Below are 288,358 nucleotides of genomic sequence, written 5' to 3'. Positions count from 1 at the left end.
GGAGGGAGATCAGTAGGGAGGGATGGGGGGGACGAATGGACAAGGGAGACACGTATGGAGTGATCCCTGTGGAAAGCAGGGGGGGGGGGCGGTAGGGAAAGATGTGCTTAGTGGTGGGATCCCGTTGGAGGTGGCGGAAGTTACAGAGAATAATATGTTGGACCCGGAGGCTGGTGGGGTGGTAGGTGAGGACCAGGGGAACCCTATTCCTAGTGGGGTGGCAGGAGGATGGAGTGACAGCAGGTGTGCAATCATGACCCCACTAAGGAGCACCAGGCCATTGTCTCCCACACCATCACTGACTTTATCCGCTCAGGGGATCTCCCATCCACTGCTACCAACCTTACAGTTCCCACACCTCGCACTTCCCGTTTCTACCTCCTACCCAAGATCCACAAACCTGCCTGTCCTGGCCGACCATTGTCTCAGCTTTCTCCTGCCCCACCGAACTCGTTTCTGCATACCTCGACACGGTTTTATCCCCCCTTGTTCAATCCCTTCCGACCTATGTTCGTGACACTTCTCACGCTCTTAAACTTTTCGATGATTTAAAGTTCCCTGGCCCCCACCGCTTTATTTTCACCATGGATGTCCAGTCCTTATATACTTCCATCCCCCATCAGGAAGGTCTCAAAGCTCTACGCTTCTTTTTGGATTCCAGACCTAATCAGTTCCCCTCTACCACCACTCTGCTCCATCTAGCGGAATTAGTCCTTACTCTTAATAATTTCTCCTTTGGCTCCTCCCACTTCCTCCAAACTAAAGGTGTAGCTAAAGGCACCCGTATGGGTCCTAGCTATGCCTTCCTTTTTGTTGGCTTTGTGGAAAAATCTGTGTTCCGTGCCTATTCTGGTATCTGTCCCCCACTTTTCCTTCGCTACATCAACGACTACATTGGCGCTGCTTCCTGCACGCATGCAGAACTCGTTGACTTTATTAACTTTGCCTCCAACTTTCACCCTGCCCTCAAGTTTACCTGGTCCATTTCCGACACCTCCCTCCCCTTTCTAGATCTTTCTGTCTCTGTCTCTGGAGACAGCTTATCCACTGTTGTCTACTATAAGCCTACTGACTCTCACAGCTATCTGGACTATTCCTCTTCTCACCCTGTCTCTTGCAAAAACGCCATCCCCTTCTCGCAATTCCTCCGTCTCCGCCGCATCTGCTCTCAGGATGAGGCTTTTCATTCTAGGACGAGGGAGATGTCTTCCTTTTTTAAAGAAAGGGGCTTCCCTTCCTCCACTATCAACTCTGCTCTTAAACGCATCTCCCCCATTTCACGTACATCTGCTCTCACTCCATCCTCCCGCCACCCCACTAGGAATAGGGTTCCCCTGGTCCTCACCTACCACCCCACCAGCCTCCGGGTCCAACATATTATTCTCCGTAACTTCTGCCACCTCCAACGGGATCCCACCACTAAGCACATCTTTCCCTCCCCCCACCTCTGCATTCCGCAGGGATCGCTCCCTACGCTACTCCCTTGTCCATTCGTACCCCCCCCCATCCCTCCCCACTGATCTCCCTCCTGGCACTTATCCGTGTAAGTGGAACAAGTGCTACACATGCCCTTACACTTCCTCCCTTACCACCATTCAGGGCCCCAAACAGTCCTTCCAGGTGAGGCAACACTTCACCTGTGAGTCGGCTGGTGTGATATACTGCATCTGGTGCTCCCGATGTGGCCTTTTATATATTGACGAGACCTGACGCAGACTGGGAGACCGCTTTGCTGAACATCTACGCTCTGTCTGCCAGAGAAAGCAGGATCTCCCAGTGGCCACACATTTTAATTCCACATCCCATTCCCATTCTGACATGTCTATCCACGGCCTCCTCTACTGTAAAGATGAAGCCATGTGTTGCAAGTTTCTTTAAAATATTGCACTTACCTGCATAAAATACATTATGGATAAGATTAAAGAATTATATGTTCCTTTATCTAAAAATCTGATTGGATTTCATTCTGATGTTATGAAATATTAAGCAGTAGAGCTGGAGAAAAGCCAGAAATTGAATAGAAAGTAAGTTAGGACTAGAGGATATATCTAAATTATTGAAAAATAATTTCTAGACTCGAATGATAAATGTTTGACTAATGTACCAGGCAGGATATTAAGGAAAATACAGAGACCGTTCCAAATGTTGAATACATGCTGAGAAACAGAGATTGGAGGAACAACACCTTATATTCCGTCTAGGTAGCCTCCAACCTGATGGCATGAACATCGACTTCTCTAACTTCCGCTAATGCCCCACCTCCCCCTCATACCCCATCTGTTACTTATTTTTATACACACATTCTTTCTCTCATTCTCCTTTTTCTCCCTCTGTCCCTCTGAATATACCCCTTGCCCATCCTCTGGGTCCCCCCCCACCTCCTTGTCTTTCTTCCCGGACCTCCTGTCCCATGATCCTCTCGTATCCTTTTTGCCTATCACCTGTCCAGCTCTTGGCTCCATCCCTCCCCCTCCTGTCTTCTCCTATCATTTTGGATCTTCCCCTCCCCCTCCAACTTTCAAATCCCTTACTCACTCTTCCTTCAGTTAGTCCTGACGAAGGGTCTCCGCCTGAAACGTCGACTGCACCTCTTCCTACAGATGCTGCCTGGCCTGCTGCGTTCACCAGCAACTTTTATGTGTGTTGCTTGAATTTCCAGCATTTGCAGAATTCCTGTTGTTTGGTATCTTCTTCTCAGGGTTGAAATGTTTAACACTAGAGGGCATGCATTTAACGTGAGAAGTGGCAAGTTCAAAGGAAATATGTATGGCAAATTCTTTTTTAAAAAAATACAACGTGGTGGCTGCCTGGAATGTACTGCCAGGTGTATTAGGGGAGAAAAATTTGATAAAGGCATTTAAGAGGCTCTCGGTAAGGCACACAAATTAGCAGAAAATGGAGGAATATGGACGTTGCGCAAGAAGAGCTAGTTTATATAGACTTTTAATTATCAGTTAAATTAGGTTTGCACCACCTCAGAACTTGTTCCTGTGCTATGTTCTATTGTCTCTGTCTATTTGTTAATTTTAGCACTTTGGATTTAATCACAGACTATTTACTACTACATAAATCAGATTACCATTTTTTCATGATGCAGGTTTCTCAATACCTCTTTCACTCTGCATTTAATTTCTACTCTCGCCAAATGCCTGTTGTAAAGTCCTCACTGATTTCACTTCTGTTCAACAGCATACTTTAAGATCTTGGCCCTTGCAATTGCATCTTCTTATAATCTCAGGTAAACACAATTTTCCTTTTGTTTATTTTTGAATATTTATAAACAATCACTCTGATAAACATTACTGCTTATATAAAATAAGTAGTTGGCATACCAGGATTGTTGTGTCTATGCACAACTACATATCAATTAACTAAAAGCATGCACGCGAAAGATGGCTTTAACTGGTATATTCACATTGCAGCAAGAGAGCAATGTGCATGTGTAGACAGCAGATCACGCGTAGTACTAAGGGGAGTCATTGCTTTAAAAGAAATAGATCCATACATTACAAGGTTAATCATGGTTTCTTTGCTGCTGAAGTGAGGTTGTTTTTAACTGGGCTTAACCTCTTAACATGGCTGATCAGATGTTGCATTTTGGTGACCACTTACAAGTCTTCAGCTTCCACTTTAGGGTTAGAACGTCAGGAAAAGCAATAGGAAACATTCAGTTTTACTTTTTCATATGACAGTAATAATGGATCTCCTGTGGCATTGTTTGACAGTAAGTGAAGGTTTTCCAGTGCAGGCGAGAAAAGGGACGAGATCTCGAGGGTAAACATGCTGAAGAAAATGTAATTTAGATTTCCATTGCACTCTGTCTCACTATCACTTCTCACCTTGTCAAAAGTGAGCTACTGCATTTTCATCATCTGGTTTTAACTTCTAAACTTTTGACTTCAGCTACTTTACTGTTTAACTTCCTTTCTCCAAGGGTACTGAACAGAAAATCACAGACTAGGAACATGCATTTCCTCTGTGTTTACAGTACATTGTGTGAAGGAGGAATGCACTGTTAATGTGTTTCCTGGCTCCTGCAGACTTCCATAAACTAACACATTTTACCTCATGAAACAGTGCAAGCTAATCATTTGTGCAGTTTACAGATTTTATAGAAAAGGATGCAAGGATGATTTTAACAAGAATACATAAAAATGAATAAAAGTGACAATTTGAATGACAATTTCTTATTTTTCTAATTAATTCTCATGAAAGTGCATAGTTCTGTAATACTATATCTGAGTTAAAACCAGCAACTGGTGCCCATAGTGGTGCTTCTATTTCACTTAGAGGAGTTCATTAACAGAATCGCACACTGGTGCATTTTTGTATAAAATCATAATTTGTCTGAAATGAGTGTTTTTAGGACACGGAAGATACTTTGGATACAAGATATCACACTATGACGTATTTTATTTGGACACTTTGGTTTCAAACCTCAGTCTATAAAGTAATAATATGGTTACAAAAAATCATTAAAAAATCATTACGCATTGAAGACATGTTCTGGTGACAAATCTTTTCCATAACTCTGCGCAAAGACATATATGGTAGCAGGAGAGAGAGAGACAGAGAGGCACTTTCAGACGCAATTAGAATTACAATAGGCCAAAGTCCGTCAATTCCAGTTGACTTAATAAATAGTAATGGCAGAACCAAATATTAATCATAATTTGAATGTACAGTATATGCTTATTCAAAGCAATACCATTCAGTGCATCATGAGAAGCTGTGGTGATAGGATTTAATGTGTGATGGCATGTACATGCAATTTTGGACGGTCAAATAAGTAAAGGAAACTACATCCTTGTATCAGCTAGAAGTACTTCATACCATCATCTCCCACAAGAGGGCTGTACTCCTTCCCCATAAATATCCAAACAGATTGTATTCATCAATTTAAAGTCCTGTTTAATTAGATTGCACTGTTATGGCATGTGTCTTTGAATAAGATGTCCACATTCAAAATAACAGTGTAGTTATGGTAACAGAAACATTTTGTACAAAATCTGACAAACAATTCTTTCCACAATTAGTAAAATATGAAAAAGATTTGCTGGAGTCAAAAAATAAGACAAATTAAAATTGCTTTCTGCCTCAACAGATCATTTTCTAGGATCAGATAAATGAACAGATTAGAAAATTCATCATTATATTCAGCATTGAAATATTAACATTCAAGTAAGTTGTTTAAAAATGCATTTTAAATAAAGCCAAGTGAATTGTTATAAATTGGAAATGTTTAAAAATCAACATAGAAAAAGTATTTTGCTGGAATTGTAGTATGTTTGGATTGCCATAATTTTTTAATAACGAGATGACACATGATTCCAATGTGTAGGGGTTGTTGTTTATTCTGACTTTGTACACAAGCATTTGGGTCCTTCTTCAAGTCTGTCTTTCATTATGTGCTTTGGCTGAAATATTGTCTATGTTGTTTAACATTTTCCAGCACGTAGGAAAAAGACTACCAGTGTGGAGGTCTGAATGCACTCCATATTTTACTCAAAGTGCTAAGCTATCAAATCTGAACCAGACTGCAACAAGCAATTTTATCTTGGTTAATATTAATGGAATGTACATTGACTTAGTTTACCTGAATGTCACTTACTATCAGTGCTTAATTGCTGATTTAAATCAGTTCATTTTATCACAGATTCTCTTCATGACTGGGCAGAAAGACAGAAAGAAAACTAAATGTAAAGAAATAAGTCCTATAATTATAATCCCATTAATCTATAGCACCACAGCAACAGTAATTCCCCTATTCCAGAGAGCTGAGTGTTATGTTTGTACCAAAATTAAATTATATCAAATCTGCTCCTAAAAATTTGCAAAGTCTGTGAATTTACAACCACAGGGTTTGCAGAATAGACAAGTACACTACATTAATGTATTACCATTGGGAGTTGTTTTGAAATCAATGCCAGTATAAAGCAAATGAAGATTTATTTCTGGAATTGACCAAAGCAAATATAAATAAACATTTCTAACTTTGTTAAAAAAGAATTAAGTTATCCATAACATATGCAACTTTCCTATGACAATTAAGTGCCTATCCAAACTATTGTCAGTACATTAAATCTAAGACAGATTATTTCATAATATAAATTATTCTAAATTGGAAATGATAGTAATGATTCCACAGTAGATTATCAACACATTTGCAACACACATCTCTGACTACTTCTTTGCACAATTATTTATTTTGAATTAGTAAATGTTTGTGTTAAAATAATATCCATAGAACCACAATTAGACTATAAGACATAGAAGCTTAATCAGGCCATTTGGCCCATCGAGTCTGCTCCGCCATTCAATCATGGCTGATCCTTTTTTATTCCTCCTCAGCCCCACTCCCCAGCTTTCTCCCTGTAACCTTTGATGCTGCGTCCAATCAAGAACCTACCAAGCTCTGCCTTAAACACACCCAGTGACCTGGCCTCCACAGCTGCCTGTGGTAAGAAATTCCACAAATTCAACACCCTCTGGTTAAAGAATTTTCTCCCCTATTTGCTTTAAATGGACGCCCCTCTATCCTGAGGCTGTGCCCTCTTGTTCTGGATTCCCCCAGCATGGGCAACATCCTTTCCACGTCTTCTCTGTCTCGGCCTTTCAACATTCGAAAAGGTTCAATGAGATACTCCCTCATCCTTCTAAATTCCAGCAAGAACAGACCCAGAGTTCCAATCTTTATTAAATTCAAGATACCAGGTTTGTATATTAAAACAGAATCAATGAGATGTTCAAAGATTAAGAGTTAGTGTATGAAGATGTACATTAATAAAATCAACTTATTTCTCAAGATTGCTTCAAAATATAGAACACAAATATGTCTCAACCATACTAATAGAAGTTCCTTGTATCACATTGAAATTTAATTAAAATGAAGATCAATTCAGTTTGATAGGTAGGTAGCTCAGAAGACTGCGGGAAATAACAATGTATTGTTGAAAGACATTCCTGCTCTGTTTTATAGATATACAGCTAAGTTATTGTAGATTCCGTGGTAAATGTTGCATTTATATTCTTTTATAAATATCACTAATTAAATATGTTGCTATTTCAAAGATCTGTTTATGACAGACATAATTTAGCAAAAAAACAATTATTTACAACATATTCTTGTTTACACTTAGTTGGCTCTGTTGAGACTATGTCATTCTCATGCTCAGCACCAAATGCTGTTTCAAGCCTATCATGGGAAGAGGCTGTGCTCAAAGCCTCCTTGAGGAAATACAACATCCCCATCAACTTCTGGCAACCTCTGCACCTGATGAGCAGAGTACCTCAAAGCATACAGAAAACAGTGAAAGAAACACACCACCTCACAATTTGTCCAATCAGGGACCTGGAAAATGCCCGCAGATCCCACATTGCACTGCCCTCATTGGCTGCCTTAGAGCCTGCAAACCTGGAATGAAGGTAAGTTATCTGCAATGTCAATGCCTAAGATGATTAAGAATCTGCCTCAGTACATGAGATCATTAAACCTGCATATTCAAAATGTGTAAAGTATTGTTTTTTGATAAATATATTTAAACCTTCAGAAAGAAATCAATGCATTTGGTAAATGACTTCTTGGTGCTCAAATTTCTATCATTTGGAAAATTATCTGAACATCTTATCATCATGATTTATTTCTTAAAACTAGTTCACTTTGCTTCAACAGCTTCTGCACAATGGAACGAGTCCGACTTCTCCAAACTCATCAGCAGAAGTGTGGGAACAATCACTTTGACACCTTCTCCATAATAAACCTTAAATAGCCATGAAATTGTGACTTTTACCACACAATTACTTAATGCACATATTAAATTACAAAATCCCCAAGATACATAAGTTATTGGAATAAAGAAAGGTAACTTAAGAACTGGTAGATTCCTACAATTTCAAATGTTTAATTTAGCAGCTGAGAACTGTTTTAACTCACCAATACAGGTAGCAAATTTAAATATCATGCAACATCTAGACAGCTAAGTTTAATAGACTTCTACCATTTTGGATATCACTCTCCCTCCCTTATGGTGTCTTGGTATGCTTGACTAATTTGTAACCATTGAATGCATTGCAGGTGGCGTGACACCTTCATACTTTCTGCTTATAATAATGATTGCAGTAACCAGCCAGCACAAAACATGTTGTTCATTGGATTAACAGATCAGTCATTAATATTCAGTAATTAGGACCAGTTAAAGTAAGATTGCAAGGCTCATTTGGGGTCTTAAGATGCATCAGGACATGCAGGTGAATGAGGTCTGGAACTGGGAGTTCAATTGGTGGAGGGTGGTTACCACTGAGCCTCATCCAGTTGCAACAATCTGTCCTAAGCTAGATGGGCTAGATTTTTGCTCCATTATAATGAAGAGAATCCATTGTATGGAGCACAGACCTGATGTTATCTCTCAGGACAGGACCCAGTATCCTTGCTCTAGCACTGCATTACTGCCACTAGTTTGCAGTCTGGACTGTCACCTCTCTTGGAGGTAATTCCACAGCCAACCTCCTGGACAGAGAATGTACAGGGGATGGGATGCTATGTTGAAGTTGTATAGTATGTTGGTGAGGCCTTACTTGGAATACAGTATTGTGTGCAGTTTTGGTTACTGACCTACAAAAAATAGGTAAATAAATAAATATGTGAAAGAGTACAGAGAAAATTCACATGGATTTTGCCAGGACAGGAGGACCTGAGTTATATGGAAAGGTTGAATAGTTTAGGACTTTATTCCTTGGAACATGGAAGATTGAGTGGAGATTTGATAGAGGTATACAAAATTGAGGGGCATAAATAGGGTAAATGCATCAGGCGTTTTCCACTGGGGTTGGGTGGGACTACAACTAGAGGTCATGGGTTAAAGGTGAAAGGTGAAAAGCTTAAGGAGAAAATGAGGGGAAAAAACTTCACATGGAGGGTCATGAGAGCGTGGAATGAGCTGCCAATGCAAGTGGTGTATGTAAGTTTGGTTTCTATGTTTAAGAAAAGTTTGGATAGGTACATGGATGGCAGAAGCATGAAGTGCTATGGTCCAGGTGCAGATCAATGTGAGTAGGCAGTTTAAAAAGTTTGACGTGGACTAGATGGGCCAAAGAGGCTATTTCTGTGCTGTAATTTTCTCTGGCTCTAGGACTATCTCTGATTTCTCTCAAACCATAATTTGATGGGATTGTGTAAATGTTGCCAATTTCTCATGGTACAGTCTGGAACCATAAACATTCATTGTCACAGACAACTTGTCACTGGCAGTTCCCTGAGGATAATGTTGTGTCAGCAAATGGTGACACCTTTCATTGAGAACATTTAATGTCAAAACAGAGATCCCTCATACATAATTTCTTGCTGAAATTCAATTGGGCAAATTGCTCCTTGAAGAACCAGAATATACATTGCCCCTCGTGTAGAATCATTTCTCCCTCTCTCTGCCCTTTTTCTTCACCCACCTGGCCTGTTCTGCATGGTCTCTACTCATTCTCCCAGTTAGTCCATGGGATTACCTTTGATAGAGAGCAGCTGATATGGTCTTAAAATATCCAAGTAATGTTTTAGCATCCATCCCATTATTCTCTGCAGACACTAGCAACTTGAAACAACCAAGGAATGCACCAGATACTTGAAGAATATCAACAACTACCAATTGTGAGCATTGTGCAAATAATATTATTATAGTTTATGATGCCTCAAAATAATACTTCTGGACTACAAATCTACTCAAGTATAAAATTTTAAAAATGCCTCAAAGGCCCATTGCAAACTTGAGCAGAGTATGAGGTTGATACTGACCTAAACCAGCCAGTCCTGTCAGGCTTTCCTCAACATTATATACTGGAGTGAAAAATAAATTGGCTCTAGATGACGGATCTTGATCTGAAATGTTGACTGCCTATTTCCCTCCTGCCTGACCTCCTGAGTTCCACCAACAGTTTGTCTTTTAGCTCCAGATTCGAGCTTCTGCAGTTGCTTGTGCCAATATTGTATGCTGCACATTTAATATCATTATATATGCCTTTCTTGCATTCTTCCAATAAATGCTATCTGGGCATATACTCTCACCAGTATAAAATCATTTGGATGCACACAGATTAGTGCACACCTAACTGATACCACTTTTTGTGTTCTTGGGTCCCTTTGGAGCAATCTTTCCTAGCCAGTCTATGAACATTTGATCAGAAGTTGAATATGTAGCTTGAAAAGCAGCAGCAACATTAAATTGCAGATCCAAACAGTTGAATTTTCATTATTGGAGATTGCAATTGGGTAATTATATTTGTAGGCTTGTTCTTCATTGAGATGTGCTTATGAATACTGAGGAAAGTTATACACTGTACGACATTGTACTTTTCCCGCGTTATCATGCTAAATGGTAAATATTCATTATTCAAGCAGTATTTCTGCAGTACAAAGTAATATGTTGAGGCAGAATTTGCTGGAATAGTAACAATAGTTTTAATGTATACATCATCAGCAAAGTGTAAACCATCCAGTACTGTGTAGGGAGAGGTAGAGCATATGCATGGTCATTTGCAGGACAATTTTCCGTTAGCCTCCTGAAATGGCATTTTGCCATTACCCTCGCAATGAACATCAAGAATTTGTTCCACTGAGCACAAATTACCCATTGAACTCACTGCAAAAACCTGGGATTGCTGCTTGTTGACATGAGGTCACGTTTAATGATGGAGATTTTTTTTTTTGCAATGTCTCATTCTCTGTGATCCAGAATGGAAATAATTGAACCTGTAAATCCTCCTTCCTGCGGGTAGAGAATTGTTCTCAAAGACTTTTTTATAACTAATAATTAATTATGTTTGTATGTTTTCCTTTCTGAATTTTTTGTAAACTCTATCAAACTTTCCTACCTCTACCTGTCTTTTCATTTTGCATCAGTCTGGGATTATTTCAGCGCATTATTTCCTCTGCAATTTCTTTCTCTATTTTTGTAATCTATAAAGCTAATAGGGAAAGGATATGGATCATTAATATTGTTATGTATTAATGCTTGAGAGTTCCTGTTGACCTCATCTGTTACAGGCAATTTGCATTTCCACAATATTTTCAAGCTGTGGAAATGTAAAAAAAAATCCAATTGAGAAATCAAGGCAATGAGTTGCCTCCAACTAATGTTGAGTTCCCCAGTATTATCCTCACCAACTGCTGTCCATGGGATATGATAACAATAGTGGCAAACAGTGATTTATGTATGATAACTCACTCCGGGTTTGCAAGGTTTAATTTATGGAATTTAAGTAGGAGCTTGTTCTTACATAGATAGGGAAACAGCAGCATTAAATCTGAATGATATTGTGTCAAAAGAAATTCTGTTATGCTGATTTTCAACCTATCCGGCGACAGCTTTTACAGGGTGAAACAAATAACTTTTCCCAACACAAGTACAAATTTGTGATTATTCTCAGCTGCTCCTTGTTTTCTTTCCTTGTTTTTTGTCGTCTCTTCTTCTTGCCTCTTTTCTTGTTGCCAGGCTGATGAATGGTACACATCATGTTTCTATACAATTGCTAAAAGGTAAACAAAAAATAACAGTTATTCAAAATCTTAACATGCAGAGCAGGAACTTTATTAAGAGAAAAGACAGTGGGTAAGGAGCTTTGCAGTATCTGCACAGCCTGGGAAATACATTTGTTATAGAGGGGCATAAAATAATTTACCAACAATATAAAAGTTTTATTTTTATTTTAAAGATAAAGTGCAGAACAGGCCTTTCTGGCCCAACAAGCTGCACCACCCAGCAGTACACCTATTTAACACTAGTCTCATCACATTACAATTTACAATGACCAATTAACCTACAAACTGGTACGTCTTTGGACTGTGGGAGGAAACTAGAGCACCCAGAGGAAATCCAAGTGGTCACGGGTAGAATGTACAAACTCCTGACAGAGGCTGCTGGAATTGAACTCCAAAATCCAACATCCTGAGCTGCAAAAGCACACAGTAACTGCTGCACTACCCATGTTTCATTAAAATTGATCTTAATGATACTCTACATTCATTTTGCAACATACACACAAACGAGGAAGTGTGTGCATCCTGGTCAAACTGCACCAAGTGGATCTATCACATCGTCCAGATAGTTTGCATTCCAGCCTGCTAAATGAAGCAAGGGGCAGAAATCCTGAACGTACCGATAATAATCTTCCAAACATCATTAGATCTGAGTGTTGGGACAGATGGTAAATAGTGGTGGTGTTACCTGATTGGAGAACAGTAGATGTTGCATTCTTGTCATTTAAAAAAAAGCAAAAATAACAGGCCAATTATGACGAGAAAACTTTCAGAAATAATAAAAAGGAAGAAAACTAGCACTTGGACAAGTGTGAGTTGATGTGGGAAGAGAATGGCCCTGATAAATACAAGATGTATTCACCGAACTTAGTGAGATTACAGAGGGTGTCAGTGAAGGAACTGCAGTTATTTAGTGAATGTGAACTTTTAAAAGTTGTTTCATAAAGTGCTGTATAATAGGATTATCACTGAGACTAAAGGCGGTGAAATAACAGGAGCAGCATCAGCATGGTAGAATATAGTTTGCATGATAAGAATTAGTAGCAGTTTCTGATATGGAGTAAAATGTACAATGATGATCTCCTGGGGTTGGTATTGGAACCTGCTTTCCTTGATACATGTCAATGACTTGAACTTGGATGTACAAGACAACAACTTCAAGTTTTCAGATAGCACTAGACTTGAAAGCCTGAGGAGGATGTGAACGGACATCAGTAATGGTGATCCGGCACATTGACATCAGGTAGTCGGTGATCAGCATGTGCTGGGATCAATGTCGAGAATTAAGGCCTGGGGGTCTGGAAGTCGAAGTCCATTAGCCAGAGCTGAGGCAGCAAATTGCTGTGAGTCCACTGGGGAGGTCAATGCCCAGTGTCTCCAGGCCGACTGGAGGCCAGACCTGGGGTCAAAGGACTGCATATATGTGTGGGCACCCAACATGGGTTTAAAGGACTGTGTATATGTGTGGGCATCTGACCTGGGGTCAAAGGACTGTGGGAGGAATGGGGGTTGTTTATGCTGCTATTTTGTTGCTTATTATTTTCTGTGTAGTTCTACTGAGCATTGTTGGCACGGGAAAGTGTGGCAACACTTTGCGAGCTGCCCCCAGCGCACCTTCCGGTGTGTTGATTGCTCAAGGAAACAATGCATTTCACTCTCTGTTTCAATGTACACATAACAAAGAAGAACAAGAATTTCAGGATGTATATTGTATACATTTCTCTGATAACTAAATGGAACTATTGAAGAAATAAACGAATCTTGAGGTAAAACTAGATCAGAATGATCATAGCTAGATGCAAAGGTAAACAATTATCCAATTGAGAGGTCTGAGAACTGCCAACACTGCGATCTCAGGTCTCACCTATTAACTTGGAGATAAACAGCCAACTCATCCGGCAATACAATTCCATTTTGAGACTCCTGTCTCACCAACAAGATCCCAAGAGGGGTCTATTTAGGGAGTAGAGTCTGATCAGAACTGCCGTAGAAATACAGCAATAATCTGATGAAGGAATTCAGCAAGTCGAGCAGCATCTACAGGAGGAAAGGTATTGTCGATGTTTCTTGCACCAGTTCATTTTACAGTATCAATACATCTTTGGGATAAGGGAAGATACAAGAGTAACCAATGGAAACCCAGATAAGCACAGGGAGAAGGTATAAATACTGCACAGTGCCTGAAATCAGGATCGTACCCAGGTCCCAGGATATCAGGTATCAGGGCTAACCACCATGCCACAAGTAAAGTAAATCCAACGGACATTTGCACCTCCTTCATGATTATCATCTGCAGTTCATTATTTATATTTACTTTTGCCTTAATACCAACCTGAGATGACTACCCAGGAGTCCTAAAATAATCTAACAGATTAATAATCTAACAATAAACCTAACAGGCTGGTTGTTATTTCTGCTATTAAATAGTTTCTGAGAATTCAGTCCAATTCCTGTATGTATCAGTTACTGTTAATTATACTTTGGTACTGTAAATTAATTTGTTCAAAAAGTAAAAGTGCATTTATCATCAAAGTATGTATACAGTATACAACCATGAGGTGCATCCTCCCACAGACACTGACATTCATCTTCCTGCAGACAGCCATGAAACAGAGACACACCAGAGAACCTGTTCAAAAAAAGACATCTGACACCCGATGCGCAAACAAAAAGAACAAATCGTGCAAAAGGCAAAAAACGAGCAAATAACACACAGAATATTAAACATCAAACTGCAGAGTCCTTGAAACAGTCTATGAATGTACAGTTGAGTTCAGTTCAACGCAGTGTTGTTCGTTGACTGCATGCTGGAGAGCCAGTCCGCCACATGATCAAAGTTGTGCAAAATCACAGTGAGAAAAGGAGTAACCAGTAACCATGAACCGCAGAGTCTAGGAACTTATCCTAGGGTAAGGAGGATGGTGGTTGTACTGACAAAACTGGAATGTTATTCTGCTACATTCGTGTGTAAACTTGACACCCAAAAACAAAGAGTGGAATGACAAATTGACCTAATAGATTCAGGTAAATTTATCAATGTGTCACAGCAATGGCTAACAGCCAAAATATTGCTACACATGGGTCCAAAGCGAAGTTCTCACTCTCTATTGAGACGTATTGGAAAATCAGCCTCAATCTACGCTCTTCAAGTGAAAATGCTTTGTAAGCTATAACTATATAATAGGTTTGTATAACTATATTGTAGATTTGATAAATGGTTTGTAAATTATAATTAAATTAATTGAAGAGGGCTACAATTTTTCAACATTGAGTAGGAATTCTGTAGAAATTACTATGGAAGTTACTTGCATTTTGTCTATAGATAATATCAAGCCAGGAGGATGATTGTGATGCTTAACTGATTCCTGAAAGTGCCCTTTTTTTGAAAGCTATTGCTTAAGTTCTCTCTGGGAAATGTCGAAAGCAGGCAAATTACAGGAACTCTGCTTTTCTGTGGTTGCTTTCAATCTTCTTGGCTACAGATCAAAGAACATGTTTAAGATGGTTTTGACGTGTGACAAAATGAAACCATGTCCAACTCCTGGTGCATTCAAGCATGGGCTTCTTGTTATCTGAGAAGCTGCAAATGGAACTGAACACCTTGTAATCCTCAGTGAACTTTCTTCTAGGTACATGTCACTGGTTGAATCCAATATGCGGTATATAGTATTTCCATGAAAAACTCCTGCTGCAGTGATGCCTCAGATTGAAAGCGGCATCCACAATCAAACATCCTCACCAGCCAGGCCATGCTCTTTTCTCGCTGCTGCTATCAAATGGAAGGTACAAATCCCTCAGGACTCCGACCACCAGGTTCAAGAACAGTTACTACACCAAAACCATCAGGCTCTGGAACAAAAGGGGATAATTGCACTCATTCTATTTCTGGTGTTCCCACAACCGATGGTCTCACTTTAAAGACTCTTTATCTTGTTATTTCATGCTCATTGTTTATTGCTATTTGTTTATATCTTAATTTGCACAGTTTGTTGTCCATTGATCCTGTTTACAGATTTGCTAAGCATGCCCACAGGAAAAAGAATCTCAGGGTTGTATGTGGTGACATGTATGCACTCTGATAATAAATTTTACTTTGAACTTTTTGAACTTTGAAATGAGTGGATTACAACAAGTGATCTTCCTTTGTGTTTGCTTGTCTCTAATTGATAGCTCCATTACTTCAATGAGAATCTCCCCTGCTATATGCTGTCTGACACCATTCTAACTTTCCCTGCCCTTTTGTCCTTATTTTTGGCTAAGCATATACTGAGGACTGGAGCTAGGTAGTTGGATCCCAGATCCTTTACTGTATCCAGTGCATTGTTGTTCCATGATCTCCTGTGCAGTGTGTCTTCTTAGCTCTTGCATGGCATTTGGAATGTTGTGGACATAATGAGATGGCTGAGATGTATCATTGGTGGAGGTAGTGGAAATACCTTGGCCTGGGTCTGCACCATCATCAGAATGCAGATTTTTATATTTTTTTAAACACAACATGGAGTTGGCCCTTCCAGTGCTTTGAACCACCCAACCCAGCAACCCGGACAAACCCGATTAACACTAACATAACCATTGGACAATTTGCAATGACCCATTAATGTACCCGGTACGTATTTGGGCTGTGGGATGAAACCAGAGCACCTGGGAAAACCCATGCATCCCATGGGAAGGGCGCGCAGACTCCTTACAGAACGGTGCTGGAATTGAACCCTGAACTCTGGTACGCTGTAATAGCTTTGCACTAACCATTACACTACCATGGCACCCAACTCCCTCACCAGTTGGTCAATTCTTCACCAAATTAGGACTTTATTTCTTGGAGCATAGAAGAACGAGGAAAGATTTGATAGAGGTATACGAGGGGTATAGATAGAGTAAGCAAGATGTTTCCACTCAGATTCGGTGAGACGAGAACAAGAGGTCATGGGCTAAGGATGAAAGGTTAAATATTTAAGGAGAACATGATGGGGAACTTCACTCAGAGGGCAGGGAGAGTGTGGAACAAGTTACCAGTGGAAGTGACGGATGCAGACTCAATTTCAACATATAAGAGAAGTTTGGTAGGAGCAGTAAGGAGGGCTATGGTCCAGATCCAGATAGGACTGGGCAGTGTAATAGTTCAGCGTGGTCTCGATGGACCAAAGGTTTTGTTTCTGTGCTGTAGTACTCTATGACTCTACAGCACATGCATGTCTAGACTACAGTTTTGAGTTAATGTGTGTTCCTTGTAGAGTTACACAGTTTTATCCATTGAAAGCTGCTCAGTTGCTTTGTGTGCAACAGTGTAGCTGCATCAAGTTGGCATCTAATTTTTAGTTAAGCTTGGTGCTCCAATCTGGGCATTTTGTTGGATAGGTGCAAAATAGTAATGATGGAATAGGGAATATGCCGGAATCCGAAGATATAGATCATGAAGGTTGCTGTTCTGCTACTACTGCTTCATAGGTAGCCCATTTTGATTTGTAGATTTGTTTGGGAAAATCCCATTAGCATCATGGTACAGCCACACATAATGGAAGTGACTATGAACTATAGGATTTGGAATGTGAAGAACTCAATGTGTTTTTAATGTGTGGTAATCCAAAGGATCAACCATGCATTATGAAGGAGACTTGGAGGATGCACTACATTCCAAGAGATGTTCTGGGTTTCCAACATCTGCAGAATCTCTTGTATTTGGAGGATACACTGTTTCAGAACAACTAATATACTATACATCATCAGAACTCTCAGCTTACTGTGGTTGGACCCCAATTTGTGTTTTATTTGTATAACATAGAATTATTAACAAATTAATTTTACTTGAAAATGTAAATCTGTGGGACAAGAAACAACTGTTTATAGTGAAGTTAATTTTGTTAACACTTTTAAAGAGTATCATTGACAGGAGAAATCAAGGACACATTTTTCAAGATACGTGAATAGCACCAGAAGAACGGTGGATAGGGAGGGGCGATTTGGATGATAATTTAAAAATAAAATACTACAGATGTGAAAAGTAGGAAATAAAACAAGTTATGGTTACACTCAGCAGCTTAAGCTGCATCTGTGGAGAGAGAAAAAGTGTTAATGTTTCCGGGCAATTACAAACATACTTTGATCAAATGATCATTTTCAGCCTCATCATGTTTAAATGGTTGAATGTAATCAGCAGTCATCGAGATTAGCAAATTTGGGGATTCAGGCAAAAACAATGGATTGCAGATGATGGGTAGATAAGAATGATTAGGTTTTAGGGAATGGGTGGGAGTGAGGGAAGGAAGGAAGGGAGTGAGGAAATGGATGTTGAATCTGACAATGGTGAAACCAAACTGAAGGATGCACTGACATTTTAGTGAAGGTGTGTTTCATGGGAGGATGGGTTTTCTCCCTGTGGGAGCTGTAGAAAGGAGATGATAGTTGTTGGGAGTGATGGGAGAGCAACTGACATGTGGAGTTTCTACAAAATATCAATGATAATTGTCTTTGTTTTTCACAATGACATAGCTAGTTGATCTTGAATTTTTTGATGTATAAATTATATAACTTAGAATTGTTGTTTCATATTTATTGACTTTATATTGGTCACATGGGTGTACTAGGGCGGTGCATACATGTTAGACTGAAAGAGCCTGGTATTGTGCTGCACCTCTAAAGAAAGAAATAAAATTTAACATTTAGTCTTGGAAGTTATTGGTGATTAATTCAAGAAGAAGTGTAATTTATTATTGTAAGGATATTGAGAAAGGCAAGAACTGGCCGCAATTGCTAACAGCCGGAACACTTGGAAATGGAGCATTGAAGAAATAGGAAGTGGAAATGGGAAGAGGAAGATTGTAGGGTGTTTATAAGTAGGCATAGGAGGGGAAATGAAAAATAAAGGAGAATTAGTTTTCTCATTTCTCATTAGAGCATATTTATTTTTTTGCAATATTAAGTTTCTTCATGAGACAGAAGGGGAAATCCTTTGAAGAAGTTGTCTATCTGCAATCCCTATCTTTGGAGCCTCAGAATGCACGGCAGGATGGAAGGAGATGGGGACGGTATCAGGCATAGGGTTAAGAAGTGGGATGTAGAGAAAGGAGACAGAGGAGACGCAAAGATACAAGATGAAATCTTTAAGTAAGCCTTAAGAATTTAAGGCTGCTGTGGAATCTAGACATAATGCCACCTCCTTTGGAACGAACAACTATCAGAACCCGAGTGAGTGTACTTGGTGAGTTCCTGTGGTTTCGTTTAGAAATGTTCGACAGGTAAGATGTACATAGACATGAGGAGTAAATGGGATAGCTACAGCTATGTGCACTTGCAGGACTTTTAAAATATACATCAACTATTACCAACCTGATGCACTTTGTTACAGTGACATTTTATTACAGATTCCATTTGGTTACAGATCTTGCACAAAGATGAATGCACACTGCTCATTGCAGAGCAGTTGACTTGACCTTTCAGGAGTAAAGTCATACAATAAATTGACTGAAGTATCCTTTGTTCCTAAAACACAATGTGGAAAACATACTTAGTTAAAAAATTATCTTAGTTCAGCTTACTATTAACATTAATTTAACTTAATTCCTTAACAGAATGTAAATGCCAAGAAAAAAAAATAATTGCCAAAAAAAAATTGCCAAGAAATGAGGGGCAGGTTAAGAGTTAATCACAGTGAAGGGTCTGGAGTCACATGTAGACCAGGCAGGGTAAGGACCACAGATTTCCTTCCTTGAAGGAGCCACATAGATTTACACAACATTATGGTAGTTTAATGGTTTCCCCTTACTGAAGTTAACTTTAATTCCAGGTGATTTAATTACCTGAATATAATTCCTCATCTCCCATTATCAAATTTAAACTTGTGTCACTGGAACAATGGTCCAGAGCTCTGGCTGCTGATTGATTAACATAACCATTGTGCTACAGCAACAAATAAACTGCTCTTTCTGCTTGTACACTTCTCCCTACTATTTCAAGTTAATGGCACCAGATCCACATGATCTTTGACTGACATATCCTAACTACAAAGTAACTACAAAGACAGTTGTAATATTGGTGGGCTTGATCTGGGTAAGGTGTAAAAATGTTAAATGTTCAATCTCAGCATCAGCCAGATCTCCCTCCTACCCTAGAGCTGGAGATTAGACACATGGGATCTGAAAACCCTAGAATTTAGAACAGAACATCATAGTCTGTGCCAAACATAATACTGAATTAAACTCTCTTCTGCCTGTACATGATATATATATATATATATATACCTCCCATTCATGTGTCTAATAGCTTCTTAACTGGCATTATTACATATGCTTCCATCACTCTCCTGACAGCCCATTCCAGGCATCTACCATTCTCTACCAAAAGTACTTGCCACAAACATCTCCTTTGAGCATCCTCCTCATACCTTAAGTGCATGTTCTCTAGCATTTGATATTTATACCCTGGAGAAAAGATTCATATTGTCTAACCTATCTATGTCTTTCATAATCTTACAAATTTCTTTCAGGTCTCCCCTTAACCTCCGATTCTCCAGAGAAAGCAACCAAAGTTTGTTCAAACTCTCTCTATAGTCCATAACCTTTAATCCAGGCAAGATCCTGATAAACACATACAAAATGCTGGAGGAACTCAGCAGACCAGGCAGCATCGATGGAAAAAAAGTACAATTGACCAAAAGGTTGACTCTACTTTTCTCCATCGATGCTGCCTGGCTTGTTGAGTTCCTCCAGCATTTTGTGAGTGTTGCTTGGATTTCCAGAATCTGCAGATTTTCTCTTGTTTGTGAACATCCTGATAAACCTCTTCTACACCCTTTCCAAAGTCTCCATGTCCTTCCTGTAATGGGGTGACCAGAATTGTATACAGGATGTCAGACTGACCAAGGCAATGAGATTGAAATGGAGATCAGATACCTAACCCAAATCCAAGTTTCATCTCTAGGAACATGGATCAGACTCAAAGTTCAAAAACTTCAAAAGTTTTTGAACTTAGATCAGATTGAGATGGTTGGATGCTGATGATATTAAACTGAATGATATTGTGACTTATGAATTATGATGAGGTTTTATGATAATTAAGACAAATTGAATGAGTAGGTAAAAATACGGCAGCAGAAAAATATGGCATAGAAAATGAGAAATTATCCACTTTAGTAGGAAACACAGGAGGAATATGTGGTACCTAAGTGGTGTTAGACTGAGTGTTCTTGTATGCCAGAAAGCAATCATTTAAAAGATCAAATGGTACATTGTCCTTCAGATTACTGGAGTTAGGATGTTTGTCCATAATTAGACAGGGCCTTAGTGAAACCATAGCTGCTGCATAAATGTGCAAGCTTTATCTCTTTATCTAGGAAAAGAGATACTTGCCATTGAGGATCTGCAACAATGACCTTTATATTTGTATTCATATGTATCACTGATATGTAACAGAGTCGCTCAATTAATCTATGATTAACTGTAAAAGAAATTCAAGGAAACAATTTACGATTGGACAAAAAGAAACTTTAAAAATTCACATTGTCACACTTTTTCCAACTGTACCTTATTAGACTGACAACTAAACATTTTTGGATGTTTCGACATTTCATAATTTTCAGAAATTCCAGTGATATTTTTCTGCAAAAGATAAACTGTTAGTGTAAATCTGTTTTTTTAATTTAATGCTATATAACATTCATAATATACAGAAGCTACTTGTCAGGTACATACTAGGATTCTTAATTCATCAAAAATGACTGCTTTATAATTCTCTAGGATGACTCCAATCTTGCACTTCTTCACTTTACACTTGCATGTGACTGAAGACATTAACGTCAGCAGTAGGAGCAGAAATATACTGGTCGCAAGCCTTGGACAAGCTAGAGGAAAGTAACACAACAGGAAATAATCACTTTCACACAACCAATGTATTTCAAGATTACATTATCAGTCTGTAATGCACATGCAAAAATGACAGCACAGAAGAGTTTATCTGGCACAGCACAACTTTGTTGGCACACAGTGTTCAACAGGAACTAGTTACTCTTACTTCCATGTCAGAATCAGAACCAGGTTTAAATTCACTGTATGTCATGAAATGTATTGTTATGTGGCCGTACTGCATTGCAACACATAATAATAAAAAACTGTAATTTATAGTAAATATACATTTAAATAAATAAATATATCTATACATACACATACACACACACACACACACAGACACACACACACACATACATATACATTTAAAAAGTTAACTTAAGTAAATTAGGCCAAAATAAAAATTAAAAAGTAGTGAGGTAATGTTCATGGTTCAATGACCATTTCAGAAATCTGATGGCAGAGGGGAAGTAGCAATTCCTGAATTGTTCAGCGTGTGCCTTCAGGCTCCTGTATCTCCTCCCTGATGGTAGAAATGAGAAGAAGGCATGTCCTGGGTGATGGGGTTCCTTAATGATGGATGCAGCCTTTCTCAGGCATCACTCCTTGAAGATGTCTGGATGCTAGGGGGGCTATCACGAATGTATCTATCATTTCTCTGTAACCTTTTACATAGTCCCTTTTTAAAGAAATACAATGCCACTTTAGGTGCAGCAACAGTTTACAAACTTTAGGGAGATACTTTGTATCATGTATTCTGTCTCAAAAATACATAGAAAGAGTGCAAATTAAGAGTGACTTTAATATCCTTAATGAGATATTACACCAGTAGACTTGAATGACTAGAATGGACTTGCTCGCACTTGGAAAATTTTTGCTTCAACAAAATTTGTTTATTCCGTGAATGTATTCAAATATGAAAAGGGTGAGATGTGTGCATATTATGATAAACTCCACTTCTGGCCTTCAAGATGCCTATTCTCATGAAAGCTGCACAACAACTAAGAAATTGCTGCTGGCAATGTTCAGTTAATCACACAATCTCATCATTAAATTAACAAATGCATTAATTCAAAGCAGATAAAAGTGATGTGAGAAATCTATTTTTCTCAGATGACTTAAACAGTCAGGACATTGTTCTAAACTGAGATTGTATTGTAAAATTTACTGTTTATCAACCTAAGGATATAAGAAGAGTTCGGATACTGAAGATTCAGTGAACAATTCTTTCCTTATTTGGTACACAATGTAATACTTCGTTAAAGGAGGAGGCAGGATAAGCCTGTCTGATTTCCAGTTAAATACATGACAAAACAGCTTCCACATTTTCAGGCATTTGCAATAAAACAGTACTACTTGATGAACGCCTATACATTACCATAAGTCATTAGTTCCCAGAAATCCCTGGGGGTGCATAAAATTTATAATCTAATTGCTTCAGTTGTCTCTCACCCTGCTGAATAATAGTATAATAGGATGTGTTTGATCAGTTAATAGTTTAATCATTGCTTTAAGATTTGAGTGCCAGCATTTCTCAGAACATCGAAACAGATGTGCAGATGATTTATTAATCTAGTTCTATTTCCGAAGCTCATATTTCTCTCCAAAGTTGAAATGATGCTGCGTATCAGGGTGGTAATTGGAGTAGGAGACTTCTGTAAGAGCTTTCTGGTTCATAAGAGACCATTGAATTAATTTTACCAAGAGCTTCAGGATGTGTTTCAAATATGCTGGTCATTGCATGCAAGTTACAGTACACTGTAGTTGGCAAGACATGTAAGCCTAGAAACTTGATTGTTGGCATCTGTATTTTGAACAATCACGCAGACAATAATTTGTATGCTTTTTTTTAATGAGTTTTCATCCATTTCCAGAGGAAGCCCCACCCATTATAAAATTTGGCAGGGAATTTTCGAGCATAATTCACTGTAACACAGTTGCCTATTTCCTGGAACCACTTGCATGTGATGGAATCATCAGTACACATGACATTCATCATTGTCTTACTGATGGAAGATGAAGCAAGATAGTGATCTACCTCCAATCTACAAAATGTATGGTTAAATGCATATGTTTCACCCCCTCTGTGTTTTCTTTGGTGCCTATGATGATGTTGCACTGGCAGTCTTGAAAAATGCTATCTTCATGCACTGACTGACATCATTAGTTGCTATCAGCTTTGTAACACAACAGTCTATGTGCAACTACCCTAATCATGGACGCGAGATTCTGCTCTGTGGATGCCTACTGACCTGCTGAGTTCCTGCAGCATTTTGTGTGTGTGTTGCTTTCCTTCAAACTTTTTATCCACATATATGTAAATAAATGACGATGGTACATGAGCAATATCAATGACACATATTCAGCCACACAAAATGTCACATTTTGTTATCTATACATGAACCCTAAGCCAATCAAATATCTCTACCTATAAGTGAATAAATTTTCTACTGAAATTTATGAAGGAACAGCATTTGAAGTATTATTATCTGAAAAAGCAATCTAACTAAATCATTATTTTGACCTTCAAAGCAGTTAAGTATCAGTACTTTAAAAGCTGTTTTAATTGCACTTTCGAAAAATAATAGAGGAACTGCTTTTCCAGATACTTTGAAGGAAAATATTTTGCTCTTTATTTTGAACAGTCCAAAGTAAATTATTTTGCTTTAAACACCATCAATAAAATCATTTGTCTTACTATTATTGAGTTCAATTCCTTGCTTAGGCTTTGCCATTATCTCATTAAACTTAATCCCTAAAGCTTCAAGGTTTCTGCATTTCCTCCATTTCTGTTTGCTTTATTTCCTCACCTCTCCCCAACGCATCGCCACTTTTCCATTGACTGCCAACCTTGCAGTACAATACCCAAAAATTTAATAATGCTCAATTCCAAGATAACATAACCAAAATAGTTGCACTTAGGTGAGATGCAAAGGGAGAGGACCTGGAATAGATAACAAGAGAAGATAATGAAGGGGAGAGGAAAGAGCGAGATGAAAGAGGGAGGTGGAAAGGAAGAGGGGCAGAGGGCAAGAGAGAGACAGGGAGGGAGAGACAGAGAGAGAAAGCTGGAAACGGGAGTGAGGGAATGGAGGAAAGAAGCAAGGGAGAAATGTTAAAAAAGAAATAATGAGAAAGGAAGATAAATGTGTACTGTGTGAGAGACAAATTTATCAGCATTTCTGATCTGTTTCTTCACCCATCTCTCTCACACCCTCACAGTCTAGTCTTCTGCCACATACATGTTCTTTTCCCTCCCTGTCATGCTCCCCCCCCACGTTTTCTCTCCATTTAACTCCACTTTCTTTCCCTTCTTCCCCTCCTCCACCCTTTCCGCTCTCTTCACTGTCTCCCGAGAAAGGTGGCGGGGGGGGGGCGGGCAGGGTGGAGAGCACAGAGCAGAGTAGGAAGATACTCATCTATCTATAACTACCAAGGGAGGAGGAAGGAGTGGGGTTTGTTTGAAGGGGAAAGGGGCTGGAGTTGGTATCAGATGTTGTGATTTGAGTCTGAAGCTGACTGTATGGAATTCAACAGCTGTTGTTGAGGTATGGGTTGATTTGAAATTCAAAGCAAATTGCCAGGCAAGCCACTATTGTGATTTTTTTGATATATAATTAACACTTTTCTCATTAGTAAGTGCAAAAATAACAAATAACAAATGCATTGGTCATGTGTGGCAATGTAAGTTAATTAATATCTGCATTTAAAAAACATTCAAGCAAACACAAATAGTTTTTTAAAAACTTACCATATTCATATCTCTCTTGCTCACTTCGATAAAGTGCTTTTGCAAATGATCAGGTCTGTGAAAGTAGGATCACATCTCACCTGCACAGGACCCCGGAGCAGATTCTCCAATATAAATTCTGGGGAATATCACCAAGTTTTTGCTTCACAATGGACTCCATCTAGAGTCCAGCGGATGTGCAGCCAGTCAATGATTTCTGCATTCACATGGGAATGCCCCTTGCAATTAATGTATCAAGATGATTTATATGTAAAAATTCCCAAATATGTTTAACAGTGCTTCATTGCTTGCTAAGATATACTATACTGTATAAACTCAACATGTTCATGCAGTAGATTATGTTTCACTTGAACTAATTCCAATTCAAGAACTTTTGAATCAAGGATATGTTTTTCATCTTCTTGTTATTAGGCCCAGTTAATTACTTTTCTGAGTCATTTTGTTGCTCCAGATTTGTGGTTTCTCTGTAACCAGAAAATTGTGTGATTGTATTATTTGGATAAGCCTGATTTGCTTGGATGAATTTCAGCCATTGGGCGGTATTTATAAACATATTTGGATGTGTTTATGTAACAGAATGAAATATACTTTTTGTCAAAACAAGGTTATTTGTTTGCTACACACAGTAAATAATAATACAGTAAATGCGGAACACTCTACAAAATGTAACAAGAGGAAACATAATATGCCTGAATTGCAACACATAAATATTGTCTCCGCTATTGAGAAATATTCTTATTAAGCAACGCATGTATTACAAGCACAGAGCACTTCCATCCTTTCAAATCTGTTCTGGCAATCGGTTGATCGCCACTGTTGGCTCATATTGTTTGTTATTCATACCCAACAAAATTCTTCAGATCATTTAACCCAGCAATCTATGTATACCATGAGACTGTGTTCCATTTTCATTAGAAACTTTGAAAAAGTGCTGCATATTTAAAGCTGTACTTGCCTTATGTTGAGTTAACCCATTCATCTCCACTTGAATCAAAGACAATATCTGCTTTAGTGATTACCTTCATCATTTCTAACACTTCAGTTAAATCACTCTTTAGCAACCCAGAGTCATAAAACATTTGGCAAGAATGTGCAACATGTCTTTTGAATTTCATTATTTAAGCCCTAGTCTAATTCTGGCAAATTTGAATACCTTTGTATTGTCAAAATATCTTTTGTTAGATACCGAAAACTGAATGGAGTAGTTCAGATGGGGGTCTGATCAGAACTCGATATAACTGAAGCATAAGTTCCTCTACTTGTATAATTCAGTTTTACTTAAGTTGGAGGTCATTGTACCATTTTGGACATCTAATTATTTTTTGTACCAGGCTACTAACATTTATGCTTTGTGTATCTGAAGACCATCTATTCTTCTCCAGGTCCTATTTGCTCATCATTGAGAAACTGTTTATATGCCTTTATTGGATCCAAATTGGTTGGTTTCTTTAAACTACATCTAGTAATGTGCCTATATTATTTTTTAATTTTATGCCCATTCTATCACTTACTGTACTTCCTAAATCACCAAAGCCCTGTATAAATACAGACCAATATCCAGTACTTAATTAAATTACTATCTCTTGTATGTTAGTACTCTTTCTCTGATGATTAACTTTGCTTTATTTGCTTTCTTAACTATTTGCTTCATCTTCGTATTTCCTTTCAGTGACTGATCCTTGAGAACATCCAACCCTCTTCAACACTTCCCATGTAAACACCATATATATTATTCCCTACTCTGTTTTCCTGTCTAACTTAATATATGTTAGTGTTATTTTAGGTTTTATGTGCTATTTGGTATGATTTGGTAGGTTATTTTTTGAGTCTGGGAATGTTCAAAAAATTTTCCCATATAAATTAATGGTAATTGCTTCTTCACTTTATGCCATTTTGGCTTACGAATGGTTTCATAGGAATGCTCTACCTTAGCAAAGGAAATACAGGACACGGGCGGTCCCGTATGGGATAAAACATTTTAGCCCAATATACGGGATTTCCCGGCTAATACGGGACAGTTGGCAACCCTATGTCTAAGTGGAAACTTCAGATTCATCCACATTGTACTGCATTTGCAAAGTTTCTGCTCATTTAGATTTGAAGGCTTTTTACATCTCCCTTACAATTCACAAATTTACCCTGTTGAGCTGTACTTAATCCTGCTTGCAACTTTCATCATGAAATCAATTAGCATAACTCCCTGTTTTCTCCTCCTTCATACAGTCATCCATCCTCCTCTTAAATATATCTATAAATCTTAAACATTATCTTTCTTTGTATTATTTCCCATGTTCACAACTCTTTGAATTCCTTCTTCTGAATACCCTTTTGGAGCTCTTGGGGCACCCCATATTGACAGCCTCTCATTATCCCTGCAGGTGAAAATGTTCCTTTTGTATCCACTGTATTAAAAGCCTTTATAATTTTAAAATATCTTGATTAAATCACCCCTCACTCCGGCTTGCTGAAGAGAAACCAGAACCAGTCTGTTCACCATTTCCTCAGTCAGCCCTCATGTATTATTCTTTTGAATCTTCTCTGAAGCCCCTCCAGTACTTCTATATCATTTTATTTTTCTCTATATCTGATAATGCTCTCCTGTGACAGAACTTAGAATGGGGAATTTATTTCAGGAGATTGGTGTTGGGCATGTGATTGACAGGACCTGCTTAATACGTCTGACTGAGTGTCATTAAGCTGAGGATATGGCTGGGGAAAGGACTCTCACTAATTCCATCCAATGAAGGTGAAGGATTTTGTGAAAACACCAATGATGTTTTCCTTTCCAGTGCATTGAGGTCCCTGGACTCAGGAGTCTGTAGGAGATCAAGGATCACTGCTGCACTCTTGACGATGAGTTGAAGTGTGAATTCCTGGATGTTCAAACATCCTCTTTCTCAATTAATCAAGCACTCTGATGGTACTCAGAAGGCAGTGGTGAATTTCAACCCTCTGTCAAGTGAAACCTCCTAAAATATGAGGGTCCACATTTTTCAGGGCCTTTTCAAGATCCAGCCAGTGAGAGGAAAAGATTTAAGGATGTGCCTGGATCTATTTTGTTGTGAAACTTCCCTACCAGCTCCTAGGGACTCTTGGTCCTAACTGCTCAAGTTGGAGAAGATGTACTGGGGATGTTACTGGGAGCATGCAGAAGCCTCTATTGGTAGCAGCAGGCAAATGCCACCTATCCGCCCCATCAACCCCCGTTCTCTCTGGGAATAAGTCAGCGGCTTTCAAACTAGTCTTCTCAGCCGTCTCAGAACCCACAAATGGGCAGTGGAATCTATCCCAAGGTATAGTTGAAGAAGAGCATTATATCACTTTATAATGTGACAACCAGAAGTGTACACAGTAGTTTAAATGTACTCTAACCAAGGTTCACCATGGGTTTAGCATTCCTGTCACACTTATAAATTCTATCCCTATCCTTTAGTGGTTGGTTTTGCTTTACTAACCTGTGGCATATCAGATGTTCCAACTTTTTGTCCTCTACCTCCCATCAATATCAACACATTCTGCAACCATCTTACATTTTGAAGTTTGCTAATACAGTAATTGCATAGAATTAAGAAAATACCGACCTTATGTTTTCCAGTTCTCGACCCTTGTACTAGGAAATTAAATAGGACAGTGCTGAATTTATTTATCTGACATAGAACAGAACAGCACATGAACAGCCCCTTTGCCCCACAATGTTGCTAATCAAGCTAATCAAAGTTCAAAGTAAGTTTATTATCAAAGTACATATATGTCACCATATGCATCCTGAGATTTGTTTTCTTGTCATTCTCAGTAAATCCAAGAACCAAAATGGAATCAATGAAAACTTGCTTCTGCCTGCACGTGGTCCTTGTCCCTTCATTCTCTGCACATTCATGGTGCCTATCCAAGAGGGTCTTAAATACCTCCATTGCATATGCTTTGATGTAACTAATTCAGTTCCATTGTTGCTGACTCTGGTAGCTACTGAATTTATTTCAGCACTTTAGTGTACTGTCTGCCTCCATATCAAATTCTAACTGTCAGGATAAAACTGCATGCATCTGTGAATATGACAATTTGCAGAAAGCTCCTCTGATAACCGGTAACATTTTACATATGCCATGTTGCAGTAACACAAAATGAACGGTATAAATACACAGAAACTTTGTATTATGAATACTAGAATCACATCTTTGCAAAGAAACAAGTTGCATGCTTAGCTTTTGATGCAGCATGAAAGATCATGCAATAGGCTTGAATAAATTAAAGCTGAAATTTGTAACACAGTACAGTCTGATTTTAATTTCTGAGCAACAAGGTTTTTTTCAATTCTGATTTAAAATAGAAAAACATGCTACACAAACCAAACTGGATTTAGATTGATTTGAGTAGCAAATATCCATGAGATTATGGTCGAGACATGCAGGCCTCCCAGATCAAATGAATATTTAAGAAACACATGTTTTTCCAAAGGAAAGAAGCAGATTTGCAAAAGTAAAGTTAGACAGAAAGTGATTTTCCTGTGCTTACCATTTAGCATGGTATACTGGATAATCCACAGTACTGTGAATCGAAGCAATTACGGATCATTGTCAAACTTCTCTAATATAACAATTACACTTCCACAGATCCATGTATCTCTTCCAATAAACATCAATGCAATGACACAGAGCTTTGGCTGTTGGATTAATCCTCTTTAGTCCACTTCATTTTGAATCAGCTCTGGTTGCTGTTGTGCACTTAGTGCCATGACCAGAGAAAGAGACAGAATCTCCGCTTACCCTCGATTTCATTTAGTTCAAGCTTGATTAACTTCAACAAACTTCCGTGACTAGTTGCCAGACTTTCACTTTCGTCTAATAAAAAAAACTTGGCACCCCATTCTTTAATGTTTTCTTGGCAAAGGTTTAGTACAGTTTAATTGTGCTGTAAAGCTTTGCTTTTACTAATAGTTTTTTTTACATTATAGCAATATATTTAATATTTTTCCTATTGATCTGATAGCATAATCTTACTAAGGTTTTTAATAAGTATATAAAGTATATATTGGTACAATAATATGAGCATTAAACAATTAACCACACAAACTAAATGCACAGGATTTTTTATGTTTGAAAAATATTGTATTAAACAGATGATTAGACATTACTCGGTGGCAAGATGGTAGAGCTACTGCTTTACAGGTCTGTTGCTATAGGTTCAATACTGATTTCTGGTTCTATCTGTGAGAAGTTTTCATGTTCTTCTTTGACCATGTGTGTTTCATTCCACATCCCACTGATTGGTAGGTTTACTGCATATTGTCCTTAATGTGTAGAATCAAGGGAGAGTTGATGACAATATGGGGAAGAATTAAATGGGATTAGTATAACTGGATGTGTTTGATGGTTGACATAAACTTAGTAGGCAAAGGGCCTGCCTCCAGATTCTATAACTGCGTATGATTTATTGAAAATATTTCAATATATGATTGAAACTAAGTGCAAACGTTATATATCAGAAAACTGGAATGAATGATCATCAGAAAAACAAAAGAGCTAAAGGCACATGGAAACACCAAACCGCTGCAGAGCCCCTGCAATTTGCTGCTCTTCCCTCAAGGTCACTGGGTCTAAATCCTTGAACTTGCCCCTGGCAGCATTGTGGGAGCATTTGCACCAGATGGACTTTATCAGTTCAAGGCTCATCAACATCTTCTCAAAGCAACTGGGGGACAGCCAGCAATGACTGACTGAATTATGTTAATAAAAAGTAAAGTACAATGACCCACTTCCTCTCACCTTAGGGCTTGAATTAATACTCGAAATTCGACTTCCTTAGTTTTGAAATTGATTTGGAGCCATTTGATACCTTTGTGTGGTTATCTTAAAACTTGTGTTGTTCTGCATCTTGAGGAAAAACAGGTTCCTTAAAACAAAATGGTAATTAAAGATATAATGGCATTAACAGACCTGGAATATTAAGAAAGAGTGGGAATTTAATATTATTGGCCGAGGGGATAAGGAGAAGATATCATCTCAAAATTAGTCCATAAAAGGGTAGGGCAGTTGGAGTCAAAGGCACAACGTACATGGATGGAATTGGGGGACAATGGGGGAAAATTGAATCATAGTCAGAAGGAATGAAGGGATATATAACAAAGCAAAAAAAAAGGTAATCTTTTGGAGCTAATGAGCACGACATGACTGAGTTTTTCTATCTAAGAAAATAGTGTCTCTGTAAGGGAGGAAACTGAAGTTACTTTGACAGGTATATCTGTGCCTCTATTTTTATGCCATTGTGTCCAAAGTAGAAAAGCCAACTGGAGTGATGAATTCAGATACAGAAGGAAGTAAGGATAGAAATGACAGCAACACTTCTTTTAAAAAAAAGAGCAGGCAACCACAGATTAGTGAGACTGAAACTGGGAAGTGGAGGGTTTATTTTATGATTAGCAAAAAAAAAAATGATTGATATTTGGAAGAATATGGCCCAATGAATAAAATTTAGCATATATATTTAGAAATACAAAATTTAGAAATTTATTTAAGAATAAGGATTGTTTGAAAATGTATAAAAATGGAAAGGACAAATGGACGAAACACTTGATAATTAAATTTTAATCAGTAAAGATGAAATGATACGTTAAGTAGAGATAATGAGGGAAGGCAATATAACACAACACACAATTTTAAGGAGGCTGTTGGGAGTGTATTTATTGTAGTACTGTGTTGCAGCTTCACCATGTTAACACCTGGTGTACAGTTGCCTTTGCTCCCAGCATGCCTTTCTACACTCATTGCACCAAGATTAATTCCTTGGATTAAACATTGTAAAGAATGTTACATTTGGCCAAAATGTAATAGATTGCAGTTGTATATAGATTAGGAGGAGTCTGACATCAACTTCAATAGACAATAGGTGCAGGAGTAGGCCATTCGGCCCTTCGAGCCAGCACCGCCATTCACTGTGATCATGGCTGATCATCCACAATGAGTATCCAGTTCCTGCCTTATCCCCCTAACCTTTGATTCTGCTATCTTTAAGAGCTCTATCCATCTCTTTCTCGAAAGCATCCAGAGACTTAGCCTCCACTGCCATCTGGGGCACAGTATTCCGAATATCCACCACTCTCTGGGTGAAAAAGTTTTTCCTCAACTCCATTCTAAATGGCCTACCCCATATTCTTAAACTGTGGCCTCTGGTTCTGGACGCACCCATCAGCGGGAACAGGCTTCCTGCCTCCAGCATATCCAATCCCTTAATAATCTTATACGTTTCAATCAGATCTCCTCTCATCCTTCTAAATTCCAGTGTATACAAGCCCAGTCGCTCCAACCTTTCAACATATGACAGTCCTGTCATCCCGGGTATTAACGTTGTGAATCTACGCTGCACTCCCTCAATAGCAAGAATGTCCTTTCTCAAATCTGGAGACCAAAACTGCACACAACACTCCAGGTGCGGTCTCACCACGGCCCTGTACAGCTGCAGAAGGACCTCTTTGCTCCTATACTCAATTTCCCTTGTTATGAAGGCCAGCATGCCATTAGCCTTCTTCACTGCCTGCTTGCTTTCAGTGACTGATGTACAACACCTAGATCTCGTTGTACTTCCCCTTTTCCTAACTTGACTCTATTTAGATAATAATCTGCCTTCCTGTTTTTACCAAAGTGGATAACCTCACATTTATCACATTAAACTGCATCTGCTATGCATCCGCCCACTCACCCAGCCTGTCCAAGTCACCCTGCATTCTCATAACATCCTCACATTTCACACTGCCACCCAGTTTCGTCTTATCTGCAATTTTCTGATGTTGCTTTTAATCCCTTCATCTAAATCATTAATGTATATTGTAAACAGCTGCGGTCCCAGCACTGGACCCTGCGGTACCCCACTAGTCACTGTCTGCCATTCCGAAAGGGACCTGTTAATTGCTACTTTGTTTCCTGTCAGCCAGCCAGCCAATTTTCAATCCATGTCAGTACTCTGCCCAATAGCATGTGCCCTAATTTTGCCCACTAATCTCCTATGTGGGACTTTATCAAAGGCTTTCTTGAAAGTCCAGGTACACTACATCCACTGGCTCTCCCTTTTCCATTTTCATAGACACATCCTCAAAAAATTCCACAAAATTAGTCAAGCACGATTTCCCCTTCATAAATCCATGCTGACTCGGACCTATCCTGTTACTGCTATCCAAATGTGTCGTAATTTCATTTTTTATAATTGACTCCAGCATCTTTCCCACCACTGACTGATATGATTCTGACACACTGTTGCTGGATTTGTCTGTGGGGTAGTTCAAATGTTTGAGAACTTCATAGGATCAAATGGGTGAAATTTACTGTGTCCAAATTTGGAGATTATGCCATCGGGTGGTCTAAAATTAAAGTTAATCATACCTCAGCAGGTCTTAACTCACATATAGGTCAAGATGACATAATGGTAGATTTCCACCCTTAGCAGACATTTGTGGACCAGAGAATTTACAACCATCTGGTATTTTTATTACCAAAATGATTTTAATTGAAATCAGATTAACCACATTTAAATTTCTCAGCTGCTGTAACAGGATTTGAACTCAGATCTTGATTGTCAGTTCAAGCACCATACAATTACTGATTTCTATTTATTCTATCTAGGGCTTCAGATTTCATAAAACTTCATTTAAGCCTCCCTTCAACTTCCTCTGCTCGAAGAAATCAACTCTTTAACCAATCTTTTCTCACTGTTAAATTTTACCACCGCTGGCCACATCTACTTGGCATAATCTCTTATGCGAACAGAACTGTATGAAGTACTGAAGCCAATTATGCATACAGTAATACAAGCTCACTGCTCTTGTTTTCAGCATCTTAAGTATTATATATATATATATATAAAAAATACAGGGAATATTCAGGTCAGGCAACATTGGTGGTGAGAGAAAGGGTTAACATTTTACATTTTTCTGATGAAAATACATCACTTGAAGGCTTTTCATCACAAGTTACGAATTGAATATTTTAAAACTACAGAAAAAAAGGTTGTAAAGATCAAAAGACAAACAAGAGAAACATCTACATATGCTGGAAATCCAAGCAACACAAAATGTTGGAGGAACTCAGCAAGCCAAGCAGCATCTATGGAAAGAAAGTAGTCAACATCTCCACCTGAAATGTCCACTGTACTTCTGTCCAAAGATCAAAAGATAACACCCCCTGCATTTACCTTACAGCTCCAGGATTTTCTCACCTCCATTTCCTTCAATTTACACTTCTTAGACAGTTCAACAGCACTTACTGCTATTCCTCAAGGCACCACTGTTTGTCATTTAGTCTTTTGTCTGTTATCTAGCACTCATTTCCATTGTACTCTTTCCAATACAAAACACATTCAGTTCCTAGGTCTGGTGATAGGTCATCCATTTAAATGTTGGCTTTGCTTTCAGCTTGTGTCAAGTTTTAAAATCCACTGTCTTACTTTTCACGGTGTCCATATGGTTTTGTAATAATCATTTTGACTTGTTCAGCTGTGAAGGAACTGAAGAGGCTTTATTCGTTTTGGTATATTGATTAGAAAGTTTCTGTTTCCCCACCTCCCACAATCTTCCAAGATTATGTGTATTCCCTTGCCTTGTTTTCACTTCTACAAATACAATAGTTCACATTCCCTTTGCACCAAATTTCAATGGCCATGTTGCTGCTCTTTTGTCTACCCAAACGTTTTTCAGTCCAAGTAGTTGCCCATGACTGGATGTTGTGAACTGGTAGATTCAAGGGCCTGGTGCTAGGGGCTTAGGTTTGGTGCATTTGTTGCAAACACAGTGAGGAGGAAGTCCACAGTTTAGGGGCTACCCGCAATTGCATGTTACTCAAAAACCTCAGACTCTTCGCTCATGGAATAAGAAAAACTGATGGGCCATACATAAATAAACTCAGAAACAGAATATGGCCCACACCACGAATTATATTTACATTTGTAAATTAAGAATAGTACAAGTACAAACAAAAGGTCTATTCACATAAAAAACCTAATTCCAGCCCACGGTTGCACTCAAGCATTTTTTTATTTTTAAAACTGGTATTCTATAATCCAACAAGACAAATTAACTTTTCTTTTACAACCAGATTTTGATAGACAAAAGGTGTTCAACAATGTACTTGTCCTGGCTTGATTTCAAGATGTACCTTGAGTTCAGGTGGAACATCATTTGGTAGAGGTACTCTGGATATGAATAGCGTAGAGGAGCAGGTTCAATTGCTTGAAGATGCTGCATACTCACTCCATACACAGCTTGTGAAATTATTTGCTGATGACAGTTACCTAAACCTCCAAACACAAATAGCTCAGAAGTGGTGATTGAGATAAGTTGACTGAAATTGCCTTCATCAGCACTGCATAATTTTTTTTAAAAAAGCCAACTAAGTGTGTTGCAAGTTGCATGGTTAAATGATCTCAAATAAAGTGTGGAGAGCTTTTTTTTAAAAAGCAGTTTAAGCACCAAGTGGAATCTTTTTCACTTTAAACTTTATTATAAAGAAACCATGCTTAGACAGATAAAAGGAATTTAAACAACTTTGTCAGACAAAACATTGAAATATTTCCACACATTTTCTCTTGTATATTTTCTATATTCATAGAACCAATTTAAATGGCTTTTAACTTCATATTTGAAAAATTTTAACAATTAACAGCTACTACACCAAGCATCAAACCATTATTTTCAAAGAAATTACCCACTATCAATGACATGGGGATAATATTTTTTAAAATGTATTTTACACAATTACACAAACTTTTTACCAAGCAGAAAATGTCGCAGGAGTTGGGATAAATATCATGTAGTTAAATTACATAGGAGTAGGAAGACAGAGCAGATCTAGACTTCTGTACTGAAGTACTATTCCAATAAAAAAATAAACACAAATATTATCTTGAAACATTCATTTAAAAAGTATTTTTTATTTGAGCAGCTACAAGTACAAGAATTTCTCCAATCTTTCTTTGCCAGTTCCTTATGTCTTTGGATACTTCACACCATAGCTCTCCATGTCTCGGTTCTGCATTTTCACACCGTCTTTTTACTTCCTCATGCTGTTCCTGTAGAGGGAACAGATGAAAGTTCACCTGAGATTCAATTTTACTGAAAAACCATCCGAACTGATGTAAAAATAGATTAGAAGAGACATAGACAAAATGTATGTTTGAAGCTGAGTATTTTTATTTTCTCTACATTACTCCTGCATTCTGAATTGCACAACTGTTGCCCATAACTATTGATTTTACTAGCGTCATATACAGCACAGAAGACAGAGTTGTTGGTCCTAATTGTTCATGTAGACCAAGTTGCCTAAGTTAATTCCATTTGTCTGTATGTAGTTGGCTATATCTTTTTAAAACTTTCATTTCACATACCTGTTTAACTAACTTTTCAATATCATAATTATACCCTCTAACACTTCTGCTACAGTACTGTGCAAAAGTCTTAGGCACACATATGTATAGTTAGGGTGCCTAAGACATTTGCAGAGTACTGTAGTAATTTTATGTAATGTAGTGTACTGCTGCTGCTAAAAAAGATTTCATGACTCACATGACTGATGATAAACCTGATCCTGATATGGGTCTCCATTGTGGACTGAGAGTGGAAAGGGAACAGGGAGAAGTGAATCTCGGTTGGGGAGAGAGGAGGGAGTAAGAAGCACCAGACATTCAGTAATGATTAATAAACCAATTGCATGGAATCAAATAACCTTGCCTGGAGTCTCCTCCTGCGCCATCCCACCCGTCACTCCTTCTTTGCCACCTATCCCCCGCCACGGCGCTCCGCCCTCGCCACTTCAAACATCCTTTGCTCCCACCAGATTTACAAACTCACTCTTTGCTCCACATTGACAAATATAATACTGTGTAAAAGTTTTAGGGGAGAAAAGGCTGAGGCCATTTGTTTTCTAAAACTTAAAATCACATAATATACCATTTTCAACTGCTTCAAACAACTACACTGCCATACCACGTTTTTGTTCACTTTTCTGTGATTTGTTATTGTACATCATAAATCTCCATTTGTCCTAAACTAACCCACCACTAAAGATAAAAAAACAATTAGCTGGTTGAGTACTGGGGTTACTTCAGAATGTTTAAATGACCCAAATCCTATTTGTTTATCCTCCCCACACTAGTAATAAAACATTGCAGCACTTATTAAAAGCATATGCAAATATTTTATTCAATATTTTCAACTGAATAGCTGCTTATACATTCATATCTTTCATGTTTCCATACTTGAGCCATGCAAATTTCATATCCTATTCCTTCTCTACATTAGAATCAGAAGACTCTTTTAAATGGACTATAAATTTAATAAGGTGCTCATTAGCTTTCTTCTCTCACTCATGCAGCCTACCACAATCAGATAATGAAATCCTTCAAAAATCCAAGTTACAATGCAAAAAAGGATTTGAATTTTTCACATTTAATGAGTTCAAAGAAAAAGCTGCCTTGCCTTCAGGCTTACTTGGAAATCTTACTCTTCCCACCTGTAAATCTCCATGCTAACAATTATTAGCCAAGCAGAAAGTGCATTTTCAATCAATTTATTTCAAGAATGCCACACATGATTTTAAAAAGGCAGGTATGGATTACTGACATATTTAATTTTTTCTTGGGATATGCTGGTCAATGGCTTCTTAGTGGTAATAGATTATGAAAATATTTCTGTAACTGATGAAGCATATTATCAGTAATTTCATTTTAACTGCAGTATAGAAGCTAACTGCTGATATATCTACTCACTGAACATTTTTGGATAATACTTGACTTTACAGAACAAAAATTGAAAAATATCCTGAGCTAAACATAAAAAATTAAGTATTTTTGTATTAAATACAGAACTCTTCCAGAGATGCAGTGATAAACCCTTAGTTACCTCAGTGCCATGCTGCAACTCAAACTTGTAAAATAGAGCCCAAGCATCTCCAAGGTCAGGGTCAATTTTCACAGTTCTGTGGAACCATTCTCTAGCTTTGGTTATTTTACGTTCACTCCAAAATAATCTGGAAAAAAATAATTGGAAAGCAAATAAAGTCAGTTTTTATGATTACTTGTACTCCAATCTTCTAAAAGACTGAGCAGATATATTAGTTGCTTGAACTAATGAAGGACAGGTATATAGAGCAAATGAATAAATGAATGAATGAAAGAAATTTATTTCGGTCAGTACAAACTTAACAAAATACTTTATTTTCAACCATGATTTCATAGGACAAACTTACAACAAAAAAACAGATATTCTTTAAAACAGACCGAAAGGGTGTAGGCTGAAGCTACAGCTTATTACGTCTACCCCTCTTACTTATACAACAACATATTTGGCGTCAATCATCACACCAAAACAAAAAATTTCATAATCTTTTAACACAAAATCCAATTCCAAGTATCATTTATTTACATTACTCCCATTCATTTTAAATCATGTATTTTATATTTGTTCATTAAATTACTTTTAATTTTTTAAACTTAAGTGTGGTACATGTTTTTAAGTTCTCACTACAACTGTTCCATAGATTCACCCCTCTGACTGAGACAAAAGACAACAAAGACACTAGCACGAGTAATCAGATGAATAAATTCCACAGATAAGCTTGTAAATTAAAAACTATTTTCAAGTTATTAAATATTTTGTGGAATTTTAGTCAAATCAACCTTTTGCTGTGCAGTCATTTAAAATTCAGTCAGAACATTCATAACCTTGTTGCCATTCACAAGAGATACGTTTTGTAAACACACTGATATCTTCAACAATTTCAACTTCTATAGAAGCACCAACATTACTTTTGCCTGAACTCATCTGCTGTTGAAATTCTCAAGCACACTTTGTTCACTCTAAACCCACCATTTCAAAACTCCTGACCTTCTGTAAAATTATGTGGAGATCCTATTTTGCATGTGCCTTTTTAAAAATTCCTGCACAAATCTGGTGCTAAGGAGTTTATGTATGTCCTCTCCATGGAATGCATGGGTTTTCCTTGGGCACTTCAATTCCACAGTCTCAAGTAGTACCAGGTAAGTTAATTGGTCATTGCAATTTGTCACGTGATTAGATTGGGGCTAAATCGGGGATATTGGGGACTGTTGGACCGGCACAGCTTGAAGAGCCAAAAGGACCCACTCCAAGGGGTATCACTAAATTTAAAATAAATAAATGCTATGTGGTTGATGAGACCAACATTTAATGCCCATATCCTTAATCTCTTAAATTGAATGGCTTATTAGGACACTTGAATGGACAATTAAGAGTCAACCACACTACTGGGACTTCGGAGTTACAAACACGGTAGGCTAGACAAACACACCATTCTTCACTCCCGCAAGGACACCACAATATCTGCCAGTTGCATTACAGTGAATGGCATTTTATTTCAAGCTAATTACTATCTGAATTTAAATTACCCAGATGCCACAGTGGGACTTTAACTCATTTGAAGCCGTGTCTAGCCCATTTATTCAGGCTTCTAGGCTACTCATCTACTACAATAAAAGTAGTTCTGCAGTTAATCGCAGCATCATCTCATGCTTACTGACCTACATTACACTAGTGAAGCAACAACTGATTTTCCATCCATGCTTGATTTTCCATCCTTGCTTGATCTTCCATCATTCGTAAGGCTAGTGATGTTGTGGGAATGGAACTGGACTCTCTCACGGTGGTGTCTGAAAAGAGGATGCTGTCTAAGTTGCATGCCATCTTGGACAATGTCTCCCATCCACTACATAATGCACTGGTTGGGCACAGGAGTACATTCAGCCAGAGACTCATCCCACCGAGATGCAACACTGAGCGTCATAGGAAGTCATTCCTGCCTGTGGCCATCAAACTTTACAACTCCTCCCTTGGAGGGTCAGACACCCTGAGCCAATAGGCTGGTCCTGGACTTATTTCCTGGCATAATTTACATATTACTATTTAATTATTTATGGTTTTATATTGATATATTTATACTCTATTCTTGGTTGGGGCAACTGTAACGAAAATCAATTTCCCTCGGGATCAATAAAGTATGACTATGTTTTCAGAACTGACCATAGCCTCACCTCTCAATCGGTTACAGACAACTGCAGTCCTAAAACCCTCATTGATACATGTGCTTCTCCAATTCTGATCTCTTCATTTTTCCCAAAATTAATTGTTTCAAAACTGTCAAAATTTCTTCAACTGTCAAGGAACCAATCTTCCCTTCCTCTAAGATGCTCCTGATAGGTTATTTAGGTCAATTACCTTAAAATCTCTTGTGGTTTACCAGCACATTATCCACTGAACTGTAGTGGCAGCAAATTTTTTCCACCCAAGTATTTTATATTATTAATATAATATATACAGAAGACAGCATCAGCAAATCTTGCAGAAGAGCAGTACATCTGTGATGGAATCTCTCAAAAAAATCCTCGTTCAACTGCATATGCCCAGAAGCCAAAAGGTTCTCCAGAGTTCTTAAGAATACTGATGTAAATTTCACTTTTATTAGCATGATAAATTCTAAGCCATTGTTATTACTACTGAGAACAGAAATAAATAGTATCTACTTAAAATTCATTGTATTGAAGTAATCACACAGAATACTTACATCTATTTTGACAGTCTTTTTAAGGCAATAGAGATATATACACAAAACTACATATTTGGAGTTCATTGATTTTGATCTCAAAGAAGAAATCCAATAATTGAAATTCACTGCTAGCTAAGTTTAATATTTAATTAATAGTTAATTTTAGATATTTAAGAACAAACAGTTGCAAGAGAAAGTTTGTGAACCCTTTGCAATTACCTGATTTTCTGCATTAATTACTCAAAATGTGGTCTGATCCTCACCCAAATCATAATAATTGACAAACTATCTAAACTAATAACACACAATTGCACTTCTTGTCAATACTGCATACACCATTTAAACAGTCAGTCTGGGTTCAAAAACAGTATGTAAAACTCTGGGGTAATGCCTTCTACAAAAGCTACTTGGAGTCAGGTATTCCAATCAATGAGATGAGATTGGAGGTGTGGGTTGTAGAGGTGCCCTGTCCTATAAAATAGACACACAAAGTAAGGTTACTGATGGAGCCTGCTCTTCTCAAGAAACATGTTTATCTGCACCATGCCGTAATCAAAATAACTTTCAGAGGACTTTAGACAAAGAATTGTAGAGCTGCATGAAGCTGGAAAGACTACAAAAGCATTCCTAAAAACTTGTGAGTTCATCAGTCCACAGTACGAGAAATTGTCTACAAATGGAGGAAATTCAGTACTGTTGCTACTGTCCCTAGGAGTTAGCGTCCTGCAAAGATCACACCAAGAGCACAATGTGCAATGCTGAAGGAAGTGGAAAAGAACCCAAGGGTAACAGCAAAAGACCTCCAGAAATCTCCAGAACTTGCTAAAGTCTCTGTTCATGCATCTCTTACAGGAAAAACACTGAACAAGAATGGTGTTCACAGAAGAAACCACTGCTCTCCAAAAATAACATTGCTGCAAGTCTTAAGTTTGCAAAAGACCACCTGGATAAGCCACAACATTTCTGGGATAATGTTCTGTGGGCAGATGGGACAAAAGTTGAACTTCTTGGCAGAAGTGCAAACTGCTATGTGTGGAAGAAAAAGGGCACAGCACACCAACACCAAAACCTTATCCCAACTGTGAAGCATGGTGAAAGGTGCATCATGGTTTGGAGCTGCTTTGCTGCCTCAGGGCCTGGACAGCTTGCAATCATTGAGGGCACAATGAATTTAAAATCGTATCAAGACATTTCGCAGGAGAAGGTCAGGGTAGCAGTCCGTCACCTGAAGCTTAATGGAAGCTGGATGATGCAACAAGACAATAATCCAAAACAAGAATAAATCAACAGAATGGTTTAAAAGGAAGAAAATTAGTGTTTTAGAATGACTAAGTTAGGGACCAGACCTTAACACAATTGAAGTGCTATGGCATGACCTGAAGAGGGCTGTTCATGCAAGGTATCCCTGAAACACTGATGAATTGAAACAGCTTTGTATGGAGGAATGATTTGGAGGAGGCTACTGCTGCTTAAAGCGGTTCCACCAGTTATTAAATTCAAGAGTTGACATACCTTTCCAGCTTGGACTATGAATGATTAAAGAATGCGTTCACTTTTTTGAGAGTTATTAGCTCAGGCAGATTGTGTGTCTATTACTGAGACTTGGATGAAGATCAAACATCATTTTATTAATAATTAATACAGAAAACCAGGTAACTGCAAAGGGTTCACAAACTTTTTCTTGCAACTGTATATAGACTAGATATAATTTCCCAATTTTTAAGAATATATATACTAGTTCTGTGTAAATTTACACCACTGTTTAATAATTATTCCAACTTTACCTAGTGCAGATATAGAACCAGAATCCAACCAGATAGCAAACTAAAAAGGATTGAGTTCCTAGTTTAGGAACATTACTTTGTCAGGTCAATTCAGATTTCACATATGCACTGTATTTCCATAAATACATCACTATAGTCAGATTTTCATTTCCCACAATGCTAATTTTGATAATGTGATGATCTCATACACCATTGCTACATTATTAACACTCCATGGAAAAGGACAACAAGCAAGTCAACGTACTTTGCCACTGCCAGGAGGACGTGAGGATCATGCTCACATTTTTTGAGAGCATCGACGCTTTTGGTCTTCCTTTGTGGTCTTGCTTCCAGGAAAACTGCTTCAGCCCAGAGTATACCTACAATTATAACATTCGGGCACTTAATGCAACAATTTATTTAAATATATAGATAGTTACAATCTTACAATATTGCTCACTAGTAGTTTTAGAATATGATTTCTTACCAGAGGTGGCTTACAATGTATGAACTATCAGCTTCTTAAAGAACTGTCCACTAACTATCTCACCAAAATAACATTCAGATAACAAGTTAGGTATGGTTCCAAATCCAATTTTTTGTCTCTAGCTGCATGATTATAATTGGACTTCTTTTTCCCTCCTTTTCATTCTGTAGTTAATTATAGTTCTTTCTCAAAATATTGGTGCTGGAAAATTTCATTACTTAAGTTTTATTAAATTGCCTTAGATATAAAGTTCACAGTCAAAGACATCTCTCTATAGTTCAGTGCATAAAAATTTTATTCCAAATTTACTTTAATTACATATAATTAAAAATTATAAATGTCTTTTTATCCCCTATTTTGTACAACATTTGAGCAAAATGTCTACATTTTGACAGCTATGTTATACCAAATGTTTTGTTCTGCTCTTTCAGTTAAGATGGTGAAAGCTACAATTTTAAGCGAGAATCTCAGATCGAGAACTATCAGCAATTTTAACACTCTAACCAACCTGAATGTTAGTTTCCCGTCAAAGGACTACTCAGCTCCTATTCAGAACTTGTCAACAAAGGCTTGACATTCACAGAACTCAAAGCTGAAGTGACAGTTCCAAACTTTTAATCAAGCAGATTAAATAACAGATAATTGTTTAAGGGAATCACGCTGCAATTTTCAACATCAAAATGAACCTTATACTAGTGTAACTCAAAAGTTTAGGTTAAGCTTTTGCAAGAATCCTTAGGCAGAAAATCTCAGTGGAAATTCAACACCATTGTTTGAGCTGTTTATATAAATACAAGTGGAAAATGGCATTCATTACAATATGCAGAAATTTTAGAAATTTAACCAACTTGGTAAGTATATCATTAGTTCCAAATTGCTATAGAGAAAAATATTGAGTTGTTTAAGTATTTGAGATAATTGTTTGTAGTCAATTTAACATTTTCCCCTCAACAGCATTCTAATGTACCACCTCCCAAAGGCCACACCAATCAGCATGATCACGAAGGTGCGTGTTACTTGAGAAAATTACAAATCTTTGCCCTACTACTTCTTGTATTTTTTGCTAAAAGACATTTAAGTCTGACAATTGAAGTTGCATATAGAAACAATGCTCCTTTTATGTAGAGGGTCTATCTTGGATCCTGCCAATACTGTATTCTCACACAGGCAAAGATTTGTATACTTCATTAAGACAGTTTGGTATTAAAATGTAGGAATTACACAATTATAAAACTGCAAAGCTGTTGCAGTTTAATGAAATAGATTTCGACTAGAGGAATAGCTTACATCTCAATAAAGCTTACACCTCGGTGGGACTAGGTGAGTAAGAGTTCGGCACGGACTAGAAGGGCCAAGATGGCCTGTTTCTGTGCTGTAATTATTATATGGTTATAAATGTCAGAGCTCCAGCAAGGACCTAATGACCACTGCAGAAAGTGGGCACAAATCTTACAAAGATGTAATAATGTGACAGTCTAATTAGTTTACTACTTTTATATTCTTCATAGTTTACATTATTGGTCAATTATACTCCATTAAATATCGCTATTATTTTTTAAACAAAGTAAACAGCAATAAGCTGTAATGTAGTCAGATCACTGCTCAAGCAAAAAAAATCAATAGGACCACTGTTTTAAAAAAACGACATGATTGGTATAATGCCAATAATCATGAGGCCAGTCTTTTAAAATCCAGTAGAAACTGGTTCAGCTTGTGCAATAAGGACTTGAGCAGCAGGCTAATGTAATGTATTGGGCACAAATAACAAGGTTCAGATTCTGCTCTATCATTCCTTTGTTAATATTCTGTTCTTGTAGGTCCCTGACACTTTGTATAAGCAGTACACCTTTTAATGCTTTCTAGTTAGTTTCAGAGCAAAATTTTTGCAAGTTTTATGGTAATTTGACACCTCAAGGACCAATTCTATCCATCAGTGATAGACTGGAAATTCTTTACAGTACTGTAACTGCTGCACTCAATATCTACTTTTAAACACTGGTAAATAGAATAGCAACCTCTGTACCCAATTGTCAAAACAAATTATTGCCTATTAATACACAGACCATTCACTCTGTTGAAATTCTCTGTGCAACTATCTGGCTGACCTCAGAGCTCTGCACCTTCATGCAGCCTCTACTGTCCCATCCAAAAAAAAGATTTAATATTAGATATAAAAATTGATCGCAACATTTCTGTAACACTCAATTTTCCACAAAACCGCAGGCATCTCTACTTTTTTTAAATGAGATTCAGATCCTACATTCTCCCTGTTACAGCATAGCTAGACATTGCCATTGTGCTTTCTAATAACGTTGCCTTTGCATTTTCAACTTGTTGTAATCCTACAAGGAATCTTAAAAGGACAAAATAACCAAACTGAGAGAATGAGATTACACTATGTTAGCTGTGAACTCAAATGACAGACCAAGTGAACAGTCCAAAATGTAAATTAAATCTCAACATGAATTCATGTTACACTGCAATTAAACTTCAACACAAACATCAATTTTAAATCAAATCGATGCTCAGGTAATAGTCAAACAAAAGTAGTGTGTCAACTGATATCTGCTGCTTCCCAAGCATCAAGTTAAATACACTTTTGCCCAGCCATTAGAAACTGCAAAATGGGTCAATTACTATGGGAGTTTTTGAATGTGAGATTTTGATTAATCACTGTAAATATGTTGCTTCACTTATATTAAATTACACGCAGCAAAAGCAAACCAACTTTTAAATGGAAATTAAAGGAAACCATTCTAAAATGCAACCAAGTGTAACCAGTTATTCCACATAATCACAAGGTAAAATGGACAAAGTGACCAAGCCAGCAGGAAAGCTCACAGGAATATTTATTTTAACTAAGTTTTGAACCTTTATGCTGTTATGAATAAAAGTTTTTCAAAAAACAAAATGTTTCAATATACCTTGATGTGAAAAATCTCATATGCTTTATGTGATTTATAGAGTTTCTTTTTCTGAGGATTACACAGTGCACCCAACCCAAGAGTCTAGGACAAGAGGGCACGACTTCAGGATTGAAGGATGTTCATTTAGAACAGAGATGTGGAGAAATTACTTTAGTCAGAGGGTGGTAAATCTGTGGAATTTGTTGCCACGAACGGCTGTGGAGGCCAAGTCATTGGGTGTATTTAAGACAGAGACAGATAGGTTCTTGATTAGCCAGGGCATCAAAGGGTATGGGGAGAAGGCAGGGGAGTGGGGATGACTGGAAGAATTGAAGCAGCCCATGATTGAATAACGGAGCAAATGGTCTACTTCTGCTCCTATATCTTATGGTCTAAGTTCTGACCTTGCACCAAGCTAAAACAATTAGCTTTTTTTCTGGCATTTGTATAAACAGAAATAAAAATTTTTGCCATGGCTCATTAGATCAAATTGGAGTAGAGGTGAAAAACTGCATATAAATTGGCACATTTTCTAAATCCAAGCTTCCACAGTAATTCATAAAGTTAGTCCAACTCTTAAGGTACCTAGGGCAAAAATAATGGTCAAAAAATGGAATCATCACATATGGAAACTATGATCTTTAAGTGTGCATTTTCCTTTGAAATTGTTACATTTTGTTTAAAACCGCAATGTGTGTGTTGCATTAATTTCTAAAATTCATTTTGTCGCCCTAATGAGAAATCCCTAAATCTAATGAAAATGTTCCAAATATACTATACACAAAGCGATCATATGTAGCACCTTCAATATTTCAGAACAATAGAAATACTTTAGTAGCAAAAATAAGAAGAGGCAATATTAACTAAAAATTACAATTCTAAAACAGGTGCAATAACAGAGATCCAGAGATATAAATGCATTGTTTGCTGAAAATGACGAGGTAAGTTGAGAAAATGTTTTAGCAAAGCACGAAAACCAACTTGAAACCACCAAAGCCAATAATTCTGCTACAATGAGTTTTGTGTTTAGTTTTTGGCACCACACTGTAGCAAATTGAAGGCTTTGAAGATGAAGAAAGAAAGAAAGCTCAAAGATTCCAGAAATGACAAACTTTAGCTATGTGGATAGAATACAGAAGTAAGGAAGTTGTGGGTGACAGACAGAAAGTAGTGCAAAATTGTTCCAATTAGTAGAAGTCAATAACAAGGGGATAGGGAATGAAGGTGAAGTGATTGACAAAAGAACCATAACTAATGAGGAAACATTTGCCTGTTTACATCAGTACTGAGGTCTAGAGGGTTGAGAGCTTCAAGTTCCTAGGAGTGAACATCACCGATAGCCTGTCCTGATCCAACCACATAGATTCCATAGCCAAGAAAGTGTACCAGTGCATCTACCTCCTCAGTAGGCACAGTTGGCCTCTACCTCCAACTGTAATTAAGAGTTATGGGCTCAGCTCAACACATCACAGAAACCGCCCTCTCCTTAATGGACACTGTCTACACTACTCACTGCCTAAGTATCAATGTAATCAAAAATACCACCCACCCTCGAGATTCTCTTTTCTGCCTCTCCCATCAGGTAAAAAGACGAGGAAAAAAGCCTAAAATGGATTATTCAGCTCATAATTTACTTTATAATGACCTTGTACCTTATTGCCTTCCTTTCTCTAACTTTTATTCTGCATGGTTATTGCTTTTCTCTCGTACTGATGTGATGATTTGCAGTGATGGCATGCAAAACATCTTTTCATTGTACCTCAGCACAGGTAATAAGGACCTGCAATGCAATGCCAACCAATGTTGTGGCAGGAGATACATTGCAGCATTTATAGGAAGGTGGATAAACATCAAAGGTATGAGTTTGCAAGACAAAAGGGAGAAGGCTAACTGGATTGCTGTTACATAGAGCAAGTGGAGGCTTGGAAAGCTGATCGGCCTTCCTGTATGCTGCAACCATTTTGTGATTCTGAAGCAAATAAAATGAAAAACTATTTAAATTCCTAAAGTGAAAATAAAAAGATAATGTTAGCATCTATGGACGGAACATTATTACAGCAAATTGAGAACTAAAGTCACTATAGTTGCTGAAGGTAACTGCTGATCTGTTCCACTCCAATTCAGAAACCCAGAAGTAAAATACTTCAGATACCACAAATTTGAAATACAAGCTGAAAATGTTGGAAATACAAAGTCAGCAAATTAATGAAAAAATACATGAAGAAATTTAGGTTTTTGACTTTCTATTAGCACTTTACAGCCCTATTTGCAAGTTAAATCAAAGCAATCCTACTACAGAGGGATTGCATTCCTAAAAAAAGTTTGTATCATGATTTCCCATTATGCAAGTCCTAATAAAAAGTGACAATCTGCTGTTTTTTTTCTCCTTGTGTGCATTTTGCTAATTTTCCACACCCTCACATAAATTTCATAAAATCTACCCCCAAATTATAGATTTTTTTCTATCACCTTATAAGTACACTCAGTTTCTAAATTCTTGGTCTGTCCATGGATGTTTTTCAAAAAAAAAAATCAACAGAATTTCTTTAATGCACTTGGCTACTTAGCAAGCTCGATGGCATTACAATCACTCAACAAGAATTTCCTTGAACTGATGTTTGGAAAGGGAAGTTCACACCATAGAGATCACTGGATCACTGATAGCTGTAAATTCCAGTGATAACCCTAAATCTGGACCAAAATATTCATTTCAATAGATTATGAACATTGGATTTCTTTTCCTCAGAAAAACAGGAAAGCCCCTAACAAAGAATATTGTTTTGCCAGGACTGAAGTGAGTGTTGCTGCAAAAGTAGTTCTACTGTCAGGGCAATAGCAGAGGTTCAATTACTGGAACCTCTCACTTCAATTACCAGTTTCAAATTTCAACTGTTCAAGAGGGAAACAACAGAGGAAAATAGGATTTGCAACTGATAGAATTTGCAAAAATAGAACAGGATTTTTCCAATCATGGCAAATCTTGTAATTTATATAACATTCTGGCTCCAGAGCAATACATCACAAGAACAAAATACAATTAGAGCTGTGCAATGAAGCCAGCTAACTGCAGTATTTAGTTATTGATAGAAATGTGGATAGTTGTCTCAGATTTAAGTAAACTGAAATCTTCAGGGTACACAGAGCTTCGAAAAATAGAAGGCTATGCGGTAGAGAAATTCTAGGCAGTTTCTAGAGTAGGTTACATGGTCGCCACAACATTGTTGGCGGAAGGTCCTGTAATGAGCTATAGATTTCTATGTTCTATGTACACGCAGAGAACAAAGGGCTCCACAATAATGTCAGTAATTTACAAAAGTTGACAAATATCCTACTGAGGAAACATCTTATGTACTCTAGCTATACATACGCGCCTAAGAATTTTGCACAGTACTGTTTTTTTTTGCACTGTTTTATATATAAATTGGGATTTTTTTTTAAAAGAAAAAAATGGAAGTAAACTAACCTACCAAATGGTGACCAGCTTTAATGTACTTAAGTAAAAACATCAGTACTCTCTTTAAATACTGATGTCCTTTTAAATAACTTACCAGAGTTAGAACATTCTTGAAGGGCTTTTGCCATTAATGTATTTGAAATATTCTTCAGACCAGCCCTGTATTCTAGTCTTACAGATTCCAACCTGTCATAATTAGAAATATTTTACAGGCAGTCATTCTATATATAAAGTATCAGAAAAACAAAGGCTTAAGTAAATGAAATGGTTTAAGTAACGCAAAATGCAACTTATTTTCAAGTGAATATTTTAAACAGAAGGAAGTTAAATGCTTATTGCACCATTTTACAAAATTGCGTTAAATCACGCAGACATCTGTGACTATCATGTTGCTAATTAAAGTCTCACATTTTTTTCATACCATAACTCTGGATTCTGTGGGTTTTTAAGGCGTGCTTTCTCTAATATGGCTCTTGCTCTTGTAAGATTGCCAGCTTTTTCTTCAAGTCTCGACAAAAGCAACCAAAGAGGACTGGAATGGGGACATTTCTTTAACTGTATATAAAAAAACATTAAAATGCAGAATTATTTTATGGACTTTTAAGGTATCACTTCAGTACTGCAGAAATTCAGATTAAGGATTGACAACCTGTGCTTTCTGTAAAAACAGATTAATGCATATTTAATCACTAGCAACAAAGCATACATACCCCTTGATTATATGATTCACGAGCTTTCTCTGTATTTTCAACCTGGTCTTCAATTTGACCTTTCATCATCCATAACTTTGGAAAGTCTTCATAATGTTTTAGTGCTTCATCACACAACTCTCGTGCACGAGGAATATCTCCTAACACCCATTCTAATTTCACAGACTTCATGAATACCTACAATATAAAGAAAAATCATCAGTAATAAGTCCCTTATTTCAGCTAGAAAATCAGAACCTTAACGAGCATGCAGTCATCCAAATGGAAACCAAAAGGTGGATTACTGGCCTCTAATCCTCATGTTCTGAAGAGTTTTTTTTTAGAAGATAATTCTGTGTTGATGTATGGTTGGGCAAGATGAGAAATGATGGCAAGTTAGTTACCATTAGGTTTTAGTCTAACCATGAGGAACATTCGTGACGTCATTTTTATTTTTCATCATATTATTTATGTGCCTAACTGTTTATCTTTGTTATTTCCTGTTGGCAATATAGTGGATTATGAAACAGACAAGTGAAAAACGAAATGGAATCCTGTGGACTATGTGGCAGCAACTTGATGACCTAGAGTTTGCAGATGACATCGCCCTACTGTCTAGTTCTAACCAACAGATGCAAAAAAAACACTCTTCACCACTAACTCCACCAGCTATAGACCCATAGTGATGAGAGATACAACCGTGGAAGAAATGACTTCCTATGTCTACCTGGGAAGCACTGAATATATATGGTGGAACAGATGTCAAAGCCAGCATCAACAATGCTGGAGTAGTTTCAAAGTCTTGAAGAAAGTGTGAATATCAAGGAAAACAAATATCAGAATCTTCAACACAAATGTTAAAACAAGGCTCCTATATAGCTCTGAAACCAGGAGAACAACAAAGACGACCTACAAAAACTGCAGACTTTCATCAACCAGTGCCTGAGAAGGATCCTAAACATGAGATGGACTGACAAAGTAACCAACCAGACACTGTGGGAAAGCACCAATTAGGAATCCATAGAGATACAAATACGCAAACAGAAATGGAGGTGGATTGGCCACACCTTGAGAAAGCCATCAACATCACCAGGCAGGCATTAAAATGGAAAGAGGAAAAGAGGATGCTGAAATAACACATCGAGAAGAGTTGTCGAGGCCAAAATTAGATGTGGTGGACACTTCTGGTCCAACCTCTAGAAATTGCAGAGGATGATGGAGATGGAAGTTTATCGGTGGCCTATGATTCACTGGGAGCTACGGGCCCAAGAAGGTGGTCAACATGCTAACAATACCAGGCTGTTGTTAAAAGGCAATAGGTCTGGGACTTCCACACATGCATTGACAATTGCACAAGTTCCTTAATTAATCAGCAAGCAACATAAAGTACTGTGCAATGGTCTTAGGCACAAGTAAAAAAAAATCTGTAAAGCAAAGATGCTTTCAAAAATAATGAAAGGAAAAGTTTCTAAATATAAAAAAAACTATGAAGAGCAGTAAACACAAAATCAAAGTAATATTTGGTGTGACTACGCTTTGCCTTTAAAACTGCATCAATTCTCTTCAGTACACTGTTGTGCAGTTTTATATAATCATCTGGTAGATTGTTCCAAGCATCTTGGAGAACTTGCCACAGCTCTTCTGCTGTCTTACTTGCTTTTGTCTCTCCAAGTAATCCCACACAACCTCAATGATGGAGGCCATACCATCAGAAATCATATAAAAATCTAGAGTGCCTAAGACTTTTGCATAGTACTGTACATTTCAGTTTACTTCACTGTTGACTTCCCCCTCACCTCCTTCCCCAGATATCCTGGGGTTGAACTGACTTGTAAGGCTCTCTCAATTTCAATCTGTGGGGAGGCGAGCTGGTGAGGAGTGAAGAGCAAATTGCACTCTCAGACTGGTGCCAGTTTTTCACTGATAGATTAAGTGTTTGAGGGTCTGATGTCTTTGTTTCCATTTTCTGAGTGGGCGATATGTTAGTTTACGTGTGAGGGAGGGGTTGGGGATCTGGGGTCTGATGTTCTTGTTGCCGTTTTTCCCATGTGGGTGATCTATTAATTTTTGTGTGTCAGAGAGGGGATGGGGGTTTGATGTTATTATTGCTTTTCTTTTGCGATGGAGGGTGTTGGGGGTTGATGTTCTAGCTGCTGTTTTCCAGGAGGGTGATCTGTTAATTTTTGTGCAAGGGAGGGGTTGATGCTTTTTCTTTCTTTTCCATGACTTCCATGTTTTTTCTGTATAACAAAATGAACCTCTGATTGGCAAACGTCAATAAGTTTCAGTCCTGCTGTTACTTAGAACACAGATGGAAAATTGTTCTCCACTCCTAGCCAACAAATTTAGTAGTTGCACACTGGCGTGATGATCTTGAAATTTCAGGCACATGTTCTGAATCAATGATAAACAACTGGAAAAATCAAGGCCATTAAACAGGAAACAAACATGAAATGACAAACCTTGAGAGAGAAAAATCAATAGATTTTAGTATTTGCTGTAAAAATTGCTTTTGCTAAGCAAGTAAGTTTGTAGGTTAAGTTGCCAAATGAAAGATTGTAAAATTTGAAAATAAAGACATTTCAAGAGGACTAGAATATAAAAGCAAGGATGCAATGTAGGATGTGCTAACATTGGACAGGGTTCAAAAGAGGTTCATGAAAATGATTCTGGGATTGAAAGGCTTGTCATATGAAGAGTGTTTAATGCTTCTGGGCCTGTACTCACTGGAATTCAGAAGAATGAGGGGTGACCTCATTGAAACCTATCCAACATTGAAAAATCTCGACATAGTAGATGTGGAGAGGATGTTTCCCAGTGGTAGGGAAGTTCAAGACCAGAGGACTTAACCTTAGAACAGATGGGTGTCCTTTTGGAACAAACATGAGGAGGGATTTCTTCAGCCAGAGACTGGTGAATCTGTGGAATTCGTTGCCACAGGAGGTTATGGAAGCCAAGTCATTGGGTATATTTAAGGCAGAGGTTGATAAGATTCTTGATTAGACAGGACATGAAGGAGTACGGGCAGGAAGCAGGAGATTGGGGCTGAGAGGGAACATGGATCAGCCTTGATGAAATGGCAGAGTAGACTCGATGGACTAAATGGCCTAATTCTGCTCCTATATCTTATGGTCTTATGAGCTTGGATTTTAGATCCAATTTATGCAGTAGCTCCAATGTTTTGTCATTACATTAAATCACAAAGCTGCAAAGCTATTGCAGGGAGATTAGGAATGGAGAGGGAGACTAAATTATAAATGTTCACAATATTTTAAAATTTCAGAAAGGCCAATATTTCAACTCATTTCTGGTTACCTTGAAAAGGCAGCATTATCCAGTTGCTTTAGACCTTGCAATCTTTTGTATCACAGGAATGAAAGATTCCCACGATCTTATTTCATTACAAGTTTTTTACCCAGCAACAGATATGGAACAAAGAAAAATCCCCAGGTCAGGAAAGTGTGCATTTTCAAGGAGAATTTGAGGTAGCGAGGGTTCCATACATTTCATGGCCTATACAGTATATTTGAGATGGTTGAGGCTGTGGGTTTAGGCGCTTCATGAATTGCTGCTATATATACTATTCCTCAAATAGGGGGAAGGAGTAAATGGATATATTGCCTATTAAGCAAAATGACTTTCAAATGCTGTTGTACCGATTCAAAAACTGGGGAGTATTCAATTACCTCCTGATAAGCAAGTCATCACAACCAATATGTGGTTGCTGTTGGTATCAAGTTAGAAAACATTGAGAAATTAGTACAAGGACTTAATTTTTGATTTCTACCACACAGATTTAAAATAGAAAATTAAAACTAAGGTTGTTTTCTTAAGCATGAAAAGATTGAAAATAGGTCACTACAGATGATAAGTAGTTGCAGTGACTTTTGTGATTACAAATCAAATGTTAAAAAAGGAGCAATAGATATTTTCTTTAATATTTAACACCTTTTTTCCTAAGTATACACATATGTTGCAGAGTTACTACAGGTGTTTTCACTCCAAAGGAAATAAAGTTTATTTGAAAATGTTTGATATTTACTTACTCTTGCTGTTGGAGCACTACTCCTAGCTTTAGCCAGAAGTCTTCGTGCTCTTTCATATTCATTGTTCTCAGACTCCAGCTTAACAGCCGCCAACCAAATTTCTTCACTGTTAGGGTTAGCCTATTACATAAAAAATGCAAAATAAAACAGAAATGGGTTTACTAAATTTTGCAGTTGAACCAGTTTCTTTTAAAATCACTTCAAGTTGTTAAAAGCCTAAACTTTTTTCAGAAATATCTCAGAGGCACTTCAAACTTACAAAGTTTATAAAACAGTTGGCAAAGTGCAGCAAAACTCACACTTTGCTACAATTCTGCAAACTTATCCCCAGATTCATAATATGAATTTCTCATGTTATGAATGTTTATGAAGGTAGAAGGCACAAGGAGGGAGATAGAAAATCTCGCTATCTAATCCACCTTACTACATGAATGTTAAAAAGTGAATAGTTAAGGTGCTGATGCAAGAAAGAGACAATTATAAAAATTAATCCAGTTTAAACACCAAGTCTGTTGATGCTAAACCTTTAAGTAAAGATCTAACGAACTATCATCCTGAAACATTAGCTATTTTTCTCCCCAGAGAAATTATCTAACTTCAAGATTATTATGTCATTTATTTCTGTTGTTGAATAATTTTGAATAACATGTCTTCAACATATTTAAATCAGGTCTTATGATTTCAGCAATGACAATAATCTTCAATCAAACAAACCTGAAAAGCAAGTGCAAGAATACTTCTGGCTGCAGGCACATCTCCAGCTAACCACTTGGACTTGGCACCCATTAACCAAAGAACTTCTGCTTTTGGACAGTGAGCCACAGCCCTCTGTAAAAGTCCTTCCAAGGATTCCCTGGGGAAAGAAGTATTATTTAACTACGAATACTCTTACGGATAATTCAGGCAAACTCATTATATATTCAGAAACACCACCACTCCAATAAATAATCATTATTCATGCATGCAGTGTCCTGCACTATATTGAAAATTATTTACATTCATTTATTAATTAGACAATTTGATAGACATTAATGCAATCCTTTGTAACTTGCTCTATCTACAAATGTTTAGAATGTATCATATTTCCATTGTCCTAATTGTCTAAAACATATTTTAGCTAAAAATATACAGGTCAATATTTATATTAAAAAAAACAAATCATGTTGAGCCATTTATCATATTATGTTGTTACAAATGTGGTTATATACTGACAAATTCCTAGAAAGCCAAATACAGTAAACAAAGTGATCTGTACACTCAATTACTAACACAGATTCCAACACGTACAAAATCTTCATGGGCTAGACATTATTTATGATATAATTTCAACAATAATGGGTCAAAAAACATAGACATATTAGGAATAGCCAGAAATGGCTGTGTGTGTGGGTGGTCATGTTTTACAAACATGCCTGAGTTTTTTTTTTTGAGGTGGTGACAAAGATGATTTATGAGGGTAGAGCCATGGATATTATATACATGGACTTTATAGAAAAGCTTTCAACAAGATATCTTGTAGAAGATTAAGGCACATGGGATCTATGGAGGCTTGGTAGTTTGGACTCAAAATTAACTTGCCATAGAAGACAGACCTACAATAGGGCTACAACCTTGTTATGGTTTGGAGACTTGCATGCATCAATGACCTGGAGAGTTGTACTGGCTGGAGTCAGGGCTTTATGATTTGGCTGTTGTTAGGGTCACCCATGCCAAACAGGTCAAAGGGTAGAGGCCAGACTAACAGTGGTCCACTAGTCCTGCAGGTTCAGGGGTTTAGCTCAGGGCTAACAATCCTAACTGGTAAAACAAAACTGTTATGGAAACAGCAACGAAGAACCCTGCTACATCTGTATGCAACGATATTCCTGAGTCTCCATCTGGAACTTGCATGAGTGACAGTAGTGAAAACAGACAGGAAGCGACTGACATGATGAAGCAAGCCCTGAATACTGCCAGAGATGAAGAATCTTCAATGCTGCTCTCAATACCAGTGCCACAATGGGCAATAAGTACAGATGACAGTCAGCAGTGGTGAAAAAGTGTTATTCTGACTTGAGTTCTAACCAGTGAAGTTCCACAAAGAAAAGTGACGTGATTTTGTTGAAAATCAAAATGACGAAAAAAAAAGCAAGGTGAGAAAGATAAAAGATTCATCAGGAAATAGACCAGTTAGAAATGTGGGTGAAGAAATAAAAGATGCAGTTTAATCTGAACAAGTGTGAGGTGATGAAATTTGGGAGATCAAATGCAAGAGGAAAGTACGCAGTAAATGGTAGTACCTGTAGGAGCACTGAAGGATCTTTGTATGAAGGTCTATAGCTCCCTGAAAGTGACATCAGAACTAAACAGGATGACTCAGAAGGCATACAACATACTTGTCTTAATCAGTCAGGGCAATAAGTATAAAGGGGAGGCAAGTCATGTTGCACGTGGGTGAACTCTTTGATTAGACCACATTTGGAATATTGTGTGCAGTTCTTGTTGCCGCATTACAGGAAGGATGGATAGGCTTTGGAGAGAATGCCAGGATTAGAGAGTATCGGCTTGCAAGGAGAGGTTGGACAAACTTGGTTCATCATCTTTGAAAAGAAAATAATGCTACAAAGACACCTCACTGAAATGCGTTGTTCTTCCCTTCTGGAGTAAACCACCATGGATTGATGCACAGTGAATCAGAAATTGCACCAAACCAGCTGAACACAAGGATAATACAAGGATAATACAAAAAAATCTAGAACACCATCTCAAGAATGATATTGCAGGTTTCTTTGCAACACTTAAGAGAAGTTTGGTTAAGTTCTCGGATCGGAGGGGGATGAAGGTCTCTTGTCCAGGTGTGGGTCGATGAGACAAGGCAGAATAGCAGTTTGGCACGAATTAGATGAGCAGAGAGGCCAGTTCCTGTGTTGTAGTGTTCTATGGCTCTGAGTGCTTAAAATCACGTTAGATCATTCAAGATATTGGACGGTAGCAGCTTTGATCCTACTGGATTTTCATGCAACAACAGCAACAGGATTCAGTCTGTAAATAATAATTAGGTAGCCCAAAAAAACCATTTCTTATATTAAATACAGTAAGGTAAATTTCTGACCATATTTGCCAAACAATGATGCTGGTAAAATATTTCAACTTCATACTACCTGGTGCCATAGTTCTTTTCAAAATAGGCTGCTCTTAACCACACACTTTTTTTGCTTGGGAAGACTTGAAGTGCATGTGCATAGATAGCTCGCGCACATTCAAGAGCTCCATGAGAAATGCACTATGAAAAAATAAAAGCAATTTCAGATTAATTTCTGATATCAATCATCTTACATAGTTGATAACTTCTTGAAGTAAACATAGAATATATTTATGAATATAAGCAGTTGAAGTGTTAATCTGAAGATCCAAACATTTTCTACTGCTGTTCAAGTTGCATTAAAATAAGAGTTAACCTTACCACAAATTGAATCATAGCCAATATCCCAAAATTAATATTTATGACATATATACCAACAAATAACCCTTTGGACACAGTTTCCTAGCTTAATTATGACAATGTACAGCTATTATCCTTGGAAGAGAATCTGCATGTGTTAAAGCATCCCACTGCATTATGTATACGTTTCTGGCACACAAAAGATCCATATACCCAGTCGAATCGAAACAGCTCTGAGAGCTTGAAATTAAACCAACTTTCTTTCCATTCTTTATACTTGTTTCCACTGGTACTGATCCAAATGTTTCTCTAACAATCTCAAGCATTCCCTGTGACAGAACATATCAGGTTGTAATTGAAGAGTTTCTCATCTCGCCTCATTCTCATGACTGTCATTCCACAACCTGAAAGCTAACTAAGGCTGAAAAAAAAACATTTAGGGAATAGTGACAAAAATACTCATTTGCTATTAAGTTTACAAAGAGAAAACACAATTATCGTTATGAATATAGCATGCAAATTATGAAGTGATCTGAAAGTAGTAAATAAAGTTGTTCTACTAATGAGTAAACACTAATGCATAATGGAACAGAATCCTTATGTGATTTGTAAATAAAGGATGAACATGCTGTATCAAACCAAAACAGAGCTGTACAATTAATCTGCATCAAGTTGAAAGAGACCTATATACGGGAAAGAAAAACGAAGAATCAAAAAATAATTCAGGACTACAAATGGGAACAGATACTAAGAAAAGAAGGGGGAAAGAAATTTAAAAATATACAATACAAATCATTTTCCTTTTGGTTTTGATAAGTATAAATTAGCAAGGCAATTATGAGCTTAAAGATGAAAAGATGAGACCGTAATGGAAATAAAACAAGTTGACTGGTTAAAACAAATGTTATTTTCACAGTTAAAAAAGACGCACTGGCATTTTGGTGGATTTCTTACAATTTTTATAAATCAAAATCAAAGAAACTTTTTAAAACTTTCACTGCACAAGGGCATTAAAAGTGGCGATATGACTATTGCTTGGGCAATTTTTTCAAAGACCTTTAGATTTAGCAATTGCCATTATTGAACAGGAAACTTACAAACATTACTCCATTGTTTAAGAAAGGGAGAGGGAAGCCAAGTTTCTAACAATCTTAACAAATTCTGACATTGGAAACCATTAAAATCTCTTGGGTCCCAATGAGAGTACTTGTTTAGTAGTGAAGTTCAACAGATTCATTACATTAACACGCAGGGGAATATGGACACTCTTGGTTTGCATTTCCTAGCAGCTCACCATGTTCAGCATTTGAAACACTGAACTGTAGGAGAACATAGTGTTCTCCCTTCTGATACAATGTGCAAAAATGTCACGTTTCAAACAATACAACAATAAATTAAAAATGAAATCTGTTTATAAACTAATTGGAATGAAAAAAAACTTTGCTCTTAGGTCACCAGGGGAAAATATATTCCATGAATCTTAGCACTCTATCTTAACTGTAATTTTCTACTAAAATCTAACAAAATCGCCATTCTTACACTTTCTGCATCCTCCATCCAAGCATGTTTCCGATCTTCCTCTTCAATGCCAATTCCAATAACAGCCCGAATAATAGCTTGACAGGTGGCAACACTACCTGCCCTATCACATTCTTCAGCATCCTTCAAAAGGGCAAAGATTAAATAAGTCAAGATTTTCAACAGTAAACACTTTATATGACTGCACATCTACAGTGTAATGGAACAAAGACCATCATCCTCGACCTCGAGGGACAGCCACGATGACGACAGTGTATCATACTGTACTCAGTTTAATTTATAGTAAATATCTCAAATTATCAAATATGCAAATTGTTATGTACTGATCATAATTAGACCAAAATTTTACAAATCAAAAGGATGAATGCAAACAAAATGCTTTCTCAAAGAAGGGAACTGCAGAGCCATACATTCAGAACAATACGATTCCTAGATATTAAATTGAAAACTAACTTAGTGCTTTCCCACTTTTCAGATGTCGTAATACAAATTGGTAAATGAAAATTTTCATTATTGCAGCCAAACCACTCTGCTTTATAACTGAAATAAGTAATGAAAGAATTAGCATTTAATAGTGCTTAGTCAGTTTGGTTCCTAAGGTTGTCATAGCCAGGGGTGGTAGTGGGGATAAGTTCCCACTATCCATAAAGTGCTCCAAATGGCGTGTGTCTTCAACAATCTCTGACAACCAAGTTTAACTCTTGGCCTTCGGAACCGTTTCTACGGACAACAGAAGGGGCAAAGGCGGCCCACTGTTGCCTCAAAACCAGCTGTTTTGGGCAGGTGGGGCCCGTCAGCTTTGGATGGCAACCCGCCTAAGAGAAAGAAAACTGATTTTAAACCTCCACTGCCTTGTGGCCATAACCACCCATGGGAAAGGTTTTAGAAGTAAACCCAGAGGAATAAATCTGGAGCTGGGGTCTCTAAGGCAGTCTGATGTTGTTTACAACTTCATTCTGCCAACTTCTACGACGACACTGATGCTAAACTGTACTGGTGCTTGCCCTTCCCTTGGACTACATCAGTGATGTGGAGAGGGGGAAACCCGCTGCATGGGCAACAGCGGTTCTTCAAATTTTTCCGCCCAGGCTTGTACCCTGAAGAGGACACTCCAGCATTGCTACTCAGCAATGACACAACACTGCAAGGGTAAAAGGACATTGATGGCAGTTATATAAAGGCATCCCAACAGTGGCTGGGTGGTGGACCACATATTATAGAAAGGTGAGTCAAAAGGGCAATGTTACAACAGTCATGGGAGATTTTAACATACAGGTCGATTGGAAAAATCAGGTTGGTAATGGATCTCAAGATAGAGAGTTTGCTGAATGTCTATGAGATGGCTTTTTAAGGGCAATTTGTCATTGAGCCTACTAGGGGATCAGCTATACTGGATTTGGTGTTATGTAATGAACCAGAAGCAATTAGGGAGCTTAAGGTAAAAGAACCCTTAGGAACCAGTGATCACAATATGACTGAGTTCAACTTGAAATTTGATAGGGAGAAAGTAAAGTCTGATGTAGCAGTATTTCAGTGGAGTAAGGGAAATTACAGTGGTATGAGAGGGGAGCTGGCCAAACTAAATTGGAAGGAGCTGCTGGCAGGGATGTCAGCAGAGCAGCAATGACATGCCTTTCTGGGAAAAATGAGGAAGGTGTCGGACATAGGTATTCTAAAATTGAAGAAGTATTCAAATGGTAACATAGTACAACCATGGCTGACAAGAGAAGTCAAAGCTATTATAAAAGCAAAAGAAAGGGCATACAACAATGCGAAAATTAGTGGGAAGATAGAGGATTGGGAAGTTTTCAAAAACCTACAGAGAGCAACTAAAAAAATCACTACGAGGGAAAAGATGAAATACAAAAGCAAGCTAGCAAATAATATCAAAGTGGATAGCAAACATTTTTTCAAGTATGTTAAAAATAAAAGAGAAATGAGAGTGGACATAGGACCGTTAGAAAATGAGGCAGGAGAAATAATAGTGGGAGACAAGGAGATGGCAGATGAACTAAATGAGTACTTTGCATCAGTCTTCCCTTTGGAAGACACTAACAGTATATCTGATGTTGTAGCATGTGAAGGAAAAAAAAGTGGGTGCAGTTACTATTACAACAAAGAAGATGCTCAAAAAGCTAGAAGACCTAAAGGTCACCTGGAGCAGATGAACTGCACCTTAGGGTTCTGAAAAAGGTGGTGTTAAGAGATAGTGGTGGCATTAGAGATTATCCTTCAAAAATCATTGGACTCTGGCATGGTGCCAGAGGACTGGAAAATTGCAAATGTCACTCCACTCTTTAAGAAAGAGGGAAGGCGGCAGAAAGGAAATTATAGACCAGTTAGCCTGATCTCAGTGGTTGGGAGTCGATTGTTAAGGATAAGGTGATAGAGTGCTTGGTGATACAGAACAAGATAGTACAAAGTCAGCATGGTTTCCCTAAGGGAAAATCCTGCCTGATGAACCTATTGGAATTCTTTGAGGAGATTACAAGTAGGATAGATAAAGGGGATGCAGTGGATGTTGTATATTTGGACTTTCAGAAGGCCTTTGACAAGGTGCCAAATATGGTGCTGGTTACCAAGTTAAGAGCCCGTGGTATTATAGAAAAACATGGTTAGAGCATTGGCTGATTGGTGGGAGACAGCGAGTGGGAATAAAAGGATCCTATTCTGGTTGGCTGCCATTGACTACTGGTGTTCCATAGGGACCACTTCTTTTTTACGCTGTATATAAATGATTTAGATAATGGAATATATGGCTTTGTTGCCAAGTTTGCAGATGATAAGAAGATTGGCAGAGGGACAGGTAGTGTTGAGGAAATAGGCAGGATTCAGAAGGACTTAGACAGATTAGGAGAATAGGCAAGGAAGTGGCAAATGAAATACAATGTTGGAAAATGCATGGTCATGCACTTTGGTAGTAGAAATAAATGTGCAAACTATTTTCTAAACAGGGAGAAAATCCAAAAATTTGAAATGCAAAGCCACTTGAGAATCCTTGTGCAGAACACTCATAAAGTTAACTTGCAGGTCAAGTCAGTGGTGAGGAAGGCAAATGCCATGTTAGCATTCATTTCAAGAGGTCTGGAATACAACAGCAAGGATGTGATGCTGAGGCTTTATAAGGCACTGGTGAGGCCTCACATTGAGTATTGTAAATAGTTTTGGGCTACTCATCTTAGAAAAGATATGTTGACATTGGAGAGGGTCCAGAGGAGGTTCACAAGGATGATTCCAGGAATGAAAGGGTTTCCATACGAGGAAGGTTTGATGGCTCTGGGTCTGTACTCACTGGAACTTAGAAGGATGAGGGGGGGAATCTCACTGAAACTTTCCAATGTTGAAAGGCCTAGACAGAGTAGATGAGGAAACAATGTTTCCCCATGGTGGAAGAGTCTAGGACAAGAGGGCACAGCCTCAGGATAGAGGGGCGCCCTTTCAAAACAGAGATGCGGAGAAATTTCTTTAGCCAGAGGGTGGTGAAATTTGTGGAATTTGTTGCCACTTGCAGCTGTCGAGGCCAGGTCTTTGGGTGTATTTAAAGCAGAGATTGATATGTTCTTGATCAGACATGGCATCAAAGGTTACAGGGAGAAGGCGGGGAACTAGGGTTGGGGGTGGGGGTGGTGGTGGAGGTGGAGGAGGGAAAAAAAAAGGAATCAGAATCAGGTTTATTATCACTGGTGTGTGACATAAAAATTTGTTAAGTTAGCAGTTCAATGCAATACATAATATAGAAGAAGAAAAAAAGGAAATAATAATAAGTAAATCTTATTCTGTATACTTTATACAGTATTCAGATATTGACTAGATTAACAATCGTGCAAAAAACAGATACGATATATTAAAGAAAAGTGAGGTAGTGAACAAGGGTTCAATGTCCATTTAGGAATCCGATGGCAGAGGGGAAGAAGCTGCTCCTGAAACACTGAGTGTGTGCCTTCAGGCTTCTGTACCTCCTACCTGCGCATATAGAGAGTAGAGCAGAAGGGTAAGTACACACCTCTGAGGTGCACCAGTGTTGATCATCAGCAAGGAGGATATGTTATCACCAAACCACACAGATCATGGTCTTCCGGTTAGGAAGTCAAGGATCCAATTGCAGAGGGAGGTAAAGATGCCCAGGTTCTGCAACTTCTCGATCAGGATTGTGGGAATGATGCTATTAAATCGATGATTGAATGGCAGAGCAGACTCAATGGGCCAGATGGCCTAACTCTGCTCCTATGTCTTATGATCTAACACAAGAAGCAGCAGTTACCGGTGCCTGCAGATGCTGCTTAACCCAGTCCACCAGAGGCTCAAACCCATGATCCCCTGGGATCAACAGCTGCCTGTAGGAATAGTCAGTTGAAAGAGCTTACAAATCATCACAGGCTTATTAAAACAAATATTTTAAATGAATTGTGTTAATAATACTGTAATTGATACCACCAGTTCTGGAGGGAATGGTTTATTACAGAAATTGAAACTTGTTTATAAATGGCAAACAATTGAGGAAGCCACTCTCATTCTGAAGCCATGCATCATCAGTCCTGCAGCTGTAACTGCCTTCATCCCAGAAGTGGAGTAGGCAGAAAAAGTATCAACTGTCATTTCAAATAGAGAAACAAGTACATCTTGACTTGACAAACTTTGCAGCCTTCTGCAAAATGCCAAAATTTTATATTACATGTTTGCTGAAGAAACTATACCAGAACTTAAGCTGCTCTCCAATATTATTGACATTAAACTCAATGGATGGAAAATTCACTAGTTTAAAATATTTGCTTCCTTTCAGGAATATTTATGGTTGTTTAAATAAAATAATCCTACTCAAGAATTCCTGGGTTATATGGACAGCAGTAAAAACATGTCATTGTTGAACAAACACTTCATTCATCATTGCCCATGTCCAATTCTGTCAATAAGGACACCTTGAAAAAATATTGTCTCAACTATATTCACATTTTACTGTCTCATTTTTAAAATTTAAAATATACTGAAGTTAGATTTTTTGCTAATCTACAAAACATTGTGCATCATGTCAAATCAAAAAAAATTCCAAACCTGTCAATAATTTGCTAAAGATTAAAGTCAAAATTGTGATGCTGAAAAAGTTTTCACTCCCTTTGTAAGTACTACACTAACTTTCCTCAGGTGGAATATACAGTATTACTTTACCACTCACCCAATTTGTTCATGTAGAAAACTGGAAGATCACCTGCTTTCAATGAATGCATAAGAATACCTCCTCTTTCTGTAAGGCCCAACAGTATAGTAAATTTCAACAGACCAAACCAAAATGAAAACAACAGAGCATTCAAGACAAGCCAGGGAAATGATAACAGGGAAGCACAAATCTGGGGAAGGATACATGACCATCTCAAGAGCAGTGAACATACTTCCTTGCCCAGTGCAGTCATCGTGAAAAAGTCAAAAAAAAAAATGAAACCATAGTCACACTACCCAAGTCAAATTGCTCCTCTAAACTTTGTTACCAAAGAATGGCACTTACAAGACAGGCTAGCTATCGTGACACCTAAAGTTACTGAGTGAGCTACAGAGGTCAGTGGTTTAACTCACGATGCAGTTCAATGCTCAACAATCTCAAAGCTTTGCACAAGATGGGTACTTATGGAAGAGTGGCAAAGAAGTCTGGGTTAAAAAAAAGCATATCCTTGCCTATCAGACTTTACAAAGCCTCACTTAGAAGATACTGTAAAGATGTGAAAGAAGTTCTTGAGGTCAGGTGAAACTATAGTTGAGTTTTTAGGCCTCAAAACCGAGCAGTACATTTACGTAATCTATTGCTGCTAGGTAACATCATCCCTTCTATAAAGTATGGTGGAGGTAGCATCATGCTATGGAGATGCTTTTCAGCAGCAGGGACTGGAAATATGGTCAGATTGATGGGAAGATGATTGCAGCCAAATAGAGAGATCTTGAATAAAAAACTGCTAGCCTCCACCAGAATGCTTAAACTGGGGATAAAATTCGTCTTTCAGCGGAATAACAACCCAAAGCACACTGCCAGAGCTACCATGGAGTGGCTTCAAATGAAGAAAGTCGATATCCTTGATTGGCTCAGTTTGAATCCTGACCTTTACCCGATCAAACACATCCGGCAAGACCTCAAGGTTGTTGTCCACTGCCATTCCCCAACTAACTTGGCACAGTTTGGCCAATTTTGCAAGGAGGAATGGACAAATCTTGCTCCATCACACTGTGTAAAGCTAACAGAGATTTAGCCAAAAAGACTACTGGCTGTAACAGCCGCAAGAGGTGGTTTAACTAACTACTGAGCAACAGGGATATAAATACTTCTGAACTGCTGACATTTCAGTTTTTGCAGTTTAAGTTTTTCCATGTTTTACAATTTTCCCTACTTTGGGCTCTGCTGTGAAAAAAGGAGCACGTGATTCACAAATAAAAATTCTCAGTTAAATTGATCAAAATCCCTTGTTGTAACACTCATTTATGTGAACAAAGGGTTGGAGGCTGAATCGTTTTATGTAGCACTGTATATAACTTCTACTTGATTTTTATGAATTTCTATTAAGAGTACAATTACTACATGTTATTTACTCAGAAGAGTAAGCCACACTCTGGTTGGAGGAACAACACATTATATTCCGTCTGGGTAGCCTCCAGCCTGGTGGCATAAACATTGACCTCTGTAACTTCCGTTAATGCCCCACCTCCCCTTCGAACCCTTCACTCACTTACTCACTCATCTATTTTCTTTTCCCTTTTTTCTCCCTCTGTCCCTCTCACTATAACTCCTTGCCCATCTTCTGGGCTTCCCCCGTCCCATGATCCTCTCTCTTCTCCCTTCTCCAGCCTCATATACCTTTTGCCAATCAACTTTCCAGCTCTTAGCTCCATCCCTCCCCCTCCTGTCTTCTCCTATCATTTCAGATCTCCCCCTCCCCCTCTCAAATCTGTTACTATCTCTTCTTTCAGTTAGTCCTGACAAAGGGTCTCGGCCCAAAACGTCAACTGTACCTCCTCCTATAGATGCTGCCTGGCCTGCTGTGTTCACCAGCATTTTTTGTGTGTTGTAAAAATTGATATACAGCTTAAACAGAACATCATTTAAATCCATTTTTTGTACACTGGAATTTCACTTAAAAAAATCATTCAAGATTAATAATGTCTCAGAAATAATTAGACAATCCAACACGGATCTTTTGCTACAAACAGCAGAGTTGGAAAATTTGGGCTACGATACTGCAGGAATTTCAAGATGTCAGCAACACAACCCTATTTAAGAAGTGATATAGATCATTTCTTATAAAAACTTCAAAAACAAAAACAGGTTTAGCATTCTTCCTACTTGCATGCTGCATTTAATTATAAGTATTTGCAGTTCAAGATTTATGTCAAATATTACATTTGAAATGTTGTTCTGTACTTTATTAATGTTCCTTCCTAAGGAACACAGATAAGAGGAACAATGGGAGGATATTTACAAGTGGATTAATTTAGTGAATGCTGCAAGAAAAATGTCTTTTCATAAGTTTTCAGTAGCATTACTAAGCTCGGATCAGATCAAGTTTTCAAAAAGTTCACTGAACAACTATAGTCTATTTTCTGTAGAAATTCATTTTATTTTATTACAAACAAAAAAAACAAAAAAATACAGCACATCCACAAAAACCACAACCATAACAAAATCAAATTAAATATTGAGCAGCAAAAGGGAGAAAAATATAAAGGCAAAAGTAAACATACACAGCAGAGGTTAGTCTTTATTAATTTGTCTACAGGATCAAAGCAAAAGTTAGACAACCTCTCCTCCTTCATTCTCACCCTGAACACGTACCTCAAGGCTGTGTGCTGAACCCTCTTCTGTACTCCCTTTTCACCTATGACTGCGTTCCTGTACATGGTTCTAACTCCATAATCAAGTTCGCAGACGACACCACGGTGATTGGCCTGATCAGAGCGGGTGACGAGACGGCCTACAGGGACAAGGTCCAGCACCTGGCTGTGTGTGTGCCGATAACCTGGCCCTTAACACCCAGAAGACCAAGGAGATTATTGTGGACTTCCTGCATGCTAGGAGCCACACTTGTGTTCCCATCTACATAACGGAGCTGTAGTGGAGTATGTATCAAGCTTCAAATTCCTTGGTATCCACATTTCCGATGATCTCACCTGATCCCTGAAGTCCTCCATCCTGATCAAAAAGGTGCAACAGCACCTTTATTTCCTGTGCAGCATCAAGAAAGCTCACCTCTGTCCCAGGATACTGACGGACTTTTACCGCTGTACCATTGAGAGCATACTCACCAACTGCATCTCAGTGTGGTATGGCAATTGTCCCGTATCGGACCACAAAGCACTCCAGCGGGTGGTGAAAACTGCCCAGCAGATTATCGGCACCCAATTGCCCACCATTGAGAACATTGAGAGGGAGGAGAAGATGGCAGCGCGATGCAGCGTGCGCAGCCGTTCCGAATGAATATCGTATGTGTAAGCTAGGGAGGCCGTGCACAATCCAGATTTGATGGAGATAGCCGTGAGAAGCATGGAGGAACACCTGGAGTAACTTCTGAAAATGCCCGCTTCGCTGCCGCTGCTACTGTGTGATCGGGAATCTCTGGAGGGAAGGCCCCAAATCCTCGGCTTTGCCTATTGCCGGGGCTAGGGTCGAAGCGCTCGGTGCTAGAGAGCTGGTCGGAGGCTCGGAGTTTTCGGACGGACTCGGAGTTGGACTGTGGTCGGATGCTGCATCGGCAAGTTTGCGGCGCTGGAGGTTCACCGTCTGCGTGAGATGATGGGACTTTCGAGAGACTTCGAGACTTTTACCGTGTAAGGGTCTGTGCTGTTGTAACTATATCATAGTCATACTTTATTGATCCCGAGGGAAATCGGTTTTCATTACAGTTGCATATACAGTTACTATAACGAACTGGTATTCTTTATAGTAATAAAACCATAAATAATTAAATCATAATATGCAAATTATGCCAGGAAATAAGTCCAGGACCAGCCTATTGGCTCAGGGTGTCCTGGACTTATTTCCTGGCATAATTTACATATTATTATTTAATTATTTATGGTTTTATTACTATTTATATGTTATAATTATGAGGTTTTTAGTTTTTAAGTCGGTCATGTGTTTCTGTGGTATCATTCTGGAAAAACATTGTATCATTTCTTAATGCATGCATTACTAAATGACAATAAAAGAGGACTGCGTGTCCTCATAATCTAATCTATACCATAAACGCTGCCTGGGCAGGGCGAAAAGCATTATCAAGGATGCATCTCACCCTAACCATGGACTTTTTACTCTCCTCCCATCCAGTAGGCACTACAGAAGTCTTCGCTCCCGCACCAGCAGGCTCAGGAAGAGCATCTTCCTTGAGGCTGTGACCCTGCTGAACCTCACATCATAGCACTAAGTGGTATTGCATCCATATTGGACTTTCTCAGTACCTTTACATTTGTATGTTGTAGCACTTACTTTTTATTCGCAGTTATTTTGTAAATAATACTATTCTTTTGCACTTCTGGTCAGATGCTAATTGCATTTCATTGGCTTTGTATCTGTACTCGGCACAATGACAATAAAGTTGAATCTAAATCTAAATCTTAAAAATGCAATATTATTGGCAAATAATCACAATATGACAACTCAACCATCATTCTGAAACTGAATGAAGCTAACCATTTGAGTTAGCACCTGACAAAATTATCATGGGTGCACAAAATTATTACATCTTGCCTCAAGGAAGATATGTAGTATACCTAGTCACTTACCAAGAGTAACATTAGTCCCATACACAGTTAATTGCTAATACTTTCACGGAAAAAGTTAAGCTTTATATCCCATCTTACTCATGCCAATTAAACATGAAGAAGAAACTACATTTTGTGGATTTAGATAACACTGAATATACACTTGGACATTATGACATTACTTGAGTACTTATCCAAGATATTTCAGCTTCAATCAGTTCTGCAGTGATAGTAACCCTCCTTATTTCAAAATTCACCCAGTGAGCAGACACATCCACGTCTATTATTTCTTGGCTTCTGTGTCTCATCTGTGAGATGTCTGCATCTAACATTACTAAGCTGCATAGTCTGCTGATATTTTGAGTCTTCCCATATACTATGGTTATCAATTGATAAACCATTGGAATAAGGTAGTTTGAAAAAGAAAAAAAGGCATTATTTCAAAATAATCTTAAAATTTATAACACTATTGATTTATAAAGACATGAATGAACTAGTTTTAAAACAACTAAAGGCAGTTGAATCATCATGTTGATAAAAAAACATTCAGAGTGCCAAAACATCTGGAAGAAGTTCATTTTCGCACACAAACATGTCTTTGATCAACTAAGCAGGGAGTCAAATCCAAAAGCATACTGGTCAGTTCTGCACGCAATTGACAGAGGGCAGCAAGATTTTAAATCCATTTTTCAAAATAAGTTACCAACTTCAAATTACAATGTAGCTCCATTCTGCTCAACATTGTAAAGCTATTCACCAAGTTTTTAAATATTCAAATTGTTGGATAAGACTTCTCAAAATGTACACATGGGGACCATCCAGTTATCTTCTTTAGAACTTGCCACAATAAAAAACACAACTGCCTGAAAAGTCAAAATTAGTTTATCATTGTTACAATTTGCATTTCAGCTGGGAAAACATTTTAGATAATGAACTCCCAAAGAGCTAACCAGTTTTGCTGAGTATTTGACCAAAACAGCAAAATACATTGGACTCAAGATGCAAATTGTTTCCTATCTTGTCTTTTCCTCCTAAAAAGTACTTATTCCATAACTACTCCTGTAGTTCCTCGATTTCTACAAACTCCACCTTCAAGGCCTTCACCCTGCCTTGTGTAGCTGGATCATGGACTTCCTGTCAGATTGCCAGCAGGTGGTAAGAGTGGGCTCACTCACCTCTGCCTCTCTGACCCTCAACACAGGTGCCCCTCAAGGCTGTGTCCTAAGCCCCCTCTTTTACTTTCAGTATACCCATGACTATGTTACCACCCACAGCTCCGATCATTGGCGGTATGAGTCAGTCGCACCTTTCCTCATTCCCTGTCACACCCAGTGTGGAGCTTCAACGCATGCGAGGTCATTACCCGCGCGTCATCCATGTCAGCGCAGGAAGGAGATCAACTCCTCAAGCCTGCAAATGACAACGGGCTGAAAAGTATGTTTGACATAACATCTCTGCCGGCATTCCGGATCAAGATGGCCACGAAAGCACTGAAAACGTTGCTTCCATTTCCAACATATCTCTGCAATGAATGCAACGAAAACTAAGTTGCAGAATAGACTGAACATAAGGAACCCCGTTCGAGTATCGCTCTCTCCTATCACCCCTCGATAGGACCGTCTTGTTGCAGGGAAACAAGCCCAGGACTCCCATTGATTCAGCGATATTGGTGTGTTGCAATGATTTTATATGTTCATACGGGGAAAATATGTGCTGTGTGTTTAATATCCAAACGTTACTTAAAATGTTATGATGCTATTGACTTATTTATATAACCATATAACGATTACAGCATGGAAACAGGCCATCTCGGCCCTTCTAGTCCCCGCTGAACGCTATTCTCACCTAGTCCCACCGACCTGCACTCAGCCCATAACCCTCCATTCCTTCCTGTCCATGTACCTATGCAATTTTTCTCTAAATGATAATATCGAACCTGCCTCAAACACTTCTACTGGAAGTTCGTTCAACACTTACTTCAAGGTCCCCGCCCTCCCCGATAATTGACTTATCACTATATTCATGAGGAAAATATGCGCTGTGTGTTTAATATTAAATTCGTTAGATAAACCCTAGAAACAAAATTGAGTGTATTAGCCACTTATCACATAATCCAGTCGTGATTAACACCCCACCACTGAACAGAATGGACAAAACTGATTTGCAGAGAAAAAAATTGGCAGGTTCATGCATGCGCACTGGTGCGCACGCAAGGCTTCATGGTAATTGTAGTCTTTGTCTGGGTAAACACTACGTATTTGACTGCTACTCTTGTCCTTTGGCAACCCTACCCGCCACCCCCCCCCCCCACCCCCGGTCGGCCGGTCTGCAAGAATATTGTCAATATGAAACCAGTCCACAGTGCAATAAAGGTTGGGGGCCCCTGACATAGAGCATAGAATAGTACAGCACAGTACAGGCCCTTCGGCCCACAATGTTGTGCCGACCCTCAAACCTTGCCTCCCATATAAGCCCCCACCTTAAATTCCTCCATATACCTGTCTACTAGTCTCTTAAACTTCACTAGTGTATCTGCCTCCACCACTGACTCAGGCAGTGCATTCCACGCACCAACCACACTGAGTAAAAAAACCTTCCTCTAATATCCCCCTTGAACTTCCCACCCCTTACCTTAAAGCCATGTCCTCTTGTATTGAGCAGTGGTGCCCTGGGGAAAAGGCTCTGGCTATCCACTCTATCTATTCCTCTTATTATCTTGTACATCTCTATCATGTCTTCTCTCATCCTCCTTCTCTCCAAAGAGTAAAGCCCGAGCTCCCTTAATCCCTGATCATAATGCATACTCTCTAAACCAGGCAGCATCCTGGTAAATCTCCTCTGTACCCTTTCCAATGCTTCCACATCCTTCCTATAGTGAGGCGACCAGAACTGGACAAAGTAATCCAAGCGTGGCCTAACCAGAGATTTTTAGCGCTGCATCATTACATTGCGACTCTTAAACTCTATCCCTCGACTTATGAAAGCTAACACCCCATAAGCTTTCTGAACTACCCTATCCACCTGTGAGGCAACTTTCAGGGATCTGTGGACATGTACCCCCAAATCCCTCTGCTCCTCCACTCTACAATTTACTTAGTACTCTGCCTTGGAGTTTGTCCTTCCAAAGTGTACCACCTCACACTTCTCCGGGTTGAACTCCATCTGCCACTTCTCAGCCCACTTCTGCATCCTATCAATGTCTCTCTGCAATCTTTGACAATACTCTACACTATCTACAACACCACCTACCTTTGTGTCGTCTGCAAACTTGCCAACCCACCAGTCTACCTCCACATCCAGGTCGTTAATAAAAATCACGAAAAGTAGAGGTCCCAGAACAGATCCTTGTGGGACACCACTAGCGACAATCCTCCAATCTGAATGTACTCCCTCCACCACCACCCTCTGCCTTCTGCAGGCAAGCCAATTCTGAATCCACCTGGCCAAACTTCCCTGGATCCCATGCCTTCTGACTTTCTGAATAAGCCTACCGTGTGGAACCTTGTCAAATGCCTTACTAAAATCCATATAGATCACATCCACTGCACTACCCTCATCTATATGCCTGGTCACCTCAAAGAACTCTGTCAGGCTTGTTAGACACGATCTGCCCTTCACAAAGCCATGCTGACTGTCCCTGATCAGACCATGATTCTCTAAATGCCCAGAGATCCTATCTCTAAGAATCTTTTCCAACAGCTTTCCCACCACAGACGTAAGGCTCACTGGTCTATAATTACCCGGACTATCCCTACTACCTTTTTTGAACAAGAGGTCAACATTCGCCTCTCTCCAATCCTCTGGTACCATTCCAGTGGACAACAAGGCCATAAAGATCCTAGCCAGAGGCTCAGAAATCTCTTCCCTCACCTCATGGAGCAGCCTGGGGAATATTCCGTCAGGCTCTGGGGACTTATCCGTCCTAATGTATTTTAACAACTCCAACACCTCCTCTCCCTTAATATCAACATGCTCCAGAACATCAACCTCACTCATATCGTCCTCACCATCATCAAGTTCCCTCTCATTGGTGAATACCAAAGAGAAGGACCTCGCTCACTTCCACAGCCTCCAGGCACATCTTCCCACCTTTATCTCTAATCGGTCCTACCTTCACTCCCGTCATCCTTTTTTTCTTCACATAATTGAAGAATGCCTTGGGGTTTTCCTTTACCCTACTCGCCAAGGCCTTCTCATACCCCCTTCTTGCTCTTCTCAGCCCCTTCTTAAGCTCTTTTCTTGCTTTCCTATATTCCTCAATAGACCCATCTGATCCCTGCTTCCTAAACCTCAAGTATGCTGCTTTCTTCCACCTGACTAGATTTTCCACCTCATTTGTCACCCATCATTCCTTCACCCTACCATTCTTTATCTTCCTCACCGGGACAAATTTATCCCTAACATCCTGCAAGAGATCTCTAAACATCGAACACATGTCCATAGTACATTTCCCTGCAAAAACATCATCCCAATTCACACCCGCAAGTTCTAGCCTTATAGCCCTATAATTTGCTCTTCCCCAATCAAAAATTTTCCTGTCCTCTCTGATTCTATCCTTTTCCATGATAATGCTAAAGGCCAGGGAGCGGTGGTCACTGTCCCCCAGATGCTCACCCACTGAGAGATCTGTGACCTGAGCCGGTTCATTACCTAGTACTAGATCTAGTATGGCATTCCTCCTAGTCGGCCTGTCCACATACTGTGACAGGAATCTGTCCTGGACACACTTAACAAACTCTGCCCCATCTAAACCCTTGGATCTAATCAGGTGCCAATCAATATTCGGGAAGTTAAAGTCACGCATGATAACAACCCTGTTGTTTTTGCACCTTTCCAAAATCTGCCTCCCAATCTGCTCTTCTGTATCTCTGCTGCTACCAGGTGGCCTATAGAGAAAAATAATGCAGTATTATATGTATTTGTTGGAAAAAGTATGTGAACCTCGAGGATTATCAGTTCATTTAAAGGGGAAATTAAGGTTAGGTGTTTCAATCAATGGGATGACAATCAGGTGAGAGTGTGGGGGGCCCTGCCCTGCTTAAAGAACATAAACCTGCGTCTTCACTATCAAAGTCTGACCTTCACCACACAGATTTCTGGAAGTGTGTCATGCCTTGACTAAAGGAGATTTCTGAGGACCTCAGGAAAAAAAAGTTGTTGATGCTTACCAACCTAGAAAAGGATTCAAAACCATTTCTAAAGAGCTTGGGCTCCACCAGTCAACAGTCAGGCAGATGGTGTCGACCGACAAAAATCACTTCAAGAGCAAGCTGTATAATATTTGAGGCGATTACAAAGAAGCCCAGGGTAACATCTAAGGAGCTACAAGCCTTTCTTGCATTGTCAGTGTTCACAAGACTACCATCAGGCAAACACTGAACAACAATGGTGTGCATGGCAGGATTGCAAGGAGAAAGCCACTACTCTCCAAGAAGATGACTGTTGCTCGTCTAAGTTTGCTAAAGGCCACATGGATAAGCAAAAAGGTTACTGGAAGAACATTCTATGGACATATTAGTCCAAAATAAAACTTTCTGGCTCAAATGAGAAGTGTTATGTTTGGTGAAAAGCAAACACTACATTCCAGCAAAAGAGCCTCATCCCATCTGTGAAACTTGGTAGTGGCAGTGTCATGTTTTGGGCCTGCTTTGCTGCCATGGAACCAGGACGGCTTACCACTTGCCACCATTGATGGAACTAAGAATTCTGAATTGTACCAGCAAATTCTACAGGAAAATATCAGAGTAACTGTCTGTGAACTGAAGCTCAAGAAAAAGTGGGTCATGCAGCCAGACAACGATCCTAAACACACAAGTCAATCTACCAAAGAATGGTTAAAGCAGCAGAAATTTCACGTTTTGGAATGGCTGAGTCAAAGTACTGACTTTAACCCTATAGAAATGTTGCAGAAGGACCTGAAGCAAGCAGTTCATGCAAGGAAGTCCAACAACATCTCAGAGTTGCAGCAGTTTTGTAAGTAGGAATGGCCTAAAATTCCTCCAAGTTGATGTGCAGGACTGATCAACAGTTACCAGAAATGTTAGGTTGAATTTATTGCTGTAACAAACTTACATATGATGTCACTGTAATAGGTCATATCTCAAACATAGGGAGGGGTAGCACCTCTGGTGGGGTAACATGTCGCGTCCTTTTCAAGGCGGTTAGTCCACCTTTGGTCCCCACCTGGCACTCAGCTCTCACCTGTGGCTCCCCGTAGCTGTTTGCATGCGACAGCGGCCACACCCCGGGCAACGGCTTTGACAAGGCGGCTAAACCAGGTGAGGGTAGCCAACGGGTCTCAAACCCTCGGTGAGATAGGGAGTTGTCTATCCCAGCATATGAAGACAGACTCCGGCGGACTGAGCGGACGAGACCAATGGAAGGTCCAACGGTCAAGAAGGCGGTCTCTGCAAGCGTTGTGGAACGTGTAGAGCAGGACAAGACACAGAAGACGTCCTGGTCATCCACCGCGCTTAGTCCCATCTCCAGCCGTCTCGACTCTGTCTTGCCACTGGATCCAGATGGGAATTGGGAAGAGAGAGTGAGGCTGACGCTGCGCAACTCTCCCTCACTTAAATCCAAGTCACGCGCTAGTCTCGACACCATCAATAATGGTGTCGAGGTCCTCATCGACGTACGATGGACGAACAACAACATCTCAAACAACATAAAGTCAAAGTACAGGAAGGAAATAGAAAGCTTAGTAGCATAGCGTCATTTTTTCTTACTATTTTGGACAACTTTGAATCGGGGTAGCCTGCAGATAATGAACACTAAGCTGAACTGAATCTGCCTGGACTCTTTCAATTTGAATCATGACAAAGCCGTTCCCTCAATGTCATCAAAATGAAACAGCTCGTCACTGGCTTCAAGACAGGGGTGGGGGGTGGGGTGCAGTGCACATGCTCCTGTTAATATCATTGCTCTTGACAATGACAGCTTCAAGTTTCAAGGATTGAACATCATTAACAGCCTGTTCTGGTCCAACCACAGAAACTAAAGTCAAGAAAGCTAAATGTTCTGACTTCAAGAGGCTAAATAAATATGGCATTTCCCCTACAATCCTTACCGAATTATATCAATGCACCATAGAAAGCATCCTATCTGGATGCATAATGATATAGGAGCTAGTTTGTATGTGCCTACAAGGAACTACAGGGAGTTGTGGACACAGCTTCAGCGCATTATAGAAACCAACCTCCCCCCCATGAACTCTTTCTATACTTCGCTGCCTCAGTAAATCAGCCAGCATAATCAAAGACTCCACCCACCCTGGCTGTCTCTGCTTCCTTCTACCATCGGGTACAAGACACAGAAGCATTAAAGTACACGTCACCAGGTTCAAGGACAGCTTCTGCCACATTGTTATAAGACTATTGAATGGTTCCCTAGTACAATAAGGTGGGCTCTTGACCTCACAATCTACCTCATTATGATTTTTCACTATACCTTCTCTGTACTAATTACACTTAAACTGCATTTTGTTTCACCTTCTTCTACCTCGATGCACTGGACAATGAAAGGCAAACTTTTCACTATCTTGGTACATAGGACAATAATAAACCAATTCCAATACATCTCAGGTGTGCAGGTTGATGGATTAATTGACCACTATACTGTCCCTAGTGTGGAGCAGAATACTATTTTCTATTTAGCCTAAAGGGATGATCATTCTGTGGCACACGTATGCACTCAACTTTTCTTGTCATTGTGTGGAGTGCATTTAATTAGCTGAAAGCTCATTTATGTGATCACTGGGGTCTCGGACGGACACAGGTTAAATAATATACTTCATATTTCTGGCTTAAGATGGTTGCAAGGTCTTCAATCTCATCCTGTACTGCTTGTTGGGAAAGATACATCCATGCAGCTTATTTCTCCTGTTAGCCATAGTATTGGCCACCAGTACTCCTGAATGTACATGCACAAAAAGGAGGTTAGACCAGATTTGCTGATTGTGCACTGCACATATGGAATGAGCTCCCAAAGTAAGTGGTTCAATCAGAGAAAGACAGGTACATGGATAAGAAAAGCTTAGAAGGATACAGACCAAATGAGACTAGTTGGGATAGGCACCTTGTTCAGCACGGAATAGTTGAGCCCAGGGGGCCATCTCTGTAATGTACAAATCTGACTCTACAAGTTATCTCTGGTTCTAATTTCTTCAATTTTACCTATATCATTCAACAGGTGGACATTTTTGTGTGGTAAACTGGGGTGCTTCTCTTGGCATACCATTTTCCACTTTTCCATTGTTTTAGTAATATGCTGAGGGATAATTTAGACAGAGGCTATAGACAATTTAACCAGGCAACAATTAGCAGGTGGCAAACCCACACTTCAACACTTTAAATACATTCTCAAATATTCAAACATTAACCAGAAAAACATTTGATGATTGTTGCTTTATATAAGGAATACCCTAACTCAGCTAAATTACCACCTATAAAATCAAGGTCATCAATACAAATTAAATGGGTCGTGTGAATTCATCATTAATAAACTCTAACAACAATGGAATAATATTTCTAAATTATCAGAGTAATTGTTATGTTTCAGTGCTTTTAACTTTAATTTTACTTTGGATAGCATAATGAAAATATAAGGCTAGCAGGAAGGAGCTTAAGAATGAAATTAGGATAGCCAGAAGGGACCATGAGAAGGCCTTGGCAAGCAGGTTTAAGGAAAACCCCAAGCATTCTACAAGTATGTGAAGAGCAAGAGGATAAGACGTGAAAGAATAGCCAATCAAGGGTGACAGTGGAAAAGTGTGTATGGAACCGGAGGGGAAAGCAGAAGGACTTAATGAATACTTTGCTCCAGTATTCACTATAGAAAAGGATCTTAGTGATTGTGGGGATGACTTACAGTGGATTGAAAAGCTTTTAGCATATAGACATTAAGAAAGAGGATGTGCTGGAGGTTTTTGGAAAGCATCAAGTTGGATAAGTCTTCGGGACTGGACGAGATGTACCCCAGGTTACTGTGGGAGGCGAAGGAGGAGATTGCTGAGCCTCTGGCAATGATCTTTGCATCAATGGGGACGGGACAGGTTTCAGAGGATTGGAGGGTTGCAGTTGGTGTTCCCTTATTCAAGAAAGAGAGTACAGATAGCCCAGGAAATTATAGACCAGTGAGTTGTACTTCAGTGGTTGCTAAGTTGATGGAAAAGATCCTGAGGCAGGATTTATGAACGTTTGGAGAGGCACAATATGATAAGGAATAATCAGCATGGTTTCGTCAGAGGGAGGTCATGCCTTAAGAGTCTGATTGAATTTTTTGAGGATGTGACTAAACACATTGATGAAGGTAGAGTCGTAGATGTAGTATATGGATTTCCACAAGGCATTTGATAAAGTACCCCATGCAAGGCTTATTGAGAAAGTAAGGAAGTATGGGATCCAAGGGGACCTTGCTTTGTGGATCCAGAATTGGCTTGCCCGCAGAAGGCAAACAGTGGTTGTAGACACGCCACATTCTGCATGGAGGTTGGTGAGCAGAGATGTGCCTCAGGGATCTGTTCTGAGACTCCTTCTTTTCGTGATTTCTATAAATGACCTGGATGAGGAAGTGGAGCGATGGGTTAGTAAATTTGCTGATGACACAAAGGTTGGGGGTGTTGTAGATAGTGTGGAGGGCTGTCAGAGGTTACAGTGGGACTTCGATAGGATGTAAAACTGGGCTGAGAAGTGGACATCTCATCCAGTCCCAGAGACTTATCCAACTTGATGCTTTCCAAAAGCTCCAGCACATCCTCTTTCTTAATATCTACATGCTCAAGATTTTCAGTCCGCTGCAAGTCATCCCTACAGTCGCCAAGATCCTTTTCTGTAGTGAATACTGAAGCAAAGTATTCATTAAGTACCTCTGCTATTTCCTCCAGTTCCATACACACTTTTCCACTGTCACACTTGATTGGTCCTATTCTCTCGTGTCTTATGTGAAAAGCAAGAGGTATTTCTAGAATGTCTTGGGATTATCCTTAATTGTGTCCGCCAAGGCATTCTCATGGCCCCTTCTGGCTCTCCTAATTTCATTCTTAAGCTCCTTCCAGCTAGCCTTATGATCTACTAGATCTCTATCACTACCTAGTTTTTTGAACTTTTCCTAAGTTCTTCCTTTCGTGACTAGATTTTCAATAGCCTTTGTACACCATGGTTCCTGTACCCTACCATCCTTTCCATGTCTCATTGGAATGTACCTATGCAGAACCCCATGCAAATATCCCCTGAACACTTGCCACATTTCTTCCGTATGTTTCCCTAAGAACATCTGTTTCCAATTTATGCTTCCAAGTTCCTGCCTGATAGCCTCATATTTCCCCTTACACCAATTAAACGTTTCCTTAACTTGTCTGTTCCTATCCCTCTCCAATGCTATGGTAAAGGAGATAAAATTGTGATCACTACCTCCAAAATGCCTTCTGAGCCATAGGGTCAGACTCTGTGCCAGAGGCATGGCCACTGTTGCTTCCCCCAGGTAGGCCGTCTCCTCCAAAAGTACTCAAACAGGAATACTTAACATTAAGGGGGACAGCCACTGGGGTGCTCTCTGGCACCTGCCTCTTGCCTGTCCCTCTCCTGACAGTTACCCACTTATTTGTCTCCCCAGGCCCCGGAGTGACTACCAGCCAATAGCTCCTCTCTATCATCTCCTCACTCTCCGTGACCAGACGAAGGTCATAGAGCTGTATCTCCAGTTCCCTAACACGGTCTCTAAGGAGCTATAGCTCGACGCACCTGGTGCAGATGTGCCCGTCCGGGAAGCTGGGAGTCTCCTGGACCTCCCACATCTGATACCGAGCACAGAAAACCTGCCTCACACACATTCTTCCTGTCTGTATTCTACACAGATAACCTACTCCACCTGGATTTGTTATCACCGAAGCCCTGTTCAGTCAAAGCCTTCCTACTCTGTCTCCCTGTACTCCAATGCCCGCTGTATAAATCCGTCTTCCTTTTAAACTCTTTTCGCTGTTCTCACTGGCTGACATCTGCACGCTTGCACAGTCGTGCCCCGTTCAAACCACTAAAGAGAAAAGTGAACTCGGCCTTTTCTCCTTGGAGAGGTGACCTGATAGAGGTGTATAAGAAGATGAGAGACATTGATTGTGTGGATAGTCAGAGGCTTTTTCCAAGGTCTGAAACGGCTAACATGAGAGGGCACAGTTTTAAGTGCTTGGAAGTACATTCAGAGGAGATGTCAGGGTTTTTTTTTAAAATAAACTCAAAGAGTGGTGAGTGCGTGGAATGTACTGCCAGCGACGGTGGTGTAAGGCAGATATGATAGGGTCTTTTAAGAGACTCCTGGATAAGTACATGGAGCTTAGAAAAATGGAGGGTTATGGGTAACCCTAGGTAATTTCTAAAGTAAGTACATGTTCACCATAGCGTTGTGGGATGAAGGGCCTGTATTGTGCTGTAGGTTTTCTGTTTCTAAGGCTACAAAATCTGTTCCCAAGAGTCATTATATGACAGATTTCTGGATATGAGTGGAGAGGATAAAATACCAGTCACATTTCCAAACATGGAATACTCTAGCAGAAAGATAAAATAGGTAACATAGCGTTAAATAACACTCTGAATATATTGCTCTGAATGTACAATATACTCCCAATAACATTCTCAATATCAGTTATTTAAAATAAGTATTTTAGCATTTTAAACATAACTAATTTGAAAGAATATTCGGGTTCTGGACAAATAAATGTCATTATTGGCAAATAAAAGAAATTTCGATATCACAACTGTTCTGAGTCATGATTCCTTTAGACATTTTGGTATCACTTGCACTACAAATTAAATGGTTGCATTGAAAATTAAATTATTTTAAGAGTCAACTGTAGTCAGTAGAATCATCTGAATTTACATAGCATACAATATGCTCTGAGGGAATTCGGCTTGCTTTATAGAGCATTATGTAGAAACCAAACTTTGAAAATTTAGTTAGAAGTTAAGGCAGGTGGCTAATCATCAAATTTTAAGGTGGGCGTACATACGGAGACAAAGAAAAGGATATTGACAACTGAAGTTTTAATTGGTAGTTTAATTTGGTATCCAATTGTAAGGCAGACAAGAACTCAACCAATTTTTGATCAAATCTTTTTCCAGCCAAGTTTTATAAACGTTTCATTATTTTAACACATTGGAGCCTCTGATGACAAGGTAACTCAAAGTGCATTGCTTTGCCCATTTTCCTTAAGTAAATAAACACAGGATAAAATTAAAACAAAAAACTGAAGTAAGCCAATTTGCCTATCCATTCAATAGAATTACAGAAAGTAGCCTTGGCATCAACCATTGAGGCCTTTCACTGACCTTCAACTTTTCTCCTTAAACAAATTCTTCCATCCAAAGAACTAATAACAAGGGTGACAAGGGGTAGTAGATGTAGGTTGGTGCATCCAAGGTAGAGTTCGCATTGTGAAAGTGTAGTGTCCATGGTATTAATGGAATGAAGGAACAGTTCACTATGGGACTAATCCTGGTTCTTTTATCAAACCCTAGCCCAGAAGGAAGCAAGAATTTGAAAGAAGAGCCAAATCCCTGCTACAGATTCCTTTTCGGGACTAGGATTTGAAAGAGGAATCCATAGCAGTGATTCGGTTGTTCTTTCAGATTCTAGCTTCTTTTTAGGCTATTCCAGCAAGGTCATCCACCAGTATTAAACCGAGCTGTATTTTCTTATGTCTCTAACTCTTTACTTCTGATTGTTCAGACACAGCCGTAACCTGAACGGTCAACTTGCACGTTACATGATAAAGCATACTACAAGACGAAAGCATACTGACACTCCACCATAAACAAGAGATTCTGCAGAGGCTGACAATCCGGAGCAAAGCACACAAAATACTGGAGGAACTCAGCAGGTCAGGCAGCATTTAACTACACAAATGCCTGAAGAAGGGTCTTGGCCTGAAATGTTGACTGTTTATTAATTTCCATAGATGCTGCCTGACCTGCTGAGTTCCTCCAGAATTTTGTAATTCTTCTCCACCAGGTAGGTCAGACACAAATGCAAGGTAATTTAGGTAATCCTTGAATAACGTGGCAGTTGGAGATACCATTACCACAGTAAGTAAACTCTTAAACAAATTTCCCTGCTTCCTCAACATGGCCTGTCCCTTCACCTATCTTCGTATTGTCCGCAAACCTGCCCACAAAGCCATCAATTCCATCATCCAAATCACTGTCACAATGTGAAAAGAAGTGGTCCCAACACTTAGCCCTGGCGGAACGCCACGAGTCACTGGCAGCCAACCAGAAAAGGCCCCTTTTATTCCAACTTTTTGCTTCCTGCCAGTCAGCAACCTTTCATCCATGATAGTATCTTTCCTGTAATATTATCAGCTCTTGTTAAGCATCCTCATGGGTGGCATCTTGTCAGAGGCCGTTTGAAAATCCAAGTAAACAACATCAACTAACTCGCCTTTGTCTTTCTGGCATGTCAGTTTTTCAAGGAGTTCCAACAGATTTGTCAGACCATTTTCCTTTAAGGAAACCATGTTAACATCGACCTATTTTATCATATGCCTCCAAGTACCCTAAAACCTCATCCTTATTAGACTCCAACATCTTGCCAACCACTGGAGTCAGGCTAACTGGCCTATTTGAGAATCTAGCGACTCTTGAAAGAGCATATCTTATGCCTTCACAATCTCTTCAGTTACCTCTTTCAGAACCCTGGGGTGTAGTGCATCTGGTCTACATGTCTCATCTTCCTTCAGACCTTTCAGCTTTCTAAGCAGCCTCTCCATAGTAATCACCACAACACACTTCTGCCTCGACACACTCGTACTTCTAGTATACTACTAGTATCTTCCATAGTAAAGACTGATGTATAATAGTTAAGACCATAAGACATAGAAGCAGAATTAGGCCTTTCAGCCCATCGAGTCTGCTCCACCATTCCAACATGCGTGATCTGGGATTCTGCTCAACCCCATATACCTGCCTTCTCGCCATATCCTTTGATGCCCTGAACGATCAGGAAACTATCAACTTCTGCTTTAAAAATACCTATGGACTTGGCCTCCACTTCAGTCTGTGGCAGAGCATTCCACAAATTCACTGCCCTCTGGCCAAAATAAATTCCTCCTTATCTCTGCTCTAAAAGGTCACCCCTCAATTTTGAGGCTGCCCCTCTAGTTCTGGATACCCCCACCATAGGAAACATCCTCTCCACATCTATCCTATTTAGTCCTTCCTTCCAACATTCGGTAGATTTCAATGAGATTCCCCTGCCCCCCCCCCCCCCCGCAGCAGTCTTCGAAATTCCAGTGAGTACAGGCCCAAAGCTGTCAAACGCTCCTCATATGTTAACCCCTCATTCCCAGAATCATCCTCAAGAACCTCCTCTGGACTCTCTCCAATGACAACACATCCTTTCTGAGATATGGGGCCCAAAACTGTTGACAATACTTCAAGTGTGACTTGACTCGTGTCTTATAAAGGCTCAGCATTCTCTCCTTTTATATTCTATTCCCCTTGAAATAATGCCAACATTGCATTTGCCTTCTTTACCACAGACTCAACTTGTAAGTTAACCTTCTGGGAGTCTTGCACAAGGACTCCTCAGTCCCTCTGCACTTATGATGTTTGAATTTTCTCCCCATTTAGATAATAGTCCATACTATTGTTCCCTTTACCAAAATACGTTATCATACATTTCCCAGCACTGTATTCCATCTGCCACTTTTTTCCCCCCATGCTTCCAATTCGTCCAAGTCCTGCTGCAATCACATTGCTTCCTCTGCTCTTATTTTCTTATCAACTGCACTTTACCATGGAGCCATTAACCAAATCATTGACAAACTATGTGAAAATTAGCAGTCCCAATACTGCCTCGAGGAACACCACTATTCACCAGCAGCGAACCAGAAAAGGCCCGTTATTCCCAGTTGCTACCTCCTGCCTGCAGCCAATTCTGCTATCCATGCCAGTATCTTTCTTGTAATGCCATAGGATTTTGTCTTGTTAAGCAGCCTCATGTGTGGCACTTTATCAAACGCCTTCTGAAAATCTAAGTAAATGACATCCACTGCTTCTCCTTTGTCCACCCTGCTTGTTACTTCCTTGAAGAACTCTAACAGATTTGTCAGGCAAGATTACCCTTTACAGAAACTATGCTGACTTTGGCTTATTTTATCATTAGTCTCCAAGTACACTGAAACTTCATCCCCAATAATAGACTCCAACACTTTCCCAACCACTGAGGTTAGGCTAACTGGCGTATTTCCTTCCTTTTGCCTTCCTCCCTTCTTAAAGAGTGGAGTGACATTTGAAATTTTCCAGTTCTCCAGGACTATGCCAGAATCAAGTGATTCTTGAAAGATCATGACCAAGGCACCCGTTTTCTCTTCAGCAAACTCTCTCAGGACACTGGGATGTGGTCCATTTGGTCCACGTAACTTATCCACTTTAAGACCTTTGAGTTTGCCTAGTACTTTTTCGCAATAGCACTCACCCCTGCTCCCTGATACTCATGGACCTTTGGCACACTCCTGGTGTCTTCCACTACTAACTACTTAAGTTAGTCCACTCTTTCTTTGTTGCCCATTACTACTGCTCCAAAGTCATTTTCCAGCGGTCCGATACTCTCGCCTCTCTTTTACTCTTATATATCTGAAAAAACTTTTGGTATCTTATAATTACTGACAAGTTTATCTTCGTATTTCATCTTTTCTCTCCTTATAGCTTTTTTAGTTGTCTTCTGTTGATTTTTTAAAAGCTTCCAGTCCCAGACTAATATTTGCTATATTATATGCCCCCTCTTTTGTTTTTATGCTATCTTTGACTTCCCTTATCAGCAACGGCTACCTCATCCTCCCTTTAGAATACCTACTACTTCTTTGGGTTGTACCTAAGCTGTGCCTTCTGAATTGCTCCCAAAGGCTCCAGCCATTGTTGATCTGCTGTTATCCCTGTTAAGTGTTTCCTTCCAATCAACTTTGGCTAGCTCGTCACCCCATGCCCCTGTAATTCCTTTTACTCTAATGTAATACTGATACCTCTGTCTTTATCTTCTCCCTCTCAAACTGCAGCATAAATTCTATCATATTATCATCACTGCCTCCCAAGGGTTCCTTTATCATAAACTCCAATCTAACTCCTTGCACATCACCCAATCCAGAATTGCTCTCCCTTGTGAGCTCAACCATAAGCTATTCTAAAAAAAACACATCTCGTAGGCATTCTACAAATTTGCTCTGTTGGGATGCAGCACCAACCTGCGTTTCCCAACCTATCTGCATATCACAATCACTCCAATCATAACACTGCCTTTTTTTAAACATGTCTTTTCTGTTACAGTTTGTACCCCATATATGACCTGGCTACTGTTTGGAAGCCTGCATACAACTCCCATACACCCCTCTCTCCCTAAGGTGCCAGATCAATTAAATGAATATGTTTCTAGTTGACCTGAGAAAAGACCATACAAATTATCCTCTGGCTCCACAGTACAACAATGTACTTTTTGAACTTCTAGGGGTTCTTTGAGCAGGCCAGGCAGAAAAACAAAAATCAGTACCTTAAGATATTTGGCAGAAATTATTTTTTTCCTTCAGTAATCAATTTTCTGGATTGATCCATAATTTTGGATACATTTCCTATGGCAGGTCCCTGATGCAGTGTTAAATCTTCACTCAGCATCATGACAAGCTAATGCCCGAACCAATCTAATGTTTATTTCAGTTCCCCCAGCCTACCAGCTGCTCAAGTGCTGATCTTCAAGGATCCATTTGTGATCCCATGCTGTATTACCAGGTGGGCAAAATGGCATGTGGAGTAGATGTGGGGCTATAATTACAACATAATGTTAATAACAGAAAGTGACTTTTTTCTGGCAGTTTTAGTTATTAAAACTTGGTAACGTTCAAAATATTTTCATTCATATGTTTTTCTGTCAGGTACTTATTCAAAGATTCAAAGTACATACTATCAAAGAATGTATAAACTATACAACCTTGAGATATGTTTGTTTCCAGGTAACCATTTATTAAAATTGGCTTCAAATTTTAGACACATTATCTTAAGATTTGGGAGAATACTTAAAAGTTTGAAATGTCTCCTTAACAATTTAGGCTTAAGAGAGTTGACAAGTTTCTTTACAGCACTAGAGAACTTAGAGCTAATTTTTTAACTGATTTCAAAGGAAGGTCAAATGTTTCCATTGATACTGCAGGACAGGGAAAGCAAGAACACGGTTGTAAAAGGACAAGATTATTGCAGTGAAGAGATAGCTTCAGTGGCTTATTAAATAATAAAATTAATGAAACCAAAATGAAAGTTGAGAAGTTCTTTGAAAGAAATTGTTTCACATCATCATATGAAGCTTAAGAAGCAGCTATCAGGAATTTGAGGACACTTCTACAGATGTACCCTGGAGAGCATTCTAACTGGCTGCATCGCTGTCTGGTATGTGGTGGGGGGGGGGGGGGAGGACAGGAGATGGGAGCAGCAGGGTCTACTGCACAGGATCGAGTTGCAAGCTTAGTCAGCTTCATTATGGACACTAGCCTCTATAGTATCCAGGACATCTTCAAGGAGCGATCAAAAATGCAGCATCCATCATTAATGAACCCCATCACCCAGGTCATGACTTGCTCTTATTGCTACCATCAGAAAGGGAGTACAGAAGCTTGAAGGCGTACACTCAACAGTTCAGGAGCAGCTTCTTCCCCTCTGCCATTACAGTTGCTGTAATTGTGTATTTTTCCATTATAATATATTGCATTGTACTACTGCTGCAAAGACAATTTCATGACATGCCAGTGATATTAAATCTGATTCTGATAAAAATCTCAAATAACCTCAACAAAAAAAAAATCATGAAATGTCATGGGACTGTTATTATTCCTTTTTGTGAATTATTCGCCCTTCACTACTGTTATCATCATTAGCTCTTCAACGTTATTAATAACATCACCCAGTGAGCTATCCAATAACAGTAACTACTTACTGCATGGTATAAAACATATGGGTAGCAGACCATGAATTTTTAGTCTGGGTCTACTACACCACAAATATATCAGTTTCACCTGAGAGAATTAAACAGATGATTTAGTACAAGAGAAATGATCGTTGGCACTTATTTTCAGATGAATAATTACCTGAATCCACTGCTCTCTATTAATTTCCACTCCGTTTGCTCTAAGTGAAGTAATAGCTCTGTCAATGATCTTGTCTACCATTTGAGTATTTCCATTAGCTTCTTCCAGTTTTGCTGCAGTAATCCAAATATGCCTGTCAGTTGGAATGTTCTCTCTTGCTTTGTTAAGAACTTTCCGAGCATTTTCATAGGTCTCCAATCTTGCTAAGGCAAGCCAAAGCTATAAAACAGAAGAACTTCAGACATGCAATTCCATAAATTGTCTATGTGAAGTACAAGTTAACGTTTAATTCTGACACATGCAATTACCTCAACACTCGTGGGGCAGCATTCAACAGCCCTACTGAGCATAATCCGTGCATCCTCAGGTTCCTCCAGTTCAACTGCTGCTTTCCATAACCGCACTGAGTTTGGTACATGCTCTAGGGCTGAAGAATGTTTTTAAATATAAGTAATTGGACAACTACACATTGACTAAACTACCCACTTCCACAACCCCAACCAAAAAGCAAACATAACTGGCCTGTTATAAAATAGTACAACTTCCATTGCATTTATATGTTTTCACGTAGTATAAAGGTAGAGGCATGAAAATCTGCTTTTGAAACTAATTAATTTTCTACTATAAATGTAACAAATCTGTTTTCATTATTTATATAAAATTCTCGTTCTAAGAGATTGAAATTTCAAAACTATTAATTGCCCAAATACACACCAAATGATTGTGTGCATTGCAATAGTTAAAACTGCATAATAAATTATTTCACAGGTTGCAAAATCATTATAATATTGCTCATTTTAATTCTGTGTTACAAAACAAGTCTAATATAAGCAGCTTTAAACCAAATGGGGTCTAAAGCAGTAGTGCAGGTATATGAAAGAAATACAACAAACAAAAAAATCAAAAGCATTTCTGAATCTATTTTTCATGTGTTCTCAGACATACAAAATTTACCCGTATAACAGGAAAAAAATCCATTAACTACGATCAGTATGAGATCACTAGTTTACATTCCTTTTCTCATCAAATTTATTAAAAATCTAAGAAAACACATCCACTTAACACTTTAGCCAAAACCACCAAATTCAAAATTAATGAGATGATTCCAGATGTGTCTTTGTATGCTCTGCATCTCTCAGTTTTCTTTTAAAATATCATCAAAATATGTTGCTAACTGCGTTCTAAAAAGGAGTTTTTTTCAGTGGGAAAATTATTTTCTATGTAGAACAGCTGGGCTTCTTCAGGAGTAATTCTAACACAAATTCTTTACAGTGCAAAACGATAATTCAAGGACAAACATGAAGATTCAATTTTGAGGCCAACAAAAACAGCGAGCAGTACAATTCACAGCTGATGAAAAACTTATAAAAGCTTGCTTTATACTGTTCATATGTTTAGTTTCATGTATTTATTTAATATGGCATTGTCTCTAAAAGTATAGATTTATACAAATCTGCTAAACAGATATTTCTGTCAGTAACATATTGCTTGAGAAATTAGATTAATTTTGATAGGACTAAAGCAATCAAAATCAATTGGAATCAAATAAAAACATCTACAAGGAACAGGAATCCAAATACAGCATGCTCAGGATTTTGGTGATACCTGAATGGAAATTTTTCTCAGACGACTGGCCATTACTGCTATTATTACCCAAACACACTTTAAATTAATGTTTATTAGATATTACATACCAGTATATTAAAACCTGGAAAGCTTAAAGGAAGCCTCAAAGAATTTAGTATGTTGCCAAACAGGCCAAGAACACTCATGAAAACTCAAGTTAGAATTAGCTAACTAACTGTTTTGGATAGGCTCTTTACAACTAATATTCTACCTGCCTTCCAGATTACTTAAAATAAATCCCCACGGCAAATGAAAAATTTTGCACTTTCTCCAAATGTCTTTTTTCTCTCTTTGTAAATGAAGATGATTAGACCAAAAAATGCAAAATGTTTAAATGCAAACTTGGTATTTACCTTTTCGCAAAACTCGCTTCTTTGCTCTGATGTCTGTTTCCAATTCTGCAGCACGTATGTATATACGAACAGATTGTGGCAGATGACGGACAGCGTTTGCTACCACTGCTTTAGCTGTATCACCAGGTTGCAATCGAGCTGCTTCCAGCCAAACATCTTCACTCTAGAAATACAAACTGAACATAAATCTATGCTAACTGTAGTTCAATTTTATAAATAAGTTTAACTTAAACTAAACAAATACTTACGCAGAAAATTTGATAAAGTAAAATGCACCAGAACACTTTGCAGGAGTATTACGAAACAAAATCTGATAAGAATCTTGGTTAAGAAGTAGATATAAAGAACCATCTTAAAAATGTAGAGATAGAATTCCAGACTCAAAAAGGCTTGAAAATTCGGACCACAGCCACCACTGGTGGGGTGATAAATATTGGAGCTGCTCATGTCCAGCACTGGAGGAGCACAATTATCTGCAAGCTGCAAGTAGAGAGAGGCTTCTGTCCTAATCCCCCTTAGGCAATCTTTTTTTTTCTTCCCTCTCAGTTCAGACACAGAATCTCAACCCAAATAGTCAACATGCACTCTCTGCCTCCACAGATACTGCTGAACCTGAGTTCTTTAAAGACTGTCCTTAATTCCATATTCCAGCATTCAAACTCTACTTTGTGTTAATCCAAAGAACCTTCATTTTCATCCGAGCCTGTATTAGCATTGGTTCAAACTGACAATTTGTAAATAACTGCAAGAATGGATCAGTGGGCAACTTGAATCTATCTCATTGTGTGGGCAGCAAATAACAGCAACTCTGATCACCAGAGATCAGTACTAGAAAATGGATCAGTATTTTTCAAAGATTATTTCTGATTTGTGCACAGCAAATTTCAACCATTCTAGACCTACAAAATGACCGGAAACAATTCTCATTCTCATTGCACTTTCCTTTCTGATTCACTAAACTATTAGATGATCTCTCAATCCTTGCTATTGACCTGCATTTCATCCCCTTTGCAATACACCTTGTATAGATCATTCTTGTCAAAGATGCTGCACAAAGCAAATTGTTGTCCTGTAATAAGAAATGGCAATGATAATTCTGATTTTGAAATAATCCTACACAAGAGAAGTAAACTGTACAAGCTTCAGAGAAGCCTAGAAAATGCACCAGAAATTCACTTCATTTCATTTCCACCTAATATCGAATGACAAAGGGTAAAAGGGGAATGCCAGAATTAACACCAGGCCTCGAGAAGCAATGCACAAGTAAAATAACTGGGAAAAATCAATTTTAGCAATTATACTTATACAACAATTGGTAAATAGCAAAATTATTTGATTTTACAAATTACAGATTTTCTTACATCTATAAAGTAAGCACAAAACTATAAAGAAGTATTCATTATATATGATGAAATACAGATAATTAGATAAAACAAATATTAAACAGAGTCCTTGTCAAATGCCCAAGTGAAAAGCATAGTCAGCGCTCAACACAAGTAATCTGAAAATAGTGATTACCTTTGGACACATCTCCGTTCCTTTCATTATTAAATTCCTAGCCACCTGCAGTTTGCCCGTTACTTCCTCAAGTCTTGCGGATGCAATCCACGCTGGAGGATGATGAGGGTTGGTTTCACGTACTGATTTTAGCAGTAATCTGGCTTTTTTGATGTCACTGTTATAAAACAATATTGCAACATAAATAGATATTTTTGTAAACCATTAAAACATTAGCCAAAGTTGACTAAAAGGAAATAAAACATCTCCATTTATATATGCAGTGTAAAATGAAGCACTTCTGTGCTAATAATTTTTTAAGAAATTCTCAAGTTACCAACTTAATAAATCCCCTATTTAACCACAGGTTAAAATCAATTGTTACATCTAAAAAGCAGCTACTACTCTGCTAGCTCTGAACTCACTTATCCAGCATTTTGCCTACAAGTAATACAAATTATGAATATTTCCATTTCCTCTGAGAAGCTCAAAACTGGAATATTTTCTGAAGCGTTGTTTGATTTGGCCTTAACTTGGAAGTTCTCTTGTTTACTTAGATGGAGTAAGAGAAGAATGTTACATGTTCATAGTAAACCATGGCTTATGCATGTTTGTTTAAATTTCCAAATAGAGTAAGGTAACAAATAAAAGGATTAAGTTCCTAAGGTCACAAATCATAGCAGCTTAAATTAGATTTGATTAGATGGTGATTATCAAAGCTACATCTTATTGGCAATAAAAATACACTTACTTAATGTCTCCACCATGTGTTGGAATCATAGAATTCAAATCTGTCAAATAGCCTTTGGGGTCCACAACAGTTTGCCCACTAACAGAGTCAGACACCTTCAGGGGAAAAAAACATTAATTTTTCCTGATGCAAAACCGAGACAGATGTTAGACATCTTGTTGCAATAGTTTGATGAAATTGTAATTACTATGCTTTTCCCCCATAAAGGAAGAGAACAAGAAATAGAAATAGGCCACCCCCTCTGCCATTCAATAAGGTCATCGCTAACCGTTTTCTTGATCTATCCACAACTCATTTCCTCCAATTTCCAGAAATCTATCAATGACTTATTTACACATTGCTTCAGGATGGACAATTCACAAGTAAAAGATAAAATCCTTGCCAGTTTATTGATAAATGGCCTACTGCTTCCAATGAGACTGCAATTTCCTAATTCTAGACTCTTAAGCATGGGAAACATTCCCTGATACCACTCAGTCGAGCCCTCTGAGAATTTTATACTTTTCAGTGAGGCATTTTCTCATTCTTCTAAACTTTATATAATAGAGGTACTTTCACTTTGTATAAATTTGGCCTTCATTTAACCTTATTGATCTTCACTTACTTGACTCAGTCTCATGTCCATCAGGGTGTTTCGGGCTTGACCAATTTTTCTCATGTCCAACTCTCCTGATCCAGGTGTCATGATTCCAGGTGTCATTCCACCTGGGTAAGGTGTATTCAAGCCACCAGGATAAGGCGATGTCAATCCAGAAAATTGCTGCAATGAAAACATTAAACATTTCCAACTTTGCTATGGATTAAGTGAATCATAATAAGAAAATCCTCAACACTCAAAATTAATTATTTGCTTATTCTATAAACTCAGTTACATAGATTAATTTAAATTGACACGGTGGTTAATTTTAAACTTTTGTAGTCAAAATGTGTCAGTAGATGCACGAATCAACAACTCTAAAATAAACAAGGGAAATGAAGTGCAAACATGAAAAAATCTGCAGATGCTGGAAATTCAAGCAACACATAAAAAGTGCTGGTGAACGCAGCAGGCCAGGCAGTACCTATAGGAAAAGGTACAGTCGACATTTCAGGGCGAGACCCTTCCGAAGGGTCTCGCCCCGAAACATCGACTGTACCTCTTCCTATAGATGTTACCTGGCCTGCTGCGTTCATCAGCATTTTTTGTGTTGCTTGAAGGGAAATAAAGTACTTGGTTCATTTTCTGATGGTGGGAGGTCATTCTATTTAGGGAAAAAAAACATTGAAATCACAGCATCTCATAAAATGCAATCAGCATTTATGATTACAGTGAAGTATCTATCTATCCAGCACAACCTTCAAACTATGGATGTCTTAGTGGAAGGAGTGCTGCTTTTTCAGCAAAAATTAGTGGTTATTTAAACAGCCCCAAAATAATTAATATAATATTTCACGTTACTAGCTTTAACTGTTAATTTATCACCAGGACTGTGTGGCTAAGTACAGCTCCAACACCATATACAAGTTGGCTGATCACACCACTGTTGTGGCCTGTATCAAAGGGGGTGATGTATCAGTAAACAGGAGGGAGAGTGAAAATTTGGCTGAGTGCTGTAATAACAACAAACTCTCAATGTCATTAAGACCAAGAAAATAATTGTAGACTTCAGGAGGGGAAAACCAGAGGTCCATGAGCCAGAGAGAACAAGAGGATCAGAGCTGGAGAGCGTCAGTAACTTTAAATTCCTGGGTGTCACTATCTCAGAGGACTTGCCCCAGACCCATCATATAAATATTATTGCGAAGAAAGCACAACAGCGCCTCTACTTCCTCAGGAGTCTGCAGAGGTTTGGTATATCATTGAAAACACTGGCAAACTTCTATAGATGTGTGGTGGAAAATGTGCTGACTGGCTACATTATGGCCTGGTACAGGAACACCAGTCTTTGAGTAGAAAATGCTACAAAAGGAGTGGATTTGGCTCAGTACATAAACAAGAGAAAAATCTACAGATGGTGTAAGTCCAAGCAACACAAACAACATGCTAGAGGAACTCAGCAGGCCAGGCAGTATCTATGGAAAAAGAGTACAGTCGATGTTTCGGGCCCAGACCATTCAACAGGACTGAAGAGAAAAAGGTGAGTAGAGTTAAAAGTTTGAGGGGAGGGTGGGAGAAATACAAGGTGATAGGTGAAACCAGGAGGGGGAGGGGTGAAGTAAAGAGCTGGGAAGTTGATTGGTGAAAGAGATACAGGGCTAAAGGGGGAAATTTAATAGGAGAGGACAGAAGGCCTTTGAAGAATGAAAAGGGGAGAGGCACCAGAGATGGACCAGGCAAGGAGATAGGGTCAGAGAGGAAAAAGGGGATGGGGAATGGTGAAGGCGGGGGGGGGGGCATTACCAGGAGTTCAAGGAATTATATTCATACTATCAAGTTGGAGGCTACCCGGATGGAATACAAGGTGCTGTTTCTCCAACCTGACTGTGGCCTCATCGCGGCAGTAGGGGCAGCTAGGGATAGACATATTGGTATGGGACTGGGAAGTGGAATTAAAATGGGTGGCCACGGGGAGATCCTGCTTTTTCTGATGGACAGAGCATAGGTGCTCGGCGAAGCAGACTCCCTATCTACATCAGGTCTCACCAATATACAGGAGGCCACATCAGGAACACCACATACAGTATATGACCCCAACAGACTCACAGGTGAAGTGCTGCCTCACTTGTACATCATGGAGAAAACCCTCCTAACATTGTGCACATCTACATGAAACGTTGTCACAGAAAAGGAGCATCAAAGATCCTCACCACCCAGGCCATGCTCTTTTCTCACTGCTGCCAGTAGGTAGAAGGCACAGGTGCCTCAGGACTCACACCAGCAGGTTCAAGAACAGTTACTACCCCTCAACCATCAGGTCCTTGAACAAAAGGGGATAACTGCACTTATTTAGAGCCTCTGTTAGATTGTTATTTATTGCTATATACTTATACCTGCATTTGCACAGATTGTTACAGTTTAAATTCCTGATGTTTACCGTTACTGTTCTATACATTTGCTAAGTATGCCTGCAGAAAGAATCACAGGGTTATATGTGGTGATATGTATCTACTCCGATGATAAATGTTCCTATGAACTTTGAACAGTGCTAAAAAAATAAAACTGATAAAATTTCCACAAGAGTTTGTACCTCAGTTAACAAACAAGATACTAATACAAACAGATACCAATTTCACCCTCTCTTTCACTTCTCTCACCTTCCTGATCTGCCCACTATCCAGTCACTCATCCTAACAGTTCCCCTCCTCACCTTTTTCCATATTTGATTCTGATCAGATTTGTTCTTCAGTCCTGTCACATCTGCCTATCACCTCTCGGCTTCTTGTATCATTCCCACTCTCCTCCCTCCCTCACCTGGATCCACCCATCACTCACCAGCTCTCGCTCCACTTTTTCTTTCCAGTCCTGGTGAAAAGTTTGACCCAAAACATAAACTGTTCATTTCCCTCCATAGATGCTGCCTGACCCAATGTGTGTTGCTTCAATACAAACACTAAACATTTACAAAACATTGATATACTTGATTAAATGCAGGATTAGTACAAATGAATACAATTGTGAAGCAGATGGTTGCTTTTTAACCACATTATACATTAACAAATAGTTTAAAATTGGAAAAGCTGCACTGCCACCTGGTGGTTGAGGGAAGAATGACAGCTTTTGAATTGCAATCCTATTCCCTACCATCTATCCAAATACTTATAAATCCAGTCCCTTAAAATTCAAGGTGCATACAAATTTCACATATTGACTGGAACTCCAATACTGTAAAAGGACTGGATGAAGTCTGAAGGCCTCCAACTTACCACACACACCTTTGCCAAAAAGTAACCTGTCCCAATCCACACTAACCAGATCCTTTCCAATACTATCAAGGTTTGCCTTTCTCCAATTCAGAATCTCATCCCAAGGAGCAGCCCTATCCTTTTCCGTAATTCTTTCAAAACTAATGGTGTCATGATCACTAGATCCAAAGTGTAACCTGACACAGACTTCTGTCATCTGCCCTGTCTCATTCCCTAACAGGAGATCCAGTATAACACTCTTCCTTATGTATTTCCCATCCAGCCCTTTAACAATATGGGCATCCTAGACAATGTGAAAGGTTAAAGTCACCCATTACCACAGACTGCTGCAAAAAACTTAAGGCTATGATGGTAGGTACTACCTCATCCTTATGTTTCTTGCAGCAGTCTGTGATCTCCTACAACTGTGCTCCTCTAAGTCCTGCTAACCATTGGGTGGTCTATAATGTAATCTGTAGTCGCATTGATACACAAGTGAAAGCAACACACTGAGTCAAGCAGGGTCTGGTTGAACTGTTTACTGTTTACATCAGTGCGCACTTAAGTGCCCGCTCCCAGCATCCCCTGCTCCTTGCGGGGCGGAAGTGACGTCAGCTTCCAGACTGAGGTCTGCCCCGAACTCAGAGCCCTCTCGGTTGCCACTGGCTGCGGACTTGCCCGCGACTGCTGGAGCCGGTTCCTTGCCGCGTGGGTGAGCCGCCACAAATCACATTAACATGGTCATCCCTTTCTTACTCCTCTGTTCCACCCATACAGCTTCAGTAGACAAGCTCTCCAGCCTGTTTTGTCCAAGCACTGCAGTGACATTTTCTCCGACTGGTAATGCCACCCCTCACACTCAGTGATGTCTAAAACAACAGAACCCTGGAACATTGAACTGCCAGTCCCGCCTCTTCTACAACCAAGTCTCACTCAGGGCTACAATGTCATAATTCCATGTGCTGATCCATGTCCTGAACTCATCAGCCTTTCCTACAGTACTCCTTACATTGAAATAGAGATGCAACTCAGAATATTATTCCCACCTGCTCAATCTTGTGATCTGTCTTTGTATGGAGGCTTTAACGACATGTTTTCCACACAATCTTTGGCACTCTCATTCCCATCCCCCTAGAGCTAGTTTAACCACCCCCCCCCATGCAGCACTAAGAAACCTTCCCACAAGGATACTAGCCTTCTCCAAAAAAGTACCAGTCTCTCCAACTCACTCTTGGAATTGTAGCTCCGCCAACTGGCAACAATTCCATAAATCTTTCAACTCCCTCCTATATCTCTACATGCATTCTAAATGGGGCAGCTAAAACAGAACACAATACTTCAGTTGATGCCTGAGCAGTGTTTTATAATGGTTCAAGCTTGACTTCCCTACTTTTATACTCTGTACATGTTGATAAAGCCCATAATTTACATGTTGAGTTATTGCTCAACCTATTCCATCACATTCAATGACAAGGTGCCTTCGCTTCTGCTTCCATCTCATAAAAAATATCTATTCTTCTAAGTTGTCTCTCATCCACTCTACCAAAATGCCTCCTCATATTTCCCCATGTTAAACATCATCTACCATATCTGCCCATTCCACCATCCTGTTTTGTACCTTACTGCAATCCATCTTCTTTCACAGTTTTCAACACTGCCAAGTATGTTACAGTCAAAAATTGAGAAGTTGTAGCTTGTACCCAAGTCTAGGTCAATTATTGGACAATGACCCTGATAATCTTCTAAAAATATGACATAAAACAAACATGTTGGGAAGTCAAAAATAATGCGCCCTGTAAACTTAATCTCCTTGAAGTTTAAATGTTGATTTTCCAGCAAATATTCCAATATGTAACACTTTTTCACCAGCTGTCTTGAGTAGTCATACTAACAAATGTATAACATCTAAATATGCAACACATACATATACAGTGCCTACAAAGAGTTTAAACGCAAACAACAGGAATTCTGCAGATGCTGGAAATTCAAGCAACACACATAAAAGTTGCTGGTGAATGCAGCAGGCCAGGCAGCATCTGTAGGAAGAGGTACAGTCGACGTTTCAGGCCGAGACCCTTCGTCAGGACTAACTGAAGGAAGAGTGAGTAAGGGATTTGAAAGTTGGAGAGGGAGGGGGAGATCCAAAATGATAGGAGAAGACAGGAAGGGGAGGGATAGAGCCAAGAGCTGGACAGGTGATAGGCAAAAGGGGATACGAGAGGATCATAGGACAGGAGGTCCGGGAAGAAAGACAAGGGGTGGGGGGGGACCCAGAGGATGGGCAAGAGGTATATTCAGAGGGACAGAGGGAGAAAAAGGAGAGTGAGAGAAAGAATGTGTGCATAAAAATAAGTAACAGATGGGGTACGAGGGGGAGGTGGGGCCTTAGCGGAAGTTAGAGAAGTCGATGTTCATGCCATCAGGTTGGAGGCTACCCAGACGGAATATAAGGTGTTGCTCCTCCAACCTGAGTGTGGCTTCATCTTTACAGTAGAGGAGGCCATGGATAGACATGTCAGAATGGGAATGGGACGTGGAATTAAAATGTGTGGCCACTGGGAGATCCTGCTTTCTCTGGCAGACAGAGCGTAGATGTTCAGCAAAGCGGTCTCCCAGTCTGCGTCAGGTCTGGCCAATATATAAAAGGCCACATCGGGAGCACCAGACACAGTATATCACCCCAGTCGACTCACAGGTGAAGTGTTGCCTCACCTGGAAGGACTGTTTGGGGCCCTGAATGGTGGTAAGGGAGGAAGTGTAAGGGCATGTGTAGCACTTGTTCCACTTACACGGATAAGTGCCAGGAGGGAGATCAGTGGGGAGGGATGGGGGGGACGAATGGACAAGGGAGTTGCGTAGGGAGCGATCCCTGCGGAATGCAGAGAGGGGGAGAGGGAAAGATGTGCTTAGTGGTGGGATCCCGTTGGAGGTGGCGGAAGTTACGGAGAATAATATGTTGGACCCGGAGGCTGGTGGGGTGGTAGGTGAGGACCAGGGGAACCCTATTCCTAGTGGGGTGGCGGAAGGATGGAGTGAGAGCAGATGTACGTGAAATGGGGGAGATGCGTTTAAGAGCAGAGTTGATAGTGGAAGAAGGGAAGCCCCTTTCTTTAAAAAAGGAAGACATCTCCCTCGTCATAGAATGAAAAGCCTCATCCTGAGAGCAGATGCGGCGGAGACAGAGGAATTGCGAGAAGGGGATGGTCTACAAAGAGTATTCATTGCCCCCTCCCCACCCACCCCCGGAGGTTTTCATGTTTTATTGTTTTTCAACATCAAATCATAATGGATTTTTTTGACACTGATCAACAGAAAAGACTCCTGTGTCAAAGTGAAAACAAATTTCTACAAATTGGTCAAATTTATTACAATTATTAAACACAAAATAATTAACACAAAATTATGCAGTCAAAATAATTGACTGCATAAGTACTCGCTTCCTTGAAGTCAGTATTCAGTAGATGCACCTTCGGCAGCAAATATAGTCTTGAGTATAGCCTTTAGGGGGCTTATATGGGAGGCAAAGCTTGAGGGTCGGCACAACATTGTGGGCCGAAGGGCCTGTACTGTGCTGTACTATTCTGTGTTCTATGAGTCCGTGTGGAGATGTCTGTATCAGCTTGGCACATCTGGATACTGCAAGTTTTTCCCAATTCTTCTTTACAAAACTGCTCAAGCTGTCAGATTGCATGGGAATAATAAGTGAACAGCCCTTTTCAAGTCCAGTCACAAATTCTCAATTGGATTGAAGTCTGGACTTTGACTTAGCCACTCTAGGACATTAACTTTGTTGTTCTAAGCCATTCCTATGTAGCTTTGGCTCTATGCTTGGGGTCACTGTCTTGCTGGAAAACAAATCTCCCAAGTCACAGTTCTCTTGCAGACTGCATCAAATTTTCTTCCAGGATTTCCCTGTATTTTGCTGAATTCAATTTACCATTAACCTTCACAAGCCTTCCAGGGCCTGCTACAGTGAAGCATCCTCACAGCATGATGCAGACACCACTACGCTTCACAGTAGGGATGATGTGTTTTTGATGTGCAGTGTTTGGCTTACACCAAACATAGCGATTAGTCTGTTGGTCAAAAAGCTCAATTTTGCTTTCATCAGACCATAGAACTTTCTTCCATCTAGCTTCAGTCTCCCACATACCTTCCAGCAAACTCTAGCGAAGACTTCAGTGGAGCTTTTTCCCCCAACAGTGGCTTTCTCTTTGCCAATCTCCTTTATAAAGCTGCGACCGGTGAAGAACCAAGGCAACAGTTGTTGTATGTACAGTCTCTCCCATCTCAGCCACTGAAGCTCGTCTCTCCCATCTCAGCCACTGAAGCTCGTCTCTCCCATCAGTCACTGAAGCCTGTACCTCCTCCAGAAATGCCATAAATCGCTTGGTGGCCTCCCTCACTACTCCCTTTCTTGCACATTCAGTTTCTGAGGACGGTCCGGAGTAGGCAGATTTACTGCTGTGCCATATTCTTTCTATTTCTTGATCGTGTGGATAGTTCCCAGGCTGAAATGGCTGCCACAAGAGGACACAGGTTTAAGGTGCTGGGGAGTAGGTACAGAGGAGATGCCAGGGGTAATTTATTTTATGTTTGTTTGTTTGTTAGTTAGCTAGCTAGTCATTTATTTATTTACGCATGCAAAGAGTGGTGAGTGTGTGGAATGGGCTGCCGGCAACAGTGGTGGAGGCAGATATGATAGGGTCTTTTAAGAGACTTTTGGATAGGTACATGGAGCTTAGAAAAATAAGAGGGCTATGGGCAAGCCTAGTAATTTCTAAGGTAGGGACATGTTTGGCACAACTTTGTGGGCCGAAGGGCCTGTATCGTGCTGTAGATTTTCTCTGTTTCTATGATTGTCTTAACCATACTCCAACGGATAATCAGTGATTCGGAAATTTTCTTGCATCTATCACCTGATTTGTGCGTTTTAATAAACTTCTCATGGAGTTGCTTGGAGTGTTCTCTTGTCTTCATGGTGTAGTTTTTGCCAGGTTGCTGACTCACCAGCAGTTAGATCTTCCAAATACAGGTGTGTTTTTACTACAATCAATTGAAACACCTTGACCGCACAAAGGTCTCCATAAACAGACTTCCATTTAACTCACTAAGTGACTTCTAAAACTAACTGGCTGCACTAGTGATGATTTGGTGTGTCATATTAAAGGGGGTGAATACTTATGCAATTATTTTGTGTTTTATATTTGTAAGTAATTTTGATCACTTTGTAGAGACTTGTTTACACTTTAACACAGAGGAGTCTTTTTCTGTTGATCAGTGTCAAAAAAAGCCAAATTAAATCCACTGTGATTCAATGTTGTAAAATATGAAATTTCCACGGGTCGCGAATACTTTTTATAGGCACTGTATAATTGGACTTATTTTTCTGTAGACATGTTTTCTAGTAACGGAAGTGTTTTTATTTATTCTGGACATATTCTTTCCCAGTTAACAATATTCAGGTCATCAGGGCTAAAAAGAAGTATTCCCAGCAGAAAAATCATCAAATAAGTCTATACGTTTTCAGAGGTAATTTTACTTTGTTCATAAAAACCAAAACATTATGGAACACAGAGGCACAGGTAGGAAAATAAAAGCAGCATAGTCCCTGATTCTGCTTTATTACTTACTAGGATCATGGAGAAAATAAACACCATCCCTGGTACTATACGAAAATATAAGACTTTGACTCATTTGTTATCCAAAACCTTGATCAGCATTAATCATGCATGCACCCAACAAATTACCACAATCGCAAACAAGAAAAAAATCTGCAGATGCTGGAAATCCAAGCAACGCACACAAAATGCTGGAGGAACACATCAGGCCAGGTAGCATTTATGGAAAAGAGTAAACAGTCACGTTTCGGGCTGAGACTCTTCGACGGGACCTTCACTACTCCACATCTTCTTTTCCCTCTCTCACCTTATCTCCTTGCCCACCCATCGCCTCCCTCTGGTACTTCTCCCTCCTTTTCTTCCTTCCATGGCCTTCTGTCCTCTTCTATCAGACCCCCTCTTCTCCAATCCTGTATCTCCTTCACCGATCAACTTCCCAGCTCTTTACTTCATCCCTTCTCCACCCGGTTTCACATATCTTCTTGCGTTTCACTCTCCCCTTCCATCCTGCCGCACCTTTTAAATCTACTCCTCAGCTTTTCTCTTCTGATCCTGCCAAAGGGTCTCAGCCTGAAACATCAACTGTACTCTTTTCCATGGATGCTGCCTGGCCAGCTGAGCTCCCCCAGCATTTTGTGTGTGTTGAAATGACAATCCCCTTGATTAGAGGAGTTCAAAAATTTACAATTCACCTAGTAATCATTCCTCTTTAGTCCAAAGAGAATCATCATTTAAAGAACTATGGCCTTGAATGCTAAATGCTTTCAACATCTACTTTTCAATCATTCGCTGAATCTTATGGCTCTGGAGAATATCAGATAACATTACTCAATTTAATGCAACAAAGCACCTTCCAAGGATCAATCAAATGCACATCCTTTAGTTGGTATTTGGTCCATTACTGTCACGTATACCAAGACAGAGTGAAAGTTTTTGTTTGCATGCCATCCAGACAGATCATTTCAGACACAAGTACATTAGGAAAAAGCAGAATACAAGATATAGTGTTAAAGTTGCAGTGCAGGCAGACAAATTCCAAGGGCCTCAAATTAATGACTGAGAGATCAAGAGTTCATCACTGTCATATAAGAGTATCACAACAACCGGTATGAAGGTATGGAAACTTAAATTGCGCCAAGAACGTTATTTGTGCTCCAACCAAGTATATCAAGATCTTATTACATGCAAAATGATAAATATAATTCAACACAATAAAACAATGAGATCATCCTTTTTCTAATGCAACCGAAGATTTGCGTGCGAGGTATAAAGTAACACTGACCGTTTGTCTGGGATCCACAGATGTGTGCTGTTCTCCAGTTTGCAGATGTTTGGCAAAGAAACTATCTGGTACAGGTGTCAATTTCTCATAGCGAGGGTTCCTCTGACGTTTGTTACGAGCATCACCAACTTCAGGAATACTCAGCCATTCTTCTTCTGTAACTTCTGAAAGTTTCCTCTGAAGAGATTTTAAACATCAGAATGTTCCCACATACCAATTTGTTAATTTGAACCAAACGAAAATTCTCTGCACAGTCATCAACATACTTGTACCAACAGAGTTAAGATGTGGATGTCCATCCTGCTGACTTGTAACAATGGGCATAGCAAAAACTCAGAGGAAGCCTTTCCCAAATTACCTCTGATAGCTGGCAAAGCCTCATTGCTACCTTTACCAGCTGGAATACCAGAGGAATTTTTAATAGCTTAAATATCTGACATTCAGAAGCATTTTAAAAGCAACTTAATGCTAAAATATTAAAACACACAATTATTTAAAAACCGATCACCGACTTTGTTCCCTAATTGATACCCATATGATCCTTATTGAAACTAAATGGGTCTTGGATCCTGCTAGATCTACCCTGGGAGAGGATTAGAGGCGATAACCTAGCATAACACCGGACATTCTCAATGAAATTGGGCTCCATTGCCAGACTCTGCAGGGATTCAAAATCTATCAGTAAACCCAAGCCTCTTCATTTGACAGCACATTCAAAGTCATGGGATTACTGCCAATTAAATACTGAATGCCAGTGGTCCCGATTCAGTTCAAGCTGATTCACATTTAAATTAAAATGTAATAGAAGGCAGAATTTTACACACATTGTGATAACAAGGTAGAAAAAAAGACCACACTACTATTAATCTACATGGATCACAGCTGAAGGCACAATTCCTCATTGTGGAAACCAAGAATAAACTATTTGCCCAAATAACCAAGGGAAAAGCCCATCTAATGCAGGAATTACCCAATCTCTTCGAATTTGAGGGAAGAGGTAAAATGGAGAAAGTAACATTAGAGATATAGCTTTACACTAAAAGACAAAATTACCTTCAGGTCAGAGAACTGTTGCTGGATTTTTGGACGTTCCATACGATACTTCTCAATTTCTTCCTTCTCACGCTGCTCCCTTGGAGGGGAGAATAATATTAATTTTAAACATAAAAAAACAAAATATACATACCCCCCATCATAACATTAGATTTTAAAACAAATTTATAGTAACTACTTCCCTAACACTGGACAACACATTTCTTTTTAAAATTTATTTATGATAGCCCACCTGAAGTTGAACACAAATATAATTTCAGACTATTTGTATCATCTACGAATTTAGAGAAACAAGAAATTAACTTTTATTGAATATAATCCATTTAATTACATAATGGTACTGGCACTTTGCCAGGACATTCAACTAAGTTAAAAATATGCTTTGTTGATGATTTTCATTTGCACTCAGTGTCTGAGGCTTCTCACTTAAGTGTCCCAACAATAATCAGCCACATTGATGGATTCCAGTTGCCATGATACTGTTTCTCCATGACCGCAATGTCCTGGTGAAACCTTTCGCTGTGCTCGTCACTTACAGTGCCAAGATTTTCAAGAAAGAAGTCTAAATGAGGATACAGAAAATGAATCTTTAGTGACAGGTTGCACTTCATGTTTTTTTATGCTTGAATCATGTTGTCAACCAGCTGCATGTAGTTTGGTACTCGGTAGTTGCTAAGAAAATTTTCAACAACATCCTTGAATGCCTTCCATGTGATTTTCTCCAATCCCACAGAAGCTCTTCAAATTGCTTGTCATTGATGACCTGCTTGATTTGTGGATCAATAAAAACGCCTTTCTTAATCTTGGCTTCAATATTCTGACTTGATTTGTGAATTGAAATAACAAAATATGGGCCATTTCATAAAAATGGTGCGTGATAGGGAAATTTCATGATGATTTTCATCATTAGGCAGTCCAAAATCCCTAATATAGACACAAAAATACTCAGGAAGCAAAATCTTTGTGTCCAGTGTAATTAGGGAATTAGTTCAAAACTTAGTATCCAATTAAAAAAAAACTTACCTGAAATTCACACTGCACCCATTGTACAAGAAACCTCTCATAATTGCCAAGACACATCCAGTGTTAACAATAAGGACTGCAATATTATAACTATGATGTAGAAATATAGACATTCATTGCCATTGCATTGCAACCTTAGTTGCCATTTTGGAACACATGAGCAAAACTAAATCTGATCATTCACTGACCAATTCCTATGCCGGTCCATATTAACATGGTCGATGTTAACGTTTTGGATGAAAATGTCTATTCTATTAGCAAAGACAGCAATGCCATAAATTCAAACAAATTAACTTCACAAGCATGGAACAAAGAGTGATTTGACTGATATCTAGGATATCCACTATCCTATTAAGAACAAATTTTACTAAGTCACTTGTTTCAGACAGTTAGAAGAATGAAAGATGATCTCTTTGAAACTGAAAATCTGAGGGGGCTTGACAAGGTGGATGACAAGAGGGTCCTTCCTCCCACAGAGCAAGTCGAGAGCCAGGAGGCATTATCCAAGGATAAGGAGTCAGCAACTTCAGTGAACAACTTCTGCCCCACAGCTGCAAGGGGGTTTTGGAATTCTGTACTGTAGGTTTAGCCGAATACTCATTGAAAATATTCATGAATGAGGACACAGCCAAACTTTTACTTAACAGAAAGCAAAGCTTGATAAATATACAGCAAATCTCTATTAGAGCTGATTCATGCCTGCCTGTAGTTGGTGATTCCAGAGCAAACCTCTGCTGCTTAGCAACTCATTCTGACATCAGTTCTGGACTTGCATTGACTGACAAGAAGTTCAGAATTTGCTGAATTACAGGTGGCACTACAAATGCAAGCACAATCTCCTGTTGGACTCCATGTGGAAATCAGGCACACAGCCAGGTTTTACTGATATTTGCCAATATTATGCCTGGGAAATCATACTTCGATCCATTTCCAATCCAGATCTATTACTGTAGTACAAAAACTCACTTGAATAGGAATTTTTGGCCCATGGAACAGGGATGATTTTTACTTGTACTTACATCACTTTATTTATATCAGTTTCAAGTTTTTAAATATCTGAATGCACACTAATAATGTCCCCACCTCCGGATTTCCCTTCTGTTCTGGAGGCTGGATGCTTCAGTAGTGTGACCAAGTACTTTTCATTACTAAACAAACCACAAGTATTCAACACCTCTGGGATCAATCACTCCAGCAAAATTCCACCTGTGTGGCTGGAAAGCAGATTATTCTAGGCACAAAGAAAATGAAGACTAAAGGAGTCTGTACAGGACCAGCATAACTGATCTTTGTGTTGATACCTGCCCAGATCAATGAAAAAGTGAAATACATACAACTTTATTTCCACAACTTCAAAAAACAAGTTCAAAAACTCAGTTAATATCTAACTACTCAAATTAAGATGATATGTTTTGAAAGGTTATTATCCCAGCTTCAAAGTGAATAGTAAGAGTCCCTCTTTCCAGTTTAAGATGGTGCAACTGAAGGCGTGCGACAGTTTACTGATAATTGGAAAGGCTAGAAATCTGACTAAAAACATTACCAATAACATCTTTCCTGAAGAAAATTGTGGTAAACTTACACCGCAAACAATGAAGTAGTAAGCGGAGGCAAAGCTGATTTGAAGCTTTGTCTGTGCAGATGCACTGCAAAGCCAAAGCGCAATGTGTTCAAGACAAGGTCGCAGAAGGAGATGGATTTGGAGAGTAATTGATGCGGGAGAGCTTAGATGCCTGTCCACCTAAGCCGGGTGAGAGGCTGGATCGCTCCAAGCACCAAGCCGATTTGTTGAGATTGAGAATGGCTTCGGGCTGGGAAGCTCAAGCGTATCGCTACACCGCCGTCCAGGTCCTAGAGCGAGGTAATCCCAATGCTTGGACAATTTAAACACTAGTCCAGATAGACTGGAAAGCCCAAGGGTCAAGACCAGAGGTGAGGGTTGGGCTGATAACGCTCATTCTCCTGCAACATTCATTTATCACTCAGTGGTGAACTGCTCCGGCTGCTGTGCTATTGAAACTGAGGCTTGGGCTTACACCGGCTGTTCCAAGGTGCAGATCGGAGGAGCGGAATACTGTTGCTTGCTTCTACTCTTTGTATGATTGTTTTTCTTTCCTCTCTCTGCACAGTGGTTTTGGCCTTTCTTTTTAAAATTGGGTTTTCTGGTTTTTGCTTTGTGGTTGTCTGTAAGCAGACAAATCTCAAGGTGTTTAATTTATACATTCTTCGATAATAAATATATTTTGAATCCTCTGGAACATTATAAATGAGTTATAAATCCAAAATAATATTCAAAGAAGCTGTGTGTATTCAAATGTCTTAAATTACTCTACAGCTTTTAGTTAAATTAGATTTAGAAGCATTGTACAGATACAAAATGATTTAACTCATGCATTAAAATAAATACCAAGTACTAGGATTATCTGTACTGCTGCTCTGAAGCACTGTTTCAACGTTTTACTAAACTGAGTTGTTCTATTATGAACATTATTCAGACATTCCCATGAGGAACTTGCATTAATAGGGACATCCTGTTAATTACCCCTACACTATAATTAGTATTGTAATCTTTGCTTGCTTGGGAGCCTTTTGCTTCTTTTCAAAGGAAGCACTGATGTTACCTGAAGTCTGATAAATGAACAAAAATTAAGAACCTCTTCTCATTTTTTTGAAGAATACAAACATGCAGATTATATGAGATATACTTAATATATCTTATAGCAATCCCACAGTTAATAACCTTAAAGCCCAACTCTACAGAATTGCATTCCTTGATGCAATGCTCAGCCTTGCTCTGAACAGTTGAAAATGAGTTACTTCTCGAAGACTGAATTTCATATCAAATTTAAATTCCTTTCTTAAAAATTGTAGTTGTATTACTGTTGTGTGACAAACATATGCATAGTGTACTTTTTCTGCTCAAAAATAAAGTTGCATACAAATCTGTTGTTTACTGCAAATATTATGTTTCAACAGTAAATTAAAAATATATTACAGTAAGATCCACTGATAAAATGGCATGTTAAAGATGCAGGCAATTACTATAGTATATAAACAGATTAGTTACTTGTTGCAAGAAACCCCACAAATTACAAATTGTGACAATTTACTGGAGGATTTGCACCTTTTTGACACTGCTTCACGAGAATGACACTTCATCTCAACCTCAATTTTAGAAACTCACTGCACTTGACATTAATTGCATTTTTAACTCCATTCATTATGAAAAGGCAACGAGTGCTGGCTCTTTATGCTAACTCTTTCAACCAATAAAAGAATTTGTCGCAGTAAATGTTCTACTAGTTAGAAGGGTAGTATTGTGGCATACCAGTTGCTGTCTCACATACATTTGACCCTCATCTCTGGTACTGTGTAGAGTATGCATGCTCTCCATGACCAGGCTATGAGCTGTACAGAAATAGACTTCACCAAGGGTCACTGCTGGGATTGTTATTCAGAAAACTTTAAAAAAAAGATTTCCAATTTACAGACCTCCTTTTCTCAAGGAGTGTTGGCAAATACCAAGGAGAACTGCAAGAGTTTACTAAACATGATTATTAAACTCACAGAACAGACACATTTTGCCAATTAATTTAAAGGTTTATGAATTACATGTTATAAAATTATCAATACTATTGGGGAAAATAAGAATAAATAAAAGTGGAAACAAAGGAACAAGAAAAGCATCCAAGCATTGGGCTGTATTTCTAGAAGTGCACACTTCAAACTCAGATATTCCTAACAGTTGAAACTCTTGATTGTAACACAACTAGAGCACAGTTCGAATCTTCACATTATAAAAGCACCGGAAAGAATGTAAAGACCACACAAAGATGACAATAGAACAGAGGTCCTACCTATCTAGAGGAGATAATTAGGCTCTTGAAGAGGATGAGGAGTGCAAATAAAGATCTTTAAAATGATGAAAAATTCAGTAGCAAAGACACAGGGAACATACCTAATTACGAAGGCACTAGAAGCTATCAGCAAATTTAAGAAATTGCTATTTTAACATGGAGATGAGTTGGAATTGCCATACCGAGTGTTAAGAATCTTAGAAATTTTCCACCCAAGAGGTTTGAAGGCAGATGTATTAAAATTGTTCAAGGCAGAGATCAACAGGCATTTGGACCACAAGGGAGTCAAGGAATATGGGGAGATAGTGGCATTGAATTAATCGTAATCTTACTGAATGATGAAGCAATGTAAATAAGACCATCTAGCCTACTATGCTCATCATTATTAAATAATTAGAAGAAATATTTACAATGGCTGGTGAGAAAGCTAAGTTAGTTGCAAACGGAAGTAATCAAGTCAGAGTAACAAACACATACAAAATGCTGGAGAAAAGCAGATCAGGTAGCATCCACGGAAAAGAGTAAATTGTCAACGTTTCAAGCCGAAACCCTTCATCAGGACTGAGGAGGAAGGGGGCAGATGCTTGAATAAAAAGGTGGTGGGAGGGGAAGAAGCTAGCTGGAAGGTGATAGGTGAAGACAGGTGGGAGGGAAAGGTCAAGGGCTGGAGAAGATGGAATCTGATAGGAGAGGAGAGTGGGCAAGTGGGGAAAGGGAAGGAGTATGGGACCTAGGAGGAAGTAATAGGCAGGTGAGAAATGGCAAAAGGTCAGAGTGGCTATGGCAGAGTGTACAGTGCCTTCTGGTTAACTGGTCTGCCAGTTAATCAGGGCAGCCACTTATTTGGGATAACTCTTAAAGAACAACAACTAATCAAGAACATAGTCAGGATTCCCTTTGTTTATTTGGGACACTATGCCCTTAACTGGGACAGGACACTGTTGCCGAACAGCTTCTAATTAGTGTCACTCAAGTGAACTTGTGTAACTGTTGAGACATGACACAATACTTAAAGTGAATAGTTTTAAAATAGCGTCAGTTGCACGTGTTTGTGTTCAAAAACCAGTGACTGTTGACACCGATAGTTGCCAAGAAATAAACGGCACGACAATTCAGAACTGTTTTACTCACTGTGGTTTTGAGTGTTCAGGCTTAGAGATGCCAGAAACATGATGGTTCTCTGTGGTATCTGACAATGACAGTGACACCTGTGCAGTAGTTTTTAAAGTGGAAAAGCCGTTGCACTGGGACAGTTCCACTCTCAAACTCCAAGGTCCGGGTCCACTTGTATGAGTAGTCATCACAAGCTAGGTTCTTCCTTTGTTGCAGTAGATAACCATGAATCTTCTGTGCCTTTATCAAGCCCTTTGCTTTCCATGAAAAGTTGCAGAACCGCCTTCGTAACCATTGGATTTCACTGCTGATCTTATTTGCCCAGTCTGCTGGAGCTGACTTCACACACTAGGAGAGGCATGTCCCTATCTCACCAGCGTATGAGGCCCACTGGCTACCCTCACCTGGTTTGGCTCGCCTGTCAAAGTGGTGTGCCAGGGTATGGTCAATATTGCATGCAAACTATTTGGAGCCACAGGTGAGAGCTGATTGTCTGGTGGTGACCAAAGGTGAGTGAACTTCCCCAGAATGGACATTACAAGCCCCTTCACAGAGCAGCTACCCGCCTCTGGACACCCCATATACAGCAGCGCACATTGGATGAATTCCTCTGTCGAACCGATACACAATTATTTAGCACTGTAGTAGCATTGGTAGTGTTCTGATTTGTTCTGTATTTCATTTAAATGCATAATTTGTTACTCAGTTAAATGCAAGTTTGTCTTTTTAAAAATATAACTTTTTAACTATTTCAATGAAACTTCAGCTAATTAGGGCTGCTATTTAATTGGGCCAAAATGTAATGGTCCCAATGTTTCCCAATTAACCAGAATCCACGGTGTTTTAAAAATATACAATAGATTACAGTTAATTGGACCATCGTTTAATCAGAGCTGCCACTTATTTGGTACAATTCTTAAGAAAACAAAAACTAATCTAGTTTACTTGGTACACTATGCACCTTAATTGGGACTGGAAACTGCTAACGAATAGTTTCTAACTAATGTCAGTCACGTGCACTTGTGTGGCATTAGACACTATGCCATGCTTAGAGCCAAGTTTTTAAAAGCACCAGTTGAGCGTGCTCGTGTTCAAAAAGCAGTCACTTTTGTCACTGAGAGCTGGTGAAAAATAAGTAGCAAGACAATTCAGAACTGTTTTGCTCCCTGCAGTTTCAAGTATTCAGGCTTGGAGATGCCAGAAATGAAAATGAAACAACTTCAAGTTTGGAACTACAAAGAATTTGAAGGCATTGACAATCATCTTGAATGTTACAATGCAATGAAAATAAAGAATTAGAGAATGCAATCGTCAAAAGCATTGTATGAAGTCAGTCCATTATCTACACTACGTGTCTGCACTAACTTTGTTCATTTACAGTCAATCAAAAGAACACCACAGCATACACTGGATAAATTCCCCCATTGTTATCTATGAGCTAAAATAAATGTCAGTTTTATACTACTGTAGGAGTATCGGTATTGTTCTAATTTGTTATGTATTTAATTTAAAAACAATTCGTTACTCAGCTAAATGGCAGTTTGTCTTTTTTTATACCCGTTCTAATTATTTCAATGAAAGTTCGGCTTATTGGGACAGCTACTTAATTGGGCCAAAATGTACTAATCCAGATGCGTAACAACAGGAACTCTGCAGATGCTGGAAATTCAAGCAACACACATCCAAGTTGCTGGTAAACGCAGCAGGCCAGGCAGCATCTATTGGAAGAGTTTCAGTCGATGTTTCAGGCAGAGACCCTTCATCAGGACTAACTGAAAGAAGAGTTAGTAAGAGATTTGGAAGTGAAAGGGGGAGGGGGAGATTCAAAATGATAGAAGAAGACAGGAAGGGGAGGGATGGAGTCAAGAGTTGGACAGATGCGTCCCAATTTACTGAAATTAACTATAGTACCATGAAAGGTGGTGACTGAGCATTACGCTGCCATGAAGAAGAGTGACCATTATCCCCCAAAATACACTAGCTGGGATGAGTGGCCTACTTGTGTTCTGCATGCTTTATGCAAGTTGCATACCTTCTATCTTTTCTTCTTTCATCCATTCTCTTGTCCAGCGCAGCATAGATTGCATCTGCCTCTTCATCATCTTTTTCATATGGCCCACTTGAGAATAAGCTTCCAGCATATCCATTAAACTTCAAAAAAAATACTTCTGTCACCAAATTATCAAGCAGAGATAACCAGAAAATACACTGAAAGTCTTGATTTACTACAAAAAAAATGAAATACAACTACCCACAGCAATGTTAAATGGATTTTTTTTACTAAGAGATATTTTCAATATTGATTTGTATCAGAACCACATTTCAAAAGAAAAGGTCACATTACACCAACCATATTAAATTGCTTGAGAAATAATTGAAAAAATTTAAAAGGAATGCAGTGGAAGTAATACCAAAAGCAAAATGCTACAAATCCTGCAAGATTGAAAAATTGAAAATGCTTAAATAACTCAGTAGGTTAGGTAGCAAATGCAAAGTGACATATTTAAGTAACATTTCAGTAAATACAACATTGCAATAATTTCAAGGTGGTAAACTCAGTGCCCCCTATGTCTCCATAAAGTCCTTGATTTGATTAGTAGTTACATGGCTAATGCTGGAGATACGTGCCATTAAAAAAGTAATAAAGAGAAAGTAATTTTAAAATTTGTAGATAATACCAAACTGGTGTAGCTTATACTAAAATATTAACTACCAGAATGGCCAACATTTACTGCTCATTCCTAAATGAAATTTTAATTTAAAAAAAATAAAAAAATTATTTAGGAATGAGAAGTAAATGTTGCTATCAACCTCCAGTTCAAATATACTCAACGACTTGGCCTCAACAGCCATCTGTAGCAATGAATTCCAAAGATTCATGACCCTTCAGCTAAAGAAATTCCTGATCTGTTCTTAAGAAATATTTTTGTATTCTGGTCTGTGTTCTCTGGTCTAAACACTCCCACTATAGGAAACACCCTTTCCACATCCACTCTATCAGGGCCTTTCATTATTTGATAGATTTCATTGAGATACCTCCCCTCATTCTTCTAAACTGCAGCAAGTTCAAGCCCAAAGCCATCAAAAGCTTCACATGTTAACCCTTTCATTCCTGGGATTACTCTGGTGAACCTCCTATGGACACCCCCCCCCCCCAATGCCAGCACATCCTTTCTTAGATAAGGGAGCCAAAACTACTCACAGTACTCCAAGTGCAGTCTGGCAAATGCCCTATAAAGGCATTGCCTTGGTCAATACGAGCTAGTATGCTAAGGGAGAAATAGTAGATGAAATGGAAGAGTCTTGTATAAAGCTGCAACTCCAGCTTTTTGTGCTCAATGGTCTTTTTTTTCCATAAAAAGGGTAGGTATATTAGAGGTAATCTTAAGCAAAGAAAAACTACAGAAAAGAGATGGTCTAATTACCTCATCATAATTTGTGTCATTCAAATCTTCATCGTCATCATCTGCTTGATTCTTTTTCATTTGATCACCAACAGTTCTTTTTCCAGGGGGAGCATGTCGGTCATCAACTGGGTCATTGGCATCTCGAGCAGGTCCAATATCCGAACGTGTTGTGAAACCAGTCGCACTAAATTAAGCACAAGATTTAAAATTAGCAATTATGTAATATCTGTATTCTATTTTACAGTTATAGTTAGCATGAATTGCTCTTCCCGGGATGAAATGGAAAACTGACAAGATATTTATCTGCATACAATAAGTAGTCTTCATAAAAACCTTAGTTTATCATTAATGCCGATGACCAATATGCTCCTATTTTTACAAACAAACTTTTCGGATCAGTGGGCAGTATTTTATCTTTTGAGAGAAGTTTGATCTTTTCAATTATATTTCAGCTTTGCAAATGTACACAAAAACTGAAAAATTCATGAACAGATATTTCTATATTTTCAAGTTCTGTCATACTAGTAAATATAGTTCAGATTTACAGTCTTTCAATAAGAGTGAGCCTTCACATCATGCAATAAAATCAAACTGAAAACTGACAGCTTTTAGTACCCCAGCAACCGTTTTTCATGCTTACATGGATCTATAGATTTAAACAAAATATTCTCAGTCCAATCACTCTTCCACAAGTGATCCTTCCTGTTGTTGCAGTTTTTTTCTGCTCTCAGTTTTCTATTAACACCTCTTACATAAGTAGTAAAACTTACAAGCTCTGGCCACATGGTGGTTCAATGGACCACATTTTTCTCTTTTGAGATCCCATATTTAAAGCATTGAACCATTTCTTAGTAATTCTTTCACCTGTATTTAACTCGTCAATGATCTCTAAGTAATATTCTAATGTGGCAGCATTATTAATACAAATATCAATTAAATCTGTGTATATTTTCCAATACTTCAGCTGGTCCAAGAATGATAACTATATGACCACTCACTAAATTAACAACATTTTATATATTTTCTTTTGGAAGGGATCATTACAGCTCATGCTATTTTTACTTATGTACAATATAATAAAAAAAATTTAAAGAACAAAAATGCTTCAACTTCAATGAATTTCTAAATTTCAACTGGCTTCAGATGGTATCTAACCACAGCTGTAATAAACTGCTTGAGTTGCGCTCACCAATGCTCAGCCACATACAGACATCTCCAAGGATAGATAGGCCTTGGAGGAAGGACAGCACAGGTTTAGAATCATGAAAGATGTTAAAGAACTAATCTGAATAGGGATTACATTAAGGTGGATACAATGCCATTAATTTATAATGTTGAGGGTGATCCAAATGATGTCCTCATGTACAACAAAAATAATTCAGAAAACAAAATGTGAAGTAACTATTTCATAAAAGGATTTTATCAGTCTGTATAAACATACTACTATATTAGCACATTTAAATGCTATGGTAGTATTAATCCTACATATATGTTAGTACAGAGAATGACTATGGACCAGTCAAGTACATAGCATTGTGAATGGCGCTGTTCATTTCATGCCACGTAACTATAAGTGCTTACACCCCAAAGAAACTAGACATTATCAACTAATTAACTGCAGAGCCAGGAAACCCAGAAACAAAAGTAATATTATCATTTTCAAAGGGGGGGGGTTTAAATCAAGTATCCCAATGACTGATCAGGCAATACTAAAGTAAAAGTCTTTTTGTCTTTATCAACGTTCTACTTCCAATCAATATTATTTGAGTCTACAGGGCAAGGCAATCCTCAAAGATAGCAGCAGTGAGTACCCAAGCTAGAAAGGATTACAGGTATCAGTAATGTTTGAAAGAAGTAATTCTAAATATGGAATCAAATAATTGAGGCTTAAGTGGGATCGCATAATTCTGAAAGCGTAATATAAATACAGAATGGTGGAGAAATGAGTGATTAAAGAGCAGTGATGTCAACTGGACACTGTAAACCACATCAAACCATTATCTGAATTTCAACTAGCTCATGGCCCTTTTTAAAAAAAAACTTAATATATTTGCACACAAGATGATTTAATTTATGATCTACACTTCACTGCAGTTAATAAAGTCAGTTCAAATTAGATCACCATGCATCAACCACTCAGTCTTTTACTCCAATTATGAGAAATATACTTTAAACAAAGCACAAACACGAAGAAATCTGCAGATGCCGGAAATTCAAAAACTCCAGGCCGGGTCTCTATGTGCTGCTATTGTGACTCCCGTCTCCTCTTCCCCCACCACCACTCTGCAACCCAGTCTCCCTCAGATCCCACCGTCAGCTCCTGGGCCCCGGAGGCTCCATCTTCCTCTCACCCCAACCCTCCCTTCTCCACTGACACCCCCACCCTCCCCCCTCTGATCCCAGCTCTCATCTGTGCCGGGTCTTTACCATCCCCTCTGACCTTCAACTCTCTGAGGCACAGCGCTCCGTCCTCAGTAAGGGCCTCACCTTTGTCCCCCTTCGCCCACACCTCAGCGAGCTCTGTGTACGCCATGGCGCTGAACTCTTCTTCCGCTGGTTCCATCTCCGAGCCTACTTCTTCGGCAAGGACTCCTCCACCCCCACCGATGACCCCTTCTCCCATCTTCAACCCTCTTCCTCTTCATGGACACCCCATTCTAGTCTTCTGCCTGCTCTGGATCTCTTTATTGTTAACTGCCGACGGGAGATCAACTGTCTCGACTTCACCGCACCTTGTCCCCATTCCAACCTCACTCCTTCCAAACGCTCTGCTCTCCACTCCCTTCGCACTAATCCTAACCTACTATTAAACCCGCCGATAAGGGGGGGGGGGGCGCTGTTGTAGTCTGGCGTACTGACCTCTACCTTGCCAAGGCACAGCAACAACTCACGGATACCTCCTCTTATTTATCCCTCAATCGTGACCCCACTAAGGAGCACCAGGCCATTGTCTCCGACACCATCACTGACTTTAGCCGCTCAGGGGATCTCCCATGCACTGCTACCAACCTTATAGTTCCCACACCCCGCACTTCCTGTTTCTACCTCCTACCCAAGATCCACAAACCTGCCTGTCCTGGCAGACCTATTGTCTCAGCTTGTTCCTGCCCCACCGAACTCATTTCTGCATACCTCGACACGGTTTTATCCCCCTTGTTCAATCCCTTCCTACCTATATTCGTGCACTTCTCACGCTCTTAAACTTTTCGATGATTTTAAGTTCTCTGGCCCCCAACGCTTTATTTTCACCATGGATGTCCAGTCCCTATACATTTCCATCCCCCATCAGGAAGGTCTCAAAGCTCTACGCTTCTTTTTGGACTCCAGACCTAACCAGCTGCCCTCCACCACCACTCTGCTCCGTATAGCGGAATTAGTCCTTACTCTTATTAATTTCTCCTTTGGCTCCTCCCACATCCTCCAAACTAAAGGTGTAGCTATGGGCACCCGTATGGATCCTAGCTATGCCTGCCTTTTTGTTGGTTTTGTTGGCTCTATGTTCCAAACCTATTCTGGTATCTGTCCCCCACTTTTCCTTCGCTACATCGATGACTGCATTGGCGCTGCTTCCTGCACGCATGCTGAGCTCATTGACTTCATTAACTTTGCCTCCAACTTTCACCCTGCCCTCAAGTTTACCTGGTCCATTTCCGACACCTCCCTCCCCTTTCTAGATCTTTCTGTCTCTATCTCTGGAGACAGCTTATCCACTGATGTCTACTATAAGCCTACTGACTCTCACAGCTATCTGGACTATTCCTCTTCTCACCCTGTCTCTTGCAAAAATGCCATCCCCTTCTCGCAATTCCTCCGTCTCCGCCGCATCTGCTCTCAGGATGAGGCTTTTCATTCCAGGACGAGGGAGATGTCCTCCTTTTTTAAAGAAAGGGGCTTCCCTTCCTCCACCATCAACTCTGTTCTCAAACGCACCTTCCCCATTTCACGCACATCTGCTCTCACTCCATCCTCCCACCAGCCCACTAGGAATAGGGTTCCCCTTGTCCTCACCTACCACCCCAACAGCCTCCGGGTCCAACATATTATTCTGCATAACTTCTGCCACCTCCAACAGGATCTCACCACTAAGCACGTCTCCCCCCCCCCCCCCCGCTTTCCGCAGGGATCGCTCCCTATGCGACTCCCTTGTCCATTTGTCCCCCCCATCCCTCCCCACTGATCTCCCTCCTGGCACTTATCCTTGTAAGCGGAACAAGTGCTACACATGCCCTTACACTTCCTCCCTTACCACCATTCAGGGCCCCAGACAGTCCTTCCAGGTGAGACGACACTTCACCTATGAGTTGGCTGGGGTGATATACTGCGTCCAGTGCTCCTGATGTGGCCAAGACCCAACGCAGACTGGGAGATCGTTTCGCTGAACACCTACGCTCTGTCTGCCAGAGAAAGCAGGATCTCCCAGTGGCCACACATTTTAATTCCACATCCCATTCCCATTCTGATATGTCTATCCACGGCCTCCTCTACTGTAAAGATGAAGCCACACTCAGGTTGGAGGAGGAACACCTTATATTCCGTCTGGGTAGCCTCCAACCTGATGGCATGAACACTGACTTCTCAAACTTCTGCTAATGCCCCACCTGCCCCTCGTACCCCATCCGTTATTTATTTATATACACACATTCTTTTTCTTTTTCCTCTCTCTCCTTTTTCTCCCTCTGTCCCTCTCACTATACCCCTTGCCCATCCTCTGGGTTCTCCCCCCCCCCACCCTTTTCTTTCTCCCTGGGCCACCTGTCCCATGATCCTCTCATATCCCTTTTGCCAATCAACTGTCCAGCTCTTGGCTCCATCCCTCCCCCTCCTGTCTTCTCCTATCATTTTGGATCTCCCCCTCCACTCCCACTTTCTAATCTCTTACTAGCTCTTCCTTCAGTTAGTCCTGACAAAGGGTCTCGGCCCGAAACGTCGACTGTACCTCTTCCTAGAGATGCTGCCTGGCCTGCTGCATTCACCAGCAACTTTGACATGTATTGTTTAAACAAAGCAGTTTATTTTGACCCATTTTGATTAAATCACAACTATTATGCCATATTGACTACTTATTTCTGATATTGTGTCAATTCCAGGCTGCAAGTATCCTTGTTACACTCCTGGATTTGTCTGGAATTTGCTAACAGGACCCTGCATAGGACTGCCTCCTCAGTTCATGAAAACTGTTAGCACTGCAAAGGAAAGAAATCACCTTTTAACCATACATGATCAAGGCTCTAAAATGAGAAGAAAGGAAACTACACTTACAAGTCACACTACATATTTTAATGTTAGTTTAGTATTGTGCTGGAAATGAAGTTGAGCATCAGAAACTGCTGTTAGTGTTGGTCAACCTCCAGTTCAGTCAGACCCCAACAATGTACACAGAACAAAAGGCCAATTTAAGCTTATTGTATGAACATACCATTCCACAAATTCCTGAAAAGGTGTAAAAAAAATCAAACTAAAATTTATATTATACTTCTCATTGATATGTTTCCCCAAAAAGTCCTGAGATTCCTATTAGTACACAAGATTCAGTTTATATCACCCTAGGCCTATTAGAGTTTGTTCTCATACCACTAAATACAGGTGTATTTCAACAGGAAAGTAATGAAACAGGCTGTTTCATGTTTAAGTTGCTCTTGAATGAAAATGGAAGTATTAAAGCGTTATTCATAAAAAACAACAAACTTCAAATTGTTCATCCAACAGCAACATTTCAGTGCTCTGCTGCCAACCACCGGTAAAAAGCTTCTGTGTCACCTTTGATTATCCTGCCCCACTACACAAGGACTTGTTCATTTTAAGATTCAAGATTGTTTAATATCATTTCCTGTTCTCAAATGTAAGGAGAACAAAATAATTGTTACTCTGGATCTGATGTGGCACAAAAAAACCCACAAAAGATAAAAGATATGCGTGTGTGTATATATATATATATATATATATATATATATATACACACACACACACATATATACATACATACAAGATATCTTCTATACATAGATTGATTGTATGTCCATAAAGTGATGCTAGTAATAATAAAGCAGTGGTGCATTTTGTGGGTGGAGATTTTGATCAGCCTTACTGCTTGGGGAAAGTAACTGTTTTTGATTCTGGCCAGGATGTGTATATGCTACATAGCCTCCTCCCTGTTGGGAGTTTGACAAACAATCTGTGAGTAGGATATGTGGGATCCTTCATGATGTTATTGGCCCTCTTCCAGCACCTTCTGTACACATGTCCTTGATGGTGGGTAGGCTAGCGCCAGTGATGAGTTGGGCAGTTTTGACTACCTGTTCTAGAGCCATCTTGTCTGCCGCAGTGCAGTTTCCAAACCAAGCAGTGATACAGCTTATTAGGAAGCTCACAACTGTACATTTGTATAATGATGCGAGTATGGATGTGCAAAGTCCAGCTCTCTTCAGCCTCCTCAGAAAGCAAAGGCATTGGCGAGCTTTCTTAACTGTGTCAGATGTGTTCTGGGATCTTGACAGGTTGTGTGTGATGTGCACTCCCAGGAGTTTGAAACTGCTTGCAGCTTCCACTGTTATGCTGCCAACGTAAAGGGGGTGGGGGGGAGGGGAGTATGAGTGGTGTGAAGTGGATAACCATATCCTTTGTCTTGTTGACACTAAGGAAGAGATTATTTGCCTGGCACCAGGCCTGAAGCTCTTCCATCTCTTCTCTATAGGCTGTCTGATCGTCACTGGTGACAAGCCCCACCACTGCCGTATCATCGGCAAACCTTGATAATGCGATTGCTCGGGTGATTGGTCATGCAGTCGCATACGAGCAGAGTTTACGGCAATGAGCTCAGCACACAGCCCAAGGGTGGGGGTTAGTGTTCAGGATGATGAGGATGGAAAAGCGTTTTGCACCCTGACTATCTGAGGTCTGTTGATTAAAGTCCAACACCCAGTTGCAGAGTATATTTAGACCAAGGTTCACCAAGGTTCCTGGGACAGTAGTGCTGAACAGCAAACTGAAATCCAGAAACTCCCCCTGCATTCCAAAGAATGACCTATCCCTTTTCTCCTAGAGTAGGAGATTTTTACTTAAAGGCTCATTTTGGTGTGAATGAAGAGGGAGAGGGAGGTGTGGTAAGTGTTGTTACCATGAGCCTGAACAATTACACAAAAAACAAAACACAGGATTTCACATCCTTCTTCACAAATATCCACAAATACATTCATTACAATAAGGTCACAATGACATGGTGCAACAAAATAAGCTACTAACCATTTTCCAGAAACCAGCACTCTTCCCCATCCCCCAAAATGAGCTCTTCCACTAAGCCAGCACAGAGCACACGCCACCACAAACAGGTATCCTTTTTAAGACATCCCACCCATCAATCGGGTCCCCTCCCTGAGATTGGAAGCACCAACAAACAGGATGTGTCAAAGAATGCCACTGCCGTGGAATGTGCAAGTACAAACAGAAGTGTCCATGCTACACATTCTGACTTAAATATCCTTGTTCAATTCAAGCCAGCTGTCAGTTTAGGTGGACAACATATTGTCTCTACACCTTTAAGTAGCAACTTTCTATTTCTCACACGGGAGAGGTGCAATCTGTCTAATACATCAGTTAAGCAACTCATTTATCATGTTGTTTTGAGAGTGGAAGCTCAGAATGAATGAAAAACCACACAATATATCATGACTACATTCCAGAATTAAGGTCATTTGAATCTAAATAATCAAACTAACTTGCTATACTATTTCAGAAGTATTTAGGATGGTAAACTATTCATGTATAATGTAGAGAGTATCAAGTTTAAAGAGTTTGCCTGAAGCACTTAACATCGACAAGGTTATTTTCTTTGACCATCCTGCCCCTTCTGCAACACACATTCCTCCAACAAAAGTTGTTCACAGTGAGACGCTGGAAGATATGGACAGCTCCTGTATCTTGTAAACCACTCCTCACCAAAGACAAACATCAATGATGAAATTCACTATAGCCATCTGCTGACTGAAAAAAATGGTATATTTCAAGATCAAGACTAAAAGCCTGGCACAAAATTCTATGTTGACCAAACTGCAGTAAAAGCAGCCCAACCTCAGTGCTTCTGACACATGGAAGCTTTGGGCAATGGGGGGTGGGGGGGGGGGAGAATTATCTCTTCAAAATTCTTCTCCCAATTCACTGGAAAGACAAGCAAGCCAAACTCAGCATTATTTCCTAGCCTAACATCTCCAACACTGAGCTTAAATTAATCTCAGCTGGCTACATTGGACAGATTACACCATCTACGTGCCCAAAAGACTTGCTCTGTCCCAAGCTCCGTCAATAGTAAGAGATTACCAAGCAGACAAAGAAAAAGATTGAAGAATATGTCCAAATGTATTTAGAATATGTGCAAAATGCTTTTAACAGCAACATCCCCATCAAGGTCCTGTATGAACAGTCAAATTGGACAAAACACCTCAGTAAGCTGACAGCTGTGTATTAGCCAAAATCTTAGTGAGTGGATATTAGGGAAGACACAGCCCGAAATTAACGCTTTTGCACAAATAATGGTTGTTTTAATACGTACAAAATGTTGCGTTCGTTGCAAGTCACATTGGAAGATATGTTGACACAAGAGACTGCAAATGCTAGAATCTTAAGAAACACACTAAGCCAGTGAAACGTGAAACGCTGACCACCCATTCCCCTCCATTAATGCCGCCTAACCTGTCAAGTTCCTGCAACGCTCTTTGAGTCACTAGAGGATCCGGCGGCTATCCATCTACCTACACGATGCCCTAGGCCCGTTTGTGCTTGGCTCCCCTCGGCGCCACTTCGAACCAAAGCAAGCAAGCACTGGGGACGGAACTCACCCTCTGCCTAAACCGGGCACATAGCCCAGCGGAGCCGGCATGCCGAGGAACGGTTTCTTCTTCTTATTGAGCGTCCCGGTTAGAGTAGGACCTCCTGAACTCATTCCCGGAGGTGCCGGCGCTGCCGCCGACGATGTCGTTGTGCTCACTTGTGTTGATACGCCTGCAGCCGCCATTCTGGATCTAGACTCTGTCCCAGCAGTCAATGCGGCAGAAAGGAATGCTGGATACATTGCATTGACGTAATTAACATAATTTGTATTTAATTCGCATAATTTAATCTCTCCCTATGTAGTTCGTCTTGAAGTTTTGCTTCAAGTAGCAAAAGAGGAAGAGGATAACAAATAATATATCATTAAATATTTCAGCGAACTGTTGGCAAGGAGAAAAAGCAATGAAAAGTCGGAATTTATCTAGGTAAAATGTAACTGAAGTGGACGTCCTTCACAGGTTGAAATAAAGACACAACAGCTAATAACTGAATATAATTCTCAGCAGAGCCATGATATAAACTATAAAGAGACTTTTAAACAGCTTTGAAATAGTTTTACGTGAAGAGATTATTTATCGCCACCTACGACAAGGCCAGCATTTCATTGCCCTGAATTAATCAGCCAGTTCAAAAGTTAAGGGACATCCGCATCACTGTGGTGGATATTTGACCTGGTAAGGGTAGAGGATTTCCCATCCAAAGGAACAGCAGAGAACCGAATGAGTTTTTGGTAAGAAAACCAAGAATCCTCGAAAACACTCATCAGATCAGGCTGCATTTGTGGAAAGAAACTTAACGTTTCAACACCTGGATGTTTTGTCAGAGCTATTGTTTGCTGGTGTATTTTGATTATGAAGACACACAGTCCCCTTTTATTGTCATTTAGTAATGCATGCATTAAGAAATGATACATTATTTCCTCCGGTGTGATATCACAAAGCACAGGACAGACCGAGACTGAAAAAAAACTACGGAAACCACATAATTATAACATATAGTTACAACAGAGCAACAATACTATAACTTGATGAAGAAGTCCATTAGCACAGTAAAAGTTCAAAGTCTCTCAAATGTCTCACATCTCATGCAGACGGGAGAAGGAAGAAATACTCTCCCTGCCATACCTGACCACGGCCCGACTCTGAGTCATCCGAAAACTTTGAGCTCTGATCAGCTATCCGACACTGAGTACTGAGCGCCATCTCTATCCGAACGATTCGACCTCCATCTCGGTCGCCAACAGCAGGCAAAGCCAGGGATTTTGAGGCCTTCCCTCTGAAAGATTCCTAACCGTGCAGTAACAACAGCAGTGAACGAGCGTTTCAGAAATTTTTTCAGATGTTCCTCTGTGCTTTCACGTCCATCTCCATCAAATCAGAATTGTCCACGGCCCCTATTTAACGGATACGATATCATTTTTCACCGGAGGGCTGCACACATGCAGCGCGCTGCTTCTCTCTTCTCCCGCCTTATTTGTCACCATAAGCTAATTCTGGTCTCCAATTTTAATTATGTAGTTAACTCTAAACTCCCTGCTGATTAGTGCAAATATGTGGAAGGAACTCTTAGGACGAAGCATATTGGAATAATTGGAAAAATTATGTTTGCATCCTTCCAGAGCTAATCTCCATTTGGGAATGGGAAGCACCTTGTCCATGAATGGCAACTGAAGGCCAAATTTATGTCATTACAATGAGTATGAGTCATCCAAAGACACACTGTGACAGAAGTGCATTACAATCTAGTGGAGGCACCGTATCTGCTTCAATGCCCCTGATAAGTTGCTTGCTTGAATAGTTTGTTCCCTTCTGCTGCTGCTAAAAGCGGTCTTACTGGGGGAATGGTAGAATTTGGTGCTTGCATAGTGATAAAATCCCTTTTCATGTGAAAGGTCCCACTAATAATCCAACGTGATCTTCAGTGCAGTTCAAATATAATTATTCAAGGGAAATTTAGATAACATAAATAAGGATGCAAATTCAATAGTTTGGTTAAGAGTTGCTTTTTTGAGCTTGAAGATGTCCGTACCTATTCCAGTCTCAACATATTTCCGTGGGCTGAGAAATATTACTAATACATGGTAGGTCATTAGTGTGAAATAGCCTTCCTCGATTCCTTGATAAATTCCCAATCTATGTCATATTATTTCCCAATCTAAGTAACATTCCACAGTATAATGGCAATAAAAATGGAAACTGAGAGTAGCTAGTTTAAAGAGGTGAAGAATGGAATTTTACTCATGATATCTGCAACTGAAACATGGCAGAACTGACTCTGAAACACATAGACTTTAACTGCAGAACAATACTTCAGAAGGGAACCTGGGAACAAGAACAAGAGGATCTGATGAAATGAGCGTTAATCAGAGTATAGAGGTGAATTCCACAATTCAGAAAGGAGACAATTAATGAATTAGGTGTAAATGTTTTCACTAATTGTCCCAAGGCTTTCTGACAGTCATGTTGTTTACTTCTTACCTGAGGAGCAACTGTGATCAGCAGTGCTCCAGAGGTGCTGCAGAATTTTATTTTTTTTATTTGGCAATTCCATCCCCACTGCAGCTCTGAACCTCCCCCCCCACCCCGCCTTCAGGTGACCTCCCCCATCCTGCCCCCCCCAACTGATAGCTAAGACCATCGTCATCTTTAACAAAAGAAAATCCGCAGATGCTGGAAATCCAAGCAACACACACAAAATGCTGGAGGAACTCAGCAGGCCAGGCAGCTTCTAGAAAAAAAAGAGTCGATGTTTCAGGCCAAAGCCCTTCAGTAGGACTGGAGAAAAAAAGCTAAGGAGTATTTTTCTTTGGGAATTCCCCCTGCCTTTGCCCCTTCCCTTGTCAGTAGAAATGGTTCTGCCAGGCTTAGTAGCTAAGCTACATGTGAAGGTCAGGGGCTAGACTCAATTGTCAGTCTATTTGAGATGCACACCATTGGGGGCATTTAATAGGCAGTGGGACCATATCCCCACTATCTCCCCAGGCTATGACAATCTTAAGGACAACCTTGAGGATCAGAACTTTTATATTCACAACCAAGTAGTTAATGCACATCACAAACATCAATGGTCTCAGCACAAATCTTTGTGATGCACCACTGGTTACGGATTTCAAAAGAGAAGCAATCCTCTACCTCCACACTCCTGTCCCCCACTACCAGTAGCTAGTTTATCCCATGTCCCTAGGAGCTCTAACCTCTGGACACAAGAGACCTCAGGAAAGGCCTTATTCATGTCCGTGTTGGCAGCATATACCACACTCCACTCATCAGCATGTTTAGGTACTTAATAGAACGTAATCAAATATGTGAAACAGGTTTTCGCACCAACAATGTCATGCTGAATACACCTGAGAGTGAAGAAAAATTCTGTCCCTTGGCATTTTTGCTTCAAGGATCCTCACCATTGAAGCCATGCTCACTTCTCACTACTAGCATCAGGCAGGAAGTGCAGGAGCCTCAGGTCCAACATCACCAGGTTCAAGAACCCTGTCACCATCAGGTTCCTGAACCAGCGTGGATAACTTCATCCACCTCCAACTCTGAACTGATTCCACAACCGACAGACTCACTTTCAAGGACTCTACAGCTCAAGTTCTCAGTATTTTTTTTTGCAAAATTTGTCTTCTTTTGCACATTGGTTGCTTGTCAGTCTTTGTTTATGCATAGTTCTCATAAATTCTTTTGTATTTCTCACAATGCCTGCAAGAAAATAAATCTCAGGGTAGTATATGGTGACATATACGTACTTTGATAATGCATTTACTTTGAACAATTACCCTAGCATTGATGCAAGACTCATTGGTCTGTAGTTATATTTGTTACTCCTTGTTGAATAATGGAACACTATTTGCTATCCTCCAGTCATCCATTTCTTCTGTGGCCAAAAATGTGGAAAAAAATGTCACTTAGGACCCAACAATCTTCTCCTTTGCTACCTATTAGCATCTTGAGATCCATCTCATTAGAGTAATTATCCATTATGTTCTTTACTCTCTTCATTCTTTTAAAATAAAAATGATATATGTGGGAAACCAGTCTTCAGATGCTGGAACTCTGAAATAAAATAAAACAGAAAATGGATAAGAAAGATTAGCTTTATTTGTCACATGTACATCAAAACATACAATGAAATGCATCCTTTGCATCAAACCAGCAAGGATTGTTCTGGGCAGCGAGCAAGTGTCATCGCACTTCCAATGCCAATAATAGCATGCCCACAACTCAGTACCCCTCACCGTTCAAACTTTTTGGAATGTAAGAGAAACCAGAGCACTGGGAAGACTATACAAACTCCTTACAGACAGCAGTAGAAATTGTATCTTGATTGACTGGTAGCTGGCACTGTGAAAACATTATGTTAACTGCTGTGCTACCTACTCAGATCAGGCAGAATCTACGAAAAGAGAAGCAAAATTCATATTTTATGTCAAAGACTTTTCATCAGTAGATACCTAGATATTTATTTTTAGTTATTCATAGTTGCGATACTGCACTGTCTGAGTTCAAGAGGAAAACAATATCTACAATTCCAACAAGACCTTTATGTTTTTTGATGGACCTTGAATGCATCCACTGCTTTCTATGCTGTGGTAGGCCACAATCAAGTGGACTCACGCCAAGAAATCGGGATGAGGGAAACTGCTACCATTATGTACTTTCTGTATGTTTACAGACAGTTGTGAAGTTAGTTGTCATGGTCATCCTGGTAGCTCTATTATTACAATCCAGCACATCAGCCTTTGGAATTGGTTTATTTTGGCTCAGTTCTGATGAAAAGTCATCAGCCTGAAGAACTTATGCAGACTTTCTCTGTGCACAGGTGCTGCCCAATCTGAATATTATGAACAGTTTCTAAATTAATTTAGATTTCAAACCATCTGCAGTTCTTCGCTTGCCAAATGAGAGAAAGTTAAGGATGGGTTTTGAAAATTGGTGGCTGATTCAGTTATTTCCTTCTCTTGCCAGAAAATACAGGAGGAGAAGACTCTGGTGGTGATGTCTGTTATTTGTCAAGTAGGGTGCTGTGCGCAATCCTGATTTGATGGAGACAGATGTGAGAGCACGGAGGAACATCTGGTGAAACTTCTGAAATGCCTGCTTCGCTGCTGCTGCTACTGTGTGGTCCAGAATCTCCGGAGGAGAAGGCCCCGAGTCCTTGGCTTTGCTTATCGCTCGATGGCCAGGGCAGGGTCGAAGCGCTCAGCAGAGGATAGTGCTCAAAGAGGCTGTGTTGGAGGGGCTGGTCGGAGGCTCGAAGTTTTCGGATGGACTCAGAGTCCGCTGCGGCCGGGTGCTTCCAATGGTGCTGCATCGGCAAGTTAGCGGCTCTTGGAGGTTCATGGCGGGGAGAGTTCCTCCCTTCTGCCACCTGTGTGAGATGATGAGTCTATCGGGACTTTGAGACTTCTTTTTTACCGTGCCCATGGTCTGCTCTTTATCAAATTATGGTATTGCTTTGCACTGTTGTAACTATATGTTACAATTATGTATTTCTTTTCAGTTTTAGTCTTGGTTTATCCTGTGTTTTCTTGTGATATCATTCTGGAGGAACGTTGTATCATTTTTTAATGCATGCATTTCTAAATGACAATAAACGAGGACTGAGTGTCCTCATAATCTAAAAAGATACATATGTAATGGGCATTTCACTTTACACAGGAGTGTGGTTTCAAATATTTCTAAGAAGCGATATCTGTTTTAGATATGTTGATGGAGCAAGTATCCTGGAAAATCATTTCTTATTTTGAGAGAGAAATTATACAATTTGCGATATGCCATTGGAACAGTTAAAAAAAGTAATAGCAGAAAGCAAGGTGGCAAGAATTTAACAAGGAGTGTGGATCCACATCTTAAACCCTACTTGACTTTGACAGAATGCTTTGGAGATCCCATATCACTAAAATGGTTTGCTTTTGAATTTAATTCTACCAAAACCCTTCTTATTTTAACTTATCTCTGATGTACACATTCCAGTTAATTGGGATACATTGGGACCAGCCATTTTGTCCTAATTAAGCACTACCCCAATTAGTTGAAGTTTCATGGAAATGGTTAGAAGATATAAAAGAGACAAACTATAATAAATTACGTATTTCAATGAAATACAGAACAAATTAGAACACTACCAATATTGCTACAGTACTTTACAACTGTGTTTTAGTTCCTAACAGTTATCAACAGAGAAATTCATCCAGTGTATGCAATGAACAAAATCAGTGCAGACATCTAGCACAAATAATGGACTGCCTTCATATGATGCTATTGACGATTGCATCCTCCAAATCTTCATTTTCATTGCAATATTCAAGGTGATTGTCGATACCTTCAAAAACTGTTGTCGTTGTGAAATTATTTCATTTTCAGTTCTGGCCTTTTCTGGCATCCCCAAGCCTGAAGGCTTGGAATCACAGTGAGCAAAACAGTTTGTAATTGTCTTACACCTTATTTCTTGGCAACCATCAGTGACAAAAAAAATTGCTGCTTCTTGGACGCAAGTGCATGCAACTAATGCTATTTAAAAATTTAAATGCGGTGAAGCGTCTAACAGCCACACAAGTACACGTGACTAATTCTAGTTGGAACCTGTTGGGCAACAGTCTCCTGCCCCAATTAAGCGGCATAGTGTTCCAAACAAACAAAGAGAATCCTGGCAATGTTTTTGATTAGTTCTTGTTCTTTAAGAGTTGTCCCAAATAAGCGACTACCCTGATTAGTTGATGGCCCAATTAACTGGCATCCACTGTGTTAACTGGATTCACAAGCAATGAAAATCCAAGTTTAAACAAGAGTATGCTTTCAAATATCAGAATCAGGTTTAATACCAGTGCATATGCCGTGAAGTACTGTATGTTGTTTTGTGGTAACATTATATTGCAATATAATTTTTAAAAACTAAATTACAATTATGTATATATATATATATACAATAAGTAGTGCAAAATGAGCAAGAAAAAAGATGGCAGTAGGTACGAAGCTGGTCCTAAAACACTGAGTATGTGTTTCGGGCTTCTGTACCTCCCCTCCTTGATGGTAGCAAAGATATGAGGGTGATGGGGGCCTTAATGACAGATGCCACCTTTTTGAGGCGTCGCTTTTTGAAGATGTCTTCGATGCTGGGGAGGCTAGCGCCCATTATAAAGTGAGCTACATTTGCAACTTTCTGGAGCTTTTTCCGATCCTGTGCTAGTGGCCTATTCATACCAGATGGTTATGCAACCAGTTAGAATGCTCTCCATGGTATATCTGTAGAAATTTGCGAATATTTGCTGACATACAGTCTCCTCAAACTTCTAATGAATTTAGCCACTGTCACACCTTCTTTGGAATTGCATCAATATCTTAGGCCCAGGATAGATCTGCAGAGATGTTGACACCCGGGAACTTGAAACTGCTCACCTTTTCCACTACTGATCCCTCAATGAGGACTGGTGTGTGTTCCATCAACTTCCCCCTTCCTGAGGTCTTTGAAATTACTGATGTTGAGTGCAAGGTTGTTACAGCAACATCACTCAACCAGCTAAACTGCCTCACTCCTGTCTGCTTCCACCATCTGAAATTCTGCCAACAATGTATCTGAGAAATGTTACCTGTCTTAGATAATGCATGTTAATGCCCGTTTTTTACATAGTCATAAATCAATTGGTGCTTCTGGTAATTAGTAGGGAGGATATAAAGAATAATAATGTATTTATCAGAGCAGCAGCACTAATGAAGCAACTGGCCTCAGGGCAGATAGTGAATCCTGTAGAAACCCGGATCTGAGACCCTGTTGAAAGTAGTTTTGGGAAGAGAATTGTCCTGTGGCGACAAAACTGAATATAAAGAAGCCAGTGAAGCCAGAACTAATTAGAATCATCTGGATACTTGAAAACATGAAAAGTACATTTTGTAATGCAGTGGAGTTTCAATATATTGAAGCAAAAGTGAGAACATTAATATTTTTAAATATTGAAAACTTTGAAATATAAATAAACTAATTCATCAAGAAATGATCATGTAACTATAGTGTGAAATATTGAAACATCCTCAGCAAGATTTCTGAATGATGACATTTTTGAATTCAGATTAAAAAGGAATAAATGCATATTGCATTTCTGGAGTAGGACCTCTCTGCACAATTGCAAAAGGCAATATTCTTTATCTTAACTAGTGCAATAATGATTAAACGAGTTAAGTGTTAAAATGAGCCTGACCCTGAATTTGCAACAATGAGTAGCTTAGAATTCAAATTAAAAAATGGAGAAGCAATTGTGTTTTGACTCTAACCTTTGATCTGGTTTGTGAAATAATTTTTAAAACATCAGCATACTCACGTATACTGTAACCTATTCAAACTGATCTCAGCTGATCAAGGCAGAGTCAAAAAAGTCTTTTAGTGTTATTAAAATTGAACTTGAATTACATACACCAATGAAACTAATATAACTGAGTGCCAGGGCAAAACAGCACTTGGCAAAAGTGATTCACAAAATTGGATATACAGTATCGATATGAAGACTAGGGAATCTTTCAAGCCCACAATTTCATGACTATGTAGTAATATATGGCTTCCTTTATATGTGATGTGACTTACTTGGGATTTTTTGGCTAAATCAAGATGGAATTGATCAACTAGACTTGTCATATGTGGTTCTCACCAAACCACGATTTAAAATGCTTGCAAGAATTAAAATCTGATTAATGTAGTATAAAAGCAATAATGAAAAACATTGAAACAAAGTAAAATGAATAAAAAATGGACCTAACTTTTTCCCTCACATTAAAAATACTCAAACAAGTGATGCAGATTCTCCAGTACATTCTAGTACTGTTATAGAAGTCTGCAAGATCTACCGTAGATCCCATTTTCCTAAGGTTACCTCCAATTCCACATTTTCTTATTATAGTTAATAAGCTTTTTAGTACTAGCTTACCATTAAATTAAACTGAACTTGAGTTGCATACAACAATGAAACTTGACTATGTCTGTAAATCAATATAGACAGTATCAATTTCATACCATTAAATCCGATCACTTGGTTGTCCTCCTCCCACCTGCATATAGGCAGAGCCTAAAAAGCAAAGCTCCAGAGATTAGGGCAATGAAGAGCTGGTCATGGGACGCAGAGGAATGATTACAGGATTGCTTTGAGTCACTGGACTTGGTCGTTTTCGAGCACTCATCTAGAGAACTGAAAGTCCATTACAACCATAGTTGTAATGGACATTATTAAAACAGCTGTAGATGACTGTGTTTCCACTAAATCATTCAGAGTCTTCCCCAATCAGAAGCTCAAGACCATGAGATCCAAAATTTGCTGAGGGCCAGAACAAAGGTGTTCAAGTCTAGAGACTAAGAAAGCTACAAGAGATGCAGGTATGATCTCCTGAAAGCCATCTCACAGGTGAAGTGGAGATCCAGACCAAACTGGAATCAATGAGGGTTGCTCGACAGCTGTGTCGGCGCTTGAATGCTATCACCTCCTACAAAATTAAATCAAGCAACATGGGAGACAGCAGGGCTTCGCTTCCAGATGAGTTCAATCCCTTCTATGCTCTTTGACCACCAGAACATGGAGGAATGTTTACAAACCCGCACATCTCCAGATAATCCTTTGATCTTAGTATCTGAGGCTGATGTGCAGGCTGCCTTCAGGAGGGTGAATCCAAGGAAAGCATCTGGACTGATAAGGTTACCTGGCCGAGTACCAAAGACCTGTGCTGACCCACTGGCTGGTGTATTCACCAAGATCTTTAACCTCTCACTTTGGCATGTGTGGTACCCACCTGCTTCAAGGTGGTGATGATTCAGCACACAGGAGGGAGATTGAAAATTTTCCTGAGTGGTGTCATCACAACAAGCTCTCACTCAATGTCAGCAAGACCAAGGAACTGATTGTAGACTTCAGGCGGGAAACTAGAGGTCCACAAGCCAGTCCTCACTGGAGGGTCAGAGATAGAGAGGGTTACCAACTTTAAATTCCTGATTGTTAATCTTTCAGAGGATCTGTCCTGACCAGCATGCAAGTGCAATTGAGCACAGAAGCACCTCTAATTTCTTGGGACTCTGTGGAGATTTGGTATGACATCTAAAACTTTGACAGACTTCTGTAGATGTGCAGTGGAGAGTATATTCACTGGCTGCATTACTGCATGGTATGGAAACATCAATGCCTTTGAATGGAAAAATCCTGCAAAAGGAAGTGAATTCAACCCAGTATATCACGGTTATAGCCTTCCCAACCATTGAGCACACCTACATGAAATGCTATTGTAGGAAAGCCACATCCATCATTAGAGATTCCCATGCTCTTTTTTCACTGCTGCCATCAGGTAAAAGGTATAAGAGCCTCAGGACACACAGTGCCAGGTTCAAGAATATTTACTACCCCACAACTATTAGGATCTCAAACAAAAGGGGATAACTACACTCACTTGCCCATCCATTTTGAGATGTTCCCACAACCAATGATCTCACTTTAAAGACTCTTGATCTTGTTATCTCATGTTCTTATTACTTACTGCTATTTATTTATATTTGCATTTGCACAGTTTGTTGTCTTCTGTACTCTAGTGGATTTTTCATTGATCCTGTTATATTTACTTTTCTCGGATTTGCTGAGCATGCCTGTAGGAAAATTAATCTCGGGATTGTATATGGTGACATATATGTATAATAAAATTTGCTTTGAACTTTGAACCTCAAAAATTTCAATCACATTTTATGCAATGTTTCTCCTTCACGTTTTCACATGTCCACAATAACTTTTCCTGATGATTTTCACTCTAAAATGTAACACTTACTGCTGCAGGAACAATGGAATTCCACTCCATGAATCACTCATCCCATTTGTTTTGTTCTAGATCAGGAAGGAATTACTAGTGGTGATTTCAGCAGGGACATGGGCGAAGACTACTGGAGAGTTGATGACATAGTTGTCAGCCACCTTAAATTATCACCAAAATTCTATCTGATTGCAAGTGAGAACATGGAAGAGAATTGCAAATCTGAACCCTGTTCACTCTCACCCTCAAACAATGTTTATTTGCAACTTTTCACAATAAGTAGGCTGAGAAAAAATAAAAGTTTAGAACCTATTGCTGGCCATATTGCTTAAACAAATTTTAACAATGAAAGAAGATCCATCTGTCGGTTACTTTAATGCAATGATTAAACTATTTGTTTACTAAATTGAGGACTTTGTGGTCAAGTTTACAGATGATACAAAGATAGGTGGAGGAAGGAAGGTGTCAGCAGAAGGACTTAGAGTGGCAGAGAAGTGGCAAATGGAGTATAGTGTAGTCAAATGTAAATTCATGCACTTTGGTAGAAGAAATATGACAATGAAAAATGGCAAGACAATTCAAAAATCAGAGGTGCTAAGAGCCTTGGAAGTCTTCGTGCAGGATTCCTTAAACATTACCTTGCGGGTTGAGTCAGTGGAAATGAAAGCTAATGCAATGATAGCATTCATTTTGAGAGTATGAGAATATAAAGTAAGGATGTAATGCTGAGGCTTTATAAGGCATTGGTCAGTCCTCACTTGGAGTATTGTGAGCAGTTTTGGGCCCTTATCTAAGAAAAGATGTGCTGGTATTGGAGAGAGTCCAGAGAAGATTTATGAGAATGATCCCAGGAATGAAAAGGTTAACATATGAGGAGCATTTGATAGCTCTGGGCCGGTACTTACTGGAATTTAGAAGAATAAGGGGGGAATTTGATTGAAACCTATCAAATTTTGAAAGGTCGAGATAAAATGGATGTGGCAAGGTTGTTTCCTATAGTGGGGAGGTCTAGGACCAGGGGGCATAGCCTCCAAACAGAAGGAGATCCATTTGGAACAGAGATAAAGAAAAATTTCTTTAGTCGGAGGGTGGTGAATCTGAAGAATTCATTGCCACAGATGGCTGTGCAGGCCAATTCATATGGTATATTTAAAGTGAAGGTTGATATGTTCTTGATTAGTCAGAGTGTCAAAGGTTACGGGGAGAAGGCTGGAGAATGGGGTTGAGAGGAATAATAAATCAGCCATGATGAAATGGCCGAACAGGCTTGATGGACAGAATGGCCTCATTCTGTTCCTATGTTTTATGGTCTTATGGTCTAAATTAAATGATGTCTTAACTGAAAGACCAGATGGAAAATTCACCAATGAACATAATAATTATTCATTGGATAGAATTATCAACAGATTATCCTGGACTGATGGCAGAGACATATCTTAAACCTTTGACTATATTGTAAGAGGCTATTTGAAGGGATGGGAGGGCAATCATAACATTAAATATAGTTCTGAGCATGAGCTATCGATAAGCTTCATGTTCTCAACATCTTATGCTCTCAGCCTTAATATTTTCTAATCCTAACCCATCAAACAACACCATTTGTGCTGGACCTATTAAACACAAGGAAGTGGATTAAGCTTGGGGTTGTAGTCTGAAACAGCTTGAAATTCAATTACATCTTGAGCAACGCACTGCATCTGTGAGTTTATCACTGAGTAACACTTCACCTGCGTGTCTGTCAGGGTCATTCACTATATCCGTTGTTCCCGGTGCTGTCTCCTCTATATTGGTAAGACATGATGCAGGTTGGTGGACCACTTTGTCGATCACCTTCACTGTGTCTGCCATAAAAGGCAGGAGGATACTATTTTCATTTTGACTTCCCACTCGCATTCTGACATGTCCGTCCATGAACTTCTCTACTGTCACATTGAGGCCAACTCATGTTGGAGGAGTAATGCCTCTTATTCCATCTGGGTAGTACCGAACTTGATGGCATGAACGTCTCACCCCTTCTCTTCTTCTCGCCTGCCCATCATCTATCTCTGGTTCCCCTTTTTTTTCTTCCACGGTTCACTGTGTTCTCCTATTAGATTTCTTCTTCGGCCCTTTATCGCCTCCACCTATCACTTTCCAGTTTCTTACTTCATCTCCCCTACCCCAGCCACCCACCCTACCCCCTCACCAGGTCTCTCCTATCACCAGCCACTTTGTACTTCCCCTCTCCCCACCTTCTTATTTGGCTACTGCCCCATTCCTTTCTAGCACTGACGAAGAGTCTTGGCCCGAAACATCGACTGTTTATTCCCCTCCATGAATGCTGTCTGACCTACTGGGTTCCTACAGCATTCTGTTTTGCTTAGGAATTTCAGCAACTGCCAATTCTCTTCTGTTTTCAATTACATCTTGTTTCTCTGGAGAGGTTTCACTGTTGCAGGAGCAGTTGTACCAACAACTCTGCCAGATTTTTGGTCTGTCATAGAGACTCAAAGCATTAATTGTAGATTTACAATACCCATTAATGATTAGAAAATTTACCTCCCAACCAGCCAGCAATGTATGATCATATAATTTCAAAATTAATTTATTGGAGTATTTCCTTATAAGCTTGGGTGTTTTTTTTTATAATACTTTGCATACCAGGTACCAACAAGAGCACCATTCAAGGATTTTACTGAGATTGATTATTCTTTATCAGCTAGTGGCAAGAGAATGAAGACACAGAAGTAATCTTTGAATTATTAAAATCTTCACTGCCGAATTACACTAATAGTTAATTTGAAATATTAAAAACACAGCTCTATTAGACTGTAAATTTGCTTTCTTCACATTGTTAGTTTGATTTTTTTAAACACACAATCGCATTGTTGATATTCAGATAAAAGCTAAATGAGATGGGTGTAATCTTGGGGTTTATTAAAACAATTTGGTAAAAGAAATCTTAACATCTTAATTCTAGGTGACTAATTGGGCTGTTTGAATTGCCCAATTTTTCCACAAGTAAACTATCCCATCCGCATAGTACATTTCCTTGGCTTGGTAAATTCTGGTGTTCTGGTAATAGTTATTTGGGTCAAAAAATTACACATCATCTCCAATCTAAATTTGTTTATCTGGTATTAATCAGAATAGTACATCATAATGCTAAAATGATCCTAAATGGCCCTTGGTTAATGAAGGAAAAGATGATTAGAAGGAATTCTCATTCAGTAGAGCTGGCAAATAGACCCCTGGAACATGTATGCCATACTGATTTGGAAAACATATTGTCATTCAGTCATTGTCACTGGGTCAGATTTCTGAAACTTCCCATTTAATAACGTGGAGGTATCTTCACCAGCAGTGCAACAAGGCACCACCTTCTCAAGAGCAATTAGGGATGGACAATAATCATTGTAACAGCACTCACATTCCATCAAAGAATTTAAAAAATGTTTTGCACATTTGTTCAGTCCGCATGACATTGAGATAATCCGCTAACCCTTCCTGCGAAACACAAAGCCCAATCCAGGTGTGAAAGGCAATGACATTGCTCCCCAAAATGGTAGGGGTCACACTGTGCTCCCATGGTGCTACATAGGCCAGCTTATCCAGTGGTCTCCTAATTCTCTGAGACCTCTGCACCCCCTCATCTAATTCCTCAGGTTCCGACACTACTGGGGATGCTTCCGGTCTACCTGGCGAGGCCTCCCCCGATCTATCACTCGTGTCCACCTGCAACTTGGAGCCCTCTGTCCCGTGGCCAAACCCCACTTCCTCCCCTGCAGAGTCCCGCTGTAACCCATGCTGCCTACAGATAGCCCCCCTCCCACTTCACCTGACTCAATGGGAGAAGGGCCGGGAGTCTCTTCCCTCAATCAATGGGGAGTTAGCAAAAGGCAGCATATACCACACATCCAGGTCCCCATCCTCCGAATCAGTATCCCTGTCAGGGGTGGGGGCCGGCCCAACCTCACCTGCTGAGGGCCCGGTAGTCACCCCGCGTTTCTGCACAGTCCTCTTACTAGGTGTAGGTTCCAAGTCAGGCTCTGGGTCTACCTGCAACTCTTGACCCAGGGGCAGCAGGTGGTTCTAATGGAGAATCTTGACAGGCCCATTCCCATCCTCTGGTTTCACCCGGAAAACTGGTAGGCTTGGCACCACCACACAGGGCATAGCTGCCCAGCGGTCAGCCAACTTATGCTTTCCAGGTAGCCCCAAATTCCTTATGAGGATTCTGTCTCCCAGCAGGAGTTGGGAGAATCTCACCTTTTGATCATACTTCTTCCTATTCCCTTTATTCTGTTTGGCAGTCGCAACCCCAGCTAATTCATACCAGCACAGATTTAAACACATAACTCACCAGTCAATGCTCAGGGCAATCACACAGCATCCAACGGAATCAATCCCGAACGTAGCCCCCACAATTGTAATCCTCAGGCTTGGCCAGCACACGTTCGTCTAGGGGAAAACAACTTCTGGCCCCACCAATCTGAGAAATCTCGTTTCTGAGGATGCTGCTCATTTGTGTGGATGATGTGAAATCTTGTTTGTCTGGATGATATATTGCCTGGTTGCAAATCCGCACCACAAAATATCCGACAGTACACCATATGCTATTAAATGATTGAACTTTACGAATCTTAATCTGGATAGAGGGTTAGTTAAGAAAATAAAAAGTGAAAGGGCCCATTTTAAGGAAAAAGTCAAAAGTGCACATTGGAGCCCACTGCTACGGCTATGCATCAACCATTGACCTCCTCCGAGCGTCACCAAACTTCCATCCCTCGCTCCCGGTCCACTCTGTCTGGTGGTCTACTAGTGCTCTCCACACATGTCTTCCTTCTTCTTCTCTCACTGACAAAAGACTGTGAAAATCTCTCTTCCTGACTCACAAGAAAGAACAACATTTCTCCCATTGCATAACATACATTCCAAAGGCCCTGTTATCTCTGGTCATAACCCAAACATTGCTGCTACAGAGAAACCATTACATTAGCAGTGAAACATTGCAAAGGGGCCAGTACATTTAGAATAATCATCATTGAGTTGTTGCTGCATATCGTCACTGATTGTTGTCTATCGGTCAGTAGGTCAAGGAGGCAATCCCAGGGTCTAGAGTTTGGTTGGAATCATTGTATTGAAGGTGGTGCTATACCCTATAAACAATAATCTGACATGGGTGTCTTTACTGCCCAGATGCTCCAGAGATGAGTGGAAGGCCAAGGAGATGGAATCTGCTGTAGACCTGTTTCAGTGCCAGGTGAATTGCAGTGATTCGAGGTTCTCTGGGTGGCTGGATGTTGATTGATGCATGTCATGGCCAGGTTGATGCATGTCATGATGGTCAATGTCAGAGCCACTGGGTGGTAGTCATTAACTCATGTTTTCTTGTTTTTTTAAAGTACTGGGATGAGTGTGGTCCTCTTAAAGCAGGTAGGAACCACAGACTGAACCATAGATTAAAATTTCTGTGAATATGCCTGCCAGCTGAATCTAATAGCACAGCCAGGGACATCATCTGGGACAGATTCTTTCTGTGAGTGGTTTATTCTCTGGAAAACTGATCTTAGATCTGCAACAGTGTCAGTGGATTCAGGTGCATGTAGTCTTTTGGGATAAGTAGTAACATACATATTCTCTTCTCTTCAAAACTTGCATAGAATGGGTTAAGTTTATTATGACAGGATATGCTGGTGTCACCAATGCTGCCTGCTTTGTAGCCTGTTACATCAAGTAAACCCTACCACAAATGATGGCTGGATGGGGACATGATTTTGGATTTGAACCGCCTTTTACGATCCCTGATAATTTCACAAAGGTCATATCTTGATTTCTTGCAGAGGTCAGGGTCACCTCATTTGAATGCTGCAGACCTGGACTTCGGGGAGTGGATCTCTTGGTTCATTCGTGGTTTCCAATTTGGTAACACCCAGTTTGTCCTCCAAGATCCACATTACTAATAACAGTTTCTTTAATTTTTTTACAGGTCTGGTAACCTGCGGTTGATGGTGGATATGAAATGGCAAGCATTTAAAGATCGCATGGATGAACTACAATAATTGTTCATCCCAGTTTGGCAAAAGAATAAATCAGGGAAGGTAGTGCACCCATGGCTGACAAGGGAAATTAGGGATAGTATCAATTCCAAAGAAGAAGCATACAAATTAGCCAGAAAAAGCGGCTCACCTGAGGACTGGGAGAAATTCAGAGTCCAGCAGAGGAGGACAAAGGGCTTAATTAAGAAAGGGAAAAAGGATTATGAGAGAAAACTGGCAGGGAACATAAAAACTGACTGTAAAAGCTTTTATAGATATGTGAAAAGAAAAAGATTGGTTAAGACAAATGTAGGTCCCCTACAGACAGAAACAGGTGAATTGATTATGGGGAACAAGGACATGGCAGACCAATTGAATAACTACTTTGGTTCTGTCTTCCTAAGGAGGACATAAATAATCTTCTGGAAACAGTAGGGGACAGAGGGTCTAGTGAGATGGAGGAACTGAGGGAAATACATGTTAGTAGGGAAGTGGTGTTAGGTAAATTGAAGGGATTAAAGGCAGATAAATCCCTAGGGCCAGATGGTCTGCATCCCAGAGTGCTTAAGGAAGTAGCCCAAGAAATACTGGATGCATTAGTGATAATTTTTCAAAACTCTTTAGATTCTGGACTAGTTCCTGAGGATTGGAGGGTGGCTAATGTAACCCCGCTTTTTAAAAAAGGAGGGAGAGAGAAACCGGGGAATTATAGACCGGTTAGCCTAACATCGGTGGTGGGGAAAATGCTAGAGTCAGTTATCAAAGATGTGATAACAGCACATTTGGAAAGCATTGAAATCATCAGACAAAGTCAGCACAGATTTGTGAAAGGAAAATCATGTCTGATGAATCTCATAGAATTTTTTGAGGATGTAACTAGTAGAGTGGATAGAGGAGAACCAGTGGATGTGGTATATTTGGATTTTCAAAAGGCTTTTGACAAGGTCCCACACAAGAGATTAGTGTGCAAACTTAAAGCACAGGGTATTGGGGGTAAGGTATTGATGTGAATAGAGAATTGGTTGGCGGACAGGAAGCAAAGAGTGGGAATAAACGGGACCTTTTCAGAATGGCAGGCAGTGACTAGTGGGGTACCGCAAGGCTGACTGCTGGGACCCCGGTTGTTTACAATATATATTAATGACTTAGATGAGGGAATTAAATGCAGCATCTCCAAGTTTGCAGATGACACGAAGCTGGGCGGCAGTGTTAGTTGTGAGGAGGATGCTAAGGGGATGCAGGGTGACTTGGATAGATTAGGTGAGTGGGCAAATTCATGGCAGATGCAATTTAATGTGGATAAATGTGAGGTTTTCCACTTTGGTGGCAAAAACAAAAAAAACCAGATTATTATCTGAATGGTGGCCGATTAGGAAAAGGGGAGGTGCAACGAGACCTGGGTGTCATTATGCACCAGTCATTGAAAGTGGGCATGCAGGTACAGCAGGCGGTGAAAAAGGCGAATGGTATGCTGGCATTCATAACAAGAGGATTCGAGTACAGGAGCAGGGAGGTACTTCTGCAGTTGTACAAGGCCTTGGTGAGACCACACCTGGAGTATTGTGTGCAGTTTTGGTCCCCTAATCTGAGGAAAGACATTCTTGCCATAGAGCGAGTACAAAGAAGGTTCACCAGATTGATTCCTGGGATGGCAGGACTTTCATATGATGAAAGACTGGATCGACTAGGCTTATACTCTCTGGAATTTAGAAGATTGAGGGGGGATCTTATTGAAACATATAAAATCTTAAAGGGATTGGACAGGCTAGATGCAGGAAGATTGCTCCCGATGTTGGGGAAGTCCAGAACGAGTGGTCACAGTTTGAGGATAAAGGGGAAGCCTTTTAGGACCGAGATTAGGAAAAACTTCTTTACACAGAGAGTGGCGAATCTGTGGAATTCTCTGCCACAGGAAACAGTTGAGGCCAGTTCATTGGCTATATTTAAGAGGGAGTTAGTTATGGCCCTTGTGGCTAAAGGGATCGGGGGTATGGAGGGAAGGCAGGTACAGGGTTCTGAGTTGGATGATCAGCCATGATCATACTGAATGGCAGTGCAGGTTTAAAGGGCCAAATGGCCTACTCCTGCACCTATTTTCTATGTTTCTATGTTTCTATGCAGCTGATCTACTGGACTGACTTGTAGATCCAGATGCAAATGACTGGTGAGGCCAAGGATAGTTCACATAGAAGATAGCACAGGGTAAAAAACTGACCCCTTGGTCCCCACCACTGAGACCCAACTCCAGACATAATGAAGAGACCCAATGAGAACTAAACCAGAAGGAGGGTCCAATAACGACTTCTACCAGGATGTATGATCATCAGAGGCAGCAGAAGCCAAAACCAGAGGCTCAACCATGGAAGCAGCATGGGCTGAGAACCAAGGCCCAACCTGACATGAAGCCTGACCCACAGCAGCAACAGGCTCCACGGAAGCAGCAAGGACGAAGACCCGACATAGTCAGAGTTCTTCACTCACTTCACATATTTACAGGGCACTTCGATGACATTTGATATGAAGTCCTGAATGCTCTGGTGACTCCATCCAGTAGATCGTAGTTTATTGACAAAGAGTTTGTAGTTGAGAGATTTGGAGAACCTCAACATGAAAGGAGGACTGCAGTTGGAGAAAGCAGGAACTCAGGTCAAAAAAGGGAAAATTCCATGGAGGACCATCACAACATATTGAAGCAGGAGAGTCCAGATGATAACTAACAAAGTAAGACACTCCCTCATCCTATTATTGTCATATTATCTAAATATTTGGTATTTCATTTCAGATATGCAGTAAAAATTTTACTATCTGGAGTGGTATACTGATATTACACAGTACTGATGGTGATAGTATCAATTAGTTAATTAATTTTTCTTTGCTAAAGTATCACTGAAATCAAAATGCTACATTGACAAAATTTAAAACTAATATTTTATTAACTGTTTGAAGATGTAAATTTGGTGTATAATATGAATTTATACCCTCTTGCTGGCAGTGAATAATATTACATTGTTTATAACATATTTGGCCAGCATATTTCATATTTCCATTTATTATAATAGTGGAAATTGAGCGAGCAAATTCTCATATAAGTTCATCACTGCTACTTTTCTGCAAATTCATGCTACTATTAACATGACTAACAGAGAACAAAGAGCTGCTTTTAATAACATCACAAAAGCCTTGAATCCTCTAACCATCATTTCTTCCACACAACTGTAGTTTACACATGTTGCTATCATACAAGTCAATCCTAAGGATCTTTTATCCTTATGTGGTTATGCACAAGGCAAAGTTAAGGGAGGTGAACTAAGCAGTGCATGACTGCTCTTCAGACACTAAATTGCATGTATCAGTGTGTGCCTTTTCTAGTTAACTGCACTCTTTCTTCAGCAGTTGACAGAAGCTGTAATCTTTTACCTGTGCCTTGGGGCCAACAATAAGGAAGGTGTAGTCGAGCTCTCAAGCTATGAGTGGCCACAAAACACTCATTTTTTTTCAATTTTTTTCCCCATAGGAATACTGCATAAAATGAAAGTCACAACCTAGCTCCAGGAAGATCTATGATTTTTTTTTTAGCATTTTCCACATAGCCTGGTGACATAATGGATTTTCAAAGCACTATAGTATTCTAGAGGAAGATGCAAAAATCCTTATAAAGGCTACATTAAAGCCCTGCTACACTGATGCAAGAAATGCTATTTCTATTATGTACATATTGTAACAAATATTTCATAGAATAGGAGCAGAGAATTACTAGAAAAATACATAAATGAAGTGACTGTTATTCTTTTAAATAATTTTAATGAAGCTCTAAACCCATTTAAAATGAATATGTTAAGTGCCTGTAGGCAATGAAAATTTATAATTAAAATTTGTTTTTTTTTTATATCAAATGTTACAATATTAAATGCACCATAAGTAAGGACTTAGGCTGTCGTAACTGATCTGATATCTTACTTCCATAAGTCAATCCACGTCATCCTGTGTTGCTCTGTCGGGCTGAATCATTACATTGTTGCACAAGGTGAACAATGAATAGGAATCACGCAGTTGATCTAAAACATCAAAATTCTCCCCAGTCTCTGTTCTTATAACTATAACTACTACTACTACATCGACTCAGGCCTAGGGGGCCAGCATCGGGCATGATGACGGACTCTCCAGTTCTCCCTCTCCCTCATCAGTGTGTTCAGTTCATCTACATTAGCCGCGCCGCTGCCTTCTAGGAGTGTGTTGACCATAGTCTTGGGAGGGCACCCAGGGTTCATCCTCCCGTGCTTGGGCTCCCATATGATGACTAGGCTGGCAGGTAGCTTGGGGTGGTGTAGACAGTGCCCTGCTCGTTGCAGTCTTCTCACCTCGATTTTAGTGGTGAGCATTGGTAGGTTGTAAAAGAGCTCAACGTTCGTTATGTGCTTTTGCCAACTCACGTCAAGAGCCATCCAGAGCATTCGTGTATAGCAACCATCTAGAGACTTTCGCATCGTCTTGGTGAGTGTCCACATCTCACATCCGTACGTGAGAATGGACTCTATGACTGCTATGAAAATCCTCTTTTTAAGCCCTCTGGTCAGGTTCGACTCCCAGATTTCCTTCATGTCGTTCATAGCCCTCCACGCCAGCGCCTTCCATATCTGTATGTCCCCCTCCGAACTCATCATTCTTGACCCGAGATACTTGTAGTCAAAGACTTTCTTAGTGGTATCATTCTCTACGGTCTTGAAAGTACTTTAGTCGCAGTTAAACGCCATGTACTCTGTCTTTTTAGCGTTTAGGTGAAGTCCAACTTTATTGCACTCAATTTCCACTTTTGTCAATAGCTGCTGTGTTTCCTCCATCTGGTCAGAGAGCAGGACTATGTCATCTGCAAAATCGAGATCTGTGAGCGTAACTGGTCTGACCCTTTTGGTTCGCCATGGTTTTATGGTAAAACCAAGCTTGTCATGATCTTTGGTAGCTTGACGCAGAGCGTAATCAAGGACGATTATGACAGGCCGAGGATTTCTCATTGAAATCTTGTATCCTTATAACTTTTCCCTCATTGTGCTTAACTATCTGACTGAGATGTTGGTGTGTATGATTCTAAACAGTTCAATTATAGTGTCCTTTCTCAGTGGATAGGATGGAGGACACACGCAATTGTAATATTGTACCCCTCTGGTGGAGAGAGAATTGGCTTTGACTGCAGCAGCCATGTCAGAGGCTGTGGTCAGCAGCACGATTACAGATTGTAGACAATGTTTGTCTGCCTTTCTCATTGATCCTTACCAGTCTCTCTGATGAAATATTTCCAACCTTACATGTTGAGATTGTGTCTCTTCCTAATCTGTGGCCTGAATTTAAAAAAACAGCTCAAGTATTTCCAGCATTTTCTGTTTTTGTTTTAGATCTCCAGTATCTGCAAAATTTTTTTAAAAATCGACCTTTCTTGTCCATCACTTATCCTTCTGACTTCCTCCTTTGAGATAACCTGACTTGGCCAAGCAATATTTGAATATCAAGAGAGTGAAAATTGTGGCATACTCTCACATTTACAGCCATCAGCTCAGATCATCATCATCAGGTGCCATGCCCAGCTTGAGCTTTGACCACCATGGCCCACACACTCCTGTTTCGGGTCAAGTGGATCAATTCATTGGTATTTATTTCCAATTCTCTGGTTGCTGTCTCCATCATCATTTGTCTTTGTCTTCCTCTTGCTTTCTTCCCTTCAACCTTTCCAATAATTACTGTGCATTCTAACTCCTCTTTCCTCATCACATTGCCTTTTCATGATTTCATACATTATTTCTCTTTGTGTTTGTTTTGTTCATGACATCCTTGTTAGATATTCGTTTCATCCATGATATTCTTTGCATCCTCCTCAAAAACCACATCTCTGCTGCTACAATTCATTTCATGTTACTAGATATTGTCCAACATTCTGAGCCATATAATATAACTGGATAAACGTAACATTTCGGTACTCTGATGCAGGTTGTCATGCCTAGTTTAGTATTGGTCAGTATACTCTTCATTCTCGTAAAGGTGTCTTTTGCCATTCCTATTCTTCTTTTGACATCCAAGTCGCACCTGCCATCTGATGTCACTCAGATTCCTAAGTAGCAAAAGTTCTGTACTTGTTTTATGTCTTCACCGTTTATTCTCAGCCTGCAGATAGGATTCTCCTTCTTTTTGGATATCACCATACATTCTGTCTTTTTGTAATTGATAGATAGACCAATTTTTGCACTTTCTTCAACAATTATATCAATTAAGTTTTGTAGTTCTTCCTCCGTACTTGCAATTAACACAGTGTCATCCGCATATCTGAAATTATTGATGTTTTCACCGCCAACTTTGATTCCCAAGATGTCTCTTATTTTTTGTAATATTGTTTCACTGTACACATTAATTAAATCAGGGAAGAAGACATACACTTGTCTAATGCCTCTCTTGATTTTCGTAAACTGACTCACTTCTCCATCTATTCTTACAGCGGCAGTTTGTTCCCAATACAGATTTCTGATTAGGTGGAGGGCTTTCAAATCTAGATCTGGAGTTTTCTGTAGTATTTCAAATAACTTCTTGTGCTTCACTTTATCAAATGCTTTTGTGTAGTCGATAAAACAAACAAATCTTTTAGCACTTGAATAGCTTGTTCTGATAGTATCCTTAATATCAATATTGCGTTTCTTGTACCTTTGTCTTTCACAAAACCACAAAGATATCAGTTCAGATAAAGATTGTAAAATTAAAATAGAGTTTAGACTGCATGGAAGATCTGTATGCAATGAATGTGTAATCAATGAAGAAGGAAAGAGATGATAAGATGCCAGCTCTCAGATAATGAGAGAAAATTACCAAAGAAGCAGATGAGAAATTTAATGTAGCAGCTTCCAGAAGAAAGCTGAGTGAGTGCCTGCACAAAGAGACATAAGGGAGTCCAGCATTAACTCTGTCTAGGACGATATGTAGAGCTTGGACCACATACTTTTAGAATGGAGTGGAGCACAGCACCAATTCAACACTTGTGGACCCAATCATAAGGCAGTATCTGATTGGTGATGCTGTATCTTTCATTGCAGTGTAGGCAGAATTGGTAATAGATTGGGAAAAGGGAAGATGTGAGCTACTGGTGGTATGGTACACAGAACATAGAACAGTACAACATTCAATGTGTTATGCTGATCTTAATGTAAATTTATATAAATGTCCTTCTCCTGTGTATCATCCATATCCCTTCACATTCCCGTGTCTACTTAAACACCTCTTAAACTCCATTAAACTGTCTGTTTACACTACTACTCCTGGTAACATATTTCAGTCACGTTCCACTCTCTAGGTAAAAACACTTGCCCCTAACATTGTTTTAAAACTTACTACCCCTACCATTAAAATAATGTCCGCTGGTATTTGACATTTCTACACTTGGAAAAAGATTATGACTGTCTGCCATAACTATGTGTACCTCACATAATTTTTACAAATCGCTCTCAGGTTTTCCCTCTGTACCTGAATCCCTAGGGAAAACAACCCGAGATTATATAACACTTCCTTATAACTCATACCTTTTGATCCAGGCAGCATCCTGGTAAAACTTTTCTGCTCCCTTTCCACAGTCCTCACATCTTTCCTATAAACTGGCAACCAGAATTGCACATAATATTTCAAATGTAGTTAGAGTAAAGTTTTATCTAGCTGCAGCATGACTTTGTTATTCTTTCTTTTTCCAATATTTTTATTAAATTTATTAAATTTCATATACATAAATACAGAATTCATAAGGATACTTATTATAAATCAAAATAAGGTAGCACATAATGCACTATATATAAATCACACTGATACAATCACAGTATCCCACATTCATGATCAATCAAATAAAATAAATTGAATTATGAAATACAATAATATGGTTCACAAGATCACAAGATCACAAGACAAAGGAGCAGAAGTAGGCCATTCGGCCCATCGAGTCTGCTCCGCAGCTCCCCCATGAGCTAAACTATTCACCCACCTAATTCCAATTTCCGGCTTTTTCCCCATATCCCTTGATACCCTGACTAATTAGATACCTGTCAATCTCCTCCTTAAACACCCTCAATGATCGGGCCTCCACAGCTGTATGTGGCAACGAATTCCACAAATCCACGACCCTCTGGCTAAAAAATTTCTCCTCATCTCTGTTTTAACTGGGTACCCTCTAATTCTAAGACTATGGCCTCTTGTTCTGGACTCACCCACCAAGGGAAACGGCCTTTCCACATCAACTCTGTCCAACCCTTTCAACATTCGAAATGTTTCTATGAGATCCTCTTTCATTCTTCTATACTCTAATGAATACAGTCCAAGAGCCGACAAACGCTCCTCATATGTTAGCCCCTGCATTCCAGGATTCATCCTCGTAAATCTTCTCTGAACTCTCTCCAACATCAGTACATCCTTTCTAAGATAGGGGGCCCAAAACTGCACACAGTATTCCAAATGAGGTCTCACTCTTGCCCCATAGAGCCTCATCAGCACCTCCTTACTCTTATACACTATTCCTCTTGAAATGAATGCCAACATAGCATTCACTTTCCTTACTGCTGGTCCAACTTGGTGGTTAACCTTTAGGGTATCCTGCACGAGGACCCCCAAGTCCCTTTGCTCTTCCAATTTTTGAATTTTCTCCCCATCTAAATAATAGCCTGCCCGATTATTTCTTCTTCCGAAATGTACAACCGTACATTTGTCAATGTTGTATCTCATCTGCCATTTCTTTGCCCACTCTCCTAAACTGACTAAGTCTCTCTGCAACCTTTCCGTTTCTTCAACATTTCCTGCTCCTCCACCTATCTTGGTGTCATCCGCAAACTTAGCCACAAAACCATTTAATTCATAATCCAAATCATCGATATACCATTGTAAAAAGAAGCGGCCCCAACACCGACCCCTGTGGAACACCACTAGTAACCGGCAACCAATCAGAATAGGATCCCTTTATTCCCACCATTTGCTTTCTGCCTATCAGCCAATGCTCCACCCATTTCAATAACTTTCCTATAATTCCATGGGCTCTCATCTTATTAAGCAGCCTCATATGTGGCACCTTATCGAAGGCCTTTTGAAAATCCAAATACACAGCATCCACAGCCTCTCCCTTGTCAATCTTATTCGAGATTACCTCAAAAAATTCCAATAGGTTGGTGAGACAGGATCTTCCCTTCATGAAACCATGCTGGCTTTGGCCTATCTTGTCATGCACCTCAAGGTATTTCATAACCTCGTCCTTGAGGATTGACTCCAATATCTTTCCAACTACCGATGTCAGACTAATAGGTCTGTAATTTTCTTTTTGCTGCCTCCCTCCTTTCTTAAATAGTGGAACTACATTTGCGACCTTCCAGTCCTCCGGAACCATGCCAGAATCTACTGATTCCTGGAAGATCATTTCCAATGCTTCCACAATCTCCAAAGCCACCTCCTTCAGAACCCTTGGGTGCACCTCATCCAGACCGGGAGACTTATCTATTCTTAGTCCACTTAGCTTCTCAAGCACTTTCTCTCTAGTAATCTTGACTGTACCTAATTCTATTCCCTGATACCTCTGGCTATCAGGTATATTGTTCATGTCTTCCACTGTGAAGACTGATGCAAAATACTCATTCAGTTCCTCCGCCATCTTTTTGTTATCCATTATAATTTCTCCAGCATCATTTTCAATCGGTCCCGTATCTACCCTTGTCACTCTTTTACTCTTCATATATTTAAAAAAACTCTTAGTATCCTTTTTTATGTTAATTGCCAACTTCCTTTCATAATTCATCTTTTCTTTCCTAATGACTTTCTTAGCTTCCTTCTGTAAGTTTTTAAAAGTCTTCCAGTCCTCATTTTTCCCACTAATTATTGCTTCCTTGTACGCCGTTGCTTTTGCTTTTATTTTTGCCTTAACCTCTCTCATTAGCCACATTTGTGCCATTTTGCCATTCATGATTTTCCTTTTTCTTGGAATATATTTTTCCTGCATTTTCCTTTTTTCTTGTAGGAATTTCATCCAATTCTGCTCTGCCATCCCTCCATTTAGCTTACTTTTCCAATCGACTTGGGCCAGTTCCTCTGTCATACCACTGTAATTTCCCCTGTTCCACTGAAATATCGATACACCTGATACCAGCTTCTCCTTTTCAAATTTGAAACTGAACTCAGTCATATTATGATCACTACTTCCAAGGGGTTCCTTTACTTCCAGCTCCCTAATCACCTCAGGTTCGTTACACAGCACCCAATCCAAAACAGCCGGTCCCCTGGTGGGCTTATGGACAAGCTGTTCCAAAAAGCCATCCTGTAGGCATTCTACAAACTCCCTCTCCTGAGATCCATTACCTTCCTGACTTTCCCAATTCACCTTCATATTAAAATCCCCCATAAAGATAATAAGAGGAATAGATAGAGTGGATAGCCAGCGCCTCTTCCCCAGGGCACCACTGCTCAGTACAAGAGGACATGGCTTTAAGGTAAGGGGTGGGAAGTTCAAGGGGGATATTAGAGGAAGTTTTTTACTCAGAGAGTGGTTGGTGTGTGGAATGCACTGCCTGAGTCAGTGGTGGAGGCAGTGTGACGAGAATACACATAAATTAAGATGTTTGCTGGCCTGGGATAGCACCAGTGGCATCAGCAGTTGGTCTGCCACCTGTCCTCAGGGGAGGGAGAGATAAGGCACACAATGAAGCAGCATTTGGAGGTGTTAATGAAGGAGCCATAGTCTGGGTATTGTCAAGAGCAGCTCCCCCTTTGAACCCTGAACTGTTTGAAGTGATGGACAGGCGATACCCCAGCAGGGGGATAAAAAGGGACAGGTTCGCTAAGGCAGGACACACACGACACCCGAGGTAACGAGACCCTGGAAGCGGTGCGTCTCTCACAAGTCGGTGGGTAGCTCTTGGACGGCTGATCGGGGGATCAGCCTTAAACGCACAGGGTGGAAAGGTACGATCAGCAGGAACCCGGTGTGTGTCCACCCTCGCTTGGGTGCCGGGTTCACTGCAGAGGATCGACCGCATCTGGAGGAGGGGTCACAGTCGGTGACCTCAGGTGACATCACAAAGGACCTGCCCGAAAGCTGCTTGTGAGCAATCTCGCCGGTCTGTGAGTGGAAGCCGTTCTGAATGATCATTCGTTCTCTCTCCCTCCCCCCACGTTGTCCATCGCCATGGCAACGATTACTGCGAACTGAACTAAGTTGGACTGAACTTTGTGTCGCTTTGAAATTGGTCATTTACCTCTAGACAACGATAGAGCTTGATTGATGCTGTTATCTTAATTCTGTGCACATGTGTGTTTATCATTGCTGAACTGTTGCATTTATTATCCTTTCGATTACTGTGTTGCTTGTTTCTTTAATAAAACTTTCTTAGTTCTAGTAATCCAGACTCCAACTGAGTGATCCATTTCTGCTGGTTTGGCAACCCGGTTACGGGGTACGTAACAGCAGATACACTAGTGAAGTTTAATTGACTATTAGACAGGTATATGGAGGAACTTAAGTTGGGGGCTTATATGGGAGGCAGGGTTTGAGGGTCGGCACAACATTGTGGGACGAAGGGCCTGAACTGTGCTGTACTATTCTATGTTCTATGTTCTATGTTATCTTGACATTTTCCTTCTGACACGCTTTTTCTACTTCCAGCTGCAGCTTGTAGCCCACATCCCGGCTGCTGTTTGGAGGCCTGTATATAACTGCTATTAATGTCTTTTTACCCTTGCCATTTCTTAATTCTACCCATAAGGATTCTACCTCTTCTGATCCTATGTCCCTTCTTTCTGTTGATTTGATATCGTTACCTACCATCAGGGCCACGCCACCCCCTTTACCTACCTTCCTATCTTTCCTATACACTGTGTATCCTTGGATATTCAGCTCCCAATCACATCCATCATTTAGCCATGACTTGGTGATGGCCACAATGTCATACCTTCTAACCTGCAGCTGTGCAGCAAGGTCATCCACTTTATTTCTAATGCTGCGTGCATTTAAGTACAGTACATTTAGATCGGTACCTGTTGCCACTTGTGCTATATTTCTATTTTGCAGCAAATTATCCTGTATATTCACTGACCTGTCCTTCTTGCCATCTTTGCTGCACAGTATTTTTGGCTTATTTCTATTTTCCTCTTCCTCGACCCTAACACCTTGGTTTCCTTCCCCTTGCCCACTTAGTTTAAACCCTCCCTAACAGCTATATTAAACAATCCCGCCAGGATATTAGTACCTTTTGAGTTCAGGTGTAATCCATCTTTTTTGTATAAGTCATACCTTCTCCAAAATAGATCCCAATGATTCAAGAATTTGAAGCCCTACCCCCTGCACCAGTTACTTAGCCAAACATTCATCCGCTTAATTCTGCTATTCTTACCATCATTAGCGCGTAGCTCAGGCAGCAATCTTGATATTATTACTCTGGAGGTCCGGCTCTTCAATTTTCTTCCTAGCTCCCAGTAATCTTGCTTCAGGACCTCCTCTCTTTTTCTGTCTATGTCATTGGTACCAACATGTACCAAGATTTCCGGCTAATTATATATGTTTATATGGTTAATTATATTATTTTTAAAAATCTACACCCATTACCAAGGCAAAGCTGGTTGGTTTAAAAAAAACACACAAAAAGAGTGCTTTACCATATAGTGTTTTATAATAATAGCCTAGATCTATATTTTAATAACAATAACAATTCAAAGATTTTCAAAATAGCTCAGAAAGGGTCCCCATAATGTTTGAAAATCTTGATTAGAATCAGAATTCGAACAATGAATCTTCCCTAAATTTAAACATGACATAAAATTGCATAACCATTGAGCATGTGTGGGGGGGGGGGGCAACCTCCTTCCATTTAAGCAAGATCGCTCTCCTAGCCATAAGAGAAATAAAAGCCAATACCCGCAAATGAGAAGGCTCCAAAATTATAGCTCTTTCCTCAACAATACCAAATAATGCAGTCAAAAGATTGAGCTTAAAGTTAACTTTAAAAAGTACAGAAAAAGTTTGGAATACATCTTTCCAATATTTTTTAAGGCTCGAACATGACCAAAACTTATGAAAACATATGAAGCCTCTCCATTATTACATCTGTCACAATAAGGAGATATATCTGCAAAAAAACAAGAGAGCTTGTCTTTAGACATATGAGCCCTTTGTACCACTTTAAATTGTAGGAGGGAATGACGAGCACATAATGATGAAGAATTAACCATTTTGAAAGTAGCCCTCCAGGTCTCATCAAATAATGAAATCTGTAAATCCTTTTCCTAATCTTTTTAAATTTTGTCTAAAGGAGCCATTCTCAGTCCCAACAACAGACCATAAATATAAGATATTGAGCCATTATCAAAAGGTTTCAAATTAAAAATTTAATCTATTATGTTCTTTTCCGGGCTGGTAGGAAATATATGTAGTTTAGATCTTAAAAAATCTCTAATCTGTAAATATTGAAAAAAGTGGGTATTTGATAAATTATATTTCACCGAGAGCTGATCAAAAGAAGAAAGATCTCTCCAACAAACAGATCCTGAAATCGTTTAATGCCTAATCTATCCCATTCTCTAAAAAACAGATTGGTCATAGATGGTTTAAAAAAACTAGAAAAAATAGGACTAGAAAGAGAAAATCTCAATAAACCGAAATGTTTTCTAAACTGTAGCCAGATCCTCAAAGTGTGTTTAACCACCGAACTGTCAGTTAATTTATTTAAAGATAAAGGAAGAGAGGATCCGAGAAGAGAAATAATAGAAAATTTCATAACAGAGTTGGCTTCCAAAAAGACCCATATTGGACAATCCTCACGATTAATATAATACAACCAGAACATGAGATTTTGAATGTTAATTGCTCAATAATATAACCTAAAATTGGGTAGAGCAAGGCCTCCACTCTTTTTAATTTTTTGAAGGTGGGCTTTATTTAATCGGGGTTTTCTGTTCTTCCATATATAGGAAGAAAGAATCAAATCTAAAGAATCAGAAAAAGACTTAGGAATAAAAACAGGTACGGCTTGAAAAAGGTATATAAATTTAGGTAAAATATTCATTTTAATAGAATTAATTCGACCAAATAGATTAGATTATGAGGACACGCAGTCCTCTTTTATTGACATTTAGTAATGCATGCATTAAGAAATGATACAATGTTCCTCCAGTATGATATCACAGAAACACAATCAGTGATAAAGAGAGAGGCAATCAATTAGAAAGTGTCTTTTTCACATAATTCATTAAGGTTAGAAAACTTCCTTTGAATAGATCTTTATAATTCTTAGTGATTGTTACACCCAAATATGTAAGTTGTTTTCTTACAATTTTAAAAGGAAGGTTAATATTGGATTGTATCAAAGTGTTTAAAGGAAACAATTCACTCTTATGTAAATTCAATTTATAGCCTGAAAACTGACTAAAATTAGTTAGTAAAAGAAACATAGAGGGTAAAGAAGTTGTAACATTAAATATAAAAAGCAATAGGTCATCAGCATAAAGCAAAACTTTATGAATGGTACCTTTCCTTAAGATACCGGTCATATCTGTAGACTCTCGAAAGGCAATTGTTAGAGGTACTAATACCAAATCTAAAAGCAAAGGGCTCAACGGACATCCTTGTCTGGTTCCACAATGGAGTTTAATTGGTTTAGAATTCTGAAAGTTAGTAAGGACATGAGCGGAGGGAGATAAGTAAAGTAATTTAATCCAAAAAATAAAATTGGGCCCAAAATTAAATTTTTCTAAGGTTTTAAATAGGTAATTCCATTCAACTCAGTCAAAAGCCTTCTCCGCATCGAGAGAAATCACACATTCCGATATTTCCTTGGATGGAGAATGCATAACATTTAACAATCGTCGTATATTAAAATGGAAATATCAATTTTTAATGAATCCTGTCTGATCATCAGGTATTATAGAAGGTATAATATTCTCAAGTCTAAGGGCTAAAACTTTAGATAGGATCTTAGCATCAACATTGAGTAAAGAAATTGGTCTATATGAAGAGCATTCAGTGAGATTCTTATTCATTTTAAGAATAAGCAAAATGGAAGCTTCATAAAAAGACTGTGGCAACCTCCCACCTTGAAGGAAGCAGTAAGGGTAGAACATAAATGAGGTATAAGCAATGAAGGAAAAACCTTATAAAATTCTCCAGAGAATCTGTCAGGTCCTGGAGATTTCCGAGAATGCAATGCATGTATAGCCTCAGTGTTTTCCTCCTGAGAAACAGGTTGATCCAACTGCTTTCGATTATCAGCCAAAAGTCCAGGAATATTTAATTGGTCTAAAAAAATTTTCATTGCAGTATTATCTTTAACAAAATCAGAACTATACAATTTAGAATAAAATTCTCTGAAAGTGTCATTTATTTCAAAATGGTCAGTTGTCAAATCACCATTGGTTTTACGAATTTCTTTAATTTACCATTTAGCTATAAAGGTCTTCAACTGATTAGCCAATAATTTACCAGTTTTTTCTCCATGTATATAGAATTGGCTTCTATCTTTTAAAAGTTGACTTTCAATTGGATACATTATAAGAAGATCATATTTAGTTTTATTTTCAATACGTCTTTTGTATTGTTCAGGGTCTGGTGCTAAAGCGTATTTCTGGTCTAATTGTTTTAACTGATTAACTAAGTCAGTTCTCTCTTTATCAGCTTTTTTCTTAATATATGTGGTATAGGAGATAATTTGTCCTGGTTGTTATTCTTATACTCAACGTCGTTACCAAAGAGGACAAGTATGCCAAATGCCTATTTACCACCTATTCACTTATGCGGCTACTTCCAGGGGAGTACGGACTGGATCCCCTTGCCCCTCAGTGCTATTAGGAGGTCTACCATTAAATTTAGACTTTCTCCTTTCATTTGTCCTCCCAAAGTGCAACACCTCACACTTGCCTGGATTAAACTTCATCTGCCACTTCTCTGCCCCTTACTTTGTAACTGATCTACACAGTGGCCACTTTATTACATACCTGTATGTTCATGGTCCTCTGTTGCTGTAGCCCATCCATTTCAAGATTCAATGTGTTGTGCACTCAGAGATGCTCTTCTGCATAGCAGTGTTGTAACATGTTATTATTTGAGTTACTATCAACTTCCCTGTCAGTTTGAACTAGTCAGGCCATTCTCCTCTGATCTCTCTCATTAAGAGGCACTTCCATCCAGCGAGCTGCATGCTTGGTCTGAACAACAACTGAACCGCTCGACCATGGCTGCATGGTTTTAAGTTGCTGCCACATGATTAGCTGATTAGATATTACTTTAACGAGCAGCCGTACAAGTGTACATAATAAAGTGGCCACTGAGTGCATATCCTGTTGTATTCTTTGATAGTCCTTTACACTGTCCACAACTACACAAATCTTGGCACCTTCCACAAAGTTGCTAATTCACCCACCCACCCACCCACATTTTCATCTAGGTCATTGATATACATCACAAACAATTGAGGTCCAAGCATCAATCCATGTGGAATGCCAACGGTCACAGACCTCCAGCCAGAATAATAGCATTCTATCTATGGGCAAACCAGTTCTGAATCCAAACTTGCAATTTATCATGGATCCCATGCAACTTTATATTCTGAGTCAACTAAAGAAATTCATGTTGATAATGTCCACTTTTTTACCCTCAACAAGTTCCATTGTCAACTCCTCAAAAAATTCGATCAAGTTTGTGAGGCATGACCTGTCCCATACAAAGCTATGCTGACTATCCCTAAGCAGCCCATGTCTTTTCAAATGCACATATATCCTATCCCTCAGTATCCACTCCAATGGCTTCCCTATTTTTTGTCAATTTTCTTTCAGTTCATAGTAATTGTTCCAAGAAACACAAACTGGTGTGCTCTATTGAGATGACAGTACACATCCTCCCATAATTTACTAGTTTGATTCCTGGGAAGATGGTTTTTCCTTTGAGGAGAGATTGAATAAGATTGACTTACCTTTGCTGGAATTTACGCAAAGGGTAATTCTAAACAAAAATTCTGGAAGGGATATGCAAAGAATTTGCCTTCTGGCTGAAGAAACTAAAATTAGGCTTTGTATTCATGAGGTAAATGGTCAAATAATTAGGGTTAAGATAAGGGGAAGCTGCAACTTTTTGGACTTGTCTGTGCACTGTGCATATTCGGCTGGTGAGCAAATACAAGAATTAGATTAATAGAATTTTCTACACTAAGAGATATGTGAACAAAGCAGCAAAGGACCTGAGGTACAGGATTGGTTGGGAAGGCTGTTGGGACCACATGCTCTACACGAAATTCTGTTTATCTTTTAAAGTCATTACGAGGGTAATCACATGTCCGATTAATAGTTGTCATTGCTGAGTGCATTTATGTAGCTTGATATTGACTTGATGTTGGCATATTCTGTAATTGTGATGAAATGGACACTTGAAATGATCAACAAAGAAGAGTAATCGGGATCATAAACATTGAAGCCACAGACTGATTATCTATTATCCAACAGACTGGCAGAGAAAGATATCCTATGTTGTTTACGTCCTGCCTTTCTTTTCCTTTTACCTTTCCCCCTCATTCCCATTACTCTCCCTCTTCTTCCTTCTTTTCCTCTTTGTCTTCTTGTTCATCAGCAGCTTCTGGCAAAGACAAAACCAGAAGGTTTGATTGCACAGAATTAATTACACCGGATTTCGAAACCCACTCTTCCACATACAGCAAAACTTCTCTGGGATAGCCTAGACACGAAAAGGGTTGATTAGGACGGGGGTCCCCAACCTTTTTTGCATGGCGGACTGGTTTAATATTGACAATATTCTTGCGGACCGGCCGACTTGGGGATGGGGTGTTCAAGTAGGGTTAAACTTACCTCAACATGTCTTTTACAGTTAGGGTTGCCAACTTTCTCACTCCCAAATAAGGAACAAAAGTAGCAGCCAAATCCCGGGACACTTTACCCCAGGAAAGACTACCATGACCATGAAGCTTTACGTGGGCACCAGTGTGCGCATACGTGACATGCACATGTGATAAGCGCATGCGCGTAAGTGCGGATTCTTTTTCTCCCACAAACGGTTTTGCCTTCATCTTCCTGACTATACTGTACATACATTATTTCTACTTTATAAAGGCTGTGTATTTATCATATCATTCCTGCTTTTACTGTATGTTAGTGTTATTTATTTTCCGTTTTATGTGTTATTTGGTATGATTTGTTAGGTTATTTTTTGGGTCTGGGAACGCTCAAAAATTTTTCCCATATAAATCAATGGTAATTGCTTCTTCGCTTCACGCCATTTCAGTATGAAAGGTTTCATAGGAACGCTCTACCTTAGTGGGGGAAATACGGGACAAACCAATTTAGCCCAATATACGGGATGTCCCAGCAAATACAGGACAGTTGGCAACCCTACGTTCAAGTTCAACAGTGCGTGACAGGGAATGAGGAAAGGTGCAGCTGACACACATCGTTTCCGCGCGGCCTGGTAGCACATGCTCTGCAGCCTGGTACCGGTCCGTGGCCCCGTGGTGGGGACCACTGGATTAGGATGCTGATGGACTGCTTTGCAACATTAGGGTTGGTAGCAAGGCTTTTGATAGAGACGTGCTGTCTTTATATAGGTCGATTATGCACTGGAATCAAGGGCCAAAAGAGCCATTGGATCTTTTTGCAGTAACCAGCCTTTCCATTACAATGTTGCATCATATGTGGAAGGTACAACAGGCTGGGGCAAAATAAAAGCATGAGATTGATACATGGACACTGGGTAATGTCTACCAAGTCACACCACTGATTATGGTCACATACCAGCTGTGAGTATTGGACCAAAATCCCTTTTCATTCCTGGCAGATTTGGCTTCCTGAATGAATGCAATCAATGGCAGTCTGAATCAACGACAAGCCTTATTCATGACCCATCTGAAAAATGTTAGCACTGCAAAACCTAAGTGCTAATATTATCATCTGGCTTGTATGTGTGGCTATTTTTCAGCATTAGTCACATATAGTCACATATAACAGCAAATCAGCCTGTTTTGTTCTCCTCAAATCAGAATAGTGAGAACAAATGTGACTGTCCCAATTCTGTTTGTTCAATTGGCTTTAGAACTGTGCATGAAAATAAAAATTATAAAATCATTTCCAAAAATTTATATTGATTTTTCATAATTTTTGTTGCAACTATCAATGCAAGTCTATTATTTCCATTTAAGTATTCAAATACTTATTAAGCATTCCATTATTAGGTGCTGATAATTTAAGATTGTTGATTAAAACAACAAGACGATTTTATGAAATACGTGGATGCACACACCATTTAACATCAGAAGACAACTGTAAAAATGGCATTTCCATAGTGTTTTGTTACAACCATATGTGTAAATATATTTATAAAGATATGACATTAACTGGAATGAACCATGACTGCCAGGCTAGGGAAATTCTAGAACAATGTGGTGCACTATTGGAGCAGACACCTCATATTTACAGCACACTCTTTAGTTCACCATTTGGTTTGGAATTCAAGGGTAAAGCTACTTTGATGCCTAAAGCTACACTGAATAGATACATAATTAAACCCCCCCAAAAACTGAATTTTTAAAAAGCCAAACTTTTTTTACTGTGCATAATTTCCAAGAACAACCTGTATTACCTTAGGAAAGGTTGCAAAATCAGGTTTGACTGAAAGGGTGGAGACACTCGGGAAACAACAATAATAATTAATCTCCTAGCAAACTCCTCTGCTCATTTTTAGTTTTATTCTTCTCCACCATTGCCCTCAATGCTTCATACCTATCACAACTGGTTGTTAACTTCAGAATAGCCACACTGTTCCCTATTTTTGTTTACTTTATAAAAGCTAGCGGTAGGCTTAGACTGCTTTCTAACATGTATATTTTATCATCATACTACATCTTATATATAATAAAGGCATTTCATTAGCATTGACACATTAATAATAAGGAATCAAAATTCTTTACTATTATTTTTGTAACTATATACCCATAATGTTTATTAAAAAAAACACTGAGAATATTTCAGAATAAGTCTGAAAGCAGTTCATGGGAATACTGTGAAACCATCGAAGCCAAATTCAAAGCTGAGTTTACTGTCATCCGAACAATTATGCACAGATGTAATGATAAGCTTACTTTCAGCAGCATGTCCATGCAGATTTGTAATTTAGTAATATTTAAACAATGTATCTACAGACCTATTTTGTTTTGTATTAACATTAGATTAGGGGCGGTTGGCAGCCTGTGTTCAAACTAGAAACACAAGAAAATCTGCAGATGCTGGAAATCCGAGCATCACACACAAAATGCTGAAGGATCTCAGCAGGCCAGGCAGCACCTATGGAAAAGAGTACAGTCGACATTTTGGGCCAGCAGGACTGTGTTCGAGCTACAGTAGTTATGGTGAAGTTCCACGTCTTTAACCAGTGCACTACCAGGAGAGACTTAGACCAGGTTGACCACGTGCAGAAGAGATCAGAGACAATGACAGAATTGAACAAAAATTTTTTAATTGTAATTGATTTTCTGAGGACATAGGCTAGGACTTGAGGATCACTACATACAAGGTAAACTCAAGACTGAACAAAGACAAACAAAATAGAGGGAACTTAAATGGAGAAACCAAAGAAAGCCCGGGTGCACTGAAAAATAAAACAAGACACAGATGAAAATAATTAATAATCTGGGGAGGAGGAGTGTCAGAGCTTGGATGACTCTGGCGCCCCCTGGTGATCAGAACAAGGCATGACAAACATTGTAATTGGGCATGAAGTTGATCCCAATTTTGCCCTTTAAATGTTTTGATAACCATCACCTCATTTAAAGAGTTATTATTAGTTGAAAAATAACTTAGGTTTTCAAGACCAAATGATAAAATGCTTAAAAAAAGTTTCCTCTCATGTTCAACCCAGGTGAAACTGCTTTTAAGCAAGAACAACTTATTTGATGCAGACATTTTTTTGTATCCCAAGTTATCAGATCTGTCAATGAAAGATGAAGGTGAAGTGAAATGTGGACAGATAAAAATTATGGAATGGGTTTCACACATTGAACCTGACATAAAATTGAAGAAAATGCACACGTGAAATGCATGGCTGAGGGATTGGATTGGGGGCAGGGATTCGGATTTCTGGATCATTGGGACCTCTTCTGGGGCAGGTATGATGTGTATAAAAAGGACGGGTTGCACTTGAATCTCGGGGGGACCAATATCCTGGCAGGGAGGTTTTCTCAGGCTATAGGGGAGAGTTTAAACTAGAATTGCTGGGGGGTGGAAACCGAACTGAAGTGACATAGGAAAGGGAGATTGGCTCACAAATAGAGACAGTGTCAAAGTGAGGATAGGCAGGTGATAAAGAAGGTACGCACTCAGACCGATGGTTCAAGATGTGTCTATTTTAATGCGAGGAGTATTATGAATAAAGCGGATGAGCTTAGAGCGTGGATCAGCACTTGGAGCTATGACGTTGTGGCCATTACAGAGACTTGGATGGTGCAGGGGCAGGAATGGCTACAAGTGCCAGGCTTTAGATGTTTCAGAAAGGACTGGGAGGGAGGCAAACGAGGTGGGGGTGTGGCACTGTTGATCAGAGATACTGTCACAGCTGCAGAAAATGAGGAAGTCATGGAGGGGTTGTCTACAGAGTCCCTGTGGGTGGAAGTTAAGAATAGGAAGGGGTCAATAACTCTACTGGGTGTTTTTTATAGACTACCCAATAGTAACAGGGACATCGAGGAACAGATAAGGAGACAGATTCTGGAAAGGAGTAATAATAACAGGGTTGTTGTGGTGGGAGATTTTAATTTCCCAAATATTGATTGGCATCTCTCAAATATTGATTGGCGTGATGTAACAGGACCGCGTGGAGAGTTTAATAAGGTTGCTTCCAACGGCTTTCTTTTGGATCGGAGCAACAGAGCGGCGTGGGAGCTGAATTCTGAAGGAAGGCAGTTTTTTAAAAAACTTCTTCGAGTACAAGAAGGACGAGACTGCGTAGGTGCGTGATGTAGACAGGACAGCATGGAGAGTTTAAAAAAGAGACCACCCTATACAGCGGGCAGCGGAGTGAGTGGTAGCAGAGTGTAGGGCTTTGGCTTCAACGGGCTTCGGCGGAAAACGGGAAGAGGTGAGAGTGAGGCACCAACTCTTTTTTTTCCTCCCCTCCGCCCTTCGTGAATCGACCTGGTCAGACAGGAACAGCAGGGCTCACACAGCTAATGGTACAAGCTAACGGTTTAAAAAGTTTGTGTGTTTGGCGAGGTAATTGGGTGAGTAGACTTATTTTTCCTGTTTCATTCCTGTAGAATTAGATGGTATGCCTGCAGGGTTAGTGCTTTGTTCAGGGTGTCAGATGTGGGAATCCTGGGAGACCTCCAGCCTCCCTGATGCCCACATCTGCGCCAGGTGCACCGAGATGCAGCTCCTCAGGGACCGTGTTAGGGATCTGGAGCTGCAGCTTGATGACCTACTGCTTATCAGGGAAAGTGAAGAGGTGATAGACAGGAGCTACAGGGAGGTAGTCATCCCCAGGCTACAGGGGTCAGAAGACTGGGTCACTGTCAAGGGAGGGAGGGGAAATGCCCAGATCATGGAGAGCACACCTGTGTCTGTCCCCCTCAGCAACAAATATCTTGTTCTGGATGCTGTTGAGGGGGATGACCTGACAGGGGACACCCACGGTGACCGGGTCTCTGGCACTGAGCCTGGCGCTGTTGTGCAGAAGGGAAGGAGGGAGAAGAGAAATGCGGTAGTCATAGGGGATTTCATAGTCAGGAAAACGAACAGGAGATTCTGTGATCCCGCATGGTGTGTTGCCTCCCAGGTGCCAGGGTATGGGATGTCTTGGATCGGGTCCAGAATATTCTGAAGGGGGAGGGTGAGCAGCCAGTTGTCTTGGCACATGTTGGTACCAGTGACATAGATAGGACAAGGGAGGTGGTCCTGAAGAGAGACTTCTGGGAGTTAGGAAGGAAGCTAAGAAGCAGGACCTCCAGGGTAGTAATCTCGGGATTGCTACCTGTGCCACATGCTAGCGAGGGCAAGAATAGTAGGATCAGGCAGATGAATGCATGGCTGAAGACTGGAGCAGGGGGCAGGGCTTCAGATTCTTGGATAATTGGGATCTCTTCTGGGGGAAGTATGACCTGTTCAAAATGGACCAATATCCTGGCGGGAAAGTTTAATAGAGCTGTTAGGGAGGGTTTAAACTAATTTGGCAGGGGAATGGGAACTGGAATGATAGAGCGGAGGAAGGGGAAAACAGAAATAAACCTCAGATAGTGAGCAGTAAAGATGTCAGGAAAGACAGGCAGGTGATGGGGCAAGTTTGTAGCCATTGGGATGAGTTGCAGTGAAATCAAAGCGAAAAGTACCAAATACTGGTCTTAAGGTGCTATACTTCAATGCACGCAGCGTAAGGAATAAGGAGGATGATCTTGTCGTACAGCTACAGATTGGCAGGTATGATATTGTGGCCACCACTGAGACGTGGCTAAAGGATGCATGTCTCTGGGAGCTGAACGTCCAAGGATACACGGTGTATAGGAAGGATAGGAAGGTAGGCAGAGGGGGAGGCGTGGCTTTATTGATAAGAAATGATATTAAATCATTAGAAAAAGGTGATATAGGATCGGAAGGTGCAGAAACTTTATGGGTTGAGCTAAGAAATCGCAGGGGTAAAAGGACCCTGATGGCAGTTATTTATAGGCCTCCAAACAGCTGCAGGGATGTGGACTACAAATTACAACAGGAAATAGAAAAGACTTGTCAGAAGGGCAGTGTTATGATAATTGTGGGGGATTTTAACATGCGAGTGGATTGGGAAAATTGGGTCAGCACTGGATTTCAAGAGAGAGAAGTTTTAGAATGGCTGTGAGATGGCTTTTTAGAACAGCTGGTTGTTGAGCCCACTAGGGGATCGGGTGTACTGGATTGGGTATTGTGTAATGAACCGGAGGTGATTAGAGAGATTAAGGTGAAGGAACCTTTAGGAGGCAGCGATCATAACATGATTGGGTTCACTTTGAAATTTGAAAAAGAGAAGCTGAAAACTGATGTGTCGGTATTTCAGTGGAGTAAAGGAAATTACAGTGGCATGAGAGAGGAACTGGCCAAAGTTGACTGGAAAGGGACACTGGCGGGAAAGACGGCAGTGGCTGGAGTTTATGCGAGAAGTGAGGAAGGTGCAAGACAGGTATATTCCAAAAAAGAAAATATTTTCGAATGGAAAAAGGATGCAACCGTGGTTGACAAGAGAAGTCAAAGCCAAAGTTAAAGTAAAGGAGAGGGCATACAAGTAAGCAAAAATTAGTGGGAAGACAGAGGATTGGGAAGTTTTTAAAAGCCTGCAAAAGGAAACTAAGAAGGTCATTAAGAGGGAAAAAATTAACTATGGAAGGAAGCTAGCAAATAATATCAAAGAGGATACTAAAAGCTTTTTCAAGTATATAAAGAGTAAAAGACAGGTGAGAGTAGATATAGGACCAATAGAAAATGATGCTGGAGAAATTGTAATGGGAGATAAGGAGATGGCAGAGAAACTGAATGAGTATTTTGCATCAGTTTTCACTGAGGAAGACATCAGCAGGATACTGGACACTCAAGGGTGGCAGGGAAGAGAAGTGTGCGCAGACACAATTACGACAGAGAAAGTACTCCGGAAGCTGAATAGCCTAAAGGTAGATAAATCTCCTGGACCAGATGGAATGCACCCTCGTGTTCTGAAGGAAGTAGCTGTAGAGATTGTGGAGGCATTAGCGATGATCTTTCAAAAGTCAATAGATTCTGGCATGGTTCCGGAGGACTGGAAGATTGCAAATGTCACTCCGCTATTTAAGAAGGGGGCAAGGAAGCAAAAAGGAAATTATAGACCTGTTAGCTTGACATCGGTGGTTGGGAAGTTGTTGGAGTCGATTGTCAAGGATGTGGTTACAGAGTACCTGGAGACATATGACAAGATAGGCAGAACTCAGTATGGATTCCTTAAAGGAAAATCCTGCCTGACGAATCTATTACAATTTTTTGAGGAAACTTCAAGTAGGCTAGACAAGGGAGATGCAGTGGATGTTGTATATTTGGATTTTCAAAAGGCCTTTGACAAGGTGCCTCACATGAGGCTACTTAACAAGATAAGAGCCCATGGAATTACGGGGAAGTTACATACGTGGATAGAGCGTTGGCTGATTGGCAGGAAACAGAGAGTGGGAATAAAGGCGTCCTATTCTGGTTGGCTGCCGGTTACCAGTGGTGTTCCACAGGGGTCCGTGTTGGGGCCACTTCTTTTTACATTGTACATCAACGATTTGGATTATGGAATAGATGGCTTTGTGGCTAAGTTTTCTGATGATACGAAGATAGGTGGAGGGGCTGGTAGTGCTGAGGAAACAGAGAGTCTGCAGGGAGACTTGGATAGATTGGAAGAATGGGCAAAGAAGTGGCAGATGAAATGCAAAGTTGGAAAGTGTATGGTTATGCACTTTGGCAGAAGAAATAAATGGGCAGACTATTATTTAAATGGGGAAAAAATTCAAAGTTCTGAGATGCAACGGGACTTGGGAGTCCTCATACAGGATACCCTTAAAGTTAACCTCCAGGTTGAGTCAGTAGTGAAGAAGGCGAATGCAATGTTGGCATTCATTTCCAGAGGAATAGAGTATAGAAGCAGGGATGTGATGTTGAGGCTTCATAAGGCACTGGTGAGACCTCACTTGGAGTACTTTGGGCAGTTTTGGTCTCCTTATTTAAGAAAGGATGTGCTGACGTTGGAGAGGGTACAGAGAAGGTTCACTAGAATGATTCCAGGAATGAGAGGGTTAACATATGAGGAACATTTGTCCGCTCTTGGACTGTATTCCTTGGAGTTTAGAAGAATGAGGGGAGACCTCATAGAAACATATTGAATGTTGAAAGGCATGGAAAGACTGGATGTGGCAAAGTTGTTTCCCATGATGGGGGAGTCTAGTACGAGAGGGCATGACTTACGGATTGAAGGGCGCCCATTCAGAACAGAAATGCGAAGAAATTTTTTTAGTCAGAGGGTGGTGAATCTATGGAATTTGTTGCCACGGGCAGCAGCAGAGGCCAAGTCATTGGGTGTATTTAAGGCAGAGATTGATAGGTATCTGAGTAGCCAGGGCATCAAAGGTTATGGTGAGAAGGCGGGGGAGTGGGACTAAATGGGAGGATGGATCAGCTCATGATAAAATGGCGGAGCAGACTCGATGGGCCGAATAGCCGACTTTTGCTCCTTTGTCTTATGGTCTTATGGTCTTATCTCCCTAGAGTGAAGGGTTTAGAAAGGATGGAGTTCATTAGGTGTGTTCAGGTATGTTTCTTGACACAATAAGTAGATAAGCCTACAAGAGGAGAGGCTGTACTTGATCTGGTATTGGGATATGAACCTGGTCAGGTCTCAGATCTCTCAGTGGGAGAGCATTTTTGAGATAGTGATCACAATTCTATCTCCTTTACCATAGCATCGGAGAGGGATAGGAACAGACAAGTTAGGGAAACGTTTAATTGGAGTAAGGGGAAATATAAGGTTATCAGGCAGGAACTTGGAAGCATAAATTGGAAACATATGATCTCAGGGAAACCTATGGAAGAAATGTGGCAAGTGTTCAGGGGATATTTGCGTGGGGTTCTGCATAGGTACATTCCAATGAGACATGGAAAGGATGGCAGGGTACCGGAACCATGGTGTACAAAGGCTGTTGTAAATCTAGTGAAGATTTACAAGAAAAGAAGAGCTAATGAAAGGTTCAAAAAACTGGGTAATGTTAGAGATCTAGAAGATTATAAGGCTAGCAGGAAGGAGCTTAAGAATGAAATTAGGAGAGCCAGAAGGGGCCATGAGAGGCCTTGGCAGACAGGATTAAGGAAAACCCCAAGGCATTCTACAAGTATGTGAAGAGCAAGAGGATAAGAAATGAGAGAATGGGACCAATCAAGTGTGACAATGGAAAAGTGTGTATAGAACCAGAGGAAATAGCAGAGGTACTTAATGAATACTTTGCTCCCGTATTCACTATGGAAAAGGATCTTGGCAATTGTAGGGTTGACTTGCAATGGACTGAAAAGCTTGAGCATGTAGATATTAAGGAAGAGGATGTGCTGGAGCTTTTGGAAAGCATCAAATTGAATAAGTCACCGAGACCAGAAGGGATGTACCCCAGGCTACTGCGGGGAGCGAGGGAAGAGTTTGCTGAGCCTTTGGCAATGATCTTTGCATCGTCAATGAGGATGGGAGAGATACTGGAGGATTAGAGGGTTGCAGATGTTGTTCCTTTATTCAAAAAAGGGAGTAGGGATAGCCCAGGAAATTATAGACCAGTGAGTCTTACATCAGTGGTTGCTAAGTTGATGGAGAAGATCCTGAGAGGCAAGATTTATGAAGATATGGAGAGGCATATATGATTAGGAATAGTCAGCATGGCTTTGTCAAAGGCAGGTTGTGCCTTACGAGCCTGATTGAATTTTTTGAGGATGTGACTAAACACATTGATGACAGTAGAGCTGTAGATGTAGTGTATATGGATTTTAGCAAGGCATTTGATGAGGTACCCCATGCAAGGCTTATTGAGAAAGTAAGGAGACATGGGATCCAAGGGAACATTGCTTTGTGGATGCAGAACTGGCTTGCCACGGAATGCAAAGAGTGGTTTTAGATGGGTCATATTCTGTGTGGAGGCTGGTGACCAGTGATGTGCCTCAGGGATCTGTTCTGGGACCCCTACTCTTCGTGATTTTTATAAATGGCCTGGATGAGGAAATGGAGGGATGGATTAGTAAATTTGCTGATGATACAAAGGTTGGGGGTGTTGTGGATAGTGTGGAGGGCTGTCAGAGGTTACAGCAGGACATTGATAGGGTGCAGAACTGGGCTGAGAAGTGGCAGATGGAGTTCAACCCAGCTATGTGTGAGGTGGTTCATTTTGGTAGGTCAAGTATGATGGCAGAATATAGTATTAATTGTAAGTCTCTTGGTGGTGTGGAGGATCAGAAGGACCTTGGGGTCTGAGTCCATAGGACACTCAAAGCTGCTGCACAGGTTGACTCTGTGGTTAAGAAAGCATACGGTGCACTGGCCTTCATCAATTGTGGGATTGAGCTTAAGAGCCGAGAGGTAATGTTGCAGCTATATAGGACCCTGATCAGACCCCACTTGGAGTAATGTGCTCAATTCTGGTCGCCTCACTACAAGAAGGATGTGGAAACCATAGAAAGGATGTAGACGAGATTTACAAGGATGTTGCCTGGTTTGGGGAGCATGCCTTATGAAAGTAGGTTGAGTGAACTCGGCCTTTTCTACTTGGATCGACAGAGGATGAGAGGTGACCTGATGGAGGTGTACAAGATAATGAGAGGCATTGATTGTGTGGATAGTCAGAGGCTTTTTCCCAGGGCTGAAATGGCTAGCATGCGAGGGCATAGTTTTAAGGTGCTTGGAAGTAGGTACAGAGGAGATGTCAGGCGTAAGTTTCTTACACAGAGCGTGGTGAGTGTGTGGAATGGGCCGCTGGCGGCGGTGTTGGAGACGGAAAGGATAGGGTCTTTTAAGAGACTCCTGGATGGGTACATGGAGCTTAGAAAAAGAGAGGGCTATGGGTAAGACTAAGTAGTTCTAAGGTAAGGACATGTTCGGCACAGCTTTGTGGGCCGAAGGGCCTGTATTTCGCTGTAGGTTTTCTATGTTTTTATGAATTGGAAGATCAGATTCTAAAGAAAAGTGATAAGATAGCGGGATAAAAGCCGGGAAAGGTGATGAATTTACCTGAAGACCTAAATATTTTAAGCAAAGCATGTTGGCATGTAGGTAATTGAAAATTGGAATCATTTGAAGCAATCATTGGGGTTATGTTACTGCTGGTGGAAGAGCTAATAAAATGAACAGAAAATCAGAGAAGTTTACAAGTAGGAGAGCAGACCATGTTGTTGTTGGGAAGGCGGATGTAAATCAGGAGGCATTTGCAGATAAATGAAATTAAAATTAGGACAATGGAAGGAGTTGCCAATTGCATTTCGAAAGAGAAGTATGATAATAATGATTTTGAAAATGCACAGGAACCATTGTACAGTCTGTCTTTTTTTGCTGTTGTTTGTCAGTCTTTATTGTGTGTAATTTAAATAATAATAGGCTTCCGTTAGTCTTTTGAGACTATGGATTTGTGCCTTGGAAGGTTTCCAGGGCGCAGGGCTTGGCAAGGTGGTATGGAAGACTGGCAGTTGCCCATGCTGCAAGTCTCCCCTTCACACCACCGAAGTTGTCCAAGGGAAGGGCACTAGGGCTGATACAGCTTGGCACCGGTGTCGTCGCAGAGCAATGTGCGGTTAAGTGCCTTGCTCAAGACATCTCAGCTGCCTCAGCTGAGGCTCGAACTAGCAACCGTTCAGATCACTAGACCGACACCTTAACCACTTGGCCACACGCCAACACATTTAAATAAGTAACTTAAATAATATGCTCTAAACTCACAAGATCAGCTTTCAAATTCAAACCAGTTATCAAGCAAGCTCTGGGGTCTGATGAGAAAGAGAAACATTTGAGAGGGGAAAAAAAACCTATCTTGAATAATTCACAAAGTTAGCCAAGTCCAATTTTTGAGCTTATTATACTCGTTCTAACCTGTCTGTATAATATTTATATTCTCAGCTACTTTAAAGTTAATTATGTGTAAATCACCACAAGGCTCCTGTTGGGGTTACTTTGTGTTGAGCTCAGTCTGCATGTTTCTTTCAATAGTCAATTTGAGGATCCTACAAACTGAAACATAAAGGGAATGGCACAAAGAGTTTTTGACTCAAATGAAACCTTCTTGGTAAAAATGTAGGAAGAATCAGTTAAATAAAATGAATGTTTTGAAGATAATGAGTAATAGTTAATGCAACCTGACTGAATATAATAAGAATGTGTGTGCTTATCCTTTTAGTCGCGGTCGGTTGGAACTATGGTGTATTTTTGATGATTATGAAAAATAACTTTCCGCGTTTCCTATGGTGTTTTGAAAGTTGGTCCAATACCGCTAACAGGCATCAATAATTTGCAGAAAGCCCGGCTGTCTTTGTTCTCTGTCACCTCGCCTTCTGGTGCTGCACAGGTAGAGAAATACCAGAACCCATTCTTCCAGCGATACAAGTTGTGACCTGCATTTTAAGGACTGTCAGCATCGATCAGGTCACCTTTGTTGCTAATTTACTGTCTCTTCAGAAGATTCTTGCTCACAAAAGAATCCTTCTCAGCGCATCCAATGTGACGTTGAGAATCGGGCGTTTTTTTTCGTCTGTATGTGGATCGTCCCAAATTCAGCAGTTTGAGAGGAGGCTCCGGGCATATTTCCGGTGGCCTGGAGGCGAAGGGAGAGAGTGCATGAGCTGAAAACATCCTGTTACTGTCCGGCAGCATCCAGTGATTCTGCAGCCGACACATCGAGCGCCCGATCAGGATGGCAACCTTATAGACTGGCATCATTCAGCGCAATGGCTGTGGACGGTAAGTCGGGCACAAAGAGAGAACGCGGATCTTTATGAAGGCTGAGTCTTGTTTATATTTTCCCTTCCAGAGACATTGGAACATTAATCTGAACATGAGATGACCTACTGGGAAAATACATTATGCCCTTTACTGTCTCATTTATTTTGTCGATTCGATATTGATTTTTATTTTCGTACGCAGATCATGTACTTGCAATATCTAGAGACTAAAGTGTATGGACGCTTCCAGCTGTTGCCGATCTTGATTCATCAGGTCCCCGAACATAGTTTTTACGTTAGCAAATGTTGTTAAAAGATACTGTAGCGAAGTGATTATCCGGATAGAGTGATATACTTACACGACGCTGTTTTGCCTTTTCTCCAGAATACTGCAGCTCGAAAGCTATAATCTTAGGTCTCTTGCTTGTCACGTTTGTGCGTAGGTAAGAGTCTACCGTGATTTATTTCAGCAAAGCACACTTTAAAAAAATGCAGAAGTTTAGAACCAATAGGTAGACAATTGTTATTTCACCCTCTTCAGTTTGAAAACCGACCTCGCCTTGTTTGGTAATAGATTAAGATTGGTCATATTTATCAATTTCTATTGCTTTATTTGATAATTTAGGGATGACTCTAACAGTTTTTTTTTATTTAACGACAGTTATGATTGGGAATATGTAAGGTTATCATGGATTATTTGTCCTAGTTATAAAATATTTCTTTTCTTCCACCTCCCCCACCTTCAATGAGAGTTAGTTTTAAAGCTCTTCAATGCAAATTTAACGGATTTAACTAACTAATAGCTGAACCCAAAGAAATTTATTTGTTTGGCTCCTGGTTTTCCTCGGTCCATCAAGTGAGCTGTGGAGAGCCTAATCAATTCCATCAGAACGCTTCGCTGCAATGAGATAAAGGGTGAAGTTGCACACGCCTTTGGCCGAAGTTGCTGTTTTTTTTTCAATTCCATGAAGGCAAAACTGACGTGTCAAGGATTTTCACAAATAGACATTAAGACCCTACAAATTGTTTTGGGCAGCACTGAACAGATTGAAAACTAAAAAGGATGTTCAGTTAATGGGGTGAACTTTTATTTTTTATCACCTGAGTAATCTAGAATTCGTAAGACTCAATATGAACTCAATTATATTGGGTATTTAAAGGAATCGATTTTAAAATAACTTACATTATATCTCACTATTTTCTTCAAATTACATTTCAATTTTACTTTTAAGAGAAGTTTGTTGTTCTAGTTCTTGTGAGCATCAATACCAAGGACAAATGGAAGAGTCTGTTGAAATGTCATGTATTATTTTCTTGCGTAAGCTCATTTTAGGATAATAGAAGAATACTTGTTCATTCGTGGAAACTTCATAACTTATCTCTAGACAAATAAACTGATTAATTCACACAGCAGTATCGGTCTGCAATAGATCAATTCATTTGTTTTCACTCTACCCTAAGACTCTATAAGATTTGGATGAGAGAAAGGATCAATAATGAATCCTGTATGAACTACAAATACTGTTAGTAAGGCATGTCCACTGTGTTATTAATGAGAAAAATATAACGTAATTCAGTTTTTAGGTGATTGTTCATGGAATAAAGCAGAACTGAGATGAAATCTCCATAATCAATCAGATTTGAAGACAAAAATTTAGTGAATAATCTGCTCAGTTAACTGAAAATGTAGAATTGTTTGTTAATTTTTTGAATTAAAAATAATGGTTTAAAAATGATAAAATATACAATAATTGAATCCAAAATATGGCTTTCCGAGGTAAAGTTATTTAATTATCTGCATCTGTTGCCATATTGAGGACTTTTATTAAGTTACTTGTCTTCTCAGCATTCACAAATAAAGGCAGTAAATGAGGCTAATGTAATTGGGAGGAATTGCCAGAGAAACATAATTGAACTGGGTGAATAAATGAACTGAAGTGAAGACATGATTATAATGGAAAGATGCTTGTTGGATTCCTATTGTTAATTACTGAGTATAAGCTGTTGCCAGAAAGCAAATCTTAAACAAATGTCTATGAAATGAAATCCATTCAAAGGGAATTGAAGTCTGGCAATCACTGATGCACAGCAGGAATACAAATTTATTCATTTCAGGATCAATAGACAATTTAAATGGTGCCCTTTCCAAATGCTTGGATATCCTTTCCCCAAGCTGATGGTTTAGAGTGCAGCAGGCTGGCAGTGGAATGGGTTTTCTGGTGGGGGCATACAGGCAGAGATTTTTGCAGTTTAACACTCATAAACCATATGCAGCGATGATTTATTAAGGATCATCTCTTGCTTGCATTGATTTAAAATGTTAAATTAACTAAGGCAATAGTGCAAAAAAAATTATAAATTATGTGTAAATAGTTAAATGAAACCTTACATTTCAAATATAACTAGAACGATAAATTTTTCTGAAGTACTGTATTTCAATATTTGGAAAGATTAGCAAAATTGTAACTATCAGAATTATTACTTAAATGGTGTTTGTTACAATTAATTAAATTGTCTCTATGACAGATTTTCAAAGATTAGTTGTGCTTTTTTTAATTTTGAGGGTGTTTTCATGCCAATTATTATAGTTTTCTCTAGGCATTCAAAATTTATGTTCAGTTTTGCCTGAATAATATTATTCTGGAAATGGGAACATAATGATGGTATGTGGGGGCTGCTTAATCACTTGCTTGGAGCATTACGTTTCAAGAATATTTCTTAATGGTAATATTATCGGATTGCAGGTAGTTAAGATGAAATCACAAAGACAAACTGCTGCTTTGTAAATGTAACAGAATCAATAAAAGCAAATAGAAATCAGATTCTGACTAACTTTCTGGTAGCTGTTACGGCAGTGCGGGAAGCTAATGAATATTCACATCTTTGCCCTTGAGAATGTAATATGAATATTAAAGTTATACTTGACATAACAGTTATTACATTTAAATTATGGAGCAATCAGATGTGTTTGTAACCTAGAAACATGTACTACACAGCACACTTTCCTTGGGAAAATGTGAGGGAATTAAATAGATGTTAACTAATGAAAGTGTGTCAAGAAAAAATGAAAAATAATTCCATGGAAAATGGGTTATATAAATTGACCAGAATTAATGGCACAGGATAAGAGTAGAATTTCTTGAGCTTGATTGAACATACCAACTGTAAAATGAAAATACACTTAATATGGGCAGTTCTTCAGTAAGTTGGATCATGGGAGTGACTGGCTTTAAAAAAAACACATCAAATTGATGGGAAGTTGTTTTAAAACTAAAAGGTGTCACAAATTATCTTAAATGTTTCTAATCATGCGGTCCGTACTGTCCCTGTCAAGAGCATTTAACCAGCATCTACTAATTACTGATTGTGATTTGTAGGTAGTTTGCCATTTACTTTGTCTAACTGAATGTCCAGCAATGTATAATGCATATAAATAATTACAGAATTTGAAACAATTAAATATTAGTGTTTGAACAAGCAGAAAACACCTTCTTTCTAATTTTTTAACAATAGTCAATGGTACAAATGCCTCTAGCTGCTTCATAAAACATCTTGACGTCTGACTTGACGAAGCAATCCATGAATTATCCAGCTTCCTTTTTCCAGGTATTCTCACATTGCTTCTGGAGTCAGGATTGACTTTGAACAAATACATCATATTTGGACTTCGTGTGAAGAGTCCATCAAACACGTTTTAAATGAGTAAATATCAGAGGTAGAGTTTACTAACAGAAGTCTGAATATATGTCTGACACATATTTAGAAAGATACACTTTCTCAATGGAAAACTTTTATAATTCCAGCTTTTTTGTTTTATAATTAGTTGTGTTTAGTAAAGTGCCATACATAAACAATTCTAGTATCATTCAAGTGGGATGGCTTGAGAACATTGTAAGCACAATTACACACTTTCCAATGTAATAATGGGCTTTTTCAAGGATCAGATAGTAGTAAAGAAGAAACTAGCAATAATGAATAAAAATAAATAAGTAATTGGCTCATTTGTTTAAGAAGAGCTAACTGCAAGGATTTAGCAACTGCGATTTTGCCTGATTATGACTTTATGCAACTAAGTACTTATAAATTGATGATGAATAAATGAACATTTTCCTTATGCCTCATTGAATTTTTGTCAAGCCACTTGTATGCTTCTGTGTCCTGAATGATAAATGGTATAATTTTTCACATACCATTTTAGCTTTTTAGCTTTAATATCGTATGTAAAAATTGTTGAACAAAAAATACACAGTAAAAAAGTGAAACTATAATGTTCACAAAATATTCTAGTTGGTAATTTGTTACCATAAAATCATAAGGGGACTGTCAAGTAGGGGACCGTGCACAATTCTGATTTGATGGAGACAGACGTGAGAGTACGGAGGAACATCTGGAGAAACTTCTGAAATGCCCACTTCGCTGCCGCTGCTACCGTGTGGTAACCGGAATCTCCGGAGCAGAAGGACCTGAATCCTCGGCTTTGCTTGTTTCGGTGGCCGGGGTGAGGTCGAAGGCGCTCGGCAGAGGATGGCACTCGCGAGGCTGTATCGGAGGGGCTGGTTGGAGTCTCGAAGTTTTCGGACGGACGGACTCAGTGTCAGCTGTGGTCGGCTGCTTCCAAGGCATTGGCAGTTGTCGGTGCCTTGGAGGTTTATGACAGGGAGTTTCTCCCTTTTGCCGCCTGCTATAGGGGGCTCGGGAGTCGATCGGGACTTGAGACTTTTTTTTTAACCGTGCCCATGGTCTGTTCTTTATCCAATTATGGTAGTGTTTTGCACTGCCGTAACTATATGTTATAATTATGTGGTTCTGTCAGTGTTAGTCTTTGATTTGTCCTGTTTTCTGTGATATCACTCTGGAGGAACATTGTATCATTTCTTAATGCATGTATGTATTTCTAAATGACAATAAAAGAGGACTGAGTGTTCTCATATTCTAAAAATAAGGCACGGGAGCAGAATTGGGCTATTCAGCTCTGCTCTGCTATTCCATCATGGCTGATTCATTATATTTCTCAACCCCATTCTCCTGCCTTCTCCCCCTAACATTTGCCACCCTTGCGAATGAAGAAACTATCAGCTTCCACATTAAATATACCTAATAACTTGGCCTCCATACCTGTTTGTTCCAATGAATTCCACACATTCACCAGATGCGGGCTAACAAAATTCCTCCTCATCTCTGTTCTAAAGGGACGTCCTATTTTGAGGCTGTGCCCTCTGGTCCTAGACTCCCCCACTATTAGAATCATCCTCCCCACATCCACTCTGTCTAGTCTTACAATATTTAATAGGTTTCTTTGTGATCACCCCCCCACCCATTCTTCTAAACCTGAATGAATGCTTGCCTAAAGCCATCAAATGCACCTTATACATTAAACTGTTCACTCTTGGGATCATTCTTGTGAACCTGCTGTAGTCCCTCTCCAAAGCCAACACATCCTTTCTTAGATAAGGGGCTTAAAACTGGTCACAATACTCCAAGTATGGACTGTCAGAGTCAGAATCAGGTTTTAATATCATTGGCATATGTTGTGAAATTTGTTAACTTAGTGACAGCAGTACAATGTAATACATGATAATATAGAGAAAAAAAGTAAATCAATTACAGTATATATAATAGTTAAATTTAAAATAGTGCAAAAAACAGAAATAATGAAAAACGTGAGGTAGTGTTCGTGGAACACACATCAAAGTTACTGGTGAACGCAGCAGGCCAAGCAGCATCTGTAGGAAGAGGTGCAGTCGACGTTTCAGGCCGAGACCCTTCGTCAGGACTAACTGAAGGAAGAGTGAGTAAGGGATTTGAAAGTTGGAGGGGGAGGGGGAGATCCAAAATGATAGGAGAAGACAGGAGGGGGAGGGATAGAGCCAAGAGCTGGACAGGTGATAGGCAAAAGGGGATACGAGAGGATCATGGGACAGGAAGTCCGGGAAGAAAGACAAGGGGCAGGGGTCCCAGAGGACGGGCAAGAGTCCCTCTGAATATACCTCTTGCCCATCCTCTGGGTCCCCCCCCCGTCTTTCTTCCCAGACTTCCTGTCCCATGATCCTCTCGTATCCCCTTTTGCCTATCACCTGTCCAGCTCTTGGCTCCATCCCTCCCCCTCCTGTCTTCTCCTATCATTTTGGATCTCCCCCTCTCCCTCCAACTTTCAAATCCCTTACTCACTCTTCCTTCAGTTAGTCCTGACGAAGGGTCTCGGCCTGAAACGTCGACTGCACCTCTTCCTACAGATGCTGCTTGGCCTGCTGCGTTCACCAGCAACTTTGATGTGTGTTGCTTGAATTTCCAGCATCTGCAGAATTCCTGTTGTTTTAGTGTTCATGGGTTCAGTGTTCATTCAGCAATCGATGGTAGAGGGGAAGAAGCTGTTCTTGAATCGCTGAATTTGTGCCTTCAGGCTTCTATACCTCCTTCCCAGTGGTAACAATAAGAAGAGGGCATGCCCTAGGTGATGGGAGTCCTTAATAATGGACACCACCTTTCTGAAACACTGCTCCTTGAAGATGTTTTGGATACTACGGAGGGTCGTACCCAAGATGGAGCTAACTGATTTTCTTTTGCTTCGTTTGATCCTGCGCAGTAGTCCCTCACCCCATGCCAAGCAGTGACGCAGCTGGTCAGAATACTCTCCACAGTACCTCTGTAGATGTTTCCAAGTGTTTTAGGTGACAAACCAAATATCCTCAAACTAGAAATGAAATGTAGCTGGTGTGCTGGGACCAGGTTAGATCCTCAGAGATCTTGATTCTCAGGAAATTGAAATTGCTCACTCTCTCGATTTCCGATCCCTCTATGAGGATTGGTTGATGTTCCCTCGTCCTACCCTTTCTGAAGTCCACAATCAGCTCTTTGGTATTACTAACATTGAGTGCAAGTTTGTTACTGTGAGGCCACTCAACTAGCTGCATATCTTACTCCTGTATGCCCTCTCATTTCCATCTGAGATTCTGCCAACAATGGTTGTATCATTAGCAAATTTATGGAATGCATTTGAGGTATACCTAACCACACAGTCATGGGTATAGAGAGAGTAGAGCAGTGGGCCAAGCACACACCTCTGAGGTGCACCAGTGATGATCGTCAGCAAGGAGGAGATATTATCACCAATCCGCAAAGAATGTGAGCTTCTGGTTAGGAAGTCGAGGATTGAATTGAAGAGGGAGGTTCTGTAGCTTATCGATCAGGACTGAGGGGAACGATGTTGTTAAGTGCTGGGCTACCATTAACAAACAGCATCCTGACATAGGCGTTAGTATTGTCCAGGTGATCTAAGGGTGCGTGAAGTGCCATTGAGATTGTGTCTGCTGTAGATATTGTGGTGGTAGGCAAACTGCAATGGGTCCAGGTTCTTGCTGAGGCAGGAGTTCATTCTAGTCATTACCAACCTCTCAAAGCATTTCATCAACATGGATGTGAGTGCTTCAGCATTACATGCTTGTTTTTATGTTCTAGTCCCCTCAGAATGAATGTTAACATTGCATTTACCTTCCTTACCACCAACTCAACCTGCAAGTTAACCTTTGTGCAATCTTGCACAAGGAACCCCAAGTCCCTCGGCACCTTTGATTTTTTTTTTATTACTGATTTTTTTATTGCAACACCAACAAATTACATTCAGTACAACCAGTTGCCAATTACATTTTGACTGTTTATCCCAACCACCCCCCAACATTCATCACCATCCCCCCTCCAACACTCTCTCCCCCCATCCCTCTTCCTTCCACCAACCAACTGAGTAGTAGTGTATACACAGACAAAGCTTTCCTATTTTATACAATAGTAAGATTTTCTAATTTATCTGTGTTGCTCATCTTCCCCTGGATCTGTTGTAAGTTGGTGGTGGAGCCCTGAGTTACCCCCTTCCCACCTACCCCATCACCCCTCCCATTCAACCCTCTACTTTGTAACATCCATGGGTGTCACTTAGCAAAGTCAGACACTGAACAATAACCCCCCGCCCCCAGCACCAACAAATTAGAAAGGCAAAGCAGTTCTCATAGACAATCATATCAAAGAGACAAGAAAAAAAAACCTGGACAAACCCATTAACCTATATAATTAAAGCCATTTCAGTCTCAAATATAATACACCACATTATCAAGACCCCAACAACTCTCTTGTGAGAAACTGTTGCTTTAATAGACTGTTGCTTAGCGATGGCGCCAGTGACGTCTTATCTGGTGCCCAGGAACGTAAACAAGTCTACTAGAGACATAACCTGAAATGAACATGTACAAATAAAGTTATTCAGAATCAGAACAAACTGCTGTTTTTCAGCTTCATTCTTGATGAAGTATGACATTTGGGTATATTGAATATCACCTTAGAAAGTAAAAGATAAAATGTATAAATCTAGGCGGACTTATATCACCTTACCATGTTATCCTTGTACTAACAAGTTAACTGAGCCATTACCTTAAATACTCAGAGACAATTTGGCCCCTTAATTAACTAAATACAAAAGTACAGCAAATGACTTTCCAATAAAAGAATAACCAGAAAACTTTACACCTTGGACGTTAACTTGCCCGTGCCTGTTAGATTGTGCATACAGGCTGGTCCGAGCTCTCAATGCCGTTCCATCTCCTCCTGAGGGGCATGTGGACTTTGCCCAGGGTCTTCTTCCATATCTCCCAGCACCAATGAATTCAGAGCTTCTTTTGCTTCCTCTGCCGAGTTAAACGACATCTTCATGCCCTTGATATTCACTCTCAAAATCACCAGGTATATGAGGAACGAGTTGATCCCCTTCTCTCGAAGCTTAGCGCGGATCTCCTTGTATCCCTGCCGTTCCTGCATTGTGCCGGGGCTGTAGTCGGCGAAGAACTGCAGCTGGGTGCCATCAGGGAGAGTAGGTTTGGCTTTCCTTGCGCCCTCCAGGATAGCCTGCCAGTCGGTGTACCGTAGAAGCCAAAAAATCATGGTCGTGGTCTTGAGGTGTTGGTGGAAAAGATTCTATGTGCTCTATCAATCTCCAGTGGAGTGCTGAGGGAATTCTTGAGCACTGGAATCCAATTAGGTAGCATCTCCTGGAGGTAACCTCTTGGATCGTCCCCCTCAGCGCCTGTCGATAAGTTGACCAGCCGCACATTGTTTCTCCTGGATCTGTCCTTCAAGTTGTTCAGCTTCTTCCATATCGTAGTCACCTCCGTGAGACAGGAGTTAGTAACTTCCTTATTCTTGTGTAAGCAAACCTGAATGTTGTCTATTTTGTTGAAGACCGTGCTAAATTTTTTAGCATGAATGTCCACTTGCTCCTTTAACAACTCTCTTTTGCTCTCTTTTGTCTATCCTGCCTGTTATTTCCTCAAATAATTCCAGCAGATATCTTTGGCAAGATTTCTCCTTTAGAAAACCAAGCTGACTTTGGCTTATTTTATCATGTACCTCTAAGTACCCTGAAACCTTATCCTTAATAATGGACTGCGACATTTTCACAACCACTGAAATCAGGCAAACTGGCCTATAATTTCCTTTCTGTTGGCTCTCTCTGTTCTTGAGGAGTGGAATGTCATTCGCAATTTTCCAGTCTTCCAGAACCATTCTTGAATTTAGTGATTCTTGAAAGATTACTGCTAATGCTTCCACAATCTCTTCATCTACCCTTTCAGAACCCTGGGATGTAGACTATCTGGAGCAGGTGACATACTGTATCTACCTTCAGATCGTTCAGCTTCTCAAGCACTTTCTCCTTAGTAATAACAACTATACTCATTTATTCCCCACCACCTTCGAATTTCTGGCTTATTTCTGGTGCCTTCCACAGTGAAGACTGACACAGAATACTTAATGAGCTTGCCCACTATTTCTTTGTCTCCCATTGTTACTTCTCTCACAAAATTTTCCACTGGTCCAATATCCACTCTTACCACTCATTTACGCTTTATACTGTATATCTGTAAAAACATTTGGTATCCTCTTTTATCTGATTGGCTAACCTGCATTCATTTTCTCTCCTTATTGCTTTTAGACATCTGTTGGTTTTTAAAAGCTTCTCAATCCTGTAACTTCCTACTAATTATTGATATATGGCCTCTCTTTTGCTTTTATGCCATCTTTGACTTCCCTTGTTAGCCATGGTAGCCTCATCCTTCCTTTAGAATATTACTTCTTCTTTGGGATGTATCTATCCTGCACATTCTGAATTGCTTCCAGAAACTCCAGCTATTGCTGTTTTGCTGTCATCCCTGACAGTGTCTCCTTCTAATCAATTTTGGCCAACTCTTCTTTCATGACTCTACAATTCATCTTACTCCACTGTAATACCAATACATCAGATTTTAGCTTTTCCCTCTCAAACTACAGGATGAATTCTATCATATTATGAGAACTGTCTTCCAAAGATTCCTTTACCTTAAGCTCCCTAATCAAATTTAGTTCATTACACAACACCCAACCCAGAATTGCCTTTTCCCTATTGGGCTCAACCACAAGCTGCCCTAGAAAACTATCTATTAGGCAATCTATAAATTCCTTCTCTTTGGATCCCACACAAATTGGGTTTTCAGAATCTACCTGTATATTGAAGTTCCCAAATGACTATCATCACGTGCCTTATACATGCCTTTTCTATCTCCCATTGTAATTTGTGCTCTGCATCCTGGCTACTATTTAGAGTATATAACACCCCTCTGGGTCTTTTTGTCCTTGCAGTTTCTTAACTCTACCCAAAGGATTCTACATCTTCCGATCCTATGTCATGTCATTCTAAGGATTTACTTTAATTTTTAACCAACAGAGTCACCCCATCCCCTATGCCTACCTACTGTCCTAACAATACAATGTGTATCTTTAGTTAGAATATTAAGTGAACATGTACAACATATATATTTGCATTTTTAAATTTCTCAAATAATTGGCTATTTTAATTGACAATGAACTATAAAGTTAAATAATTTTGTGACTTTTACTATCAGTTAAAATTGTTTTATTCTGCATCTCCATGTTCAATATTTTCAGTTTCTTAGAATTACAAATTACTCAAAATGCGTATAAAAGTGGTGTGTTTTCAACTTCAGTTGCAATTTCACACTACAGATAGCAATAGCAAGGAGATATTGGTATAGGAATGTGATGCTTAAGTCTTCTGAGGCAGTAAATGAGGACTTAAGATTAGACAGGCAGAAGAGCACAGTTATTTCAAGCCAGTCTTTTGTTTTCTACCATATTAATACAGGCAAGAAAAGAAAAACATGCATGGGTTGGGCTTGAAGTAGACAAGCCTAGCATCTTTATGAGAGTTCTGTAATATTGACACAAGACTCTGCAGATATTGGAAATTCGGAGTAAAGCACACAAAATGCTAGACCAGCTCAGCAGGTCAGGCAGCATCTATGAAGAAGAATAAAGAGTCGATGTTTTGGGCTGAGACCCTTCATTAAGATTCCTCTCCATAGATGCTGCCTGACCTGCTGAGTTCTCCCAGCATTTTGTGTATTATTCTGTAATATTATCTTGTTTTGAGGTAGCTATCACTAGCTTTGGCTGTAGTTAATAAATAATAAATGTGGCTTGACAAGATAATTTTTAAATTAAATTGTTGCTTAACCAAGAGTGATTGTAACAAAATAAACATAAGGCAAAGAATGAATGAGTCTTGGTATGAGTTCAAGCATGAACTAAAGCTAAAAGCTAAAAGCTAAAAAACTAAAAGCTAAAGCTAAACTCTGTTGGTAGCTTATCATGATTTATATAATAGTTAATTGAAACCATCTTGTTACTAATTTCCAAAATTACTATTTTATCTGCTATCTCCATTGCATATTAATTTAGTATGTTGAATATTACGATCCTATTTTGAGATTGCGGATTGGAAAGTTACTCAGAGGCAATCCCCCTCAAAGAATGAGTGGCAGATTGAATGTAGAGGAGTGATACTGCTGTGTGAAAAAGGAAAACTGATCCATGTAGTTCAAAATACTTGAGAATATAATGTTGATTCAGTTTTTCCATTCAGAAATGAAATTCAACTACCTATATATTAAATGTTTGTTTGCTGTGACTTCAAACTGACTAATTTCCACTGGAAAGTGCCATTAGAATTAAAGCAGGTCTTTATTGCATATAAAATAAACTATTTATTTCAGACAGCAATCTTAACAAAAATGTTTTGAACATAAAAACCATTGTGAATTGTCATGCATATGATCCATAATGGTACAGACGTATTGATTTTATAATTTTCTATTAGCCCCTGTTCATCTGATTGATAACAATGCATTGCAACTAATGGATTCCTACTATTATGCAAAGAATCTGCACAGCCCTAAACCTAACCCAACATTTACAAGTTTAATACTTTCTCTAGCTCATTTTTAATGTTGTTATTATACACTTGGGAGCAATTTTTTCACTCATTTCTAATAATGAAGCTAATGCAAAACAGAAACAAATGACAAGGTTATAGGACCTCTATCTACAATCTAATTTCAAATGGTTTCTTTTTAAAAATAAATCCTGAAACTGTCGTGACAGTGGATATAGATTTTTTTCTCTCCGAATATGGGATTCTATCAGTTTACAATAACTAGACCTCAATCATTAATTGATGCGTAAGCCATTAGCTAAATATTTGATGCAATTTTGTCTGAGTTTTTAAATGACAGAAGCATAAAACATTAGTTAGATCACTTTGGCATATTGTCTGCAAAAGAGAAGAGTAACCAGAATGCAGAATGGAAAAATAGAGGGGGTGGGAGTAATAACTAAAAGTTAGAGAAATCAGTATTCATCTTATCAGGCTGGAGGCTACCCTTCTCTCCTTCTCACCTGCTCATCACCTCCTTCTGATTCCCCTCCTCCTTCCCTTTTTTCCATAGCCCATTGTCCTCATCTATTAAATTCCATCTTCTTTAGCCCTTTACATCACATATTCCCCCCACCCACCCATCTACCTCCTCACCTGGTCTCACCTATCACCCGCCAATATGCACTCCTTCCCCTCTTCCCTCCTTTTTATTTTGGCTTTTTCCCCCTTTGTTTTCAGTCCTGAAGAAGGGTCTCAGCCCAAAACATTGATTGTTTATCCTTCTCCATAAATGCTGCCTGACCTGCTGAGTTCCTCTAGCATTTTGTACATTGCTGCTCCAGATTTCCATATGTTTCCTTGTGTTTATGATTTGCACCGCAGTAACATCGCAGTTATTGTGGCACTATTACAGCTTGGGGCGTTCTGGAGTTCAGAGTACAATTCCGGTGTCCTCAGTAAGAGGTTTGCATGTTCTTCCCTTGAGTGTGTGGGTTTCCTCCGGGTGCTCCAGTTTCCTCCCACATTCCAAAGATGTAAAAGTTAGTAGGTAAATTGGTCACTATAAATCATCCTGTGATTAGGCTCGGGTTAATTAGGTGGGTTGCTGGGCAACGCAGCTCTATGGGCCGGAAGGGCCTGTTCCTCAGTGTAGCTCTCAAAAAGTAAATCAGTAAATAAAATCTCTAGTGTTTATGATATGTGAAAGTAGATGGACTTTATTTAATTGCTTCAGGGTCAGCACAGACAACATGGGCCAAAAGGCATCTTCCTGTGTGATACTGTTCTTCATTCTAAGTAATGTAATTTAAATAACAACGCACGTAAAATGCTGGAGGAACTTGGTAGCCAGGCAGTATCTATGGAAAAAAGTAAGCAGTCAATGTTTTGGGCCAAGACCCTTCATCAGGACTCCAGTCAACTGTTCACTCTTTTCCATAGATGCTGCCTAAACTGCCCAGTCCTGTTGAAGGGCTTCGGCCCGAAACGTCAACTGTACTTTTCTTTCCATTGATGCTGCCTGGCTTGCTGAGTTCCTCCAGCATTTTGTGTGTGTTGCTTGGATTTCCAGCATTTGCAGGTTTTCTCGTCAATGTAATTTAAATTCTGGGCATTATTACTTTCTGGAAGTATTTTGAAAGTGTAATTTTGGTGCAGAAATTCAATTTTCCATACTCCAACAACCTTACTTGACTTTTCCTTCAATTTCTGCTGTTGTGATTTGAAAAACTATATCTGCATATGTATTTATAATAACAAAATTGCATTGGAGTTTATTCTTTCCTGTATCATTTCTGTATGCCTCTTCCTCTGTAGTACATTAATCAAGTAACCTACTTTTAAAATATGAAACAAGATAATAGACAATATACAATAGGTGCAGGAGTAGGCCATTCAGCCCTTCAAGCCAGCACTGCCATTCACTGTGATCCTGGTTGATCATCCACAATCAGTATCCTGTTCCTGCCTTCTCCCCATATCCTTTGACTCCGCTATCTTTAAGAGCTCTATCTAACTCTTTCTTGAAAGCATCTGGAGAATTGGCCTCCACTGCCCTCTGAGGCAGAGCATTCTACAGATCCACAACTCTCTGTGTGAAAAAGTTTTTCCTCAACTCCGTTCTAAATGGCCTACCCCTTATTCGGACTCAACCGGTCCGAAACATTGACTGTCTGTTTCCACGGATGCTGCCCGACCTGCTGAGTTCCTCCAGTGTGTTGTGCGTGTTGCTTTGACTCCAGCATCTGCAGAATATTTTGTATTTGACAGTACTGTAAAGTCAAATTGAATTTTGTTGTCTGTTGACATTCACACATGTTAACTTAGAGGTCATTAGTTATTGTTCTTGGAATGTAGCAGAGGAACTCCAGGACAAAGTTGTGTCTCCATTGGCCTCATGGGCAAGATGCTGCAAAGGTGTTGCTTAATTTCAACAGTAGAGTTTAAACTGTTAAATTAATTAGTTGTTGGTTGTGAAGCAATTGCTCTTTCTGTGTGTGGATGAAGGTGAAGCTCTTCATCATTAATTCATCCATTCACCTTCCCTTCAATTTCCAGCAGCATCCCATTTCAGCTTTTGTCGAAATGCCCTGGATCAAAGTGTGTCAAATGATGATTTAAACTGTGGCCTGCAAGATGAAACCGATAACCCTGCCTGGAATGATGGGGGAGGTCAACAGACATCTGGAGGCAGCAACATAAAACTCTTACAGCAGCCAGGAACTGAACATTTTCAGGTACTTGGAATGATATTTATCATTTATACTGTTTCTTCTTTGACACAGATGCAATAAAGATTTCCTTACTCAATTTTGTTTGAAATCTACAAAAACAAGTAATATTGATAAAATACTGGAGACTGCTTTAAAATATTACTGCCTTTTTTCATCTCTTTCCCATACCCTTCAGTCTTTCTCCATCCTTTACTTTATCGAGTTCTTTCATAGCCTCCTTCTGTGTCTTATTCAATCTTTTATTTACACATTTGTGATGTGTGGTCATTTTAACCCTCTCTTTTTTTTAAGGATGTTCTCTATTCCTTCTTTGCTGTCCTGGTCTATATTGCTTTTTCTCTTTATTTCCTAACTTTTTAATAAATTGCTGCATTTGTCATTTCTTTTGGTTTGTCCCCCTTTTGTTTCTTATAATTCAGTTAATCTGACTACTTATCCTGCAGAGTTTTGAACTAATCTGAAATATAGCAGCCTTCAAAGGCTGTTGTAGTCACTTCTTTTTCCTTAAATTTTTGATCTTAATTCTGAACAAATGCCACATTGATTCAAATGCAGTCTACGTTCCTTTGCCAGATTCTGAAGATAAAAGGTATTTGTGCATTTTTTCAGATGTTTTTCTTTAAGCTGGGCTATACTTTGGTTTGATTGGCTTCACAGAACGAGAGACTGTCAACGACAAATCTCTGCACTTGGAACACTTTTGTGGTTGTCATAAAACAGCCAAAGTTCATTCAGATTTGAAGGACTGCAATATTGAAGTCCACTTTAAATTCTAATGGACAGTAACTAAGACTTAGAAGTATAAAACACATTTCCAACCCACAAAAACTCTACCAGCAGTATAGATGGTTTAATTCTTAAAGTCCAGTAATTCACCAGAATTGCATGATATCTTGTATTTCTTTGTCTCGATGACTAAATTGGTCATTGATAATCTCACTGTTCCATTTGTGAGTACTGTTACTTCACTTTCTAGTGTTCTGGAGGCTAATTTTAAATCAATCTTTTTCCCTATTATCCCAACGTCTTCACCAGTAAGTCATTCACTTTTGTAGATTTCTTTTTCCGCAACTGAAAGTAAATGGGCTTTTGAGATATAAGAATTAGTCTATTTCAGTGAGTCTCCATGTACTCTTCTATCTTGAACCCTTGTTCCTGTTTGCCAGATGCACAGAATTACATTATACTGAATTTACATGATTGCAGGATTTCTTTGAGAACATTGAACTTGTCAAAAGCCTGCATTCATTCTTCGATTTTAATCAACAGTATTCATGTTGCAGCAATAGTGAAAATGCCATGTCCTTTGGCTCTGAGAAAATTACAATGTGATTTTTGTTCTCAGGACAATTGGAAAGATGTAATATTAAATGGGAATTTATAAGATATCATGATTTGTGAACTGGTAAGTTTTGTGCTTTTTTGATGCATTGGCTTTGTTTAAAAATTAAAACTTATTTCTTAAAATTTAAATTGTTTAATTGACAATACAGTTTTTAGATGTTTTGTGTGTTACTGACTGGCAAGAGTATTCAGTAATGGTCAAGACTTTCATTGGTTTGTTCACTGGCTGAGCCAGGGGAGGAACTCCACATCCTCTCCACATAATGGTATTATGTCACGCAAAGGCTTGCTACCACACACAAGAATCTATTTAGGCTTTTGTGCAATACTTACCAGCAAATTAATAGCACTAAACTCACAAAAGTAATTACACTAAGTCTTTGTTATTCATGAAGGATAGGGGCATAGACTTGCCACAGGTCAAAAGAAATACTGTTAAGGCCATTGGCAACAACACTAAGGTTACACTGACCTGCTGTCCATGCATATTTTATTCTATTTATGTCATAGCCAGTCAAAATCTACCCTCATTCCTGGCCCTCAGTGTTTTCAACTCTAATCCTACCTTCAGCCAAACATCTTAAACCCATCTCTGGGCAAAAATAATTTTCTGGAGAATGCCCAAGAGCAGGAGTTTCCAAGCTGAGGTCCATGGACCCCTTGCTTAATGGCATTGGTCCATGACACTAAAAAGGTTGGGAACCCCTGCCCTAGAGGAACACGTTATATTTACTAGTATGCCCACTAATTTATGGACAACCTCACAAGTATGCAGACAGCCAGTACTTGGTGTATATGCTGCTGACAAGTTCTGGCCCAGTGGATTATCTGAAAAGCAGCTCCTCCAGCAATGTAGTATTTCTTCAATAGTGCAGTATGTTAGGTACTGACGTGTGTACAGGAATGCTACCATGACATTTAACAATAATCTCAATGTGAAACTTAACTACCTATTCCAAACTGTTCAGTAGTATCCTTGAGAAAGTACAGGAAAATATAAGGCAGCTGGAAATGATGAAAAAAATATCTGGCTAAGCTAGCACAACCATATCCTGGCAAGAAATTTGCTATTTGGTATGATAACACCACCAAAGTCTGACTGAAGAATCTGTGAAATTTTTCATGTAAATTTGTAATAAAATTGGCTTAAGGATTCTGATATAAATTAAGGTGGTTAAATCTGAATATTTAATCTAAACAAACTAAGTAACTATACTGCTGTGCCCTAAATATATTGAAACATCTGAAAAAATGCATTATTCCAACTTCCCCAATTCCTGGCTGTCACTCTATCATTAGTCACCAGAAGCTACTAATCAGCGATATCACAAAATGAATCCAGGTAGATTTTAATTATTCTTTTAGCCAAGATGTCAAAGTCCAATGCAGAAGTAATAATTGAAGCAATTTAGCATATTATGCTTCTGGTGAGTCGTTACCTTTTTTGTTAGACCTTAGAACTTTATATTTAGTGTAATAAGGTGCATAAAGGATTGCATTCAATAATTTGCAACGCAGCTTAACCTTGTAAATGAAATGGCCAATATCTTTTAAGTGCAAGAGAAATTATTATATGCATTGAGATTCCAATTTCAACATGGCATACACATTGAAATATATAATTTTGTTCAATGGTGGCAATTTTAACTAATCTGCCCACTGGAGACTGATGAGATTGAAGGAGCATTGTTTTTAACCATCCAATTCACATACTATTGAATTTTAGCTGCTTATTATGATTTCCCTGTTCTATGTGGCATCTTATACAAGCATATTAGACACAGGTTTATTCTTCTCACAGGAGCATTCTGAAAATTAGAAGCAACACACACAAAATGCTGGAGGAACTCAGCAGGCCAGGCAGCAGGTATGGATAAGAGAAAACAGTCGACATTTCAGGCCGAGACCCTTCATCCAGTCTTGATGCAGGGTCTCAGCCTGAAACGTCAACTGTTTTCTCTTTTCCATAGATGCTGCCTGGCTTGCTGAGTTCCTTCAGCATTTTGTGTGTGTTGTTTTGGAATTCCAGCACCTGCAGATGTTTTCTTGATTCTGAAAATTATCTCCTTTTATGCTTGTTCCTAACATTGATAAGGTTCTGACCTTTTACTATAAATATTACGCTTAAATTGGGAATAGTCAGCAATATACTTAGAAATACAAAATGCATGATCATGACATCTAAATTTGTGGTAGTTTTATTTATAAAGTGATTGGAACTATTCATCTATCAATGAATGCCACAATTTTGAGTTACTGAGCTGATAGAATATTTTTGTGAGAAAAATTAAGTTACCTTTTGCATCGAAATATACTCAAACTGTTTCTCTACTCTGACGTCTGTGCTGATTAGTTGACATTCTACAGAATAATTGATATTAGTAGCTGTTATAATTGGCTTGTGTGTTGCCCATGAACTTCTGATCAATCAGTTAGCTAGATTTTCTTTTCTTTACAAATATTCAACTCTGTACTTTGTAATAAGGATTAAATTCTACTGGGAATCCATCAGGTAAAAATGATTTGAATGCTAACTTATGGTTATTTCTATTAAGAACCCTACTGTTCAAAGTTAGGAAGCCAGCTTTGTAGATCAGTAGCGTTCATAATGAAATTTCAGGTTTTGCTGAATTGAATAAAATCACTTAAGAAGACTGCTTATAGCAGGGGTCCCCAACCTTTTTTGCACTGTGGACTGGTTTAATATTGACAATATTCTTGTGGACCAGCTGACCAGAGGGGGGAGGTGTTCAAGTTCGGTTAAACTCACCTCAACATGCCTTTTACAGTTAGGGTTGCCAACTTTCTCACTCCCAAATGAGGGGCAAAAGTAGCAGTCAAATACGGGACACTTGCATTTACCCCGAGAAGGAATATCATGACCATGAAGCCTTGCGCGGGCACCTATGTGCGCATGTGTGACGTGCCCATCCATGTACGTGTCAATTTTTTTTTTCCACAAATCGGTTTTGGCTTAATCTTCCTGACTACACTGTACATACATTATTTCTACTTTATATAAGCTGTGTATTCATCATATCATTCCTGCTTTTACTATATGTTAGTGTTATTTTAGGTTTTATGTGTTCTTTGGTATGATTTGGTAGGTTATTTTTTGGATCTGGGAACGCTCAGAAATTTTTCCCATATAAATTAATGGTAATTACTTTTTCGCTTTACACCATTTTGGCATGAAAGGTTTCATACAACGTCGTACCTTAGCAGGGGAAATACGGGACAAGGGCGGTCCCGTATGGGACAAACCAATTTAGCCCAATAAACGGGATGTCCCGGCAAATACAGGACAGTTGGCAAACCTATGTTCAAGTTCAACAGTGTGTGACGGAATGAGGAAAGGTGCAGCTGACTCATATCGTCTCCTCATGGCCCGGTGGTTGGGGACCGCTGGCTTATAGGAAATCTCGAAAATTATTCCAAACTTAGAGTACACTATATTTAAGTATGCAAGAAATACATTTTCAGAAATGTTAATGTATAGAGGGGTGACCTAGTTGAAACATATCGAATGTTGAAAGATCTTAATAGAGTGGATGTGGAGAGGATGGTGGGAGAGTCTAGGACCAGAGGTTACAGTCTCAGAATAGAGGGGCATCCTTTTAGAACGGAAGTGAGGAGGACCAGTGAGTGGTGAATCTGTGGAATTTGGTGACACAGGCAGCTGTGGCGGCCCAGTCTTTATGTATATTTAAGGCAGAGGTTGATATATTCTTGATAGGTCAGGGCATGAAGGGATACAGAGAGAAGGGAGGAGACTGGGGCTGAGAGGAAAAATGGATCAGCCATGATGAGATGGTGGAGCAGACTCGATGGGCCAAATGGCCTAATTCTGCTTCTATATATTATGGTCTTATGGTCTTAAAAACAATAAGGTAGTTAGAACAGATTATAAATCAGTAACTGCCAAATGAACTGTCTGTAGTCCATCAATTACTCTGGTCAATTTATAGTAGTTGCACATCCTTTGCCTTCCAAAAATCGATGAGTGTCCCATGGTATCAAGTTAGTATCTTTGAAAAGTAGTCATTATAATGTGGGAAATATAGAAACTAATTTATGCATAGAAAGGTGGCACAATTAAAAATAATGATTGAATGATCTGTTTTAGATGTTGACTGAGGAATGCACTAAACAGGATATTGGGATATACTTTGAATTATGTCATATTTTTAGAGTTTCTTGAGAATGAATCGGCACCAGGTTTAAATTTCAAAAGTCTCAGGAAGAAATAGAAAAGCTGAATTTATACATAGTATCTTTTACATTTTTGGTCTGAATGAAATAATTTGAGAAGTGCAGTCACCTTTGCAATCATTGAAAATGCAACCAACAATTTGTGCATCACATCTGCTCAGAAACAACAATGTGATAACAAACAGGACATCGCTTGTTTGTTATTCCTCAAGGACTAAATATTAGCCAAGATAGTGGAGAAAACTCTCCTGTTCTTCTATGAAACCCTGCCATTGCAGTGTTTAAATCTCATCTGAGAGAACAGACAAGACCTTGGTTAAAAATATCGAACTAGAGTTAGCAGCTCTAACAGCTTGGTGCTCCTTCACCTTGGATTTTGATACTCAAGTCTCCAGAGCTGTATTTTGAGTGTAATCTTCCCAACACAGCAATGGCATTGCTATGACTGAAAGAATGCTGAAACTAAAGAACAGCACTTTTGACATATGGTTCTTCTCTGTATCCACGATGGCTCAGGAAATAACATGCCCAACCTTGTTAGTAGGTTGCTGATACCAAGAAACTGGAATGAAGCATCAGCCCATTGTCTTCTCAAAGCCAAGAGAACTTTCTGTTGAATAAGGCAAGCAAATCAACATGCTAAATTAGATACAGCTTACTGTATGGCAATAGTATTAACAAATTCAGAGTGATGGATGAGGACTGTTATCAGAGAGAGAAAAAAACGATATACTAACTAACATTGTGGTAGTGCATCAATGTCAATCAGATGCTTGTTTAATTATTTGTTTTAAAAACGTACAAATGAAACTTTTGGTACAGATGAAACTATGTAATGTGTGCCATTTAGTCAATGTCAAATTCATACTCAAGTCATAATAATAATTGATTTATTCAGCACCAGTGACTACATTAAATTGTTTTGTTTTTGTTTTTACCTGAACACTATTTATTCTATTTCTTGGAGCTGCTGAAATGATATTCATTATATACACTGTCTCCCTTGTCCCAGTCAAATTACATTGACTAGATGTAATAGTTTTTTATTTCAACTATCAATTAGACTGGAACAACTCTGTAATTCAACAAAGTACGAGTGGAAACAAGACACTTACTCAATGCATTCTCCACATGCTTGAATCCAAGGAATGGTGCAATGATTTTGGAGGAAGACAAATCAACATCTTAAACAGGGCTTTTGGAACCCTTCACACTAAAACTTAGTCATGTTGCTGCAATACATGGCAAGCCATCTGATTATAACAAATATATATTGGAATCTGAGACAGCCACAGCTCTGAGCACAACTGAATTGGAAGAAAATTACTGGGTCTCTATGCATAAAATGTAGCTGAAGGGCTCCGGAATTCATATTATATGCCTCCTTGTTTTTTCAGATTTTTATTTCTATGGATATAAGTTTGGCAGAAAAACATGGTTGTATTAGGATATACACTCAGTGGACACTTTATTAGGTACAGGAGATTAGCTAATAAAGAAGCCACATGGGTGAAACATGGTGTGGTCTTCTGCTGCAGTGGCACATCCACTTCAAGGATTGACCTGTTGTTCAAAGTTCAAAGTTCAATTCATTATCAGAGTGCGTACATGTCACTGCATACAACCCTGAGATTCTTTCTCTGCCAGCATACTTAGCAAATCTACAGAACAGTAACTATAAACAAACTGTGCAAATACAAATATAAATAAGTAGCAATAATAATGAGTATGATATAACATGGAAAAGAGTCCTTAAACTGAGACCGTCAGCTGTGGGCACACCAGAAATAGGATGGGTGTATTTTGTTCAAGAGCCTGGTCGTTGAGGGGTAGTAACTGTTCCTGAACCTGGTGGGTCGAGTCCTGAGGCGTTTGTACCTTCTACTTGATGGCAGCAGTTGAGCATTTGGAGATGCTCTTCTGCACACCACTGTGGTAATGTATAGTCATCTGAGTTACTATTGCCTTCCTGTCAGGTTGAGCCAGCTGGCCATTCTCCTCTGATCTCTCTTTAACAAGGCAATTTCACCCACAGAACTGCCGCTCAGTGGATGTGTTTTTGTTCTTCACACCATTCTCTAGAGACCGTTATATGTGAAAATCCCATGAGATCAGCAGTCTGAGATACTCAAACCAGCATATCTCTCACCTACAATCATTCCATGATCAAAGTCACTGAGATCACACTTCTTCCCCATTCCGATCTTTGCTCTGAATATCAACGGAATCTTTTCAGCATGTCTGGCATGCGTTTATGCATTGACTTGCTGCCACGTGATTGGCTGATTAGTTATTTGCATTATCGAGCAGGTGTACAGGCGTACCTATAAAGAGGCCAGTGAGCATCTTCATGAAGAGGGTCTTGGCCCCAAAACATCATCGGTTTATTCATTTATTGCTGTCTGACCTGCTGAATTCTTCCAGCATTTTGTGTGTGTGCTGAACAGACACCCTGGTTTATTTGTAGTAGTTAATGGTGCTTTATGAATTTTGCATTGCCTTGCCTATAGAAAGGAGAGCAAGCTACCTCTTACATAATGATCCAGACTTCACTTAAACTATAGAATCCAAATCCTGCATGGCATTATTCATATACAAATCAGTTGGTGAATGTGGCAAGGACAACATGAATCAGGGAGCACCAGAATTTGCTGCTGATAATAAATTTGGTTTTATTATTTTTTTTAATGTTTCTACAATACAACAAAAAAAAACCCACGAGCAAAAAAGAGATTTATACAGTGCAAAACAAACATGTCTAATATATAATTCATAGCGGTAAAGATAAAGCACTATAAATTTTATCATGATCTTCTTGAGGTTGTCTCGTAAAGAGGCTTTAACCTTTACCACAATAGGCAAAAGAATATTTAAGTCCAGTGATGATTAACAAAAAATGTCTTTCAAGTAATGTAAGTGTTAATGATTGCTCTCTAACCCAGAAAGAGAACATGTATAGGCTTTGTTACTTTAGTTTATAAATATTTTTAGGATGTTTAAAAAAGTACCTAAAGCAACATTTTTAAAAGTTTCTGGTTGTGAGGTTGTGTGTTCTCATATCTCTCTCTCTCTCACACACACACACACACACACACATCTTTGTCCCTCCTTATTTCTCTTTTTGTTCAATAAATTTGATTCACTGATTCACTGTTTTCAGTCATTTCATTAATTAAGAGATACATTTGTTACCCTTTTGTGTATCACGTTTCCAAGTACCTCACTTCCCTTCTAGTTCGCTTTGCAACTATGTTTCCAATATCTTTGTTCATAAAACAATTAAGATCTAAACACAGACAAGCAATTGTAAATAATGGATGATGCTATTAGCGCACTGTTCCAGCAGAATCAGTGCCTTTGCTGTGGCTTAGTTATTGCCTGCACAGAGCTTCGTTGTTTATATAATAAGCCTGTAGATACAAGTGCTCCACGAAAGAATTGATTTTCTTTTCTTTGCTTGGATTAGCTGTCTCTAAAACCTGCCACAACAGAACTACTAGAACATTCATGCTACTCATGAACACTATTCATGAGATCTTTGATAAGTCTTTCATGAGAGAAATACAATTTTTTAATATCTCTTTGCATGTTGACTTGACACTGGTACAAGAAGGACTGACCTTAATCCAAATTGATACATGGTTTCTGACTTCACCAATCAATAAATTCTAATTTAAATCATCAGAAGCAATTTAAATAATGTTTTATTTCCTGATCATTTTAGAGTCCATACAAAAGCAAAATCCTTAAAGCACGTTTGAATATTTTTTATTTTTAAACTAAACCTTAAATGCATAAAATCCTGTTGAACTAAACTCATCATTTCCATGGTTTAAGAAGAAGCACAGTATTTTACACAAAAAAATGTTGCGCTATAGTAAGTTCTCTCCTTTTCTCAGAAGGGAAGAAAATTCTTATAATCATACAGCTTTGCATTACTGGAGCATGGTTAGTAATACTTTCCTTCTAGCTGTTTTATCTAATCCTGAGCTCTTTTCCTTTTCACATCGTTTCATATTTTGCTTTTATATGCATCTTTTTCCATTTATAAAGAATTTATAGATGATGCTTCAGCTTATCTTTTTGTGACTGAGAATTCTGTGATGTCACATTCCCTTCATAAATATATTTTACAATCTCCCCATTAGCTCTTTATGGCTGTAGTATTTCTTTATCTTGGTACCATTTCATGAGTCAAGGAAAACAACTGACATATTTTATCACATTGTATTCCGTGAGAATCATTAAGATTTCATTCACATCACTTTGAGCTATTATTACCCATGTCTTACTTTCAGTCTATAATTCATCTCATTTACTCTACAAACAGAAGAATATTACTGGTTATCAGATTGTTATCAAGTTCTGGTGTTTTACTGTTCAACAAGACTCTGCAGCTTGACTAAAAATTTTCCTGGACCAGGATTTATTTCTTCATACAACACACACAAAATGCTGGTGGAACGCAGCAGGCCAAGCAGCATCTACAGGAAGAAGTTTTGAGACCCGAAACGTTGACTGTACTTCTTCCTATAGATGCTGCCTGGCCTGCTGTGTTCCACTAGCATTTTGTGTGTGTTGCTTGAATTTCCAGCATCTGCAGATTTTCTCGTGTTTGCATTTATTTCTTCATAATTTTCTTCTGGTTCTAAGTCTGTTTTCCCATAACTAACTATGAAATAAATCAATAGATGTACCATTACCGTCACTTCCCCAAAGCTGACTGTTGATTAGTAATAGTATGGGTGTCAGGTGTAACTTGATTCAATCAAAAAATTAGATGTAGAGAGATTAAAATTATTCATGTTTGTGGTCAACTTCAATTCAGATTGAGTAGTAGCTGACTTTATACACAGTCATTGTTAGCTTGAGTATCAAATAGGAATGGACACGTAAGTAAAGTTTCAAAGGCGGAAAGAGGATTCTTTGACTTTGACATTATGAACCACTTAAATGTGATTTCACTTGAATTATTTTATTTACAATACTGAAATAAATTAATGGAAAGCCTGACTGCATTTTTGTACGATTGCGATATAACTGCATTTTTAGTTTGCAATTTCTGTTTATTATTTATCTATTTGGTATTAAGGGATATCGTATGAAACAGAACCTTCTGGCTGCTATGAGCTATGCTGCCAGCAATCCCCAATTTAAACCTTCCCTAATCAAGGGGCTATTTATCGTGACCAAAGTTCAATGTTCAAAGTTTAAAGTTGAAAGTATATTTATTAGCAAAGTATGTACACATTGTACAGCCTTGAGATTCGTCTCCTTACAAGCTGGGTGGCAGTGTAAAATGTGAGGAGGATGTTATGAAAATGCAGGGTGACTTGGACAGGCTGGATTAGTGGGCGGATGCATGGCAGATGCAGTTTAATGTGGATAAATGTGAGGTTATCCACTTTTGGTAAGAACAGGAAGGCAGATTATTATCTAAATAGAGTCAAGGAAGGAAAGGGGAAGTACAATGAGATCTAGGTTTTCTTGTACATCAGTCACTGAAAGCAAGCCTGCAAGTACAGCAGGCAGTGAAGAAAGCTGATGGCATGCTGGCCTTCATAACAAGGGGAGTTGAGTACAGGAGCAAAGAGGTCCTTCTGCAGCTGTACAGGGCCCTGGTGAGACCACACCTGGAGTATTGTGTGCAGTTTTGGTCTCCAAATTTGAGGAAGGACATTCTTGCTATTGAGGGAGTGCAGCGTAGGTTCACGAGGTTAATTTCCGGGATGGCAGGACGGTCATATGTTGAAAGATTGGAGCAACTGGGCTTGTATACACTGGAGAGTGGATCTGATTGAAACATATAAGATTATTAAGGGATTGGACACGCTGGAGGCAGGAAGCATGTTCCCGCTGATGGGTGAGTCCAGAACCAGAGGCCACAGTTTAAGAATAAAGGGTAGGCCATTTAGAACGGAGTTGAGGAAAAACTTTTTTCACCCTGAGAGTGGTGGATATGTGGAATGCTGTGCCCCAGAAGGCAGTGGAGGCTAAGTCTCTGGATGTTTTCAAGAAAGAGGTGGATAGAGTTCTTAAAGATAGCAGAATCAAAGGTTATGGGGATAAGGCAGGAACTGGATACTGATTGTGGATGATCAGCCATGATCACAGTGAATGGCGGTGCTGGCTCGAAGGGCCAAATGGTCTACTCCTGGACCTATTGTCTATTGTCAGCTACAAAACAAGAAACTCAAAAGCACCCATTAAAAAAAAGACATATATACTCAATGTGCAGAGAAAAAAAACAAAATGAAAGTAAGCAAATGGCATTTAGGACAAACGTGAGTCCTCAGACAGGAAGGCTGGAGCAGCCAGAGCAGGTCCACAGTTTCAGCCTCAGTTCCGCACATAGCGGAGTAAGACGTCACGGAGTCTGGAGCAGTCTCTGAGCCTCAGCCTCAGCGCAGTGAAGAGCAGAGTAAATGTTGTGGTGCAGCAAGCAGAACTGGCCCGACGCGCGCCTCCGGTCCCAACATCCTGCCTTTTCAATCCACTTGGCCTGGCGTTTAAATCATCCAAACATCGGGTCATTCCTCACACTAGGATCTGGGCCCTGTCACATCAATAAGCCCAGGGCCAGGCCACGTTTCAGCTCATGCCAACCTTTCCAAATCAGCCTGACACTTAGATCCATCAAACCTTGCTCTTGGTTTCGGTGAACAGGAACTGAAACGGCCTCTCCTACATTCTGACTTTATTTCCCACTCCACTTGCCAAGGCCCTGGCTCCGTTCGAAACATGCCTCGACCTCACTCCGACGTCTTGCACCTGCACACTTCGATCCTCAACTCAGCTTCGCCTTCACTCACCTCTTCAATGTTTGCGTCGATCATTTACCATTACTTTTCACAGAAAAATTGTTTTTAATAAAGTATTTAGTTTTATTTCTTGCTTTGAAAACCACCCGTAATTGTCGCTTGCCCTCATTAGCATTACCTTAAACTGGAAGCCAATTAACCAATTGACCTACTAACTGGAATGTCTTTGGACTGTGGGAGGAACCCGGAGTATCTGGGGGAAACCCATGCCTTCCATGGAGAGGATGTGCAAACTTCTTACAGAGGACTCCAGAACTCAACTCAAACTCTAATACCTGAAGTTGTAATAGCATTGTGCTAACCGCTACGCTTAACTGGCACCCCAATTTGGTTAGCTTGTTGAACTAAATTATTACCACTAGTGAGACAATTCAATTTGAACACAGGCTTTGTTTGAATGACATTTTTGTTGTAGATTCAGCTACTGTTAGAAGTGAAGCTGATTCAGCAGCATTGGTAGATTGAAATTGAGCCTCAGATCCTTAGCCTTGATAGAAAGAATATAAGCTAGTGGTGCTGTGGAACAATGTAGTTTGTAGCAAGTCACTATTCTTTCTTTTATGCATTGAATAGCAAATTTGAACCAGGAAAAACAACCGTAAGTTTCCATCAACAGGAGGAGAGCTTACAAAATTTATTATACAAACTTCTCTGCAATTTAAAATTTATATTGTATTTTCTATTTTTAGACTCTTTTCCTGAAATTTTGCCATTGTTTGTGTCAATGCACAATAAGTGGAAAATATTGCAACCCTTTCCCTTGGAAAGTAACTTTTGAATTCATCATATTCAAATGTAAATTAACCGGACTTTTTGCAGTGGGATTGATATCCTTCTTAGTTCCTTTTGCACATTTGGAGTATTGTGTACAGTTCTGGTCACCGAATTATAGGAAAGATGTCAATAAAATTGAGAGAGTACAGAGGAGATTTACTAGAATGTTGCCTGGGTTTCATCTCCCAAGTTAACAGAGAAAGGCTGAACAAGTTAGGTCCTTATTCTTTGGAGCATAGAAGGTTGAGGGGAGACTTGACAGAGGTATTTAAAATTATGAGGGAGATAGATAGCGTTGATGTGGATAGGCTTTTTCCACTGAGAGTGGGGGAGATTCAAACAAGAGGACATGTGTTGAGAGTTAAGGGGCAAAAGTTTAGGGGTAACATGAGGGGGAACTTCTTTACTCAGAGAGTGGTAGCTGTGTGGAACGAGCTCCAGCAGAAGTGGTTGAGGCAGGTTCGATGTTGTCATCTAAAGTTAAATTGGATAGCTATATGGACAGGAAAGGAATGGAGGGTTATGGGCTGAGTGCAGGTCGGTGGGACTAGATGAGAGTAAGAGTTCGGCATGGACTAGAAGGGCCGAGATAGCCTGCTTCCGTGCTGTAATTGTTATATGGTTATATGGCTATATTTCAGGATAACGTTTTACGTAGAAGGGACGTTAATCATTCCAGAAATGTGAGATTGCGATATTTATTCTCCACTCTCATTATGCTTATTCTCACTCTACAAGATTACAATTTGTTTTAGTATTTCCCTTTCTACCTTTCTATGCCATTCCTTCTCTGCTGATATATCAGCAAGTTTGTCCCTTTGAACGTAAATTATCTCAACTCCTTCCCTCCAAAGAAATTCCACCAGTTAATGTCACAACTTCGTTGTCTCAAGTCCTCATACACGTAAACAAGACCATGCTTCAGGATTATCTTTGACACCATGATTTGCTTGAGTTTTTCCCTGTCAATAATTTGATATCCCAAGTTGCTGCAGCTTGGGTCTCACTTGACCTCCTGCTGGCTCTCAATACAGTACAATGGACTTTTCTTAGTCCTAATGCTCCATTCTATTGATTCCAATCTGGTTAACACATTTCATGAAATAGATTTATCACCCATTGACACTGACCATTCTGGCTGGGCTGTGATGCAGGCCAAGTCTGTTCAACAATAATTGCTCAGATACAAGCTGACTGTGTCTCTATTGCTAGAAGAGATTTTACAATGAACTTAACAGTTTTGTTGAAGAAAATCTCAAAACATGTTTAGTTCAAATGATGGGGGTGTATTGCTACATTAATTTCACCACTTTTTAGTGTTGCTCATTTCACAGTACGTTACGGCAACAAAGCATATGTAGAGAAATTTTCCTCGTTTTAAATATCACTAATAGCCTCAGTTATGTAAATTGGAATCTATGGTGCACAGGCACAATTTTGCATGAAGTAATATCGGTGAGGAAGTTAGCATGTGCAGTGAATGCTCAGAAGTATGCAGAATGTGCAGACCATAATGCCAACTTGGTATCAAAACCACTGCTTTGTAATCGAATGTTCCAGCTAATTCTCTTTTAACCCCAGAATGTTAAATGTGTTCAGCTGCATGAAGCATCATCTGGTGTGTCCAAATTTCAGCATACTGTACAATTCAAAATTTTAAATGTTTAGACCATCTCATTAAATCATGTCTGTGGAATGTTTTACTGTGGTAATTACAGTTTCATTTCCAATACATATTCCTTGGTGTATGGTGGTTTATTGCTCCACTCCAGTGATGTGATTGGTTTGGCTTGTGGGACCTGTTACAGAAACAGGCAAGCTCGGGTTCTGAGAATGGACGAGTGAGCTAAACTTCAAAGTTGTCCAAGTGGAAAGTCAGAGGTCCAAGATTTGCTGAGACAGAGATCTGAGACAGAATTAGAGACTGGTTGGATAATCCCAGTAGTTCTATTTAGGCAGAACTTTAATAATCAACTAACCACAAGTTACTTGAGGGCTTATTTTTTTCCCTTGGCTGTTGCTATGATTCTAGAAGTGCTTCATGTTCTCAATAATCAGTTCATTGTATGTCTGACGCTGTGGGATATTTTACTGCCTGTTATAAAATATCCTGAGGTGAAAAGGGGGAATAGGAAGGCTGGCAGTAGAGGTCATAACATTCCATTGCATTCAGGGGCCAATTCTCCTATCATGCTTCTGGAAGGAAAAATGTTCAAGATGCCACTCCACTTGCTGTAGCCACACATGTAACTTCAGAGAAGGGCAAGGTTTGTGGTTTTTAAGATGACCATGGCAATGAACTCTTAAGCATTTGACTCTTCAGAAAACATCTTCAAGTTTCCAGAAAAATATTATGTAAAAGAATGCATATTATATTGTATTTCGTAGAGAGGGAACACGAGTTTGAAAGTTTTGCAGTGTCACCTACTGAAGGCAGAGCATCTTGTGAGAGCTCTTTTTTTAACTCTGTCTTACACTGGAAGTAAGGGGGAATTCTATTCCTTCCATCAGCAGGTGTATGTTACCATAGATAATGCAGCACCCAGACTAAAGATATCACAATGCCTTAATTCATTTTTCCTGCACTAGTCAACAGTCAGAGTTGTCTTTGGTCACATGCTGATACAGAACATATGCATGCCTACAACTAAAACTGCACAAAAGTATCAGCATGTCAAAACAATCCTTCTCCTGCTTGGATAGCTCTGAGCAGAACTGCATGGTTTGGGTAGGTGTTATTGGAGTATGCTGCACGCTACTGTACCTCCCTCTAACAGCCATGAAAAGTGTGAATAGTTGAATTTTGTGTACAATATTGCATAGTTTCACTTATGAACTGGGCTCAGAAAATTTATTTGTGGTAACACAGAACAACATATAAAAATCATTTGTACAGGTACTTGGCAACACACACAAAATGCTGGAAGAACTCAGCAGGCCTGGCAGTATCTATGGAAAAGTGTGAACAGTCGATGTTTTGGGCTGAGAAGTCAACTGTATACTCTTTTCCATAGATGCTGCCTGGCTTGCTGAGCTCCTCCAGCATTTTGTGTGTGTTACTTTGCATCTCCAGCATCAAAAGATTTTCTTGTGTTTGCATACAGGTACTTGGACAGGAAAGGAGTAGAGGAATAAGGAACTATAGCTGGCAAATGGGACTATCAGAGTTAGGCATCTGACCAGTGTGGTAAAGTTGGATGAAGTCCCTTTTTCTGTGTTGTACAGCTGTATGACTCTAAATAGTGGCATATTTTAGCAACAAAATCTGCTTGCTTTGTGTGACCACAGGTAAGCCAAAGTAATTCAGAATCTGAGCAAAAAAGGCTACTTTAGAAGATAAAATTAATACCTTTTGGGTAAAGCCTTTCTTATCAAAGGCAGTACCATCAAATAAATTGAAAATAGATGAACATCACCAGCAATTAAGATAAGTTAGAGCGTGTCCTACCAATGTTGCTTTTAGTATGGGAAGCTCAATAGCACAACTAGTAGAACTACTGGTTCACAAGTTCAATCCTGACCTCCACTGTTTTCCATCCAGAGTTACCATCTTCTCCCTACGGTGATATCCCAGAGTTCCAGATTCCTAAAGACCTGTAGGTTTATCAGGCACTGTAAATTGTCCCAATGAAAGGATCTGGGATATGTTGACAGGAATGTGGGGAGAATAAAAAAAAATACCCAAGCGTTAGTGTAAATGGGTGTTTGATAGTTGGGATGACTCAGTGTGCTGAAGGGTCTGTTACCATATCGTATCTGTGGCCGACATGAGAACATGCTTCAGGAGGGTAAACCCATAGAAAGCATTTGGCCCAGGCAGTGTACCTGGACGTTCCAATGTGAATCAACTGGCTGGAGAATACACTGATATCTTTAATCTCTCATTTCGGCTGTCTGAGGTATCCACCTGCTTCAATTATAGCCGTGCTCAAGAAGAATATGGTAACCGGCTTCAGTGACTATCGTCCAGTAGCACTTACATCCACTGAGATGAAGTGCTTTGAGAGGCTGGTGATGAAACATGTCAACTCCTTCCTGAGGAGTGACCTGGATCTGCTTCAATCTGCCTATGGTCACAACAGATCAACAGCAGATGCCACTTCATTGGCTCTTCACTCAATTCTGGAAAATCTGGACAGTGAAAATACTTACATCAGGATGCTCTTCATTAACTAAAGCTCTGCATTCAACACTATCATCTACTCAAATCAAATCAATAAGCTCCAAGACCTATGCCTCAATACCTCCTTGTGCAGCTGGATCCTCTGCTTATTCACTTGCAGACCCCAGTCTGTTCAGGTTGGCAACATCCACAATCACCATCGGCACAGGTGCACCACAAGGCTGTGTACTTAGCCCCTTGCTCTACTATATACTATATGCTCTACTATATCTACTTGCTCTTGTATATACTTGTGACTGTGTGGCTAAATACAGCTCCAAAGTCATATTTAAGTATGCTGATGACACTTGTTGTTGGTCGAATTTCAGGTGCTGATGAATTTGCATATAGCAGGGAGATTGAAAATCTGGCGGAATAGTGATACAACAACCACCTCTCACTCAACATCAGCAAAGCCACAGAGGTGATTATTGATTACAGAAGGAGGAAAGCAGAGGTCCATAAGCCAGTCCTCATCAGGAGATCAGAGGTGGAGAGGGTCAGCAACTTTAAATTCCTCAGTGTTATCATTTCAGAGGAGTTGTCCTGGCTCGGCACGTTAAGTGCCACTACAGAGAAACAGAGAAGACCTGGCAGCGCCACTACTTTCTTAGAAGTTTGAGAAGATTTAGCATATCATCTAAAACTCTGACAAGCTTCTATAGAGGCATGATGGAGAGAATATTGACTGGTTGCATCAAGGCCTGGAATGGAAATACCAATGGAAAAGCCTACAAAAAGTAGTGGATACAGTCCAGTACATCAGAGGTAAAACCCTCCCTACCACTGAGCACACGTACAGGGAGTACTGTCGCAAGAAAGCAGCATCCATCATCTAAGACTTCCACCTTCCAAGTCATGCTCTCTTCTCGCTGTTGCCATCAGAAAGGAGGTGAAGAAGCCTTTGGTCCCACATAATCAGGTTCTGGAACAGTTATTAGCCCTCAACTATCAGGCTCTTGAACCAGGGTGGATAACTTCACTCACCACAACACTGTACTAATTCTATACCTATGGACTCACTTTCAAAGACACTACACCTTGCGTTCTCAATACTTATTTATTAATATTTTTACACTTTTTTTGTATTCGCGCAATTTGTTATCTTTTGCACGAGTTGTTTGTCTGTCATTGATGTGTGCAGTTTTTCATTGATTCTAGTGTATTGGCTGTGAATGCCCACAGGAAAATGAATCTCAGGATAGTATATCATGACATATATGTACTTTGATAATAAATTTATTTTGAACTTTGACTTTTGATTCTATAACTTGAGCTTGATGGTTGTTGCAAACTCAGTTGTCAAGGGCTTGTTTCTGTGTTGATTCTACTTTTTCATTTTTAGCATTCACATTCTATTAAATGAGAAGGATTATGCTTCTGCAGAGGCTTTTTTAATGACATGATTTTACATTAGCAGTGCCAGTATAGAAAAACATATTATTATTTCAGATGCAGAGGTGGAAGATGAGTTTAGAGGGTAAAGTCAATTATTTAGGACATAAAATTATGGCACATCAAATTTCTCAGTTGTTGACAATCATCACTGTTAATACTGACCTACAAAATGTGTTTGTAAATATGCCATGTGGGTATAATTAGCTCCATCTGGCACACTTCTTCCATGATCTCACATTCTTCTGAAGATACTGTACATACAATGTACAAATTATCTGACCTATTGTAACTAAATGAAAATTGCTGCATTTCAATAATGGGAAGTATGATAATGAGGAGGTAGAATTAAAGTTGTATGTTTAATATTTCAGTAACATTTGAGTAATATTGTAAAAACATTGTTTAATTCAGCATTCTTGTTTGTTTAAATAATTTATTAGGAGTTATATGTGAAACTACATGAATGGCACACAGCATCATGCTACCGTGTCATTTGCGCATGCCTACCTTAGAGTAAAATATAAGTTAGACTCACATTCTGGACACCCATGTTTTTCTTCCAATTAGTTTTATGCTTTGGAGTTACAAGACATAACAATGGCAACTAGGAAGTTTTAAATGAACGAGAGTCGATTATCTACCTGTTGAAGTGCAGTGAGATGTTTGAGTTAAAAATATAAGCACAGCACATACTTCTCTGCAGGGGATAGATACATTAAGTTAAAGAAAAGGCAGAATATGAACTAAATTCACAGGTTAATTAGCAATGAGTACTGGGTGATAATAATCATAAACTTTAAAATAAGCCGAAGTTGCTGGCTTCATCAAAAAGATGGGTGCATTTGATTGCAAAAGAAATAACTGGAATATATACAGTATACTGAGTGAATTGAACTGTATTTTCAAGCAACTGAAATATTCAATCAGAAGCTAGTGCCGTTTTTGCTGAATGCATTGTGTTTAAAAGACATACAGTTTGCTTAGAAGTTTGACTGCTCCAATCAAATCAGCTGAAATAACCATTGCTGATGTTGTGAAAGTAATGCCAGGACATTTTGAACCAAAACCACTGTTGATTGCAGAATGCTTTACGTTTCATAAGCAGAGTCAAAAGAAAGGGGAGTCCATGTCAGCTTATGTGGCTGAATTGAAGCGACTGTCTGACCATTGTCACTTTAGTAATGGGCTTAATGATGCACTGAGAAATGGTTTAGTTTGTGGAATCTTACAAGAAAGCATTCAAAAAGGGCTCCTATCTGAAGCATGACGTGTATTTAAAGGAGCAGTTGTAATTGCTGTATCACTAGAAACAGCAGACAGAGACATAATTGGGTTGCAGTCATGAACGAAAGTGAGCATGACCAAAATTGCAACGTTTTAACAGAACTGGCCTGGCCAAACAAATTGTGTTATTGTTGTAGCAGGGGTTCACATACACCAAACCAGTACAATTTTAAGGGTGAAATTTGCAGAAAATGCTGTGAAGTAGAACACTGTACATATAAAGAGCATTTTGGGCAGACAAAAATAAATGCACTGCCCAGGGAAGAGAAAAAAGTTAAAAGGTCAAGTTGCATTTTCAAAAAGAGCACTAATCTGCATGCTGTGATTGAAAGAGTGACATGGGACAGTATAGCTTTGAGATTTACAATGTGAAAGTTAACAATAGACATACAATATGGCTTACACTAGAAGTGAACGGAATTAAAATGGAATTGGACACTGGCTCAGCTGTTTCAGTCATTCCACAAAGATACTACAGATGCCTAACTAAGAACTTATACCAGACAAAAGATTATTCCTGTGGGAATAAGATTCATAACAGTGAAATACAACAACCAGCAAGCCACATTGGGCTTGTATGTGGTGAAAAGAGCAGGGACAGCCTTGTGGGAGCATGATTGGCTGAGACTACTACAACTTGATTGGAGTTCCATTCATCAGTTGCATGCCACATCCCCTGAAACAGCGTCAACTAAAACAAATTAAGAAATGTACTGGATGATGCCACAGTAGTATTCAAGGATGGCATTGGAAAACCCGGACATATTAAAATAGTGTTAAATGAAAATGTCTCACCGAAGTTTTAAAAAGCCCGTCTGGTTCCTTAAAACATCCATAATAAAGTAGCCAGTGAGCTAGATTGCATAGAGGCTGAAGGAATTCTTTCCAAGGTTGAATGTTCCCAGTAGCCAAGAAGAATGGGTCTGTCAGGATCTGTGGTGATTTTAAGGTTACTATCAACCCAGTACTGAAAGTAGATCAATACCCTCTGCCCAGGATGGGGGATAGGTTTTCAAACCTTTTTGGAGGAAACATTTCAGCAAAGTGGACTTAGCTGAGGCCTACCTATAGATGGAAATGGAAGAAGTTTCTCTCACCATAAACACTCACCTATTATAGCTTTATTGCTATAATAGGCTTATTTTTGGAGTAGCACCTGTACTTGCACTCTGGTAGAAATCTAAGGACCAGGTCCTGCAAAACTGTCTAGATACTCAGTGTTACCTGGATGACATCATTGTTACTGGTAAGGATAACAAGGAATGTCTCCAAAATCTCAAACTGTGTTAAAAATATTAGAAGATTACGGGCTCAGAGCACGACATAACAAATGTGAATTCTTTGAAGCAAGCATCTCTTACTGTGGTGGATGACCCAAGGCAAAAGGACATGTCACAGTTGCAGTCATTTTTTAGAATTTTTCAATTACTACAACAGGTTCCTGCCAAAATTGGCTACTTTGCTCCACCCCTTGAACTCATTACTACTGATTGGGAAGAAATGGCAATGGACAAAACAATATGAGGTGGCTCTCCGAAAGGTAAAGGAAATGGTGATGTCGGACAGCACACTCACACATTATGAACCACTTCTTCCGGTGAAGCTTGCCAATGATGCCTCACCTTATGGTATAGGTGCAATTATGTCACATGTTATGAGCGATGGAAGTGAATGCTCCAACGCCTTTGCTTTGCATTACATTCCCTTACCACTGCAGAGAAAAGTTACGCACAGATTGACAGAGGGGCCTTGAGTCTGGTTTGAGGTGTAAATTGTTTCAACCATTACTTGTATGGGAGAGAGTTTACCCTCATTACTGTCATCAACCACTGGTGTCCATTTTCAATCCACAGAAGGGCGTTCCACTAACAGCAGCAGCACAAACGTAGAGTTTGGTGCCGTTTCTTGGAGGACACAATTAGAAGATCGAATTCAAGAGGTTAAACAATTCTGGAAATGCTGCTGGATTGTTCTATTTACCCTTGGAAAAGGAAATATCTGAAAAATTAATTAAAGAGGACATTCCTCTTGACGTATTCTCCCTAATGTAAATCCAAAGTCTCCTTATTATGGCAGAGATGATGCAAGGGGAAACAAGGAAAGACTGTCTCAAGTCTGCATGGTCACCTGCAATGGCTGGAGCGTGTAGCGGCAATCCCGGTTCCCCCATTTTTACCAGTGTTGGGACGAACTTGCCCTTGACGAGGGTTGCTTTATGTGGGGACTGAGAGTTGATATACAGTCCCATCCAAACTGAGAGCTAAAGTGTTGGGGAACGTACATCCCAGGACCAATCTAGGTGTGGTCAATACAGAAGTGTTGACTCGAAGCTTTGCCTGGTGCCCTGGGATAGATCAGCAGATCGAGCAGCTTGCAATACACTGTTTGGGATGCCAACACATACAGAAGATGGTAAGAGTAGTATCGCTCCATCCGAGGGAATCGCCTGCATTGCTTTAGTGAAGTATTTATGTGGATTTTGCTGGCACATTCTTGGACACAGATTTGTTGGTAGTAGTGGAAGTAGCTACAAAGTGTCCAGAAGTGTTTCCAATAGCCTCCACTACAGCCTTGCACACTGCTGATGTGTTGAGAAGTCTCTTTTCAAGGACTGGTGTTCCAGAACACTCAGTCAATGACAATGAGCCACTGTTTTATTTTTACACTCTCAATGTGCTTACTATATACATGGCATGATCTGCCTGCATGTCAAGCTAGCGAAGTTCCTCTCTGTTTCTTAGAACACAGGACTGCAGTCAATAAATTAATATGCCCTAAGTACTCTCAAAATACATTTCTATAGTATCATTGTTTCATTTGACATCAAGAGAGTAGTCAGGATTTCGTCCAAATGTGCTGATAACTGAACAACCAAATTAGAAAGGAACAGCTACTTTAAAACTCCAAAACATAAAACAAATTGGAAGAAAAACAAAATAGTCTGGAACGTGAGTTGAACTTCATTTTTACTTTAGGTGAGGCATGCGTGCATGACTCGGTGGTTTCATGATGTATGCTATTCATGTACTTTTACATATAACATGCAATGAATTATATTAACGATCAATTGGTCTGTGCTTTTTGTATCTTCTGCTCAATGTGTGAGGAAGAAATGTGAAGTGCTGCACCTTGGTCAGTCAAATGCAAAACAGAGGGATCTCAGGGTCCAAGTGCGTAGCTCTCTGAAAGTGGCTACTCAGGCTGGTACAGTGTTTAAAAAGGCATATGGCATTCTTGCTTTTATTAGTTGAGGCTCTGAGTTCAAAAGTCAGGAGGTTATGATGCAGCTTCAAAAAAACTCTAGTTAGGCCATATCTGAAGTATTGCATACAGTGAGGGGAGATCTGATAAAGGTTTATAAGATGATGTGAGATATAGATAGAGCAGAACAGGCAATCTCTTTTTCCAAGGGTTGAAATGTCTAATGCCAGAGGGCATGCATTTAAGGTGAGAGGGGGTAATTTCAAAGTAGATAGGAGGGGCAAGTTTTTTTATGTGGAGAGTGGTGGGTGCCAGGTTTGTACTGTCTTGGGTGGTAGAGAGGCAGAAACATAGGTGCTTTAAAGACATGTTTAGATAGACACAGGAACAGGAGGAAAATGGAAGGATGTGGACATCGCGCAGGCAGAACAGATTAGCGTAGTTAGCCATTTGATCACTAAATTAATTGGTTTGGCACAACATTGTGAGCCGAAGGAGCTGTTTCTGTGCCGTTTTGTTCTATGCTCTAAGAAGGGAGAATGAAAGGAGTGGGAGGAGACTTTGACAATTTTGGCTGCTTTCCCAAGACAGAGGTGTAGATAGAGTCAATGGAGCAGAGGCTGATTTGCATTGATGGTCTGGGCTGTGTTCTTAACTCTCTGCAATTTCCTGTCATGGATGTTTGAAGTCCCAGGAGCAAAGAGACCTTTGCCATGAAAATCTGAAGACCCTTGAATGTGGCAGCTTGAGTAGATTATATGGTTAAGAAAGCTAGAATTCCATATCCTGTAGTTTTAGACACCTTCATGAATGAGAAGAATTTCTTTGAATCTGTGCATGATTTTAAATAACACTGCAGATCCAATTGCAAACACCTCCTTGCTTTTACAGACTATTCACATAACAAATCCCTTTCATCTCTGTAAGTTTTCTTCTAACTCTCTCTGCACCCTCTCCAAGGCTTTTGTGACTTTCCTAACATTGGGTGAATCTATCTTGGTATAGTATTCTAGTCATAACTAAGCCAGAATTGTATAAAGATCATGATAAGTTTCTTGATCTTGAACTTTATGCTCCTGTTTATAAAGTCCAGGATCCTGTATACTTTTATAACTGCTTTCTTGAACCGTGCTACTACTTTCAACAACATTCACACATATGCCTGCAAATCTTGTTCTTGAAATTTGGAATTGTGCCTTTTAGCTCCTATAACCCCATCTCATACTTACGCCCACTCACCACTCTCTGTGTAAACAAACCTCTGACATCCACTCCCTCCCCCCATACTTTCCTCCAATCACCTTAAAATGATTCCTCCTGGGGAAAGTGTCTGGCTATCCGCTTGATCTAATGAAATGGCATACTTTGATTCTGAGTTACTTGATGCAGACTTGTTCAGAAATGACAACCTGTAGTAACTTGGGGCCAAGCTGCACCAGTGGGGGGAAAAAGAACTGTTGCTGTTTCTGATCAAAACTCTGCATGAGCACCTGCATCATAATCTCTTGTGTTTTCATCCTATTGACAACAATATTGCTCAAATTACTTTCTTTGATCTGCCGGCAGTCTATGTCCGCTTCCATCGTAATTCTACGTACAAGAGGTGATTGATAAGTTCGTGGCCTAAGGTAGAAGGAGTCAATTTTAGAAGACCTAGCACATTTATTTTTCCTACATTTACACACTTAGTCCAGCAGTTGTGAAACTTCTTTGTAGAGGTCAGCGTCTGGGACCCCAGCGGCCTCAATGACTACAGACCGGTGGCATTGATCTCCCACATCATGAAGACCCTGGAGAGACTTGTTCTGGAGTTGCTCCGGCCTATGGTCAGGCCACACTTAGATCCCCTCCAGTTCGCCTACCAGCCTGACTAGGAGTTGAGGATGCCATCATCTACCTGCTGAACCGTGTCTACGCCCACCTGGACAAGCCAGCGAGCACTGTGAGAGTCATGTTTTTTGACTTCTCCAGTGTGTTCAACACCATCCGCCCTGCTCTGCTGGGGGAGAAGCTGACAGCGATGCAGGTGGATGCTTCCCTGGTGTCATGGATTCTTGATTACCTGACTGGCAGACCATAGTACCTGTGCTTGCAACACTGTGTCCGACAGAGTGATCAGCAGCACTGGGGCTCCACAGGGGACTGTCTTGTCTCCCTTTCTCTTCACCATTTACACCTAAGACTTCAACTACTGCACAGAGTCTTGTCATCTTCAGAAGTTTTTGGATGACTCTACCATAGTTGAATGCATCAGCAAGGGAGATAAGGCTGAGTACAGGGCTACGGTAGGAAACTTTGTCACATGGTGTGAGCAGAATTATCTCCAGCTTAATGTGAAAAAGACTAAGGAACTGGTGGTAGTCCTGAGGAGAGCTAAGGTACCGGTGACCCCTGTTTCCATCCACGAGGTCAGTGTGGACATGGTGGAGGATTACAAATGCCTGGGGACACGAATTGACAATAATCTGGACTAGTCAAAGAACACTGAGGCTGTCTACAAGAAGGGTCAGAGCCGTCTCTATTTCCTGAGGAGACAGACTGAGCTGGACGATGCTGAGAATGTTCTATGAGTCTGTGGTGGCCAGTGCGATCATGTTTGCTGTTGTGTGCTGGGGAAGCAGGCTGAGGGTAGCAGACACCAACAGAATCGACAACACTCATCAAAGTTGCTGGTGAACGCAGCAGGCTAGGCAGCATCTCTAGGAAGAGGTACAGTCGACGTTTCAGGCCGAGACCCTTCGTCAGGACTAACTGAAGGAAGAGTTAGTAAGAGATTCCCACTTTCAAATCTCTTACTAACTCTTCCTTCAGTTAGTCCTGACGAAGGGTCTCGGCCTGAAACGTCGACTGTACCTCTTCCTAGAGATGCTGCCTGGCCTGCTGCATTCACCAGCAACTTTGATGTGTGTTGCTTGAATTTCCAGCATCTGCAGAATTCCTGTTGTTTGTGTTAACAGAATCAACAAACTCATTCGTAAGGCCAATGATGTTGTGGGGATGGAACTGGACTCTCTCATGGTGGTGTCTGAAAAGAGGATGCTGTCTAAGTTGCATGCCATCTTGGTCAATGTCTCCCATCCACTACATGATGTACTGGGTGGGCACAGGAGTACATTCAGCCAGAGACTCATTCCACCGAGATGCAACACAGAGCGTCATAGGAAGTCATTCCTGCCTGTGGCCATCAAACTTTACAACTCCTCCCTTGGAGGGTCAGACACCCTGAGCCAATAGGCTGGTCCTGGACTTATTTCATAATTTACTGGTATAATTTACATATTACTATTTAACTATTTATAGTGCAACTAACGAAAACCAATTTCCCCCGGGATCAATAAAGTACTTCTATGACTATGACTATGACTAAAGTGGTCCACAGCAGGGCTGACTGATAAGTTTGTGGCACAAGGTAGAAGGAGATGAGTTATTAACTTCAAACTTTCTGCATTTTCACTCAAAGTGTTGAACTGCACGTGCACGTAACAAGAGCTGTATAACTCATCTTCTTCTACCTTAGGCCACGAACTTAACAATCACCCCTGCTGTGGACCACTTCTACAAATAAGGATCCCTATGCTCCACAACCGCTGGACTAAGTGTGTACATGTAGGAGGAGACTATGTTGAAAAATAATTGTGCTAGGTTTTCTAAAATAGACTCCTTCTACCCTTAGGCCACAAACTTATCAATCACCCATCTCCCTGTATACTTATTTCCTGATTGTTCCCCCATCAATACTTGCCTATGTGGCATGGCTATTTTCATCTTACTGTGCAGAATTTTAGAAGTGTTCCGGTTTGTACCTCTGATCAAGGTCTGAAATAGAATTCAATTAACTTGCAATTTAAGCAGTTGTCACATTGAGAACAGCTGAATGTTTCAAATTGACATTGGATTTGGCAAAATCAGTATGCTGCTTTCTTGCAAACCTCTAAAGGTAATACATCACAAGCCCTCAATTGCTGCCACAGCTACTGAGAGTTCAGACCTGGCCTTCAAGGCAAAGCAGTGAAAATGATGTAATGTTAAATCTTTCAATTGGTAATTTTGCTGCTATATATTTCTGACATCAGACTATACGGGCACAAAATGAGCAGAGAAACCCAGCATGTATTTTGTTTAATCCCACACCTCATTTCAGTTTATTCACGTCTAAAGTGTGGTGAATGTTATCACTGCTGTCACTCACTGTAGCTACTTTGTATGAGATTCTCTACTCTGCTTCTGATTCTGCTATAATGTACAAACCAAAAATCCATGCAAAATAGCTTTCCTATAAACCCTTCATCCTAACTAGAACTTCACATGAGTCTCAAGTGGAAGTGGGTAACTGTTCTAAACAAATACGCTATATATTATATTGTTTAATTTTATTCTGGTTTTCTATTCACTCTTTTCTGCACTGTCACCTGATTTCATTTAAATTCATTACAAGTTTTACTTGCAAAACCAGAAATGGCCAGGGACACAAATGATGTGTCAACGTTCTGGATCAGAACAAAAGAAAAGCAATTAATGTATTCTGCAAAGATGGGTTGAAAGTTTAAACCTTCTTGCTGAAATTACTAATAGTTTAATTGGTTACTGAATTAGACAAATGCGGTTCAATTGTATGAAACACTGTTTTGCCAAAAATGCTCAGGAGACAACATGGTGCAATAAATTATCCAATGGTTAACGATGCTCAAACATGAAGTAGCACAAATTGAATGGCTAGTAACCATTGAATCTATTCAATCTCATCAGCTAAGTGACTGAAGATGTTATTGACAGTGTTGTATTCACCAATAACCCATGGTCCAGTGCTCTGTTCAGTTTTTTACCTGCAGAGTCCTGCGATTTTGGGAAGTACAGCTCCCACACCAGGCAGTGATGCAGCCAGTCAGGTTGCTCTCAATTATGACCCTGTCGAAAGTCCTTAGGATTTGGGGGCCCATAACAAATTTCAACCGTCTGAGGTGAAAGAGGTGCTATTGTGCCTTTTTCACCACACAGTCAGTATGTAGAGACCACATGAGATACTTGGTGATGTGAATACTGAGGAACTTAAAGCTGTTCACCTCTCAACCACAGATCCTTTGATGTCAATAGGGGTTAGCCTGTTTCCATTCCTCCTAAAGCTCTTGTGGTATATTCATGTATTACTGTGTAGGTATGTCGCTTGAATATATTATAAGCTGATTTTATCATATTTGCAGCATGGGTGCACGTATCAGTAAAGTTCACATCTTTATTTAGAGGATCTTGGTGTCTTCTATTTATTAAGATATTAAGGGGTTACCAGCACAACAAGACTGCAGGTATTCTGTGAACCAAATGTTGAACTATTTATATTTGTTAATAGCTGGGTCCCAGTTATGCCTCCCTGTTTGACGGCTACATAGAAAAGTCTATGTTCCAAGCCCACACTAGTGACCACCCCACACTTTTCCTACACTACATCGATGACTACATTGGTGCGGCTTCCTGCACCCATGCTGAAATCGTCCACTTCATCCACTTCGCCTCCCCAACTTTCTGCTTTCCGCAAGGATTGCTCCCTACATGACTCCCTTGTCCATTCGTCTCTCCCCACTGATCTCCCTCCTGGCACTTATCCTTGCAAGCAGAACAAGTGCTACACCTATCTCTACACCTCCTCCCTCACTGCCATTCAGGGCCCTAAACAGACCTTCCAGGTGAGGTGACACTTCACCTGTGAGTCTGTTGGGGTCATATATTGTGTTCGTTGCTCCCGGTGTGGCCTCCTGTATATCGGTGAGACATGATGTAGATCGGGAGACCGCTTCGCCAAGCACCTACGCTTTGTCCACCAGAACAAGTGGGATCTCCCAGTGGCCACCTGTTTTAATTCCACTTCCTATTCCCATTCCAATACGTCCTTTCATGGTCTCCTCCACTGTTGTGATGAGGACACACACAGGTTGGAGGAACAACACCTTGTATTCCGTTTGGGTGGCTTCCAACCTGATGGCATGAACAATGATTTCTCAAACTTCTGGTAATGCCCCCGCCAATCCTCTTTTCCTCTCTCACCTTATCTGCTTGGCCACCCATCGCCACCCTCTGGTGCTCCTCCCCCTTTTCTTTCTTCCATGGCCTTCTGTCTCTTTCACCAATCAACTTCCCAGCTCTTTACTTCATCCTTCCCCCTCAAGGTTTCACCTATCACCTTGTGTTTCTCCCCCCCACCACCTTTTAAATCTACTCCGCAGCTTTTTTTCTCCAGTTCTGCTGAAGGGTCTCGGCCCGAAACATCGACTGCACTTTTTTCCTCAGGTGCTGTCTGGCCTGCTGAGTTCCTCCAGCACTTTGTGTGTGTTGCCTGGATTTCCAGCATCTGCAGGTTTTCTCTTGTTAACGATGACAATAGTCTTAGCTATCAGTGGGGGGGGGGGGCGGGGAGGAGGAGGTCACCTAAAGGGTGGGAACTGTGGTGGGGATGGAATTGCCAAATAAAAAATCAATTTCTGCTGCACCCCTGGAGCACTGCTGATCAGAGTTGCTCAACAAGGAACCTAGTAACTCCTCAGGTAAGAAGTAAACAGCATTACTGACAAAAGCCTGGGCGTGCATATGAGTTAGTAAATTTGCACAGGCAACTGCAAAATTAACTAAAGAGATAAAAGATGCAAGTGGGGCAGGCAACATGGAGGAGATTACAAAGGAGTAGATTCTGAGGGCACAGCCTCAGAATAGAAGGATGTCTATTTAGAACAGAGATGAGGAGGAATTACATTAGCCAAAGGATAGTGAATCTGTTGAATTCATTGGCACGGATGGCTGTGGTGGCCAAGTCACTGGGTCTTTAACAAGTGGAGATTAATAGGTTTTTGATTAGTAATGGCTTCATTGGTAATGGGTAGAAGGCAGGAGAATGGGGTTGAGAGAGATAATAAATCAGCCATGATGGAATGTTGCTGGAGACTTGATGAGTCAAATGGCCTGATTCTGCTCCTATGTCTTATGGTCTTAAGTCTTATAGGAAACATTGGTGTGGTGCTGCCACCATTTAGGCAAGAAACAGAAGTAATGGCAGCTCAAATAAAAACAAGCAATATAGGTATCCCAGGGTTGTACATTGAAGCGTATGAGTTATCTATGCAAGCAGAGCTTTCATAACAAGTCCCTAATAGTTATTGTGATATAATTGAGGCTCACATGAGATACCAAACACAATACAATGGGCACGGTTGTCAGTCATTAAATTGATTAAGGCAAGGAGAAGCCAATAGGATTTTGTTTTTTGCACCTAAACAAAAGTGAACAAAAAATGGAACACTTGCTTTCATCTTCTGAGTGAAGAAGTTTAACTACTTTCTGTTTGGAAGACCTATCACCTTAGTTAAGGATTATACATCAGTTGTAGCTATTCTCAACCCAAAATTTTTGATTGAAACTGTGGCAACTTACACAATATACGTAGTTGTTTTGCTGTCCATTATGTGTATATATGATTAAGTGTTGGTTTTCTAAGCAAATGCAACTGCCCTTTTTTCCAGATTGCCTTGTGAAAATGCTGCTGTATGTTGCGAAAGCACAATTTTCTCATTGCAATTAGTGGATAATAACTTTTCAGTCACAGCTGTTGAAATTATTCAACCAAGACAGCAAAACATGCTCTGAAAATAGAACCATGAACCTACCCTTGCAGATTGAACCAATTTGGATAAATGCCCAAATGCAGATCTTAACAAAAGATTTGAATTGAACATTGATTGAGAAATGGGGATATTTACAGAATGTTCAATTTTCACCGATGTTCTGAGAAGATGACTTCTGAAAGAGTTATGTACAGAACATTCTATTATTGTCACCACAAAGGCAATGGCCTGGTGCATTGAATTTTTGCAATTATTGATGAGGATTTGTGGTGAATTAATGTCAACATGCAGAGTCTGTCAAGAGTGTAGAGTGACGTGAACAAACCATAACAAGCAGGGAGGCGGGTGATATGACTATTTCCGAGAACACTCATTGATTTTTGTTAGAAAGTGGTGATGACATCCTAGTGCATGCTGTTGCACACCGGAAATGAATTAATAATTTGATATTGGATGTGTGAAATCCTCTGTGGCAGTGGAATATGCAGCTGAAGAAGTGGCGTGGATCTTTGTGCCCCAGGCTTACATAAAGAGTTAATATCAGGCAATGGACCACAGTTCATTCCATTTGCTTGAATACTTTGAGAGCCTCAATAATAACAAGCATTCATTTCCTCACCCTCTGCGATCTGCCCTGTAACCATACAGCTTGACGAGGATGTGCAGTGAAGGCCCGGGCACAGAGGGAGAGACGCTGAAGTGGATTGAACAGTTCGCCGAATTCTATTAAGAAATGTGCAGAACAAAAGGAAAAATAATAAATGCTGGGCAAACAGGGCCATTAAATGAAACTCACCAAGATTCAAGCAACACACACAAAATGCTATAGGAACTCAGCAGGCCAGGCAGCATCTACGGAAAAGAGTAAACAGTCGATGTTTTGGGCCGAGACCCTTCATCAGGACGGGAAAAGAAAGATGAGAGGTCGGAGTAAAAACGTGGGGGGGTGGGGGCGGGGGTGTTGGGAAGGGGGTGAAGTAAAGAGCTGGGAAGTTGATTGGTGGGTGAGATACAGGGCTGGAGAAGCGGGAATCTGATAGGAGAGGACAGAAACCATGGAAGAAAGAAAAGGGGGAGGAACACCAGATGGAGCTGATATGTGGGTAAGGACATAAGGCGAGAGAGGGAAATGGGAATGTGGAATGGTGAAGGAGGAGGTTGCTTTACTGGAAGTTTGAGAAATCAATGTTCGTTACATCAGGTTGGAGGCTAGCTAGACAAACTATAAGGTGTTGCTCCTCTAACCTGAGTGTGGCCTTATCATGACAGTAGAGGAGGCCATAGACTGACATGTTGGAATGGGAATGGGAAATGGAATTAAAATGGTTGGCCACTGGGAGAACCTGCATTTTCTGGTGGACAGAGTGTAGGTGTTCAGCGAAACAGTCTCCCAATCAGCTTTGGGTCTCACCGATATACAGGAGGTCACATCGGGAGCACCGGATACAGTAGATAACCCCAATAGTTTCACAGATGAAATGTCGCCTCACCTGGAAGGACTGTCTGGGACATTGAATGGTAGGTAGAGGGGATACGTAGGGGCAGGTGTATCACTTGTTCCGCTTGCAAGGATAGTGCCGGGGGGGGGGGTGAGATCAGTGGAGAGGGATGAATAGACAAGGTAGTCACGTGGGGAGCGATCCCTGCGGAAAGCACAAAGTGTGGGGGAGGGAAGGATGTACTTGGTGGTGGAACCCGCTAGAGGTGGCAGGTTTCGGAGAATTACGTGCTGGATGTGGAGGCTGGTCCATTAGTAGGTGAGGACAAAAGAAACCTTATCCCTGGTAGCATGGCAGGAGGATGGGGTAAGAGCAGACTTGCATGAAATGAAAGAGATGCAGTTGGGGACAGTGTTGATGATGGAGGAAGGGAAGCCTCTTTCTTTGAAGAAGGAGGACATCTCCTTAGTTCTAGAATGAAAAGCACCCTGAGAGCAGATGTGGCAGAGACGGAGGAATTGAGAGAAAGGGATGGTGTTTTTACAAGTAACAGGATGGGAAGAGGTATAGTCCAGGTAGCTGTGAGAGTCCATGGGTTTATAATAGACATCAGTAGATAAGCTGTCTCCAGATGTAGAGAAAGAGATTGAGAAAGGGGAGGGAGGTGTAAATTTGAGGGTAGGGTTGAAGTTGACGGCAAGTTTATGAAGTCGACAAGCTCAGCATGGGTGCAGGAAGTACCACCAATGCATTTATCAAAGTAGTGTAGGAGAGTTGGGAAGTGATACCAGTGTAGGCTTGGAACATAGAATTTTCCACTTAGCTGACAAACAGGCAGGCATAGCTGGGACGCTACGAGTGCCCCATGCCTTTTGTTTGATGGATGTGGGGGGAACTGAAGGAGAAATTATTGAGAGTGAGGAGAAACTTTACTAGATGGAGGAGAGTGGTGGTGGAGGTGAAGTGATTGGGCCTGGTGTCCAGAAAGAAGCGGAGAGCTTTGAAGCCTTCCTGGTGGGTGATGGAGGTGACCTGACGCAGAATGAGAGACTGCTTCGCTGAGCACCTATGCTTTGTCCGCCAGAAAAAGCAGGATCTCCTTGTGGCCACCCATTTTAATTCCACTTCCCATTCCCACCCTGACATGTCGATGAGGCCACATTCAGGCTGGAGGAGCAACACCTTACATTCCATCTGGGTAGCCTCCAACCTGATGGCATGAACATCGATTCCTTGAACTCTGGTGAAGTCCTCCCCACCCCCACCCGCCATTCCTGTTTCTCTCTCTCACCTTATCTCCTTACCTGCCTATCACCTCCATCTCTTATTTCTTCCATGGCTTCTGTCTTCTCCTATCAGATTCTTCCTCTTCCAGCCCTGTATCTCTTTCACTAATCTCTTTATTTCACCCCTCCCCCTTCCAGCATTTTGTGTGTGTTGTTTGGATTTCCAGCAACTACAGATTTTCTCTTGTTTCTCAAAGATTCAAAGTACTTTTATTCTCAAAGTAGGTATGCAGTATAAAACCCTGAGATTTGTCTTCCTACAGACAGCCATGAAACAAAGAAGACCATGAAACCCTTTCAATGTATCAAACCGCCCCCTCACACAAAAAAAACAAATCGAGCAAAAGGCAAAAAAAATGAGGGAAAAACACAGAACATAAACGAGGGGTCGCAGTTTGAGGATAAAGGGGAAGCCTTTTAGGACTGAGATTAGGAAAAACTTCTTCACACAGAGAGTGGTGAATCTGTGGAATTCTCTGCCACAGGAAACAGTTGAGGCCAGTTCATTGGCTATATTTAAGAGGGAGTTAGATATGGCCCTTGTGGCTAAGGGGATCAGGGGGTATGGAGGGAAGGCTGGTGCAGGGTTCTGAGTTGGATGATCAGCCATGATCATACTGAATGGCGGTGCAGGCTCGAAGGGCTGAATGGCCTACTCCTGCACCTGTTTTCTATGTTTCTATGTTTCTATGAATCCACAAAGTCATCGAAAGAATCCAAGCACATTCAGTTCAGCTCAGTTCCCTTCAATCTAGCACCGTGTCGCTTGTTATCTGCAGGCCGCCCCAATCAAAATCTGACAAAATAGCAACAATAAAGAAGCGACCAGAAACCAGAAACACATCATAACGTGAACTGCCGAATCAAATCCACAAACCATGTCATTCAAACCGTGCCCAAGACCCAGGACTCAGGCACTATCATCTGACAGCACCAAGGGAAAGAGAGAGAGCGAGAGGGAGAGAGACCATATGAATGCAGGGTCCTTCATCTGGGAGCAGCAAGTGAGAGGGAGAGAGAGAGATTGTCACGTGCAGATATCTTCCTCGGGTAGTAGCGAGCAAGAGGCTCATCCATCTTCTTCAAAAGTTAACATCGACACTACGGATCAGAAGCAGAAAATGATTACTAAATTAATTTTGCTGCTTTACAGCATCAATCTATACTGTAATCTTTACCACAATAAGGACTAAGGTAAGCAGGGAGCCTAGCCATCACTGTACTTTGGTCAAGATTCGTCAAGACTGAAATGAAAGGAAGGGGGTTAAATACAACCACAATGAAACACTATTTGACTGCAACGTGCATACTCACGAACCTGATTACTGAATAATTTGGCTGCCTGCCTACAAGGTTACTCAGACTCCTTGCCAGAGTTTGTGGTTGTGACAGGGCCCCTCCATTTCCAAGGCGCAGCTTCTGAGGCAACAGAGACCTGTGCCCACTGGAAGTCCTGGATGTGAGACTTGCCCAGGATGTCATGAGCCGAAACTTGGGAACGTTCCTCAGGGCCATAGCCCTCCCAATCCATGAGATATTGTATCCTGCCCCTCACCCGGCAAGATGCCACAAGGGGCTATACAGAAGAGAACAGTGAGAAGTGTGGTGGAGGGTTGGTGGGGGGGTTGGTGACTGGAGGAAGGGAGGAGGAAGTCATTGGCTTGAGCTAGGAAATTTGGAACACTGGATCATCTTCATCAATTATGGTAAGTATGTGTTCATGGTCCATCGTTTCCAACGATGACATTTGTCTGTGCAACTTGTGCAGGAGGAGTTTTATAGTGAAACACCCGTTGCACTGGGGCAGTTTCACTCTCTCGTCCTCAAAAATCCAATGGCACGAAAAATCGTCGTCACATCTGGAGACTTCCTTGGCTGCAGTGATTAGTTATGATACCTTTTGTGCCTTGTCGCATCCTTCGCTCTCCACAAAGCATTGCAGCACCACCTTCTTGTAGTTGATCTCATCTGCCCAGTCAGCTAGAACTAACTTTGCATGCTGGGGTAGACGTATCCCTACCTCACCGGGGTTGGAGGTTACCACTACCTCACCTGGTTTAGCTCACCTGTCGAAAGGTGTACCGGGTTGTGGCCTCTGTTCCATGCAAACAGTTACTTGGAGCCAAAGGTGAGAGTTGGGTGGCAGGTAGGGACCAAAGATGGACAAGCTTCCCCAGGGCGGAGCATGACAAGCCCGCCATCAGAGGTTCTACCCCTCCACGGACACCCCATACACCCCTGTCTACAGTATTGGAGGCTTGATTGATAGCCTTCTTCACCACGAATGTCCCACAAATCGTGGGGCCAACTTGTGACTCTCAGTTTTCAAAGGAAGATTTGTAGATGCCAGCCAGACTTTTTCCCCTGGCTTGAGAAGCCTCACCTGTCAGTGGAGTCCATCAGCCTGCCAGACATTTTGTTCCTGAGTGCGTAGCAGAGAAGCCCTAGCCCATCTCCATGTGCGCATGTAGCATTGGACCAACTGTTCCGTGGCAGGAGCTTCCACGTCAATTTCTTGGTCAGGGAAGAGTGGTGGCTGGAATCCCTTTGACATTCAAAGTGGACGTGCCCGTGTAGGATGACAGGAGGTTATTGTGGGCAATCTGCCCAAACCAGTCAGGAGGTCCAGGTCATGGATTTGGAAGAGACAAAGCAGCATGGGGTTGTCTCCAGCTCCTGATTCACTCTCTCAGTCTGGCCATTAGATTGGAAGTGGAAGTCTGATGAGACGCTGTCTGTGCCTCCCAAAAGAGAACAGAAAGCTTTCCAAAAATGGAATGTGAACTGTGGTCCTCGATGTGAACTGAGGGAAGCCATGCAGCCTGAACACATGCAGAACCATGAAGCTGGCAGATTCATGAACTGACAGGAGCTAGGGAAGAGCAGCGAAGTGAGCAGCTTTGGAGTACTGGTCCACAACTGCCAGAGTGGTAGCGTTTCCATCTGACAGAGGAAGATCAGTGGTGAAGTCCACAGAGAGGTGAGACCAGGTGTAGTGAGGGCAGGCAGCAGGCAAAGAAAATCTTGTCTTGTTCTGGGCACAACTCAGAGACAAGGTCACAGATATCCAGATGGGAAGAGTGACCCCACTCCAACACTCTGTGGTGTGCAGCGGACTTTTGAATTTGGAGTGACCTACCATGTATGTGTTAAGACTGACTTGCATTTGATGCACAGTGCTGAGACATTGTGAGATAGTACAAGTACATTGCCAGAAACATTATCTTGTACAAATTGGAAGGAAGGTTAGAATTATCCATGTTCACCAAATAATTACATCTACTTAACATCTATTTTCAATCTATCTGTGATGTAATTTTACAAACACTCTTCAGATCAAGCCATAACTACAATGCCAGAACACAGTTAAGGAGATCTAGGCCTTTGAGAAAGCCAGTTAACAGGCTGAATGGGTACTTATTTCCAGAGAGAAAACATTGAAATATGAATGTGTGAAAATATACGTCATGGTAGTGCAGTGATTAGCACAACGCTTTACAATACCAGCAGCTCGGGATTAGTTCCCGCCACTGACTGTAAGGAGTTTGTATGTTCTCCCTGTGACCATGTGGACTTGCTACGGCTGCTCCGGTTTCCTCCCACAGTCCAAAGATGTACCGGTTGGTAGGTTAATTGGTCATTGTAAATTGTCCCATCATTAGGCTCGGATTAAATTGGGGGATTGCTGGGTGGCACGACTCGAAGGGCTGGAAAGGTCTGTTCAATGCTGTATCTCAATAAAATAAAATATAAGTAAATCATGAGTAGGTGATGTATTGACATCCTTGTACAGGTGATCTAAGCACCCTTCTCACTTGTTAGTTTGTAGGAAAGAATCTATAATTTTTCTGTAGTTTCTGGCATCTTCAACTTTACCATATAAACACAACCAGGCTGGTTAACCTCTAAATACTGTGTACTTTATGAAATGCCATGAAATTCTGATCTCCTATGATGGCATTCAGTTCCTCAGGTAATTGTATAACGTTTAAATTCCATTCAAAATACTTCTGAAAATAAGGCAGTCTGGCCAGATTTAGATAATATTTGGGCATAGTCCGACAATTTAGGCCTCAAGCCTCAGGCAAAGAACATATTGAACAGGCAAGAGTCTGCCACCTGCTTGACAAATAAATGCATTACTATTGTGTCCTGGGCGGTCACTGCCAAACAAGAACAATTACATGAGCCACACAACTACTATCATTACAAGTGTAGGTCATTATACTGGCCATGCTGTGGTGAGTGGTTTACTTTCTATTTCCTCAAAGCCTTTTCAGCATCCACAAGATGCAAGTCTGGAATATTCTTCATTTGCCTGAATATGCAGCTTCAGTGTCACTCAGGGCACTTGACACCATCTGGGACAAAGCAGCCTGTTTGATTGATACCATATTCACCATCATAACCTTTCACTCCACCCATCACCAGTGCACAATGGATGTAATCTGCAACATCTACAAAATACGTTGCATTTATTTGGCTAGATTACTCTTGACGGCACCTGCTAAACCTGTGACCTCTACCACCAAGAAAGACAAGAAGCACGATCACTTTCAGATTCCCATCCAAATCACACACTATACTGCCTTGCAAGAATCTCATCATTACTTTGTTATTGCGGCATCAGAATCCTGGATCTCTATATCAATCAATATCATTACCAGATGGACTGTAGTAACTCAAGAAGTTGGCTCACCACTAACTTCTCAAGGACAGTTAGAGTGTTTCCATAAGTGATGGACTTAGTAATGGCTAGATCTAATGAATGATAAATGTTTACAATGTCCTACTGCACTTAAAATATAAAGCTATAACACATGTTTTTTTTACCACAGGCTAGTTAACATACCAGCACATGTTTGGGTTGAGGGAGAAAAACGAATCACCCAGAGGAATCCTGTACGTCCTTTCCGTGAGCACGTGGGTTCCCTCCAGGTGCTCTTGTTTCCTTCCACAGTCCAAAGACATACCAGTTAGGTTAATTGGTCATTGTAAATTGTCCCATGATTCTGCTAGCCAGTGAAGAACCAGCTGTCGTTATCAGGCTAGCTGTGTTGCTGGGCAGTATGGCTCATTGGGCCAGAAGGGCCTGTTCTGCATGGTATCTCTAAATAAATAAATAAATATCATAGAAACATAGAAAACCTACAGCACAATACAGGCCCTTCGGCCCACAGAGCTGTGCCAAACATGCCCTTACCTTAGAAATTACCTCGGGTTACCCATAGCCCTCTATTTTCCTGACCGCCATGTATCTGTCCAGGAGTCTCTCAAAAGACCCTATCCTTTCCACCTCCACCACTGTTGCCGGCAGCCCATTCCACATACTCACCACTCTCTGCGTAAAAAACTTACCCCTGACATCTCCTCTGTACCTGCTTCCAAGCACCTTAAAACTGTGTCCTCTTGTGCTAGCCATTTCAGCCCTGGGAAAAACCCTCTGACTATCCACACGACCAATGCCTCTCATCATCTTATACACCTCTATCAGGTCACCTCTCATCCTCCGTCGCTCCAAGGAGAAAAGGCCAAGTTCACTCAGCTTATTCTCATAAGGCATGCTCCCCAATCCAGGCAACATTCTTGTAAATCTCCTCTGCACCTTTCCTGTGGTTTCCACATCCTTATATTATACTTACAAACATATATTCTGATCAGCCATGTTCTAATTATTTGGTGTCACTGGAATGTCAGACCAAGTGGTCCACACCTGCTCCTTAAGTATTTATTCATGTATTTGTATTGTCATATTTTGCAAACAGGGCTCAGCAAAAGCATTATTTATTTGTTGAAAGTTCATCTTTTTAGCACTACCTGTAATTAAGTTTCAAGATCATTTAATGACATTTCCAGTACTCATGTATAAAGGAAAATGAAATAACTGTTACTCCAGATCCAATGCAGCTAAAAAGAATGCAATAAGATAAAAAAAACTCAATAATTAGACACAATAAACATAAATACATAAGATAGCTTATATACTTTACGTAGAATAATTGTATGTCCATAACGTGACACTTGGTGCAGGAGAGTGTGTACTCTCTCGGGAAATGATAAAGTAGTGGTGGTGGAGTGGGTTAGTGGGTGGGGGTGTTGACCAGACCTATTGCTTGGGGAAAGTAACTTTTTTTTTTTTTTTTTTTTGAGTCTGGTGGTCCAGGTGTGGATGTTATATAGCTTCCTCCCTGATGAGAGTGGGACAAATAGTCCATGAGCAGGGTGGGTGGGATTCTTCATGATATTGTTCACCTTTTTCCAGCACCTTTCTATATATTTATCCTTGATGGTGGGTAGGCTGTTGCCAATGATGGGTTGGGCAGTTTTATCTACCAGTTTTAGAGCTTTCCTGTCCACTGCAGTGCAGTTTCTGTACCATGCAGTGATACAGCATGTTAGGATTCTCTCGACTGTGCATCTGTAGAATGTCATAAATATTAATATGCTTAGTCCAGTTCTCTTCAACCTCCTCAGAGAGTAGAGGCATTGTTGAATTGTTTTGATCATGTAGAATGTATTCTGGGACCATGAGAGATTGTACAAGGTGTACACTCCGAGGAGTTTGAAACTGTAACAAGGGGTATGAATGGTGCAAGTTCTTCTGAAGTTGATAACCCTCTCCTTTGTCTTGTTGACATTGAGGAAGAGGTTATTTGCCTGGCACCAGACTGTACGCTCATCTACCTCCTCTCTGTAGTCCATCTCATTGTTATTGGTAATGAGCCCCACCACTGTCGTGTCATCGGCGAACTTGACTATGTGATTATCTGGGTGTTTGTCATGCATTCATGTGAGAGCAGAGTTTACAGCCATGGGCCCAGAACATAGCCCTGGGATCACTGGTGTTGAGGAGGAGTGGTTATACGTCCTAACTAATGTCTGTTGGTTAGGAAGTCCTACACCCAGTTGCACAGTGGTGTATTTAGACCAAAGGGTAGGAGTTTGTTCACCAAGGTCTGTGGGACAATCGTATTGAGTGCTGAACCGAAATCCAGAAACAGCATTCTAATTAAGTGTCCTTGTTTACAAGGTTTGTTGGTGCCAGGTGCATGACAGATGCTATGGTATCTGTCATAGGGCAATTCTGTCAGTGGGAATCCAGTGTGGCAGGAATGAAGTTCGTGATGTGTGCTATTCAAAGCCCTTCATGATTGGCATCAGTGCCACCGAGCAGCAATTGTTTAGATCTGAAGGTGTCGAGTTCTATGTTACAGGGATGATGTAGCTGATTTGAAGCAAGTGGGGACAGCAGCCTGGATGAGTGAAATTTAGAAGATGTCACACACTTCCTGAGTACTTGGCCTTGGATCTTGTCTGGTGTGTCATGTTGACATGTGTGTATCTGCTTCTCAGTGATAGTTATAATCAGATATAAGCTTGAATCTTAAGTTTAACTATAACAAATTGCTATGCAGAATTAAGGATGTTGTCAAAGCTTTTCTCTGAATATTATCTCTGCTTTATGTTCTTCATCACATGGCAACAATGCTCAGCATACATCTTCAGAGATTTAGACAGGATCAAAAATAATGAGCAGGAAAAGAGTAGTACTGTGACAAGCTTGGAATCTTTCAGTATTACCACAGAGAAATTCAGCAATGGTAGTCAAATTTACAGATTGTTTTTGCCAAGAAAAATAACTTAATCATTTTCTCGAAGAATAACCAGGAACAGAATATTAGGGTTTGCATTTCTTTGCATGGTGAGATTTCTTCAATCTTCTTTATCGGAGATTGTGAGGAGAATATTATGGAGAGGGGGAAGGGATGAAGAGTGTAGAAGCTTGGTTGCAACAATATATCAGTTAGGCTCAATACATCAGTTTGTCTTTGTATACTCCTGTTCTTATACTTCAATGCTGTCTTACATAAGCCTGCTTGAATTTTTATTGCCTTTGTAAATGACAAAGCTTTCAATTCTCTAGCATGCAGGTTATCATACTGTAGCCATCAAAGCATAATTCATGTGCGTATCTGTTTCTCAGTGATAGTTATATCTTAAGTTTAAATCAATCCGTAATAACAGGATTACTTTAACAAAGGCATACAGCAACTGTGACGGTCATGAAAAGCACTTGAGAACAGCTAAGAAGGTCACATTCCACAAGGTAATTGTTGAATACGTCTCAGATATGATCTTGCATCACGTCAGATGCCTGAATATGTCAAGTAGTATTCAAGTTCACCAAAGTGATTGAACATGGAGAATAAAGAACCAGAATGAGAGAGTAACAAATTATCAGAGTTGTAATCTGGAAATCAATATCCAAGGCAGTGGTGAAAGCAGATTTTAGTTTTCAATATAACGATAACTTCCAAAACTGAATTGAAAATCTGGCCTTATTGCAGCAAAAGAGGAGGACATGGACCAACATGTCGGAATGGGAATAAGGATAGGAATTAAAATATTTGGACACCAGGAAGTTCTGCTTTTGGCAGATGGAGCAAAGGTGCTTGACAAAGCAGTCACTCAGTTTGCACCGGCTCTCACCATTGTCGAGAAGCCCTGTCAGGAGCCCCGGATACAATAGAGGACTCTAACAGATTCACAGTTGAAGTGTTGCTTCACCTGGAAGGACTGTTTGGGCTCCCAAATGGAGGTAAGGGAGGAGGTAGATGTAGCATCTCTGTCACTTGCAGGGACGCGTGTCAGCAGGGTCAAATGGACAGCGGAGTCACGGAGGGAGAAATCCCAGTGGGAAGCAGAGAGTGGTGTGGGGGCAGGTAAAGATGTGTTTGGTGTTAGTATCTTATTAAAGGTGACGGAAGTTGCAGAGAATGATGTGTGGGATGCAGAGTCCCATGGGATTGTAGGTGAGGACATGAGGAATTCTAACCCTGTTAAGGCAGTGGGAAGATAGGGTGAGCGTAGATGTCCCGAAAATGGAGGAGATGCAGGTGAGGGCAGTGTTAATGGTGGAGGAAGGGAAAACCCATTAGAAACCATAGAAACCATAGAAACTACAGCACAGAAACAGGCCTTTTGGCCCTCCTTGGCTGTGCCGAACCATTTTCTGCCTAGTCCCACTGACCTGCACACGGACCATATCCCTCCATACACCTCCCATCCATGTATCTGTCCAATTTATTCTTAAATGTTAAAAAAGAACCCGCATTTACCACCTTGTCTGGCAGCTCATTCCATACTCCCACCACTCTCTGTGTGAAGAAGCCCCTCCCAATGTTCCCTTTAAACTTTCCCCCCCCTTACCCAACCCATGTCCTCTGGTTTTTTTCTCCCCTTGCCTCAATGGAAAAAACCTGCTTGCATTCACTCTATCTATACCCATCATAATTTTATATACCTCTATCAAATCTCCCCTCATTCTTCTACGCTCCAGGGAATAAAGTCCCAACCTATTCAACCTTTCTCTGTAACTGAGTTTCTCAAGTCCCGGCAACATCCTTGTAAACCTTCTCTGCACTCTTTCAACCTTATTAATATCCTTCTTGCAATTTGGTGACCAAAACTGAACACAATACTCCAGATTCGGCCTCACCAATGCTTTATACAAACTCATCATAACATTCCAGCTCTTATACTCAATACTTTGATTAATAAAGGCCAAAGGCCTCTTTGAAGAAAGAGGACATCGCTGATGTCCTAGAAGGGAAAGCCTTAGCCTGGGAACAGATGTGGCAGAGACAAAGGAACTGAGAAAATTGAATAGTATTTTTACAGGAGACAGGGTGGGAAAAGGCAAACAACAGGAATTCTGCAGATGCTGGAAATTCAAGCAACATACATCAAAGTTGCTGGTGAACGCAGCAGGCCAGGCAGCATCTCTAGGAAGAGGTGGGAAAAGGTATAGTCAAGATAGCTGTGGGAATTGGTACATTTATAAAAGATGCTGATAGACGGTTTGTCTCCAGAAATGGAGACAGAGAGATTAAGAAAGTGGAGAGAGGAGTCAGAAGTGGATTAAAAGGCAATCATAGCTGAGAGCAATCAGTCAGGATACTCTTCACTGTGTATTTATAGTAGTTCATCAGTGTTTTAGATGACATGCCAAACTTACACGAACTTCTCAGAAAGTAGAGGTGCTGTCGTGCCTTCTTTGTGATAGCAAATATTTGCTCATCCCAGGAAGGATCTTTTGATATTACATCACCAAAGATTTTAAAGTTACTGACCCTGTCCACTTCTGATCCTCTATTGAGAACTGACTCATGGACCTCCGGCTTCTTCATCCTGTAGTTGATAATCAGGTCTTTGGTTTTGATGATGTTGAGTGAGAGGTTGTCATTGTACCATTTGCACCATTCAACCGGATTTTCAATCACTCTCCTATGTACATGCTGATTCATCATCACCTTTGATTCAGCCAACTGCAGAAGTATTGCCGGTTAACTTAAATATGGCATTGGAGCTGCACTGAGCCACACAATCATAGGTATAAAGTGAGTTGAGCAGAGGGTGGAGAACACAGCCTTGTGGTGCACCTGTGCTGGTGGCGATGGTGGAGGAGATGTTGTTGCCAATCAGAACTAACGAGGGTCTGCAAATGAGGAAATTGAGAATCCAGTTCCACAGGAGGCATCGAAGCCTAGGTCTTGATATTTAGTGATTAGTTTGCGGGGATGATAGTGCTGAATGTTGAGCTGTGATCAATGCAGAGCATCCTGATATACATTCACTGTCCAGATATTTCAGAGCTGAGTGAAGAGCCAAAGAAATGACACCTGCTGTTGACCTGATGTGACAGTAAGCAAACTGTAGTTGATCCAGTTAAGTGCTCCTGGACAATGGCCATTGAGGCATGTCATCATATTGTTCTTGTGCACCGGCGTGATTGAAGCCTGCCTGAAGCAGGTGTCTACCTCAGAATGCCGAAGCAAGAGGGTGAAGATGTCTGAAAACACACAGGCCAGTTGATTAGTACAGGTTTTCAGTTCTCAGCCTGGTATACCGTCTGAGCCAGATGCTTTCCCCTCCTGAACGATGCTCTCACATCACCACAGGGTCAGAATTCACAGGGTCATCGAGGGCTCTGGGGATTCATGAAGGTGCCTCCATGTGCTATCAATCAAAACAAGCATAAGAGGCATTGAGCTCAATTTACTAGCTTATTAAAGATCCAGTAATGGTTATTTTAGGTTATAAGGTGTGCATTACAGGAAAAATAAGGGAAGCATAAAAGAGAGTGGAACATGAATTCACATAATTATCAGGGATGTATAATGAGATGTACTGGCTGTGAAGAATTTATAGATGGAACTAAGTAACCAAAAACTCTAGTGGGAATTCTGAGTCATTGGCTGCTGCAATGAAATGGCAAAACGCATAAACATGAGGTCAGGATATTATTTGTGAAAAGCAGGCTGGTTTACTCTTCAAATAAATTAGGAAAATCAATAACATGCTCAAAGGCAATGAATTACCAGCATGTGGGCAGGATCCTATTCTGCAACACAATGCTTTGGAATCAACAGGGAAGCAATCCATTTATATTTAGAATGCTAATGAGCCAGGTTTAATTAGCCGAACGGAATCTATCAAACAATAACCCGACTGAGTTCAACATAGTGTTTAAAGGGAGTAATAAAAAACAGCCATTGAGATTTTAAATTAGGGTAAGGATAACTTTCATGTGACTGTATGGCAACTCTGATAAGCTGGGCAAATGAGCAAGAGCTCAATCACAAAATACAAACTTACTTGGGCACTTAGCTCCTAAGTGGAGAGAGGCCATCGCTGACCTCTTGTCCCCATTGTCCTCTGAAGCCGATGGTATGTTTTTGAGTTCATCATTCATTGCGTCTACTGTACAGGGGATTGGCCTGTACGGTTGTACCAGAGCCCTGTCGGCCGGCCTTACCCGTTTCCACCTCTCACGGTGGGGACATAGGGTTGGACTTTGAGCGGCAGGATACAAACAAAAGCATGAAATAGGGTTCAAAGACAATTCAATTTTAATTTACAAAGATTAGGAAAATCATATTGTAAGTGAAAGGACAATGGTAGATATTGTGATAATTACTTTGCATTATACACAATTATTATTTAGCATTACTTAGCAACTTGCATCTAATATTGAATCTGGCACAGGGATTTGCCAAAATTAGTATAAGCAACAAGAAAATCTTAAGAATAACAGGCCACGGCATCTGGCAACTTGAACGGATTCACTTGGTGAAGAGTTTCAAAAGGAACTAATTCCCTTGAAATGGCTCAAAGTCAGTTATCACGTTACCAGTAGGTAAAAAATGTAATGTTGCAGTGCTAATGATGGCTAAGCGTGTCCTAGCAAACTCAGTGAACTACTGGTACTTAAGATGTCCATAACCAATTTTTTAAAAATAATGACTTAAGTTTACATGTTTAAAAAATTGTTCTACGGGTGCAGTGAAATAACCCCACATGACATTAACTCCAGCAACTACCTTAAGTCCTCACCAAAGTGTTCTTTGCATTCTCTCTGCAATGGCATAATTGTACTTATTCCCTTCAGGTGAAGTTCATTGTAATTTTCCAATCCATGTTGCAAAATTGATTTTGGAGTCGATGTATTTTTTTCCCCAAAGGTAGAGTATTGAAAGTATAAAATTAAAAAAATACAATGGGTGAAAATAAAACAGAACTGCAGTTGGTGGAAATTTGAAATAAAAATGGAGAATAGAAAAAGACAGACAAAATGCTGGAGGAACTCAGGAGGTCAGAAATATGGGACAGCAGCTTCATCAGAACTGTTAACGCAAAATAATCTGCAGATGCTGGGGTCAAAGCAACTCTCACAACACGCTGGAGGAACGCAGCAGGTCGGGCAGCATCTGTGGAAAAGATCGGTCGAGGTTTCGGGCCGGAACCCTTCGTCAGGACTGTAGAGGGAAGGGGCAGAGGCCCTATAAAGAAGGTGGGGGGAGGGTGGGAAGGTGAAGGCTGGTAGGTTCCAGGTGAGGAGATAGGCAGGAAATAGACTGTCATATGTCGAAAGATTGGAGCGACTGGGCTTGTTTACTCTGGAATTTAGAAGGCTGAGAGGGGATCTTATTGAAACATATAAGATTATTAAGGGATTGGACACGCTGGAGGCAGGAAGCATGTTCCCGCTGATGGGTGAGTCCAGAACCGGAGGCCACAGTTTAAAAATTAGGGGTAGGCCATTTAGAACGGAGTTGAGGAAAAACTTTTTCACCCAGAGAGTGGTGGATATGTGAAATGCTCTGCCCCAGAAGGCAGTGGAGGCCAAGTCTCTGGATGCTTTCAAGAAAGAGATGGATAGAGCTCTTAAAGATAGCGGAATCAAAGGTTATGGGGATAAGGCAGGAAATGGATACTGATTGTGGATGATCAGCCATGATCACAGTGAATGGCGGTGCTGGCTCGAAGGGCCGAATGGCCTACTCCTGTACCTATTGTCTATTTCTATTGAAAGGTGAAGAAGGAATAGGGGAAAACACAATGGGTAGTAGAAGGAGGCGGAACCATGAGGGAGGTGATAGGCAGCTGGGGGAGGGGGCAGAGTGACATAGGGATAGAGGAAGGGAGGGGGAGGGAATTACTGGAAGTTGGAGAATTCTATGTTCATACCAAGGGGCTGGAGACTACCTAGACGGTATATGAGGTGTTGCTCCTCCAACCTGAGTTTAGCCTCATCATGGCAGTAGAGGAGGCCATGTATGGACATATCTGAATGGGAGTGGGAAGCAGAGTTGAAGTGGGTGGCTACTGGGAGATCCCATCTGTTGTGGCAGACGGAGTGGAGGTGCTCGACGAAGCAGTCCCCTAATCTGCGTCAAGTTTCACCGATGTAGAGGAGGCCACACCGGGAGCACCGGATGCAATAGGTGACCCAACAGACTCATCAGATCTGTTTACAGATAGTAAAAAGAGAGTCCTCTCTCTGTACCCCTGCTGTTGACTGTAGCCCTACCCCCACCCTACCCTTTCCCTTTGTGTAGAGCAGCAAATACTGTATACAAAGATTCTGTCAGCTAAGCAAAGTGCAGTAAGCAAAACAATCACATTGATGTACAGCTGTCAGATACTAATGGACACATAACAGTACAACCCTAATTAAATAGGGGAAAGTTACCAGCAGCTCAAAAAAATATATTGCTCAATTTTCTCAAAAGTTAATATAGTTCCTGTATTATATTCCTAAATTATATAACATCAAATTTTTAAATTGAGAACAGTGAGTAGAGTAAAATGACATGAATTCAGAAAAAACTTCCTGTTTTTCCCTGCTTTGATTTCATTTTCTGTATTAGTTGCCATATGCACAGTTATCTTACCTCACACATTGTTGCCTGAGTTCTTCGTTATGCTTAGAATTTCTTCGCCATTTCCTTGTCCTTCATTCCTGAGCATAAACTCAGTCTCTGTAAGTGCTGGCTTTTAGGTCTCTGTGGCTTTTCGTCTATCGGTGGTTTGCATGTGTTGGATCTTGGCTTGCCTTCCCAATTTTTATTTTCTTTTAATTATGTGTATTGTTGCCTACTGCTTATTCTTGGATGCTTTCTTATTGTTTATCACACAAATACACATGGCTCAGCATTCCAATAGAATAATACCCAATGAGGCAAGCAATTTTAAAACATAAATCCCCAATATTCATTCCCCTCTGAAGATGACATGACATATTCATAAACTTCATCTAGGGAGGATGCTGAAGTACAAGCTCATCATCTTTCACTAATTGAATAATGAAATGTATTCAAAGAAAGTGGAAGTTTCAAACTGTCAAGTTGGTAATCCTGAGAAAGCAGATGAAAAATGCAGTTCAGAAATCAAAGGATTTAATGGCAAGCTGCATACCCTACAAAGATTTAATACCTGAAACAATGATTATCTATATCTGAAGAGTAGAGGAAATCTTATGAGTAAAATCCATAGCCCTGTCAATATCAGAGGCCTACAAATACAGTTTGCACCTTCCAGTAAGATGATGGCATATTAGGATGCAGCAGCCTCTCAGGGACCGAGAGACATTTTTATTTATTTATAAGCCTTTTTTACAATCGCAGGAAAATGTTGGACTTAAGAACTTCAGGTACTGCAGGTCTACCCCTTCAATGACCTGCTCAGTGGTGGAGGAGCTGGATTTGGTGCGGATTGTGTTAACTGCCTGCTACTAGAAGGTATCCGAGTTTATGTGCAGTCTAACTGCGAGTGATAATCTTGGATGTTTCTCTTGTGATCACAAGATCCTGTTGGACATTGGTAACATAAAATGCAGCAAGTCCATTTTCCTTGTTTATTGGAAAGACAGACAGTGAGGGAGATGTGTGACCTCAGTTGTAGCAAGCACTAGGCCTCAAGCCATGGGCTTGCCTTTTTCAGCAGTGCAGAAGAGGACACACTGGAGGCAGTATAGTACAGCATCCATGCTCAGTTGGGATCTGGGCCCGCCTGTTGGTGCTGCCCTCCACTGTTCAGTCAGTGGAATGACAAGCTGGATTTTGTGCATGCGTGTGCTCATTTGCAGACTGCTGAGAACTGTTTGTTCTTACTGATAACACCTATGCACTATCAGTTTACAGGACATGTCACTCAGGGACTTGGGCCTTTTATATTTTTCTGTGAATGTTCGGTTTGCTTACTTGCTATCTTATATGTGCTATATGTGCCTTGTGCTGTGGCACTGTGTTTCTCACCTTGCCCCAGAGGAACACAGTTTCGTTTGGCTGTATTCATGGGTATTCCTGTAGGGTTGAATGATAATTAAACTTGAGTTTGAACTTGAGTTGCCTGAAAATTGTAGTAACGTGTGCTATATTATGTAATTTGTCACTTTTAACTTTAGTGATCTCCATACCTGACTGGACCTGACACATCCCTCCAGCCCCTGTATGAATGTGCAGGAACTGGAAGGATATTGACACTGTGTGGACAGAATTGATTAGTTTAGTTGGGTATTTGATTGTGAGTGTAATTAGTTCAAAATTTATTATGAAAGTACATACGTTATCATATAAAACCTGATCAAACAACAGGAATTCTGCAGATGCTGGAAATTCAAGCAACATACATCAAAGTTGCTGGTGAACGCAGCAGGCCAAGCAGCATCTATAGGAAGAGGTGCAGTCGACGTTTCTGACGAAGGGTCTCGGCCTGAAACGTCGACTGCACCTCTTCCTATAGATGCTGCTTGGCCTGCTGCGTTCACCAGCAACTTTGATGTATGTTGATATAAAACCTGATATTTGTTTTCTTGCAGGCATACTTAGTAAATCCAAGAACCGTAATAGAGTCAATGAAAAACCACACCCAGCTAATACAAAAAATTATAATAAATAAAAAGTAATAAATATGGAAAACATAACAAAAAGAGACCTTGAAAGTGAGTCTGTGGGTTATGGGGACATCTCAATGACGGGGTAAGTGAAGTTGAGTGAACACAACATTGTGGACAAGTGGCTTATTCCTATGCTGTACTGTTCTAAGTTCCATGTAATCAACTTCCACAGACAACCAATGTCACCCTGAACTATCAAAACTCATTCTCAGCCGACAGTGTAGTAGAATGCTGATCCCCACCATGACTAGCAACCACAAATTTACACCTGCCTCCCCTAGCTTCCCCAACCCCGCCCCACAAGCACATCCTCCTACTCTTGATTCACAACTGTAGCACATTTCAACTACACCTATGCTCAAGCAATGATTAAACCTTTTGGCATGGTCACACTCAACTTTGGCTAACATTCACAACATCCTTCTCATCACCTGATATCTCCAGAAACTAACCATCAACCCTTCTGTCTGCTGGCAACAAACTGCCTTAGCAGTCCCATTGCCTGGGCTAATGCTTACAATCAAACAGCCCTCTCCCCAAACCCCAGAACCGTGACTGGACTTACCTGATTTCCTTTAAGTGCTCTGCTAGTGTAGAGTGCATTCAGGAATTGAATTGAATTGACTAAATTTCTTACATCCTTTACATACATGAGGAGCAAAAATTTTTAACTTACATCTCCATCTAACTGTGCAATGTGCAATCATAGTAATTTAGAATAATTTATAATAGACAGGACAGTCAATGTAACGTAGAAACACACTCAAATCAGCGTGAGTTAATCAGTCTGATGGCCTGGTGGAAGAAGCTGTCCTGGAACCTGTTGGTCCTGGCTTTTATGCTGTGGTATCATTTCCCAGATGGTAGCAGCTGGAGTAGATTGTGGTTGGGGTGACTCGGGTCCCCAGTGATTCTTTGGGCCTTTTTTCACACCTGTCTTTGTAAATGTCCTGAATCATGGGAAGTTCACAACTACAGATGCGCTGGGCTGTCCGCACCACTCTCTGCAGAATCCTGTGATTAAGGGAGGTACAGTTCCCATACCAGGCAGTGATGCAGCCAGTCAGGATGCTCTCAATTGTGCCCCTGTAGAAAGTTCTTAGGATTTGGGGGCCCATACCAAATTTCCTCAGCCGACTGAGGTGAAAGAGGCGCTGTTGTGCCTTTTTCATCACACAGCTGGTGTGTACAGACCACATGAAGTCCTCGGTGATGTGGATGCAGAGGAACTTAAAGCTGTTTACCCTCTCAGCCCCAGATCCGTTGATGTCAATAGGGGTTAGCCTGTCTCCATTCTTCCTGTAATCCACAACCAGCTGCTTTATTTTTGTGACATTGAGGGAGAGGTTCTTTTCTTGACAGCACTGTGTCAGAGAGATGACTTCTTCCCTGTAGGCCACCTCGTTATTGTTTGAGATATGGCCAATCAATGTAGTGTCATTGGCAAATTTAATTAGCAGATTAGAGCTGTGGGTGGCAACACAGTCATGGGCATACAAGGAGTAAAGGAGGAGACTTAGTACACAGCCCTGAGGGGCTCCTGTGCTGAGAGTCAGAAGGGTGGAGGTGAGGGAGCCCACCCTTACCACCTGCTGGTGAGCTGACAGGAAGTCCAGGATCCAGCTGCACAAGGCAGGGTCAAGGCTGAGGTCTCTGAGCTTCCTGTCGAGCCTGGATGGAATTATGGTGTTGAATGCTGAACTGTAGTCCAAGAACAACATTCTCACATAAGCAACCTTCTTCCCCAGATGTAAGGAGATGGTAAGGAGAGGCCTTACCTAATATAATATCTGATAAGGTGACACATGATGCTTTGTGCCTTGTGTATTGAATGTCCCAGTGATAGGATTAAACATGAAATGATTATTGCTCTCTATGCAATGACTATTAAATTTGTCTTTGCAGTGACCAAAAATTCTAGGTCCTTAATAACCCTGTGGATTGGAACCAAAGCAGTTGAAATACTCTATCACTCTTTCTTTTTTTGTTCCTTCTTGACTTTGGTACTGTTGGTTTTGAGCCAACTTGACATGCTTGGCAGTTCCAGGTACATTATTATCTTTTGTATAATTGCTAATTGGGAACCTTTGACATTCAGCACCACCCGGGTGACTATTTGAACGTGTAATGATTGGATAAATGATCTGGCAGCTGCTGGGAAGGCAGAAAAGGCTCTCTGGATAAATGCAGAATTTGCTGCCATTGATCACCCTCGGCGACTTTCTGCAGCCCCCCTCTAGGAAATCTTAGCTGCCTAAATTTTGCTGCTGCTTTATACCCTTTGTCTTTCACATTTGTCCTTCTCCATCTGTTTCAGGATGTCAACCCTAATATAATCTGCTTACTAACTTTACAGTGCCTCACATAATAAATAACCACGATGGAATGGTAGAGCAGATTCAATAGGTTGAATGTGCTAATTCTGCTCCTGTGTCTCATGTCTTACGGTATTGATTCCCTCCTTTACAGAGACCAGGATTAAAACCAGTACATGTTTGTACCATTGAAGGACAACAGTGCTGCTAGAGGTGCTACCTTTTGGATTAGACCACTGTTTTCTGGTTCAAATAGTTATAGCTTATTCAGCATTATTTGAATTCTCCACATTCTGAATACTTTACCCTCAACCTACATAATTGCATAATTTAGCCACACATTCATTACATTGTTTTGGGTTCTTGCTGAGTTTAAAATAACAACTTGATTTAGTGACTGCTGCATATTAATTGTGTACTGTAATGCTTTGAGTTGAGTGTCATTTATTTTATTACAGAGGGATGCATGATTTTTAAATATTATACAGTTGCTGACAATGCATAGGTCTTTCATATGTCCTGAAATCACAAAACTGGCAGTGTGCAATGCGTAAAAATCAATCAGCCAAAGAAAAAAAAGGAAATTAGAAAGTTAAGAAGAAAAAAAAATTGACAGGCAAATTAACATACATTTGATAGTGTCATAAAAGGATCAAAGCTGAGATGAAAAGACCTGTAAAATGTTATGAGGATTCTGTTACAAACATGACATTACCATAGTGTGAGCACTACATGACGTCTAGGAAGTACTGCTTCATATAAATAGGTCATAAATTCCACTGCTGAACATCTTCCCCACTTCCGAAAGTCATAGAATCACAGAGAACTACAGCACAGATACAGGTCCTTCAGCTCTATGCCCTGTCTCACCTACCTGCGCCCAGTTCATGGCCCTTATATACCATGTGCTTATTCAAACTTCTCTAACATGTTGCAATCAAACCCACATCTATCGCTTCCACTGGCAGCTTGTTCCATATTCTCATTGCACTCTGAGTGAAGAAGTTTCCCTTCATGTTCTCCTTAAATTCTTCACCTTTCACCCATAACCCATGACCTCTCATTGTAGTCCCATCTAACCTCAGTGGAAAAATCCTGCTTGCATTTACCCTATCTATACCCCTCTTAATTTTGTATACCCATCAAGTCTCCTCTCAATCTTCTACGTTCTAAGAAACAATGCTCTGAACTATTCAATCTTTCCTTGTAACTCAGGGCCTCCAGACCCGGCAACATCCTTGTAAATTTTCGCTGTACTCTTTCAACCTTATTTACATCTTTCCGTAGGTAGGTCACCAAAACTGCACACAATACTCCAAATTAGGCCTCACCAACGTCTTATACAACTCAACTCCTGTACCTGGTGCTCAGTCTTATGAAGGCCAATGTATCAAAAGCTCTCTTTACATCCCTACAGTATCTATTCCATAATGCCACTTCCAAGGAATTATGGATCTGTATACCCAAATCCCTTTGCTCTACCATACACCTCCGTGTCCTACTATTCCCTGTCAAAGACTTGCCCTGGTTTATCTTGCCGAAGTGCAACACCTCAGACACGTCTGCATTAAATTTTTCTAGCTGGCCAGGTCATGCTGCAAGCTTTGGTAGCCTTAAACATTGTCACTATACCCCCGATCTTGGTGTTATCTGCAAATTTGCAGATCTAGTTTACCACGTTATTATCCAAATCATTAATATAGGTAATAAACAACAATGGACCCAGAACCAATCCCTGTAGACACCACGAGTCACAGGCCTCCAGTCAGAGAGACAACCATCAACTACCACTGTCATACAGAGGTGGCTGGAAACGGACCCAAGTGCAAGATACAGACACTGAAGTACTAGGGACAGGACTAGGATACAGGGCGATGGCAAGGACATGGACAGGAAAACCGGGAACCTGGAACAGGACTGGACAAAAGAGCTAGGAGCCCGGGCTTGGACTCTGAGCCAGAGACTGGACAAGGACCCAGAATCTGGGTCTTGCCTCTGGCTTGGATCCCAGAACTAGGCAAGGACGAGGCTTGGCTGGCAGGCAGGACGAGGCTGGAGACTTAGAGACTTGAGGCGAGGCTTGGCAGGAGGCAGGAGACTTGAGGCGAGGCGAGGCTGGAGGCAGGAGGCTGGAGGCTAGAGACGAGGCTTGGCAGGAGGCTGGAGGCTAGAGACGAGGCTTGGCAGGAGGCTGGAGTCTTCAGGCTTGAGGCTATCAGGAGGCTCCTCCTGGGCAGGGTGCGGATCTCCTGGGCAGGGTGTGGATCACCACTCAGCAGAGGCAAGGGACAGGAAGGGACAGAACCAACTACAGGTAACGGCAAGGCGGCCTGGCTTACCTGGGCGGAGGCAAGGGACAGGAAGGGAGCTTGGTACAGGGTGGCTCCAGGCCAAGACTGCAGGTGAGATGAGGCAAGAGTTACCAGCAAGACAAGGCAAGGTTTCAGGCAATGCAAAGCGAGATGAGAACTTCAGGTGAGGCAATAGTTACCGGCAAGACAAGGCAAGGCTTCCGGCAAAGCAAGGCGAGACGAGAACTTCAGGTGAGGTGAGAGTTACCGGCAAAACAAGGCAGGGCTTCAGCCGAGGAAACAGAAGGCAGAGGAAGGGATACAAGGAGTAAGGACAAGAACAATCCAGCAGCCACACCCTGGTCTCTGAAGGTATTTATGCAGCCAGCCCCAACGAGCATCAGCTGACTCAATTAGAGCTCAACAAGACAGAAACAGGGTAGACAGGAAAACCTGCAGCAAGGGTCGATGGACCGGACCGTGAACCGGAATACGGACTTCACCGACCGTACCATGACAACCACTCTCTATCATCTCCTTCCAAGCCAATGCTCAATCCAATATACTACTTCATTCTGAATGCTTCCCTTTGTTAGAGGCCTTACTAAAGTCCATGTAGGCAATGCTCACTGCTTTTCCTTCATCAACCTTCCACATAACCTCCTCAAAAAATATTCTGTAAGATTGGTTAGCCTACCACCCACATTCATATTGACTATCCCCAATCATGCCCTGTCTATTCAGATACATATACTGTATACAGTATCCTGCTCCTTGGAAAACCTTCCAATAATTTACCTATGACTGATGTCAGGTTCACTAGTGTGTAATTTCTCAGCTTATTCCTAGAGCCTTTCTTGAACAATGGAACAACATTAGCTATCTTCCAGTCCACTGGCCCCTCATCCATGGCTAAGGATGTTTTAGCTAACTCTGCCAAGGCCCCTGGAATTTATGCACTAGACTCCTAAAAAGTTCAAGGGGACACTACATCAGGCCTTTGGGATTTATCCACCTTAATTTGCCTCAACACAGCAATCACTTCCTCTTCTGTGATCTGGATATGGTCCATGGCCTCACTACTCTTCCCCTCAGTTCTATAGTCTCTGTGTCTGTCTCTGAGTAAATACAGATGTAAAAAAAATCATTTAAGATCTCTCCGTCTCTTTCGGCTCCATGCATAGATGACCACGCTGATCTTCAAGAGGACCAATTTTGTCTCTGGCTATCCTTTTGCTCTTCGGCCACTTTATTAGGTACACCTGTAGTCCTGCTCATTAATGCAAATACAGGTCTGTGCATAAGTCTTAGGTACATGTATATATACATCTGGGATAGACACCTAGGACTTTTGCACAGTACTGTATGTTGTTTAAATAGGAAGGTGGTTGTGAAACAGAAATAAGAGTTCTTAGCTTTGTATTAGATCAGTAGTACTGAGTGTTATTTGGTAACCGGAAAGATCGGTTAGGCACCCTAGCTATATACAGTATATGTGCCTGAGACTTTTGAACAGTACTGTATCTAACCAGCCAATCATGTGACAGCAACTCTATATGTAAAAGCATGCAGAGAGAGTCAAGAGTTTCAGTTGTGTTCAAACCAAACTTCAAAATGGGGAAGAAATGTGATCTAAGTAACTTTGGCCGTGGAATGATTGTTGGTGCCAGACAGGTTTGAGTATCTTAGAAACTATAGGTCAACTGGGATTTTCATGCACAGCAGTCGCTAGAGTTTACAGAGTATGGTGCAAATACTCTTTGTCGCAGTCAATAGGGAAGTTAAAATCACCTGTCTGGCGCCAACAACCATTACACAGTCGAAGTTATTTAGATCACATTTCTTCCCCATTCTGCTGTTTGGTTTGAACAACAACTGAGGTCTAGAATACAAGAGCAAGGATGTGATGCTGAGGCTTTATAAGGCACTGGTGAGGCCTCAGGATAGAGGAGCACCCTTTCAAAACAGAGATGCGGAGAAATTTCTTGAGCCAAAGGGAGGTGAATTTGTTGCCACATGCGGCTGTGGAGGCCAGGTCATTGGGTGTATTTAAGGCAGTGATTGATATTGGACATGGCATCAAAGGTTACGGGGAGAAGGCCAGGAACTGGGTTGAGGAGGAAGAAAAAAAGGATCCGCCGTTATTGAATGATGGAGCAAACCCGATGAACCACATTGTCTAAATCTGCTCCTATGTCTTATGGTCTTATGGTCTTATATACTATGAGAATGGTATTTTTCCTCTATCAATGTAGCTTTATAAATAATTAATGTTGTATAATTGACCACCAATTCCTTCCTATGAAATTTTAAATCACATGATCATGTTATTTGCCACAGTAAAATAATATGGAATGTGTATTTTCACTGGTAGATCACTGAGGAAAAAAGAGTAGAAATTCTCACTCTTCCGTGCAGGCAAGAATCAAGTGACTGCAGTATGTTAACATGCTAAAATTGACAGAGAGTCCAAAGTCACTCTTTCAGTCTCATGGCAGGACTATGAGGGATCAGATGATGAATTTTGTCATCTTAATTCATACGACCATGGATAGTTGGTACCAAAAATTTTACCAAGCAGTAATTCTTTGTTGACTGTGGTTTATCTAATACAGTTTTAATCTAATCCCTTCACTTTGCTGCTATGATTTACTCTTGGATATGTTAGTCCCCATTGTTTTCTCATTTATTGCCCAGCCACATTATGTAAAAAGCAGCTCTATAACCACAAGAAATAGGAACAGATCCAGATTATTCAGCCTATCAAATCCATTTCACCATTCAATAAAAACGTGACTGATCCTACTTTTTGTCAATTTTCACACCCATAACCCTTGATTCCCTGAATGAATAAACATTTATCACAGATTTGAATATATTCAAGGATTTTTTTTCTCATAACTTTCTAAAGTAGGGAATCTCAGAATCTCAGAACAATTGTTCGAAGGAAAATATTTCATTCCCATCACAGCTGTACATAAGTACCTTTCATGTGTGTCCTTTATTCCCCAACCATCCTACCTGGTGTTTACACTTCCTGAATTTAGTCTACCAACCTACCTCAGAATTTTATATGTTTCAATACAATTGCCTTTCTTTCTTCTAAACTCCAATGATTTCAAACCCAACTTGTTCAACTTTTCATTATAAGAGAATTCCTCCCATACTTGGGCTCATTCTAGAACTTTCTCAGATTTGCCTAGTATAAATTTGTTATTTTTATACTCCTATCCCCTTGAAACAAAATCTAGAATTCCCTTAGCCTTCTGGATTCTCCAGCACCACTCTGCTAGCTTTCTGTTTTTCAGATCCTTTGGTGCTACAACTATTTAGCAATCTCTCTACGTGATCCATTTTATCATTTTTCCTTCTAAAGTGAAAAACTTCACACCTTCCCACATTATTCTCCATTTGCCAAAAGTTTGATCGTTTCACCCATCAGTATCTCTCTGTTTTGTCTGTACTCTCCCAGATTATCTTTTCCCTCTACTTTTGTTTCCCACACACCTTTTGCTACAGTACATTTACTTTCTTCATCTAAACCTTTAATATCTATGGTAAACTGCAGCAGTCCCAGATATGATACATACTGTACATAGAACATAGAATGATGCAGCACAGGAACAGAACCTTCATCCCATGATGTTTTGGTGAACTAATTAAACTAGTGGTTAAAAACCAAACTAAACTAGTCCTTTTAGCCTACACAATGCACATATCCCTCCATTTTCTGCATATTCATGTGCCTATCCTAGAGCTCCTTGAACACGTCTTTCACATTTACCTGCACCACGACCCAGGCTGCACATTCCAGCCACCCACCATTCTTCATAAAAAAATCTTATCCTGCACACCTACTTAAAGGTATGTCCTCTAGTATTAAACATTTCATCCACGGAAAAAGATAATATTTATGTCTCTCATAATATTATATACCAAAATAAGATCTCTCCTCAGCCTCTGCTGCTACAGAGAAAGCAACCCAAGATTGAACAAATTCTCCTTATAGCATATTCCCTCAAATCTAGGCAGCATCCTGATAAACCTCTTCTTCACTCTCTCTATAGCCTCCACATCCTTCCTTTATTGGGCTGACTAGTATTGAATGTAATACTCCAACGCCGAAACATAACTTTATGACTCTTGAACTTAATGTTTCAAATTCACCTTCTACTTTCAATCTTTTTTTATTGATTTAAAAGAAGAAGGGTAAATACAAACCAGAGGAGGGGTTATCTCAAATACATAATTCAATAATAATACAAACAAAGAAAGGAGTATACACTGTCAAAATCATGTATAGTATTAAGCTAATATAAAGAGAAAAGAAATCCACCTCTCCTCTTGACAGTTCATGGAAAAAAAGATTTAAAATTTTCTATTATTGAGAGAAAAAAAACCCCACTAAGCTAACCTAACACAAATAAAGGGGACTGGGCAGTCCATTTTGAGGATGCAGTTAAAAAAAAAGGGAAAATCCTTCTGATCAAATTTAAAAATTTGCGGAAAAAATGAATAATTAGCTATAAAAGTAATAAGAGTTAGATCATATGAAAATATTGAATAAAAGGTCGCCAAGTTCGCTCAAATTTAAAAGATGTATCAAACGTCCAACTTCTTATTTTCTCCAAACTTAAACAAGACATAATGGAGGAGAGCCAAAAGAATACAGTAGGTGGATTGGGATCCTTCCAGTACAATAGAATAGCTCTCCTAGCCAATAAAGTTGAGAAAGCTATCATACGTTGAGCGGAAGCAGGAGCGTTTCCTGCTTCCGTTGGAATAACCCCAAAGATTGCCGTAAGTGAATTAGGCTGTAGGTCCAGACCTATGACTTTTGATAATGTTCTAAAAACATCTCTCCAAAAGTTATTTAACTTTATGCAGGACCAGAACATATGAGTTAAAGTGGCCACCTCAGTGTTGCATCTATCATAAGTAGGATTTATATTAGAAAAAATATGCGCTAATTTACCTTTTGACATATGCGCCCTGTGCACTACCTTGAACTGAATCAAGGAGTGACGGGCACAAATAGATGAATTGTTAACTAAATGACAAATTTTATTCCATCGATTATCTGAAAGTGGTTCTTGAATTTCCAATTCCCAAGCACATTTAACCTTATCATTAGACATCATTTGTAAATTCAATAGCCATTTATATATGATGGCTATCAATCCTTTCTGGAATGGTTTAAGCTGAAAGATAACATCTATCATATTTGGTAAATGAGCAAATGGGTAATTCGGTAACAAATCACGTAAAAAATTCCTAATTTGTAAATATTTAAACTATCTGGTCAGAAGACAGATTTTGAAAATGCGTCATTAAATTTCATTAATAAGATATTTATGGATTTCTATTCTAATCTTTATAAATCTGAATTTTCGGATAATACTATCTTTATGAATAGATTTTTGCAAAAATTAAAAATACCTAAAATTTCTATTCAAGATATTAACATATTAGATGCCCCTATTAAGCAAGAGGAAATAGCTAGAGCTATATCCTCTATGCAACTAGGAAAAGCTCTGGGACCAGATGGATATACAGTAGAATTTTATAAGACTTTTACTGAAACGCTTACATCACATCTATGTCAAACTTTCACTGATTCTATATCCTCTGGGAACCTCCCGAAAACTTTTTATGAGGCATCAATCTCATTGATCCCTAAAAAAGGAAAAGACCTATCCGAATGTGCCTCCTATAGACCAATTTCCTTATTGAATCTGGACTTTAAAATTCTCTCTAAAATTCTGGCTAATAGGCTTGAGAATATTTTACCTACGGTTATTTCAAATGATCAAACTGGATTTATTAAAAATTGGTATTCACGTTTTTGTATTCGAAGGTTGTTAAATATTATTTATTCTCCCTCAGTTAAAGAATCTGAATGTATTGTCTCTCTTGATGCAGAGAAAGCCTTTGGTAGGGTGGAATGTCCTTATTTATTTCAGGTTTTGGAGAGATTTAATTTTGGTCCGGGATTTATCTCCTGGATCAAACTGATCTATCAAGCTCCAATGGCTGGGGTTATAACTAACAATCAAAAATCTCCTTATTTTAGACTATATAGAGGAACCTGTCAGGGTTGTCCTCTTGGTCCCTTATTCTTTAATTTGGCTTTAGAACCACTTGCTATTGGTCTTAGGGATTCCAACTCTGTTCAGGGTATGAAGAGAGGGGATAAAGTACATAAGGTTTCATTGTACGCAGATGACTTATTAGTTTACATTTCAGACCCTAGGAAATCTATCCCTTCTGTGTTATCCATATTTACTGAATTTAGTACTTTCTCTGGATACAAGTTAACTTTACATAAAAGTGAATTATTTCCTATTAATAACTATTTGGATCAATATGATCTAATACCTTTTAATATTGCTAAAAATTATTTTACCTATCTTGGTATTAAAATTACCAAAAATTTTAAAGATTTATATAAATATAATTTTCTTCCTTGAATTGAATATACACAACAAACGCTTTCCAAATGGTCGCCAATGACGTTGTCGTTAATTGGTCGAATAAGTGCTATCAAAATGACAATTTTACCGAAATTCTTATACGTTTCAAGCTGTTCCATCCTTTGTCCCGAAAAAGTTTTTTTGATAGAATAGATTCTATGATCTTATCATATATCTGGAATAATAAAAGCTCCAGAGTGAGTGAACCTTTACTGCAAAAATTAAAAAAAAGATGGTGGCTTGGCCTTACCAAACTTTAGACTCTATTACTGGGCAATTAATATTTGTTATATTACTTTTTGGATTCAGTGTATACATATGCAGGACTGTCCTTCACGGTTGGACTTGGAGGAGAACTCGGTAAAGGGGTTCTCTTTGGCTTCTTTGCTGGGAGCTCCTCTTCCCTTTTTGCTTTCTAGGATTGGTAGACAAGATCTTAGTCCCATTGTTAGACATACATTAAAAATTTGGTTTCAGTTTCGCAGATCTTTTGATTTAAATAACTTTGTTCTTTCTAGTAATATCTATTTTAATTGTTTTTTTAAACCATCAATTTTAGACAAGGCCTTTTTAACATGGAAAACTAAGGGAATAATAACTTTTCTAGATTTGTTTTTAGAGGATTGTTTAATGTCTTTTTCTCAGCTAATGGACAAATATGATTTATCTAATGCAAATTCACCTTCTAGATAAGCCTCTGGGTGTGGGACCTTGTCAAACGCCTTACTAAATTCCATGTAGACAACATCCACAGCTCTGCCTTCATCGTTGTCCTTTGTCACCTCCTCAAAAAACTCAATTAAGTTAGTAAGAAATGTCTTGCCCCATACCCCACAACATTCCTTTAGTTACAGGTTGCCAACCTGAAAATGACCCACATATTCCTATTTCGTGTTTCCTGCTAGCATGATACCCTCTACCATGATAATGTATTGCAAAGTAACCTCTTTCATGGCACCTTATCAAATGTGTTTTATAAATCTGAATTTATTACATTGATTGGTCCTGCTGTAATCACTAGTTGATAGTTCCTCAAAACAGTCAAATGAATTTATTAGACATAATTTCCTCCTCATGAGGCCATACTGTCACTTTTTGATCAGATCATGACCTTTCATATGCTCTATTACTACCTCCTTAGTAATTGATTTAACTAAATCACCGGTTGTTTTACATCTCAAATTGATTTTGAATATGGGGATCAATTAACATCTTTACAATTCTTAAGTTAGCTAGTGTTTAGGGCAGCAGTGAAGGTCCCCCATTTCTGGCAGCGTTCAGGATTTCTTTCATTGTGTCATTAGCTTCTTGTGGTTTTCACTACTGTTAACATACATGTTCCAGGTGGAGACTCAAGATTCTTCATTGTTGTTTCTGTAATAATTTCATTTACCAGTCAGGGTTGTTAGCCTTGAGCTGAACCACTGAACCTGGACCACTCTTAGTCTGTCCTCTACCCTTTGACCTGTTTGGCTTTAACAAGAGCCAATGCATAAAGCCCTGACTCCAGAAAACATAGCTCTGTGGCTCATTGAGGTATGCAAGCTTCCAAACCATGACAAGGTTGTGGTTCTCTTGGAGGAATCCTTCAGGATCCCTCCAGAATTTTTAGGATTTTTGGAAGATTTCAACCAGTGTGTCTATTATCTGTGTTGCCACTTCTTTTCAGACCCAATCAGTGTAAAGCAGTGAAGTCCAAGGGATTAATCAGCCTTTGACCCCATTGATTTGTCTAATAATAATTTTCTAGTGTTGGGATGATTTTTAATTATTCCCATTATTTTAATATTGTTCTGATGTTTATGTGTCTTCTACCACAAGGACCAAGATGAAATGTTTTTGACTCATCTGCCATTTCTGTGTTCCACACAACCGCATCCCCAGCTTCATTCACTAAGGAGCTTATATTCATTGTGACATCTCTATTTGATGTACTTGAAGAGTCTTTTGTTGGTAATTTTATATTTCCTGTGAACTTGCCCTCAGAGCTTATATTCAGTATGGCTCAGTATTATCCTTGGTAGAAAAGATATGACAGGAAATTGTAATTGTGAGAAGCAAGCCTTCATTTGTAACAGCTCTCATTTTTAGTCACTACAAAATATAGAGAGTTGCAAGTCTAGTATACTGGGGCTGACCATCAAACTTGGAACTCCACATACCCCCTAACTGAAGAAATACAAGAAGCACACAATTTCTGCAGAATAACAAAGATAATTTATGTTCAATAATTTAGTGTATTTCACTTTATTTTGCAGCTGGGATCCAGTGATGGGTATTATAGTTTTCACACAAGTCCGACATTCTCAAGACACGCCAAGCCTGTTGTACTGTGGACCCAGCAGGATGTTTGTAAATGGTTAAAGAAACATTGCCCCCACAATTATCTGACCTACGTGGAAGCTTTCTCTCATCATGCAATAACAGGTATAGTCTCGGAACTGATTACAAGAATTGAATGATTATTATAATATTCATTTAAAGCACTTTTTCTGAGCTTTCAAATCAAATTTGGATTTGCTTAATCTATGTGTATTTTTAAGGGCAATTTCAAAAATCTTTTATGGTGTACCAATATGTTAAAAATCATATTTCTGGCAGGAAAAGAGGAAACAACAGCTGTGATTGTTAGTTGTGACATCTTTCAATGTGTTTCAAATTATTCAGACATTGCTGTTCAGTTTGATGGGAAAATCATGCTATGACCAACCTCTTCAAAATGTAAAATTTCACCAAAGTAGCAATCTTTGACCAAATTACAAAACTCTTAGAAAACTTCTATAATCAAGGCTTAAAAATAGCTACAAAGATATTACATGGAACTAGTAATAGAATTAGACTTATTTGGGATAGTCAATATCATTTTGTGTGAGGGAGATCCAGTCTCAGAATTTGTTTGAGTGTTTTGATCAATTAAAGTAGGGAAATTGATTTTGTCTATGAGGACTATCGTAATGCTATTAGCATGGTCTCTCATTCTAGGCTGGTCCAAAAGACCAAGTCACATAGGATCCTTGGTGCACTGGTAAATTGGATAAAAAATGTAGAAGATATGGGGTTGTTCTTCTGACTGTTGGATTGCAACCAATTGTGTTCTGCAAGGATCTGCACTGGGACCTATATTGCTTGTAATATGTATTTATGATCTGGATAGAATTTTAGGTGCTCTGATTGGTAAATTTTGCAGATGACACAAGAATCAGTAGAGTCATAGACCTCCAAGGCAGCAGGATATAAATCATTTGGAAATTTGGGGAGGGAAATGGCAGATGTAACGTTATCTGGACCACAAGTGAGGTCATGTGTTTTGGAAGGACAAATGCAGCAGGAAAGTATTCAATAAATGGCAGGACTGTTGCAAACTCTGATTACAAGCAATGTTTTTTTTTCTGTTTTTGAGCGATTTAATGGTGCAATCAATACGAATTGGGGTGCTTCGACAAAGATTTATCCTGTAGCCTGCCTTGGATAGTGGCGTGGCCCTGATCTGAACTAAACTGAATACCACTGGTTTGATGTTTCATGCTCTGTGTGTTGTTCACTCACTTTTTGCCATTTGCGCAATTTGTTCTTTTTTTGAGCACTGGGTGTTTGATGTTTTCTGGAACAGCTTCTATCGTATTTCTTTGTTTCATGGCTGCCTGTGGGAGGACAAATCTCAGAGGTGCATTCTGAATACATACTTTGATAACAAATGTACATTGGATCTTTGAATTTTTTCCTGATCATTGGGGGATGATGGGCAGCCCAATAGAAACACATGAAATTATGAGATGCATAGATTGGATAAAGACACACGGTTTTTTCTCCAGGGTGGAAATGGCACAATACTAGAGGGCAGAGGTTAAAGGTGAAGGGGAAAGTTTAAAGGACATTTGCAAAGAAAAGTTTTTTTAAACCCAGATAGTGGTAGGTGCCTGGAACATGCTGACAAAGGAGAGGTTAGAAGTAGATATGATAATGTTTAAGAGGCATTTAAATAGACACATGAACGAGCAGATGGGATTATCTTGGATTGATATCATGATTGTCGCAGGCATAGTGAGCTCTAGGGCCTGTTCCTCTATCAATTACTCCAAAAGACTGGAAGTAGAGTAAATACTGAAAGGCTTTTATTAACAGTAAATGGTCCAACGTCCATGCTGAGTATCTGCCCCTGACTGAGAGGAGGAGCAGTGGTACAATCACCTTTATTCAGGGGTCTGTGGGAGGAGCCACAGGAGCAGTCAGCAGAGGGGCGTGTCCAGACAGGTAACCCAGTTACAACATATATATATGGTTTACCACATTCACCCCTCCTTTTTAAAAAGAGTCCCACGGGGTGAAGTAACTGACTATATTTAAAACAAGTATATTTGCAGGTCAAGTCTATCAGGCGGTCGAGTCCATCGCTGTGATCTACGTAGCACCGGCAGTGATTGCACTGGCGATGGCGGTTGTGCTGGCTCCGGCCTGACTTGAGGTATCAGCACGTTAGGCGTCGGTAATCCCTCGTGTGTGTGCGTCGCGCCCGGTATGGGAGTATTGTGTGGTATCTGTGTAGGGCTTGGAGTGCGCAGTGTCTTGTGGGTATATATATCAGTGGGTACGGGGTATCCGCGATGCGGGGTACAGGGTACGCGTCAAGCTGCGTGAACCTATTGATGGTCTGGCTATAGTCCACGACCATCCTATTTTTCTCCCTGTTCCAAACAACGACCACCTGCGCCCTCCAAGGACTTGTGCTTGCCTCAATGACCCCCTCCCTGAGCAGCCGCTGCACCTCCTGCTTTTAGTTGCCAGTCGGGGGTCAGGTTGACGAACAGCAGTGGGGGAGGGATCACTTGTGGAGAGGCCACAAGTGGTGTCCGTAGTGCAGCTGTTGGCATGTTGTTGGGTGGGATGTGTGGGTCGGTGTGTGTGGGTGGTCAGTAGCGGGGTATGTGACGTATTCCTACAAAACTGGGGATTTACGACAGTAATTGGTGGGGGGGCCCATCATACTCCATTGTCACGCTTTTCAGGTGGCTCTGGAAATCGAACCCCAATAGCACAGGGGCACACAGTTGAGGCATGACCAGTAATGTAAAGTCTCGATATTCTGTGCCCTGCACCACAAGCGTCGCTACACAACCCCCCCGGATGTCTGTTGTATGCGATCTGGAAGCCATGGAGACCCTCTGACTTACCGGCCGTATCGTGAGTCTGCAATGCTGCATCGTGTCCGGGTGGATAAAACTCTCCGTGCTGCCTGTGTCAAACAGGCAGCTTGTCCTGCGCCCCTCCACCAGGATGTCCATCATTGACCTTGCGAGCTGGTGGGGAGCGCTTTGGTCGAGGGTCACGGAGGCCAGAGTTGAGTCGCTGTCTTGGTCCGGCGCGGTGGGGTGCCCATGAGCACCCATTGGTCGTAGGCGGTGCGAGGTGGCACCGACCAAGATGGCCGCCCCCATGTCTCGCACATGGTGGCGGTGTGCAGGCAAGATGGCGATCCCCATGCCTCGCACATGGCGCTGCTGGATCCCGCTCGCGGTTTGGACTTACAGGCCTTGGCGAATTGGCCCTTCTTTCCGCAGCTGGAGCAGGTAGCTTCTCGGGCCAGGCAGCGTTTCCGGGGGTGCTTCTCGAGTCCGCAGAAGTAGCACTTCGCGGACTCACGACTGGCAACAGCTGTGGTCGAATCGCCGGCAGGTTGCGGGGTCTGCAGCGTCCATGAGGCCGTTGGGATATCGTGTGCCTGGAGAGCGTCAGAGTTGTGCAGAGTGGCCTCCAGCGTGTCGTCCAACTCAATCGCTGAACGTAAGGTAAGATCAGCTTGTTCCAGCAGCCGCTGGTGCACAAACAATGACCTGGTCCCTGTGACGAAGGCGTCTCTTACTAGGAGCTCTGCATGCTCTTCGGCCGTCAACCCCCAGCAATCGCAGGCCCGCACGAGTGTCAGTAGGGCCCGCACGAACTCAGTGCTCGACTCTCCAGGCCGCTGCTGCCGCGTCACTAAGCGATGTCGTGCATAGACAGTGTTTACCGGCCGCAGGTATTGTCTTCTGAGGGCGCTCATCGCACCATCGTAGCTCAGCTGGTCTCTAATCATTGAGTAGACCCGTGGACTGACCCTGGAGAGGAGAACTCTGCGCTTCGCGGTGGACTCGGTCACTTAAATCTCTTCCAGGTATGATTTGAAGCAGGCCAGCCAGAGTTCGAAAGCATCTGGCTTCAGGTGTTTGCAAGTTGAGTGTAGCTTGTCGGGTCTCAGGACGTGTTCCATTCTTTAAAATTACTGTTCATAAAATTGATGCACTATCAATTACTCCAAAAGACTGGAAGTAGAGTAAATACTGAAAGGCTTTTATTAACAGTTGTTATGTAAATAGCAACAATGAATATCAATCGAGGCAGGTTATATAAAAACAACCAAACAGTTATTAAACACAGATAAACGATAAGGAAATAAAACAAACGAAAACTTTAACTGGAAGTTAACCGATATGCAGCCGTTCAACAAATCAACACTCGGCACTGGTTCTTAAAGCATTAAATGTGCAAACAGTTCTTAAAGCGATAAAATCAGATATAGTTCTTAAAGCAACAAATTCGAAAGTCCAAAAGATTTATACGTTCAATTGGGGAGAGACTTCTCTGGAGAAGGATTTCTTCATAGACGCGACTTTCCTGCTGGTTCTGTCCATAGGATTCACGATGCCGAAAATAAACAGTTTAAAACAACTGACCTTAAGTTCTTTTAGAAAGAGAACAAACCTTTGCATGAACTCTTTGCTCTTTTTGGCAAGAGTTATCTTTGATGCAGGTCGCTACTCCCAACGAAGACTCAATAAGGTCGATCCTTTATCAAACTGCCAAATGATGCTGACTTCTCTCAATCCTTCAAGTCCTGTACTTCGATAAAGTCTTCACTCTCCCTTCTACTGTTGGAATTGAGTAAATCAACAGATCTAGCAAAAATTTCCAGTCCAATAATATTATATCTTGCAACAGAACGCACACTCCGTTTTAAAAATGAAACTGCGTCACAAAAACAAACACGCAACAGAAACGGAGACACAGCACGTTCTACCCGGAAATCTACAAACTAAAAAAAACTACTGCGTCATCTGGGTCGACCCTTATATAGCCATGGTGCACATGTCATCACATGACCTCACCGGCGGGAAAATTACATCAGGTGACCTCCAAAAGACAATTGCATCATTCTCACAAAAGAAAACAGATCTCCTTGAGCATGTAACACCGTAAATGGTCCAACGTCCATGCTGAGTATCTGCCCCGGACTGAGGGAGGAGCAGTGGCACAATTGCCTTTATTCAGGGGTCTGTGGGAGGAGCCACAGGAGCAGTCAGCAGAGGGGCGTGTCCAGACAGGTAACCCAGTTACAACATATATATATGGTTTACCACAGTTGTATTGTTCTATGTTCTATGAAATACAACAAACAGTAAAATAACCTTTTATGAATTGTGATGCTTTTGCCTTTTTGCCCACTAGTCATGAGTGCTGAAAGAAGTTCAGTGAAAGAATAAGTTATCATGGTTGATTAATGCATGGACAAATTTTCAGCATTACCCACAGACACTGCTCAGTATGTACATCACATTGCCTGCAGATATGATGTACATTCTGGCTTTCATTTATTAAAATACCCCACTACAGACTTTGGATTTAAGCAATGGGGACCATTATGTCTAAATCTCCTAACCTCAATGGCCGAAGTGGTGATGGCCATTGCTGGAGCAATCATCTGGAGGGATATGGCCAAATGTGGTGCTGAAACAATTAGAAGTATTGGTTCCCCTGATACCTAATACTTCTCTTATCGAACACACGCTCTCTACTGAGTGACAAGATGCAGATGGTGTTGACATGGCCTTTTATTTTGTTCACCCTCAGCCAACACCACCCCACTCCCAGCCTCCCACCCCTCTCCCTTGTCTCTCAAATGCCCAAGAAGTGCAATCCAGACAAAGCCACAACAGCAAGAGGAGGGAAATGTTGAATACATATCCAAACCTGATACTGTCCTTGACTTTTGCTACAGAGGACTCAGAGGCCTGATGGAGAAGGCTGCAGAGAAAGGCTGAACGATTTGTAAAACGAAATTTTTAGGACAATGGGTTGAAGGTGAGAAAACCTATGTACAGCTTTAAGGAGCATGATGAGCCGAGCTCCAGCCTGGATTAGTCAGTGCATGGAACTCATCCTGTGCAGGGTGGAACTCGTGACTAATTTGATAAGCTCACCAACACTGTTAGTTGTTTCCGATGGCCGATGGTAGTTTCCACTGCAGCAAAAGCAATGGTCACACATTGTCTGAAAACAGCAGGGGAATTCAGAATGGTGTTATGCAATCTGTCATGAAAGACTGGTGCCAACACAGGTTGCAGAGTGCAAGTGATGCTGAAGTGTAGCTGTGGGGAAGTAACTGCAGCTCTGTGACATTCACCTGCATTGATCCTCCCACCATTACCATTCACACAGTGTCTTTTTGGTTGCCTGTCAATTTACTGGCCTATTTTGTGACCATTCATGATGAGAAGGTGCTGACCATAGCCAGACAGATCAGAGTTGCTAATGCTTATGGACAAAACTTGTCAGCTATCATCTTCAGTGAACTTCTGCAGCCTTCTCCTAGCCGTGCTGCAGTCGCAGGGGTGAAACTAGACAGAATCACGAGAACAGGCAAAGCCATACCAGCAGACAGATATGAAGGAAATGAGCAAAGCTGATTGGTTATCGATTATGTGTAATATGACAAATGATTATTTAATGGTGTGTTCAGGTTTACAATGTGGCCAAGTTGACAATGTGAAGGCCAGTGACAGAGAGGAGTTAAGCAGTGTGGCCATTTTGGTGCCTGGGGAACGAGAAGTAGGTACACCCCTTGTTACCAGCTATAATTGTAACAACTAAAACATGGAAGCACAAGGAGGAAGGATGAACAGTTTTTCTTTGTGCTTGGACTCTCCTCACCTTGTGCAATTGTTTAATCTTCCTTCTCATATCCCTGTGCTTCAGTTTTTGTAACTATAGCTGGTAACAGGGGTTGTTTCTTAGGATAGCAAGGAAGCAGCAGTTGAGAGCAGATTCGCACACAACCCAAGAGAACAGTAAATAAGACATAGGATTAAGCTTCATATTTCAAACCTTCTATTTAACTACTTAAGGGATTCACATGATACACAGGCTGAGTTGCGAAATGTTCTTTATTCTTGTCCCTGGTGACTACTCCTTCAATAGCAGTAAATATAACTGAGTCATTCCTTTGTATTCAGAAGAGTTTTATTCTACAACCTGGCAGCAAAGATCGGATATGTGCAAGCCGCTATCAATCTGGAATTGGTAGTTATATCTATGGTATAAGTTAAGTGAGGCAAAATGCTGAGCGACAGGTAAAAAATTAAATTTCTGTAATTGATATAAATTTTTTCATAAATTCACTTTTCCTTTCTGGTTCTGTTTAATCTCTTTTGCACTTTCATAAGCATCGCTGTATTTCTGTCTCAACTGTGTTCATCTTGACTCTTTCTCTCATTCTCAAGCACATATGATATACAATCTAAATGGATTCCAACTTTTGTTCGTGCTTTTATGGAAGGGTGGTTAAATAATGAATGTAGTGGCAGTACAAAGGTATTCCTAATTAAGTAATTTTATTTTTTAACAAAGCTTTAATTGAAGAGAAGTTAATGCTTCTTTGAATATCCATCAAATCAGATTGTGATCGGCAGGTGAGAAAGCAATGAAAAGCAAATTCTGAGACAATGTAGGGAAGCATGGCTTCACAGAGCAATTTACACCTGGGGACAGAGTTGGTAAAATTTGGCTTTTTAAAGGTAGTTGTCAAAATTTGGCTTCACATAGACATTATTTTGGTTTTAGTGCTGATCATTTGGTATTCTGATGCTCAGGAATGTGCCATGAACAGTAACTAATTATTATCATAGTTAGGGCAGTAGTTCCCCTTGGGTTGGATTTGATGTATAACAACAGTGCAAAAGTACTTTATTAGATTAGGTAGCTGTTATGAACCATGCCCCATTTTATCACTTCCCAATTTTCCACTGGCAAAATAAAGCAATTCAGTGTGTTGAGGCTTGATGCAAATTAAAAAGGTGTTTAATTTTATAGGCAACCAATAAATGTAAAAAATGATTGAACATAATGGAATCTCCTATAATTCATTAAGTTCAATTTACCCCACATACCATGGAAAATAATAGATTACCACCGCAGTTGTGGCTGAATTTGATCATTTCCCCCGCTCTGAATTTTAGTTCTAACTCAGAATTTAGCATGAGTGACGTTTTGCTTCCTAACCTTGTCTAACTCCTTTGATCTAGAATTGGCTGATTTTTACATATCTTCGGTTCTCCTCTCTGCAACCATGCTCAGAGAAAATGAGAGCGGTGTTTATCCCTTATCCCCACTCTCTGTACATGAGGTCATAGAGTAAGAATCATAGAATCATAGAGTAATGCAGCAGAGAAACAGGCCCTTTGGCCCATCTTGTCCATGCTGACCGTGGTGCCTGTGTTTGGTCCATACCTCTCCAAAAACTTCCTATTTATATACTTACCTGAATATCTTCCAAATGTTGTTATTGTACCTGTTGCAACCACTTTCTCTGGCAGCCCATTCCTTGTATGCACCACCCTCTGTGTAAAGTTACCCCTCAAGCTCCATTTCAATCTTTCACCCCTCAACTTAAACCCCTGCCTTTTCAGTTTTTAGGACACCTTCCACAGGAAAATTATGTGATATTTGAGCCTATTTAACCCCTTATGATGTTACACACCTCTATAAGGTCACCCCCCAATTTACATTCCAAGGAATAAAGTCTCAGACTGCTCAGCCTCTCTGTTTCACCCAGTCCCTCATATTCCTGGCAGCATCCTTTTAACCTCTTTGCTCTCATTTCCGTTTAACTGGGCAAGAAATGCTAATAACTTTTACCGAAATGCCCATAGTTATAAAGTCTAGAATGAGTCAACTGATTTTTGTATCTATTCAAAATAGATCACATACACCAACAATTTCACAAGCAGTTCAGCTGGTTTTAACAAACATTTTCAATCATTAGCTTACAAAAAGATAAGCTTCTTGTTGTCTCATGCTGCATTGTACTCTAAGCAGAATTATGTGCTGTGTGAACCCATTTTGATTTAAAACACAGTGGACATTGCTGCAGAAGCTCGCCATTGTCCAATTGCGTTCATTTTCCAGAACTATTGGTTACCTTCTTGAAGCAGTTGTGATCTAAAACAGCAAGCCCTGTGCAACAGCAAGTTCCCATTTACCTTATTTTCATCATACGGGTTTGGGCTTGTATGTACTGAGGAGGCAGAATACTGTTGGCAAAGCCAAATAAAACAAAACTCTGATAATTTGCAGTCCAAGTATTTGGAAATCCAAATGGTGTGGCACCTGACTCGCCAGGTAATATTTGCTGCTCTAACTTTCCGCTCACTGAGGGCTCAATACCCACACGCTTTCTTCATTCACTGTGGGGCTGGTTTCCACATTCCATTCTGACTGGGGCCCAACTTTCCTATACACACACAGCGCACCGGGTTACACACACCATTTCCACTTACCAGAAACTTATCAGTTTCTGTTCTCCCTTTACAGTCACCTGGACTCCCTTTCAGATTTTCTGCATGAGTGGTGAGCTTTACTAATGGAGATATCCATGTTTCTCCACAGATGTCTTGAAATTCTGCCCTCGTTGTAGATTGAATTGGCAACAGAATCTTCTGCCCTGCTGTTTGTCCTGCTGCTGACTACTTTATCGCTTCCCCAGTAGAGTCTAGTGAGGCAACTTGCACGTCCACAGATTCCTGGCTCTCTGGTTAAAGCTGGCAAAACTACAGCAGTGCAATTGAAATTTATGGGAGGGAGTGGCTGCTGAGACAATGTTAAATCAATAATTTATTTGATTTAAATAAATTAGTTTGAAAGTATTTAGTTTGTTTTTAGGCTAAGACATGATTTTATACCTCAAACTACTTTTAATGCTTCCTGAGCATCTTGAATACCGAAGACATTTGCTAATGTTTGATTTGCTTAATGTGGAAAGCATTGACAGCTGGTGAGTCTATGGTCATGGTCTTGAAGTTGTTCTGTGAGCACAGCCAGCTGGTTATGCTGAGAGATATCCTACACTGTACTGTGCTGGCCATATCAATGTGCTGGGAATTGGTCTCCTGCTGCGAGAATGTGCCTGGGAACATGTTGGAAAGAATGAAAACCTTAGAGGATGACAGATCTGCCTCATGTTTCTGGGTCAGAGCTCATCAATTCGGAATTTCAATCATGTATGTTGTAAAATTAAGGGTACAAATCAAGTTATATTTTCTGTAACTGAAGTTTCCTTCGGTACTCCTATCAGGTTACGCCTGGATAAAATCTTCATCAAGTTAGGTTAATTTTGCCCAACAATATTGACAAAGTAGATATTGTGTGCCTTATTTCATCACCATTCTGTTACGATAGGGACCCAAATGCGCCAACCAGAGGATGGATAGTTGGTGCAGGCCCCTTAAAGATTCTGGCTCACTCCACTAGTTTGTGGCCATGTTTTGGCGCCAAGATTTGGATATTTAAAGAGCATCTGAACTCAGGTTCAGTGCTCATTTGTCAGTTCGACTTTGGTTCAGTGTGCGAGTGCTTTAAGGATGTCTGTCTCATTTGGATTCTTGTCTAGTTTAGTCTGGTTCTCATCTAGCATCTAGTCAAGAACCTTGTTCTCGTCTCAGTCTTGAAATCATGTCTCGATTCTAGTCTCGGATACTGCAGCACTTGGGTCCGTACCTTCCTCACCTAGGCCACTCATCACAGTTTCTCAATAACTGTCCCATGGACTGGTGCTCGTCAACATCAACGTCTTCGGCTGGTCTGTGTAACATTATCTGTTTTAACAAAATGAAGTAATGACACAGACTTCATAGAATTCTGAGCTGAGAAGATTTTCACAAAATTGCAGGGCTTAATCTCTAATTCATTGCAGCTCTGCTTTGGGACTTCCATTTAAAGTTATGTTTGTGAATGGTCTGCAACTGAATGGGAGTACAAATTTGGAAGTTATATAAATGTATTAATATATCTATATGATTTTTTAAAGTAGTTGGATTATTTTTGGAACTAATATAATTTCAGAGAAACATAATATAGGTAATGCATGTGATGTTCAGTGTAATGAAAGAAAAGAAAACCTGTAAAGTACACGAGCGTGGCCTCCATCAGAAGAAAAGTGCCAGCTGGCATAATTTGATAGACAATCGCAGCTAACTTTCTTGCCAGTTTTCTCCCCCAAGACTGCAGAGCAGGCGAGAGAGGAGTGTGTTCTGTGTGGTGTGATTCTAAACATGGATGGAATGAAAATAATTTGTCACTTTGAGATCAATTTTTAATTTCCAGTCCACTTCCATTCCAATGGAACAAGATGACACAGTATCTCAACAGACATTTACCCCATTGGATACGATCGCTCGGGTCGAGTAAGATGTTCCCTTCAGGGGCTGGCAATTGGTGGGTCCTCGGGACACTGTAGAGACCGATCTGAGATCCACATATTCTGGTGCGGTGCGGGCACACATAAGTGGTGGCTGCGGTTAGTGGTTGGGTCTTTTGGTTAACCAGTCAATCCTTTTGCAGCTGCTGCTTGTTCTCTGCATCACAGCAGAGATCATTTACATATTTACATGTAGCACAGCTCCCTCTTGAAAAGATTTCCTCCAGGTGTATCTACTAAGTGAAATGTCTTTCCGGTTTTTAGATGTAGTGATGAATTTCTTCAGGCTGATTTTGAAGTTATCTTTGAAGCATTTCCTTTGCACACCCCATACTACAATAATGACAAATGAAAGTATGCTTAAGGATCATATCTGCAGACCCTCCCACTGCCAAAAGCGACTCAGCAATTAAAATTGGTGAATACTTAATAATCCCTTCAGGAATAGATGTCTGCACTGCAGTCTTGGGGGAGAGAATTAGCAAGGAAGTTAGCTGCAATCCTTTATCAAATTAAGCAACACACACAAAATGCATGAGGAACTCAGCAGGGCAGGCAGCATCTATGGAAAAGGGTACAGTCAACGTTCTGTGCTGAAACCCTTCAGCAGGACAAATTACAGTAAGCTGTTTCATGTAGAATTACTAATTTCAAGACCATAAGACCATAAGATATAGGAGCAGAACTGGGCCATTTGGCCCATCGAGTCTGCTCCGTCATTTCATCGTAGCTGACCATTTTCCCTCTAGCCCCAATCTCCTGCTTTCTCCCCGTATCTCTTCATGCCCTGACCATCAAGAATCTATCAACATCTGCATTAAATATACGTGAAGAGTTGGCCTGCACAGATGTCGGCGGCAACGAATTCTACAGATTCAGCACTCTCTGGCTGAAGAAATTCCTCCTCATCTCTGTTCTAAAAGGATACTCCTTTAATCTGATACTGTGTCCTCTGGTCCTAGACTCTCCCAGCATAGGAAATATCTTCTCCGTATCCACTCATTTTGTAGAAGACATTAAATCCTAATTAAGTGAGTAAAATCATCAAACTGATTTCCAATTTTATTCCATGAGTTTACTGACACTTATAATGCTGTATTTCCTATGGTTTATATGCACTATGCCTAGGAGGGTGTAGCTGCTGAGATGCGTTCAGGTACAGTGACCAGAGTGATGAGAGTTTCACTGGATGCTCAGGCAACTTAGTATTTAATTCACAGAGAGGAATCAGCAGTGAGGGAATTGATGCCAGACCTTAATGCCTTCATGGTAATAATTAAAATATTGACTTTTGTGAAAGCATATGCTCTCAATTCTCACACCTTTGCTGCTGTGTGTGACAAGTTGATTACCATCACCAATTTTGTCCTGCTGAAGTCCAATGACTTCCCCATAGTAAAGCAGTGGACTGAATGCATGAATTGTGGTGCAATTTTAAATCTTTCTGTTTCAACAATTCAGTGAAGCACACCCAATATTTAAAAAGTTAACGTAAAATAGTTTCTACTAATTCAGCAGAGCAAAAGAAACAACAACTTAGATTCCGTTTGGGTAGCCTCCAACCTGATGGCATGAACATCGATTTCTCAAACTTCTAGTAATGCCTCCTTCCCCCACCCCCCCTTCGCCATTTCCCATCCTCTTGTCCCTCTCTCATGTTATCTCCTAGCCTGTCCATCACCTCTTGGTGCTCCTCCCCCCTTTTTTGTTTCTTCCATGGCCTTCTGTCTCTTTCACCAATCAACTTCCTAGCTCTTTGCTTCATCCCCCCCTCCAAGTTTCACCTATCGAATGGCATTGCTCTTTCCCCACCCCACCTTTCAAATCTACTCCTCAGCTTTTTCTCTCCAGTCCTGCCAAAGGCTTTTGGCCTGAAACGTTGACTGTACTTTTTCCCATAGATGCTGCCTGACCTGCTGAGCTCCTCCAGCACATTGTGTGTATTACTCTAGATTTCCAGCATCTGCAGAGCCTCTTGTGTCTGTGAATAACTGATCTGCTTTTGTATTGCTATTTGGCTTTGGATTATCTAGTTTCCGAAAGTACAGTATTAACCTGTTACCAAGCTGCTTTAAAATATTGTCAATAAAACTTAACAAATTACAGCAAGTATTGAATTTCCTGTGTAGCTCATGATATTAGTTGAGAATTTGAAATGTTATCTGAAAGTTACTTTTTTAATTCATGACGTAATCAGATACAGAGCAACAAACCATAGTTGTGACCTGGTTTGCATTCAGGACTGATTTCAGATTTATTCCCGTGTTCATTAATAGCAAGCTTGTATTGACATGAGTGTATCGTGCTGGAATAAATCGCCACAGGGATACGTCCTGTCATTCTGAAAGAAATCGAATTGAATTGATTCCTGTCTTCCTTACTAAATTGAAAATGCCACAAGGCGAAGACAGTACATCTGAATGAATGAGTAGCTAATAAAGAACAACAGAACACTTGCTCTTGGCAGAGCTAATATCCTTGATGACTTAATGGTTTTATGCATGTTGAATAATTACTTCATTTAGATTTGAAAATATAGAATTTTCTTATTGGGCAGTTTTTGTATTGATGAGTTAACTGCTTTTATTCAGAATTCCCATTGTAACTGCAATGGGAACATAAGGAAAATATTTTTCATTGTAACTATGCCATCTTTTAACTTTGTGTTTGAATTTATTTCCTGGGGATATTATTACATTTAAATGGCTCCAAAGGGAAATCTTCCAGTACATGTATTCTGTAAAATGTTCAAATGCTGGTTTTCAAAATACAATTCTTTCCACAGGTCGGGCACTGCTTAGGCTAAACGGTGAAAAGCTGGAACGGATGGGAATAGTGCAGGAAGGTCAAAGACAAGAGGTACTTCAGCAGGTTCTACAGCTGCAGGTACGAGAGGAAGTGAGAAACCTACAACTACTTAGACAAGGTAAATTCAGCTCCATTGTGTCAGCAGCATCATCTCGAGACTTCCAGATTGGGTTCTTGCAGCAAACGTGATGCATGCTTGCAAGCCAGTGCTGTGTAAAAACACAGCTAGTTACTTGACATATTCTTGTCAAATTGTGCACTCTTTACTTTTGTCCAAAAAAATCTTAGAAGTTTACTGTTGGGAGAGCAAGCTCATACAAATGCTTGAAACAAAGTGCTGGGAATAGTCAACAGCTCATCAACCATCAGTGGAAAGAGAAACAAAGTTAATGCCGTAGATTGATGACCTTTCATTAGATGGGGGAGTCTATTTTAACTGAAAAATGTTTTCAAACTAGTGTAACAATTTCCTCTGCAATTTTGATCAAGCAGTTAACTTGATTAAATCAATGTCTAAGACTTCTACAGATATAGGAGACAGATTCTGAACGAAGCACATGTCTGCCAATTAATATTGGTAATGGCAGTTTTAAACCTGAGATTTTGCAACCTATCTAAAACTGAACTGAAAATACGTAATAAATCCTTTGTGCTTTATTCAAATTATGTCAAGATTTAGTCTTTCTGATTTACAAACGTGCAGTAGATCTGATTCAAAAAACTTCAAAGGTACCAATTAATGGAGCATTACATTTTCAGTAGGTTTCACAAAATTTATTAGTGAATACTTTATGAAACATACTTATGGACAGGAACAATATTAAGCTTAATTCAAATTAGTTTTTTGCAGTTCGTAAAGCAAACATTAAAAGTATTACGTATTTTTGAAATTACTTCTCTGTATGAACCACTCCAAGAAGTCTACAATGATACGGAATAAAGTGACTGTAGAGTCTTACATATTTCAGCTCCTTTTTGAGATATTTTCATTTAACAGATAGGTAACTTTCTAATAGCATTTCACTTCTTAACCCACACAATTTAGACAGCTCAGTCAACAAACTCTGAACAAAGCAATGTGCCTTAGGATCGAGGAGCAAATATAGGACCAACAATCACCTCTCAAACACGAGGAATTCTGCAGATGCTGGAAGTTCAAGCAACACACATCAAAGTTGCTGGTGAATGCAGCAGGCCAGGCAGCATCTCCAGGAAGAGGTACAGTTGACGTTTCGGGCTGAGACCCTTCGTCAGGACTAACTGAAAGAAGAGCTAGTAAGAGATTTGAAAATGGGAGGGGGAGGGGAGATCCAAAATGATAGGAGAAGACAGGAGGGGGAGGGATGGAGCTAAGAGCTGGACAGGTGATTGGCAAAAGGGATATGAGAGGATCATGGGACAGGAGGCCCAGGAAGAAAGAAAAGGGGGAGGGGAACCCAGAGAATGGGCAAGGGGTATAGTGAGAGGGACAGAGGGAGAAAAATAATTTATATATATAAATAAATAACGGATGAGGTACGAGGGGAAGGTGGGGCATTAACGGAACTTAGGGAAGTCAATGTTCGTGCCATCAGGTTGGAGGCTACTCAGACAGAATATAAGGTGTTGTTCCTCCAACCTGAGTGTGGCTTCATCTTTACAGTAGAGGAGGCCATGGATAGACATATCAGAATGGGAATGGGACGTGGAATTAAAATGTGTGGCCACTGGGAGAATTCCTTTTCAAATTCCTTTTATTGCCGGACCCACGCAATATCCATTCCTTTAAGGTCTAATTTGTCAATAACCCCCGCTGAGCAGGCTGCAAGTCTTTGGTGACCTACTTCCAAAACATGTAGTTCATGTGCCATTTGTATTTCACACTAATGGACACTAATATTAAAAAAAAACAGCTATGGAATACCGTACAGTGTTGGAAAATGTATGATAATGCATTTTGGTAAAAGGAACAATAGTGTAGACTATTATCTAAATGTATGATAATGCATTTTGATAAAAAGATCAATAGTGCAGACTGTTATCTAAATGGGGATCAAACGTCAGAGGTGCAGAGGGACATAGGAGTGCTTGTGCAAGACTCCCAGAAGATTAATTTCAAGGTTGAGTCTGTGGTAAAGAAGGGAAATGCGATGTTGGGATTTATTTCAAGGGGAATAGAATATAAAAACAAGGAGAAAATGCTGAGCCTTTGTAAGACACTAGTCAGGCCTTACTTGGAATGGCTTGGGGCCCCATTTCTTAGAAAGGATGTGTTATCATTGGAATGAGTCCAGAGGAGGTTCATGAGAATGATTCCGAGAATGAAGGGGTTAACACACGAGGAGTGTTTGGCAGCGTTGAGTCTGTATTCACAGGAATTTAGAAGATCTCATTGAATCTGCCGTATGTTCAAAGGACTAGGCGGGGTGGAGGAGGGGACGATGTTTCCTATGGTGGGGGTATCCAGAACTAGAGGGCACATCCGCAAAATTAAGGGACAATCCTTTAAAACAGAAGTAGGGAGGAATTTTTTTTTAAGCCAGAGAGCAGTAAATCTGTGGAATGCTCTGCCAGACTGCAGTGGAGTCCAAGTCCGTTCGTATATTTAAGGTGGTAGTTGATCATTTCCTGATCAGTCAGGGCATCAAAGGATATGGAGGGAAGGCAGGTGTATGGGGTTGAATGGGATCCAGAATCAGCTATGACGGAATGGAGGAGCAGACTGATTTAGATGGGCTGAATGGCCTAAACCTGCTCCTATGTCTTATGATCTTATGGTCTAACTAAATACTATTGCTAATTATGCATGTGATGAATTTTAAAGATATGAGTTTAATGAAAACTGGATGGATGTGCAGAGAACAAAATTGAATTAAGGTCAGCTTAGTGTAAATGATGCCAGATGTTTCACTGGTGCGTTTGTTTCCAGGCTGTATGTGTGTTGGGCTCCTAAACCAAAGGGGATAACTTCACTCAGCTTCACTTGCCCCATCATTGAAATGTTCCCACAACCTTTGAACTCACTTTCAAGGACACTTGATCTCATGTTCTCGATATTTATTACTTTTTTATTATTATTGTTTCTTTCTTATTGTTTTTGCACAGTCTGTTGTCTTTTGCATGTTGAATGATCACCCAATTTGGTGCAGGCTTTCATTGATACTATTATGGTTATTATTCAATTATGGGTTTGTTGAGTATGCCCGCAAGGAAATTAATCTCGGGGTTGCATATGGTGACATATATGTACTTTGATAATGCATTTACTTTGAACTTGAATTCTCGGAGAAAAGTAGGCATCACTTCAAAAGGAATTTTAAAAAAAAAATAATTTATTTTTACTGTAATTCATGATTCCAAGTTGTAAGCTGAACTCATTCAGTGGTGAGTAATTATTTGAATCCAGTAATATGAAAAATCAACTGGGTGGAAAATGTGTCAGATGACATTAGTAATTAATGGATTTATATGATTTTCTTCCTCATTGCCTTCATTAAAAAAGACAGAACAAATTCTTACTAATCAGTTCTGGAGTCATTGAATCATAAGAGTAATACAACATGGAAACAGGCCCTTCAGCCCAACTGGTACATGCTGACCATAGCATTCCCCTTGATAGTCCTACTTGCTCAGATTTGGCCCACGACCCTCCATGTACCTTTCAAAATGCCTTTCAAATGGTGCAATTGTACCTGCTTCAACCATTTCCTTTGACAAATCACTCCAGGTACTCACTACCCTCTGTGTGAAGAAGTTAACTCGCAGTGCTCATTTAAATCTTTCTCCTCCATGTTGTCCTCTAGTTTGGGACTATTGAACCCTGGAGAAAAGCATATGACCATCCACCTTATCTGTACACCACATGACTTTATAAACTTCTTTGAGTTCACCACTCATTCTTCTATACTCCAAGGAATAAAGATCCAGCATGACCAACCTCGCCCAGTTACTCAGGTCCTATAGTCCAGGCAGCATCTTTATGCCCTGTCCAGCTTGACAATGTGACCAAAACTGTACAGAATACTCCAAGTGTAGTTATATAAGTGAAGACTTATATAATTGCAACGTAATGTCTCTGCTCCTAAATTTAATGTCCTGACTGATGAAGGCCAGCATGCTAAATGCCTTCTTCATTACTCTTTCTACTTGCATGGCCATTTTCAGCAAGCTCTGCATTTGTACTCCCAGGTCCCTCTGTTCCACAAGGCTCATCAGTGCCTTGTCATTCACTGTATAGGTCCTATCCTAATTCCTGGGGCACCCCATTCATCACAAGCCTCCAGTCAGAGAATTCACGTACAACAACCACCCTATACTTCCTATCATTGAACCAATTCTGAATCCACTTCGGTAGCTCCCTCTGAATGGCATGCAAACTAATCTTCCAGGTCAGCCTGTCGCGCAGGATCTTGTCAAAGGCCTTACTAAAGTCCATATAGACAACATCCACTGCCCTAACTTCATCTACCACCTTTGATACCTCTTCAAAAATCTCCAAAATATTCATCAGATATGACCTTATGTGCACAAAATTATGCTGACTCTTCCTGACCAGGCCTAGACTATCAAAGGCCTGTCTCTCAGAATTCCTTCCGAGATCTTCCCTACAACTGAAATCAGGCTCACTGACTTGTAGCTTCCTGGCCTGTTTTTCCTAGACTTCTTGAACAATGGCTGCCCTCCAGTCTTCTGGAATTTCCCCAGTGACTAACAATGAAGCAACTATCTCTGCAAGGGCTTCCACAGTTTCTTCACTGGCAACCCATAAGATCCAGGAGTGCACTTGGTCAGCCCTGTAGATTTCCCACCTTAACACACTTCAATGCTGCAAATAACTCTTTTCTCATAATATGCATGTGTTCCAAGATTTCATACTTGTTACATCAATACTTTGCCATCCATGATATTCCCCTTAGTAAACTCTGAGGAGAAATAGACTTTCAAAATCATGACCATCTTCTGTGGCTCCATACATATGCAGCCTTGATTGTTTTTAAAAACACCTTGTCTCTCCCTAGTCATCTTTTTACTGTTATTATAACCAAAGAACTTCTTGGGATTATCTTTGATTTATCTCCAGTTAAACGGTGATTCAAGATTCAAATTTACTTATGACATGCACATCGAAACATTGAAATGTGCCTTTTGTGCTAACAACCAGCACACCCAAGGATGTGTTGGTTGTCCTGATGAAAGGTCTTGATCCAAAACATCGACTGTTTACTCTTTACCATAGATATTACCTGGCCTGCTGAGTTCCTCCTACATTTTGTGTGTATTACACCCAAGGATGTGCTGGGGGCAGCCCACAAGGGTCATCACACATTCCAGTGCCAACATAGCATGACCACAATATTTGACAGAAGAGTACAGAATAAAACAAAACAACAACAACAACCCTAGGACAGTCCATCTTTGGTCTCTAGCCTCCAGCGAACTTGGACTTGATCTTACAAACATTAGGTCGTTGACTTACCCAACACAGACATGGGCAACAGGTCTCAACTTCAAGACTTCCAATTTGACCCACAAGCTTTGATCCTCAGCATGGACCCCAAGACCCAAACACTAGGCCTCGAACTCAAGATTCGCCAATGACAGGGCCCCGAACACTAGGCCTCGAACTCTAGTCTCACTGATTTGCGAGCCCAGGAGTTAATCAGACCTTGTTCTCCCTACCTACATGGAACTCCAACTCTGGAACCTGTCAAAAAATCACTGGCCTTAGGGAATGCCACCAGCCCTTGTCCATGCTGGTTTGCCAGTCTGAAATCCGACGTAGATGCCTATGCCTGCTTTGCCGGCCTTTTAATGTGAAGCGGAGGCTTATTTTTCCATCCCAGAAATATATTAATATGAAATATTTATAAATAGATTTTCAAATCCATTTATTAATAATTGCAAACCTGATACTCCATAGCTTCTTAAAAGAATGGATGTCTTGCTGTTAATATGACACATATATCATTCTATTTAGCTGGCACTAATCATTGTTACTGCTAAGTTAAAAGAATACTTTGCTGAAAGAGTTTTAAAAAATTTTGTTACATAGCTAAGATGAAGGTTCTGCTGGTTTTACTAAGGTGTAGCTCAGCAGTTATACTTTATACTTCATTGTCGCCAAAACAATTGATACTAGAACAATCAATCATCACAGCGATATTTGGTTCTGCGCTTCCCACTCCCTGGATTACAAATATAAAATATTAAAAATATTAGAAATAGTAAAAATTTAAATTATAAATCATAAATAGAAAATAGAAAAATGGAAAGTAAGGTAGTGCAAAAAAACTGAGAGGCAGGTCCGGATATTTGGAGGGTACAGCCCAGATCCGGGTCAGGATCTGTTCAGCAGTCTTATCACAGTTGGAAAGAAGCTGTTCCCAAATCTGGCCGTACGAGTCTTCAAGCTCCTGAACCTTCTCCCAGAGGGAAGAGGGACAAAAAGTGTGTTGGCTGGGTGGGTCGTGTCCTTGATTATCCTGGCAGCACTGCTCCAACAGTGTGCGGTGTAAAGTGAGTCCACAGACGGAAGTTTGGTTTGTGTGATGTGCTGCGCCGTGTTCAAGATCTTCTGCAGCTTCTTTCGGTCTTAGACAGGACAACTTCCCTACCAGATTGTGATGCACCCTAGAAGAATGCTTTCTATAGTGCATCTATAAAAATTAGTGAGGGTTTTAGGGGACAGGCCAAATTTCTTTAGTTTTCTCAAGAAGTAAAGGCGCTGGTGGGCCTTCTTGGCAGTGAACTCTGCTTGGTTGGACCAAGTCAGGTCATTTGTGATATTGACCCTGAGGAACTTAAAGCTTTCGACCTGTTCCACTTGCGCACCACCGATGTAAATTGGGTCGTGTGGTCCGCTACTCCTTCTGAAGTCAACAACCAATTCCTTCGTCTTGCTGATGTTGAGGGAAAGGTTATTGTCTTCGCACCATGCCACCAGGTTCTTAATTTCCTCTCTGTACTCAAACTCATCATTACCTGAGATACGGCCTACAATTGTGTCATCAGCAAACTTATATATTGAGTTTGATGGAAACTTTGCTACACAATCATGGATGTACAGTGAGTACAGCAGGGGACTGAGTACACAGCCTTGTGGGGCACCGGTGCTCTGAGTGATTGTAGAGGAGAGCTTGTCCCCTATTTTTTACAGCCTGGGTCCTGTCTGTGAGGAAGTTGAAGATCCAGCGGCAGATCTGAGTGCTAAGGCCCAGGTTCCGGAGCTTAGGAATCAGTTTATTTGGAATGATGGTATTAAAGGCAGAGCTGTAGTCAATGAAAAGAAGCCTTACGTATGCGTCTTTATTCTCCAGGTGTTCTAAGGAGGAATGTAGGGCCAGAGAAATGGTATCTGCCGTTGACCTGTTGCTCCGGTAGGCGAATTGCAAAGCATCGAGGTTGACTGGTAGGCTGTGGTTGATGTGTGCCATAACCAATCTCTCGAAGCACTTCATAGAAATTGATGTCAGAGTCACAGGTCGATAGTCATTCAGGCATGCCACCTTGCTCTTCTTCGGCACTGGGATTATCGTTGCCTTCTTAAAACACAAGGGGATCTTAGACTGAAGCAAGGAGCAGTTGAAGATGTCAGCAAACACTCCAGCTAGCTCGCTTGCACAGGCCCGGAGGACCCCTCCTGGGATGCCATCTGGGCTCGTCGCCTTCCTTGGATTTATCTTCAGGAAGGCCTTTCTAACGTCCTCCTTGGTGATGAAGAATCTCAATGCCACCAGGTCCGGTTCATCCAGAGGGAACGGGATGCTCCTCTTCTTTTCGAATCTTGCGTAGAATACGTTATGTTCGTCAGGAAGAGAAGCGCCACAGTTATTGATATTCCCAGCCTTTTCTTTGTGCCCAGTGATCTCATTTAGACCCTGCCATAGTCCACTGGCATCCCTCAGTTCGCATTACTATTAAACTAAATAATACTCAGTTAAGATTCATGCTATCAAAATCAATCTTGCTTCTTGAATTAGAATTATGTAAATTGTGAGGTAGAGGAAGGATGTGACTGCACCTCTACAACTGTGTTGCACTAATCTGCTGGAAACTTAGATGCATAAAAAGGAAATATGCCACTATTACCATCACAAAATATATCATGAACAGAATAACCTTGGCACTTGTGTCAAAAAATCTATCATACCATTTCCCAATTTATATAACCATAATAATTTGCCTAAATCAAGCCTAACATCAAAATAGAATCCCTTGACAGATAGGCTGACCCAGTTTAAAAAAATACCATGAGGTTTTGTCAAAGTTCAAAGCAAATTTATTATCAAAATATTTATGTCACCAAAAACTTGCTTCAGATTCATTTTCTTACAGGTATTTACAGGGAAATAAAGAAATACAATAGAATTTATGAAAAACTATACACAAACGATGACAACAAACAACAAATATGCAAAAGAAGACAATTTCTGCAAATAATAAAAAGGTAAATAAATAATACTGAAAACATGAGCTACAGAGTCCTTGAAAATGAGTCTGCAGGTGTGGAATTAGTTCAACACTGAGGTGAGTGAAGTTATCCACTCCGGTTCAGGAGCACGATGGTTGTAGGGCTATGACTGCTTCTTATGTGTTGATTCCCAAAATACAACACCAAGGAGATGGAGAGATAATTAATTGAATGTTGGCAACACACACAAAATGCTGGAGGAACTCATCAGGCCAGGCAGCATCGATGGAAAAGAGTGAAATAGTTGATGTTTCGGGCCGAGACCCTTCAGTGGGACGCAGCATCTGCAGATTTTCTCATGTTTCAGATAATTGAATATGGCTGGGTAGAAATGAAATTCTGAAGACGAGAAGGGAGCAAGGAGGTAAGTAGAACAGCTGGGTAGTTGTCCAGTAAGGAAGGATTGCCAAAATTCAGCAGAGGGGATGATGGACGGGATGAGAAGCTGCAGAAGCTTGAAGGATAATGGTTAAGTGCACGTTGCAGTGAATGACAGAAGCCCTCAGTTAGAAATTATGCAGAGAAGAAAAGCTTAAAATAGGGGTGGAAGGTAAAGTAAAAGTTAAGGGAATATTATTCTAAGTTTACTTTTAACTGGTATAGTATTTGCCATGCTTCATAGAAATGCTACTGGCCTTGGCTCATTCCCTCACTATTTGCCCTCAATACCTCTCCCTTACCATAGGCTAACTCTTCAGGGTATCGTCTCAACAAATACATTAGGATCTTGGTTTGGCACCTTTAGCTTGCGGGTTTATGAAAATTAACTCAGAAGCCCAACGTAGACAACACTTCTGTGAACATGTTGGTCATGTATTTCACATTCAATCTGTAGCTGTTTCTAGTTTGGAACATGTTCCTTGGCATGTGTATGAGTTTGATTTTACACATTTTTCGCCTAGTGCCAGTGTGGGATTTATTACTGAGGTGCAAAGTTTCTTTCTTAATAAATAGCCATAGAGAACAAAACTAGTCATCATGAGAATTTCGCAAGTTGAAGGAGAAGTATCAACATTCCTCTGCCCACCAACTTAAAGCTCAGCATGTAACCGTTTTGTGAATATATTCCCGTAGTGCCCCATAAATCACTCTAATGTTGTCCATATCTGACATTTCTTCATGAAAAATTTCCTATAGAAGTGGATATGGTGTCAAAAAGCTATTTGAATCATTTCAAAGTTCAGAAGTTCAAAGTACCTTTACCAGGGGTGATTGATAAGTTTGTGGCCTAAGGTAGAAAGAGTCAATTTTAAAAAACCTAGCATATTTATTTTTCAGCATAGTCCCCTCCTACATTTACCATTTACTCACTTAGTCCAGCTGTCGCGGAGCACACAGATCTTGGACCTCCAGAAAGTGCCCACAGCAGGGGTGATTAATAAGTTCATGGCCTAAGTAGAATGAGATGAGTTATACAGCTGTCGTTACATGCACATGCAGGCCCACTCTTTGAGTGATTATGCAGAAAGTTTGAAGTTAATAACACATCTCCTTCTACCTTAGGCCATGAACCTATCAATCACCCCGATCAGTTATTAAGTGATGAGTTATTAACCTCAAACTTTCTGTATAATCCTTAAATAAGGAGCCCAAAACTGCCCTTAGTACTCCAAGTGAGGTCATACCAGTGCCTTATCATGGCAGTAGAGGTGGCCATGTATTGATATATTAGAATGGGAATAGGAAGTGGAATTAAAATGGATGGCCACCTGGAAATCCCACCTGTTGTGGCAGATGGTTAGAGGATGTTCGATGTGTCAGTCCCCCAATCTATGCCGGATCTCACTGATGTAGAGGAGGTTGCACCGGGAGTACTGGATACAGTAGATATCCCCAACAGACTTACAGGTGGTGTTGCCTCACCTGGTGACGAGAGAGGAGGTGAAGGGGCAGTTGTAGCATCTGTCCTACTTGTAAGTGCCAGGAGGGGGATCAGTGGGGAGGGATGAGTGGATAAGGGCATCATGGAAAGAGCAATCCCTGCAGAAAGCAGATTGTGGTGGGGGAGAGTTTGGGAAGGGGTGCTTAGTGGGAGGATCCCGTTGTGGATGCCAGGAGTTATGAAGAATGATGCGCTGGGTGCGGATCTCATGGGATATAAGGTCTATCCCTCTTATGGTGGCAGAAAGATGCAGTGTCTGTGAAGTGGAGGAGATGCGGAAATGCAGCATTGATGGTAGAGGAAGGGGAACTCATTTATTTATTGAGCTAGAGTGTGGAATAGGCCCTTCCAGACCTTGGAGTTGCACCACCCAGACAATTTGCAATGACCAATTACCAACCAAGTCATCTTTGGAATGTGGGAGGAAACCGGAGCGCCTGGAGGAAGCCCATGCGGTCACAGGGAGATCGTACAATCTCCTGATAGACAGTGCTAGTAAATGAACCCAGGTTGCTGGTACTGTACAATGCTGTGCTAACCACTACACTAGTGCGCCACCCCTGTGCTTTCAAGAAGGAGTCCAAGAAATGGAGGAGAATTTCTCTAACCCCTGATAATTTCTCCTCCCTTCCCCTTCCCTCTTTTTTAATTCCCCCTTTTCAATTTCCCTTTCTGACTTTCTCTTATCCCCTCTTTTCTCCTCACCTACCCATCACCTCGTTCTGGTGCCCTTCCTCCTTCCATAGCCTTTTGTATCAAATTCCTCCTCCTTCAGCTCTTTGTCTCTTCCGAATGTCACTTTCCAGCTTCTTACTTCATCCCACTTCCCCCACCTGCCCATTTTCCCTCTTACCTGGCTTCACCTATCTCCTGCCAGCTTGTAGTCCTTCCCCTCCCTCACCTTCTTATTCTGATTTCTTCCCCCTTCCTTTCCAGTTCTGATATAGGGTCTTGGTCCAAAATATCAAATGTTTATTCCCCTCCATAGAAGCTGCCTGAACTGTGGATGTCTTTTGTCAGCTGTCCATGTCGTTGCACTTCAATCATGGAGCAGGAGCCTGACCTCTAACTCCTCCACATCCCTGCCTCTGAACCCTAATCTGACCTCTAACTCCTCCACATCCCTGCCTCTGAACCCTAATCTGACCTCTAACTCCTCCACATCAACTGTCCCTAAACCCCAACCTGACCTTCAACTTCCCACTCTGTCCACAAAACCACCCCCACAAACTTAAAAAACAACCAAGTCTGAGACACAATCTCAATGGAAGGAGCTCTTGGTGCCACCTTGAAAAATATTACCAATTGATATAGCTTTCTATACACCAAAGTTCTAGTTTAATATTTTATTGTGTGCCTTTCTGAGTTATTTTAGAAAGGAAATATTGCTGTCATCTGGCAACAGAGCCGATTCTTCTCCAGAACTTTACCAATAGTCCAATAATAAAAATAAGTTTACATTCATAGCATTATACAGCATAAAAACAGGTCCTTGCTGACCAAGATGCCCATTCAAGCTCATCTAATTTGACTGCACTTGACCTATAACCCTCTAAACATATCCTATCAACGTACCTCTCCAACTTTATTCCTTGATATTAAGGAGCTGAGGGGTGAGTTCAGCCAGGAAATTAAGATTTTGAATGGAATTTATTGGATAGATTGGTAGTCTAAGGAACTATAATCGTAAAACAGGAAAGAGGAGTGGTAAATGAAGAGTCTTTTGTACAAGTGACCATGAAACTCCCACAAAGCAGAATTCAAGCTCAATTACTAATTTTAAATCTGAAATAATACATCTTGGTTGGACAGAAATATAAGGAATTATGGAGCCTATGCATTTAAATAAAATCGAGATAAGCTATCATCTTATTGTCCTCCAGAACAATCATAACAGCTTTTATGCCCTTTTCCTTTATTACAAATGAACTAAATTCTGAAGTAATTTAAATATGAAAATATTAATAGTGGCACCATAATATATACTAATTCAGTGCTGCCAGAGAACTGGTGTTATTCCGGTTATTTTAAACTAACAATTGTCAGAATATCCAATTAGTTGGTTCCAATAACTTATGAATGGTAATTCTTAGAATTTAATATGTAAGTACTCTTTTCTCATCATGAGTGCAGTGTAATCTGACAGGTGTCAAAGTAGTCAAATAAACATAAATAACCTCATCAGATTTTCAGTTATTGGGCAGGCAGTTTATGATCTCTCTGGAAGGCCCCAGAGAAAGATATACTATTGTGACTTACATAGGAGGCATTAAAGTTCCACACTGTGCTTTCTAAGGTGATTGTTAAATAATTTATTGCTAAGAGGAGTGACACGTTAATGTAGCGATTAGTGTAATGCTTTACAGCACCAGTAAGCTGGGTTCAACTCTTGTGGCTGTCTGTTAGGAGTTTGTATGTTCTCTGGTTTTCTCCCATGTTTGAATGCCTTGCCAAGGGTTGTGGCAGAGGCAGATACATTAGGGGTGTTTAAGAAGCTCCTAGATAGGTAGATAGATAATAGACAAATGGATAGCTAAGTAGGAGGGAAGGGTTAGATTGATCAGAGTAGGTTAGAAGGTTGGCATGACATTGTGGGCTGAAGGGCCTGTACTGTACTGTAATGTTCTAAATCACAAGCAAGGTCAAATATGCTCCACAGCCCAACAGTCTGCTTTCCTGTTTTATGATTTCCCAGTGATTTGAAACTTAATTCTGCTCTATGACGGGTTGGACAATTCTAAATAAGTTCCGACTTCTTTAATCTTTTTTTGAGGTTATTAGTGATAATGCAATGAAGGATCCCCAGAATGTTCTTCACAGTATGTTTGAAGTCTGGTTGTTTTATAATGAGTATAGTAGGTACTTTGTAATGCAAATTCTACTTCAAAATGTGTGTGATCTTGTCTTTCCTTTAGTCACATTATTGTAAGTGGACGCATCATGAGATCAAATAGAGACTAATTACTGTTACTGATGAAAGCTGGCCAACATACAGTCATTTATAAATTTCAAGCTCTTAGTCAAAAGCCCCCAGTCTCCTTGTAGACAGCCCTTTAGTTTTGTGGATCCTGAGGTGTCTAGTGAAGCCAATGTGGGAACCATAGACAGACACATACATTAGGCAGGAGGATCTTAATGGGGCATAATAGTTGTCCTTCCCCTCCCCACACCTTTTTTTATCCTGGTGTCTTCCTCCTTCCTTTCCAGTACTGAAGAAGGGTCTCAGCCTGAAATGTCGACTACTTATTCATTTTCGTAGTTGCTGTTACACTCACTTATTTAGGGCTTCCTAGTGCTGCAGATGCATGGCCTAAAGGTTCTGAACACCATCTCAAATATTTCTTCTCAACTTTGACCAGGAGTCAGTGGAGATTTTGAGCATACCATTGAGTTTCTCCCTCTGCCCGTTTGACAATGACTTCCTGCCAAAGCGCTTGGAAATGAGTGCCTGTTTTGGGAGCTTGGTGTTGGGTATATAAATTATGTGCCTCTCTTAATCTTGGCTGTCTGAGTGTGGTTAGTGCCTCAATATGGAGATGTTGGCTTGGAGACATCAGAAAGCCGATCCTTCCGGTGAAATAGGAGTTTGTTGGATCAATGCTGATGGCAATTTTCTATGCCTCATAGGTCGTCGACCACTCAGGGATCACTACTACATATAGGAACATGATATTATGCCAAGTATGGCACTTTTGAATGTCATTTTCCTCAATTAAACCAAGTCTTTGCTAGTGCATTGATGGTGGTAATTAATTTCATCATCAAAGATATGTTTCCCGAGAAATAATTTAGCAGATTTTCTGAACAGGGATAGGCATTTCTATCCTTTCTGGCTAGTCAATTATTCTGTTAAACCTGCACATTAACTCTATTTATGTGCCTTTGCTCCAAACCTCTTGATCCTTTTCCTAACAAAAAGCTATTAATCTGTCTTAAACATTTAAACTAACCTTGTTACCGCAGTCTTTTGGAAGAGAGGCTTTCAGTCTTGCTAACTGGATTTCACTTCTAATTTCTAAACATGTCGACACTTTTTTTATATATGGCAAGAATAAAAATTGCACTATAAATAAAAGTACCCCATATATAAAAGTGAACTATCAATAAAAACTTCACATATGTGACTGGACCTGAAAAAAAATCAGATACCTTTGGCTTTTTTATTGATTGTTTTTATCACCAGTAAGTAAGACTGAAATAAATGAAAGCATTTAGTTTTAGGGTTCTGAAGGGTGTTTAGTTAGGTAATGCCTTCAGGAACTGATGCAAGAGCATTTTTACATCATGAAGGCAGCTATGTTGAGGGCGCTGAGAGTCTTGAATTTGAAGAGCAGACCTTGTGTGAGTTATCCAGAGAACTGCAATTCTGCTCTGTTGCATGACATGGCATGTTATTTTCTGGAGTGTTTAAGCCTCATCTAAACCCCAAATTTAAAGCAAAAGTAGTTTATATTGTATAATATACACAATTTACAATTAGCTACTCAATAGGTCTACAGCGGATGCAATCTCATTGGCTCTTCACGTGGCCTTGGATTACCTGGACAACACTAACACTTATGTCAGGCTGCTGTTTATTGACAACAGTTCAGTGTTAACACGATCATTCCTAAAGCTCCAAAACCTGGGCCTCTGTACCTCCCTCTGCAACTGGATCTTCAATTTCCTCACCAGAAAACCACAATCTGTGCAGATCAGAAATTACATCTCCACTTCGCTGACAATGGCACACCTCCAGGATGTGTGCTAAGTCCACTAGTCTACTCTCCCTACACCCTGTGTAGACTCTGTGGCTAGGCACAGCTCAAATGTCATCTATAAACTTGCTGACAATACAGCTGTTGTTGGCAAAATTTCATATGGTGATGAGAATGTGTACAGGAGCGAGATATATCATCTAGTTGAGTGGTGTTGCAGTAACAATCTTGTTCTCAATGTTAGGAAGACCAAAGAATTGATTGTGTACTTCAGAAAGGGTAAGACAAGGGAATACAGACCAGTCCTCATAGAGGGATCAAAAGTGGAAAGGTGAGCAATTTCAAGTCCCTGGGTGTCAATATCTCTAAAGATCTATCCTGGACACAACCTATTGATGCAGTTACGAAGAAGGCATGACAGTGGCTATACTTCATTAGGAGATTGAGGAGAATTTGTATGTCACCAAAGACACAGGCAAATTTCTACAAGATGTGTAATGGAGAGCTTTCTAACAGACTGTGTCACCATCTGTTTTTTGGGGGGGGGCACTGCACAGGATCGAAGTAAGCTGCAGAAAGTTGCAAACTTAGTCAGCTCCATCATAGGCACAAGCCTCCCCAGTATTCAGGACATCTTCAAGGAGCAATACCTCAAAGGCGGCATCCATCATTAAGTACACTCGTCACTCAGGACATGCCCTCTTCTGTCCGTCAGAGAAAGCAGGATCTCCCAGTGGCCACACATTTTAATTCCACATCCCATTCCCATTCTGACATGTCTATCCACGGCCTCCTCTACTGTAAAGATGAAGCCACACTCAGGTTGGAGGAACAACACCTTATATTCCGTCTGGGTAGCCGCCAACCTGATGGCATGAACATTAAAACTTCTCAAACTTCCACTAATGCCCCACCTCCCCCTCGTACCCTATCTGTTATTTATTTATTTATTTATTTATATACACACATTCTTTTTCTCTCTCTCCTTTTTCTCCCTGTCCCTCTCACTATACCCCTTGCCCATCCTCTGGGCTTTTTTCTCCCCTCCCCCTTTTCTTTCTCCCTAGGCCTCCTATCCCATGACCCTCTTATATCCCTTTTGTCCAGCTCTTGGCTCCATCCCTCCCCCTCCTGTCTTCTCCTATCATTTTGGATCTCCACCTCCCCCTCCCACTTTCAAATCTCTTACTAACTCTTCCTTCAGTTAGTCCTGACGAAGGGTCTCGGCCCGAAATGTCGACTGTACCTCTTCCTAGAGATGCTGCCTGGCCTGCTGCATTCTCCAGCAACCTTTATCTGTGTTGCTTGAATTTCCAGCATCTGCAGGTTTCCTGGTACATGCTCTCTTCTCATTGCCATTCCAGGGAAGAGGCACAGGAGCCTGAAGGCACTCACTCACTCAGGAACAGCTTCTTCCCCTCTATCATCAGCCCATGAACACTACCTCACTACTTCCTTTTTCTCTTTTTGCACTACTTATTTAATTTAACTTAAAATATATATATGTATATTTTTTTTACCATTATGCCAGTGATCCTAAACCTGATTCTGATTCTGATTCTCTGTTCTCAAATTTAGAAAAATCTATTTTACCAATCAATTTAGTGGCCGATTTTGTTTTAGGTTTGCTTTGGTAGTCAACCTACTGGCCAAATTTGCTTCAGATATGCTTAAATCTATTTTATTTCTGAGGCATCAGTCCATACCTACCAGTCTTGGCAATTCTACCTGCCATTGATCAAGGACAATCGTCTCAGCTTACTCAAAATTGGCAAAGGACCAGCTGCAAAGATTTTCCATCTGTAACACAGATACTTGCAGCTTAGTTGTAGTATAAATATTACATAGATATCAGCTGGCAAGGTCAGCATTATCTTCAACAGTTATACCTGTGCCTCACCCGCAGCTTGTACTCATTATTATATACACAAGTTGATATACGTATACAAGGAAATGATTATTTACCAATGTTGGCTAATGATCTGTTGATTGTATATTGAATGATCAACTTGTGCATTAGGCAACTTCTCTGTTGCAGGATGCTACCTCACTGACGTTCTTCCCCAGTGAGAAGAACAAACTAGTGCTCTAACTCCCTAATGTGTGGAACCATTCTGTGTATCACCCAGATGGTGGGGTGGTGAGTACAGCTGGTGCCGCTCTGCTCCAATGACTTGCTGTTTGTGTGGTATTTACATTTTTTCCCTGTGAATGCAGTGGTTTCCCATTGGGTTCTCCAGTTTCTTCCCACATCCCAAAGATGTTGGTTTAATTGGTCACTGTAGGTTGCCTTTCGTGTATAGATGAGCAGTAGAACCTGGAGAGAATTGAAGGGAACATGGACAGAATAGATTCCTAGGAAAATTAATTTTGCAGCATCATTTCTCTGTGAGCTCCCATAAACTCAATGGGCAAATGGCCTCCATTTATGTTGCATGGGAACATGTGTTGTTTGGGTGACATCTGTGAAAGATATGTGAACAGAAGTTATGCTAACTGTTGCATATTTGTTTATATATGTACACTTTTGAATTTTGGGTCAATAATGATAAAGATTAGCTTTATTTGTCACATGCACATCGAAACATACAGTGAAATGCATCGTTTATGTCAAATCAAATTACTGAAGATTATGCTAGGCAGCCTGCAAATGTCATCACGCTTCCAGCACCAGCATAGCATGCTCACAACTTACTAACCCTAATCACTAACCCTTTGCAATGTGGGAGCAAACTGGAGCACCCGGAGGAATCCCGCACGGTCATAAGGAGAACGCACAAAATCCTTACAGACAGAAGCAGGAATGAAATCCTGATCTTACAGCACACACTGTAAAGTGTCACGCTCACTGCTACACTACTGTGTGGAATAGAATATAACATGAGAACTGACGAGAAATGGGAGCTTCAAAGAGGTCAGTGTTAAATTCTAAGTGCTAACAGTTAACTTTTTTTTAATGTACATGTGTGGTTCTAAATTGTACATAGTGGTGATTAGTATTTATACTTTGTCAGGGTCATTTAAGCATGCCTACTCTCTCCATAATACACTCTAGGTACTTCAAACAGTTCATCTCATGTTGAATGTGATTGCTATTTCTGCCAGATGATAGGTTCGGCATTAAACTGGGTATTTTTCCATATATTTGTCTCATCCAATGGTGTGTTCAATTTGCACCTATCAATGAGAGGTGAAGGGCTTCACTATTTTTTTTACCAAAAATATACTTTATTCCTAAAATATATAGTGAAACAATATGGAACATAGCTTTGTCTTCACTTTCTGTGGCAAGTATGTCCAACTTACAATATGTTAATGTGACACTAGTATTTCAATCCTGAACATTTCATCTAAGGAGGTTATTACACTGGGTCCATTTCATTGTCTAGTGGTGGGAGGGGCCTAATCTGCAGCTTTTCCCCACAAAACCTTTGCACTCCAATCTTCCGTGTGCCTCTCAGCATGTAATGGTGTACCCTTGGGATGTGGCTGTCTGCAGAGTTCAGTTGTGAACACCTCAAGGACCCGGACCTTAAAAGGGGTCAGCAGAGCAAGTTGCACCTTTCGCCAAATTGATGATGTTTCAATGACAGGCAATGGTTGTCTCCCTATGTGTCCTTGGGCAGACCTCAAAGTGCAGAATCTTATGCTTGCAGCTGCTTGAAAGGTACCTTAACGAAGGCCATTGCATTCCTTTCCAGATCTTCTTGGTAAACACGGTCCACATGGAGGTAAATATGGCTGCCCCATCCACAGTGCAGCTACCTTAAGGACAGCAGCCATAGAATTGAGACTCTACCCGTGCATGGTGAATCTGGCAGAGTGAGCAATTCTCACCACCAACCAAGCAAGGTCTTGTTGCTTGTTTGAAAGTTGTGGCGATCTGAGACATTTGATCAAAAAACATCGACAGTCTACTCAAGGAATCATCCAACAATGATCCCTTCCACAGATCCCAGAACTGCCGCCTGAATGACTCGTGGCTGAGAGCATCTTTTATGCAGAATCTTTTCTACATGAGACAGACTGAATGCAACGTACCATGGCAACAAGGCCATACCTAGGTCGAACAGGCAGAACTTGAGCAGAGAGTGCGTGAGATGCTGTGTATGCGCTTTGAAGTAGCCACACACAAAGTGGCTATCAGAATGAGGGACATGTTAGTTTTTTTTGCCTCTCTTTCAATTTACAGGTGAATTGAAAGAATGCTGTGGTGATGGATGCAACACAGGTGAAGGGTACGGGCCACGTTTGTCATCAGTGTTGCTGCACATGGCAAATGTGCCCATGCCCAACTCCTGCGCTGCATCTGTCACCAGAGCCTTCTGATGACTAGGTTCCTTTCTATGATGGAATGGGAGATCTGAGCCTACATTCCGATGTTCCCACATTTAATTTTGCCTTAGTATTTGCTCCAGCCAATTCTTGCTGCATATCCCAGTTCCTTATATACAGTATAAGGATTAAATGGCAGCATGTACATCACTTGCTTTAGCCCCATTTTCTATCTTAGTACTGAATTGTCTTCCTTCTGGTCCACATTTTGGACTTTAGGGAAAGCTGATACAAAAATCACTTGTAAAGTCTCACTTATAATTATATTGTTACATTTTTAATTGGCTTTAATCTTTACAATTTTTCCAGTTACCTCACATGGTACTGAACACCATCCTGACGATCTCTCTTTGTGTAATTAACAGCATATATTACCATAAATTAGGTTTAAATTAATCAGACTCATTCAACTGTTAAAATGAATAGGGGGAGCATCCAGCAGGTCCTGTGAAAGGTATGCAAGCCTACAGTCAGATCTCAGCTTCAGCTCTCTTGTGAGATAACAGCAAAACTTTGTCCTCACGTGTTTTAAATGAGCTATTCTACACAAGACAATATGACCACAGAAATCTGAATTAAAAAATGAATCTTCGATGGGGTCACCACAACTGGAATATATTAAAGAGTGTAAAGCAATATTACTCTTCCAGTTATGACATAACATTTTGATTCAGTAAGTCTGCTGAAAATGCCACATTTATGCTTCGGTGAGAAATGTTGGAAATTATTTTGTAATTTACTGCTGTAACTAATGCTCCAAAGCAATAACTCCTGCAGAGTGCTTTGAATTACGGGGCAAATGATATTGGTTTGCCTAACAAACTGATAGCTTTGTAATTACCATGACGATTATTCTACTGTGGGAGTTTCTGTTGACATTGTGCATAAAGTGTCAGTTTTTGAGGTTACTCATCTCTGGGAATTTAAATATCAAAAGGCACAATAATTTTTGTGAGACAGGGTGGAATTAACAAATGGGGAGCTGGAAGCAATGCAAATCAGGCATCCTGACCTGAAGGTCTATTGCTCTGATCCTGGTTCTCCTTGGGAGGGAAAACAAATTACTGTGGAAAATCAGCAGAGAGAGAAGCAGACTTAATGTTTCATCTCAAAGACTTTTCATCAGAACTGGGAAAACATTTTAGACAGATTTATTTTTAGATAAAATAGGAGGAGCAAAGAAAACAAAAAGGAAGGCCTCAGAGTGAGCAGGGGAGCTGGAGTTAAAACAATAAATTAAGCAAGTAAGTAAATTTATTATCAAAGTATGCACATGTTACCATTTGCTACATTGAGAATGAATAATAATAATAATAATAAATAAGTAAATAATACTGAGACTCTGCAACCTGTTCTGGGACCCCCGCTCTTTGTGATTTTTATAAATGACCTGGATGAAGAAGTGGAGGGATGGGTTAGTAAATCGCTGATGACACAAAGGTTAGGAGTGTTGTGGATAGTGTGGAGGGCTGTCAGAGGTTACAGCGGGAAATTGATAGGATGCAAAACTGGGCTGAGAAGTGGCAGATAGAGTTCAACCCAGATTAGTGTGAGGTGGTTCATTTTGGTATGTCAAATATGATAGCAGAACGTAGTATTAATGGTAAGACTCTTGGCAGCGTGGAGGATCAGAGGGATCTTGGGGTCTGAGTCCATAGGATGCTCAAAGCTGCTGCGCAGGTTGACTCTGTGGTTAAGAAGGCATATGGTACATTGGCCTTCATCAATCGTGGGATTGAGTTTAGGAGCTGAGAGGTAATTTTGCAGCTATATAGGATCCTGGTCAGACCCCACTTGGAGTACTGTGCTTAGTTCTGGTCGCCTCACTACAGGAAGGATATGGAAACCATAGAAAGGGTGCAGAGGAGCTTTACAAGGATGTTACCTGGATTGGGGAGCATGCCTTATGAGAACAGGTTGAGTGAACTCGGCCTTTTCTCCTTGGAGAGACGGAGGATGAGAAGTGACTTGATAGAGGTGTATAAGATGATGAGAGGCATTGATCATGTGGATAGTCAGAGGCTTTTTCCCAGGGCTGAAATGGCTAGCACATGAGGGCACAGTTTTAAGGTACTTGGAAGTAGGCACAGAGGAGATATCAGGGGTAAGTTTTTTACGCAGAGAGTGGTGAGTGCGTGGAATGGGCTGCCAGTGACGGTAATGGAGGAGGAAACGATGGGGTCTTTTAAGAAACTCCTGGACAGGTACATGGAGCTCAGAAAGATAGAGGGCTATGGGTTACCCAAGGTAATTTCTAAGGTAAGGACATGTTTGGCACAGCTTTGTGGGCCAAAGGGGCTGTATTGCGCTGAAAGTCTTCTATGTTGCAATGGCTGCAGAATCTTTCACTGTTGAGGTGAGTGAAGTTATCCATGCTGGTTCAGGAACCTGATGGTTGAAGAGTAATAATTGTTCCTGAAACTGCTGGTGTGGGACCTAAGGCTCCTATACCTCTTTCCCACAGCAGCAGTGAGAAGAGAGCATGGCCTGGATGGAGAGGGTGCATGATCATGGATGCTGCTTTCTTGTGGCAGCATTCCTTGTGGATGTGCTCTATGGTGGGGAGGGCTTTTTGTGTGATGGACTGGGCTGTATCCACCACTTTTGGTGGGCTTTTCCTTGGGCATTGGTATTTATATACCAGGCCATGATGCCATCACTCTGGATAATCTCCACTGCGCATCTATAGCGGATTGTCAAAGTTTTAAATGACATGCTGAACCTGCACTAACTTTTAAGAAACTTATAAGAAAGTCATACTATTTTTGTAATGGCACTTATGTGCTGGTCCCAGAATAGATACTCTGATATGATAAAGCTGAAGAATTTAAAGTTATTGAAGCTATATGAGCAATTGTTGCATCTCCTGATGATCTGATAAGAAGAGTTGTGAACTAATGGAAATGGGAAGGTGGACCAGAGAATCTAAAAGAGAGTGATGACTTTGGAATGCTAAAAGAGGGGGTAGGAAAGGGAAAGGTCAAAATTATCTTTAGCGACATGATCTACTGAATATGGATGGTGATGAGACTGAAAGTGGAACCAAACTCTTAGGGTGAAAGCAGAGCTGCAGAAAGTGAGGTGAGAGGAAGTGTAGCAAAGGTAGCTGTGGGAGTCTATGAGGTTCTAGCGGATACCATTACTTAAGTGGAGATAGTCACAAAGGACCTGTGTCCTCCTTTCTGAACTTGTTTATCTCCATTTCAGGGAATGGGTTAATGAAAGGGGAATTTGTTCACTATGTGAATGAGTTCAACCAAGCAAGTAAGGATGGCAGTGGAGGTTAGGCCTTACTTCAAGGCAGAAATAAAAGGTTCTCAGAGCATCCTGGTATAGAATAGAGGTGTAAAGGAATGTTATACAGCACCAAAAAAAAAATGAGCCTGTTGGGACCAGGAAAATAAAAATTGCAGAAGGTATCAGGATTGTCGTTGATGTAGATGAGAAATGTCTGAATGAGGGGAGAAAGAGTAGAGATAAAGTTTGAAAAAGGCAGTTCTGTGGACCAACAAAATGTGGAAATGATGGGTCTACCTAGGTAATCATGCTTGTTGAACTTAGAAAAGAGTAGAAACGATTTGTATGTCTGAGGGTAAATGTCATGAAGAAAAGATATCCAAAGGCAATGAGGCCAGTGGCCTGCTCTGTGATGGGGTTGTGATGTTGAGAGAGGTATGAGGAAGTGTCGAAGAGCTGGAGATTTGCCTCTGCAAGCAGATATTAGTATGCCATACTACAGAAGCATCTGCCTTTAATACAAATGAGTAAATTTAACCTCAAAATCAAGTTCTTCATCTCATTAATTCTGTATTTCTATCCATATGTACGTCAATCTCTTTTTGTTTTTTCTTTCAATCCCTCTCTACCAGTTTGTTCCAGTATGAGTCTCATCTTTTCTAAATATCCATACCTTCTTTTTTTTATCTCTGCAACTGTTTGTTTTTCTAATTTATGCACTTAGTTGTTGACTTTGCCTCTCCTCTGTCATTGCCCTTTGCCAGATGAAGGATAGGCAAGCTGGAGTTGTTATTATTGATCCTGGATAAACTATACAAATCATGGTGGATTAATATTTATACATTGCTCATATGTCAGACAGACCAGTGAATACAATGGACAGCAATGGATTTTATCTTAGAAGTGTTGCTGCCGTTGTAATATTTTGATAAAGCTTCAGAGAAATAACTGAGCATCAATCTACAGGTCCAAGTGTTATTTCTCAATCTGTTCAAATGTTGTATTGAAACATTAGGCAGTTCTGAGTGACGGATGAAAAAGATTGTCCTCTGTGTCTGCATCTGTCTTTAGGACAACAGAAATGTCAGCAGGTGCTGCAACCAAGAGAAACAAATCGAAAGAACATGATAGGAGCAAAAACATTGCCAATGATGAAACATTTAGCAGTGAAAATGTTGTCAATGGCATCACAGTCATCTGCCTCTGTCTAACATAAACAATATTTGGACAATAGTTATTGATACTTTATTGGTCCCAAAGGAAATTACAGTGTCACAGAAGCATTACAAGTGCACAGTTATAAATATTAGAAGAGAAGTAGAAAGAATAAAAAAATAAGTTACCACAAACAGTCTTAACAGGAGGGGTCATCACTCCCCTGGCTATAGGTTGACTCATTATAGAGCTTAATGGCCAAGAACAAGAATGACCTCTTATAGCGCTCTTTGGAGCAGCACAGTTGTCTTACTCTATTACTAAAAGTGCTCCTCTGTTCAACCAAGATGGCATGCGGAGGGTGAGAAACATTGTCCAGAATTGCCAGGATCAGTCATATGCAGGCCTCCAGACAATACTTTAGAGGCACACACTTCTATTTTGTCACCATCACTGACTATTCATTGCAGGACTGTGTATTGTGTAGAAAAAACATCTCGACACCAGTCTGCATGTCCAACCATCATGAAGTGCACTTCCAGCTCCACATGACTTTGTTTGTCAGCGGTTTAAATTACTTATCACTTGTCCTCCATGGACCCTGAGCCAACATTTTCAGAATCTGGAACAATTTGTCTCGGGGTACTCAGTGAGCAGCTTTTACACAGCTGCAAGCGAACAGCTGCATGTGATTACTTTCATTCACTGTTTTTTATGGTTGAACCTTTGTATTTTTCATAAACTGTTAAGGTCAAAAATGGAATGAGAAGAAAGTAGTTGGTGTAATGTTACTGTTTATAATTTGTCCTGTAACTGGATTTGTCATTCTATAACTGCTGTTATTTCCCTGCATAGCCATGATTAACTTTGGGACATTTACAATATCTGAATCTGGAATGCATGCAAGCTGTGGCTTCTTGAGATGGAGCTCAATAATTTTGTCAATTCTAGTGGAGAATCTGCAGGCTCGGTCTATTGAAGGGTGTACCTTCCCATTTCAAAAGAGGAGAATGACAGTGGGGTATTAAAGACAAGGTATATAGTACTTCACTGATAGTTGTGATATTTATTTTATATTTAAATGGTATAAAATTTAACCCTCCCTTAAAATTTAAATGAATCAAAAACATGGTACTGCTTTATAAGTATGCAGTATAAACCTATTTCTATACTATAAGTTTGCAATTATGGATTGTAAAAGCTCAAGAAATCACTTAGATCTGTACATGCTATGCCTGATAATTCTGGGTGAAAGCATTGATTCGTGAAGTTTGGTTCCTGATCTGTACTGAGATAGGAGATTTCACTTATGGTGGCATGCTTGGCATCAAATAAGAATGAATTAAAAATTCTACTTTGAATTTCTACTCTGAACTGGGTCTTAGAAAATGTCAGTTATGGCTGATGATGATTGATGTAGGCTTGACATGCTGCGCATTGTCACATCATCTACAAATATGCCCTCCAGGGATCAGACCCAAAGGAGACCTGAAGAAAGGTCATCAACCTGAAACTTTAACTTTGCTTCTCTCACCACTGACACTGCCTGACAAACTGAGCTTTCCAGCGTTTTTGTCTTTACTTCAGATATTCAGCAACTCCGGATTTTTGCTTTTTGGACATCTGTTGGGGTCGTGCCAAACAGCTTTGTAAATATGCCCTACAATGTATCATTCAGTGTGGAAAAAATCAGGATGACTGAAAGTAAGATGATAGAAGAGTGATAAGTATGTAATCAATTATTTAACCCAGTGGATGTATCGCAATATGCAGCTGATTTCCTGTTCAGCAAATATACACCATCAATCAAAAACTACAAAAACTAAATAGATGTTTTTGCTGTCCTTTTGTCGGTGTTGTTCATTCTGTCTTTCTTTCCTTTCAGCCTCATTTGACAATGGCTCGTAGCTGACGCTTCCTTGCTGTGAAAGTGTGGATCTTCAATACCACGGGATAATATGAGGAGTAAATTTGAAACTGTGGAGAATCATGTGGTGAACTAATGTGATCATTCTGGAACAGGGGAAATCCAGCCCAAGCTGATTTGCAAAACTTAATGATAATCTACTTATCTTGTTTTAAGGCAAAGAAAAGCAACACTGAAATTTTCTTTTATAGTTTTGTAAATTAAATACAAATATCCAGTCAACTGTTAGTGGTGATTGAACGGTGCTACAATTCACTATTTTCTCTGTTACATTTGACATCTATCCCGTTAATAGTTTTTCGTAACATTAGGTAGGGAATCCACTTCTTTGGCATGACAGTAAAAGGAAACTGCTTCGGAAATGTATAATTCGGGCCTATGGAGCTTCTCCAGGGCTCCTATTAATCTACAAAATTATCTTAGGTTGTTTCAATATTGCCACTGCTGATTTAACTGTTTGTAACATAAAATTTTGACCAGTGAGAAGAATGCCTCATGAAAGTTCTGGAGTATTTTAAATAAAATTATCATTTTACTATGCCAGTGCCTGGCTCCTCAAGATAAAACCAAATTAAAAACTGGCACAGCGTTAGCTGTAACAAAGTGGTTATCTGAAAACAAATTCAAGAACAAATTCAAGAAAGAGCATAAAGTGAATATGGCCAATTCTAGACACTTCATCTCAGTGGGAAAAAAAAGGTTTTTAGTAAGCATCATTAAATTGATTCAAAGGAAATTCAGTACTTTTCGACTGAAGAACTAATTTCTATTGATGGATTAAAAAGCAAATGGAGACTTAGCTCTGTGATTTTTCACCAAACCCAACCAGTAATTTAATATTGATATTGCATGTGACTTAGGAGGAAGAATGATCTTTGTATATATAGATGTAAATAGCTGTTAGGTAAGTCACTGGTATGAATAACATTACAGGCAGAAGATAATTTGCAAAAAATTTCAACAAAAATAGTAAATATTAGTTTGAGGCACAGTTTTAAAATGGTTATTTAATAATTTCCACTAAGAATCAGGTTTTGAAATACCTGTCACATCAGCAGTTGTCTTTGACTATATCTTATGCTTAGGTCACTCTTGATAGGAAGCAAAAGTTCCCAAAAGAGTCCTAAATTATTGGTTTTAAGTGACTACTGTTAATGCAGATATGAAAGTCCTGAATCTTAATGCTGCTGTTAAGAATGTAATATGCATACTACCTAAATCTATATGGCTTGTATTCCTCAAATAAGTTGCAACTTCAAGAGTACTATACTAACATAGCAAATAATGAATAGCATTGAAGAAAATGCTATTCACTGTGACCCCAGGCTGCCGCCATTACTACTTGAAATGGGCAGTGTTCATACAGCAAGCAATTCTATCTCCACTTGGAGACAATTCCAAGATAATGTGGCCAAGGCTAACCATCCACACTCATATAGTACTTTGGCTGGAGATGATGTTTGAATGTACCTTCTTAAAAGCATGACTCCTAGCTGAGGCCATGGAACTAACCCTTCTATGTGACATTGCTCAAGTAATCAAAACAGCCTTTACATTCATTATTTCAACAACGTTTTTCTGATTTTCATTATCAATTGATACAGATCAGTTTGTGCTGCTGCTTGTGCTGAGTACATCAAATACACTACTTCTGGCAAAAATAGCCCAGAAAATTTACTTCAAAATGGAAAAAAATACAGATGACGTAAATCAGAAATAAAACAGAAAATGCTATAAGAATCTAGTAGGTCAGGCACCATCAATGGAAAGAAAAGCGGTTACCAGTTTAGGATGAAGGAACAAGTTACTTTTCAAAAGCACAGAGTGGGGGGGTGGGATGGGAGTAGCGGATGGATTTTAAAAAAAGGAATAGGGTGAGACTAAATGGCTAACTGTAGCAGTTAGAAGCACACATCATGATTCTTTGACTGTGTACGGTGTTGCTAATAGCTAAGCTGTGTTACTTCCCCAGCAGATTATGCTGGAAGAAAAATAAAAACTGAACCAAAATATCTGTGCCAGTAGTGCAGTGGTATCCGCACCTGGACTTCAGAACAAGAGGTCCTGGGTTCGAATCTGGCCATTTCCTTGCACACTTTCCATCATTGCTGGACTCGGCCACATAAAATAGACAAACGGTAAAGAAACAGCAAAGTTGCCACCAAATGTGAGAAATAAGGCAGGGGAAGAGCTTTGCAAAACTCACAACACGCTGGAGGAACTCAGCAAGTCCTGACGAAGGGTTCCGGCCGGAAACGTCGACCGATCTTTTCCACAGATG

At 40.2% G+C, this 288,358-nt stretch overlaps 2 protein-coding genes across 3 annotated transcripts; one reads left to right on the top strand and one right to left on the bottom strand.

The window, feature by feature from the left end:
* Window positions 1–35,144: 35,144 nt before the first annotated feature.
* prpf6 (PRP6 pre-mRNA processing factor 6 homolog (S. cerevisiae)) lies at window positions 35,145–121,233 on the bottom strand. The gene is made up of 21 exons (XM_063041376.1): window positions 121,045–121,233; window positions 112,235–112,400; window positions 110,842–110,960; window positions 102,817–102,895; window positions 101,764–101,940; window positions 91,643–91,798; window positions 91,039–91,133; window positions 90,309–90,465; window positions 88,791–88,953; window positions 87,120–87,238; window positions 86,812–87,030; window positions 58,968–59,090; window positions 57,148–57,269; window positions 54,722–54,860; window positions 54,008–54,127; window positions 49,983–50,159; window positions 49,694–49,827; window positions 49,367–49,458; window positions 42,691–42,805; window positions 37,986–38,112; window positions 35,145–36,157 (listed from the first exon to the last, which is right to left on the bottom strand). Exons 1-21 carry the CDS (start codon window positions 121,218–121,220, stop codon window positions 36,005–36,007), a joined length of 2,928 nt encoding a protein of 975 aa, XP_062897446.1. The 5' UTR covers window positions 121,221–121,233; the 3' UTR covers window positions 35,145–36,004.
* A 46,913-nt stretch (window positions 121,234–168,146) lies between these two features.
* On the top strand, window positions 168,147–287,873 carry LOC134336555 (sterile alpha motif domain-containing protein 10-like). Of its 2 annotated transcripts, none has more exons than XM_063030831.1 (5): window positions 168,147–168,279; window positions 183,067–183,245; window positions 246,345–246,513; window positions 260,373–260,513; window positions 286,036–287,873. In XM_063030831.1, exons 1-5 carry the CDS (start codon window positions 168,267–168,269, stop codon window positions 286,056–286,058), a joined length of 525 nt encoding a protein of 174 aa, XP_062886901.1. In that variant the 5' UTR covers window positions 168,147–168,266; the 3' UTR covers window positions 286,059–287,873. The 2 variants fall into 2 exon arrangements, with proteins under 2 accessions (XP_062886901.1, XP_062886910.1); XM_063030840.1 differs by having other exon boundaries at window positions 168,171–168,279; window positions 183,070–183,245.
* Window positions 287,874–288,358: the final 485 nt, after the last annotated feature.

The sequence above is a fragment of the Mobula hypostoma genome, chromosome 2, assembly GCF_963921235.1.
Source record: "Mobula hypostoma chromosome 2, sMobHyp1.1, whole genome shotgun sequence".
NCBI lineage: Eukaryota > Metazoa > Chordata > Chondrichthyes > Myliobatiformes > Myliobatidae > Mobula > Mobula hypostoma.
Note: the sequence above shows the minus strand (reverse complement) of the source record. Positions and strands in the feature narration are given on the sequence as shown.

What these genes read in the sequence shown, in the direction of transcription:
- prpf6 (XM_063041376.1), bottom strand. Translation starts at nt 121,220, where the DNA reads ATGGCGGCTGCAGGCGTATCAACACAAGTGAGCACAACGACATCGTCG. An exon ending in AACAGTTCTCTGACCTGAAG is followed by an intron (nt 101,941 to 102,816) that starts GTAATTTTGTCT and finishes AAATCTCTTCAG; the next exon opens with AGGAAACTTTCAGAAGTTAC. An exon ending in GAAAAGAACTATGGCACCAG is followed by an intron (nt 54,861 to 57,147) that starts GTAGTATGAAGT and finishes TTCTTTCCCCAG; the next exon opens with GGAATCCTTGGAAGGACTTT.
- LOC134336555 (XM_063030831.1), top strand. An exon ending in CAGGAACTGAACATTTTCAG is followed by an intron (nt 183,246 to 246,344) that starts GTACTTGGAATG and finishes TTTATTTTGCAG; the next exon opens with CTGGGATCCAGTGATGGGTA. An exon ending in CCTACAACTACTTAGACAAG is followed by an intron (nt 260,514 to 286,035) that starts GTAAATTCAGCT and finishes CTTTCCTTTCAG; the next exon opens with CCTCATTTGACAATGGCTCG.